General features: G+C 40.3%; 3 protein-coding genes across 5 annotated transcripts; 2 read left to right on the top strand and 1 right to left on the bottom strand.

Moving 5' to 3' along the window:
• Positions 1 to 69,875: 69,875 nt before the first annotated feature.
• On the top strand, positions 69,876 to 100,223 carry RNF32 (ring finger protein 32). Its single transcript, XM_075211237.1, has 8 exons — positions 69,876 to 69,967; positions 72,335 to 72,605; positions 82,682 to 82,824; positions 83,905 to 83,937; positions 84,328 to 84,452; positions 86,392 to 86,500; positions 98,627 to 98,794; positions 99,733 to 100,223. The coding sequence occupies exons 1-8, from the start codon at positions 69,896 to 69,898 to the stop codon at positions 99,952 to 99,954; spliced, it is 1,143 nt and encodes a 380-aa protein (XP_075067338.1). The 5' UTR covers positions 69,876 to 69,895; the 3' UTR covers positions 99,955 to 100,223.
• Positions 100,224 to 104,886: 4,663 nt separating this feature from the next.
• LMBR1 (limb development membrane protein 1) lies at positions 104,887 to 202,179 on the bottom strand. 3 transcript variants are annotated; one of them, XM_075212120.1, is made up of 18 exons: positions 201,896 to 202,174; positions 189,495 to 189,567; positions 186,310 to 186,349; positions 183,799 to 183,938; positions 175,404 to 175,507; positions 144,709 to 144,835; positions 144,037 to 144,105; positions 141,628 to 141,692; positions 139,005 to 139,064; positions 136,552 to 136,624; positions 121,133 to 121,213; positions 120,501 to 120,577; positions 120,287 to 120,364; positions 117,269 to 117,345; positions 113,572 to 113,662; positions 111,808 to 111,874; positions 107,907 to 108,068; positions 104,887 to 106,770 (listed from the first exon to the last, which is right to left on the bottom strand). In XM_075212120.1, the coding sequence occupies exons 1-18, from the start codon at positions 201,956 to 201,958 to the stop codon at positions 106,697 to 106,699; spliced, it is 1,521 nt and encodes a 506-aa protein (XP_075068221.1). In that variant the 5' UTR covers positions 201,959 to 202,174; the 3' UTR covers positions 104,887 to 106,696. The 3 variants fall into 3 exon arrangements, with proteins under 3 accessions (XP_075068221.1, XP_075068222.1, XP_075068223.1); XM_075212121.1 differs by lacking the exon at positions 139,005 to 139,064 and having other exon boundaries at positions 201,896 to 202,173; XM_075212122.1 differs by lacking the exons at positions 104,887 to 106,770; positions 107,907 to 108,068; positions 111,808 to 111,874 and having other exon boundaries at positions 113,640 to 113,699; positions 117,259 to 117,345; positions 201,896 to 202,179.
• A 21,092-nt stretch (positions 202,180 to 223,271) lies between these two features.
• Positions 223,272 to 242,879, top strand: NOM1 (nucleolar protein with MIF4G domain 1). The gene is made up of 11 exons (XM_075212119.1): positions 223,272 to 224,281; positions 229,602 to 229,723; positions 231,397 to 231,592; positions 232,632 to 232,955; positions 234,213 to 234,323; positions 235,545 to 235,709; positions 238,053 to 238,174; positions 239,133 to 239,265; positions 239,752 to 239,883; positions 241,517 to 241,626; positions 242,013 to 242,879. Exons 1-11 carry the CDS (start codon positions 223,355 to 223,357, stop codon positions 242,188 to 242,190), a joined length of 2,520 nt encoding a protein of 839 aa, XP_075068220.1. The 5' UTR covers positions 223,272 to 223,354; the 3' UTR covers positions 242,191 to 242,879.
• Positions 242,880 to 288,358: the final 45,479 nt, after the last annotated feature.

Here is a 288,358-nt window from a genome sequence, read left to right as displayed (position 1 = left end):
CTTTACCTTGCATCTCCTTACGCCTAGAGAGGCAGAATGGGGGCAGTTGAGCATAGGTCAAGCACAGTAATTGCGATGCAATTAGATGAGGGCACATCTGCTGAAATGACTTTTATGAGGAGTATCTCTTGCAGGTGCTGGGGGGCTTGTGCAACAATACGCACTGATCATGACTATCGGGATTACTATCTTGCCTCTTCTAATTGGGTACTGACCACTCTAGCTGATAGTATTTATTTCAATAAGGGTTCTATGTCTATGTCTATTCACATTACATCACTAATCACATTTCTACTTGGTCTACTGGAGGAAAGAAGAATTCCATTGGATTTTTAAAGGGCAGAACAACACATTCTATTTAATTTAATTTGTATTTGTGATTCTATTTAATTAAATTTTATATGGAAAATGCGACTTTCACATTTATCAATAACACTGTCAAGACACTATTCTCTCTTATGTATATGATATTACATGACGTTATTTTTGATAGTGTACAAATAGGATAATGTGATTTTAGCATGTACTACTAACACTGTCAAACAACTTCTCTATGGAATCATTACTCCTTATCTACACTTTCTCTACGCTATCATGGGGTATAAGTGGACACACTTGTTACACCTGGGGGTAAATGTATGAACATGCGGGTTCTTCAACAGCCGCGTGTTCAGCGTGTTCGGCGATTAAATTTCAAGCGGCGCTGCATTGTAAAGGGAAACTTTCCTTTACAATGCAGCGCCACTTGAAATTTAATCGCCGAACACGCTGAACACGTGGGTGTTGAAGAACCCGCATGTTCATACATTTACCCCCTGATGTCTGTCTCTTGCAAATGCTACTGTTTTGCTGGAAAAATCTTGAGATGGGTCTGACATAACTTATGACTCAACTTATTCACGTAAATATGCTTTTCTTTTACCTGCACATTTTCCATATGTAAGTTCTGAATGCATATGCATCCATTTCTAATGGAGCCTCAGTATGCACAAAAAGAAAATAATGAACATGTAAATATAAAAAGGTACTAACATAAATTAAGGGTCATTTATGAGTGTGCAAAAATGGACCCACACAATACATTTCTATCTGCCCCAATGCACCTATTTATCCACCTGGGGCACACATAGGTGCCCGCATACATTCTGGTTTTTGGAACTTTCCCCGCTTACTTTAGCAGCATTATGGGTCTGGAAATGGTGGAAAAAGTAAAAATATTGATTCAAATATGGACTACTACCAATTTAGGACCAACCTCTTCATTAAATTCAACTTTTTGCTTTTCTTTTTTCTTCCTTGAACCATATTAAAATATCTCGTCTCTCAAAATGATGTATTTTAACTCAATTCAAAGAATATTTTTGCATTCAACCCATGTTTACTTAGTAATGCCCCAATTCATCAAACTCTTTAGCATCAGAAGATACACAGATTAGCAAAACACATCCCACAGCTGACACCAAATTTGACGAGCACATCCTTGCATTGCCCACAAGAATAATCCACAGGGGACAAAATGTTGTTATTTCTTCTGTATTTGAAACCCACAGGAAATGTCTTTAATTTGTGAGAAAAGGAAAAACTATTTTGTATATAATCCAGAGGAACTCTTCTTTATTTCTAAACCAAGGAAAAACTTTCTTTTTTTTTCATGACAAAGAAAAATAAAGAAAAAACACACCACATATCCATTCAAATATGGTTGATGAACTTTTTACTTATGGTACTATCATATGGACACATACAGCTATAGATGCTAAAACAATAAATACTTTTTAAATTCAGAATATTTTCCCACTGGTAATAAATCAATTTGACTTCATGTAATAAAGAAGAAATTAAATTGATATTAGAATATATTTAGTGCCCACGTAAAAAAAAAACCTCAAAGGCTGAGTGTTTCCATAATGAAGGTGACATTTGATATCCTTTTAATTTAGAGATGAGATTACTTCACTAGACATCATTTGTGCAGACAACATTAATAGTCATTTACATGTGTTCATACACGTCCCTATTGTATTATAATGCAGATACCTTACATAATCATTAAAGTTTTACAAATCTAAGGTTGTCTGGAAGCTAAATAGTACGTGCTCTACGTCAAGCGGAAAAGACAAATAAAAAATTGTTGTGAAAGTACCTCCCATCCACAGTTTAGTAAACTTCCATGTTGCCAAGGACCCCTCTGGTTTGGAAGCTTCTTACCTGGCACCAGTATTGTCTCCTTCTCCAGGCATAAAAGCATTGAAGCAGCAGAGAAGTTTGAAAATAAAAAGCTACACTGAATGGTTTTGCAATAGCTGATTGGTCAAGTCTCAGCAGCTGTCCAATCAAATACATGACAGCCATTCAATCCAGCCTGTGTATTTTCAAACTTCACAAAGCTTTTAAGCCTACACAAGCAACTGTTATTGGAGAATGTTTCACAATGCCCAGGAACCTTCCTGTCCTAATAGGGCTTTATTAACAATATATATTTAAAGTACCACTAAGTCCCAAGAACTACTACAAATGAACTGTAGGACCACTAAGAGACAATTTAAGCAATATTTAAAATGGGATTTAGTAACCACATTCTAAGCAGCCAATAAGTTCTTACAAACGAGAAAACAGGTATGTACAAGGCAAACCATATCATTCAAAAGGACATAATATTTAGAGATGGGCGGGTCCGGTTCCCCGAGAACCGAACCCACCCGAACATTGGGTATCCGAGTACCGAGCTGAGTAGCTCAGTACTCTCCCGCCCGCTCTGAATCCAAATCGAGGCCAAACGTCATTGTGACATCGTCGGATCTTGTGGCTCGGTTCTCGCGATACTTCAAGATTATAAATACAAGCCTCCACAGCAATCCATCGCCATTTGACAGAGGGAGAGAGCAGGGTGTAGTCACAGGCTGATTAGAGCAGGGACAGAGAATACAATATTCTTATTCCAATTGCTGTAACAAAAATCGCTAGAGAAGAGAGGAGGATAGAGGTTTATTTTATTTTTTTAACATTTGGCACTCCTCAGTGCTTTTGGGGTGTCCCCCATAATTGTGCATAAATATTTCTGGCTGTCATAAGTCATATCTGTCAGCAGTATCTACCAAATAATTTTTAGCACTCCTCAGTGCTTTTGGGGTGTCCCCCCTAATTGTGCATAAATATTTCTGGCTGTCATAAGTCATATCTGTCAGCAGTATCTACCAAATAATTTCTAGCACTCCTCAGTGCTTTTGGGGTGTCCCTCATAACTGTGCATAAATATTTCTGGCTGTCAAAAGTCATATCTGTCAGCAGTATCTATCAAATAATTTTTAGCACTTCCCAGTGCTTTTGGGGTGTCCCCCATAATTGTGCATAAATATTTCTGGCTGTCAAAAGTCATATCTGTCAGCAGTATCTTACCAAATAATTTTTACCACTACAAGTGCTTTGCGCTCAGAATGGATTCCAAGCAGTCCACATATGATCAGAATGAGCAACCAGGTTCTGTCACCAGTCCTGATGTTAGTGTTCCCAGTACGTCATCTGGGCAAGGCGATGTCAAACTACACAGTGTTTCGAAATCAGTCCAAATAACAAAAACCCCCAAAAAAATTACTGTGTTGAAGCGAAAAAGAAGTGTTACTCAGCAAAAGTTAAGTGCCGATAAAAAAAAAATAGCCAACATGCCATTCTACACACGCAGTGGCAAAGAGAGAATGAGGCCTTCACCTTTGGCTATTAGTGGCAGATTCCAAAAAGTTACCGAGCCTACAATTGGTGTTACGCGTCAAAGCCGAGCTGCAAGATAACAGTAAGGCATTAGAGGATAATGTTTGCTCTGATTCCCAAATGACACCAATCCCTGTGGAGAGTCCATCCAACAGTGGTATGTCTAATCGTGAGCATTCTGTTAGTGTACCCATAAAGAAGGGCCCTTTCAGCAGTTCTGATGTGTACCTGAACATCCCGAGTGTAGCCGCTGATACACAAATTGAGGATGCCACTTTGGAAATAGAAGATGATGAGGGGGAGATTTGTGAAGGTGACAAGGGCGTTAATGAGGATGTTGATGATTATGATGCAGACAAATACCAAATTGCCTTTCTCAATTTCTATTTATATTCTAGATTATATAACGGCTGAATAGTTTTCTATTTTACTCCTAGTGGAGAGGGGATCTGATGCAGGCAGATACCAAACTGCCTTTGTCCATTTCTTTGTATATTCGAATTTCTAGTTCTACAGTCTATGCAGGCTGCTTTTTTTTCTATTTTACTACAAGTGGATGGGGGGGGGTCTAATGCAGACAGATACCAAACTGCCTTTGTCCATTTCTTTGTATATTCGAATTTCTAGTTCCACAGTCTGTGCAGGCTGCTTTTTTTATATTCAACTACAAGTGGAGGGCGGGGGGGGGGGGGCATAGATAGCCACCAAACTACCGTGGTCCATTTAATTTTACTTTCTAGCTCCACAGTCTGTGCAGGCTGCTTTTTTTAATATTCAACTACTAGTGTAAGCTGTAATATATACCCAAAGACGATGGCTACATTGCCAATATTCAAAGATGGAGGAGGTAGACAACCAGGTTTGTCTGTATAATTTGCAGACAAGTGTTCGATTTAAGGACGGCCTATCAGGGATTAAACTGTTTTTTTCATAATTTATTAGCTTTAGAATTACCTCACTTATCTAAGAAACTGGTGGAGCACTAAATTAGATTATTTTAGACCAAAATTTTTTTATTTTTTTCAAAAATAGCAAAACAAAACCAAACAAAACCAAAAGCAAAACACGCAAGGGCGGTTTTGCAAAACCAAAACCAAAACCAAAACACGAAGGTAATCCAGATCCAAAACCGAATACAAAACCAAAACACGGGGGTCAGTGACCATCTCTAATAATATTACAAAACTTTAGCCCCTCCAAAAAGCAAGAATGTGTCCTTGATTTTCATGCTGGGTAAGGAATGCGCTCATGCTGAGAATTTGGCATCATTGGATAGTTAACCTCATTCTCTGCTCTCTCCTGCTAATTTTACCAGACAATTTCCTTGTCTTTTATTTGAAGCATGTAACAAGATACAATGCATTAACAGAGGTTTATAATCAAATGAGAAGTTTATGCTTGAGTAGAAAGGTGGAGGGTTTCTGATGAAGCAGCTCCTGTTGTATTGTGACATTGGAAGTTTGTTAGGAATAAAGCAAAAGGACCGCTGCTTAAAGGGCACTAGTCAATAAGTAATGTATGTGCTCAGTTTAGTTTTTGTGACATAAGTGTTATCTCTCAGTGATACATTGTTCTGAATCTTATTATTTTTAGTAGAATAAAAATACTTTTAATTAGCATTTTTTAATTGTTATAGCCTTAACTTTCAGTATGTAAATAAAAGATATCCACTTACTGACACTCTATTCACTGATCAAAATACACACAAAAAACATATTTGATTTCAGACCAATGATGTCCACAGAGTGGAGGCAGTCAATTTGTGAGCTGAGCCAATAATCATGAGAATGTGGCCTATCAGTTGACTTGGAACAAAATATATAATTAAGACACCTATATTGGCTGCATACCTCCTTGGGAATTGACACATTGCAAGCTTGGAACTTGGAGAGTAGAGGTACATTGGGACTGGTAAGCAAAAAATGTGTATCTCCAAAGCTTTGCATCCACACAAATTGGCTTCTTCTGCTGCAAAATTCAATTTTTCTATTTCCATTACTTTCATTTTAGGCCTCATATAGGGCCTATTCAAAACGAACGTAACTCGTGTTTTCAAAAAGAGCACGGAACTTGAATGTAGTTCCGACCATATTCAAATCTGAGCGGATCCCAAGATACGTCTTCATTTGAATGTGTATGCTTTGGCTAAACAGTACTTGCAATACGTAGACACACACAACAGACTGCAGTATGCACACAAGTATATGTACAATAAAAGGTTACATCCGAATGCATAAAAGAATTGTAATAGAAAATAAAAGAGCAACTTCTGCACTGTAGCGGGTGCAAAAGAAAATGGTTAATTGGCTGCTGTTAAAATTGACCATAGTCTCTCTTGCTCTGTGTGTATGTATATTAGGAGGTTTAGACTGATGTGAGTGAGTTCTCTGTACAGCGCTGCGGAATTACTGGTGTTATATAAATAGCTGATGATGATTTATTTTCTCAGACATCACTATATCACACATTAAGTAATTTATCTATTACTTCATGTGTGATATAGTGAAGATTATCTTAGACTTTGATTTAAATGGAAAACAATTTGACTTTTGAAAATAACTCCTGATGATATTAAACCTAACTAGAACATCCTTTCTTGATCCATCACAAACCGTTTCTCAAGCATGTAACTCAACATTAAATACATTCATTTTACATTGCCTTAGTACTGTTTTGCTGATTACACATGTATATCTGACACATTGATACATTTTTCAAGATATATAGGTATTTGTTATTATTCATAGCTTCTACTTCAGTTACAATAAAACTACACATAGAAAATGTAAGGGGCATATTCAATTGTTGGTGTTATAGCCAAAATTCTCGCGGCGCGCACACTATTACCGTCATTACGATAATAGTGGACGTAAATACCGGTATTACGGTACTTTTTTCTCGCTGGATTTCAGGTCGCGGCTCAGGGAGTTGTGAGCTGAAATCCAGCTTACCATTACCGTAATACTGGTAATAGTTTTTCCACAGCGGAAACCGCGGACAATTGAATATGCCCCTAAGGGGGGTATTCAATTGACGGCCGCAAATCCCGCGCTCTAAAAATATTACCGTTAATACAGTAATATCTCGCTGAGCTGCGAGCTGAAATCCAGCGAGTAAATTACCGTATTAACGTTATTTACGCGCAGATTACCGTATTAACGGTAATATTTTTAACGCGCGGGATTTTCGACGATCCCGCAGTCAATTGAATACCCCCCTAAAAGTTTAAAATAAAGATAAAATAAAGTTTGTTCTACAATTCAACCCCCCCATCCCCAGTCCAACATATGACAATGGTTTATAATGCTATTGTATTAATTCAATGGCTGAGAAGTAATAAACCCATAAATGTTTCAGACATCACGGTCATGGTAAGACTCTTGTTGATTTAGGCTATAGAGGTAGGGCTGAGAGGGTTAGGCTGTAAGGGTGTGGGTGAAAGGGGAAATTAGAATTAGTCAGCAAGGGTAGAAGCGAGAGGGTTGGCTATGGTAAGGTTGCAGGGGTAGGGATGATATTGTAAGTTAAGGTTAGGCTGAAGAGGCAGGGAAAAGAGAGGATATAAGTGTTAGGCTTCAGGAGTAAGAGTGAAAGGGGAGATTAAGGTTAGGATGCAGGGATAAGGATAAGAGGGGGCTTTTAGGACAGAAATGATAGGGAGGTTAAGGTTAGGATGCAGGGATAAGGATAAGAGGGGACTTCTAGGACAGAAATGAGAGGGAGGTTAAGATTAGGATGTAGGGATAGGAGTGAGAAGGGAAATTAGGGTTAGGCTGCAGAGGTAGGTGAGTCCTCCGATAAACACAAAGCAAAGAAGTCTGTTCAACTGTTTAACACTCCGCCTCAGATAAACCCCAAAAGTATAAAAATAAATAAAGTGTAATTCTGATAAGTGAATGATATGATAAAGTGCAAATGTATTGTGCCCATGTGTAGCCGGTGAAAATTAAACCTGAGAACAAAAAACCCTATTGCTGAGTTGTACTTCCTGGTATAATTCCTTTCTTTAAATAAGCTGTTGGTGTGGGATGAATATGGGCTGAATTTCCTGTGACACATATTACATTATCATTCATAGTTGGTAGTTGGTAGGGTTCGTGCAGTTTGATTACATCACAGAATGTGTGTCAGCAGCACTGTGAGCGTGCTAATGCCAGTACAGGGGTTGTTCACACACTCAATGATACTCATGAATGTTCAAAGATGCCCAAAACTTGCTAACTTCATGAAAATGTGTATAAACTTTACAGCTTACATGAACTTACTGTTAAGTTAGATTTTGTCCATTCATTGTTATCTGAAATTCATAAACATTATAAAATCTTCAATGCTTGATAAAGCATTTGCTTCCAGAAAGGTTAGAACTGTATAATCAAGCAAGTACAGTAAACCACAATGTTAACATTCACTAACTCGCAATGTGTTCAAACTACTATCCAGCGCCATCTGGTGCTCAATATTAAAAAATGATGGCAATTAAAAAAAAAAGGTGTTTTTAGAAAGAGCAAACATTAGACATTTTGTCAGTATTAACACTGTAAATTTGATCCAGTTTTCTTATTGCTATTATATACAGTATACTATGCAGCACATTATAACGGCAAATAACTTTTGGTCTAATGTTATAATTTATATTAATAGGGATGCAGAGAATACATATTTTAGGATTTGCAGTGCCTAGTATAAAAACCAGTCAAAAGCCAAGGAGAAGTCAGGATCCAAAAAATAGTATGACAGAAACACCAGCAGCAGCAAAGACAAACAAACTGGCACTGGCCTGTTGGAAAAAGCAGTCTTAAGAAGGCCAGAAAGAGGTGATCGCGATACTTATTTGATGATAGGGGCTTAACCCCTTGCAGACATGGAGAAACTGTCCAGGTATAAGAGAAGCACTTCTGGGAGCACAAATACACTTTTCATGGTATACTGATGGAACTCCATGATACTGAGAACCCTAACATCCAGTAGCAGCAGCATAACTCTAGGATGAATTTGTGGTTTGCTCGTGTTTGAGCTTCATCATTAGTGATGCTCCTTTGCCTTTCAAGTTAACTTTAGGGTTTTCAAATATTCTTGTTTTTAAATACTATTATAAACTTTTTTTTAAAAAAAAAAAAATTCAAGAAAGTATTTAAACAGTTTTAAATCCAAACTGCAAACACTACTGTGTTCAAAGTTCACTTGTACGAACCAGGTCCAACATGGTCGAACAGGCTGAAACAGGGTCAAACCTGTTTCTTTTTGTTGAATATAACTCAATGTTTTTTAAGCAATCAAAAAAAATTGTAATTTGTGTACCTATTCAACAACGTAATTATAGAAACAATACACAGCCAGTTCAGCATCTCTATTCACAGCTCCGGGGTCCCTCCACTGAGCACCAGTTAAATTATGACTGCAGTTTAGCAATGTTAACTGAGTCTAATACTGTTAGATAACTTCCCCCCTGAAAAAAATAGCCAAATTCAGAGACCTTAAAGAACAGTAAATGACCAACGACTGGCAAATCCTTGCCAATAGTCTCAGAATCCCCAGATACAAACTACGGTAACTACTATTTTGCTCTTTATAGGGGTATTGCAGTGATTTCTGAATTATGTGTTCATTTGCAACTATTCCCTCCTGCATTACATCAGTGTTTATGTTTTTCATGTCTGCTGTTCATTTAACTCCATATTGTTTATCACTGAAATATAACTTGTTATTTCTGAGCATGACCTCACACCAATATAGCTTCATTAGAACTTTTATAACTGTAAGTGGGCAACAGTTAGAAAAAGATCTCTTAGTTACAAGTGTATGTAAGAGAATGCCTTTACAACATTGTGATAGATATTATACTAGATCTTGGCCTATAATTAGCTCGGGACAAGCCCAATGTTATTATATATGTTATGCCTTATCCCATGGGACTACTTTAATTACATTCACTAGTAATTGAGACATTATATTTTTATAGACAGTGCACCACATGTTAAGTATTCATATCAAATTTGTTACACAGACCTTTTATTATGTTTTACCTTTGCTTATCCTAATCCTCCCAGTCCTCTCCTCCTGCACTCAAGACATCAAATGTAAGTAAATTTTTCTTCAAAACATCACACCCTTAGGAATCACCTGTCCAGAGGATCAATGTCTAACAGCTGCCTAAATGTTCAAACGTTTGCAGAAACATAAAGACAGGAGGCACCCAATAGTAATATGGATATATAGACCGAAGTAAATAACATGAAGCCAAAATAGGCACTTGATAATTGTTTATCAAACCACCAGAAGTAGAAAGTCTTCCCTGACCCTGAGTAGGGATACACATCCATTGGAGAAACAAAGAGTTTCAGCAGCACTGGAACACTGTCATAAATCTTAAATCTCCAAATGAGGTGTCTTCTCACAGAAGTAGGAATATAGAAATCTCAGACAGGGGTGAAAGAACATCTCAGCACGGTGGCTAAGTGGTTAGCACTTCTGCCTCAAAGCACTGGAGTTCAATTCCCGACCATGGCCTTATCTGTGAGCAGTTTGTATGTTCTCTCTTTGTTTGCGTGGGTTTCCTCCAGGTGCTCCGGTTTCCTCCCACACTCCAAAAACATACTGGTAGGTTAATTGGCTGCTATCAAAATTGACCCTAGTCTGATGTCTCTCTGTCTCTCTGTGTGAGTTGTTAGGGAATTTTGACTGTAAGCTCCAGTGGGGCAGGGACTGATGTGAATGAGTTCTCTGTACAGCGCTGCGGAATCAGTTGCGCTATATAAATAAATGATGATGATCTCCAACCTCATTTACTTCCTGCACTTTCCACGTCTCACTCCCACCTCCAAGACTTCTTCCTATTACTGGAACACTCTCCCTCATACTATCAGATTCTCCTTCAGCCTCCAATGCGTCAAACTCCTCTAAATACTCACCTGTTCATCAAAGCCTACAACTCCATCACCTAAACCCTCCTGTTCTTCTCCCTCATCAACTCCACTTCTCCATGTCATCCTCTCCTCTTACAACTTCAACCCCTCTCCTTTAGAAAGTAAGATCTCAGTAGCAGGGCCCTCTTTCCTCTAATATACTCATCCTCTTCCTCTTCATGTTTCCAAGTCTTCTCGTCCCATGCATTGTATACTGCTTTTTCCTTCAGGTTTTTTATTATTTATTAACCTTTCCAGTTTCTTGCTGTATTATGCTTCCTGTATGTACTCCTCTATCTCCATACCTAACTATACTATCTCTACTCTGATACCCATTTTATCTTTGAAAATTGTAATTGTGTAATGCTACTTGTATTATGTTACCATTGTTGTGTCACCACTTTGTACAGTGATGTGGAATTTTGTGGTGGCCCATTAATAAATGATATGTCACGGTACCCGAAGATATTTAGTGGATCCCTTGTATCTGCAAGATAATATTGCTCATTCTGGGGTGCGGAGTCTAACGTGTAGGTGGTGTTGGCAGGGGACCCCGCAAGAGGGTATGGACTTAGCTGCCCCTGTCCTGAAGGTCGCGGTCCCCTGGATGAGATCCTGGCAGAGTGGTAGGTGGGGCCAGACACGGAGGAGAGATGGCGGCAGCTTAAGAGGAGCTATGGAGATGTAGAACTAAGGCTGAGCCAATGATGGTAACTCGGCAACGGCAGGAGAGACACTGGGACTGTGGCAGTTCAAATAGAAATAATAGAGGTATAGAACTATAGCTGACCCAATGATGGTAACTCAGAGCAGCAGCAGAGAGTTACTGGAACAGCGGCATTTCAATAGAAGAAATGGAGGTATAGAGCTATAGCTGACCCAATGATGGTAACTCAGAGCAGCAGCAGAGAGTTACTGGAACAGCGGCAGTTCAATAGAAGAAATGGAGGTATAGAACTATAGCTGACCCGATGATGGTAACTCAGAGCAACAGCAGGTGAGTCATTGGAACAGCGACAGTTCAATAGAGGCAATAGAAATGTAGAACTATAGCTAAACTGGTAATGGTAACTCACAGCGGTAGCAGGAGAGTTACTGGAACAGCGGCAGTTCAAATAGAAGCAATGGAGGTGTAGAACTATAGTTGACCCAATGATGGTAACTCAGAGCAGCAGCAGGGGAGTCACTGGAACAGCAGCAGTTCAAATAGAAACAATGGAGGTGTAGAACTATAGCTGACCCGATGATAAGTCAATCGGCACAAACAGGAGGAATCGTGAGAGGTAGCGGCCACATTGGAGTGACAGGAGGTGCAGGTAGACCGAAGGGAGCCAGGTCCTTACAGCAAGTGAATAAACTTGAAGAACAGGCATCGGACAGGTGGAAGTAGGAGGTTTAAATAGTGCTCCAAAATGCCAGGACCAATGAGGAATGAGTAGAAGGTTAGAAGAGAGTGGTGTTGGGTTTGTACATGCGCAGAGCAAGAGACCAGATGGTGGACGTTATCTAAGGGTGTCATCAGGATTACCGTAATCACCGCTTACAGAAGGAAGATAACAACACCGGTGCCCATCCGCAGGGCCGGCATGTGACAAGATAAGAATAATGATCCACTGTATAATAGCAACATATGGCGCAGCTCTGTAATGTCACCATATGCCTTGTTTATTTGTAAGGCGTAGTTCCGGACCATCAGTAAACAAATCACATGGATAATAAATACATAAGAACAAAACATGAGAGGGCAAATACAAGTAAACATCACAACAAGTACAATGACAAATACCAAATATACAAGTACATTTACTGTACAGGTGAATAGGCATAAGTCAGAGGTGGAGAGGAGAGGTTGAACTGGGACCTATATCGTGACAAGGTCAGGGATGTATGGAGGAAAATCATTGGTGAGGGCTTTGTAGGTGAGAGTGAGCAACTTAAATTGAATTCTGGAATGAATGGGGAGCCAGTGAAGGGATTTGTAGAGTGGTGCAGCAGATTATGAGCAGCATAAGAGTAAGATTAACCTTGCCACTGCACTCAGGCGAGGGGAAAGACCGTCTAGGAGGGGTTTACAGCAGACAACACAGTAGATAATTAATAAATGGACCAGGGTATTCCTGAGTTGGCGGGGAATAGGCAACAAGAGTGAAGTTGCGAGTTGAGTTGATGATGACCCCAAGGCAGTAGGCATGGGGAGTAGGAGAAAAAGTAATGTTATCAACAGTGAGGGAGATTATGGGAGGTGTAGCGCTGTTAGTAGGAGAAAAGATGATGAGCTTGGATTTGGACATACTGAGTTTGAGGTAGCTTGGGACATAAATAATTATTTCTCCCATTTGCAAATATTAATGCCCCTTAATATAATTAAATATTCATATTACCCCATAATATAAAAACAATAAAAATTGCCCCCATAAGTTAATTATAAATTAATTTTGTCCCCATAATCATTAAATAATGATGGGGCCTCCTCTTATGTTATGAATGGCAAGATAGCTCAAACAGCAAAAAAAAACAGGTTCTAAGGGGCCAATTCAATTTGGCTGTGTTATTCTAGAACTAACGCGGCCTGTGCACTATTACTGTCCCTACGGTAGTAGTGTGTAGCACTACCATTAACATGATAATCTTAACACTGATTTTTGCTTGCGGCCCCACGGGCTGTGAGCAAAAATTATCGTTAAAATTATCGCATTAACGGTACTACTATTAGCGCCGTATTATTCCTAGCATAACATGGCCCCTACAAATAGTTTTTCTTAATAAAATATGCTCTTGAAAATGATAATGCTTTTTTGTGCTATTTTGCAAGGTCTTGAGTGAAATGCATATAATGTAGGTAACAATATAGGTAACCCAACAAGGAATACTATTTTGAAAGCTAGACAAACTATTGCATAAACTGAGTGTACACTTGAGTTTATTTAACCCAGGATGGGGAAGATTTGGGCATTGTAACCCCCATTCTTTGGAGTTTTAACCCTTTCTGTAGTTTAGGGTGTTTTTGCCTGATGATCACCAAACAATGGGGGACTCCCTTCTTTCTAATGAGGGTACACCTGGATTTCTAGATGCCAGAATGGGGGACAATTGGCTCTTTTATTGACCTCTTCCACTTCCACATCCTCTGGCTCTTCATTGTTTTTCATTAGGCAGTGGTTGAGGAGATGGGGCTTAATGACATCTTTGCATGTTGTCATGATGATATCATTAAGCCCTGCTCCCTCCCCCATCCACCAAAAACAGGAATTAGCTGTAGGGTACAGGTGAGTACTTCTTTGAACTGCATATGTGCTAAGTACAAGTCCCGCTTGTCGTTAGCACTTAAGAGGTTTAAGTATTAGGTTATAAATGTGACTTTTAAGTTTAGGAAACTATGGTCCACTGAGTGTAAAGGGTTGCACACATTCTATAAAGAGCAACAGAGAAGTTGATGTGGTTTATCAGAGTCTCTCAACACAAGAAAATGAGAGGAATGGAGAATGGAATTAGGGCAGGGATTAAGGGGCTCGATTTTAGGAGTGACTATATAAGTAGTGACTGATAAGTATATTCAGTCCAAAATACAGGCTGTTATAGAACAAATTAGGCATGAGAACAGTTGCAATTGCCTAAAAACACTCAAGAACAGAAAGTATAGAAAGTGTAACATTATAAGTATATAAAAGCTATATTAAATATTAAATAAATATTCCACTTTACACTTCACTAATTAGTGTCTAGCATTTCTGTCTCACAACACCGAGGTCATGAGTTCGATTCCCGACCATGGCCTTATCTGTGTGGAGTTTGTATGTTCTCCCCAGTGTTTGCGTGGGTTTCCACCGGACGCTACAGTTTCCTCCCACAATCATACTAGTAGGTTAATTGGCTGCTATCAAAATTGACTCTAGTCTGCCTGTGTGTGTGTTAGGGAATATAAACTGTAAGCTCCATTGGGGCAGGGATTGATGTGAGTGCGTTCCCTGTACAGCGCTGTGGAATTAGTGGCGCTATATAAATAAATAAATGATGGTGATGATGATACCACTGAAATCCAATGGAGGCGAGCACACAATTTCACCTCCACTTCAGAAACACACACACTTTTAGTCTGGCCTGATTTTTGTCCCCACTACGATGGAGGTCCAAACAGTGTTGGCGTGTAAACGGGTCAATGTCCCCAAAAGTAGAGGAATAAAAGTAAACCTGCACACACACACACAAACACACACATACTCACTCAAAATCAATGCTAATTTCATCACTAAGTCTCGCACGTACCTTCCCTAGCATGAATTCAAAGTTTAATTGTTATGAACTAAAAACTGTCAGTGTCTATCTAGTTCTATGGATGTTACTTGACACAATCAAAATATAAATATAAACTGACATTTTATTTGTATTAGTTTCTACTTCATACTTCACTAATCATGAAAAATATCCTGCCAGTGGGATTCTCTGTTGCATTAATTGGCATTTTTTAAAAGGGCATAGTAACTTTATGACTTTTTGATCTAGTGTGCTATGCAGATCTGCTATTAAAATGTCAGGAGCTAATTTTAAAACTGTTTGCATGCGTAATTTTGAAATTACAGTAGCAATTAAAGAGATTAAATAACATGCCAGCACTTTTTTTCAGAACTTTCTCTAATGAAAATCAGGTAAAGTTAAGAATAAAAAGAATTAAAATAACAGTTCTGAATCTTTTCATGACCTGTCACCTCTTGCTTCATCACTGAGGCCCTTCTTTATAGAGATAACACTGGAGGGTAAACGTATCAAGGTCCGATTTTTTTCAGCGTGTTAAAATCACGGCAAATCGCGGGTGATAACCCACGATTTTAGTCAAAATTTTCTCAAATGTATCAAGCTGCAATTTTTACCCCGATCTTCAAAATCGCTGGTCATCTCTGGCGATTTGCTGAGATGTAAAACATTCCCGTGTTAGCCAACTCTCCTGTGTTGTAGCAGCGAGTTGTATAAACACATCACTGTTACACTGCCTGTCAAAAGTGTTAAAAATAGATCAAAGTTAAAAAATAAAAAAAGCGTGTGGTCCCCCCTCTATTTAGTCTTAACCCTAGTGCTAACAGACTACTGCTGGTTCCGTGAAAATCGGTGAAAAATTTTGCGTGGTGTCCCCCCTATTTTCACGGAACCAGCACTTGGCAAACCAGCCGGGTTTGGAGGCACTATAGCAGGTGGACACATGGCAGAGGTCCCCCTGCCATCATGACTAACCAACCCCAGACTGTTCAGCGCTGGGCTGGATTCCCTAGGTAGTGGGGTCCACCGAAAAAAACGAGCGGGTCACCCCTAGGGACACTCAGCCCAGTGCTGATAGCTCTTCCTACACCCCTGGGCAGTGGGTGTAGGGTAATAATGGCGATATGTATATGCCGGTTATGCCTCTATACGCATAAAGAGGCAGAATGGGGTAGAGAAGGGTGGCAAAGCCTGAGAACAGTAAGGGTGAGTTGATACACCTTGGGTAGTATGTAGGGATGAAAGCGGGTGCATATATGCCTTTTAGGACATGATCAACAGCACCATGCTTACCCCACCTGTAATAAAATATGAATAAGTAAAATAAGACAAACAGACCAGCCCAAAAAAAGTTAAACCTGTTCGAGTGCTGCCAACTTAAGCTGGTCCCCAATGAAATGTCAATACCAGCACTAGGCTATGCCAGCCAGGGAAGGTGGCACTATAGCAGGGAAACTCACATTGTGGGGTCCCCTTGCCAAAATACCAACCACTATAAGCAGGTTGGAATGGGGCTGAATTCCTTAGGGGATCAGGATGCAAAAAAATGTGCCCCTCTAGGAAAATCCAGACCATGCTGAAACCACTAGGCCATTATAGCTGTTCCTAGAGTGCACCTTGGAAAAATATTTTAAAAAGATGCACAGACCATGTAAAACCCTTTTTAACATGATTATTTCTTCACCTAATTCCGGGCTTCTTGCATCTTCTGGATCTCCGGAAAGCATTTCAAGGGTTAAGAACATAACACACCTTTTGTGAGGATACTGGGTTTATCTGGCCCAATTTTACCCATTTCATACTGGCTGACCACCCAGGGGTGCCTTACTATGTCAGGGAAGCCTACCCAGTACCTTCTAAGGTTCTAATAGTCACTCAGACAAATGCAGTTAGAAAGTAAAACAATACATTTATTGTAATAAAAACAATCACTAGAATATTATATGCACATCGTAAATAAATGCTAGGCAGGTTTACCACATCATCTGTCCCTTACCCCATAGCCTAAGGAGTTACAGTCACCTGGCTGTCCTGATTTGCAGAATCCAAAACCCATGAATTTCTCTTAGCTGCAGATGTAGTCCATTGGTAGAGAACGAAAATTCAACACCGGCTACCCTGTACCTTCCTGCGAAATCCTCTGAATCAATCTCCCTGCTCCGCTCAAGTGACTCCTTATATCCATGGTTAAATTTCCACACTGCTTTCCCCTCCCTGGGCAAACCCCTGGCTCTCTCCTTTTTAAACCTTTGTGGGTGCTGGACTAGGGGGTTGATATGGGTAGGGGAGATAAAGTGCAATTTGCCAGGGGCTCCTCTGCTGGGTTCCAGACAAATATCTGCATTAGTCCTGTGGAGGACAATGGATACTAATTGGCCTTCCCCACCTCCAGAAATAGGATAGCAGTTAGGACCTCCTGAAATTAACCCCTTACACTACTTTGTTATGGCACAGGCTCCCCAGCTGTTCCATGCATCCTGTAGAGAAAGGAGAAGAAGAATGAATGCAGCTCCAGCCCCCTCATCTGTATCCTGGACACCACCTAATCCTTTCCCATAACCCACCTGGCTTCACTTTAAGAACAATGAATAACAGCTACACTGCAATATTAACAAGATGCAATAAACAATATACATTTTTTACAGTAACATAAAGTGAAAAGGTATAATGTCCCCTTATCCACATGTAATTAGACACTCTTGGGGTACATGGGAATAAGAAGTACATATTCAACGGTGTCGTCACACCTTTATGTATGCTACCAGTCAGTCTCTACCAAACTGTTCTGTTAAGAGTCAGGACAATGAGTTGTAATGGCATTTCATTCATATTAATAAGCTGTGAAATTCCCACGCCCTGATCGCAGAATAGATCAATACACTGCTTTTCTATTTTTAAGACCCAGAGTGTCATCTGTTTATATATATGAGAGAGAGGTCAATATATAAATAAAATACACTTTCTGGTAATATAGCTATAAAGCTCTGTAATAAATATCTAAGCAGCAACGTTTTCAGTTTGATTTTCAGTTCCTATAAAAGGAAATCTCATTAATAGGAACAACAAAATCCTACTGTACATTATTTTGGATATTAAAGAGGAAATTCAATTTTTCTCAATGTGCTTCGGAGTGCCTCCAGAATTTTCGCACAGACACTCTACAGCGATGCAACATCGGAGTTATTTCTACACACTCAACATCACAGGAAAATCTGTGATGTTGGGGTACAGTAGTACCCAGAAATATGTGCAGTCAAACATTGTGGTGATGAATTGAATTCCAGTCTCATATCTATATATGTATTTAATAATTATGCTTTCATTTATTCACATTTATTATTTTTACTTATTATAACCATTAATATGTAAATATCTCTTAAGGCCTTTGACATGTGCACAGTTTAAAGGAATGTTTAAAGAGTGGATTGGCTGCAAAGTCTTATTAACACCTAGATCTTGCTTTGCTACACATTTATTCATGTTCCAGAGCAGGCTGATCACTTTATCATGCCCTATAGGGGCTAGACATTACATTACCATTTCAGCAGGCGTATTATCCCATAAGCCTGAGCAATAATGACATCTTTCACCTATCAATGAGAGCTGTAATTGAAGCCTTGACACTTCACAGTAAAGATTTATTCCCCCAGCTTAAGGAATGGATCGATCAATAGGAAACATTCTTTGATTTACGTATCTTTGATCTAAATTGTTTAACTGAGGTTTATCAAGTGGTCAAAGTGTTATGGTACCAGTGGGAGTTAAGAACTTTCAGCATTTTTCCACTTTATATTTTATCACATATTGAATGGTCCTTTTTTACATTCTTAGACAATGTATAAAGACATCTAGCTGAAAGGGGAAGCATGTTCCCTTTTAAAAGTGATTAATAAAGTTCCTGGATCTTTCCTTCATTTAGTACAGTGCATTTTGTAGCCTGTCGATGGCAGTATTTTTATTACTTTATAATACATAGAATTTGATGGACATATATGGAGGGATCAGGGGGTTCCATCTTCTCTTGGTTTTGCATATAAATAAAAAGATTTGATTTCGTTTGACATAATATTAACATTAGTTTGAAGGGTACAGGTTGCAGATATTTGAAGGCATTCCTGACTTAGTCCCCTCTTTGCACATGGAAGCTACCTATCTACTTTTTTAAAAACCTCACTAAATCCTTACTGTTCACAATAATAGTAATTTGATTGGAGACCTTCCCACTGGAACCCCATCATTCACTAATTAGTAGGGTCTCAGCACTCACCTTTGACACAGCCACTGTCATTGAATCCCTTAGAGTTCATGTGTCAGGTCCTCTGTGCCACAGAGAGACTTGAGCAATGCTGAATGTGACCAGCAGCTGTCGTGTCTATATGTGAATTCCCGGGTATTACTAAATACAGCAGGGCATCTGAGTACCTGTGAGCGCAACTAGCTCTACAAGAAAGGTGGCTGCTATAGGTGAAGACCTCTACATCATGTTCTACAAGATTATGACAATAGCCGTTAGCCTTAACATTATAAACGGCCGTGAAGTTGTTTGGAGGGAATAATCCATGGACGACAGCAGGACGAATCCTTCTCCAGCCCAAGTTCTGGCAGGACAGATCCAAACCCTGTCACAGACGGTCTAAAGACGTTTGCACCGGTTGTCTGTGCAAGAGGAAGCCTCTACGACTTTGCAAGCCCAGCATGCTTCTTCAGCTTCTGTAGTGGAGCCCAAATTGAACCTACCAGATCATTTTTCTGGTGAAAGAACCTTGTTCCGCAACTTTAAAGAGAGTTGTAAGCTCTATTTTCGCCTAAAACCACGTTCTTCAGGTTCGGAGCAGCAAACAGTCGGCATCAAAATATCTGTCCTCCAAGGTGACCCTCAGTCCTGGGCTTTCAGTCTTGGTCAAGCGAACCCTTCTTTGCAGTCTGTTAACGCATTCTTTAATACCTTGGGTCTGCTCTATGATGATCCGGACAGGGTGGCCTTGGCTGAATCTCAACTCAGGGCCTTGAAGCAAGGCAGACGCACCGCTGAAGAATGCTGCTCGGAGTTTAGGCGATGGTCCACTGACAATCAGTGGAACAATCCAGTGTTCCAAAATCAATTCAGCCTAGGTCCCTCTGAACAAATCAAAGACTCTTTGGTGCCGTATCCTATACCAACTACCCTGGAGAACATGATGCAGCTGGTAATCAAGATTAATCATAGGATCAAGGAAAGGAAAGCTGAAAGGGATACATCCGCCTCTTCTGGCTCTCCGATGACTTCTTACTCTGCACCGTTGGACATCACTGAGTCTATGCAGTTAGGCGCCTACCGTCTCTCCTTGAAAGAACCTTCCAGACGATGCTCCCTGGGCCTTTGCATGTATTGTGGCAACAAGGACCACCTACTTTGAGTTTGTCCTAATAAGCAGGGGAAAAGACCAGGCCTAGGTGCTGGTGAAGAGGTGCACCTAGGTCTTCAGATAATCTCTTCAAAAGATTCTGTTTTGATTTAAGCATAGTCCTTTGATGTTTCAACTTTTCTTGATAGCGGTGCAGCTGGTAACTTCCTTGATGTTGAGCTGGCTCAGACATTTAGAAATCCCTCCATTAAGTTGGACTCAAGCGTTACCATCTGTGGTTTTGGGGCAAGATTTTGGCCAGGACTCTACCTCTGCAATTGTTTGTGGGTATCCTCCACCATGAGGTCCCCTCATTCTATCTGATCTTGTGCCCTTCCACTCCTTTGATTTTGGGGCATCCTTGGCTTCAAAGCCACAATCCTCTCATCGATTGGAAGAAAGAAGAGATTATTTGCTGGAGGTTCTGAGTATTCCTCCACCTGCTTGACTTTGACTCTCCAAGCTCTGCGGCCTACTCTGGTACTTCTTCCTGCTCCATACCAGGACTTTTATGATGTATTTTCAAAGAAAAAAGCAGATTCTCTTCCCCCCTCATCGGGAATATGACTGCACAATCAACCTTATTCCTGGGTCTAAGTTGCCTAAGGGCAGGGCCGGTGCTAGGGTTTTCGGCGCCCTAGGCAAAAATTTCAACACCCCACCCCCCCCAATGAACACAATAAATAAATGAATAGATTTTATTTACCTGGTCTGCAGATGCAGGGGGGCTCTTCAAACCTATTCTCTTCTCTTCTCTTCTCTTCTCTTCTCTTCTCTTTTCTTTTCTTCTCTTCTCTTCTTTCCTGTGGCTGCTCCTCACCTTCTTCACACAGGAGGCGGAGCGATGCATGCTGGGAGGGGTGGGGAGGGGGGCTGGAAAGAACTTTATTCACACTGTCTGTCACTGACAGACAGTGTGATAATACAGCAGGCGCCGCCGGGTAAAGATTTGTCACCTGATCACTGACGTCAGTGATCAGGTGTGCGATGCGCCGGACAGCCCGGGCGCATCAGAATGAATTGGTAGTGGCGGCAGATATTGAAAAAACAGCAGCGGCGGGGTCACCTATCTCCTACTTCTCTCCGTGACTAGATTTTCAAATCTAGTCAGCGGCAGCGGTGCCCTGCAGGTCCCGGCGCCCTAGGCAACTGCCTAAGGTTGCCTAATGGGAGTGCCGGGCCTGCCTAAGGGACGTCTTTTATGCCCTTTCTTTTCTGGAGACTCAAGCAATGGAGCAGTATGTGGAAGAATACCTCCTGAAAGGGTTCATTTGACCTTCTAAATCTCTCGTAGGAGCCAGATGCTTCTTTGTAGCCAAGAAAGATGGCAATTTGAGACCTTGCATCCACTTTCGCAGTTTGGACAAAATTAAGGTCAAGAACACATATCCGCTTCCCCTTAACTCTGTTCTCTTCGATCAACTAAGATCAGCCACTGTCTTCTCTAAAACTGATCTGCGGGCTGCCTATAAATTGGTGCAGATCAGAGAGGCAGATGAGTGGAAAATAGACTTTAATACCCACTCTGGGCACTATGAATACTTGGTCATGCTATTTGGTCTTTGCAATGCCCCTGCAGTATTGCAGGATCTTATCAATGATGTACTGCGAGAATTCTTAGGCAAATTTGTCGTGGTTTATGTGGATGACATTTTGATTTATTCACAGTCTTTGGCTCAACCTTCAGCATGCCCGGGAAGTAGTTTAGAAACTTCGCCAACATCAGAAACTTGAACTTCGAAGTTACCCGTGTGACCTTCCTGGGTTATGTCATCTTCCCTAGTGGGTTCTCTATGGATCTTAACAAAGTCCAGGGCAGTCCAGGACTGGGTGCTTCCATACAACTTAAAAGCCATTCAGAGATTCCTTTGTTGTGCCAATTATTATAGAAGATTCATCTGCTCATTCTCAATGTTAGTGGCACTTATTACTGCTCTCACTTGCAAAGGAGCTGATACTACTATTTGGTCTCCAGCAGCATTTGCAAGTTTTTTAACACCAAAAAACGGCTTTACCTCTGCTGCAGTCCTCAGGCATCCGAAGGAGTGACTCATCTAATTTCCATCTTCACTGATCATAAAAATCTTCAATACATCCAGGCCGCCAAGACCTTGAATACTAGACAAGCCCAATGGGCCCTCTTTTTTACCCGCTTCAAGTTTTTACTCACTTTTCAGCCAGGTTCTAAAAACATCAAAGCTGAAGCTTGCCAACCCTGCCTCCTGATCCTCGTCCCATCATTCTATCCTCCTCAATCCACACTGCTTTGGCTAAAGACCTTTGAGTTACTCTTCGCCAATTTCAGAGGATTGCAACTTCTCAAACTCCTACGGGCAGGTTATTTGTTCCTGTTTATCTTAGGAAAACAGTACTTGCTGAATGCCATGAAAACAAACTTGTGGGGCATCCAGGAATATCTAAGATCATCTAAGCCCTCTCACATTGGGCTTGGTGGCCCACCTTGTCTTCCATTGTTAGGTTATGATCTCTCTTTCCAAGACTTTGCCAGAAGCAAATCTTCTAGAATTCCGGTCAGGGTCAGTTGATACCTTTGCCTACTTCAATTAAACCAAGGACACACCTCTTGATGGATTTCATTGTGGATCTTCCATGGTCCTCTGGCCACAATACTAACTGGGTGATTGTGGATCGCTTCAGCAAGATGGCCCACTTTGTACCGCTAACTAAACTACCTGATGCTCGAACCCTGGCCTTCTTGTTCATTCAAAATATTTTCCGCTTACACGGTCTTCCTGAGGACATTGTCTCTGACCGTGGATCCCAGTTTGTCGCTCACTTTAGGAGATCCTTCTGAAGTCTACTGAGAAGGAAGGTTAGCCTGTCCTCCGCTTACCATCCGTAGTCCAACGGTCAGATTGAAAGAATAAATGAGTCCTTGGAACAGTTTCTGCATTTCTATGTCTCTTATAATAATTCTTATCACTTTTCAACCCGTATATTTCCATTTTTCTGCAACCTCGGGTTCCATCACAGAGCGAACTCTCTCTCTTCGAATGTAACTCCTGGTTTTTCCAGAATTCCTTCTACTGCTCCATGGGTCAGATCTATCTGGAAGAAGGTCCAATCTGCGTTACTTCAGGCATCCTCCAGATTCAAATCCCTATCGTTGAGCTTGCCTTTTAAAAGTCGGTGATAAAGTTTGACTTTCCACCCAGACAATCAAACTCAAGCAGCCCTGTAGGAAATTGGGACCCAGATTCATTGGACCTTGTACGATTAACAAAACAATCAAACCCATGGCATTCAAACTCATACTGCCTTTATCTTTAAAAATTCCGAACACGTTCCATTGTTCTCTTTTGAAACCAATTATCACCCCTAGTAAGTTTAATTGGCGTAGATCACACAGACCGCGGCCAGTCAATAGGAATGAGGGAAAAATTCTTGATTCCAAAAAAGTTCAAGGGCAGATTCATTTCCTAGTACACTGGAAAGGCTACGGCCCAGAAGAATTATCCTGGGTTCCGTGGAGGCGCCTCCATGCTGACAAGCTCCTCAAGGAGTTTTTTAGAAAATTTCCTGGGAAACCTGGATGTTGGGGTGCCCCAACCCCTCCTCAAGGGGGAGTACTGTTTACGAGCCATGGCAGTGCCTCATGTTATCACCCTCTATACCATGCTACGGTATTATTCATAAGCTTGCACTATGCTGAGCTTAAGAACTGGGGGCTTCTGAGTACCTGTGAGCGCAACTAGGTGGCTGCTATAGGTGTAGACCTCTACATCCTGTTCCACAAGCTTATGACAATAGCCGTTAGCCTTAACAAAATTTAAGGGAAATAAACATACTTTTACCTGTACAGATTTTAAAAAAATGCATACATGTTTTCAAATGAAATCACCAGAACCAGTATGATCTCATGCCCACTGTGTGTACCTGCTGCCTGATTAATGAGCCCTAATGACATCACTGTGACTGGTGATGCATTGTTAAGTAGCTGGTAAGATAAGACAATGTTAAACAGTATACATAACTATTGCAATAAGATAGAAAGCATGAAAACAATTTAAATTCTAAACCATTTCAAGGTTGAATAATTTGGCATACAGTGACCCAATGCATTACATGAAAAGTTATCTAAGATATTAAGATAAAGCAATTTCTGTTCTCTATTTTACCATATGGCTAATATTAATCAGTAGGCTAAATGACAATCTCCTAATTAACATATCCTAAATGTTTATTCTAACTTGACCCTTTTATCTAGAACATAATGTTCTACTCTTGTTATTCTACTCCAATTGCATTAACATATGCTGTATTAAGAAATCAATGCTAAAGGTGTTTTTAATATCATTTATTTAAATGTTAAATAAAATCACTTTTGGCCTCATTTTGGTAGGTTAATTGCTGATGATTAAAATGGACCCTAGTGTGAGTCTAGAGAAAGTAATCTATTTATATTTTATACAAATCTTACAAGCATGCTGTGTTCTATATTTTATATATTTTATATTTATTCTATATGGTGGAGAATACATAGAGAAACAATAACTGTTTAGTAGGGTGGGGTTTGTCTATCTTGCAGGGTCTACCCTAGGAGGAGGATTTCCACTATGATTTTGATCCCTCGCTTAACACTTAGGGGTGCTGCCAGTTTATTAATATATTCCCAAGAGTGCACACTGGAGATCTGGGACATAGCCCTTCAAGGCCACTGAGCCTCATCCAGGACCTGTTCTGATTCTTACACATAATGGGTTTGATTCATCTCCGGACATAAGTTCCATTGTGTGCTGTACCTTGCATGCTCTGCGCATGCTCAGAAATGAACTTTACGCCAGTGAACGCAATTGCATGCAATTGAAGTCCAAACGTAAATTACACTTCCGCCTGCCTACAACTTGAAGGGCGGAATGGGGGAGGAAAGGGATGGACACATATAGGCAATGTACAGTCATGTATAGGAAGGGCGTTGTGAGGTCAAGCTCACACACATTTGTAAGATTTAAGCTCTGGGCATCTCTGAGGTACATGTTTTTTAGCCGTACCACCTGCATCAGCTACTGGGCAGGTGTAAGTGCCGACTGATAGTGATGACAGTCACGTATACATGACAGAACATCTGTTTGCAAGTAAGAGAAACTGTAAAAATGCATTTTATGTACAGAACACATTAAGAACATCCTAATTTATGTATTTCATGTAAAAATATATATATATTTTTAAATATATTTTTACTAATGATTTATAGTATTAAGAGTTGTTAATGTATTTCATTTTTTTCAATGCGTTCTGCTCGGACTCTATTGCACATATGCATTGTGCATATCCAGCAGTGTGTCCTGTCTCTCTGTATAAAGTCAGCAACGTATAGCCAAAGTGTATTTATACTTTAATTGTTTACTCTCTCAGTAATTGCTGTTTGAGCTGATTCCCTATTTAAAATGGTTTCTCCTCCACTGCCTAGAGCTATTGTTAGTGGGACTGTTGATGAGGATGATGAGATCCCCTAGAATGAGAGTAGGTAGATTAATGCATAGGAAGTGAGTGAACCAGGCTGCAAAGTTATTGTGGAGTTAGGGGTCTGGGCCAGGTTAGGTGACAGCAACTTGAAAGTGGAGTGAAGAGATGGATGGTCTTTGAAGGAGGAGGTGGAGGGAAAGAGGATTCAGTCTCACTCTCTCGTCCATCCCAAATCTACCTGCATACAGCAGCACCTAAATGTGCTGGACACAAATTTCTAATCATCTTCACTAGAACCACTTCTGCCTCCCATTAGTACTTTTACCTACCCTGTCTTGTTGTCTTTTTTACAACAACACACACAGCTCTGCCCTAGGCGAGGATACGTTAACCACCAAACACACTCTACTGCTTTCCAAACCCTTACTCTGACACTCCTGACAGACCCTAGTGTTTGCAACAGTGCTTCAGCACTAATGGGCACCACTGGTGGAAATCCCAATCCAACATTGACTTTCTTCACTACAAATGTATCTTGCCCTCCTACAATTCCCTCTCTCTCCCCTACACAACATTAAATCTCTACTAGCCACCAGTTGACCAGTCCCTTACTCCACTTTGCAACTCATTTGCTGATCCTTCCAAAACTGTCGATCACTTCACACCACTTGGCGTTTGCAGCACAGTTCTCTCATGGTTCACACCTCACTTTCTAACCAATTATTCAGTGTCTTGTGTCAGTGAACTAATTTGCTCTTTCAGTCAACAACTACCTTTTCTTTGCTGATGACATGTAAATCTACTACGCTTCTCTTGCCCTGTCCCTTGCTCTGTCAATCTCATATCTCCAATTGTCTGTTGCCATCTCCTATGGATGTCCCACTGCTACCTAAAGCTCATCGTCTCCAAAAACTGATTTCCTCTTAGTGTCACCACCACCCTCCAAACAAGATGACGCTCTCTGCAGTCCCCCAAGTCTGCTGCCTTGATGTTATTCTTGACTCCACTCTCTGCTTTACTTCTCACATCCAGTCCCTCTCACTGTACTGTCACCTCTGTTAAAAATTGCTGAAATATGCCCCCTTCTCACCCAAGATGCTACCAAAAATTCAATATATTTTCTCATCATCTCCAATCTAGGCTACTGCAACTTCCCACCTCTAGACTTCCTCTCACCCGTCTATCACTATTGCAATCCATCCTAAATGGTTTCTCCTTCCTCTCTCTCTGCTTCACATACACTGTACCAATCTGTAATTCCCTGTACTGGTTCACCATACCGTCCAGAATCCAGTTCAAACTACTTACCCTCACCTGCAAAGCCTACACCAACAATACCCCTTAAGGCATCTCAAGCTTTGCCTCAATATATTCTTTAATCTGGCTTGCTTATTCTTTGTTTAACACCTCATACTCTTGCCTCAAAGAATCATCTCATGTGCTCACCACTTATGGAACTCTCTACTTTGCCTGAATACACTCCCCTCAACCTTAAAACATTCAAACGCTCTCATAAAACCTACCGCTTTACTAAAGAATATTCCACTTCTGTCAGATATCACTCTCACTTGTACAACCTGCTATTGATAATGCTCTTACTGGGTACAAAATGCTACTTCACTTTACAATCATTAGCATAAGTGTGAGCTGTCACAGAACTTCTGCAGTTGATGTAATATATAGACATCAATGAGACTGCAGTAGCCATTTGTCAAACAAAATGTCAGAATCAGTAGTAGGCTCTCCCCACAAAATAACATTTGAAAAAGTCACCTACAGAATGATGGTGGACCTGAGATTTGAATTCTTGAGGACTAGAACAGTGGAGAAATGTTGAAGCTACTTGGAAAGAAACATATATATATAGCACATGGCACTTTATTGGATACCACATTTCAAGTCAACAGCTGTTTGGATTTTTTTTGCCAAACTAACTCTTCAGCTGTCTCAATCAAATATTGGATTCTCTAGTATAGTGATAGACAATGGATACCAGGCTTGATATTATGGTACTTTGGTAATTGTGGGGTTTCCAGTTGAGGAATCCCCATATAACTGCTGCACAAGTTGGGACATTTATGAGGGATTCAGAAAGTGGATCCTTTAACTGACAACCAATCTCTTCATTGCATGGACAGTTGAATATCCAAGTTGAGGCTTATACCAGAATGGGTGACAGGTAAATCATAGAGGGGCTACAGAAATGACCCATATTAGGCTTTATTTAGATTTTGTAAGAATTGGTTCAAAGATTTTCAGAACTGGTTATATCTGCACTTTAAGAGCTTATTGGGAAGGATTATATAGCAAAGATTCACATCAATGTAATGTTATGACTAAGTGCTTCTGTTTCAGAGCTAAATTTGCATTTTGAAAGAAATGTTTTGCACAAGTTTTAGCTATGTCACATTATGTCTAGAACGTAATCGGATTTTTTCAAATGTAATCCCAACTCAAACAAACAATGCTGGCTCAGACACCGGAGGATGACACATGCATTCTTCTAAGTCTGAGCTGCGAGAGGGAGAGAAGCCAGATGTTTCTTGGGTGGAGATGGCAATATTTGTGAAAACATGATTTGCACCATCAATAATCTCTCTCTCATTTAGTGATCATCATAATACACAAACACAAATATGCAAATAGGAAACTCTTATTCAGAAGAATTTACTTTCAATTGACAGCCCTTTGTGGGTATTTTATTATTATAATGATGATTATGATGATGCCAGGGCCAGCCTTTGCAAATACAGGGTCCTGATCGAAATCTATTGTGGTGTCCCCCCATCCCACTAGAGGGCGCATGGCGATTGGGTCTGACATTGTCCCCTCTCACATTCTAATACTCTCCCCCCCCCCCCTTGCTCATGGTTCTTTCCCTATCTTTTCTCCCAATGTTTGTATGTTATTTATTATAGACTAGTGTTTTATCCCCACACCTCCACCCCACCTCTCCGGTTCTCACATATTTCCATATTTCTCCCCCTTTCCTTTCACCGCCCCTTTCTAGTTCTCAACCCCTTCACTGGTTTTGGTGGCATCCTGGGAGAGGAAGGGTCTGATATGGGTGATGTTGCAGAGCTGGAAGCGACAAGATTTGGCAAGAGATTGAACGTAAGGGAGAGGAAATAGTCAAGAATGACACCCAGGCAGTGGAGTTGGGGAACACAGGAGATAGTAGTGTTACCAACAGTGATACAGAGGTCAGGAGGGAAGGAAACTCTTAATGAAGGGAAACAATGAGCTCAGCTTTGGCTATGTTAAGTTTGAGAAAGTGTAAGGACATCCAGGAGATGCTAGTGGAGAGGCAACTGGACACCTGAGAGAGGAAAGAAGGAAAGAGAACAATAGGTGAGATGTAGCGTTCAGTGTCGTCTGCATAGAGGTGGTACTGGAGGCCAAAGGAACTGATGAGTTCACCCAGGGAGTTGGTGTACAGAGAAAAAGCAGAGGGCCAAGGACAGTACCCTGAGGTCCAGGAGGATAAGCAGGGAGAAATGGCCCTTGGGTTTGGCTGGATTTGTCAGAGAGATAGCTGCTGAGATGGTTGTAGACAAACCACTCAAGTATTTTGAAGGCAAAATGGAGAAAAGAAATGGGGCGGTAGTTAAAGAGTGAGATGTGGTCAAGCTTGGGTTTTCTAAGAATGGCTGAAACAAGAGAATATTTAAAGGATGAGGGGAAGATTACAATGGAGAGATACAGATTGAAGAGGTGGTGGGAGCAGGCAGTGGGAGACATGGAACGAAGAAGGTGAGAGGGGATGAGATCCAGGGGGCAGGTTGAGGGTGGAGAGGATAATATAAGAGAATGGACTTCATCACACATAGTGGATCGGAAGGAGCACAAGGTGAGGTGGCTGGAGGGAGAGAGTGGAGTGGTAGCAAAGACAGAAGAGTGATGAAAGGTGGAAATTTGTGTATTGTATGGTGGTCACAAGAAAGCGCTCTGTATTGTATCACAATCATAAGAATGCTTTCTTTGAATTGTATGGCAGTCACAAGCATGCTATGTGCATTGTATGTTGGTCACAACAATGCTATGTGTATTGTATGGCAGTCCCAAGAATGCTATGTGTATTGTATTGCGGTCACAAGAATGCTATGTGTATAGTATGGCAGTAATATGAATGCTATCCTTATCCCGTAGCGGTCACAAGAATGGTCTCTATAGTTTATGGCAGTCATTAGGATGCTCTCTATATTGTATGGCAATCATTAGAATACTCTCTGTATTATATGTCTATCACTAATACTGAACAGTATAATACCATGCTAACTCTGGGAATTTCCTGCTGCTGCATTATGCTACCCTAATCACCTAAATGATGTGTGTACACCACTCATTGGTGGGCTGCCTACCTGTGTTTGCGCTGCCAGTGCAATGTTTTGCCTACTTGTGTGTAACTTCAGCCTACTGTGACAGGCTCCACCTGCCATTGCTATTCCCGCCTACCATTATGTGTTGCATTGGTGTCACCTGCCACCGATGTGGCTAGGGCCACCGGTGTACGAATCCCACCTACTTTTGTATTGGCCACGCTTGCAAATGACTTGTTTCCACCTACGTGAGGTCACCTTCAGAAATTACCAGGGCCACTTTAAGTTCCCAATCTTTCCCTGTTCACATTTAAGCCTAGAGACACACACACAATGAACTGGCTAAAGTTTCTGGAAAAGCACTAGAATCAAAAGAATTAAACTCTGTACACGAACCCATTCTCTGAGTTAGAAAACAAAGAGGTAGTAGCATGTAGTGGCGGGGATCACTACAACAACTATAACATGAAAACAATGGTAAAAAAGATTACACTGAGTCCCTTTATAGTAAGAGAAATGAAGAAATGTGACTCAATCTTGCATAAGAATATGATGGGCAGGCAGTTCCAAAGTAGTGTTCATCATCATCATCATCACCATTTATTTATATAGCGCCACTAATTCCGCAGCGCTTTACAGAGAACTCACTCACATCAGCCCCTGCCCCATTGGGGCTTACAGTCTAAATTTCCTAACACACACACACACACACACACATACACACAAAGAGACAGACAGACAGACAGACAGACTAGGGTCAATTTTGTAACCAGCCAATTAATCTACTAAGAAGATAATAATGTGGGTAGTATCAATAGGAAAGTGAGAATGATGTGAGTAGTAGACCCAACAACAATAATAAATATAAATGTGTATAGATACTGATCAAAGGCCTTGATGGTCCCCATTGGCTCTTCTCAATAAGTCACAAGGTGGAAGCAGTAGCACAATTAGGCACCTGGAACAACTGGAACACTCAGGACACTTTACAAACAACTAAAAAGATCCTGGACACCAGGCCTCTATTACAGCATGTTCTATAAACACTTAAGTATATCGACATTCTGCCATTATTGTTTAGAGAGCTCTTATATGGTCAGGTTTGAGCTGCGGTTTCTACACTTCAGCAATCTATCACATTTGCTTACACTGTCTTTTTATACTGACATATTGGCTTTATTCATAGTTATACATTCATGAAGCAGGTTAATATTTAATTATTAATAGACATTTTCAGATCTTTCATTACACAACACTTACAAATGCCTATAGCAGAGAGAATGCAAGGCTATAGAAAAAAGAAACAGACCATCCTAATTTGGTAGGAAACCAGTTCATCAAAATTGAAAGTGAAAACAATGATTATATAAAAACAAAAAGCAGCAATGCATCAATGTATTTAACAGCAAAGCATTAGTACTGTATATCTAACCTGCCCACCGCCTATTTCAGCACTCGTACGGCACCTTTGTCTGTGACAGCCTTTGGAAGAACTATTTATATATTTATTATTGATTTATTTTCATATAGCATGATCCGTGCTTCATCATGTTCATGTTCTTTACATTTTCTCATTATATAAATATATGTTTCTTGTTTATGTATCTTTCACTCATTCATATCAAATGGTTCCTACTTCACCACTGTTACGTTTCCATGTTTTGATTTATTGATTTATTTTTTTTACATTCTGTGCTATATTGTTTATGTCAGCAGGTGGTGATTTTTGCTTTGGTATATTTTCTTGCTCTAGGAAGGTTAGTAGCTCATGTTACATATTTATGGACATTGCTTATTTATTTTATACTGAGACTTGGGACTAATGCATCTCTTTGACTGGCCACCTAATATATAACATTAACCGCTACATTTATTGTGGGGAGCCTGACACCATTTTAGCGTTTTTTAACCAGGATTTTCAATTAAAATTATCTATTTAATAATTGATCTATTTTGGGTTGTGGGCTTTATTCTGCTTCTATATTACTTTTGGTGGCTTCCATAACCAATATTGGGCTACTTGAGATATACTGACAAATATTTATTGTTATAAACTTTTCTTCTGATTTCATATACATATATATTTATTGTTGTATAAATTGAATACAATTATACACTCTCACTCCACACAAATATGCACCGTTTTGAAGCCTGTGTAGTAGACACAGTATTATAAAGCATCATAAAAGATTAATCAAGATAGGCAATCAATAATTTTTCAAGTGCTAATAAGCGCTGCCATGTTCTGTGATATGTTGAGCAGTTGATCATATTTAACCACATGATGATTTATAGAAAATCCATTGTTAAAACTAAAGGATGAGGTAATGCTGCACTTAGTGAATGAAGTGCAATTAAAATTTATGTTTGATATTGCACAATGCAGAGATATGAGGAATTAATTTGATTTCATTCTTCTGAAGAGACAATTTCAAGGTACAACTCATAATATCCGTTCAGCGATCCCCCTGTGGAACGGTTGGAAATGAAACGGCATAATACGGGGAGATACGTCTTGTCAGGTTAAGTGACATCATTACAAATGATGGTTCTCCAGTACTGTTAAACTTATTCTCTGCGTCATTCAGGTTTACTATAAATATCCTAAAGTTAGGAAATAGTTCTATAGATAGATCAAAGCAGGGTTCAATTAATCAGTTTGATAGATAGTTCAACTGTCTCTGTGACTGACTAAATGGCTGATTAACAGTCCATAAACTATGAGACCTGACCTAAACGTTGTCACTATTGACAATGGTTTATTGTAAATTAAAGCTATTCAATTCTTTTTGTCAAGTCAATCATTCAAAACACAGTAACATATGTGTGTCTGATTGTAGACTTCCCTGGATGCTTTACTGCCTGCTCTATATGTGTGTCATAAAAATTAAGGGTGAAAAGGTGAGAGAGCTCCTGAATATATTAGGCCTGATTCGTGTTTGAACGCGCACCCATGAATGCATCGGCATGCAATTCATGTCTGAATGCAAATGACACTTACGACTGCCTACAAATTGAAAGGGCGAACGCGGGGAGGGAAGGGGCGGACTAACATAGGCAGTGTACAGTAAGGGTGTTTCTTGGGGGAGATGGTCCGGCGCATCTTGTGTTTCTTGAAAGCAGGGCCAGGTTGACCTGGGGGGCAGGGGGGCATCTGCCCCCTGGGCTGGTACCATAGCATAGGCAAACCGAGGGGGGGTTTCCTAGTGCCTGGAACCCGAACCCAAAAGTCCTGACTGATAGCCACTAGCTAGCACAGAACATGTGTATGCAAGTAAGATAGACTATAACAATGCATTGTATGTACAGTATGCATTGAAAGCATGTTGATTTATATATTTAATGTAAAAAAAAAACCTAATTTTTTTTTTATTTTAATACATATTTTGATTAAAGATTATAGGGTTAAGAGTTGTTATTTTACATACGGTGAGTAGCATTTAGGCAGAGTGTACTTACACCCAGATTCAAATGGAAACGCATCTTGAGATCCGCTTTTGTCAGAATATGGCTTGAACACGATCAGGTTTTGTGCTCTCTTTTAAAATGTGATATTCCACAATTTATATCAGTATGTAAGGTGAACAAACTGGGAAAAAAAAAAAGGGTAACGGGATTGCTGTGCAAAAGAAGTGGCGGCTGTACTTGAGCTGTTGATAAAAATGTGAAGTTGTCAGAGTTTGTGAAGAAGCAAAGGTTAACATAGGCCAAGGGGGCAAATGGCCATCTACACTCTGCAAAAGGACATTCTTGCACTAGCTCAGAGCTGGTGGCAGGGGTGTGGCAAGACATTTGTAGGCCCCATAAATTATTCAACGGCCTCTATGTACTACCCCAGGGTGAAAAAACATATAATAAACATGGGGCTGTGACAGGGGAGGTGGGGCCCCCACTGCTGCCCCATATCAGCTGCACTATCTGTTACTATGGTAGTTAAGCCTTTAGCTGGCAGGCGTTGGGTCTTGTCTTATCCTTGAGACTGAGTTTTACGGCTCCATGGTTCACTTTGGTGGAGAGGAGCATTTCTAAGCAGTCGCCAAGCAATGTAATAAATAGCTGCATACACACAAATAGGACACGTAACAGTCTTGAGGGCATATTCAATTAGGCCCGGAGATCGTGGTTACGCGGTGGCAGCGCATTACATAAGGTGATACAGAACCAAAACAACCCTATGGGGTGCGAAGGGTAATCTGCGGTATTGCGGTACCGCGTAGTACCATCGCCACCCGTTCCAGAGCATAACCCTGATCTCCAGACCTAATTAAATATACCCCTTGATGTCTACTCTCTCTTATGAGTAACTTAAGCCATAACTAAAAATAGAATGCGGTGGTTCTGCAGTGGTAGGAGGGAACACTTTGATGTGATGTAAACACATACCCGCCCACCCTCCCAGCATGCCCGGGAGACTTCCAAATTCAAGGTAGGTCTTCCGGGCTCCCGGGAGAGCAGGCAATTTTCCCACATCCTGCCCGATAGGAGCCTCAATGAAGTGATTTGCAGTAAATCGCATCATTTTGCAATCGCCCCCCCCCCCCCCTCGTGCGCGTGACAAAATGGCAATTTCATCACGATATGACGTGACTCTCCACGCCTCACCCCCTTGCACCCTCCGAGATTTCCCGGGGGCCACCAAAACAAAATTGCCAAATATGCATTAACACTTTTCTACAGGGTGCCTCTTCAGATATTTCCACCTCTCTACCACCTAGGTCCATGTCTAATCTGCGGAGTAGAGTCTGCAAGAGTGGAGAGTAGGTGTGCACTGGGCAGATCATCCAGACACATTAGTGCAAAAGTGCTTTTGCGGTGCGTGACAAGTGCCCAGCATGTGAAATAACAGGCAGCATTGAGGCCGTTCAATTATCCAATCAGGTGTTGGCTATCAATAAACGCTGCACGTCAGTTCTCAGAATTGATGGGTAATGGTTTTTGGGGTTAGTTATAGCTAGAAAATGTCAATACCGGGGTAAGAACTCCATCATTGTGTGTTAAAAGGGTGGGGGCCAAGGGCATTCAAACTAAATTATTTAATACAATTAAAGCACTTTTTTTTTTAAATTCTTTGCATTAAAGTACCATGCAATATTTCAATAGCATTGAAATTACAGACTACAAATGTACATTATCAAAATTCCATAAATAACAGAAAAAGTCTGACTGATGCAATGTTTGAATATCCTATATACTATACATTTGTTCTTGTTTTTCCGTATTTAATAAAACTTGTGGCTTAGTGGTTAGCACTTCTGCCTCACAGCACTGGGGTCATGAGTTTGATTCCTGAACATGGTCTTATCTGTGTGGAGTTAGTATGTTCTCCCCGTGTTTGCGTGGGTTTTCTCTGGGTGCTCTGGTTTCCTCCCACACACCAAAAACATAATAGTAAGATAATTGTCTGCTATCAAATTGACCCTAATGTAGGGTCAGTCCAATAGGGGCAGGGAATGATGTAAGTTCTCTGTACAGAGCTGCAGAATTAGTGGTGCTATATAAATAGATGATGATATCACATCAGTGCTACCAAATAAGACCCTACTTGACCACTCAGAACGCCCTCCCATGTATGTGGTCTATATTCAAAAATGATAACGTGAAAGGATATGTATGGGATGACATATCAATTTTGTAATCTCAGCTTTACCTGACTAAAGTATAAGAATGTCTGCATGTCAGCCGATGAATATATTGTTTTAAACAGGTCTGTCTGTTCATTGATTAATTTTTGTTTATAAGGATCAGAGGCGGGCTTTTACAGATATATGTCTGCACTCAGTAGCATGCAGTGAACAACTTCCAATACATCTTATGGTTAACTAGTGCTGTTAACATTTAACATTCAACTGCATTACATATCAAAACATTATTTTTACAGTTGAGTTCTAGTACCTAATATAATTGACCTACCCATTTAATAAATTATTTTGCCAGCAGTGACCTCTCCAAGCGCCCCCCCCCCCCCCACTACCTACACATAAAAAGCCACATCAAAAACATATATTACTTTACCATGTTACTGACTCACCATTTTAGAGATTAAAAGTAGTTTATTTTGTGAGCTGTATGACTTAAGAAAAACCTTTTCTCATGCAGGAATTTCACCTACAGAAAGTAGCATTATGAAATAAAAGAACAGATTTGCTTGGCCTATTTGTAAGTGTTGACAGCAAGATTAATTGCTCAAGTCATTGTGAAAGGGGGTTCCGTGACTGTGCGTCACCACTTACTGAGGGGGGAACGTGTTCATCAAGATGTCACAAAGTAAAGGCTTTCTAGGAAAACAGACAATCTTTATTTATGCTAATGTGTTTATAAACAAATCGGTTATCCAATGACACATTATACAAGCAGAAAATGTTATTTGGTTTAAAAATAATAAAAGGAAGAACTTTGTTTAATTTTGCTGCAATTCACAGCTAATTTCAGTGTAATCTCTGGGGCCATTATGGATTTAAAAAGTAGCCATGTTTACTCCTTTAACTAAAGAATCATCCAAACAAGAAGAACAAAGCACTTTCTTTGTCCCCCATTGACACTTAATTTGCAGAGGACATGTTTACAAACAGCTTTTGTCCTTGAACACTAATGTCCCTCTTATTGTTTAATTGGTTGCATTAGAACCCAAGTAGAACTTTTTAAGACCTAAAGCTGCAACTCGATATCAACGTTTATGTTGCAAGTTGTTGTAAAAACAGCTATGTAAATTTCCTGTCTTACACCTTGTTAAAAGCTAACCCCTGATTCAACATGAGTCAGTATTTGAAATTAGATTACTGAAACATTTTAAACTGGATGCCTGGTTTGTTAGTCTTCTCTTCTTTCTAATTACACCTAGGACATAAGCTATAGTCAAACTGGAACAAATGAGTATATTGCGATCTTAAAAATATTTTACCTAAATTCTCTTCGACTACAGTGTTTAAAATATAATTAGCAGTTTTCTATTATGTTTAATAACCTTCAACATTCTAAATTTAAATTTTCATGCTCAGAGTTGTATGTTCCTCATTGTAACCAGGCCAATTCTTGCATCTAGACAAGCCTTTGTTAGTTTTTATCTCTTTGCCTATGTACATAATTTTTATATTGTTTTTGTTAAAAGAAAAAATTGTCTTCCAATAGGCAACATATTACCATAATTTTTGGGGTGTTTTTTTGGATTATATCTGTAGGGATATTGTAGATCAGGAGCAGATCCTTAGTACAAAAGTGATTTTTCCTGTTGTTTTGAAATGATGTGCCTCTTGCTGTAGTTACACCAATTTAAAGCGGCAATGTCAAACCCTGCAGGTTAAGTGTTTAAACACTTAACCAAACATTGCCGCTTTAAATTAAAAGGAATAGAAGTCGCACTGATGTTAAAGTCTCCTGACGGACACCTCAGTAGTCGGAGTCACTTGCGGTCAGCATCCTGCAGCGATCGGACATCTCCAACGTCGATATGCAGGTAAGTCTGCTTCTCTTTACATCGTTTTTTTACAGATTCAGATTTTAATTGGAGGAGTCCTCGGTGTCGGAATATTTAGCACCGATAACCCGTACCCAACCCGGCGGTCATTGTGTCTGACCGCCGAATCTCCTTCACCCAATCAGGGTGCACCTTACTGTTTATACAGTATCCTCTGGTACAATTAAGGTGCCAAAGCTAGGGGCAGGCTGGGCTGGGCGGCAGGGAAGACATCTGCCCCCAGGACCAGTGCCATAGTGGACTACCCTGGGCTGGGTCAATGGGCCACCTGCATTTTTATTTCCTATAAAATGCTCCTAATAGGCCGTTGAGTCGAGCCTTGCCCCCCCCCCCCCAGGCTGCAATTTGCCAGCCCTCCCCTGGCCAGAGTATTGGTTCACTCCCTACTCCGGCATATCCTGTTACTTCTGATCCAGTGTTCTTTGGTTCTGACTCGCATTGCTTCCTACTACTCTCCTGTGTTACAATTTGGTACTTTGTTGCTTAGCTGGTTTGATTATTTGGCTTAACCCAACCACTCTCTGGATCCTCCCTGTGTACCGCTCTGATTGTTTGGCTTTGACCTGGACCGCCTGACTGTCTTCTAAAACCGCAACCTGTGTACCCTCTGTGTACCCTCTGCAGCTAAACCTAAACTCTCTTGCAGGGGTCCCTGGTGAATACCGGGGGTACGTTAGACTCTGCGCCTCCCTGTTCAGTTGCGCTAATATTGGTTAGTGGCCATTCCTGCAATTCCGTGACAATGGGTATGACTGACAAAAAGGTTTTAGAAATATTTATTCAGAAAGATATCCCTTTATACTGTAGTTATGGCAGTAGTGGTATTGAACAGGCAGTAAGAAAAATACCTAAAAGCAATATGCAATATGCCTTATGTGTGAGACATTCAAATGATATTTACAAATCTGTATAAATTCAGAAGCTTATCACAAATTATTATATTCACTAACATACATAGAACCCTAATGCTCCATTTATGGTGCAAAGCGTTTCCATATGTGCTACGGATGTCTGCAACCTCCGAGGTGGAGGAGCTCAATGCAGGAGCGGTGCAACAGGCTGCATGGTAATGATTGATCAGTGGTGGAACTACCATTGGTGCAGTAGGTGCAGTGCACCGGGGCCCATGGAGATAATGGGGCCCGCTGCATGGCAGATGCATATGAGACCGCCTTCTAATTACTTATACCGTGCATGCCATTAAGGGGAGGGATTGGTTATCAGTGCACTGATATTTGTATTGTTATACAATGTATTTTTACTTGCTTTTATTCAATTAAATGGTTTAATTATCAAACGTGGATTCCTTACTGGGTTTGGTTCTAAGTCCCAGCACTGTTTTGTTTTTTTTTCATTGTAATTTTCAAACCTACTGTTTTTTTTCAGCAGCGGGACTTACCACTAATACCCGGTTTTTTATGTTTATTTATTTCAATATTGATTGAGACTAGTGATACAGCGCCGAAATTGGTTTTACTAGTTACTGTGACATGGACACACTTCAGTTGATTCTTTTTACTTTGCTTTTATTGTCAGGATGGCAAAGTAATTCATAACATAAAGTTGCACATACTTTCTTGTGAACCTAATGCTAAAAGTAATAGTGAGCAGCTCCCTGGACACGGGTCGGCTTATTCAACATCAGTCAAACTGAACAATGAAAACAGACATGTTAAATACTTTACACTCCTCCCACAGCCTTAGCTTGATAGACAAGTGACACTCTCATCTTATTTTTAAAAGGAGTTCTCATCAGGTGCTCTGCTTGATTAGCCTCAGTGCAGACTCTCCTGTTGTTAGCTGAGGAAAAAGACACTGCCAAACAATTTCAAAACATGTAAGTTACTATTCCTTTGCCACACATATGTCCTCCACCTCTATCTCTTTGACCTAGGTGCACTATTTTACAAATGTGTAATTCTGTTTGCGGCCTTGCTCTGGATATTGCCAGCTAAATACCTAACTCCTCTCTTAGAAGCCTGTGCACGGTATAAGCCAGCAGCTTTATAAGCTCACCATGTGTTTCTTTTTCAGAGCAAATGTCTGAACACTGACAACAGTACTCAGCTGGATAAGGAATTAAACACTATACAATGTCAAATATCTAACGTTTTATCATGGCATGGGAAATTAGGCATTTATTTGTGACAATGTATTTTCCTGTTTATATATAATATCTATCATATTATTTTAGCTTTAGTGGTACTTTGTCACCCAGTGTTGTAGTTATCAGGATAACTACTTTGTTATACTCAGTACAATTATCCTACACTTATATATTTCATACTGAGAAGTGTTACGTTGAGTATAAAGTAGAGGTAAAAATCTGTAAAATGCAATCTATTACCAAAAAACATATGGAATCCAAAATAAAGACTCTTGAATTCTTACCTGACACAATGGGGTTTATGTAGAGTTGGTGGATATAGGTTTGCTTTATTTGCATAAAATATGCGTCTCCGTGCTGCGCATGAGCACAACAAGAACAGGCATGCGCCTACATTGGTATGTAGATTTTGTCTCTCTTACACTTGCGACTCCTTGCACTTGCAGAAGCGGGAAGGGACAGACCTGCATTGCCTGAGTACATTAAGGGTATGATCACGTAATTGCCACTAACCTGGACACAGACACAAATACACTTGTATCTCTTTTTGGTTTCCGAAGGGCTGGCGCAATGACATACCATGACACCACTAATTGTCTGCTTTTGATTGGATGATTGCGGTTTTCCCCCTTCCAGTTGATGATATGTAATTTTTAGTATGGCTGCTATATTCTATGAAGCTGTGGCCGTCTATTCGCATTACTTTGTTGACATTCCTATTTGGATAGCGTCAGCAAAGGATTTTCAATGGAGAAAATAACAGATATTTGTATTTAATTTGATTTCCCTTAATTTAAATTAATTTGCCGTTACATTTAGTATTTGTGTTTGTATTTAATTATATTTTATATGGTAAATTCAACGTTCACATTGATTAATAACTCTGTCAACACAATATTGTAACTTTTGTATATGACACTTCATTACATCATAATTGTGTACAAATTGGGTAATGTCACATGTAGTACTAACACTGACATGTTAATGTGGTTCTTCATGTGTTTGTCTTTTCCTGCTACCGTTTGGATACAAATACGCCCAACTCTACCTGAACCCCAATGAGCTTTGCCTGCTCTGAACTAGTGAAGCATTTTCCTAAAATATTTTGCTAAAGCAATTGAACCAATGTCCCCTTTGCAGAGCTATAATTAAAAAAATACAAACACATAAAAAATGCCTAAATAAAATGCATCTAGCATTCAATATAGATACAGTAAAGTGTATTATAGTACATTAAATAAACATTTAAGCTGACCAATTTTATTTAGATACAGGACGGATCATGATCAGAGACAAGTTGAGCATGCTGCTGCAGTTTCTAATGATATAAAAAAAAATTGTCACTTATGAGTGTAAGAAGTATTTTGCAGCAACGTGTGCTTCAGATTGTTAGAAGTATAGTTTATAAAAGTACTTATATGCATCCAGTGTATTCTACAAATTGTGACACTGAAAATGAATGGAGAAATTTAACTAGTGTGTATAGAACTAATGTCACTCAATAGATCACAAGGTGAAGCGAGTGTAAAAATGGTAAACAAAATGTAATTGCTGGTGTCATCTAAACCTACCTTATTTGATTCATATGACTGGATCATCTACAAAATCAAATCCCACACATTGATGTAAGAATCTTCTCAACCTTTATTGTCTTAATAAAAATTACATTAAAGTAATAGCAATCTTAGGCTAATGGCACTATAAAATAGTTGCTGATAAAGCAATATTGGTTTGCTAAACTATACATTTTTTTCGAAATTGCTGAAAAATTGGCCAAAGGCTGCAATGAACCTGGAATCTGAAGGTACTACAGAATGGTCTTCACAGAAAGGTGAGAGTGTTGGGAAAATCTGTATGCGGAAAAGTCAGTGATAGACAACCTGATACACTTCAGGGGCCACATGGGCGGCCCTCTGGACTTTAAACGGGCAGCACATTAGCCTTAATCTCGGTAATGAATTAAAACAATATATTTAATGAAAGAGACACCTATCTGTAATAACATATTATTCTGTTCTGTTCACAACCCTGGAAAGTCTTCGCACCACCAACACATGCCTTCTATCGGTATCTACACCAGCAGCCAGGGAGGACCCCTCTATACCACAAGCCTATCACTTATTTCACCAAATGGGCTATGTAAAGGTTTATTTTCTGAATACAAATAGATATAAAGTAACTAAGAAAGAAAATATAAAAAGTAACTGCATAACAGACCGCTTACAGAAACTTAAAATAGGAGCAAAGCCAGCTAAAGAGTGTAAATTTGCACCCAGACAAACCATTTTGTGGTGTATTAAAGTAATTTTATCGTTTTCCAATAAGCATTGTGTGAGTGATTGCTTGTGTTTCCAAAGCACAAAAATAATTTAATTAGCAGATGCAAAATTTAGCAGTTCAATACATAATTATAATAGAGTACAGTAGATACATACATACCGCCGCGATCGCTGCGCACTGGATCCAGCTAGAACAGTACTTCACTCCAGAATACTGTGGTCAGAGAATGACTGACTAGCTGGTCCCAGGGAGCTTATATATATATATATATATATATATATATATATATATATACAGTGTCGGACTGGGACATGAAGGGCCCACCGGGGGAAATGCAGCGGTAGGGGCCCACTACAATGGGGTGTGGCCAACTGTAAGAGGGGTTGTGGTCAGTCATTAAAGGGGATGGGGTCAGGCCATGGAGGACAACGTATAGCACCTTAGTATGGTCCATAAAGAAAAAGAGGACATTTGCAGTGAGGAGCCGCGAAGGAAAAGACAGAAGAGAAGAAAGAAGTCAATAGGAAAGTAAGTGAAGGGGAGCAAATGCAGCATGGAGGGCACTGTGTGAAACAGGGGAGACAGGGAAAGGGGAGGGATGAATTGAATACAATCAATCATCATCAGCTATTTGTGTGCTGTCCATTCTTTGTGGTTAGTGTTCTCTCCCCTCATAGTGTACACAGAAAACAAATGCTATACTACAGTACTAGAGATCAACCATTCATCATATGAAAACCACAATATAAGGGTATAGACTAAAAATTAATATATCCATGAAGCACTATGGAGACCACAAAATTATTAGCATAAAAATATATGCACATTTAAAATATTACATAAATCTAATTACACTCTAGACACTGGCAAATAAAAACAGGACTCTAAAAAATGATCTACCCACAAAATGTACACTCAATAATAATCCAATGCCACTACAAAGGACAAAAGCAAAACATTAATATTAAAGCATATAGCAGATGCAATCCTATAAGGACCTAACTGTCTGAATGTGTTTTATTCTGATTAAGATATGCTTCTATAGGGAATAGAGTCCCACAATTGATTGAAAACAAATAAACATGGAACATGATATAAACAGTGAATTTGGTTACTAGTTTATTAGGAATCCATTCATTGGTCAGCTGCAATAGGATCCTTTTATAGAGGCACTGAAGACGTATATTGCAATGAAGCCATTCTAATTTATCTCCCTCCCTCCGAGGTCACACAGTGGAGAGCTCTAGAGAAGTTTGCACGATTTATTACTTACTGATTACACGGACTCACACTGCAGTTAGGATGGCAACTTTATGACTACAGGACGCCTGCAACTACAGCAGAAGGAGTAATCTGAGATCTGTGTCACTGTGAAGCATTTCTGCCTCTCTCTGTCTCAGGAGCAGGAAGTGTTCTCACGTGCTGGCTGTAGGCAGGGATTAGTTTGACAGTCTCCGTTTCATATGTAGACTGACCGCAACTCGGTAATTCTCTGCTCTACCTCACCAACAAAGAGGGCGGGGTTATCAGGCAACAGGGCCTCCCGGGGGATACCCCGGCTCCCCGGCAGGCCAGTCCGACACTGTATATATACAATCAGTGTTACAGAGAAGACAATACAGTTGACGTGGCTTATACGAGGGTCCCGTGTAATGTAGGTCATAGGCCAGTTCAAACCAAAATATCCAAAGGTGGGTGTCATCTCTCCAGGGGATGTGCTCTGACTTTCCCGCCAAGAATCCAGTTTCAACTAGTCTACTAGCATTTTACAGTTGGCATCACTTTAAACATTTATTCCCTAACATCACTAACTAGAGTATGCAATGTGCGATCTCTTCGGCGAATGAACCGGACAACTGCTGATGAATAGGGGATTAAAATGATACTGAACATGACATAGTTCCTGCAACCTGAACCTTGAATAACACTGAAGTGTACATATAACCTTAAAATATATATATAACTGTAAACTAAATACCATCTGCTCATAAATCACTGTGGAATGGAACCATTATAATATGAAATATATAAATAACTAGATGTGAGAGTGCGAGTGTGTGCATTCGTATTTTACCGTGTGATCGCGCCATGCCACGTGTTACGTGGCATACTGATCGCAATCGCACGGTAAAACAATATTAACCAATATACTTTCGTTCATCCAATTATACGACTTTGACAGGTGCAAGCAATGCAAATGATTTGTTTTGCACATTGAGGAAAATACCGCCTTCTTCATTTTACCAGTGCAAGTTAGAGTTGAGCAAGGATCTTCCATCTCTCCCACCTGTGCAATTTTTAAATTTGACCCTCCCCCATCCAGCCAAAATGCAACATGGCTTAGTCACTGTGCAAAATTGCACCTTCTTGCTGAATTGACTAGCAGAGAGCATTTCTCCCTGCCCCACTATGGCCACTTTACTAGCTCAATTCCCAAATAAAGGGGGCTCCTACTATATAATATCCATGATCCCAATATAAACCATAACATCTATGAGGAAACCCCAACTGAGAGCTTTGGGATTTCATACAGCAAACAAGGACCATAGAATATCCCCCTTCCTCTCCAGAAAGCACGTCAAAGACAACAAGTACATTCTATTAATTTAAATTCCTTTTGACTTGTTTCTTTTTAAATATAATTGCATTATTTTATTTACAAGTTGTAAAACCAAGCTGTGTAACACTATGGGTAACTACAAAGTACCACCTGTCCTGTTCTCTATATAAACATGTATGTACAGGCATCTGCACAGTAACACTTATGCTGTTCTATATGCTGAAAATAATTCTCAATGTCGGTTTTTGTATTATATTTATGGGCAATTGGACAGCACCAAGTCCTTGGTACTATTAGAGCAGCTAGATGTAATTCTCAATGTTGCCTCTTATTCTAAACATAAGAATAGCTGCATTGACCAGCTGCGTGATGCCTGTCCACCCCCTCCCCAGGACTCCGCTATGTTCTTCTGAGAATGCATTAACCTGGCGCATGCTTAGTGAAGCCCAATATAGGGCTTTAATGCATATGCACCATTCCCGAGCATGCTCAGAAGAGGCCCCTGCTCTAATCTTCTGAGCATGAGTGAGGGTCAGCACAAACTCAGTGAAGCTAAAAACTTGGCTTCACTGTGCAGGAACGGGCCACCACTAATGTTCAAAAAAGCATCGAGGGGCTTCTGGAGTGTGGTCCGGCTTTGCCAGGCTCCCCTCATGTCTGTGTCTCATAGCAAACCGCAGTAGTTCCGCCACTGCCTGTATACTTCTCAATATTGGTTCTTAATTTATACTTATTAAAAGTTGCATAGTACCACTTCTCTTGTTGTCCATGTTGAATGTAATTCTGTCTTTTATGCAGCTAACGTAGGTAATATAAAATTGAAGTATAAATAGGATTTTGTTTTAACAATACCAGTCTTAAATCACTCTAATGGGCAGAAAGCATCAAATTTTAATAATATTAGAAATGTAGTAACTGCAATGAATATACAATATTGATAGCATTACTAGGGGTTATTTGAATAGCATGTAGATTTCACAGTCTAATGAGTGGCTTGAGCATCCTGAGAGGCCTGAGATGAGTAACTTTAATTTAAATTCCATCAGATATATTTTGTAGAATGTGTATCCATAAAATTTCACTTATCATGATAAAAGGTAGTGTTACGAGCCGCGGCGGTGCCCAGCCGCCGCGACTCACTCACCTGCGTCCCGGCCGTCGCTATGGTGACCGGGACGTCACTTCCGGCCCTGACCCGGCCGTTGCCGGGGCAACGAGAAGACGCTTCAGCGCTGCGTCCCAGCAATGAGAGGAAGCCGGGCGCAGCGCTCACCATGTTCTAGCCTGTGGGCTAATTAATGCAGCCTATTAATTATGCTGGGGGCTGTGTCTAAATCAGAGCTAGGCTCTGATTGGTGGCCACTGGTATTTAAGGCAATGAGGTCTGCTGCCTCATTGCCGGTTATAGCTTCTGTGTTCCAGTCTGCTGACCTGCTAGTTCCTGTCCTGTATCCTGATATCTCTATTTGACTCCCCGTGTATGACCCTTGGCTTTGATTTGGACCTTGCTCGTGTTTCCTGTGACCCTGATCTTTGGCCTGTTTACCCGTTCTGATATTTGCCTGTGACCCCTGACCTCAGCTTGTTCATCGATACCGTTGTCTGCTGCCGGCCCTTGACCTCTGCGTGGACCTGACTCCTCTTGCCTGGGTTCTCCCCAGCTGGTACGCACTTCACGACCCTCTGTCAGTCTGCGGCCCAGTCTGTCCCCACCATCAGGGGCTCCAGTGAACACCTGACTGGCAGAGTAGATTCCGGGTTGTGTTGTGCCGGCTGGAGGGGTTCCTAACATTATAAGTGGCCCACTCACGGAGACAAGGTTGGAATGGATGCAAGTGGATCCTCACCGTCTCTGGCACAAGCCCTAGCAGCCCATGTTGAGTCCTTATATCAGATGATCCAGGGATTGGCTGAGCGTCTGTCTGTTCAAGAAGAAGCCGCAAAAGTGTCACAACCCACTCCAAGTTCCGTCTGTGAACCTAAGATGAACTTGCCGGATCGCTTCTCTGGAAATAGGTCCCTGTTTCGGAATTTCAGGGAGAGCTGCAAGCTCTATTTCCGATTGAGACCCCGCTCCTCCGGGTCAGAGCAGCAAAGAGTCGGGATTATCATTTCCCTTCTACAGGGTGACCCCCAGTCCTGGGCGTTTTCCTTGCCGCAGACCAGTCCTGCCATGCAGTCAGTAGACGCTTTCTTCGAGGCGTTAGGTCTACTATATGACGACCCGGACCGTACTGCCTCCGCTGAAACTCATCTACGGGCCTTGAAACAAGGCCGGCGCTCGGCAGAGGAATACTGCGCTGAATTCCGTAGATGGTCACCTGATAGTGGATGGAATGATCCTGCCTTGCGGAGTCAGTTCCGTCTTGGCCTGTCGGAACAGGTCAAAGACTCTTTGGTGCAGTACCCATCTCCTACCTCTCTGGAGGATCTGATGCACCTCTCCATTAAAATCGACAGGAGATTTAAAGAGCGGAAAATCGAAAAGGAGACATCATCACCTCTATCCGGCTTCATTCCTGTTCCCACGGATGGTGAGGAACCCATGCAATTGGGGGCGTATCGTCTCTCCCCTGAGGAAAGAGACAAGAGAAGATCACAGGGCCTATGTCTCTATTGCGGCACAAAAGGCCACTTCTCCCGTTCCTGCCCGAATAAGCCGGGAAAAGAGCATGCCTAGGGAACGAGGGGAAAGTTCACCTAGGTCTGCAGATTGTCTCCCCGAAAAACGCCGTATTGATCCCTGCACAGCTCATGTTTAGTGCTCGTTCAATGGACCTGTCCGCCTTCATTGACAGTGGAGCTGCAGGCAACTTCCTGGACATTGGGTTCGCCCGCGCTGCTAAAATTCCGATGGTAAAACTCAAGTCCGCTATTACTGTCTGTGGATTAGATGGAGGTCCGTTGCCTGGTGGCAAGATTTCCTGGGAGACCTCGCCACTACAATTAAAAATCGGAGCTCTCCATTCAGAGTCAATAACCTTCCTTCTTATCGATTGTTCATCAGTTCCCTTGATCTTGGGCCACCCATGGCTTTCCCGTCATAACCCTGTCATGGACTGGGTAAAAGGAGAAATTGTCCAGTGGAGCTCTTACTGTACACAGTCCTGCTTGTCACTCCCCCTGCGGGTGATTCAGTCTATTCCGGAGCAGCTTCCCTCACAATATCATGAGTTCTGGGATGTGTTCTCCAAGAAAGCTGCTGACACCTCACCACCTCACCGTGACTTTGACTGTGCCATCGAGCTTATTCCTGGTTCCAAGTTGCCTAAGGGTCGCCTGTACTCTCTCTCTGGTCCGGAGACCAAGTCCATGCAGGAATACATTGAAGAAAATCTGGAGAAGGGCTTCATCAGGCCATCTAAATCTCCCGTAGGAGCAGGATGCTTCTTTGTATCCAAAAAGGACGGAGGACTAAGACCTTGTATTGATTACCGGGGATTGAATCTTATTACAATCAAAAATACCTATCCCCTTCCGCTCATCTCCGTATTATTTGATCAGCTGAGAGGTGCTACTGTCTTCTCAAAAATCGATCTTCGTGGAGCGTATAACCTCATCCGTATCAAGAAGGGAGACGAGTGGAAGACGGCATTCAATACGCACTCTGGCCATTATGAATACTTGGTTATGCCGTTCGGTCTTAGCAATGCACCTGCAGTATTCCAGGACTTAATCAATGAGGTTCTTCGGGACTTTCTTGGTAGTTTCGTGGTCGTCTATTTAGATGATATCCTCATCTATTCCAGATCTCTGTCTGTACATCAGAATCACGTTTAACAAGTTCTACGAAGACTGCGAGAGAACCACCTTTACGCCAAACTAGAAAAGTGTGAGTTCGAGGTGCAGAAAGTATCCTTTTTAGGTTACATAATCTCTTCTGAGGGATTCTCCATGGATCCAACTAAGGTTCAGGCTATTCTAGATTGGGTGCAACCAAACAACCTTAAGGCGGTGCAGAGGTTTCTGGGCTTCTCCAATTATTATAGAAGGTTCATTCCAGGTTTTGCGGACATCGTGGCTCCCATTGTCGCCCTAACCCGTAAAGGAATGGATCCAACTAATTGGTCGCCTCAAGCAGTAGCCTCATTCGAAAGCCTGAAAAAAGCCTTTGTCTCCGCTCAGGTCCTTAGACACCCGGATCCAGCTAAATCATTTGTTCTTGAGGTCGACGCCTCTGACGTCGGTGCTGGGGCTATACTATCACAGAAGGACCCTCATACTAATCGTCTACACCCGTGTGCCTATTTCTCCCGCCAGTTCTCTTCAGCAGAAGCCAACTATGATGTCGGGAATAGGGAACTGTTGGCAATCAAATGGGCCTTCGAGGAGTGGCGACATTGGCTGGAGGGTGCTCCACATCAGATCTCTGTCATTACCGACCACAAGAACTTGCAATATATACAATCGGCCAAACGTCTAAATCCCAGACAGGCCCGTTGGTCGTTATTCTTTACTCGGTTCAATTTCCTGATCACCTATCGACCGGGTTCCAAAAATGTCCGGGCAGATGCTCTGTCCAGAAGTTTCTTGGCACACCACGTTCCAGTTTCGAACCCAGAGCCTATTATTCCTCCTTCCATAATCCATGTTGGACTAACCCAAGATCTGAGTATCACACTTCAGAGATTCCAGAAATTAGCCCCTGATACTACTCCGGAACAACGTCTTTTTGTTCCAGTCCATCTAAGGAAGGCGGTTCTTGCAGAGGCGCATAATAGTAGGTCTGCTGGACACCCTGGAGTTTATAAGACGCTGGAGATCCTTTCCCGTACGGTCTGGTGGCCATCCTTGTCCGCTGACGTCAAGAGTCATGTCCTCTCGTGTGAAATTTGTGCCAGGAACAAAGTCCCCAGGACTCGCCCGGTGGGTCAATTGCTTCCATTGCCCATTCCTGCAAAACCTTGGACACATTTGTCCATGGATTTTATTGTTGATTTGCCACCTTCTGCAGGACATAATACTATTTGGGTTGTGGTGGACCGTTTCAGTAAAATGGCACATTTCATCCCATTAACCAGGCTTCCTACAGCTCGAGATCTGGCCATTCTCTTCATACAACATGTTTTCCGGCTCCATGGACTTCCTTCCGATATTGTTTCTGATCGTGGTTCACAATTCATAGCACAATTCTGGAAATCCTTCTGCACCCTCCTCGGAATCCGGATCAGTCTGTCATCTGCATACCACCCTCAGTCTAACGGGCAAACTGAAAGGGTTAACCAAGCACTTGAACAGTTCCTCCGATGTTATTCCTCAGAATTCCATGACAACTGGTCATCTTTGCTGCCTTGGGCAGAGTTTGCCTACAATAACTCATCTCACTTATCTACTCAAACTTCTCCGTTCTACTGTAACTTCGGTTTCCATCTCAGGTCTAATTCTCTGTACTCTCTCAAATCTGCTGGTATTCCGGAGATTCATTCCACAGCTGCTGATCTGAAAGTAATTTGGGGGAAAGTTCAGTCCTCCTTGAAAAAATCCTCATTGTCGGCCAAAAATTTTTCGGATCGCCACCGTACCACCTGCCCATTCAAAGTGGGCCAGAAAGTATGGCTATCAACTAGAAATCTTAGGCTCAGACAGCCTTGTAAAAAACTAGGGCCTAAATTTATTGGGCCGTTCATGATTACCAAACAGATCAATCCGGTAGCTTTTAGATTGAAGATTTCTAGTTCACTAAAAATTCCGAACACATTTCATTGTTCATTGTTGAAGCCGGTATTGTATCCTAGTCAATCCTCAACTGTGCCTGGGGGAAGTTCGAGTAAGCCACTAAGATATGTGGTTCAAAGGATTTTAGATTCCAAAAAAGTGCAAGGACAGGTGCACTTCCTGGTGCAGTGGAGGAACCGCGGGGTAGAAGAGCGATCTTGGGTTCCGCGAAGACAACTCCATGCCCCTAAACAATTGAAGGAATTCTTCAGGAGGTTCCCAAGAAAACCTGGATGTCGGGGTCCCTCGACCCCTCCTCAAGGGGGGGTACTGTTACGAGCCGCGGCGGTGCCCAGCCGCCGCGACTCACTCACCTGCGTCCCGGCCGTCGCTATGGCGACCGGGACGTCACTTCCGGCCCTGACCCGGCCGTTGCCGGGGCAACGAGAAGACGCTTCAGCGCTGCGTCCCGGCAATGAGAGGAAGCCGGGCGCAGCGCTCACCATGTTCTAGCCTGTGGGCTAATTAATGCAGCCTATTAATTATGCTGGGGGCTGTGTCTAAATCAGAGCTAGGCTCTGATTGGTGGCCACTGGTATTTAAGGCAATGAGGTCTGCTGCCTCATTGCCGGTTATAGCTTCTGTGTTCCAGTCTGCTGACCTGCTAGTTCCTGTCCTGTATCCTGATATCTCTATTTGACTCCCCGTGTATGACCCTTGGCTTTGATTTGGACCTTGCTCGTGTTTCCTGTGACCCTGATCTTTGGCCTGTTTACCCGTTCTGATATTTGCCTGTGACCCCTGACCTCAGCTTGTTCATCGATACCGTTGTCTGCTGCCGGCCCTTGACCTCTGCGTGGACCTGACTCCTCTTGCCTGGGTTCTCCCCAGCTGGTACGCACTTCACGACCCTCTGTCAGTCTGCGGCCCAGTCTGTCCCCACCATCAGGGGCTCCAGTGAACACCTGACTGGCAGAGTAGATTCCGGGTTGTGTTGTGCCGGCTGGAGGGGTTCCTAACAGGTAGCTGAAATGTTTGTGTTTCAAATGGACCCTTGGTGATTTTTTGCTGTAGTTTTCAACATAGAAACTTAGAAAGTCTTTAGTGAATATCATTTTTTAAACTATCCTTAGTTCCAACATGCTCTTCAAACTCTACCAGATTTGGGGACAAATTTACAGTTGTCAGTGCCTTACTCTTCCACGGGGTGGGGTACCTACCTGAAAGAAAGCCGACAGCATTTAAACCAATAACAAAAAGCAGATTACTGTGATACCAACATACATGAAATACAGACTTGCCCTAAAGATGGCTGATGTAAACTGCGACTACAGAAGGAGCCGGGTGTGGGATTCTCGTCAGTTAAAATGGCCTCACTGAGATTGCCGGTTTTAAGGGGGCAATGACAGGACCCTGAGCGTCTATAACTGTGTTTCCCAAACCCAGTCCTCAGGGCCCCTAACAGTGCAGGTTTACCAGGTCACAAGTGAAATAATTATACCACCTGTGGATCTTTCAAAATGTGTCAGTCAGTAATGACTGACTCCAGCAGAGGGATACGATTAGGGTTAGGGTTACAATAAGGCTTACATTTAGGGTTAGGATTAGGAGTTCCACATTATAGACACGCCGGGTCCTGCCATTGCCCCCTTAAAACCGGCAATCTCAGACGCTCCACTTAAGAGCTAGATGGTATATTTACTAAACTGCGGATCTGAAAAGTGGAGATGATGTCTATAGCAACCAATCAAATTCTAGATGTCATTTTGAAGAATGTACAAAATAAATGACAACTAGAATCTGACTGGTTGCTATAGACAACATCTTCACTTTTTCAAACCCACAGTTTAGCAAATATACCCCCTAGACCTATATGGTTATGAATCTACAGGCTTGCTCATTACAAGTGGGCAGTACCTCACCCCCCAAATCCAAACCGTCAACCAGCCTGGGCTGATGTCATTTATAATAGACCACAAACATGGGATCCGCTGCTATTGTGAAAACCTAGTTGGTGCAGGTTTGTGCTCACTCGAGCCAAAGGTTACCAACCCCAGAAACTTCCATTAAATTTTTTGGGGATGGGTGGGATTTTTCAAGTTGTTTTTTCCCCCCGTTGGATTGTAACGGATCTGAACAGAAGAAGTGGGGAGCAAAGATTGTAGAGAGTCCATTATTCGATTACAGTTTATTTGAACAAAGTGTGTGTGTGCTTATTTATTTTACTCCTCTGTCAAGATATGCAACATTATGGTGAAATATTGCACAAATCCAGTTTTGTGGAGGATCGGATCAGAAGTTCCACTTCTGTTTCATTATTCATTCTGCACTATGTCTGAAGATAGACATTTCATGAAATGAATACAGCTGAGAGAACAGTCACTTCATTCTGCTTTGTGCTGTTCTTAGGGTGGGACAGGGAACACTTACAAATTCAGAATGTGGTGAAAATGTTGCTCATCCCTACAATTATGTACTACTGGGGTGGCCTCTGGGAACCAGTCCTGCGCAAACAGCCTGGGGCTATTTTACACTATAGTAGGGGAACCCCACACTCGTCGTGTTCCAGTTATACTAGAAGGCAGCCCAGGCTGTCTAGAGATGGGGCTGGTTGAGGATATGAGAGGGAAGGTACACTGTCCACTCCTTTATTGCGCATTTATTTATTGTGTATGGTCGGCATTTTGTCATATTAAAAGAAAAGACGAGACACGGACGATGCTAGCTCTTAGCTGATGTAGAATTCTAGTACTTTCGTGGAGGCGGAATGGCAATTTTTGTGGAGGGGTCTTGTGTGGCAAGGAATGGGCAGCACGGTGGCGAAGTGGTTAGCACTTCTGCCTCACAGCGCTGGGGTCATGAGTTCAATTCCTGACCATGGCCTTATCTGTGTGGAGTTTGTATGTTCTCCCTGTGTTTGCGTGGGTTTCCTCCGGGTGCTCCGGTTTCCTCCCACACTCCAAAAACATACTGGTAGGTTAATTGGCTGCTATCAAAATTGACCCCAGAGACTCTCTCTCTGTCTGTGTGTGTATGTTAGGGAATTTACACTGTAAGCTCCAATGGGGCAGGGACTGATGTGAATGAGTTCTCTGTACAGCGCTGCGGAATCAGTGGCGCTATATAAATAAATGATGATGATGAAGAAGGAATGGCCTCTGAAAATTTGCACTTTTCACCCCTTTATATAATTTTAATAATCTCGCTCCGCAAATTAAATCTTTTTTCTGCGCTTATCTACAAAATGAAGTGTACCTCTACCATACGCCAGTGCGAACACCTTATGATATTATTACAATTCAATTGTGTTACGTATATACAGAAATAAGACACATTCCAGCATGACCTGATCTCTGGGGAAGATCATGAGACAATTCTGTAAATTCACTTTATTGGACAATGAACAAGTGATTCCAGAATTAGGTCCCATGTTAAAGGGTTATAAAGTGCCATATTATCCAACTGTCCTTTATGTATATGTACAGTCCCAAACTCCCTGTCGCAGGTTTGAAATAATTGTCCTTGAAAATGTTAATCCCTTAATTTAGATTATGCATTAGGGATGGTTCATTTGGTACTTATAATACATTTGCATAGATACATTGATTATAGCAAGTATTGCACAGAGCTAAGAATACCATTGGCCCTACCAAAATGAGGGGTCAATATAACATACATAAAAGAAATGATCTCACCACATTTCCGGGGGCAACAAAAAAGGTCACTAAAAAAAAAATTGAGTCCCGGTCATGCTGTACAATAAATTAAAGTATAATACCTGTCTTCACTGGTTCAACTACAACCTGTGTCGTAAACGCTGATCAAACACCTGATCTGTCCTAGAAAAAGAATTATCGTTTCGAGATGGACATTTGTCAGCAAATCAAAGGCCTTCACGCACTATTTGCACGGCCTTCGCACCTTTGCATTACAATATCTGTACACTTTTTTTTATTGTTATGACAACACCGCAGGCCGAATGCTCTCATCCCTGAAAACTCGATGAAAATATGTGATGATTTTTTGAAACCAGAGAACAAACCACTTACATTTGCAAAGACACTACCTTTGATGCCAGAATTAAATGAGTGGAATGCATCTCAATTAAGAAACATTTGGAGTATCACTTAACCCCCTGTCAAAGTTATCTGATCCACAATACAAGTAGATGATGTCGTCTTTGAAATTCTCAGCAGAAGGTCAGAAAGACTGTCATCACCAGGAACGTCTGCATCCCGTATTGCATGCCTAAATACTGTATATTAATATTCACTAGAGAGATTTTTATAGAGTATATATGTGGGACAAAAATAAAAGAAAGATATTAAGTAAATGTTTTGATCTTCATTAGAAGAATTCAAAAATATGATACATTAGTGAACAGTGGTGCAAGATAAATTTACACCAAAACCAATATTAGTTTAAGCAAATTAGCAGTTATGACATATAGAAATGAATATACTGAAAGTGTGTATATCAGCCCTGTCAAACATCTAGCTTCCCAACCACAATTGTTTGTGTAAGACCATGAAAAGCGTGAACGTAGCACTAAGGCTAACTACTCATAACACAGGTGGGAAAAATATTGTACGGAACACGTATAAACGCGTTAAACAATTAATGCATTTGTGTTCCTTTTAATGTTAGCTTTCTATCAATATGTATCCTTCAAAATTCCCCCTAGTCAAATGTACCTACTCTGGTACTCATGCCCTTCTTTAACAACAGCACTAGTGTCATTAATATTTATTACATAAATAAAACTGTGAATGGTCCTTTCCCTTGACTTCCTAGAGTTCCCAGGAATCTAGCTGGAAATATTTTTAACATTTTTCAGGTTTTTGATTGGTTTTAAAGGTTAATAAATTAAAACTCAGGAAACATGTACTGTATATAACTGATATGAGTGAGGCAGGGGGATTATTTTTAATCTTTGGTTACCTTTACCATTACTCTTTATGGAAAGCAAATTTAAACACCAAAATAACCGGAAACATCCATGTTTTAAATCAAGATTGGAAGAATGAAACTCCATCAGGGTTTCGACTAAAAGTAACATTGCCTTCTGGAAACAGGCTAACTATGATAAACCTTCAAATAGCATACTTGCCAACTCTCCCGGAATGTCCAGGAAACTCCCGAATTCTAGGTAGGTTTCCTGGACTCCCGAGAGAGTAGGACATCCTCCTGCATCCTGCCTACTTCCTAGTGAAGTGGGCAGGGGTTTGAGCCTCCATGACGCGATAATTGGGAAATCGCGTAATTTTGGCCCATCCCCACCGTAAAATGCAGCATTTGCGTCATTGCGTTGCTGAGGTGGGGCCAATATGATGCAAATTGCCAAGCCCCACACACACACCCACCTCTTCCCTGCTTCCCTGGATCTCCTGGAGGTCAACATTTAAAAGTTGGCAAGAATGATATATAGCATGGAGACAGTCCAAAACCAGACTGATGAGAGGGACATAAACAAAATTTTTAAAACATGGTACAAAGGCCCGTTCTGGATTTAGATCCTCTAGTTATTTGTATGGCCTGCCTGAGTCTTATATGAAGGTGCTTTAGACGGGGATTTTGATTTAGACATAGACATTTTTTTGGACATAGAACAGAGACATTGTTGGTGGTAATTTTAAAATAAGTTTAACTTCTATCATTTGCAATCACAAAACACTGAAAATAGGGGGGATACAACTGACTTCACGTTAGCCTAACACAATTGTTAGTGCATAGATTAGACCAAAGCCTGGTCTTACCTTAAAATATGCTGCATTTTATGAACTTATGAGATTCAGTTGCTAATAAGGGATGATTTGATAATAGCCATTATCAGTCTTTATTTATGTGGTCAATGAATCAATCAGTATGGCCACACAGACAAGAGCAGAACGTACAAACTCCACAAACTCCACCCTGCTCAGATTCAAACCCAAGGGCCAAGTGCTTCTGGCCTTAACACAGAATCATAATGTATGGACATACACCTAGCATTCCATTGCAAAAAATTAGTTCTGCAGTGAACAGACAATGCATTAGCAAAACTCCCAGAGCTCCCTCTGGTGGCTTATTAATGAAAGATACACATTTTACTCTCAATTCATCAGCACAGTTCTTGAAGATAGTTACAAGCTTAGGCAGCATCTGGCTCTCCAGCTGCCTCAGGCATAGGCAACCTGTGGCTGCAGAAAGCACCAGGTTGCCTATGCTTGCCTAGTCAGTGTTAGTGATGGAGGTGGGATGGTTTGCATCAAATATAACACAAATATCCAACTACTAAGGTTTGTCATCAGCATGTGGCTAACATCCAAAAATATTTAGTCCACCACAACATGTAAAAATATAATTTCAAAGATAATAATCAAATTAATGCTAGTCTAACTTGAACTACCTATATCTCATTGACAGTTTACTCAATAAATGTTTTTACTTTAAATGTTAGTGACAATGGACAACATGCATACTTGGTTTGACAGAGATAAAAAAAAACATTTCTGAGAGGTAAGAAAACTTTTGGGTGCAATTAGCAACAAGAAAGGTGGGGCGGGTTAAATCTACTGCAGCTAACTGTACTAACTAGATAAATGATGGCTAGAAACTGATTGGCTGCTATGGGTAAAACCTCCAAATATCCTTGTTAAAAGGTTTAGTAAATCTACCCCTAAATGTTCCTTTTGCCAAAGGGGCAACTTCATGGTCTTTCCCGAGTAGCCTGTTGGCTCGAAACTCCCCCAGCTTGTGATAGACAGCTTAAAAATGGGCAGAATTAGGGGTTAGCCTCACAGCACTGGGGTCATGAGTTTGATTCCCAACCATGGCCTTATCTGTGTGGATTTTGTATGTTCTCCCTGTGTTTGCGTGGGTTTCCTCCAGCTGATCCAGTTTCCTGCCACAATCCAAAAACATTCTAGTGGGTTAATTGGCTGCTATCATACTGATCCTAGTCTGTCTGAGTGTGTGTGTGTTAGGGAATTTAGACTGTAAGCTTTATTGGGGCTGGAACTGGACAATCAGGTCTATAAACAATTTTAGCACACACGGAATAAGATTGTTTTCAACACACACTTTTTCTAACCAGGACAATCACATTTGTGATCGATCTAGTTATCTACATTTCACCATTTTGGAATTTATGCCCACCACACACGTATCAATGTTTTTTACAATTTGATTAAAAAAAATATCGTATTGCAATACCAGACTGATGCATCTGAATTACGTTTTAATGTTATTCTGTTTTGATAGCAACAAAGAACATTCGTTTAGACAGACCCACAATAAGAAATATCCATATAACCTCCAGTCTCTGATGGCCAGTATATAGCAGACCTCCAGTCTCTGATGACCAGTATACAGCAGACCTCCAGTCTCTGATGGCCAGTGTACAGCAGACCTCCAGTATCTGATGGCCTGTATATAGCAGACCTCCAGTCTCTGATGGCCAGTATATAGCAGACCTCCAGTATCTGATGGCCAGTATATAGCAAACCTCCAGTCTCTGATGGCCGGTATATAGCAGACCTCCAGTCTGTATGGCTACTATATAGCAGACCTGCAGTCTCTGTGGCCAGTATATAGCAGACCTCCAGTCTATGGCCAGTATATAGCAGAAATCCAGTCTCTGATGGCCAATATATAGCAGACCTCCAGTCTCTCTTGGCCAATATATAGCAGACCTCCAATCGTCGATGGCTAATATATAACAGACCTTCAGTCTGTATGGCTAGCATATAGCAGACCTCCAGTCTCTGATGGCCAGTATATAGCAGACCTCCATTCTCTGATGGCCAGTATAGAGCAGACCTACAGTCTCTGATAGCCAGTATATAGCAGACCTCCAGTCTCTGATAGCCAGTATATAGCAGACCTCCATTCTCTGCTGGCTAGTATATAGCAGAACTCCGGTCTCTGTTGGCCAGTATATAGCAGACCTCTGGTCTCTGTTGGCCAGTATATAGCAAACATCCAGTCTCTGTTGGCCAGTATATAGCAAACTGCAGTCTCTGATAGCTAGTATATAACAGACCTCCAGTCTATGGCCGGTGTATATAGTTGACCTCCAGTCCCTGCTAGCCTGTATATAGCAGACCTCCAGTCTCTGTTGGCTAGTATATAGCAGACCTCCAGTCCCTGTTGGCCAGTATATAGCAAACCTCCAGTCTCTGATGGCCAGTATATAGCAGACCTCTGTTGGCCAGTATATGGCAGAATCAGCGAAAAAAGTTGCAGAGCAGGAGCTCTTGGTAGTGTTAGACCAAACTCCCACTGTCGGGACCCCTGCTGTTCACCACATAATGGCAGCCCTATTCCCCATAAGCATTCACAAGCAGATCCATTTGTATTACTTATACAGGTATTTATACATATACATTTATACATTTGTATTTTACATGCTTATCTATATAATTTTCCCCAGTTGCACAGCAATATAGAAGATGCTGACATTTCGTAAAATAAAACACAGTTTGCTAATAGTCTCAAAATGGGAATCCTTTCAAACCTGTACCGTACCTTTAAAAGTGCATGTTATGTTAAGCACTATTGAGATCTCCCTAGATAACTCCTATTGTGTACAAGGAGGTTGGCTATTAATTAATCAACAATGCATTTAGCAGTGGTTTAAAAGGATAACACAAAAAAACAGAATGACTGATGTATCTGTTCTGGGCCCAGAGAGTAGATAAAAGCCATTTATAAAGCATTTTATTAAAAACCAACCATGAACCCTGTGTGTATTGCAAGCACGTTCAGAAATCTGTTCCGATGACAGTTGAAATAAAGCACTATTATATGGCGCTGAGCACAGCTCAGCAACGTCTATTACATGCAATTGTTTACCTAAAAATACCGAGCAAAGGCCAGAATTTGGACTTGAAGAGGCAGCCTTTTGATTGCTTACAAAGCACTGAATATGCAACTAATAAATTGTTCCACACCTTTGTCTAAACCGAAAAAAAGGCAAAGGTCCTACGTTCTCTCACAAGAATGTACAAGTCTTCTCAAAGCAGTGTGGCTTTATCCTTGTAATTCTCAGTATTTGTTGACTTAGAGTTTTCTGAGTGACAATGTACATCACTGGCATGTTACCTCTGCCATCTGTGCTACCGACTCTATCTTGACTTAGATCAAAGCTTGAAAGCTTCTAAAAAGATACACAAACCACAATGTGACAAATAGCATACTTTGTTTGACACAGCAAACAAGAAATTACTTTCATCAGCCCACGGAAAGAATCCCATGTTTTTAACGCTAATTGTGTTGTCTGCAGCAAAGAGACCTGGAGCTTTTCTGCATTCTCAAAGAGTGAATACATTTTCAGGCTCAATAAGGATGTAGAACATAATCTTTGAATTGCAGAAAACAAAGAATTTTATTGGCCGATCCCTTATCTTTAAAAAGGACAAATGTACATTCTAGAGCACATTAGTTCAAATCTGTATAGCAAAAGGTGTTTCAAAGGGCATGTACTGTATACATGTATGTAAACACATTAATGGTTTCTAGATTGTCAATTTTTCTTTAACTAAAATATCTGTGGAGTACATATCTCCAGGCTTAAACAGGCCCTTAATTTACCATAGGATGCAGGGGCAAACACAGGATTTGTAGAGGGTGGTTTCCATACCACGTCATCAGAGGGTATGACCAGCATGCATGGGGGTGTGGCTATAATTTTAGACAGTGCTTGGCTGCTATCAACTCTTCCTATCCCCATAATATACATGGGCAATGCTGCGTGCACTACTGTTAGGCCGTGTGAGCAGAGCCGTCTGAAGCGGGGGCCGGGTCCAGCCATCTCAATTATACAGTGCCCCAGTCTTGGAGGGGGTTTCCAGGCACTAGAAAACCCCCCTCGGTTTGCCTATGGGATGAGGGTGGGATCCAAGCTTCTAGCATGTTTTATGTAGGGAACATATGTAAAAGTATTTTGTGTGGCCATACACTGGCCAACCCTCCCTAAAGTCGAGCAACAGGATCAGCATTCAATTTGGCACACGTGGGTCGTCAAGTGGAACTTCAGCTCTCAGACTGGGCAGCCTGATAACTTCCTGCCTCATCGTGGGTGGTTAGTGCAGTTGAAAAATGACCACAGACTTGGCCAATAGTGGTTATCTTCAAGACTCATTTTTAGCTATACCCAATAATGATACTCTAAAATTTCATATGATCCTTATATGCATTTGCAGTAATTATGGTTCCACACACTCTGCAATATCAGGCCAATGCCTTTCTGTCTTAGCTTGGTTTGTATTGCACTGATAAGCTATATTGTAATCTCGGCGCAATCCTTTGCAGGTTGCCGCCCAGTGATTTTAAATTGTGCGTACCACGCTTCTGCAACTATAGGTGTAATGATGGAATTTATCACATCATACTACTATAGCCAACATTGCTTTCGCAACCTGTTGCTAATCAATTAGTTCTGTTGTCATGGCATGTGACTTAAGTTACTGACTTGGCTCCTTGAATGAGCACTCTCCCTAGCACATTTTTAAAATTAAAGAAATTTGTTTGCTTGTTTATGAGTTATTTGGCTGGCAAAGAGGCAGTGGTTTGTGACTTAGAACATTTCGACAAGTAGCTGAACATGACAAATATTGTTTCTATGTCTTTAATGTTTGTTGGTGTAAGTGTCTAGGTGACTTCTATTTCCTTTAGACTTGACTTCTTACCCTCAATGTTCACTATATGCCCAAAATTTGATATCCCCTCTTGCTTTATCAGCTTCACTTATCCTGCGATAAATTACCCTTTGCTTCGAAGTATGCTTCTAGGGTGGTGGGGGGTCGGTGCAGTAAGGGGAGTTGTACTTTTCAGATGGTTTGTGGAACGGTCAACTGTTCTCTCATGCTTCCTCATCACTGCTTGTTACAACTTTGCGTGAAGTTTCTGAAAGTAGGTAATCTAATGTATTTTATTTTTTTGAGACATTGTCATCAGAATCTTAAAACACAGATTGATTAGCATTGTGTACAACTGACAAATGTTTGCCAACCATTACATTTTTAAATCCTAAATAATTTGGGTGAGGATGCAGCAGCGATCACAACCAAAGGTAAGTAAGGGGGCTGTAAAGAGAACTATAGGGACGTAGCTGTAATTGGAGGGGACAATGGGAGGGAGAGATGGAAGGGGTAATGGCAGAGACATGCGAAGGGGACGATGAGAGATACATGAGGGGAATAATAACACAGTTTTTCTCTCTTTTTCGTGAATTATGAGACTTTGACCTTAATTTTGTATCATTGCCCCCCCCCCCTGTTTTAAGTGCCTTGGACCTCCCCAAAGCCTTAATCCAGCCCTGGTGTGGGTGTACTAGTGACACAATGTATGCACAGATCCAGTGATAAGTCTTGACTACAAAATGCCTAATACCACTATAGTCAACACTCATGAGACTGCACCTAAGACTGGAAAGTTGTGGCTTGAAAATTGTCTGAATTGAAGACAGAGTAAAATAATAGATTTCTTAAAGAAAAAGGTTCTGTTATTAGATATTAATATTTCTAAAGATGTTTTGTGTGTTCTCCCCCTTTTACCTCTTATAAGCCATAAAGCCAGACCCCACAAATATTATGAATCTAGGAGGCTACTGAAAGATTTAGGAGTCAACAAGCGCCATCTGCCTTCTACACAGCTCATCCCCCCCTCACAGACGGTACACCCCATTCAATCCACATCATTAACCTTCTCTATTCCCTTCATTTTACTCTTCTAACCGCCCCCCCCCCCTTCAAATCCATTCTTTATTCACTCCTCACTCCTCAAACACATTCTGTGCTTCCATTTGTTCCATTTAAGGCATCCTATAAAGGACACATCCCTCACTCTCCAGTGCTCTCTCACTCTCCCAACCCAGTGCTCTCTCACTTCTGCTCCCTCGGATTCCCCAGTTCCTCACTCATTTCCTTCCTACATGGATCTCTCACTCACCCTCCCAACAAGGTTTCCCCTACCTTCTTTTCCATGGTTCTTTCTCACCCCCCTGCACAGTTCTCTCACCCTCAGCACCGGCTCCTTTCCTCTGGTCCTGTAAACAATTAAGCATTGTGGGTGTGATGTAATTGGTATTAAATTCTGCAACAAATACAGAAACAATAACACAGACATACATAAATAAACATTATACAATTAAGACGTCCAGTAATAAAGATAAACAAAACAAAAATCACAGGGATCTCTATAAGAGTGAATAAAGAAAAGTATGTGAGATACAGACATAGGTGTTTCAACGAGTATTGACTATACGTAGAGTTTAGATACTGAGTATTTTTTATTTTCCTTTCATGGGAACAAGAGGGAGTGGGGCATAATTCTGTGAGCTCCGGGATCACCTTGAGAACTGACAATTGCTTTTTAACAATACATGAGATCTGTCACTTCTACAATAACAAAACTAAGCACCAGATCCCTAATTTCCACTCTGCGCTGTAAGCCTTTTACCTTCGTAGATCCACTTCCAGCTACCTGATTTCTACTTTTTACTCTCATTTTATCAACCAGGGCCAACTGACCAAGAAACTACGCGAACTTTGAGGGGAAGAGGACATGAGTGAGTCCCTTAGCTTAGATGACTGGTCCCAAATACGTGAGGAAGTAGCTAAGAGTAGTTAAGAGCTCAATCTGTACGTAGCTAATTGAAAACTCATATGAAATGCTGTTCCGCTGGTACCATCTAGACTTAATGCCATATACCTCTCGGTTTCAAAATCCTGTTGTGTCTTCCAGCTGTGGAGCAGAAGACAATGATACTGAAAGTGGATAAGAAATGCAGGTACTCACACTGGCCAGAAAGATGGACTGGTCCTCGCTTTAGTCTGAACTGACAGAATCCAGGCATAGACTGTGTTCAACAAAGGGGCAGAGCTGACAGCCTCCAGGGAATAATCAATGGTGGGGTCAGGGCAGGCAGCAGTCCAGAGTATTTAGAGCCCAGTGCAGGGGTCAGGGTAGGCGATGATCTACAGGGTAGACAGAGTCCAATGCAGATGTCAGGACAGGAAGTAATCCAGAGAGTAATTAAAGTCAAATGCAGAGATCAGAGCAGGAATCAGAACCAAACAAAACACGCAACAGGATTTCCACAGACACAGAGTTACCGCACGGATCAAGGCAGCAAGGAGTTTCCTGTGTCCATAGCAACCAAACAGCTGTGAGGAAGAAGCATTGTAGCAGAGCCCCTCTGAGCCCACCAATTCTTACACTCAGCTTTTAATCCCTTGGGCAGTAGGTGCCAGGGTGAAGGTTTAAAGATAAAAAATCATAAAGTATGTTTATGGAATCAAGCTACAGAATGCTCTAGCAGCCAGGGCCAGCTGGAACATGTAGTCCCATAAATGTATCTTCTAGTAAAAGAAAAACACAGACACTGATTGTTGTATTATTTTATTTGAAATACTCTGCCGATGGTCTGATATCTGGGAGTGCACCTCATACAGCTCTATCTGTGTTAATATTAAGGAAAACGCTTACAAATTATTATAGCACTGGCACTATGTGCCAGCTAGACTACGCAAAATCATTCCTGATGCTTCCAATAAATGCTGGAGAGGTTTCCAACACCCGGCACCTTCTTGCATATTTGGCGGTCAAGTCCAAAAAGTTTGACCTTTTGGTTGGCTCGCCAAAATTTGATAGGTTCAGACCACAAGTTGACCTTCCACTCGTGTCCAAGTATTATTTGCGCTCACTAGCTCCCTCTGGATTGACAAAATATTAATTTAAGATTATAGCTGCTAGCTAGCTGCAGACTGGAAATCCCAGACTTCCCCTTGCTTTGCTGCAGTTATCAAAAGAATCTGGTATGACCTGGGAGTGTTGGGCCAGTTATAATAGTTTTAAACTGCCCTTGACCATCTAATAACCCTGCTTCTCTCACAAAATTGTCTCATCTCTCTGACAATCCCTCCGCCCCCTCCCCAATCAGTATTACACACACACACACACACACTTTTAAATAGAACAAAACATTGGTTAACAATTTCCCATACTGATATCCATCTTCTTAGGCATTTAAGACAATATTTTAGTTGAACTCCTAAACGGCAGCTCCTCAAGTTTTCTTTATCTGACTTATGTCACCTGCGTGTTTGGTATTTTGCATGTGATTGTTTGACTTTGGATACATTTTTTTAAAAAAAGAAGTAAAGACTCACCCAAATCCTTCATTTACCACTTAATTATTCTTCTAAATTCATAGGAAATCCTCTGCCTTCTGTCCTGCAGTCATCCATAAATAAACACATAAAAAAAAACTAGAGTACTTGCTCCTAACCATTTTTTCTAGTGGATTACTACAGGACAGAAGTGTGGGGGGCAGAATACAATATTTATTCTACAGTATATTGTTTTTCTCTTCACAATATTGGAATAACATACCATAGTAACATAGTTAGACTGGGGAGCTGACTGCTATTTTGCAGAGTACGCAGCATGTTTGCAACCTTTACATATATACTAAAATTAGCCATTTCAGTGTGTTCCTACATTGCCAACTTAGCTGTCATTCACAATATCCTGCACTTATTTAACTATTCCCTGGTAAATTACAATTTTAACATTAAAAAAATACAGATTATTTCAACTGGGGAATATGTTGGAAAAGCAGGAGCAGTTAATTATCACAGTATCAAATGGCTATGAGTAACAGGTTATTGCATTGCTGTAAGTAACTGGCTGTGCTGCCAACTACTAAACAAAATGTATACATGTATATAGGTGACAGAAGCAGTGCCAGCACAGAAGAGTACAGCATGCTGCAGAGACCATAGAGCTGTGGTATCAAGGGAGGATAACATGGGGGAGTCTGTAAGGTAATAGCTGTGTCCATGGAGCTCCATTACAAAACTGGAGGTGGTAGAGGAAAAGCTGCTATGACGGAGATACGATCAGTACATGGAGGTTACTGGAGCAGAGTCTCTTCCTGTTTGTCTTCCGTTGCCTGGTAACCGACACTGCACTTGTCTGCATGGAAGAGGTGGGTATCTGAATAATAGTCATCTTATCAGTGCAAAGCGGAGATATATCAATGTTACTGGGTATCTAGCGTTGTTGTGTTGCTGTGTTGTTGTTTTCTACTGTATGACCACAGTTTTAAAATAGGTGGGAAGACAACAAACTATATCCACCCTCATCATCAGAATCCACACTGCAGCACTGGTTATTTCTGGTGCTGAGTGTGCTGAGCTTGTTGGAGGAATTTACCTGTCTATATGTGTGACTAAGGGGTTTATTTGTGGTGTTTACGTGGAGGCAGCTTCCACAGCTCACAGCTCTCAGTCCATGCAATGACAGCAGAATTAAGGCACTAAATGGTGTGCGGTGTTTGAACTTGCTCAAATCGTCATATGTTAAACATGTCCCTGCTTATTCTGTGTCCTCTGTTTACTGATATTTAGACAAATAACTAAAGAAAACATTTGATAGTCCATCTGTATTATGTAGCTACAATAAACAAGACAACCGTACTTGAGTCACCTGACTAATTTTAAAGGCATTAGAAGGCATTGGTCCACATTTATGAAGTGCATTGGGTGCATAGTGCAAGACAGCTTGGATTTGCACCAATGCTCCTCGATGATCTGCCCAGCGCTTATCAACTTGCACAATGAAGTGATGTGCAAAAGTGTAAACGATGCATCTAAAATCCAATCTATTACCAGTTTAAAACTAAAAAATGTGTTTATCTCCTAAAATGCTGCTTAGTGTGGCCTCATTTGTGGCTTCAGTTAATCATGAGAGTGTGTTTGGACTGGGGCATGAAGGGCCCACCGGGGGACTGCAACACTAGGGGCCCACCAGATGGGGTGTGGCCAGCCATCATAGAGGCGAGATCAGACACAGGAGGGGGAGTTGTCAGCCCACGAAGGACAGCTAGCACCATAGTGTAGTATATAAAGAATGCAGTGTATAGATAAAGAATACACAGTCTTGACTTGCCCCTTACATTGGGCAGAACAGTCACAAAAATCGGGATTGTCCCACTAGAATCAGAACAGTTGACAGACTGTCCTACCTGTTCTTGTCATTATCACCACCTGTGGCTGCTGGTTTCTTTAGTTGCGGCTTGCCTGGATCCTGGAATGTTGGGGGCCCTATTTGGAATAAAAAAATGGGTGTATTTAGAAAATTCCAGCCAGCCCCAGGTTTATTTCAATAGGACCCACGATTAATACTTAGGCCTTCCTCCAGCCCCAACATTAAAGTAATAGCATTCCCATTTAATAAATAAACCTATTTTCCTTCCTCAAAACAGCCCCAGCAATAGATTAATAGCATTTAACTATAATAAATATACCTATTTCCCGCAACCGTCACTGCTATTAAATAATTAATATTCACATTTAATAAATAGACCTCATGCTCCTCAATCTCCGCCCCACATTCAATTAATAGCCCCCAAACCACCCCATCTTAAATTAATAGTCCCCACTATAAAATTAAATTGCCCCACCATCACCCACAAACAAAATAGCACCCATGCTGCCTTTGCTCCCCCTTCACACTCTGCTATGCTGTCTTTGCTCCCCCCCTTGCTTCCATTCCTTCATTTACTTTTTCTATTGGCTTCTTTCCTCTCTTTACTTCTCTTCTTCTGTCTTCCTGCGACTCCTCTCTGCACCGCTCTTCACTGAACGTTGGACGTGATGACGCCACGCCCAACATTCAGTGCGGACTGAGCGGAGAGAAGGGTGGAGTGTCACCAGCACTGCGATCACGTGAGTATGGAGTTTTTTTGTGTTTTTTTGTTTTGTAAAGTGTCCGCTCCCCCCCACCAACAAAGAGGGGAGTGATCAGGGTCAGGGCCTATCGGGGGATAGCCCGGCTCTCCTGCAGGCCAGTCCGACCCTCTTTGCACATATTGAGCAAAGTGAGCCTGAGTCATTAAGGTAGGTAAGGCAAAAAAAATTGTAAGTTTTCTCCTGGACAAACCATGTTACAATGCAAGGAGTGAAAATTAGTTTATTATTTTGCATATACAGTAAATACTGGCCACTTTTTCAATTAGCACACAAATACTCCTTAAGAGCTTTATTTTTACACTGAATTTTAAAAGTTGATCTAGGACATGTCCTACCCCAACTATAAACCTGTCCCTACATTTTAAATTTACTCCCCCCTCCAATGCAACATGGTTTTGCCAAGGTGCAAAGTTACTATTTTTTTTTCTGCTTTACTTTCCTCAATGAATCAGGCCCAGTGTGTCTACCTGAAGAGCAACTGGAAGTGTAAAATGCTTCATATTAAACTTATAGGACATGACCCGATCATTGCAAACTCAGGGGGGTATTCAATTGTTAGCGTTAACGCTAACAATTGAGCGCTCGAAAAATCTTACCGTTAATACGGTAATTACTCGCGGAATTTCAGCTCGCAGCTCCCTGAGCTGCGAGCTGAAATTCAGCCCGCTGGCAGCGAGTAAGTACCGTATTAACTGTTTACGCGCGCAAAATTACCGTATAATATGAAGTTTTTTTCGAGCACTCGTTTTTTTGTATTTTAGCGCGTTAAAACTAACAATTGAATACCCCCCTCAGAGTTGGTGCATAAATCAAATCATCTTGTGGATTGTTAATGGCAATGCGCCCTTCCGTAATGCAAGGATCCCCTCTACATTTCTGCCCTCTCGTCTTTTACACTGAACTGCAAGATTCGGTACACCGGTGTGCCTACTCCGTATCTAATGCCCTCATTCTGCCCAACTGCTCTATTCACCTGGTGCAAATTTATGCTCATTTACAAATGCTGTCATCTTGCTGAGCTAACACGAGCTTTGAAATATAGGTCCACCTGCGCAAGCCGAGGTACACGGCAAAACCAAGGAGGATTTGCTCTGCACCTCGGATTTTGTAGGCTTGTGTAAAATACCCCAAGTGATTAGATGTAACCAGAGCTTTTCAGAAGTTTTCAAGTCTGTCTCCTATATTTCCCTCAATGTATGTATCGCTATGCAGGCTGCATTAGTTTCAGATATTTATTGATACAATAAGCACAAATAAAATATACCTTTAAAACGCATGTGCTTAAAGCGCAATATTTTCTATCAGTGTCTATTTTGGCACTTGAATGTGACTAATTACTAACACTATGATGTGCCCTGTTTACTTGTATGTTACTCCTGTCACTGTAAGAACACCGCACCTAGATAGGAGGATAACGTCATACAAGTATCTTGTTTTGTGTGGAGAATTCTGTAGAGTATGTATTGATTCTGTAAAACACATTATTTGTGGAGAGTTTTTCAAACTGCTTAATTGCGAAAGATACATTGGGCTGCCACCTATGACCGTTTGTGTTACTGCACTGTGAGGCCAAACGTCTTATTAACTACATAACCTTCTCTATCGTACCAACAAGTGGCTTCATAGGGTGATTCACTTGTGATTTCTTGGGAACCACCAATTTTATTGGAAAAAATTGTGGGACTCTCCACCAAAGCGCTCTTATTTCTGATATAGGGAGACACCGAACGCCGCCATAGAAATGCTAATTAAGATAGCAAAATTAAACATAGGACTGGTTATAGAGCTGTGAATGGTAGACATAGCACTGTGGTGGCTGATGGTCACTCAGTTACTATGCTGAACACCAGGCTGTATAACATGGGCAGGAGGCCACTATGGTGGGCACAGGGCTGTATGTTGTGCCCGTATTCTGTATTGTGCACTATACACCATTATATAGTGAAGGAGTTAGACTAGTGATGGGCAAACTGATAGACTTCAAAGGCCGGATGTGTGGCCTTCTAACTATCTTCAGTGCCGAACATTTCCTTTAATGTCAGTAATAAGTTAAAACAATACATATAACAAATGCCCTTAGATCCCACATCCACTCCATGTGAGGCTCAGTGGGACATGAAGCGGAGAATAAGAACTGGGGCAGAAAGCAGGGAAAAGAACCAACCAGTCATAAAGAGGGAAGGAGATTGGGGCTGTGGGTAAGGCTTGGCGGTCCGCCTGCAGCATATAGGCTGCTTGTTGCCCACCACTTAATTGGACACAACTGTCTTAGACCAGGACAGGACAAGTCCTGGTGACTTAAAGCTGCAACCGGAGAAAGTTTCCTTGCTCTTTGCACTCGATCTTCTCTTACACTGGAAGCAGCCTTGGAAAACAAATCTGTCTCCAACGCTGTGCCTGTAAATCTAAATGCTGGGTACCAATTCTAATGACTCTGGCATCAGATATCCAACATCCATACTCACTTTATTTTTCTGAATTCCCAGAGTGTATGTCCAAGGGGTAAGTGCAGTGAGCATTGCAAGGCAATTTTTATCATCATAGCTTGCCCACGTTGCACAATTTCATCAATTTCACCATCACAGCCCCGCCAACTTCACAAGGAGATGGGACAGGATCAGGGAGAGTTGCTTACACTTCTATAATATTGAAACTGAGATTTCCTATAGTAAGGAGAACAGATCAGGCTGCAATCATAATAACAGTGCACCCTGGGCAAGTACGGTTCTCAGAAAATGGGAGCACCTGTAGAGATTTCAGCATTACTAGTAAGGTAAGGGATGGCATCCCAGCACTGCGGTCTGAGTGTGTGAAGTGTGGGTTTCCTTAAGTTCCATCTAGATTAGCGTTCTCTTATAACCGTCACCACCAATTCAACATCTTCAACATCAACTTAAACTCTAAAATGGGTTAATATTCCCGGTCTTTGACCACTGTCTATTCTGACTTGTATCATCTATGCTGGAGCTAGAATTAGCTCTTAGCTTTTTATTGCATGGGAAACGTATTGTTAATCATTTACTGTTGTACAAAGTAAATTTGCATTGTGTAATGTTTTCTATTGCTGCAGGTTTTCTTTCTTCTATCTGGGACGCGGAATGGCTCATCGTCTCAGTTCAAGGCCTAGCAGAGCATCTGTTTCACTTACAAATGTAACAAAAGCTTCAAAGGTATATTTTGTCAATAAAATCACTCCCACACATGTAAATATACATTTACAAAGATGACACTTATAAGTCTGGTACTTTTTATGAGGGTTAAAGGGTTTCTTCACTTAATTTCCCCCCACCTCACCCCTCCTTTAGAGATAAGAATAAATATCATAGTCTTTGCTAGCAATACTCGCCGTCTCTGGACGCCCAGCCGCTGACTGCAAGCTGCCGAGAGGCTGAGAGCTGTTTTACCTCCAATTGATGGAGTTCTTGGCATCCATATTTTTTGGATGATCATATATTTATTTTAAATATTTTACAATAAGCCCACAAAAGTTTAGTCAGTCTTTATGTAATGACATTAGCCACAGTTATTTTCTCATCACATGACAATAATTATCATATTGTTCCATCATTAAATGGTAGAATCCAATTTGTGGCTGAAGAGCTGACAATCACATGCTGTGAGACTGTCACTCTCATCTCTTAGATTGGAAGCTCATTTGAGCAGAGCCGTCTTTGCCTCCCGTTTCATGTAATTATATGTCATTTTCTTTTATGTATAGTGTTGCGCAATATGTCAGCACTTTATAAATAAATGATAATAATAATAATAATAATCTTGATTTACTTCTGACATCACATAAGTGTGCTTGTGCACGCCTGGTCTTGACTCTTTGTTAGCTTGCTCTTGACCACACTAAAGATTTAAAAAATGCAATGGTGGCAGACTCTTGGGTACCCCTCTGAGTGAGCATCCATGCTCCCAACACTGAACTCACATGCAGAACAGCCAAGCAACATCTTGCTCCAACCTCACTCTCCATCTTAAAAGAACTGTATATTGACCTCAGTGCTGTCACAGATCTGGGCCTAGATTTACTAAACTGTGGGTTTGAAAAAGTGTGGATGTTGCCTATAGCAACCAATCAGATTCTAGCTGTCATTTTATAGAATGTGCTGAATAAAAGATAGCTAGGATCTGATTGGTTGCTATAGGCAACATCTCCACTTTTTCAAACCCACAGTTTAGTAAATATACTCCCTGATTTCTCTGTGCCAGAGCGCATCTCTCTGGATTCAGGCACACTGGAGCATTCACATGCGAGATCAGACAGTACCAGCAACAGACTGGCGTCGCACTTTTCCAAACTCATGTCCCAAAAAAGTTCTCACTACGCTTACCAGGGATCACTTCACACTCACACCTCAGGGGCGTTAATACTAATAGAGTATTGTAAATCCCACTCTAGTAATGCTCAATAATGGTTCCAGCCAGACCCACGAGAAAGATTTTTAAATGCTGAAATATAACTTCATATTTAACTGTTTGTAGATAAAAATGGTTCCTAATTAATGCTGCATTATTAATGTAAAAATTGATTTTCCTTTTTTTCTGTTGAGCTGACAAAGATACAGTCGCAGTGTGTATCGACACAACATAAAATGTGTATCTGGCACCATAAAAAATGTGTTTCAAGTTTCACTTTTTAACTCTCAGAGAGAGCACACTGATTAAGGGAGGACTAAGCATGTTCTTTTATTCCAACAGCTCCCACTCCAACCATTAGGTGATGGGAAGGTAGCTTCATTACCAGAGCTGGATGAGCTTTTTAAAGGGCCACCGCCTGCCATTAAAAAGCAAATTGCTGTTTTTTACCCTAGGATATTGACAGACTTAACAGTTAATCATACTTGCCAACTCTCACGGAAATGTCCGGGAGACTCCCGAAATTCGGGTCTGTCCCCCGGACTCCTGGGAGAGCAGGCAATTCTCCCGATTCCCGGCGGCTAGGTAAATTAAATGGAGGGGACGGGGCTTAGTGGTGCCGGGTACGTGGCCCCGCCCCCCTATTTTTATTGGCCGAAACAGTGATGTCTGCTTTTTGGGTGGGGATAACCACGCAATTCTTTGAGCCCCGCCCCCACACATCCACCTGCCTCCCGGGACACAAGTTACCAATGTTGGCAACTATGCAGTTAATGCAGCACAGGACATACTTTTCAGATCACATACAGTCGCGTGTCCACCTCATAGGCCTTCATCTTCCCCACACAGTTTTAAGACTTTCAAGTGTCTCTCCCAGACCATTGCGTAAAAGAAAAATTAGAAAAGTTTGTAAAAGTTTGTTTCAGTATATTTAAATATTACGTATAAACTAGATCAGTATTTTAAGACCCAGATTAGTTCTGAATTAATTTTAGGTCCTGGAAGAGGCTGCTTTATATCTGCTAAAAGCTCCAAAAATTAGCTGAACCTTAAAGATATAGTTGAACCAAATATTTCTCAATAGTAAATGTTGACCTAATATTTTTTCTTTTGTCTCTTTTTTCTTCTTCTTGTCATAATATTTCTGTACTTGTTATTTTATTATTATATTTTAGAATGATTATGGAAATCAACAGCCAATAATACTCACTGCCGTGGCTTTGCAAGATCATATTTTGCAAAATCTCCAACTCCAGCACCTCTCTTTGGCTGATCCTTGTAGGGGAAGCAGGAAGTTGCAGAAGATTGGGTCCCGGCCAGTTAACAGCAAGATGGTGAAACCAGTTGTTGATACTGGAATTAGGGGTAAACATACAGAAAGGACCACAGTGCTTATGACAGAAGAGGAATATGTTCTTGATCCAATTGGTCCACCACTGACATTAGGTGAGTCATTATTTGATATGGCGTGTACGGGATTACATCGGCAGAAAAAGCATTGAAAGAGTGGAGAGTGTATATTGTTACACTTTCACCTTTCTACTTTTTTAATACTAATATGTTTGCATTTTCTAGTCCATAGATGTTTGCCTGTCCCCCTGTACGTCACATGGACAGTTATTTGTCTGTCGATACTTATGGGAAGGCAGAGTTTCACTTACTATGGCTTAAATGTTAATGGATTTGTCATCATGAAGGTAGTGTAGTGTCGTGAGAAAGAAAGCCACCAAATTCCCCAATTGTTAGAAAATTAATATTCATTTCTTACCATGGTGCAACAGTATTGTTTTCCCTGTATGTTGGTGCATGATCACTTAAATTTTATATTGTTAACAACCAAACTTGTTAGAAAGACTTCATCAAATGCTCAGTGTTGCCTTTCAGTGCGGAATCTTTATTATTTTAATATTTTAACCATATCAATTACATTTTGCTCAGTTTAGAGAAAGCATTGTATACTGACATTTGCCACTGGGGGCAGTGTGTCTAACAATAGTGGGCTGGCCTATGGGGATCCAACGATTGGAGACACAGAGCTGGACAAGCATTTGATTGGGTAGAACTATATTAGGAATTCAGACCACCCAATAATTCAGGATGCAATATTCCAGGACAAATTTGAGCAACTACCCAGGCCGTACCCTAATGTGGTCAAACTATGCTGCATCTAGGCCACCTGTTTTGTACCCTGAAAATCAGGATGAATTCTCAATATTTGTGACTATTGGTAGGTATGGGAGTCGGGATGGTTCTCCACAGCCTTGAATAGAATTTGAAGTTGCTATGTATGTCCCCTTACTCAGCTAATAAAGAATTAATAGCAGACAATGTTTGTTTTAACACTGGAATTATGTTTGTACTATTCCTGCTAACATTGGTAAATCCCCCATAGTGAACAAGAAAAACATTTTCTTAGTAACGTGTTAATGTCACCAAATTACGTAGGAGGATCTATTCACCCTTAACGTAAACTTTTCGTTTGTTTTTCATAGAAATATTTTTTTTAGTAAAGTTTCAGTGTTTTTCAAATCTTTCCTGTAACTTACTGAATAATGATGACAACTTAATTACTTTTACACAAAATGACAAAAGAAAACCAAGCATTAGGAATGTGCCTGTCTGGGCAAATATTTGCAAAAATTGCGAAAAGGTACGGCTGTTTTCATTTATTAGAAACTATTACAACCAGTATTACAGCTATAGTATGCGGCATAACAAGGCATATATTAGGTTAGGTTAAACAAAATTCAAGTGTATGTTATAGTGGAAGAAGTATTGGGAAGAATGTATTTTTTGGCGCGAGTGTCATTCCCCCTAGCAGAATTGTGTGAATATTACACAGAATTATGGTCACCCCAAGCATCTCAAATACAGCCAGCCCCCTAATTTGTCTTTATTTGTCTTCCTAATCCCTGTACCACACTTTTCTCTCAAACAAAGAACTTTCACACCTTGCTAGATTTACTATAGGGCGATTTGATGAAACCGATAGCTTTCGGCTGTTTTTCCAGTGGTTTTAAAACCGCCAGATTTACTAAAGACCAAGGAGTATATTTACTAAACTGCGAGTTAGAGAAACTGGAGATGTTGCCTATGGCAACCAATCAGATTTTAGATGTCATTTATTTACTGCATTCTGCAAAATGACAGCTAGAATCTGATTGGTTGTTATAGGCAACATCTCCACTCTTTCAAACCCGCAGTTTAGTAAATATACCCCCAAACCGCCATTAAAACCGCCGGCGGTTTAGCGGTTTTCAATCCGCCACCCATCACCGATCATTTTACATTGCAGCCTCAAACCACCCTATAGTAAATGCAGCGATGTGTGGCGGTTTCAGACCACCACCAAGCACAATTCTTAGTAAATTTACCCCAGTTCTGCAGATGTTAAATATACACCTTAGTTCTTGGGCTTTTGTAATTGTGTAAATTTTTTTTAGAAACATAATTGAACTGATCGATCAACTAATGAACAAATTGATTAAATTGTGGGGTGAATAACTGGTGTTATAGTATTTATGTGGAACAAACTATGGCAGCTCCTATTTCTCTAAATGTAATGCCCCTAAGGTAAAAAATTTCTTTGCTTCCAAAGATGGCTCTGTCCTAAAAACATAAATATAAAATTTACTTGCAAGAAATAAAGTTATGTCATTTTGTATTAATTGATGTATTGCAAAATGTGAAATTTGGTCTGGTCATTAAAGGGGTAGGGGGGAGGGGGGGGGAAGAAAAGGGAGTGGGACCCTGCAGTCTTGAAGTGGTTACAAACATATTTCAAATAATACACTATATTTTGATAATAACATTAGTAGCAGTAGTAATCATTATCAGTTGTTCCTCAGACACTGAAATAGACATTTTTCCATATGAACCAAAAAAAATACATAGTTAAAAAGTAAAGTATTACCACCCCATTCCATTACAGACAGTTAAAGTTCCTCCTCTGTCACATCTTTATGAGTGTTCTGAGGCAAATAAAATGAGAATGTAGTGATTTGATTGTAATATAACTGTTCCAGTGTATGAATCAACCAATTTACAGAGCACATTTCAACAAAGCAAGTTTGCCAACCTGCAGGTTACTCTGTGTCTGCTATGTTAGCGAAACACCTCCCTTCTAACACGACACCCTGCTGTAGACAGCATAGTGGGCTTACTTAGTTAAGTGGAAGCACTCTAATTATTTCATGTGTCTTATCCAGCTCAGTACTACACCGCCTTTGATGCATATTAATGTCAATTAGCGGATTTACTTGCTCTTCAAACTTGTTCTGAGCTCAAATAAGCAACAGTTTCAAGTCTTTCCTTGAGCGAGTTAATTCATAACTCCCTCAATGTGACTGATTGATTACTGATTTGATGTCTTTACCCATTGTAATGATTGACAGGACAAAAGAGTACTCAGGGGAATTGCCCTGTAGATGTATTCTGAACACCGTGTAGCTGTCAATGCTAGTCAGTAACTAAAGGTGTCAATGGGAGAGGCATGAAAATAATTAGTGCACCATCAGCTCTAGATACAAGGTTAGCCAAGACAAATAAGTCTTCAACTACAATCTCATCATGAATTAGGCATCATGTCAAATTTCCACCATGTCTGAACACATTGAGGGTTATGTAAGGCAGGGCGACTATTTAACAGTTAATATATATCAGAGGTTTGCAACAGCTAACATGTATGGAAACACATGTTACACACTGAAGTTTTAGATTTGTTTTATTTGGATCAGATTCCAACATTGGTGATTATTTGGACTGTGTCTGAGGGTCACATGTTATTTCATTATTAAGATAAGAAAAATTGCAAAACAGAAAAAAACAGCACTCTAAAACCTATTCAAATACAACCAAACACAAATGGCAGAAAAAAGGAAACCACAAATAAACATAATTTAAATTAGCATAGTACCATAGTTTATTCACAATTTACAAATATTGACCATATTATATATGAACACATAAATAACAAGTGTGATAACTATATATTCTAAAATTCAATAGATCAACAATCTCTTAAAAAATAGCTCTATAGCTTATAATCAATAAAAAGGAGAATAATAATCACAATATATCATATACAAATATAAATTTCCTTCATGCAAATAGCTTAGCCAATTACCTAGATCCTGGGACAATATCTCCAACCAAAATGGTAATGTTCAGATGTCCATAAACGTGCAGATATTCTTATATAAAACAATCTGATATATTAACAATGTTAATCCTCCACCATAGTGAAAAGACGTTCTCTTGTACATATCCCCTTTCTCCAAAGTGTACAGTGAGACATAGGATCTCTCCATAGCTTGCATCTGCTCTCTCAAGTCATCCGTGGTTTACCCATTATCCAGGAACTGGAATGATAGTCTTAAATGTGGTAACAATAAAAAATAAATGTATACCTCGTAACAGACGCAATTCAGTCTTCTCATCAGCGGCACAAGGAGCATCAATCAAATGTTAATCTGATCCTCTCAATAGCCGCAAACCAATCTTCTCACCAGCGGCAATATAACACAGGTGGCCACCTGTCTAAATCCATCTCCTCCGTTCCGGATGTAACACACTTCAGTTTAATAAATAAAATTCACCTCTCCACCATACGATTAGGAGTAAAACTAAGCCGATTAGATAGAATGTGATAAAATATTCTCCTTCTGCTAACATCCGCTGATGCGTTTCATTCTGAATGAACTTTCTAAAAGATTATATATAGTTTTGTTTCTAATTTTTTATTTAGATTCTTTTTTTTACCCTTTTGCAACTGGATTATTGTTGTTTCTAAATTATTGAGATAAGAACCAATTTGTCCACTAATCCCACTTATGTGAATGTTGTATGGAGCACAGAACTCTAACATGACTAGTAATATCATTATATCTGCATAGAATTAGATGCTAAACTATAGTGATGTGTTTCACTTCTAAATTTCCACCTCCATCACTGATACAGACCATAATCCTGTATTTTGGGGATATTCGAAGTAACAGAGGAGTCTCATGGCCAAGTGATGGCAAAGGGACACAGGACGAATAGTTTTATACAGGTCACAGAACATCTCGGGAACTTTTGATATCTTCATAATCTATAGTACAGTACATAACACAATGACACATAACAAGCACAAGAAGAAGTTAGTATTACAGGAGAATTGGAAGTGGCAGGAGTATTGGGGTGACTGGAGGCTTTGTGGCCATGCTCTAGGAGGTACAGTATTGTGCAGACACATGAGCCTGCGAAGCAGCAAGTGTGATTAGTGATTTCAGCTTCTGTGAAAGGTTTATACACAGAATATTATCAAGACTTCAGATATCACAGCTGGTTGATTGAACTGTTCTTTTGCTAAAAACTGTGTGTGTATATATATATATATATATATATATATATATATATATATATATATTGTAACAAAGGGAGGCATTTAGTTGGCAATATGCAGAGAAAGCATGGAAGTAGAGTAAAACATTTGTGCAGTAATGCACCTAGATTGATGACTTATGTGTAACAAACAATAGTTTAATTTTGGTTAACTTACCTGATAGAGAAATCCTTCCTCTCAGCAAACAGACAGGGTGTGTCTTTTAGTACAAACAGAGCCAGTGATGGGGCATTTCCTTTTAAAGAAAAGGTGGGTGTGTCACCTGTCCATCAAGCTAAGGCTGGGGGAGGAGTATCAGGTATAAAAGCTTGTTTGTATCATTTGTGCACTGAGACCAACGCTGGGTAAGCTGGCTGGTCCTGAGAGAGAGCTGGTCTATGTATAGCTAGCGTTTAGGGTCTCCATAACTGCTGTGAAAGTATACGGTGTCAAAACATTTACCATCCTGACAATAAAGCTACATAAAAAGGAAGAAGTTGTTCGCATGTGCTTCTGCAGTAGCGGGCTCTTGTCACAAGTGGTGTCAGGAGTGGGATACTCCAGGAAGCAAGTTTCCGCTACCCAACCCGCACAGACGTCAACATGGAGGAAGTACTGAGAACCCTCGTGAATGTGGCCGCTGCGCAGCAACAGCAGCAAGCTCAGATGCTACGATTTGCCGAGGCACAGGTGGAAAACACAAGGCTCTTAAGAGAAGAGTTAAGCCAGGTGAGACATGACAGAAATGAACCACTTGGTCCTGTTCTCCAGAAAATGTCGCCAGGTGATGACATAGAAGCATATCTGGTGACCTTTGAGAGACTTGCAAAAAGGGCAAAATGGCCTCCTAAAGATTGGGCTGAGAGGCTGGCGCCATATCTGACTGGTGAAGATCAGCGAGCGTATATGGATCTAGATGAGGAACGGGCCTCTGATTATTTGTGCCTAAAGTCTGAGATATTGTCTCGCATTGGAGTTTCCGGGCCAGGCCGAGCCCAGCGCTATCACCAATGGCGCTATGATAAAGAAAAACCGGTCAGAGCGCAAGTGGCTGAGCTTTCTAAAATTTTAAAGAAATGGCTGCAGCCTGAGGAGAATTCGCCTTCTCGGATTATTGAAGTTCTGGCAATAGATCACTGCATCCGGGGGCTGAACCGCGATTTGCAAAGGTGGGTTCTACAATCAGACCCACAAACTTATGAAGAGCTTGCCACCGTAGTAGAAAGGTTTTGTGCGCTACAGCAAATGACTAAAGAACCTGCATTTGTGCCAAAGCCGCTGCCACGCCAAAAGCCAGGTTTGACAATCCTTGCTACAGGGCCCAATGGCAAAACTGCTACGGACAGAGGGCCAGGTGCAAAGCCGTCTAATCTGAAGTGTTTTGAATGTGGTGAGCCAGGCCACTTTAAGGCAGAGTGTCCTAAACTACCGGAACCCATGGACTGTTCCGTGGCACATATTGGGCCTGCTTTTCCAAGCTGTTTTACCATGAGTCCCACATCAGGAAGTCCTTGTTTGTTCCGGGTAACTGTGCTAATCAACCAAAACCTTGTTCTGGCATTGGTTGACTGGGGGAGTGAACTCTTATTGGTTTCCAGTTCTGCCTTACCCGAAACCATAACTTCTCGGTTGCCCAAGGTGAAGGTTCTTTGCGTACATGGCACAACAGAGGAGTATGAAAGAACAATACTACCAGTCACACTCAAAGACAAAACTGTTATGGTGGTAGCTGCCATAGCACCTAAACTCCCCTATCCACTCATTTTGGGGCGAGTCTTCCCACTGTTTAATTATGTCCTCGGTGAGCGGATCCGGCCGGACATACCGGCAACTGATGCAACGGTCAGAAGCCCGGTCTTAAAGGAACCGCCTAAGAATCCACAACATCTGGACATCGATCTTTGGGAACCGCCAAACCGGAATGCCATCCTGGGAGTCACAGCAGGAGTTCCACAAAAGCATCCACTTGCGGGGAAACATGGACAGTCCAAACTAGCATTGCTCGGTGATGTCGCAAATGAGCCCACCCTGCCTGTCAGTGAGGATACGGACTGGTCCGCAATACCAATTTTGTTTCCTCTGCAGGACTTTGCTCGAGACCAACCTAATGATGCCACTTGGAACATGCCTTTAAAAGTGTGACTGAGGCAAATGGGGTAGCAGAAGGTATACCATATTTTATTGTTAAAAATAATTTCCTGTATAGAGTTGCTAATGTGCAGGGGGAAAAAGTAGAACAATTAATGGTTCCTCAGGACAGCACACACACATGTCTGTAGGGGACACCTACGGGAGGATAAAACACGGGAACGAGTTCTGCTTAGGTTTTACTGGCCCGGGGTACACATGGCAGTGAAAAAGTATTGCCGGTCCTGTCCCATTTGTCAGAGAACCTGTCCCAAACCCATGTACAGGGCACCTCTCATTCCAATACCAATAGTACAAGTTCCCTTTGAACGGATAGCTATGGACCTTGTGTGGCCACTGGAAAAATCCGCAAGTGGGCACCAATATATACTAGTGGTGCTTGACTATGCAACCAGGTATCCAGAGGCAATTCCCCTACGAAACATAAAGTCCAGCACCATAGCTAGAGAACTTGTATTGATGTTTACACGTTTGGGAATACCCAAAGAAATTCTCACAGATCAGGGTACTCCATTCATGTCTAAACTGATGAAGGACATGTGCCAGTTGCTAGGGGTTAAGGCGCTTCACACCTCTGTATACCATCCACAAACAGATGGCTTGGTGGAACGTTTTAACCGCACATTAAAGCACATGCTCAGGAAAGCAGTGGCTCAAGAAAAAAAAGATTGGGACACTCTTATTCCCTATTTGATGTTTGCCATCCGTGAGGTACCTCAAGCTTCAACAGGGTTTAGTCCCTTTGAGTTACTGTTTGGGAGACAGCCCAGGGGTATCTTGGATTTGTTAAAAGAAGGGTGGGAGCAGCAAGGTCCCAGGGAGCCAAATCTGGTCCAATTTGTTTCCCAAATGTATGAGAGGCTAGGAAAGATAGGGCCCATTGTGCAGCAACATGTAAAAGAGGCTCAGGAACAACAGAGAAAAAGTTATGATAAAAGTGCTGTTGTTCGATCTTTCAAGCCTGGGGACAAGGTCCTAGTCCTGGTTCCCACCCAGGAAAGCAAACTTTTCGCCCATTGGCAGGGTCCATATGAAGTTCTAGAGGCTGTCGGTCCTGTCAATTACAGAGTCTGCCAGTTAGGTAGGAGAAGGGAGGAGCAAATATATCATGTTAACCTCCTTAAATCTTGACATGATGAGGAAACCTCTCCTCAGGTAGTGAGTACTGCCATTGAAAAGTCTGAAGTGCCCATAGAACCAGCTTTGTCCATTCAGCAGAGACAACAGACTGAAGAAATGATTCGCCGGAACAGGGATGTCTTCTCTTCCATTCCTGGGCGCACTACCTTAATCGAACACGACATTGTCACTGCGCCAGGAGTCATTGTAAAGCAGAAGCCGTATCGTATTCCAGAAGCCAGATGGGTGGACGTGAGAAAGGAGGTCGAGAAGATGCTCCAGTTAGATGTGATTGAAGAGTCCACTAGTGAGTGGAATAGTCCCATTGTGCTTGTCCCGAAACCCAATGGGACAATTAGGTTCTGCAGTGACTTTAGGCGCCTAAACAGTATGTCGCAGTTTGATGCCTATCCGATGCCACGTGTGGATGAACTAGTGGAAAATCTTGCTGGTAGCAATTATTTAACAACCCTTGATCTAACAAAGGGTTATTGGCAAGTTCCCCTGACTTCCACGGCCAAGCCAAAGACTGCATTTTCCACCCCTGATGGTCTCTATCAATATAAAGTCCTACCCTTTGGGTTGCATGGGGCACCTGCCACCTTCCGAAGGGCCATGAATAAATTGCTATGACCTCACACATCTTATGCAGCCGCTTACTTGGACGATATAGTGATTTATACCCCAGACTGGGGATCACATTTAGCCAAAGATGAGGCGGTCTTAGCTTCATTAAGGTCAGCAGGGCTAACAGCTAACCCAGAGAAATGTGCCATAGCCATGAGAGAAGCCAAATATTTGGGGTACGTTGTTGGTCGAGGGCATGTAAAACCCCAGCTTGACAAAGTGGAGGCAGTCAAAAATTGGCCAAGACCAGAAAAAAAGTCGCAGTTAAGAACCTTCTTAGGCTTAGTAGGTTACTACAGGCTGTTTGTAAGCCACTTCGCCACTAGAGCTGCTCCACTTACGAACATGTTAAAAAAAAGTTGTCCAGATAGATTAACCTGGTCTGATTCTGCAGAAACCGCCTGGTCTGATCTTCGGTTAGCTCTTTGTTCCTCCCCAGTTCTACAAGCACCGGATTTTACCCGGAGGTTCTTCCTCCAAACTGATGCTTCTGGTGTTGGCTTAGGTGCAGTCTTGTCACAGGAGAAGAATGGAGTAGAAAATCCTGTCATGTACCTAAGTCGTAACTTCCAAGGGAACAAAAATATGCCACTGTGGAGAAAGAATGTCTCGCCATAAAATGGGCTACAGAAGCTCTGCGCTATTATCTCCTAGGCAGAGAGTTCACCTTAATAACAGATCATGCACCATTGAGATGGATGCAGAACAACCGGGAGGTAAATGCCAAGGTAACCCGCTGGTTCTTGGCACTACAACCTTTCAAATTCTCAGTAGAACATAGACCTGGGATTCTACACAAAAATGCACATGCGTTGTCACGAAAATATGCGCTCCTCGCGAAGTCCGCGTCCCCCTACTTGGAGACGCTAGGGGGAGGGATATGTAACAAAGGGAGGCATTTAGTTGGCAATATGCAGAGAAAGCATGGAAGTAGAGTAAAACATTTGTGCAGTAATGCACCTAGATTGATGACTTATGTGTAACAAACAATAGTTTAAGTTTGGTTAACTTACCTGATAGAGAAATCCTTCCTCTCAGCAAACAGACAGGGTGTGTCTTTTAGTACAAAAAAGAAGTTGTTCGCGTGTGCTTCTGCAGTAGCGGGCTCTTGCCACAATATATATATATATATATATATGTATATATTTATAAATACACAAGCATGTGTACATATACTCATACATTGTAATGAAAATAAAAATAAAGTCCAGTGACTCACCAATCATCACATCTGCTTATCATAATTTTGTATCTTTGGTTAAAGCTCAGAGACTGGGCATTGTTGAGGCTCCTGCGTTGTCCTTAACCAGCGATGAATGGATGAAAGTGAAGCAGAGATCTGTTGAGCAAGGCGACTCTTCACAGCCATGTGTCATTTGTAAAGAAGATTTTAAACTTCATCTGCAGGTACTACAGATATAATCCAGTGGTATCTCAAGCGGAAAGCTTTGAGTGCCTCATTCCAGGTTCATTATTTAGGTCATATTTATCTTGCACATATGTGCTGTAACTCAAACAATCAATTATATGGTAAAATCACATCTCCCTACACTGGCAATCAGGACACAAATGGCCCTGACATATCCAGGTGGAGATGCCGCCAACTAACTTTGTATTTTTTAGGAAACTGTCCTTTTTGCCCCTGTAAGCGTTTGAGTATTTGAGTTACAGCACATTTGAGCACATAGCACTACGTTATTAAATAAGCCCCAATATATGCACAAATAATACTAAAATCCCTTTACTGTTAAAATGCTATTATTGCATTTGTGAAAAGGCTGGGGAGGACCTTGCTTATAAGAGCATTTACAGTCTAGAGTTGTGACAATAAATATGTAATATTGTGCTTTTTCTGCCGTCTAGATTTTATAATATGGCTTTTACAAGGTGGGGAACCAGTGAATTCATCAGTGATACATATGTCTTTAACACACTTGCTGCAATGTTGTTGGACAATCAGTCCATTGTAATCTAATTGGCCATAAATTTCAGCCTGTATGGACCAACAAAGACTGTTGTTGGCCCCAATCAACATCTGATCGAGATCAATCAAATGTTGATTGGAACACACAAGAAACATAGTTTCAAAGTTGGTCTGACTGTGGTTATAGTCTTCATCCCATCGCATTAATGGAGCCTTGTTGTATCCAGCCAAGTGGCTGGATTGGGTGCCTATGGTTGCCTTTAGTTGATATTGATGTTATGAACATAACCATCAGCATGAAGAGGAGTAGTACAGCTGCCACAAATTTGTGAAGGAAGAAGAAGCTTAAATGGGCTCTGGCACTAATAATGCTGAGAGATGTCTAATTTGAAAGTTATGAATTGTTCAATTTTAAACAAATGCTGTCACTTTTTAGCCATTATGACTAGGTGGGGCGTAAATGATTTCAGTTTAATAAATGGTAATTATAAACACAATACGGAATGTTTTTCATTTCATTTACACATCAACATTTTTAAAAAAGTACTTTGTTTGATTTACAGGTGCTGCTTTCATGCTCCCACGTCTTTCACAGGGTAAGCTGCATTTTTTAAATGCAACATTATGTTATATTTATGAGACTCCTGAAGATTTCAACATTGATAAATGTTTTTTGCCCATTGATGTAAGTGGTGTACTTTGCATAAGTTTGACATTTTCTTAGTGCTCTTAATGGTTTATTAAAAACAGAGGGGTCTTATATGGTCAAAAAGCCCCAGCCATACATATACTGTATCCCCTGTTAATGAATATCATGCATACTCTTCATTGTGTATATAATGTACATGTAAGGAACATAAGCAGTGGCCTCCAATTTGTTGTTGTGTCATTGAATGTATTTGATGGGGCAGTTGTATACTAATACTGCATAATCATATTCTAATGATGCACTGAACTCTTTTTAGCATTGATATATTTCCTTCCAGGTATGTTTGGAAGCCTATGAGAAGTTTACTGGCAGAAAGACTTGTCCGATGTGTAGAAAGAATCACTATCAGACCAGAGTAATACATGATGGAGCTCGAATCTTCAGAGCACAATGTGCCACTAGGTAACAATCCTTCTGCAAACAGACAGTGATAATCATATGCTAGTGTGGCTTCTGTTCTCATTATAGGCTGGGAAAGCATAATGTCACAACTACATCTTATTAACACAGTGATATGGTACTAGAAAGCAATGGTGTTCTAAGACTAGGGTAGTTAAACTGAATGACAAATGTGTTTAAATATAGTCTACAGGTGACTGCTATAGACCAGCTACTCTTGACTCCTGATGGAGTCAATAGTAGCTGCTTAGGGTACACAGATAAATCAGTGGCCCTAGGAAGTATAATTGGGATTGTCTGCATTTGAATAAAAATAATATATGCATTGGAAGAAATTAAGAATATCTAAACAGTGAAATGTATAGCAACAGATTACATAGATGGAAGAATAGAAACTGATTTGATAAAAAGGACATTGGGGTGTGTAATAGGAAATTGGATACAGGAACTATTAGGAATAGAATGTAAGACATAGACCTGCAGGAGAATAATGAGGGCTGAAGTATATGGTGAAAGATATGGATGGTCTAGATACAAAGGAGCATAGAGAAGGGTGACATATTATTAAGCATATGGAGTGTCTGGATAGAGAGTAGAATAGAGGAGAATAGTGGGGGTAGGTGATATATATAATATATATAATAAAGGATATGGATTGTCTGGATAGACATATGTAATAAAGGATATGGAGATTCTGGATTGGAAGGAGAATAGAATGTGCATGGTGGTCATAAGGGGGGGGGGGCATGTGTAATTAAGGATAGAGAGATTCTGGAATGGAAGGAGAATAGGGTGTGTGTGCTAGTGGTAAGGGGGGGGTGACATGTGTAATAAAAGATATGTAAATTCTGCATTGGAAGGAGAATAGAGTGTGTGTGGTGGTGGTAAGGGGGAAGGGGGGCTGACGTGTAATAAAGGATATGGATATTCTGAATTGGAAGGAGAATAGAGTGTGTGGTGGTGGTGGTGGTGGTGGTGGTGGTAAGGGGGGGTGACATGTGTAATAAAAGATATGTAAATTCTGCATTGGAAGGAGAATAGAGTGTGTGTGGTGGTGGTAAGGGGGAAGGGGGGCTGACATGTAATAAAGGATATGGATATTCTGAATTGGAAGGAGAATAGAGTGTGTGGTGGTGGTGGTGGTGGTGGTAAGGGGGGGTGACATGTGTAATAAAAGATATGGAGACCCTGGATTGGAAGGAGAATAGAATGTTTGTGGTGATGTTAATGGGAGGGGGCGTGACGTGTAATAAAGTATATGGTGATTCAGGATTAGAAGGAGAATAGAGTGTTTGTGGTGGTGGTAAGGGGAGGGGTTACATATGTAACAATGGATATGGAAATTCTGGCTTGGAAGAGGATTAGCGTGTGTGTGGTGGTGGTGGTGACGTGTAATAAAGAATATGGAAATTCTGGATTGGAAGGAGAATAGAGTGTGTGTGGTGGTGGTAAAGGGGGGTGACATGTGTTATAAAAGATATGGAGACCCAGGATTGGAAGGAGAATAGAGTGTGTGTGGTGGTGGTAAGGGGGGGGGGGGAGTGATATACGTAATAAAAGATATGGAGATTCAGGATAAGCAGAGGAAGAGCAAGGGCCAGCTTATATGAACAGCCATATGGGGGGTCTCTATAAGTAGAACGGTCTGAATTAGAACATATAACAACATAAGCAACGGCCAGTAGATACATGTAAGGATAACAAATAAGGATATGACAGGTCTCATTAGTAATGATAATATTGAAAATCTGTTTATGATGAAGCATATATACATACATATGGAGGGCCTGGAAAAAACTGAAAAATAACTAACGGAAAGGAAAAATCTGGTCTATGTCAAGATGTAAAAACACAAAACAAAAATCACAAAAAGGTAATATGTTTTTACTTCAACAGAAGAAATACTATTGGGCAGTTCTCTCTCTTTTGTTTTATTTCACAGGATACAAGCATGCTGGAGGGGATACATTGTGCGAAAATGGTACAAACATCTTCGACAAACAACACCCCCCAAAAACCCCAAATTACGGAAGAAGTTCTTTGAAGACAAGGTACCTGTTCATTTTCATTGGGGCAAGGAAAATATTAACTTCATTTTAGCATCACTCTTAGTCTGTATTTATAGATTTCAGTAAGACAATAAATGTTGAGGAATCTCTTACAGCACTGTGAACTTTTGCTCATCTTGTTTTATTTCATTTATTATGGATTGCACTTAAAATCAGTGAATCACTTGGAAATCATAGGTCACCCCATTTACTCATAAAATGTCAGTCACGCTAATAACTTTATTATGTTCTAAGGGAGAGAGTGAGGAGTCGGAATGTTCAGACATACGCCACAAAGCATTCTTGTTGTCTGTTGCCTATTTTATATTCTATTATGCTAATACAATCAATGTGATCCGGCATAAAGTGCCCCCAGTAACACAGACTCACGCAGTGGTGCCAATAGTTCATAGGGGATGGATCGGGGCAACATCATGATCAGTAGTAGAGCCCACAAAATAGATGTGATCACGGTGTGTAGGAGACAGGTACACTTTTAGCAGAAATCTCTCATTGTACCTCCGAAGTATTGCTTCATTATTTGTTATTCTACAGGAAGCCTTTCTGTACATTCCGAGAAAGCATCAGCTACAGATAACAATTATATTGTAGTTAAATAAATAATTAATTAATTTAAAGCCCCTTCTTTGTTTGTTGGAAAAAAAACACCTTCTCTGGTGCATGCTGAGAACTCCCACCAGCCATCTCCTGCTCTAACCACTCCCAAGTAGAATGACTTTATTTTATTATCATGGGAGGTAATGAGCAGTTATTAATATAGGGTCGATATTCCATTTATTGTAGGTTATTGTAAGCAAATACAATGTTGCCATGCCTACATAGACAAAACTAGGCAGAAAATGAACAGGTGTTTCCCAAAGCAACCAATCAGATTCTAGCTATCATTTTCTATAATGTACCAAACAAATTGATGATGGGCAAGCTGAAAGACCTCGGGGCCGCATTGTGCAGCCCTCTAACCTTCAAAAGGGCCTCACATTACCTTAATCTCAGTAATACCTTTAATCAAAGAAAGAGACACCTCTCTGTAATAACATATCAGCAGGCAATTTAAAGAAGTGTTACTAGCTGTAACAACCAAGTCTGACAGTCATCATCAGCAGCAGCTTATTATATAGCGCCACTAATTGCACAGCGCTGTACAGAAAACGGATTCACATCAGTCCCTGGGCCATTGGAGCTTACAGTCTAAATTCCTTAACATACACAAACACACACACACACAGACTAAAGTCAAGTTAATAGCAGCCAGTTAACCTACCAGTATGTTTTTGGAGTGTAGGAGAAAACCAGAGCACCCAGAGGAAACCCACGCAAACACGGTGAGAACATACAAACTCCACACAGATAAGGCCATGGTCGGGAATTGAACTCATGACCCCAGGGCTGTGAGGCAGAAGTGCTAACCACTAAGCCACCGTGACAATAAACTAGAAAGAAGCTGGGGGCCACAGGTGAAGGCTCGGAAGGCCTCATGCGGCACTAGGACCGCCTGTTACCTGTCACTGAAATAAATGATAACTAGACTACGATCGGTTACTATGGGCACTTCCCTGGGAGAGTAACCTGAATAAACCCAAGATAATGTTGTCATCATATATTATATGATGCAGTATTAGAATCCAGCTGGCTTTGGTTTTGAGAGAAAGAGAGATGTTAGATTTATTCTTATCATGTGACTATTTTTGTTATACTCAGCCTTCTCCCATCACGGTAGTTGATTATTTCCTTCCTGATCCATTTATCCATATTTTCATATATGAATATGGTGAGTTCAGTTATGCTGTTCTCCTTGTTCTCTATAGCATTGTAATGGATAGAGACCAACAGCAAATGTAGTTAATAAGGTACATAGTAATGACCTCCACTACAGGAACACTGCCCTTTAAAGCTTTGATTTGATTAAAAGAACCCCTTCAATTAAACCAGAGGTAACAATTAGCCCTGAAATGATGTACTAGAACATTAGAACTTGTACTAAGCATTGCATTTTGCATACATTGAAGTCTTCTGAAAGTATTTTCATTTTTGGCAAATTCCTACAATGTTCAGATAAACTATTAATTATTGTGAGCTGAAATATTGGAGGTGAATCATAGTCATCTACTGGTTTCTGAGTTACTGTGTTTCTGTTTATTGTGTCCAGGACGAGAACTGAGAATGATATGTTTATTACACGTCTGACAGAGCCACAGTAGTTTTACTGAGATCTAAGAGTCCCTAAAAGGTCACAACAACTATCTCATTTATGCCAATATCCACAATCCGTGTGTGCAGAAAGCAAACTGTTACCTAGAATGCAGCCGGAGCAGTTGCAAGTCTCTTTGATCCTTACCTATAAACCGTGCTTGCATAAGCCGTCTAATTGAAGCAGCTCGTTTTACGGGTGCCATTAAATCTTTTTCATATGCATTACATTATCTGGAGCAGGATTTAATGCTAGTCCTGCTCTTTATAAGGAGGTAGTTTGGCTGTGAAATAACGTCAAAGACTGTAGTATTTTTCCCTCTTGCCATGAGATTTCCCCAAACATTTTCACTTAAATCTGGCCAAACACTAAGCTGACCGTGGGGATTTTATTTATTCATTTGACCAGGACAGTGCAAACATTCGTTGTCAGCTAGAGCTGGCTCCAAGCAGCAGCAGACGGCAGGAGGATATTAACCCTGTAATATCTTATCACTGATTCATTGATATGTTGTAAATTCCAGCCTTTCTTTTTACTTCTCGAGATCACTATAAGTCAACACATTAGTAAGCAATTTGCTGACATTAAGATGGATTACTTGTAAAAAATGACTCCTCAAAGTGCAGAAAGTTCACCTGGCTGCTTTTGTTATTTTTTTTTTTTTTATCTCTGTATATACTTTTTCCAGACATTTGTATTTTACTTGCACTACTTTAGCTAATTTCAGCTTTGTGCATCTGTTAACACGTCTTTGTTGCCTTGTTGGTTGTGTAGAGAATAAAAACGAGTTACAGGTGCTTACTTCTTTGTTGCAGTTTTTGTGTATTCTATGCTTTTTAATGGAGGTAGATTTAAACGTTGGCACGGGAACATTTAACCTTTCGCACATAGCTCTCATAATCTGTGGTATCCTACAAGCATATCAGCTCAATTAATCAGAGTTTGTTAAAGAGCTGCCATTGGGTTAATATATAGCAGTGGTACATAGTCACTGTGGGCCACATGTAGATTTAGGAGCAAAGCCAGCTAAAAGGTGCAAATTTGCACCTGGAAAAGCTGTGTTGCAATGCAAGGGGTGCAAAAGTGATTTTTTTGGCATGCAGGGAACTACTCGTGCATGTAGCATACAAAGACTGGACAGCTTTATTTGTACATTGTAATATAGAGTTGAGCTGAGAGAAGCCTCCTTCCAACTTTGTATATGTACACACATCTTAAATTTTGCCCCTCTGCTCAGTGCAACATGGTATTAGCAAGGTGCAATTTATATACTCCTAATCTTTAATGAGGCTATACTTGCCCACTCCCCTAGAATTTCTGGGAGACTTCCGAATTCTGAGATATAATAGTGTGTACTGAGGTGTGTATATTTGTATGTAACGAAGAGTGTGCTAGATGGTTTGGAAGTGAGATACTTTAATTAATAGTTTTCCACGTTGTCTTGTAAAGCCTATCTTATTATATGTCCACTGAACATATGCCCGCACAACAGCTTCCAGGTTCAGTTGCAATTCTGTAAATAGCTTGTAACACATGCGCTGGATGGAGCCATTCCCGGTGGCATGGTTTGTATACAGAGCCATTCCCGGTGCCACGGTTTGTATACAGAGCCATTCCCGGTGCCACGGTTTGTATACAGAGCCATTCCCAGTGCCACGGTTTGTATACAGAGCCATTCCCGGTGCCAAGGTTTGTATACAGAGCCATTCCCGGTGCCAAGGTTTGTATACAGAGCCATTTCCGGTGCCAAGGTTTGTATACAGAGCCAATCCCGGTGCCAAGGTTTGTATACAGAGCCAATCCCGGTGCCAAGGTTTGTATACAGAGCCAAACCCGGTGCCAAGGTTTGTATACAGAGCCATTCCCGGTGCCACGGTTTGTATACAGAGCCATTCCCAGTGCCAAGGTTTGTATACAGAGCCATTCCCGGTGCCAAGGTTTATATACAGAGCCATTTCCGGTGCCACGGTTTGTATACAGAGCCATTTCCGGTGCCACGGTTTGTATACAGAGCCATTCCCGGTGCAAAGGTTTGTATACAGAGCCATTCCCGGTGCCAAGGTTTGTATACAGAGCCATTTCCGGTGCCAAGGTTTGTATACAGAGCCATTTCCAGTGCCAAGGTTTGTATACAGAGCCATTTCCGGTGCCAAGGTTTGTATACAGAGCCATTCCCGGTGCCAAGGTTTGTATACAGAGCCAATCCCGGTGCCAAGGTTTGTATACAGATCCATTTCCGGTGCCAAGGTTTGTATACAGAGCCTTGGCACCGTTTGTATACAGAGCCAAACCTTGGCACCAGAAATGGCTCTGTATACAGAGCCATTCCCAGTGCCAAGGTTTGTATACAGAGCCATTCCCGGTGCCAAGGTTTGTATACAAAGCCATTCCCGGTGCCAAGGTTTGTATACAAAGCCATTTCTGGTGCTACGAATAATGTGCAGAGCCATACCTGGCGCTAAGATGAACGTGCAGAGCAATAACTGGGGGTTGCATTTTATTCATGTATTTATGCATGTAAGTTTATTTGTACTTTTATACTTTATAAAAACTTTTTTTTTTCCTTTTACACTGCACCCCTCCTTCACTACAGGAGGAAGATGGTGCACTGCCGGATATGGATAACCTTATTGGCAATACCTATAGCTGATCAGGATGCCTGGTGTGCTTGGAGAGACCCCTCTCTGCTCTCTTACCCAGGCCCCTGCATGTAAACTTACCAGTTTGATGTCCTCCACTGCCCCCATTGTTCCTTTCTACTGAAAACAATGTGCATCGCAGTCAGCCAATTCCTATATTACCCATGATCACTGTTGTTAGTCATGTTTGCCGGGGTCTGGGATATCACCCAATCACAGCAAACACCACAAACAGCGTGACATCCAGAACACAGAAGCAGCTGACATCCAACGCGACACATTGATATGAGAGATAGAAAAATAGATGAGTTATACTAAACTAACGGCTTGCTAATTATTAGTGGAAAAATGAAATATACCACTCTACAAGATACCAAGTTGGTATTTTGAGTTGTGACAAAAAAAACCTACAAGACTTGCTCCATGCGTGCCGTCTAGTGATCTGGATATTTGCTCCATGCGTGCCGTCTAGTGATCTGGATATTTGCTCCATGCGTGCCGTCTAGTGATCTGGATATTTGCTCCATGTTGCAGCCCAGTGATCTGGATATTTGCTCCATGCGTGCCGTCTAGTGATCTGGATATTTGCTCCATGAATGCAGTCTAGTGATCTGGATATTTGCTCCATGCGTGCAGCCCAGTGATCTGGATATTTTCTCCATGAATGCAGTCCAGTGATCTGGATATTTGCTCCATGAATGCAGTCCAGTGATCTGGATATTTGCTCCATGAATGCAGTCTAGTGATCTGGATATTTGCTCCATGCGTGCAGCCCAGTGATCTGGATATTTGCTCCATGCGTGCAGCCCAGTGATCTGGATATTTGCTTCTTGCTGCAGAAATTTATTAGCACATGAAGTAGAAAAAAACCTGTGACCTGATTCTATTCTTGTGACCTTTTCATTTTGCTGTGGATGAATCCCTCATGATCCATGGGATCAGCAAGAAAATAGTAATGCTTAGAACGTAAAGCCTTGTACTTGGGCGTTATTTTAAAGAGTTTAACAAATGTTCACAAATCCTATTAAACATGCATTGGCGCTGATAGTAATAATTGCAGCAAATGGACCTGTACACACGTGGTTTGTGTCCATTTCAACATTGCCAGCAGTGTTAAGAAGAAGCAACGCTCAGTAGAATAGAGTGAAGTAATGTTTTTCTAAGTACATAGTACACTATGCTGCAGGGAAGCTTTGAGATGCATTAATAAAACACAATGGGTTCATGTGCACGAGCCCTGTGGTACACAGGCATGGATTTACAATCCCCCATAGCACTTCATGGCCCCAAGCTCCACCATATCACATTGTAGAAATGAAATGTATGTATTTTACCAGTACTTTTGCTTATGCTGGCAGACATGTGTGTCCCAACACACCTAGCCCTATAAGAGGTACACTTAAATAAATACATATTCCTATTCATAGAAATCCAAGGGGCAAGCTAACCCCTCTGTAATTTCCTCTACCTTAGTCCAAGAGCTTACGACAAGCTTGGACCTGCGTACACATGCTTATGCCATACGTATGATTACACCATGCATGGAATGGTTTAAACTTCTTGGCGATGTACTTTTCCCTTTGTACCAAGCTATATATTCTGTGATAATCTGTCTCTTTCATGCATAGTAGGTTGGACCTGTTCTCACAGTCTAGATCTGAGAAGACTTGTTGGTATCCTTATTAGGAGACTGGAAAGGTTGGGTGCAGTGTTCTGTGCCTGCTCCAGGGAAGGTGTTAAGTTTATTTGTGTATAGTTTAGGGTTGCTGGGTCAAGATAAATGATTGGGATAGAAACAGGTCAAAACTACAATGTTGAGATTGTGTTAATAAGATTAAAGAAGGGTCCATACAACAACAAACCCCTACATTTCAAGCCTGAGTATTCTGGTGAAGCCTCCACTGAAAAACTCCGAAGTCCTGCTAGACGTGTCTCCGACTTACAGCCGGTTTCCTTCCAGACAGACATATCCTGGGGCTAGACATCTGTATATAACATGCTATATGATTAATAGTACTACTAATCTATGTAACTAATAGAGTGTTGAAGGCAATGACTTGACCAAACACCTACAGTAGCCAACAGTACGATTAGAAACTATCAAGGGCACTCTCAGCACAAGCAAGCATGTATCCACCCCTACTTAATCTGTAGGTTTGTGTCACTATTTTAATAAATACACTGGGCTTTATGCATTAACATACATATAAAATATAACGGAGCTCTGCTGAAAAGTGGAGCAGAGGTGACCGAGGATTTCGGCGCAAAGGGGAGGGAGAGGCGCAACACGCCAAATGTAAGTCATTAATGAACCAGACTCCTCCTCCGGCCACACCCCCAACTCTTTCTTCTGTATTTAGTAAAACTAGGATGAGAGCATGTGAGAGAACCAATAAATAAAAATTGCAGACAACCCCCAAACTTCTTTAGGAGCTAATTATATTTAGAGAAAAAACAAACCCAAGACAGTGATGGTGGTTCTTCAACATTTAAACATTTTAGTATTATTAGTCATTTGACAGCGATATTACTGATGACTGTTTCACTAACATAATGACCTTGTGCACCTAAATCTAACAACTATTTTTGCTTTATGTAAAAAAAACAAAAAAAACCTGTAGGTATTTTGAATGTAAATATTGTTTCACCACCAACATTATATCTCTAATCCTATAGAAAAATGACAAAGTCCTGTTGATTCTCCGTATACATTTATTGTGGTTAATCAGTGAAAAGACACACCTTTCCTACCCATTCATCTCTATGACATACATGGCCAGTATGGCTTTGCCTATCTGTTTATCTTGAGTAACAAAAGAACTTTTAGCAAAGATAAATTAGAAACTAAATATAAAAGGCATACGTGACTTGTTAATTGGTTTACATTACTGCTTCAATTTGTAAAAGCTGTCCAAATCTGTCTAGGAAGAAAATAGGCTTTTCCTTTCTTCACATGAACACAATACCAATGATATAGGTTGGTTGCAGTAATAAGCAGTGCAATTTTCTCCTAAACAAACACTGCTCTAAGCCCTAGGCTGCTCATTCTGTCTAATGGAACGTTTCTATCAGTGCTATCTTAACTTTACTTAAGTTTTTTTTTCCTCTTTTTAAGCTGAAATATTTTTGTGAAGTTTAAACTAGAATGTCAGGTTAATTAATTTAGTATAATAGAAATGTTTTCTGCCTGATGAAAAATGGATATACAAAAAAAAAAGTATTGAAGTTGCTCTCTAAGGCTTCGTAAATGATTTATCTGTTGTCTGCCGAGATTACGTTTTCACCTCTTTGTAATTAGAGGAGTCTACAGTGTGGAGAGCCGCTAGGTCTTCTGTTGTGCGGGTACGCAGGCTTGGATCATATGGTGTCAATAGTTTCCTGGTTTGACTTTCACTTTTATATAGTTTAGTTAGTTAAGGGCAGTCGATCATGAAGGAAATCCTGAAAATATTTAATATAATTAATTTATATTTAATTATAATTAATATAATACCCTGCAATCTTATATCTTAGACATTTTTAAAAAAATTAATAAAAAACAAATTCATTAAATAAAGCATTTTGGCTTGTTAATTTATGGCAATTAACTTTCAGCTAATTTTACAAGTCAACATTTACAGTCTTTCCCTTCTTTTATCTCTGGTAAGTGCATGCATTTAATGTAAAGTAAATGAAACAAAGGCTTGAGATATAAAGCAGTGTGCTTAGGTGAGCTCTCTCAGTCAGTATGCAAATGATAGGGAAATATCCATAATAATTGGGATTTTACTGCAAGGGGCACTTATGTCATGGTCCAACTAGGATTATTGTATTGCTATTGAAAACAAAAGTTATTAAGGAAAATACAAAATAAAAAATTAGATTTTTTATTTTTTTTACAAAACTAATTTTGATTAAAACATCTTTAAAGAGATGGTACCATTCATAGTTTTATATTTGATATTTATTTTACCTTTAAATACACCTTTTAGTTGTGTTACCATTACCATAGGGTCTCAGCACCTACTGCATTTAGTCTGAAGTTGATGTCCCGGTTTTGTAACGGAGCATGTGCAGGAACAAAGTAATTTTGATGGATTGATCAGGACTCAGTTCAGTTCAATAGATGGAGTTCTGCTCAGTGCTTCATAATGCACTCTTGACGTGCTTTTCATGCATTTATCAGGACTCCATTCAATTCAGTGGCGCCTTTTGGAATAAATCAAAAGTTCATATGTGATTTGCAGACATTTTTGATCAATCAAGCAGGATTATTTTTACACAAGTAGAAAAAAAGATACTGGGTGACATTAATTAAAACTGTTCTAAGCCTTCTAGTACAGGCCATCAATTCTCAACTGCGGTGCAACACTGAATTATAATATGTGAATGTAAACCTTCAAGAAGTGTCTGTCTGCAAATCAAAATATAATATGTGGCAGCAAGAAAAGTACAAATATGCCAATTACCGTATTTCCCCATGTATAAGACGCACCTGGGTGCGTCTTATACAGGGGTAGCGTTACAGGGGCAGCGGGGGACAGGCAGCGTGTCAGCGGGGATGCAGTAGCCAGCAGGCAGAGTGTCAGCAAGGATCCAGCAGGCGGAGACAGGCAGTGTGTCAGCGGGGATGCAGTAACCAGCAGGCAGAGTGTCAGCGGGGATCCAGCAGGCGGAGACAGGCAGCATGTCAGCGGGGATGCAGTAACCAGCAGGCAGAGTGTCAGCGGGGATCCAGCAGGCGGAGACAGGCAGCGTGTTAGCGGGGATGCAGTAGCCAGCAGGCAGCGTGTCAGCGGGGATGCAGTAGCCAGCAGGCAGAGTGTCAGCGGGGATCCAGCAGGCGGAGACAGGCAGCGTGTTAGCGGGGATACAGTAGCCAGTAGGCAGCGTGTCAGCGGGGATGCAGTAGCCAGCAGGCAGAATGCCAGCGAGGATCCAGGAGGAGGGGGACAGAGGCACAGTGGCAGCGATTGCAGGGAGAGTGTGCTGCCCGGCTGTTCTGATCACTATCAAAGCAGCCGGCCATTACACTCTCCCTGCCTTTTTTGACAGCTACCGTAATATTTTTTTTCCAAATTTCGAGGCCAAAAGTAAGGTGCATCTTATACATGGGAGCGCCTTATACATGGGGAAATACTGTATATTAAATATTAAAAAGTGCAGACATCAGAACTCTGTTTATTCAGATATTTAAATGTTGCACTTTTTTTTACTCCTGTATGCCCTCATCCACCGCACCCCCATCTTTATTTGTTAATTTCTCCATGTGACAAGGTCTGTGCACTTCTCTAATTCTCTGAAGCCACAACCCCCCATTCACTCTCAATATTTCCACTCCCTCTCCCGATTTACTCCTCTCTAGCTCACCTCAACCTCTCCTTCAGACATGCACTTATTTCACCAATCCTGAAGAAACCATCTACTGCCCCGTCTCTCTTCTCCCCATGCCTCCAAGCTACTTGAACACATTGTCTACAACTGCCTAACCCTCTTTTTCTCCTCTCATTCCCTACTTTACTTATACAACCTGGATTCCATCTCCAGTATTCCACAAAGATGGCCCATATAAGACTGACCAATCATTTACTCGCACCAAAATACAAAAGATAATTTCTCCTCACTCATTCTCTTGGACCTCTCTGCCGCTTTTGTCATCATTGGATCAACCTCTTCTTCTGTACACACTTTAGTCCCTTTGTGACATGGTGCTTTCCTGGCTCACATCCTACCTATCCAAATACTCCTTCAGCATCTCCACCTATGACACATTCTCCACTCCAACAACATGTTTGGGTCCCTTAGGGCTCTGTTCCTTTCCATGTGCTCTTCTCAGTCAACGAAACCACTGGTTTGGCCTCCAGTATCATCTCTATGCTGATGAACACCTAAATCAACTTTTCACCATCACTCCTATCTTGTGTGACCAATTGTCTTTTCACTATCTCCACATGGATGTCCCAATGCTTATTGAAGCTCAACGTTTCCAAAGGGCATCCTCACTCCTCCCAGTCACTACCCCAATTTTCCCTCACTCTCAATCTTTCAAGCCCACTGCTGAGGTGCTTTAATCCTCACATACAGTCTCTCTGAAAATTCTGCTGCTTCCACCTCCAAAACAACACCAGAATACACTCCTGTCTTACTCTACATACAACTAAAACTCTAATCTACCTCCTTTTCATCTTCCAATTCTACAACTGCAACCTTCTTTTAGTTGATTTTCTCCTCACTTGTCTGTCCCCATTTCAATCCATTCCTAAATACTGCTTCAAGATTGATGTTCTCTGGCCGCTACACTTTGCAGATCACATTGGCTCCTCTATACCCTCCAGAAGCAAATGAAAAATCCTCACCGTAACCTAGAAATCCCTCAACACTAACCCTTCCTACATCTCAAGTCTAGTCTCCAAATGATCTCCCTCTCCTCCTCTCACTCCCGTATATAGAAACTGTTACTCACAGAATTCATGATCATTATCTTCCAACCTCCAAAGCCTGAAATGCTCTCTGAAGACCCACCAATTATCTGAAACCTACACAACACTTACCAATCCCCAGTACAGTACACTGTAAAGCTCTCAGGAGTAGGGCTCTCTTTACCTCTATTTCACGTCTGCATTAATCCTCTCTGTAACTGTATTTTTAATTTTTTTTTATTTAAGCTGTTTCCCACTGTACAGAGCCGTACATCACCATGGTGCTTTACAATTACAGAAGTTTAGATAGGAATATACAGTACATCACATATATTAAAATTATTGCACTTTACTGCATAACTACTCTATTCCAGTTATCGCAGTCTCTTATCTCTAGATTTCTTTGAAAGTTATATCTAGTTTTGTGTACCAATGCATCAAATACCACCAGTTGAGATACACCTAGAGGCCGAATTATACTTTTATTTTCAACTACAAAAAAGTAATATACTATCATCCAATTCAAGACACGCTGCGTAGGGCTTCTGGAATGGGTGCGCAGGCACTACGCAGCGATGCAACATTGCGGAAATGTCTTAGCACCCCATAAAAGTGCACAGGAAAATCTGCAATGTATGGGTATCGTAGCTCCCAGAAGTTTGCGCAGCCAAACATTGCGGTGATTTTCTCGGCACATTGCGCAGAATTGAATTCCTCCCTATGACTAGGCCACACTACTGTAAAAGGTAGTTTGTTTGTTGGCAATAAATGGTACTAAACAACGTCCAAAGATATTAAGTATTGTTCTAGTATAACAATTGTGTTTCAGAAGTGTAGATTTCCTTTTCACTGGGATTCAGACATATTTCTTTGTATATTTCAGTTCACAGAAATATCAGACAGATTGCTGAGATCCTGCAACACAGATATTGATGTCTTATTCAGCGAGATTGATCAATCAATTGCCATAAATCGTAATGTTCTCCATCAGTTAGAAGCAAACTGTAATCCAACACTCGGTGAAGCAGAATGGGAAAAAATACAAATACAGGTGAGATAGTAAGCACTATATTCTAAATATGCACACTCACATTAAACACACACACACACACACATATATATATATATATATATATATATGGGAGTGCTTTATGATAGAGGTCCTTGAAGATGAAGTATCATAAAGGGACAGCCTCATATTCCAGTCAGTGGCGGATCCAGGGGGGGGCGATCGCCCAGGGCCTTGCTGCCGGCGGCTGCACAGTATGTGCAGGTCCGTTCGGCAGTGATAATGTGCTGCCCGGCTGCTCTGATTGCGGGACAGCACATTATCACTGCCGAGCGGACCTGCACATACTGTGCAGCCGCCGGCAGCCTTAGAAGTTAGAAAGGGGGCGGGGCTTAAATCGCCCCCCCCCTCCCCCCTACATCGCCCGGGGTAAAAAAAAATACTAGATCCGCCCAATTCCAGTATTAGCAACTGTCAGTGTAGCTCCAGCCGTTATGCATTAACAGATCTGTTAGGAACATTGCTTTTTATTACACCGTAACCGCTTTTCAGCTGACAGTTTCGGCTCATATTTACTATTTTTGATTATCTAATGTAATTATGAAGCATACTGCAAATTTTGTATGTATAATTTCTTTTACCACCAAAAATAAGTTCTATACACACATTTATACTTACAGTGTATTTATCTTGATATATGTTCCCCAGTGGAGTCTGTTTATCCATTCCATCTTGCAGTTCACTTTAGAGAAGTCCTACTTATGGTAAAATCTTTTACATTGCTTAGGAGGAAAAAAAATACTTTAAAATCTCATTTAACTGAAGATAGTGGGACATGCATAGCATAGAAATATAACAGTAATTGCATCATGATTGTAACCACTAAATATTGTGTATACATTTGTGGGGATAGCTGTTAAAGTATGTACTGTCTATGAAAGCTTTAGACTATGCTGTTATCAATGTATTTTTTGATCTAGGCTGTTCGTCAGGAGATATTTGACTGTCCTATATGTATTATGCCATTGTATCACAATAATGAAGAACACAAGAGCCCTCCCTCTCGTCCTGCCGTCCTTCTGTCCTGCTCCCACATGTTTCATCATGCGTGTCTTGAGGCGTTTGAAGAGTTTTCAGCAGGGGAATTCCATGTTTGCCCTTTGTGCCGTTCTCCGTACCAAAAGAAAATATTCTCCTGTTAATGTTTCATATGGACAAATGAAGACAAAAACAACACAAGTCTTTACCTCTGGGAAAAGTGTTTGTGCTGTGCGACTTTTTAGGAGGGCAGCACTGGTAATTAGGTACATATTGGACATGTGTAAAAGTGGAAGTATACATAACTGCTCATCACTTGATTAATGTTCATTTTTTTCCTGTTTTGTTAATAGGATCTATTTTGCATTTGGTGCTGTACTTATGTTTGTGTAATACTTCTAATGATGTCTACAATGTATCTGAAGACATTGCAATAAATACACATTTAAAAAGTGTAAACTTTTTTTGCATAACACCAATCTGCCATTGACACGCATTTCTGTCACACATTATCGGTTCATACCCACCGCTGCATTCTCAAACCTTAACACTGCGTTTAAAATTTTAGAACACAGCAGAACCCATTTCTGTACAGAGTTTAAAAAACAAAATCACGAAAATTTAAATATGCTGTTGTCAAGCTACTTCCAAAACCTTGACTTGCGTCGCATACAGTAAAGTAACTAAAGGGTTGTCAATAAAACAGCTAGGGTCTGTTGCTTGGAAGCAAAGACGTATGGGTCAAAAAAGTAGTTTTTTTTTTTTAATGTACTTTGTAAAACACACCTTAAATCCCCACAAATAGTTCCCATTTTGTGCTCTACAAATAAACCACACGACTAGATGTATTAACATGCACCAGCAGTGGATTATAATAGGGATGGCCCGTCATGTGTGTGGGAGCAGTGACTGTATCTTTTGACTTATACAGCTTGATTAGCTGTGATTTACATTCCTGCTACAGGCTGCCCAAGGGGACACAGCCATACTTGTCATTAGGCCCTGTAGTAACTTGAAAATTATTCCGCATACTGTGCTTTATACTCAAGTGTTTATTACAATGGTTTGCAGAAATAATGTAGAATCAATATTTAATGGTGTGTTACAATGAGATGTTACCACTGCAACACATATAGCAATGTAATACTGAAAGCTGGACTGCAACTGTTGCACCGACCCCCCGCATGTCATGTGAAAGTCAGAAAGTACATCTCAGGACTTCCAATCAGTGTATACCGCTGATCAGTTGTCATCTACAGTGTGGTAGTAAATTCTAATAGTAAACTGGAAGAGGGCTGAGGGTAATTAATACTACAGTTGTCACACAGAGGAAATTGAGATCAAAAGGATCAATGGGATCATACCGGGACTTCTTTAAAATATTTCCCAACTTGACACCTCCATTCCGCATATGATCTGCATCTCTCATCCACACTCATTACCTGCTCCCATTCCCAGATATGATACTTTGACAATACTATTATACCTCCTCCTAAACCCTCTTGCTGTCATTTCATTATGAAGTCTAAGCTTACTTTATTGTCCCTTCTTAGTGTACTAAACCCCCAAATTTTTTTTTGAACATTTTATTTTTAAATCGAACACGTTTAGTAACATAGTTTACAGAGATTGCTATTTTTCTTTGCGTTTCTTGTAAATCTGTCCCTTCTTATGCTGGCTGTAAGGCCAAAAAGCAGAGCCACTTCTACTCGTCTTCTACGCCAATCATAAAGGTGGCCTTTGCCTAAAGTCTATATTTGCCTATGCCCTTTGAATATCCCCTAGTGTCCCAGATAACCATATCCTCCTTTCCACTGTGTAAGTGGCAGCGACTGTGTGCACTCAGAGAACAGCTTGTCTCACTGCACAAGGATCCGTATTGTTCACCATGGAAAGTAAGTGCTGAAGGCTAGAGATGTTGATATTAATTTGGAGGGTTTAGGATAATTTAGAGATTAAGCTACTTGGACTGCTAGGTTCCAAACAGGTGTGGGTGTGTGTGTGTGTGTGTGTGTGTGTGTGTATACACAGGGCTCACATCAAGATCAGCCAATCTAAATAATTGCATGCGTTTGATTAAAATCTCAATAGTTTTGTTTTTGAAAAAATGTCTGAACATATTCAACAAAAAAAGAAAAGAAAGCAAGACAACTTTGAATTGAGATTTCACTTTCCTTTGGGTGGGATTTTGGGAGACGGAGAAAGAATCCACAAACCGATTTACGAAACACAAAAAAGTTTATTGAGCATATAAAACACCAAAAAATCCAGTAATACACACGAAATACATTCCAAACAAAAAAAAGAAAGCACAGACCACAACTAAATGATTTTGGAAGTGATCTTGTTCACATTTCATACTTGTGTATTCTCCATTACCATTATAGTAGAAAAGAAGCCTGTAAACACGAGATTTGTACTTTTATTTTAGAAGCGGAATGTGAAAGCAACATGGAGAAAACTGTATGAATTCAAGCAAATAAATTGGACTCAGCTTCCACTATAGGGATTATAGAAACTGCTGTAAAAATGGTATTTAAAGTCCAACTAAAACTGTACAATTAAGATTTCCACCTTCAGGTGATTTTATTACGTTGTACATGCCTTGATGCAACTATTGCCAAAATACATTTCTCTTTCTGGTTTTCTTCTGTTTTTTTCCATTAAGGTTTTTTGTAAGAAACAATTGCTATCTAAATCAGTGATGGGCAACAGGCTGCCTGCGGCATGACAAGCCTTCACCTGTGGCCTCCCAGGTGGGTGCTCCAGTTCAGACTTATTCTCTACTTTATAACAAAGTGTAGAATATGAGTGAACAGTAGCAGCTAACTCCAGTGTCATGTGACCTTCTTTGTACAATACAAGGAGGACATGCCGCATTCCTGAGGAGGGAGTGCAGTGTTCTGGCCCTCTTTCCTCCGCAGGCTCCAGTGTAAAAGTAACTAAAAGCGGGAATGTGTGATGGGCATGTGGCGGAGGTTGTAGGGGGGGGGGGGGGGGGGGGGGAGGTTAACCTGTGGGATCTAAAGAGTGTGCATTTTGTGGCACGTGGGACTATTTTGAAGCAAGTGGGATGTCTGTGTGGCATTTGGTACAATTTCGGAGTAAGTAAGGGTGTAGAGATATCTTAAGACGAGTGATGCGAGTGTACCAAAGTCCTTTCTGGACTTGTTTTTTTTCCGTTCTTGAATTTGAGTAATGAGCGTCTTTTTAAAGGTTGGAGGACCACACTGAAGTATATCGTGTATATTGTGCTGCCCATCACCGACCTAGTTGATGAAAATCCTTTTGTTTTAGGAAAGTTACATGAGGCATATACAAACCATTAAAGTGGAAGGTGGGAAACCATTTGCAATGCATTTTGGTACAATCTTTAATGATGTCCATGGCAGTAAATTCAACTATAGTGAGTCATTAGTCTTTCCACAGTATGACAGTCGTTGCTTTGAGAAAGTGGCCTTATAAAAGTGTTCTGTAATTTGTATTACTTAAAGAAAGCAGGACATGGTAGTTTTCAAACCAAAGTCAACTGTAGATGAATTTTACATATCTATATTTGCATATATTGAAAGACCTGAATATTGTAGCCATCTTATGATGTAATAATTCCAGAAAATGTGTTACTTAGAAGAAGACTATATATATATATTGCTCTGATGATAAACAGTAGAAACAATAACTTTCTTTTCCTTCAAATAAATTGATGACTTACAGCAGGGTTAGGCAAAAGTGTATTGCCAGCTATCAGGGAACTACACTGCCATGGTGTTGACTATTTATTATATTGTTGTTTTGTTTGTGTGCATAATTTAAAGTGGAAAAGAATCATCTTTTGTAAAACACCAGAAAGCGCTTTATACAATTCTAAGTGAGCATGAATTAGGCAAAAAGCCTTCAAGTTTTCTTCTTATCCTAACACTTATAGTTATGCTACTGTACACTCAAGATGCAGCCTGTAACTTAGAGACTGCTTCTGTGGAACTACATCTACCATAATGTCCAGGAGACACGAGCTGCCCGACTGAGCATCAAGAGAGATCCAAGTTCCACGGCATCTACAGAGACTATCCTGCTCTAAATGCATAGCTTGCAAATAAATGTTGGAACTTACATGAAGTTAGTATAATATAAGCCTAAAAAACTCTATCTTGACCAAGGCTATCGGCTACCTGCTCCCCATTGCAGAAATAAGTAATTACATGTACTTCGTATCTTCACATTTGAAGTGTTCTCTTTTGGCTAGAAAATAGAGTAGAATAGACCATCCAATGTCTCAGGGCGCTCTAGTCTAAGCTGTTAGACATGGAGAGGACAGATCTAACGTTTAGGTGCAGCTTCTTAGTAAGGAAGCAGTTTTACTGTATGTTGTCTACAGGCTGTCAGATAGGGTTATGGTACAATAGATGAGGACCTGCTTTTACACTGCCCTGTGGTACAAGCAACATCTGCATTAATGGCAATGCCTGGCCTACTGTCTCCCACAGCTTTTCTACAGCACAGGACTCATTTTTATAGACTTGTGGGTTTATTTACTAAACTGCGGGTTTGAAAAAGTGGAGATGTTGCCTATAGCAACCAATCAGATTCTAGCTGTCATTTTGTAGAATGCACAAAATAAATGAAAGCTAGGATCTGATTGGTTGCTATAGGCAACATCTCCACTTTTCCAAACCCGCAGTTTAGTAAATCTAGCACATGGAAATCACTGCCTTCCAAGGTGTCCACAAAAGAGAACAGTGGAAAACTGTCAGACTGTCCTAGACTCTATGTAGTGCATATTATCGCACTAGCGAGTATACCACAACCAGCCATTCCTCTCATTCTGTACATCCTCTAGGACAACGCTGTTAGGATGTTCTTGTTATAAGTATACATTACAGATGAGGTAGACTTTAGTGCAGTGAACAGTGCATTGACTGAGGTTACACATATAATCCAATGCTAGCTTGTGACAGATCCGATAGAGGAGGATATTCAAAATAATTGCAAAAAATGTTTTTGCCTCTGAGCCGTTAACTGCAGAAAACTCTGGTTCATCTGTACAATTAGAAAATATTCTATTTTTGCCAGCACCCAATTACTTCCCCCCCCCCCCCCCCCCCCATACCAGCTTTGAGACATACTGATTGCAATTCTGTCCCTGTTTAATTTGGTGTTGTTAAGGCTTCCAACATCCATGTTGGTATCACCTTTGCATATTCAAAGCGCTTATCTTATAGTCACAACTACACTCACCGGGTACGGAATATGGAACAGTGAGGTTAGTGCATCATCCAGTGATCATGTAATGACATAATATTCAGTGTAATGCTTATACCTTATGTGTGCAGGTACAACCATGCGTGCCTTCTAGAATAATCACAGCATAAAATGAGGATAGTAGGCGAGTAGTAAAGATTGTGGTCCCTGAACAATATATGAAAATAATTAGTGAAACAACCAAAAATATACTTGTACTACACTTCTGCAACAGAAAGCTGTCCAGAAAACAGACACGAAGAGAAAATCATTTAACAAAACTGTCCCCTTTATGTAAAATGCTGGTACTTCTATAATAAGAATATCAGCATTGTGTAGGTGTGCACAGTCTATCTTCTTACTCACTATGGCAGTACTACAATTGGCGGTAATACTTGTACTGTATTTGTGGGAGAATAAAATGCAAAAGCAACTTGTAACTTACTCTTAATTGTTATCAAAATATACATTCTGAGGCTTTTTTTTTTGTTTTTCTTTTTAACACAGTACAAAGCAAGAATATGCTGAAAAATGCATTATTTTAATGTTATTGCAACACAAAACATATTTTTTTCCTATACGCTACATGTTCAGTGCCTCCCTACTTAACAGTTCCCCTTGTGGTAATGTAATGAAGGGAAAGTCAATGACCTCTTCATAGACAGCCCCAAAAGAAAAGGATAGCCACGGACACTAAATAATGTGTACAAAACAATAAAGTAACATTGGAATGATATATACACACAGGACTAATGGTAAATCCTTATTGGTATTAAATATATACTTCAAAATGTTAACATTTCCAATTCAATGCTCTCATAACAGAGAGTGGATCATATTCTTCCTGAAATAACAATGGTTTATACAGTGGAAGCACTGTAACAAATATTTTATTACTATGGTCTACCGATTTGGCATCCGATGCTATTATGCTGTACATAGTAACAGTAAGTACATTACACAGGGAATAATAACCTAGCCAATTATTACCTGTCAAGGGCAACAGCAAGTTTTTGCTTGTTAGCAATAAAATTCTTGTAAACATTTTATAGGATATAGTAGTAAATATTGCTTTTAAATATCACAGTTACACAAGAACAGGTCTTCTGGCTTATAGCCATTGCTGATAATCCTTTCGCTCACATTTGTAAACGGACATACCCAAAACTTCAAACACAAAGATGTATATAGCTGCAAGTCTGGAACAGCCCATAGTGTGGTCACCAGCAAGCCGATCACAGCACATAATCTACAGGCTATAGTATCAAGACACAAACTACTATTGATGGGGAACACTATTGTAAAATAATGACCTTTCATTTCTTAAGTTGAATTCTTGTACATAAATGTACAGTGCCTGAGTTTGCCAGGGAACTGATAAGCTAGATTCTGAAAAAGTGGTAAGAAATGTTAACTTCTACCAACCCTCTAACATAGAAAGTATAAGAAAACCTCAAGGCTCATATTCTTAGTTGGGTTTTCTGTAACGTAAAAAAAAAAAAGAAGGTGAACTTTTTAAAAGTCAGGTCCACTAAACGAAGCTGCTACATGGTCAGACTGACCTATAGTTTAAGTCTTTGCTAAATGTATAAAGAGTCGCGTGGAAATCAACAGTGAAGTTTCAAGCTAAGCACTGAGGAATGCCGGCCGCAGCAACGTTTGGTAATTTCACAGTGTTTTCTGATGGCCGTTCGTAGATAGTGAATCACTGGGCTCGTTTGACAGCTGAAGCTTATCTAAACCTGGAAACACAGATCATCAATGTATTAGTAAGTGACAGCAAATCATTTTGACAATATTTGCAAATGTATATTACACGAGGCGTCTTTCAGAAACCACTGCAAAATAGGGAAAACAATCAGAACAGTACGTTTTTGCTTCTTTGATGCACACACATAAATGTACTAATCACCACCCATCTAGTGTAGTCCAGATATCATCTAATCTGTGTACAATACCACTAAAAATGTAGGTAGTTACCAACTAAAAAGGAATCGTGTACCATCTTGTAATCCAAGGACAAAACTGGCATTATATAAAGGTGGCAATTTTAAGACTGGAATTACAGTAGTAATCTTTAATGTGCCTATACGTAGAGAATATACCTGTCAGTAAAGGAGGGTGGTGTTATAAAGGGGTCAATATAAAGGCAGTGAGCATGGCCCTGCAACCACCAGTCTAAATGACCAATATTCACTTATTGGAGCTTATATAAATATCTCACCCAGTAAGACTAAATCTTATCCTCCCATTTGGGTGTAGTATGAGGGGCGTTGCTGTGGGTAACACACACTCGGCAAGAAACATGACAATCCTCCAGTATCGTTTGTCACCTTTAAAAAGGTTCCCACACATTCATCATTTCTATGATTTTTAAAGGAAAGTTTGCAATCTGATACACTTTATATAGTTAGAATGCCCAGAAATAGGTTGCTCTTTTATAATTGTTCAATATGCCCACATACAGTAATACAACAGTTCCACAGTATTGAGAGATTAAAGATCATAATTAGGATTGTACAATTTTTGCAGTTAATATTTCATGTAACAAACAATCTAGAACTAGCTATATAGATACAGGGACTAAGTAGAGAAGCAGCTCCGATTTAGGCTTTCAGCAATCCCCTAATAAAAATCCACAAAAACTAAACAACATAAGTTATCAGAGTGTGGACATAACCATATCGTTATATAAAACATCTAACATTTTATTTATTCTTATAGATTTACATGCACATTTAAAATAAAATAAAAAAACAATTAAACATCAAATACCGATAACCATGGAAGTTCAGAAGCAATTGTTTAAATCAGCAGTGCACAAAAGCATGTCTTCAAAGCATGATAAAGAAAACAAAAAATAATAAATAAAAGTTACCTATTGCTTTTAACAGCTCCTCTCGAACAGCTGATGTGAATTTACGAACCAAACAAAGGGTTGTGACAATGGCAAATATCAAATTGTATGTAACAACAATGTAGAAGTTTCCCAGCCAGTTAAACCTTCCAAAATCACCCAACAGATCAAATCTTGTGATTCCTGTATGTGGAAAACAGAAGATGAGAAGTCTATGCCAAGAGAAATGAGCGTTACCGTTTTACCAGTCACAAATCTCACATGCAGCACAAGTATACGTTACAGCACTCCTAGAGAAAATACATGGAGCCAGAGGAGGCTTGGCAATGGGAATATGCTCACAGATGTATACCAAAATATTAACCAATCATTCAAAACAGTCAATTCCCTCTTCCAACAAGTGATCCCTGGGAGTTTGTTAATTTGCTAATATTGAGACATACAGAACATTGGGCCCGATTCAATAAGGATATTAAATGAAGCGGTATCTTATTTCAGTATCCTGGACAAAACCATGTTACAATGCAAGGGGTGCAAATTAGTATTCTCTTTTGCACATAAGTTGAATGCTGACTGTTTTTTCATGTAGCACACAAATACTTGATAGCTTATTTGTACACTGAAATTCAAAGGTGATATCTGTGTGCTACATGAAAAAACAGTCAGTATTTTATTAATGTGCAAAACAGAATACTAATTTGCACTCCTTGCATTGTAACATGGTTTTGTCCAGGAGACTGAAATAAGATCCCTCTTCATTTAAGATCCTTAATGATTCAGGCCCATTGTCCTTATTTGTAAGTATTGCTTTAGAGGTATGTACTGTACGTTTATAGAAATTGTTTTACAGTGTGAGATGCTTTGCTAATAATGTTCTTGCCAACAAAACTTCATTCCAGCTGGTTCCAAGTTACAGTACTTGTACCAATGGAAAGGACTGACTGATGTTTAATGTCATGGTTACTGTTCATGCAACGCTCTCTGCTCCCCCCACCCCCCAAAAAACCACCTAATATCATCTTGACATTTATGAATTTTTTATTTGTTAATTCTTTCCCTGCTTTCGGGTGCACCAAGCTGCTCACTGCAGATACGTCATGCACTCCAGAGAATGAAGAGTCAGCATTATTTCCATACTAAAAAAAAAATGAGATGTGAATGACTTGATTGCTTGTTTTTTTCCTTCTAGTTTGCCTTTCCCACCATAGTTTGTCCGGTTACCTCTTTGATTACAAAAAGAAAAAGAAAAAAAAAAGTTTGTTTTTTAATACTGTGAGAAGACCATGATCTGTTTAACGTATTTATTCTCTTTCATCTATTGAAAAGCACCAGGCATAACATGTAATGCAATGCATGTTGATATTTTGCAAAGCACCACATGACTCACTGTACCCTAATGCAGTCTATTAATCCTGTTTGGACAGCTGTGTCTGTGCATTTGTTAGCTGTGTTCTAATTGTACCATCCTTCTTTTACCTTCTATCTTATTCTTTTATTTATCTCTATGGCAAACTATTCAGGAATGTCATTTGTAAGGCAGAGAAAAAAGTGGGTTTCGCCATTAATTTGTTTTTTTTGTAACAACAATTGTGCCCAGCAAGCGCCCTTCCTCTCAATAACCAGTGTACATTACTACCAACTGTTACCAACAATCTTCTATTATGCGGCACACAAATTCAGCCTCAGAAAAATAGAAACAAGCTTAAGTGACAAAAGCTATTTGTTAGTTCCCACAGCATTTTTTTTTTATATCTGTTTACACACACACACACACACACACACACACACACACACACACACACAATAAATGCTTTTTTTTCTGGTTAAAAAAAAAGGGAGAGTTAATCCTATATGTTAAACAGAAAGAGGAAATGGAAACAGAATACACAAAAAGTAGCATGACGTGCTGAAAACAAATTATAATATAGCAGTTTATATAGGTAATGTTAACATAGCAGACATCTACTGCAAATTGAGAAATAAATATACAGTACAATATATACACCTGCTAAATCACAATCTCTCTCCAGAGGTTGAACGCCTGGGAGAAGCACTAAACAGCACGAAGATCTAACATGTAAAAGGATGCCATACAACTTTTAGGGTTAACTAAAGGGAGACATGTATAACAGGATTTCCAGAATCATATACAATTTGGACGCAAAAATCATGTTAAAGCACTTTTCTAGATTTTTCTATAGTTTACAACATGTTTTGCATAATATTATTATTTCAGTGAAGCAGTACAATGTTGCTCAGTTCACTGGGTATATTTTAATGAAGACTTTTTTCTGGTAAGTAGAGAGGCCCGGGAGATCAGATCCCTGTGCCCCCGAGACGGAATCACTGAATGTGCACTACATGAGGATCTGATCTATGAGTATCTCCACTGGGACACCAGGAAGCACTGGCTATATTATATGCCTCTAGCTGCCCATATATATACACCAGAGGAGCATTGATCCCTTACAGGTCTGTGCACAACATCAGGGATGAATATCTATAAACTAAAATGTGTGTAGCCTGTAATGATTTATTTACAACCAATATCATTTCTTCTAATAGCATCTTTTGAGAAAAGGCTTGTATTGACTCACACAGGCAATTAAATCCTAATTAAGTGGTTATATAACAGAAAACCGCAGATCCAAATGAGTATGAATACTGGGGCATTAAATGCACCAGATCACACAATGGTAAAGTTCTAAACAACACATGTATTAGTCCAATTTAATTGTTTAGTCTCGTGCATACACATTGGATGATCCATATTTACTTTCAAAGTATAGATTAACTAATTCACTATATTTCTCAATTTGTTGCATTTTGCAATCAATATTACTATGCAAGGGGTTGCTCTAGTAAATTTCAATATTTGTTTCTCAATCCTTTGTGTCATAATAGGTAACTTAGAGCAGTCATTTCACTGAAAATGCAAAAATCGCAACACAGGATTCATGTACAAAGACACAGATATTCATTTATCTCTTGGTATAAATGAAGGCAGATGACGCCGCTATTTAATAAATAGCCACCCGCACTTTCACCTCCAATTGTTATTCTGCTACCTTCTGCATTGTGTTTCCCACAACTCTTATGGCTGTACGCTCATTTGGGCAGGACCATCTTTATCTTCAGTTTTATGTCATTGTATGCAATTTGTTTGAGTCATATCATAATCCCTTCATTGTACAGCGCTGCATAATATGTCAGCACTTTATAAATTAGTCGAATATAGATAAGATTGTTATTATCTTCTGACTGCGTTCTAATCAATAATGTGTGTTTGGGATATAGTTGCTACAGAGAACCGTGCATTTGTTTCTGTTTTGTACGTTTGTTTTTTGTTCTATGTTTGCTTGTGTTTATTATCTGTAAAATCTTTTCAATAAATGTACTTTATTAAAAAAAAATATGTTTTATTTTCCGCCAGTGCGTCTGTAGTCCATGCTTATGGTAATACTATAAAGCTGTACAAAGCATGTTAAATACTGCTAAGTGTTAGAAACACTCGCACTCTTAGTGCATTAAATAATCTTAGCGGTGGTCACTCAATGTGTAATTTACCCGACTGCAAAGATAGTGGTGCTTAATACAAATAGTAAGGAACACACATTCTCTGAATATCGACAGAAAATTTGTTTGCCTCCAACTGAATCTACTTCCAACATGTTAGCTGCAACAAATACTCTCCATAGACAAACAACAAATGTGCTTTCATATCATGGAAACGACAAATGCACAGTAAATGTTCCTTTTATGCACATGGGAAATGTAATTTCACGTATCTCAGAAAGGAAATCAATTTATGCATAATTGTGAATGTTGTACTCTGCTTTTACATTAAATGGGCCTGACAATTACCAAATTGTCAATTTGGTTCTCTATGGAATACCCACGACATGGAAAATAAGACACATACCTAAGGTTCTTGACATTACTGGCAGAGCTGAACTAAGCACCAGAATAGAGACACAGTTTCCGATGATCTGTGACAATAGAAAAATACATTAGATTTGTTGTGATTACCATAATTTACTCAGATCTATTGAAATGCTAAGTAACATTGTCTGTATTTATTTTGTCAGCAACCTCAAGTAAACTCTAGACCTATCAAGAACCATACAGGATTTCTTCATAAACGTTGCTAAACTTTACATGTAATAAACATAATCTATGATAATGGATATAAAAAAGTGACAACATTTACAGGACAATGTTCCCAGTTACACCAGGGGGTAAATGTATCAAGCTGAGAGTTTTACGGCGGGTTTGAAAAACCGATCAGATTCTAGCTATCATTTATGTAGTACATTCTACAAAATGATAGCTAGAATCTGATTGGTTGCTATAGACAACATCTCCACTTTTCAAACTTGCCGAAAAACTCTCAGCTTGATACATTTACCCCCTGGAATAAGATCTACTGAAGAGATATTTTAGCTATGCTGTCCTAATCTGTATTACTTTGCAGAATCCTTATTAGTTGTATAAATAACTTACATTACATGTCTATAACTAACCACTAGCATTCAAAGCAATAAAACATATTTCCATAAACAAAAATCACAATATCCTGTAAAATTAGATACGCAACCGAACCAAATCTAATTTCTAAACCTGCAGAAAATAGTACCTGCAGCACCCAGTCCTAACCATTTAGTAAGTTTAAGTCTAATACAGATCACATACAGCAATATGTGGCCAGCATGATGCAGGACTTATAAAATCAACACTCAGCACAAAAATATTCTCTATTAAAAAAAGAAAAATACAAAAAATTAAAAACCAGTTTACTCCGTGTTTGTAGTAACATCACCTGCAACCCAGAATCCTTTGCAAGTTAAATCATCTAAAGTGGTGGGTGATATTTAGATGCACTGTAACTGAATAAGTGGCATATTTCTTAAATTTATACTACTATATATTAAAACCTTAAAGTTATTGTAGTTATATTCAAGTGATTTTGGTTACTGGTATTTCATCTTAGCCAGTAAGAGAACAACCGTCTAAGACAGTTCCAGACAGAAGAGCAAAAAGCGTCATATGGGCAATTAAAAAAGGACAATGCTTGCTCCTTAGTTACTGACCTCCTCAGCCAGCTTGTGGGAATATCCAACAAAAATAAATGTATACATTTGTGTCAAAGCGTTACTTAACAGTTTAATTCTTCTTAGTCTGGTGTCAGGTTGTGGTAAGTCAAATTAGCCTTAACTTGTAAGAAGTGATTGAATGGGCCCCCTTCAGTCTTATTTTAATTATTTAAATTTGAATAACTGTCTGTATTCCTTGCAGTAGCCGAGGTTCTTCAGATTTCAAACAGGCTGAGTGAAGTACAGTTCGCACAAAGTTACTCATTAGCAATACGGTCCTTTGGGAAGAAAGAAAACTCCCTTTCAATGTGTTTCTATGGCTGGTTAACAAGCGCAGTAATTGCAGACTCTTCTTTTTTTTTTTAAACAAGTGAATGGATGGCATCCAAACTAAACAGAGCACACATGCCCTTTTCCCATTCATTTAGCATTTAGAAAATCTTCCAGTTTGTGTTTACGCAGATTACAAACAAATATTGAGCACTGCAAATGACCACTGGGAACAATTACTAAATTGCCTGTTGATTTGGTTCTGGGTGGGATTTTTTTTTTTTTTTAAAAAGTATGCATTACATCACTGCTTGTGTCATTACCTTTGTCATTGTTGTGTCATCCTTCCTGGGAGTAAAACTTCCAAAAAAGCAGAGGCTATAGAAGCCGACGACAGAGGAAACCATCAGATAGCTGTGAGAATTAAGGTAAGAGAACACAAAGGAAGAGCCTGGCAAGAGGAATGCAAAAGATCTGCTCAAGTACACAGTACCCTCTGACAGGAACACAACAAAACATCTGAAGTGCTTGTAGACGGATTCACCCCCCCACCACCTTTCTGGGAGATGGACAAGAATTAGCTGTGTCCTAGAACATACCCAATGACAATTGCTATCACACTTCCTTTTAACACATTCATATGAATATATTACTAAACACAAGAAATAAGAAAACAATGTTAAAAGTTATATGGTAAAGAAACCATCCTGTTTTCCGCTTTGCCACCAGTATTCTTTTTTGCGAATACTCAAGCCAATATTTCAAGTTAAGGGGAAAGATCGGGTTTTTCTTATTATATGTCTAATGGCTCCCCCTGCTGATTAAAATAAATGCAATTTCATTGGAAACTCATGCTGAATCCCTACACTAACCAATGAAAGTTGTATTTGGAATGTGCAACTTTATTACAGACAGCAACTGTATCTATTATCACTAGCCATATTCACCGCCAGCACTGGCAGCGACTACTCCAGAATATTAGATAAGAATACAATATACTGAACGGTGGGAAAAATCTCTAGAACATAACGATTTTCCTGAAAGAGTGTTACACATTCTAGTCGTGGCTGGTACACTAGTATTTTCTAAAAATAGATTTCCAGGTTTTAGCTTATACACCTTCTGGTTAGAGAATTACAATGATAATATAGTGATTCAACATCGTTAATACAAAAGGGAAAAAAAAAAAAAAAAAAAAAGAGGACAATTCCAAGCATTCTTTGCAGTGCCTGGACTGCTTACAGGTATAGTAAGAAGTTCATGTTCTATGAAAAAAACATGAAAAACGGCATCCACTGTATCACCCTCTGGTATAGATGTAGATTGCAGCTGCCAGGCAGTTTCAAATAAAATTCCTTTTTATTTATTGAATGTGTCAAAGTTAGCCTTTCATTTAGGGCTTTTAAGGCGGCAATGTGTGGACCCGACGCCAGAATACATTATAGAGGTGTTGGGTCCACCTATTGCCGCCTTAAAAGCGGCAATCGCAATGTCAGCAGTGTGAAAGACGTCCTTCCCAGTCACCACCTTTGGTTTATTCTGAATTTACAGGTGACGGGTATAAGAGCTGTCGGAGATACTGTACATCTAAATTATGGTATGGACATATATACTCACTGACACAGTCATGTTGATTGTTATTTTTATGTCGCTGTCTTTGTTGTCGGTGTTATGGTCATCGTGATGGTGACTACCACTGGCATAAAGCACTAGGACTACACCCATATGCTTTTACATGGTCACAAACCTCCTCATTACCTCCTAATATCCATATAATCTAATAAAAATATAAAATTTACATTGAATCCATTAGTCATTACAAGGAAAAACTGTGTGTGAATTAGGATCTTGGTGGCATCTTGGACGATGTGCAGGTGGAAGCAGCATTATATGGAGTGTGTTTGAATGTGAGACCACAGGATTATAATCTGTTCAATCCATGGAGGAATCCATTACCAGACTGCTGAAAGAAAATTTAAGATATTAACAAATACAGAGGAAGTAATTTCAGAGGAGGAGAGGAAAATTAGAGTGTGTTCTGCTGGACAATATCCAATTATGAACAGGAGGCCCAATCCTTGGGGTACTCAAACAGAGTGGTGAGGGAAGATGTTATTTATTGGAAGTAAACTGCAAATGACCATACACTTTTATGACGAAAACCAGGAGATGACAGTCTCATCAATGCCAAGGGAATGGAGCACTTGCAGCAGTAGGGGTTGGACAACAGAGGATATTGAGAAGAGAGAGAGAAGTAATAGATGGTAAGATTAGCTTTTGAGTTGGGGTGGTCATTAGCTACTTCTGTGAGGACAGCTTTTGTGCAGGGTGTTGAACAAAAGACAGATTATAGAGGAGGGAGTTAAACTGTTCCTTTTTCTCAAATCTATTTTAAACAAGGTGCAGCAGTATACCTGGCAAATTAAGGCAAATGGAAGAAACCAAATGCAATTTAGAGTTATAAGGCAAGGATTGGCCAAGAGAGGGTTTCTTGAGATTGGAAATGATGATTACGCATTTGAAGGCAAAAGGAAATTTAACTGTTGAGAGGAAATAGCTTAACATTTGGTGAAAGTAGGGAATAGTGTGGCTGGAGGTAGGTGTGGAATGTCTGGTGCAGCACAATGTCCTGCCTGACTGGTTTTTTTCTTTGAAGTAGTCTGTAATGTCTTGGCACTAAACACTGTTGTTGGAACAGGTGGAGTTGGGTTAAGCAGTCAAATTTGGAAAACCGGCCACTGGGGGGATTTGAGGCTTGTGAGGATAAAAGTGTGTTTAGCCAAGTTAAAGCTGGAGTTTAATCTGAAATTTGTAGTTGAGGAAATCCTAAATTTATACCTTATTTCCTTCATTAGCATTTAATAGCATGTGTGGTTTCTTTTGCAAGGATAATGGTCCAATATCATATTTGGATGGGGTTTGTACCATCGCCAGATTAAGAGGGAATGGAGCATACAGGGGGTGCATGCCCCAGCCCCCCCCCCCTCCTCTCACGGGGCCCCCCGGCACCTACCACTGAAGACAGTGCATGAGGCTAATCTGACTCCACAGACTCCCCAGGGCGCTGTCCGAGTGTTTCAAGGAGATGCCAGGCAGCCCTCAATACACTGCTCAGGTAGCTATTGTGTTCACTTCCTGGCTTAACAGCAAGTATCACAGAGCTACAAAAAAGTGTCGGCAGTTGTGTCAACTAAGTAAAATGTGAGATATCTATATGGAGGGGGCTGTACTAACATCAACAGGGCGGGGGCAGCAATGACAAGAGTCAAAAAAGGGGCAATTGGTGAGATATGGAGGGGACAAAGGGAGATGAGGGTAACATTAACACAGTTTTCACTTTTTCATGAATGATAACACTACATTTAAAGGCTCCTCTGTCTTAAGTGCCCAGGGCCCCCCAAAGCCTTAATCCAGCTCGGATGTGGACAATATACCGTAATTTGGTAAGAGTAATTTTATCCAGAGCAAATGAAAGTAGTGAACTACTGTTTCGGAAGACTGCTGCGTCATGGCAGAGAAGATTAGGGAAGGAAGGGTAACAAGAGAGCAGAGAATGAGTTATTCTATGGAGACCTCTATGTAGACTACTATACTTAGGCGGGAGTGAGTTATGGGATAAAGTAGTGATACCAAAAGGTATGTCATGGTGAGAGTGGGGATACTCATTTAGGTTACGGATTCTCTTGGCTATTGAAACAATGAGACTGAGGGTGTGTTCGACATGGTAAGTGGGGATGGCAGTGCTTAGTGAGAGTCTAATTAGGGTGGGAAGGGAGAGAAGCTTAGAAGCAGCGGTTGGTTGGTTGGATTTGTATTATAACAAAGGCCACAGTATTCGGTTTCTTTTCGCCTCTCTAATTCAGTACGCCAACTCAAGCCTATGAGAAGTACCATTTTTATTTCTCTTCTTATAAGTAAGAGATCATAGCCAATGAATTAATAGGGTAATAGTCTTAGACAAATCACCAACACAGTCATTGATATAATATAAATATAATTCACAAACTTACAAAAGGATACAAAATCAAAAGGATTTCTAAAGTAGCTCCAACAAATCCAAATGTGAACAGCGATGCACTTCCAATAATACCTGGTCCCTGGGGAAAAAAAAAATGTTTCCACAATTTTCATGTATGTGAAACACTGAATTCTAAATACATAATCCATTCATTCTAAAATTACTTTGTGCATTCATTTCAGTGTACAAAATAATAGTCATGTTTCCAGTACAATTCATATTTTGAGTCCTAATAGTGAATTTAAATACTGCAAATAAGCGACGCTTCTCAGCATCTACACTACATATTAACAGCTGAATGAAGCGCAGACTCCAAGACAAACAGGATTAGCCTCTATGGAGAATACACACTGTAAATGGCGTTGACCACAAGAAAATTTTTCCTTGTGAATTTTCATGGGGTCAACACCGGTAACAGCGTTCTTTACCCACAGCTCAAACAATAAAATCTCTCAATTTATATTATATTTTCTAGTTGGGGATCCTGGGGAAACCTAACAGGTTATGGCTTCAGGGTTTTCTTAGCTTAACTGTGCTTCATACATAGAAAGAATACGTTAGATCCATAAAATGTTATGTTCTCTCGTTGTGCAGGCCAAATTTACATGGCCACAAAATCTAAAATTTTATTTGTGTTTTATACAATAGCTCCTAAAACAACTTACAAACCTATATTTGAGGTAAGGTTGTGAAATGGGGTGAGATTGTTCTCCCCAGAAAACTTTGCCAGCCGGATGGCATTAAAAAGCAGCTGGGTGAGGGCAGTTGTAATACTTTGCAATAATAATGAAATAAAAATGTTGGCTGTTCTTGTCCACACCTGCCAGGACTGGACAGACTAGTGATCAGTGATGTAACACACACTGCTGGCTGTAGTGCTCACATAGTGCCTGTTCTAATAAGCGAAACAATGGTTTATTCTATAAGGAGTCATACTCCAAGAGTCGTGTGGCAAGTAAAAACAGCAGGGTGGAGCACCTGGGAAATAGGTAAATATCTCAGTGTTCTCCCCAGCACCTATCGGTAAACCCACTAGAGGAAACTGTACCCTTCCCTGTTTTACCCTCCTTGCAGAAAATGGCTGATAACAGAATACTTGGCATTCACCCTACATAGCAAATGGAAACATCCAAAAATGTAAAAAAATACATAAAATGTATGAAATTAACCTACCAAAGTAAGGTATTTTTTAATATTTGCTTTATGTAAGTAAATCCCTAAACACGATGGATGTGATCAGAACATTGGCATGAATCCAGGTTTTTCGACTTGGAAACATCCACTTAAGCTATTGTACAGGTATCATCAAAAAACCTAGGACAGGTTTTAAAAGAGAATGTGCTACTGATGCCAAAAATGTTAAAGCAGACAACAGCTTGTTTCATTAAATTGTTCCTTACACCTGTGCGGGTTTTTACAAAAACAAAACAGACAAGCAAAAAGCTCAGTGGTGAATTTTCATACACACACACAAAAAAAAAAAAGTCTAAAGATTATTTTACAAAGTAAAGAAATTCAATGCCTTCCGTGTGGATATTGTATAAGATTCAAAAGAAAGTAGGAACTTTCTTTTGTTGCCACAAAAAAACACAAATACAGGATGGTTTCAAAGGTGAATGGTGTATAATGCTACAAAGACCAGAAAGACTATCCGATTTAGAATCAGCATTTAGTTTCAATGTACTTTTATATACAATCTCAGCTTATTCTGCAGAGAGACCTTTATTGGCATGAATGGTTTTGTTTAAAAGGACTGTCAAACACAGGACGGAGGGCAGATGTATTATGGTTTAAGAGAAATATTGCAGACTGAAATAGTGACCCTGGTTATCTTGAGCAATTGAAGAACACAGATCATGAGCACATGAACTTTTCGAAAACTGTGTCTCCCCTCTGTCTCTTTATTTTAATGAATGCCTAATCTCTATGGAGAAGTTAACCTACAAAATACAAGGTTTTTAGAATATGCATGATGCAATACAGATACAAGAAAAGATGTGCACTAGTTTCGTCCATCCATGTTCCATCATTCATTTGATTAAAAAAAAAAAGAAATGAAAAATATCCTGCTGTCGAGAAATATGCAACAGGGAAACAATTATATAATGACTTGTAAGAGAGAATTCCATCTGCTATGCCAGTTATAAACCATTTCAAATATCTTAACTTCTGTCATGGAATAGAAACTTTCATATGTATAGTTACAAATATTACAAGATGGACTTTCACACTAAATGCAATTGGTCCATGGTGCTTTAGAGCCTTCCCATCACCATCAGTGGACCGAAACAATACACTATCAATTCACTGGGAACCAATGACACCACTGGGGATTTAGGTAATTCATTAACATCCCTTTTTATGAATGAAGCATTTTGCCTCAAAATAATTGCATGAATCAACTAAATAATGTTTTTTTTTTTTCCATTTCAAGTGTACAAGATGGAGCACCTTACCTGTATTTAATGATTTTGCCTTCATGGTCTATGAGTTACTAAACACAATACTCTGTTTATTACAGTTTGTATACAGCAGAAAAAAACCCCTATGTGTTTGCACAATGATATTCTTGCAATAAATGAAATAATTCTGTGTAATAGAGAATTTCGTACCGCTTGCACTGGTGTGTAACACATTTGATACCAAAAAAACAGCACTTGTGTCTACATTTTATTCAGCCTGAATATTAAAACTATATTTTGTTTCTTCCCATGTCCTAGACTTTAATTGCCAATTTAGGATAACGCCACAGATTGCATGTTATTCGGCTTATATTCTGTCAGAATGCAGTTAAAAAAGAAAAGAAGAGATGACAACTAAACAAATAATATCTCGGGTAACGTTTGGCTAGTAGATGAAAACAAATTAAACAGTAAGTATTTGATGGTTATTCAGTTTTCATTTTTCTCTAAGCAAATCTCAGGATCGAAGCGAGGCATAAATATCTCTTTGTTGTGTGTATGTAATGTCACAATGTCAGTATGGGATATAAAAATGGCATTAATAGCCTTATACTGTACCTTTGAGCCTTTTGGCATTGCTGTCTCATCAACCAGCAAACGCAGAATGTTGAGGGACACCAGAATCACAGAGAAAGACTAAAAAGATGCAACACAGAGAACATTCATTCTACAAACAGCTCAGATAAGGTCTCAAGTGATCAAGCATGATTTAAATGGCTGAGGCACTGTGGTTGTACAGGAAATAAAATCACAAATTGGAGTATTTGGTTACCGTTGCAATAAGGAGTAGTATCATTACAGCTGGGTAGACCAAGTTCCTCTCCCAGGCTGAAGCTTTTTTGCGTCTTTCTTTTAAAGGCAAAAGGAAAACCAGTAAAGGTTGGAAATTAAGAACAATGTAGCAATTATAGTGACGAAGATTGAATCATAATATTGTTGATACATCAAGTCATAAGAGACAGGTTGCTGTGTCCTCAAAGACTGCATATGAAAAGACACCAATAATGTCCCAGGTACAATAAAACAGATACATTTATCTCTCTGCAATTTAAGTCTATCATTTTCCAAACAATGTCTACTCATCTAAATGTATAACTTAATTGAAAAAAGGTTTGTTAATGTTTCTGCATTTCGAATAATCTTTTTAAAGAGATTTTATGCAAAAAATATGTATTCCCAAATAAATAAAACAAATGAACACAAGAGTACAGATATCCGTATAAGCCCCCATACTGTCCATCTTTATTATTACAGTCATTTTCATGTGCCTGTGGTTTCCCAGCTGTTTTTTTAACAGTGGATGGCAAAGCACGCTGAGACTTGTAGTTCAATGACAGCTGAAGAGCCACAGGTTACCTAATCTAATACTATACAGAGGTGCAGCCAAACCACATTGTAACCCACCTAGCTTTGATTTCATGGTCTTTGCATTCACAAGGTCATGTTCAATCTTCTTTGTATTGTTGTCTACAGTAGAATAACCTCCTGTTGAAAAGCATGATTAAAAATAAGCACTTCACATGATAAAATAAACAAACAATAGCTATGACCTAACAAATCAAAAGACTCTGTGCTTTCAGATTACCCAGATTAGTTAAGCACTGGGACTGTATCTAACCAATGTTTTAAACTAAGCAAAATGTTCTATTTATACCCAAAGAAAGTGCAGAAAATTAGCTATTCTCAAACATTCAGCAAGAATATAAGATGTTAAAACCCATTATAAAGAAAGAAAAAAACCTAAGGCACAGGCCCCAGGCATAATAGATTTGATCTGGATACTAACCCTAAACATGGGAGTAAACAGACTATATTGGGGGTACAAATGATAAGACCTTGCATTACAACTTCAACAAATGTGAGAATAGGCTAGTGGTAGTCAGTACATTCAAACCTAACTTCAAAGAACTCAAAATTACAAAATATTGTAATGTTATGTATTATTACCATTTATTTATACAACGCCACAAATTCCGCAGCGCTGTACAGAGAACACACTCACGTCAATCCCTGTCCCATTGGGACTTACAGTCTAAATTCACACACACACACACACAGACAAACAGACTAGTAAGAACTTCTGAGAACTTCTGAGAAGCCCCCCCCCCCCCTCTCTTCCATCTCCTGTTATTTTTCTTTCCTTTTCTAAAAATAAAATAAAAACTTTTTTGTTTTTGTTTACTATTTGAGCGGTCACCATTCTGCTTCTATACTAGACAGGGGGCTGGTAATAGGGGGAAATTATTACCTTATTATAGAACAATGTCAGACAAGGGTAAGACACCCCGGACTAAATATTACACCTGCTCCAAATATAAAGTAAAGCTTCCTAGTGGACAGTCTGACACAGGGGCGGTTTGTGTGGACTTTGATGCGGAGGCCCGGGGTGAATAGACCTAGGATTGTGCTCCACAGCAGTTGGAGGAACTGGCATGGGCGGTCACTGGTGCAGTCGGTGTCGGCACTGGCTCCAATGCTTGCCCGTTCGGCGGAGATCTCAGCGTTTGCTGGGGTACTGCCGCTGGCTCCCAGCCCCTTTAGCCCTGTCTGCTGCACTATTGACACCAGCAGCAGGGCAGGAGGTGAACCTGAGCATTGTTGGTCAGGCATCCACCTCCTCTTTTAGAGGCCCCTCTCAGCGAGATCCTGCGTAGTCCACGTCCTGGACCGGTTAAATCGGTTTCTGGACACTCCCAGAACACGATGCTGCAAGCGTCATAGGGCTACTCATCCTCTCCTCGCACTTTCTGATTCGGAAGAGTCTTCGGTGGAGGAAGCATCAGTGAAACTTAGAGAGATAGCCGAGTCAGCTTGGAAGCAGCCAGATCATAACAGTTTGTTATACCACGCATATTTCTAGTCCTTTATCACCTGCAGGTGTTAGAAACGGCCCGCTGGGAACAGGTTCCAAGGGTGGATATGCCAGAGGCCGGGTGGATATGCCAGAGGCCAGGTGGATATGCCAGAGGCCACTCCCTGACGCCACTGAACGCAGGGTGGAGATTTTTTTTTTTTTTAAATCCATCTTCCTGGCGGCAGGCGCCTCACTAAGACCTATGCCGTCTTCAGCGTGTGTCCCCCAGACTATGGAAACCTGGACAGACCACCTGGTTGCAGGGTTGCAAGATTCAGATCTTCTTCCCCTAGCTCTACATTTAAAGGAGGCCTTGGGTTACCTGTATGAGGCTGCTCAAAACTCAGCCTCAGTTTCCTCATCTATCTCAGCATCGGCAATAGTGGCCCATAGGACTCTCCAGCTCAGGTCTTGGGATGCCTATGCAGAGTCAAAGAAATCTCTGGAGGCTCTTCCCTACTCTGGCTCAGCCCTTTTTGGCCCAGAATTAGATATTATCTCTCAGGCCATGGTAGGTAAAAGTACCTTCCTTCCGATAAGTTCCGGGGTTTGGGTCTTTTCCCCAATTCCTCGGGGGGGGTCCATTGGTGAGAGGCCAGACCATTCCTCTGTGGCCAAAGGTCATTCCCAGAGAGGTGGAGCCCTGTTCTCTAGAAAACATCCAGACACCAGGCTCCCATACAAACCAACAGTCTGACTGGTCCCTTCCCCTTTCCATGACCACAGGTGTAGGGGGACACCTGCTGTGGGTCACAATTCTTAGAGCGGTGTCCTCCCAGAACTTGAAGAGAAGGGTCAGTATAGCTGTTGTTCTAGGCCCCCCTCCCTTGTTCTCTAAAATTGCTTCCTTCAAAAGTCATCTGCCGGAATATGATTGGGAGAAGGTTCCTTTCACTCCCTTAGCCCCTCAGACCTCTCCTCAAGAGATGGCTGGGCAAGAAAGGTTACACGCTTCAGATACAAATCTCCTAGGGGGGGGGGGGGGGGGCGACCCTAGTCTCGCTACTTTCTGTAGGGCCCCTTGAGCAGGCAGAGGGACTGTCCCTCACAGAGCCCCAGAAGTTGCTGGCCTTTCTAGGGCAGCTTCTGGTCAGTCTGAGGGCTCCCGATTGGCCCCGACACATCGGATCCACAGACATGCTAAACAGAGTAGCAGTTCTAAGAAAGTTTCTGCACCGTTGAGGCGACCTGTTATGGCAGGGCCCGGGTCTTTACCAGCACCTACCGCTGAGTTTTGATGGCATGGTCTTTGAGACCAAACTCTGGCGGGCCAGAGGGCTTTCCTCCAGAGTGGTAGACACCATGCTGCGAGCCAGGAAACAGACCTCAGCCCACATTTCTTATAGTGTGGCATACCTACATTAAGTGGTGGAAACAAAGACTCTGCCACTCGACTAATTTTCATTTTTCCCGTATCCTATCCTTTCTACACAATGGCTTGGACGCAGGTCTTCAAGTCTTTCTTCAAGGAGTCCTGCATATACAGCCCCTTATGTTGCGCCTACGGCTCCCTGGGACCTGAACTTGGTTCTGACCATGCTTCATAGGTCCCCTTTGAACCAATGGGTTCAACGGAGTGGGGTTGGCTGGCTTCTAAGCAAACTATTTCTAGGTGTGTAACATCTACAATCAAGCAGACCTACATTCGTTCCGATCAGCCTGCGCCTAATCGTATTGCCGCCCATTCCACCCGCTCAGTGGAGGCTTCTTGGGCTGCGCCATAACAGGGTCCCAGTGGATCAGCTCTGCCAGGTGGCCACCTGGCCCTCTGTTCATACCTTCACTAGTTTTTATCAATTTAATGTGTTTGCATCCCCGGATACCAGTTTCAGCCACACAGTGTTGCAGACTGGACTGTCAGAACGGTCCCTCCCTTAGGTGGCTGCTTTGGTACGTCCCCATGGTAAGCAGGGTCCCCAAGGTGGAGGTTAGAGAAAACAGGATTTTATACTTGTTACGCGTTAAATCCATTTCTCCGAGTCCATATGGGGGACACTGCGTTCCCTCCCTTCTGTGGTTATTTTTGTGGTTCTGTGGTTTCCTTCCTTTGGGCTTTTGTATTACACACTGAAGTTCACACAGGGTTGCAGCGAGGATATAGCCTGTCAGCAGGAAAGTTAATTATTTGAGTGCCTACTCCAAGTTCCCTCATACAATCCCATGTTAAGCTGTGTCCCCCCCCCCCAGATGAACTCAGAGAAATGGATTTAACACAGTATAAAATCCTCTTTTATGGCATCTGTTGATAAAAGAATAGATGGAGAGGCTGACCCTTAAATTAGATGTATTACGTGTGTTATCACATGCCTCACAAACAGGCATGAAACACCTGGTCGTTGCAAAGTTTTGGGAAGAGAAATTTTACCGGTTTGCAATAAGTTTCTCCTCCACATAAAGTATGGATATTGGCCTGCAACTGGGACACCAAGACGGAACCTTCTCTTCTTAATATATGGTGATGTCCACCTATAAGGATTGTCTCGAAAAATAGGTCTGACCAGAGGTGGTTTTAAAAGGCCTGGGCCATCAGAGGAGCTGGTTTGTCTTTAAAAGCTTTATGGTATGAAATTGTGAGCCTTTTGGGGCTGGACTTTTTCCTGATGGTGTAGTAACAATAGCTTCCTCTAGTTCTGAAGACATAAACGGCCTGATTCAAACATAAATGCCGATACGTGACATATTCTACGTAAAATCACTCTGCACACACCCAGAAACAAACCATAAGCCAGAGAACGCAGTAATGTACAATTCATCTTCAAGAGCAAAGGGGTCTTACTACAGCCTACGATTTGATGGTGGAAAGGTGAGTGGAATGGGTATAGGCACAAAGTTAATGTACAGTGAAGGTGGGCCAAGTTTGACCACACACAGCAGCGTCCGATTCAACTTTCGGCATCTCAAAAGGTACGTGTTTTTCAGTTGTATCACATGCATCAGCTACAGGTCTGCTGTAAGTGCTGATTGCGAATATGTTTTCATCAGGAGCAACTGTAAAAATGCATTTCATCAACAGACGTATCCTTACATCGGCTCCTTGTTTAATACGGATGTGCATATATCCGATGTACATGCGTTTTTTAAAAAACGCACATTACATTCATTTTGCATTTGTTAATGACGCAAGCATAAAGATTTTATCAAATAGCTCCGCCTTCTCCAAGAGTGGGGAATACCATTCCCTCAAGATATGAGGTAATATTTATTTGACTTAGGTTACCCCCAAGAGGATGTTAAGATTAGACAGACTGTATAGCTTTCAGTCGTATGTATGGAAAGCTGAAGCTACAGCCACTGTTGTCTGGCAGTCTTTCCCATTATTATCCTTGATTACTCCTGTTTTGTTAGTTATTTATATTCTGTATTTTCCTATTTCTTATGAAAAATCTTAAAAAAACATTAATAAAGTACACTTTCTCAGTAGGATTTACCAATTTCTAGTGCAAAAGCAAATAACCAGATATTAGTAATCTAGTTCCAGATCCAGGAACTAGTGCTGTAACTATAATTATCAGCAGCCTGGAGTCAGAAAGTAGCACTGTACCTGTGATTGCAACCACAGGCATTGTGCTAGTTCCAGGCAGTTTACAAACTGTCCACAGCCAGAAACTAGCACAGTGCCTGTGGTTATCAATTGTCTGGAGCCAGGAACCAGCACAGTACCTGTATCCACCAGCTGCCTGGAGCCAGGAACCAGCACAGTACCTGTATTCACCAGCTGCCTGGAGCCAGGAACCAGCACAGTACCTGTATCCACCAGCTGCCTGGAGCCAGGAACCAGCACAGTACCTGTATTCACCAGCTGCCTGGAGCCAGGAACCAGCACAGTACCTGTATTCACCAGCTGCCTGGAGCAAGGAACCAGCACAGTACCTGTATCCACCAGCTGCCTGGAGCCAGGAACCAGCACAGTACCTGTATCCACCAGCTGCCTGGAGCCAGGAACCAGCACAGTACCTGTATCCACCAGCTGCCTGGAGCCAGGAACCAGCACAGTACCTGTATCCACCAGCTGCCTGGAGCCAGGAACCAGCACAGTACCTGTATCCACCAGCTGCCTGGAGCCAGCACAGTACCTGTATCCACCAGCTGCCTGGAGCCAGGAACCAGCACAGTACCTGTATTCACCAGCTGCCTGGAGCCAGGAACCAGCACAGTACCTGTATTCACCAGCTGCCTGGAGCAAGGAACCAGCACAGTACCTGTATCCACCAGCTGCCTGGAGCCAGGAACCAGCACAGTACCTGTATCCACCAGCTGCCTGGAGCCAGGAACCAGCACAGTACCTGTATCCACCAGCTGCCTGGAGCCAGGAACCAGCACAGTACCTGTATTCACCAGCTGCCTGGAGCCAGGAACCAGCACAGTACCTGTATTCACCAGCTGCCTGGAGCAAGGAACCAGCACAGTACCTGTATCCACCAGCTGCCTGGAGCCAGGAACCAGCACAGTACCTGTATCCACCAGCTGCCTGGAGCCAGGAACCAGCACAGTACCTGTATCCACCAGCTGCCTGGAGCCAGGAACCAGCACAGTACCTGTATCCACCAGCTGCCTGGAGCCAGGAACCAGCACAGTACCTGTATCCACCAGCTGCCTGGAGCCAGGAACCAGCACAGTGACGGTATCCATGAACATGTATCCCCGAACAACTACAATGTTATTCTGCTACCTTACATACAAAGTGTTTTCCTCCACCTTTTAGACTAAGTTCATTTGTGCAGGATCATCTTTACATTCTGTTTCGTGTCACTGTAGGCTATTTGTTTGCATCATGATCCCCTCAATGTATAATAATTACAATAAAATTATTCTAAGCATTTGTTATATAAATAGTTATTTTTCAGTTATTTATGGATCAATCTATTTCACCAAGGTGCCAATAATCCCTCCCAAATGTCTTTGGTGTTCTGTGTAAGGCAAAGGAAAGATAAAAGATCAGTGGTGTAAAAATAAAGACGAACCTTACCACACTAGCGCTGAGAAGCGGAATTGAAAATGTATTTTTATTTTAAACAGGCCATCAACTGGAAATTGTTATTGGTTTTATTGTAGTCTTGACAAGTGCTTTGAAAAGGATATTAATCTAGTAAATATAAGAAAAATGCTAGAAAGAGAGAGTGGCTGCCTGGAATCTGTACACGCCAATCAGAAAGTTCGTCTAGTTCATACTTTGCCCAAAAACAGTTGAGGAATTGAATACAATACGTGGGTTCCATCATTTAACTGTAATATGTAAACTGTCATAACACACATCTCAGGTGGCTCTACGATTGACTGCTACTAAGCCAAAAGAAAATGGAATGCAAAATTATGTAAAACATACTTTATCTGCAAATACATCATTTAGCATATTGGAAAACATTTAATAATCTGGTGCACACGTAACTATTCAAAAAGGTGCTGTAAAAAAGAATGTGCGGGAGAGGTCACGGCTCCATGCTACGGTCATTACAGACCCCCCGTTGCACAATGCCAATGGGAATCAAAGGTTGCACCACTTAAATCTAACAAGATTTGATTTGCAGATTTCCAAGTTGTCATGAAGTATAGGTAATCACCATCATAACCAATAACCGGAAGATTGATCTGAGGTGCACAGGTCCCAGCTGTGCTGCTGATGTATAAAAATTCCAACAGAGGAAGTGATTCGGAACATAATAAACTTATACTTTATCCAACAACAAGGCAGAAACCAATATCTCCATCTCAGGTTTGTTAGCTGACCCTCTACAAATGACAAATACTAATTTGCCTTCACAGTTGTGGGAAGTTAATAGTCATCCACTGCACCTTCTACTGTAATAGCATAAATAAATATGCAAAAGTAGTAACAAATATCCTAGGCTTGACCAGAAAACAAGTCAAAACTATGTTATACTATAAGAAGGTTGTACAATAACTTTGCCAATCACTGAACAATGTTCCTTTCGGTTGTATCTTAGCTTCTCTCTATTTATAACCGTGGATACAATTTAACCAGCAGGAACAACAACAACAAATGTAATATCAAATGGATAGAATTTGCTTACATGTTAAACTAAAGCACACATACCCAATTAACTTAAGCTATTATCTTGGGGTCTGCATTTAAAGGTCATGTTCATTATCCTAAGGAAGTAAAATTTCCAAACTGGCATAAGTCAATGCACCAGTGTATCTCAAAGAAATGCCTGCGATTCAGTGTCATGATAGTCTAGCCAATAGATCAAATTGGTAGACATGACTTGCATGGACTAGTTCTAAAAAATGAGTGATTCTCCATACAAACCACAAAGCAGCTCATTTAAGGTCAATTTAACTGTATTATTCCATTTTTCTTCCAGCCCCAACATTGGATTTTAGTACCTCAAAGGAAACCATAAGAGTATCTATTTGCATTCCCTTCAGGTGATTGGCATCTCTACAGCAATTAGTTTGAAATTACACTGTTACTAGCATGCAATAAAAACAGCACCTTTCATCTTTGTTAACTTTGCAAAGATACCGTCTAACCCAATAACTTTGATCAAATACGGATTTTTGATCCTGCCCCACCCGTCTTTGTGGATTTTGGAAAACTAATAGCTACAGGCAATTTTTTTTAATTTAATATATAAAAAAAAACATCCTTGCTTTATTCTTCTCATTGAAAACCTGATGCTATATGTGAAATTTAAGATGCTGGAAAGTTACCTTCTTCGAACTAGATTTTGGGGGAGTTGTATTGACAAATCAAAATGCTTGATTGTGTCAGCAAACTGAAAGCCAACCTTTGGGTGCCGAGCAAGAGGGCACATAATTATACATTTTGCTACACAACTGTTCTAAAACTTCCTATGTATAATTTGAGTGTAATTAGATATTAAGGAATTCACTGGGGTTAATCAAAAGGCAAAGTGTCAAGGGTTTGTTTGTGTACAAGATAAGCACTGACATTCCTGATGTTTTACAGCATTGTATTATAATCATTTCACAAGTGAGTTAATTGTAACATTATACTCATATGAGTTATGTGTGTACCTTGACTTTGTCCATCTAAGGTCATTTATGCTATAGGTGAGGTTGGCAGCAGATCAAGGCATGCTTGGTGAAAGATTTTCTCATAACAGGCTTTTCCATAATTTGGAGCTCCATTCTCAGCATCTACTAATACACAGTTATATAAAGGAGCGAGACACACCTCGGAAAATGGAGTTTATGTATGTAACTATACGTCTATATCTCATATTTCCAAATTCAAGAAAGTGCTCAATGGCCATTCCTGCAGGACAGGATAGGCAATATTTCTGCCTAATTGTGTCTAAGATGACAACAGCAAAATCACAGCATGCATGGGCACTTCTAGTCCAGGAGCATATGCTGGTCTATCTGTGGTTTAATAAGGTTCTGGTGAACCCTAGGAAAATACACTTTTGCATTCGGTATAAACATTTGAGAAATGGATATTCTTTAAAAAGTCTCCTGGTCTCACCCCATACTCAACAGGCAAACAAATCTCTTTTTAGAAGTATCAGCAAGGTTAATCTGGAGTTTTGTTTTAATCTACAATTACTGCTCATCAGATGGGTAAATTCATCTACATAATCATGCTTTTTCTTCATTAAATATAAAGAAAGACAATTGATTCACTCCTTTGTGTAAATACATAGTAGAAGCACATTTAGCTGCACATACAGCTGTGAGTCCATTAGTGTAAGCTTACACCAAATGTGCACATATGGACACGGAAATAAATTGTTGCCCTTTTTTTTTACTACATATTGCTCAAGTTCCACTAGACTGAACGCAGACCATTAATGAACAATTTTCAAATCATTCTACAGAACGGGATTACAGTCTGGGTTTTGACAGGGCCTCTTTAAGACATTGACTTTTTAATTTAACCTCACCATAATGTGGCTTTAGCTTTATCCTGTGGGTTATTGTCCTGTTGGCATATAAATCTTCTCCCAAACACGCTACAAGAATTGTCTGTCTTCCGCCACCCATTCTGTCCTCTATACTGACAAGTTTTCCCGTCTCTGAACTAGAACACTTCCCTGTAGCATTATGCTCCCGCTGCAAAGCCTCACAGTAGGAATAGGGTTTTTGGGATGATGTATAGTGTTAGGTTTGGGTCATACAGAGTGCCAAGTATTGGGACGAAAACGTTTAATACCACCAAACAATATTCCTCCACTTGGCAGCATGTGGAAGACCAACATCTAGGCTATATTTCATGGCAGTTTCTTCAACAATGGTTTTCATTTCTCTGCCATGGGAGAGAGTAGCTTTCAAAGTTGCTGAAGGTCTGCCTAAAAAGTGCTGCTCTTGCACAGATGCCCAGTTTTGGAGGACAGCCTATTCTAGGCAAATTCTCTATATTTCATTATAATGGACTTGATCCAAGGGATTTTAAAAGTATTTTAAAGAGAGGGAGAGAGGGAGACTTTGCTTTGCACCAAGCACACATCTGTAAACTGAAGCAGAAAGTCACTATAAGGCAACGTAAACACTGGATGAAAACAGAATGCGAAGTCCACTGCATGGTAGACAATGCATGTATCTATAGACATCATTGATCTCCATGGCAAATGTGACCCTCATACTCCCTAAAGATCAGGTTGCACCTAAAGTAGTAAATGTTGCATTTCAGGAGCAATCTACTCTGAGTAACTGAGTGCAGGGGTCACATTTAGCATAGATAAAGTTCTCTCTCTCTAGACAGGTATTCCATGTCCACTATGTAGAAGCAGCTTTCTGCATTAAAGGTAAATTATTATTTTACTCAGTTTCTATGTGTAGCCAAAAGAAGCAAAGTACGACAAACATGATTTTACCAACGGATTACCTATGCTGCAGGATTCCTTAGAAGTCAGTAAGGCAATGTAACATCTAACTGAAGTAATATTGTTAATGTAGTATATAGGTAAAAGTTAGAAGGCCTGTTACTCAGACAACTAGAAAATGTTCTCAGGGACACGTAATACTGTTGCATTTTTGCTCTATAAAAATACGTACAAAAGCTATTGTAGCCTCTGCATCTTTTCACATTAGCATGCAAGTGCCAGAGTAATATCAGCATGTTCCTTTGATTAATACATCTGCTGATAAAGGGACTTGGAGCTTTGCTGAGCACCAAGTAAGAGACAGACACTAATCCTTCAGTGAATTCAGAACAAAGTACTGTGCAGGCTTTGAGAACGTACAGCTTTGTAGTGAAGAAATTGGATTAAGAGTCTGAACGCTGCACCTATACCATCCTGAGAAGCTAATTTCTTATACATATAAAATGATATTCAGTATGACGAGAAATTCCACTGGGAACCGGAACTGTTCTACCTTCACAGCTAAAAGTTTGCCACTCCTCTTTCAACACATAAAATATATAAACTTTTTTGTTAAATTGGTGCGTTTAAAACTAATCTGCTGGCATCAATTTGAACAGCGCTTCGCATCAAACTCTGTACTGTTGTACCACTGTGCAGTTTCTGTGACTTCCTGCATACCTCCAATCCTCTCATCATACCATGGCACCACCAAGGGTAGGCCTGCCACCACTCGCACAATCACACACTGTAGTGCAGTTTCTGAGACTTCCTGAATACCTCCAAACCTCACATCAGACCATGGCACCACCAACGGTAGGCCTGCCACCACTTGCACAATCACACACTGTAGTGCAGTTTCTGTGACTTCCTGCATACCTCCAATCCTCTCATCATACCATGGCACCACCAACGGTAGGCCTGCCACCACTCGCACAATCACACACTGTAGTGCAGTTTCTGTGACTTCCTGCATACCTCCAATCCTCTCATCATACCATGGCACCACCAAGGGTAGGCCTGCCACCACTCGCACAATCACACACTGTAGTGCAGTTTAGGAACTGAAAGCAAACATCTGATTGGTTGGTATGGGCAAAACTATCCTTTGCACCTACTTTTTACCTTAAAAACTAAATAGAATTTTTCAATAGACTGATTAGAAAGGGGGGTAACGCGGTTTTATATAAAGAGCATGCATTTTCAGCAACACACTTCTATTGGACACCATCCTGCAGAGTATCAATCCTATATCAACCACTTTGAATTAGAGGAGAAATAGATGCTGCAAGGGTGGCATTAAAATCAAACGGATATTTTTTTAACACTGTGCATTACAAAAAAAAAAAAAAAAAAAGGAGTTGTGAGCTGGTGAGTAGGGATGAAAACACACACACACAGATAGCGATTTTACAAGGTTACACCTTAAAAATGTTGCATTGTAGGATTATTCTATTGCTGTGAGGACAGCTTAAAGGATCCCATTTCCCCAACAATTAGATCTGTTGAGTTCTTCGTCCGGAGAAGACTGAATGTAAACTGTATGTAATCTAAGGATGTCAATGCAGCAATATAGTAAGCTGCAGCATCAAACTTATACTCAATTCACATTCAGATGGAACCAGACTGATCGCCTTTAAGAGCCAGCAGGATACAATACGAACTGCAGACATCCTGCTCAGGTACCTGAGAAACATGTCATTTAAATAGTGAAGGACATTTATGGTTGAGAGCAACCATTATAGGTAGCTGATAATGCTGCTGCCTAACAGTACTCACACCCACTTCTCCTGACCAGCAGTGATATTTGTTATTCCTGCTACTTTATGTATCAAGTGTTGCCCACATCTCTTAGGCTGTAAGCTCATTTGGACAGGGCCATATTTACCTTCCGATTCATGCCATTATATACAATTTGTTTGTGTCATGATGCCCTCAATATATACTACGTAATTTGTCAGCACTTTATAAACAAAGAATAATAATAATAATAAAAATAATGACTAATTACTGTGCTTTATCTGTAATATTGTGTCACCATTGGAAAATATACTTTGTTTTAATAAACACTTTATTTCAGTAAAACATATTCATTTGTACATTCATAGTTCAATTCTCTTACTATCCTGGCAGGATCGGGGTTTGTCTGATGAAGTAAGGTGACAAATTCATTTCAGGCAGCACAATTATAGAGGTGGTAAAAACGTCACCTTGATTGCTGGAGGCAGAGCAGTGTTTGAGGAACATTAAAGTGACATGTGAGCAGATGGAAGAGGGATTCTTGGGTATGTTTTATACAATATGATTATGTATTTATTTACAGCATAATATACATCTTGTACATCAAGTTTAAGTTTGGGCCTAAATTATTAGATTTCCTGCATTCAGCCACTGTGTAATACAAGTTATCTTCAATAGACTCAATAGGAACAGTTAAAAAATACCCCCACAGCCTATCCATAGCGGATACAGCCATACGTGGGTGGAACCAATATATTTAAAAATGCAGTATATGATTTTAATTTAGGAACCAATTTTTAACAAGTCACCAATATTAGTTTAGACCACCAAAACAGTTGCCTCCGCAGCAAGTAGGCAACAGGTATTTTGAACTTGTAATAGAAAATGATAATCTGGTTTTCCTTACCAAGCTACTTTGAACAGAATATTTAACATCCCATCATTCTTAAGTCAGCAAGAAGAGTTTAACAAAAGTGAGCTATTGGAAACTAGTATTTTTTTTTTCCCAATGTCCCTTTAACATATGAGGAAATGCAACCAAGAAATTTTAGCTTAATGTCCATCCTATAAATAAACTGACAACTCAATGTAACACAAAAAAAAAAACTTGGTCAAGTTTCAAGTCAAAAATGGAATTTGTGGCTAATGAACATAACAAATAATGACTTACACCATCTAACTAATTAATGAGAAGCTAAAACATTATTAAATCTGTCTCTCTGCTGATGTAATTACTCAGTCAATATCGGCGTGCTCAGCAAAATCTGATTCCACGCTGAATCATGCAGAGGCTGTGACTGCGCAACTGGACAATTTGATATAAAATGCATGTGTAAAAATCCATTTTTGTTGCTCTAATTAAGTGGCTCGCACAGCAGTGTTTGGAAAGTGGATAATGATTTCACTGAACTGATTTGGCTCTTCCACTTTCTACTTCAATTCACCTGTTTCACAGTGATGAAAGCTCTTCCGTATGGAACACCATTAGCTCCCTTGACTTTAACCTTCTGTAATAAATGTTTTTAGTTGGTGACAAGACAGGTTACCTAGATGATATCACATGAACAGAACTTGTCATCACACTCTTGTTTTCATTTCCTGCGGGCATTTAGTAGGAGTAGTCTTTAGAGCTAACAATACCTGGTACAACAGTGAAATTACTACTAAAACCATTTTCTAATTTGTTTCAAGGTCAGAAAAGTATTAAAGTAAAACCACTATTAGACATTTATACATCAACGCCTACATCTGAAATAACTATATAGCAAATCTGTTTAGCATGTCATCTGTGCCACCCTTTTCCCATATTTAAATATCTTCTCAGAAGTGCTGTGCAACTCTATCTTGTATGTTTATTGTACTTGGGATTCTCTGTGCTAAAAATAATGCAAGTGGACTGACAGTGCAGCAGTCATTGGACATGTTATGCAGTTTGAGCTTGTTGTTCTATATGGACTTTGCTTACCCCATGACACTGACCAGTGCATTTCACAATCACAAATAAATATTTCAATATCTGTGATTATTATTGTTTATTTATAAAGTGCTGACATGTAACGGTGGGCTGCATACTGAATGGATCATAATACAAACAAATTACCTACAACAATATGAATCAGAGGGTAAAGATGACCTTGCACAGATAAACTTGCAATCTAAGAGGTCTGGAGAACAAATGATATATAAGGTAGCGGAATAAAAATTCTAGCGCCAAGTAAGGAATGTGTGCAGAGATACTGCAAGGATTAAACATCAACAGCCGTACGTGACTGTGCAGCTCCCAGTGGTGTTGCTATGGATGGAATTAGGGGAGACAGTGGAAGACTGAGGCAGGAAATTAGTATATAAAAGACAACTAATTTTTCTTTCTACTATTTTTCTTTCTTATTTTGGGTATTCCAAAATACAAGCATTCTTATGCATGTATTTTAACCCAACATATTAACACAAGTATTATATTCATTCAAGAGATATCTCAGCAAACATGTTAAACTGTTAAATACATATGTTGTACTGACTTATACAGGACAATACTATTCTGTATACATTATTTCTTTTCTATTTTAAAAAAGTTTTAAACATGCAATATTAAAAAGTAGCTTATATTGCTGCCAGCAGGGTAGTGCTTTTCTAGACTATCGATGTGGGGTGAACGTTCACAGAAATATGTCAGCTGTCACAGAGAAACCTGAAAGATGGCCGCTTTCCATTCTTATCAATAAATGTAACTGCAGAATGAGAATTTTGGTTTCTAATATCTAGAGCTGCAATGCATTATGTAATTAATCACTTCACAAAAGAAAACCAAGAGCATCTTTTTGAGAATCCTCATTTTCATATAAAAAGCCACTAAAGAAGCAGTGGTGTATTCTCTCCCAGCTGCAACATTAAGAAAGGAGAATCCTGCAAACTGTTATTAGATCATTACGGATACTCAAACGTCAATGAGTATTAAATATAGCAGGGACTGATTTGTCATGCTGGGAAATATAGACACAAATGTGATGTACACAAACAAGACTCTTATTGAAGACTGGCCACGGATTAATGGAAGTCTATTGTGTGTCAATCATCTGTTGTCCATTCTAAACGGTCAAATGCACAAAATGGGACCAAAATATCTGAAATATGTCAAACAGAAACCCAGAAACACAAGCAACATACCAAACAAGAGATTAAGGGATGGTGAGAACATATGTTCCAGGTCTGTGTGTCTCTAAAATGCTACAAAAATTCCAAGATATAGCAAACAAGCCCGGGGTCTGCCTAGCATGTGACGGCCTCAGTTGTGTTATACTGTACATGTGAAAGGATTCCACCGGGTTCTAACTGCAGCGCATAAACCTAACATTTTTATTATCCATGATTACTTTTCAGGAAAACATAAATAATGAGCAGAGAATAGTATCCTTCTGACGTAAAACTGTTATATAAAGAAATACCGTTCAGCTTTCTTTGCAAAGACTCTTCTTGTAAACTTATGATGTATATCTGTTCATCAAGGTCTTCAAGGATCTAAAATAGATGAAATCATTACACATTTTAAAATCCAGGCATTTCAAAATATATTCGATTAAGCCTGTTTTGCCAGTCACTCCCACAATGTATACAGATTACAGGTCAAAGCCCACCTTACATTTTAACATCAATACTGGGGGAAAAGGCAGCCCAACGTGCAAGTGCTGTACACGTGGTGTAAGTCTTCATATAGTTTTTATGCCTTTAAGAAGTGCTAAGCAAGGATCTTATACACTTAGACTAAGAATACATAAGCAGGAGGTGCCCTGCAAACAATGAGAATATGAGTACAAGAACGCAAAACCCTATGAAGGGGACTGATATTATTTAAGTATTACTTGTAAGGGTGCATTTTGTACAAAACAACCACCATAAGATTTCAAACGGTACATGTTTAAACATGTAAAACCTGCTAAAATTGAGTTTGCACCTCTGTATGGGACATAATAATTTCCTTATCCTTTAGCTTGGATTGAAATATATGTGATACCAATTACAAAGCTACACTTTGTTCCCTAGTATAAGAAGAAAAAAAAAAAGAAGGATACATTCGCCTTATATTACATTTTTATAAAAGCATATTTAAACAATATATGGTTTACAAACAAGAAATGCAGTGTTACACTGCATAATGATGGGCTAAACAAAAAGTTATTTAAAAATAATAAAGAATAAAATCCTAACCTGACCACCATAAAAAAAAAAGGAAATGAGAAAATCAGTGCAACTATAGAAAGATTTACTGAATATGCAAGTGAAATAGTAAATGCCTAACTTAGAAACATTTAAAGAATGTACATCACAATTTGTTTATGTGGAATTAAAGACTTGCAAAATAAACTATGTTCAATAATTAACATTTATTTGGCAAATGAAAACAGTCAGACAATAGTTTGTTTCATAAACACCAATTGAAAAACAAAAACGAAACAGTGTTACATAAGGGATGTGAATCCAAAGAGATACTTATTTTAATGGATAAAAGGGAGGTTTAATTGTGTATATGTGGATAGGAGACTTTCTGTCACAACAGCAACAAACCAGGTCAAGAAATCTGTCTGCAGATTTAGAAAAAGAAGAGGACATTTCTTCAACAGTTAGGTTTCAGGAAAGAAGTGAATGTGAAGAATAAAAGGAGAGTTGGGGACTGAGGTCACAGGTTCATGTGACTGAGAACTTGGGAGAGATGCAGGGAGAACACAAGAGGAGTATCGAGAGCGCACAAGGAATGTCGGAGGAATGCCATGCCTGTCCAACAGAACAAGGGAAGCCCCAGAGTGAGGAGTGAATTGTAACAACGGTGTGCTCCTACTTGACTTAGTAGTGTTGAAATAGGACAAGCAAGAACTTTTTAAGGTGGGTTTAAAAAAAAAAAATCAAAAAAAAAAAAATCTTCCTTTTGTCATTTAATTGAGCCTGTCATTCTCAGCATTTTAGCTTGCTTGACAGTAATTAACTGAAAAGGAATAAAGCACGCATAGTTTAAAAAGAGACCCTAAATGACTGAGATCACCCAATCATAACCAGAAATGAAGTTGCCTAAACACAGTTACAAGCACACAGTGAGAAAGGAAATTGTAGTGCAGAAGCCAGAACTGACCCAACTCTAACAAGTTATAGATTTGCATTATGAATGAGTAACCTTCATATGTTGTGTTATTATATTCTGTAAGTATTGGCATCACTCCAGCAGTCACTGTAAGAAGCGGTGCTATAACAGGTGCATAACATACCCTCTGCTGCAGATCACCTAGATAGAGTGCCTGGTGTAAGAACACTCCAGTGTTTGCAATTATATCAGTGACTTATAATATCCTTCACTACTTAATATTGCTCTTGGCGTCACCCTCATCTTGCAGAGTCTCTCAAAAATATAATTCTGAAAAACGCCAGCAGAAGCAAATACGCCTGTGTCCTAAATAAAACTGGTACGGCTGACAGTAATGTAGTCTCTACTTTTTCAGATGCCATTATGAAATCACAATAGAATAGACCCCTTTTCTGTGGACTGAATCAATATTAATGAAATGCAAGCCATGAAGTATCTAGAGATGAATCAGTAGCCCCTAATCAAGTGATAAAGACTGAATACTGTTCTAGTGCCCAAAAGGTCTGCTTCTGCTTGGGTGTAGGCGACAGGTCTACATAAACAGGAAGCGACAAATAAAGTGAAATAGTCAGGACACGGTAAAATCATGGGTTGGTGCACACACCCATAACATGCATGTGAAGCTTATAAATCTGTACATTATAAGAGGAATGCTAAAGCCATAGAACTCAAGCTAATGCACAGTGCAGACTAAATAATCATTTAATCAATTAAGCTATGACTGCACTCCAATTAGTTGTACTAAATTCTAGATCCCATATCATTAACCTTCTTTCTGTGATTCGATTTTTGCCAGATTGTCATTTTTTTCACTTCAACAAGTCCTAACTGAAAAATAAGAACACAATCAGACTTTAGTGTTTTTATTACAACTCCTCCCTATAAATATGATGACACAATGGTTAAGGGGTTAGTGTTATCTCCTTCAAAGCAAAGTAAGAAATGTGAAATTACATTTGACCAACATTTCTGAAGCACATATTTCCATGATTAAAACAGCATAAGGGGAAAACATAATACATCATCATGTAGACAATTAAACAAAAGAATCTTTAACTAACCTGACTGGCATCACAGCACCACACATATTCTGTGACTTCCTAGAAGTATCTATTATGGTGGACTAAGTTCTTAATTTTGAGGTATATTTTGTCAAAAGCAAAAAACATTTCAAATTGTTGATATTTTCTCAGTAAACAAACGAGCCCAATTAATGCAACTCAATTAAAAACAATCAAGTTGTAATCCAGCCAGAGCATGCTGAGGTTTTAATTAGCCACAAGTTGCCTACCTATGAATTCATAGTGTTTCCTTGATGGAATGCAAAACGTAAATGTAAATGTGAGAATCATCAGTCTATTAGAAGGTTCTTCTAACCTACACATCATGACATCTCTTATACTCTTTACCACACAGTAACAAGTCTAGTTGTGAGCCTCACAAAATCACTGTACAGCCAATTAAGGCACCTCTTAACCAGTTCATTCCAATCTGTGTAGAAAGGTTATTGCAGTGAGCATTTCACAAAGTAAAAGATTACCTGAAACCAGGCAAGATCTTCACTAAAGACATTGTTCCAGAGAATTAAATCTATTTTTACAATTTACAGAAAAAGATTGCTCTATGACCAAGAGTAGATATCTTTTGACAAAATATTAAAATAAGAATACACATGTTGCTCAGCTACACAATTCCTAAATTTCGGACAAAATTTGGTTTCACACAAGAGATCGCTGATACTAACCACTTTGTACGTGGGCAGATTTATATAGCTCACCTTTCACTAGACCTCTGATAACCTGCTTTACAGAAGAACTCTCCAAAGTATTTTATTTTCCCCGATAGGTAGCCTCCCTGTACTTCCCTGTGTGGTAAACCACATTCATCTTTACTCAGTCTCTGTAACTAGAGTAGGAACTTTCCACAAAATTAAAACCTTTCCTAATGTAATAGGTTGAAGATCACTTTTTTTTCTCCCCCAAGTCTAACGATTCGTTTGATTCTTCCAGCTTTATGACACAATTTCCCTCTCAGTGCACCCTCCTAGTCAAGAGCAATTACCGGGCTTGCTGATTGAGAAGAAGCAGATTTAATCCGTTGTCACATATTTCCCAGGTTGGCCTTCTTGCTTCCTTCTCTATATGTTATTAAAAGTGGAAGCTGAACAAATGTCAGCTGTATGAAGGTCCAGAATTTATTTCACTTTCGGTAGCAGCTGCTCAAGATCGTATGCTTTATGTAACCAAACTGTACACGCTCTACGCAGATAACAAGAACACTGAGGACTGCGCCAAGCAGCGCAAACCCTGTTGGCAAATGTCAAGACTTCGTTTACAACGTTAAACCTTGAAAATCAAATTTATTGAAATTAGCAAACTTATACACACCTACATGCAAAAAACATAACATATAAAACACCAAACTTTTGTAAACAAACCAAGGAGGAGTAGATTTGAGCCCCGAAAGTCTTTTAGTTCAGTTACAGTCCTTAATTCAATGCTGTTCAATTCACATGAAAAGTTCTGCACTTTGGATAACGTGCATATAAAAAGGTACCTTATTCTTGTGGGCATATAGGTATGGCAAGTCCTAGATGTAGGCTTCTTTCACAATATCCTAATGTTTCTTTGTGTAATAAAGACAAACTCTGACTCATGGGATGCAGAAACTACTTCCGGATATACGCCTGAATATTGCTTCAGTGTGTTGGTAAGGATGCCTTAATAGGTCAAAAATCTCCAATATGTTTTGTCCTTATTTGGACTTCCTCCTGATTTCCACCGGACTATACAGGTATAGGTGCACAAGACAAAAAGGTACCTTTTATACGCATATTGTCCAAAATGTGGACATTTACATGTGAATTGAAAGGCATTGGATTAAGGACTCTAACTGAACTAAAAGACTTTTTCGGGATTCAAATCTATACCTCATTGGTTTCTTTACACCATAAAGGTTGGTGTTTTAGGTGTTTTATACTCGGCTATTTCAATAAATCGATTAAGGTTTAACATTATATATTAAGTCATTTGGCAACAAGATTTGTGCTGTTTGACAAGCTATTTTAATAGGCAAGAGGGACTTATTTTTCAGAAACAGCATCCCTATTTATGTTCTTTGGTGGCTGTTTGTTGTAGGTGGTGATGAATATTTGTTGTGTAGATGAACTTTGAGATTTGGAGACCAGTTCAGACTCCTCAGATAAAGTTCTTTCATCATCAAATCTATGTTTTACTGAATCTACTCTACTTACTGGACCACCTGGACATGTCGGTGGGCTTATTAGATAAAAAAAAATATTTGGTTGTAAGAAAGTAAACTACAAATGTACAGCAAAAGGTTACTAACAAATAATGGCAAAATAAAAAAGGCATACAAAATAAACACTTACTGTCGGTTTCACCAAAAGTTGACCCATTACTGCAAACATTCGGGAAAGGCCAACAGGTGTACACACTGTAAAGAGAAACATAATTGGGCTTCATTTTTTAAATGGATTTTTCTTTAGAAGAAGATTTATTATAATTATAGTTTATTTATATTGTGCCAATCAATGCAACATTTAATTTAAAAATTGTATACTACCACACGGCAAATATTTAAAACAAATGTAAAATTTAGGTATAGCTGGAAGAAATATTTACTATTTTTTTTTCTTTTATTTAAACAGTCTGTCAATTTGATATACATAAATATCTCAATCAGTAAATGCAAACTGCTACATGTGGGAGCCCAGTTTTGAAAGATTGAAGTGGTGTTTCCAAGCAGTTTTTGCATCAGGAAGCATTTTCATGTTACTCGTCTAATTAAAAAAGGCATATTGTAATGTACTGCAACCATCAACAAAGTTTATTGTAGTTTTTTTCTCCATTTGCCAAAAAAACACAGTCAACTCCTCAAATATACTTCCATTATTTAGACCTAATTATTTACATCAATGTGTTTTAAACAGTTTTTTGACTCGAATTAAGGTTGAAAAAGGTGGATTAACTGAAATAAAATCACAAATCAATGTTGGATGGGGGAGGCTGATTCAGAGAGATATTTATTGTTTATTTTCTTTTTACATCTAATTTATTTTTCCAGTAGACGCAATAAAGTATTTTTCTTTTCTTTGACCAAAGACTACTTTTTGTTGTTGTTGAAAATGTCTTCTAGTTCATACTCATGATTGCTGTCCCACTGTCCCTTTGATATAGGTCATTAGAAAAACTCATTGCACAATACAGGAAATTTAAATATCCTTTTACGCTGACTTAGGCAAAAATAGGCAAAATAAAGGTAGCTTTAGATGCAAGCAAACAGTAATATTTAAAGCTGGAAAATCACATTTTGTGATGACTCATAAGCCCCTTGCAGCTAATAAAAATTCTACCCTGATGCCAATTCATAAACGATCAGTAACCATTCCTGGGTATTCAATAATGCCGCAGCAAACTGGAAGCACAATTATGTGGGTTTGTCACTCATTGAAACATACATGGCTGAGACTGACAATGTGACAGGCACCAGATAACACTTGCCAGCACTGAAGCTCCAGCTTCCCTCCTTTAGCCAAGAAAAACAGTGTTAAACAGTTCTTCAGCTGAATGTGCAATATCAGTAACAGTAGTCAATGGTTCCTATTACAAGCAGTTTCTGGAGTGAGAAGAGCCTTATAAAATACCATGGATTTATTGTGGTGTATACACATTTAAATGTGATCTGTAAACATCTCCAGACATTATAAACACAATAAGACAATCCACAAGTGTTGGCATTACGGCAGTAAAGTGTATAATAGCAATGGAGGAGATGACAGACAATCAAGACTACCACACAACTTGTAGATCCACCTGGATACATTGGATTTAATATAAAGTTTCAGGTTATTAATAGAACATGTTTATTACAGCTGTTTTATGGTCTATTTACATAAACAAAGTGCTTGACAAAGCATCAGTCATAGGCATATGACAGCACACTAAAATACTACATGCTGGGAACACAGGTGATTTTAATGCATATTTATATGAGAAGGACTAGTTATCAGTAGGATCAATGATCCCAGCGTTGAATCTATTCATTTTTTTGGGACAGATTTCATGCACTTTGCCCTTGATGCAACAAAGCGACAAACACACTCATGTGAACAATTCCTTAAATGAAATGCCCTCCATGTGTTGTCATTGCCGTTTTAATGTTGTTTTTTTTATTATTTTCCTCCTGACAATTTTATTCCTGTACTCTCCCCAATTCCTAGTCTTACATATTATTTTTTTACTTTTTTAAACAAACATACTCCTTCTGCTTGCTAATATGCACGTTTTCCAGTATGCAATCCCCGAAATATAGGTTGGTAAAATATATAAGATGACTTTTCATATTTGAGCAACTTTTTTTAAATGGCTCATCAATTTGGACAACTATCTCTATGTATTCTAAATGTTAGTACAACAATGAGTTTCCCGAAACACACTTACAATTGAAAAATAATTTAATAATAGATAGCCATACATTTCAATGTAAGCCTACCCCCCCTCAAAAGCAGATAGCCATTGGTTCTATGTTGGGACTTCTGTAATTATCTATCCTCCAGTTATAACCATCCAATCAGTGTTCTCATTCCACAAGGAGCAAACAGCATTGAAATGCTATAACCTTTATCCATCTGTGGTAGGAAAGTGTTTTGTTACATAAGATTCAAGAGGTAGAATATCCACATAAGGGTGAAGGTGTTGGACAACGTACCACTTTTGTTCTTCCATTTACAGGTTGAAGGTTTAAAAATAAATATTTGATATAAACAGATATTACTTACATAGTAATAAGAGGCATCCCATAAGTGAAATACAGGAATATAAATAGGGTAGGTAAAATTCCCAAAGATCTAAAAAGGCACGAAAAACAAAACTAACATTAGCACAATTGCTAATACATTAGTACAGGTATGTTCCAAAAATGTACTACACTCAGGTTTTCATTAACGGTCACCAATACATTGGAGGCCACTATTACAATTAGTCAATAGCAAAGATCTAGCTTAATTCTACTTTGTGAACTTGTGCAGGACACACTTACTTGTCCTGTGTAAGTCTAATCATCATTTATCCTGCACCAATGACACTTGTGGTCACACACAGGTAACACAGACAATTGCACTTCACAGAGAGTTTACATTCTAAATCGTGCTAAGAAAATACATTTTATTTAATGTAGACCTGGAAAATACATCCCATCTATATAAGAAATGTAATATCCCTTCTTTACTATCCAGTGCAGAAGTATCCACACTACTCATCAATGCTTCGAACAGGAATTTTGAAACCAGGCCAAACCACTGGGTTAGTAGCTCCCGTCTTTACCCACTCATTGGGCAGTGGACCGTTGGCAGATTTATGGAGAAAAATAGTTTAAAACTCAAAAGATTACCAGCAAATCCAAAAGTTGCTGCGATACCTGGCCTACAACAACTAAACATGGCCATACTTACCATACAATGACTCCATGCTTGCAGAGCTGTTGTCAATTAGAGCAGATGCCACCCACACAATGCCAAAAATGAGCATTGCCAGAAGAAAAAGCATGACCACAGTCTCCAATATTCGAGCTTTGATTCCCTATAAAAAAAAAAAAAATATGTGAAAAATGTCAATACCATAACAGACTATTTTATCGCTTTGAGTGACTAAACACTGCGACCTTTAAAGGACCTTTCTTGTGATCTCTCTGTCAGCCAACAAATGATGCAGAAAGGTGCAAAACAACATTTATCTTATTATACCCCATTAGCTTGTATTCATTATGTGTTAAATCAACATTAAACATCCTTTATGGAGAACTACTGTCTATTATAGCTTCTCTGGCCTAAGTTTTGCCAGTTAAAATTTTAGATGACTAATTTGAAAATAAAATATACAACTTATTGATTCCGATATTCAGTAAAAAATAAACTTGCCTGATAACGTCATATTATTGCAAAGCCATTTTTAAAAGATGGATTGAATTTGTGAATCTCAAGGCTGAGAAAGTGGATTAGCAAATTGTATCTGCGATTCCAATCAAGTGAATGGAAGACACTGGCGAGCTGCCAAAACGTGGCATGATGCCAAGACCAGGCGTTGAACAGGTACGGTGAGGTAATCTTCTTTAAATGCTGCTTTAGCAATAGGGATCCTGCACATTTTTGTAAAGTCTGCAGAGTCCTCATGTGGACAGAAATAATATTGCTGATTTTCTAGAACATCGTTTGTAAAAATTGTGAAATTCATAGGATTGCAAAATTAAAACAAAACTAAAAAGTACAGTGCTGCTTAATGTGGACTTGCCAGCAATCACATGGTGTTCAAAACGGAACTAACTTGAGTACACCAGGAACACAATAGTATACAATGTACCACTATTAGAATATTCTGTTGGAACGGAGGAGAAAAGTGCAGGTGGAGTTTGCAAATGGACTTTAGTACATGATGTCAAGGGAATCATGTTGCTTTATCTGTTTATATTTAAAAAATGTGCGGAATGCCCTAAACACTGTGTACAAGATTTTTACTTAACAAAAGAAGTATTAAAAAGGAGTTTTTGACCTCCAGACAACTTAAATTTGTCGGTAAGGGATTACTTTTTAATAAAATACATCGCTTTGACTTTCTACTTTCCTTCAGACACAACCAATGTTTGTAAGGAGCTATAGTACAGGAGAATGATCAGGATACAGAAGTGCAGATTTAACTGAGCACAATTAGTAGCCCCATATATAGGATGTTTTTTATGTAGGGTCATAACAGTTCTGGCCATTCATAGGCATACTTTCAACTCTCTAGCGCAACTGACTATATGTAACCATTCTTGTTCAGATGAGCCATTGAATTATTGCTTAACCCATTCAAAGTACCAAGTGGTTTTTTTTTTGTTTGCTTGTTTTTTTGCAAGCTAACATGATTGCATGAAGGGCGCATAAAAGTGAGGCATCACCAGCCTGTGCCCAGCACATTAGCTAGCTGCAGGAAGTCAATACATTAAAAGGACAGATTGGAATTTGATTGAATTTGGCAATGTGACAAATCCAGGAACCTTTACAAACCCCAGATCTGTACAACAGTTCAGTCGCAAGTAACATGGCACAATCGTACTTTGGAGAGGAAATTGTCGAATAAAACCTTACATCTTAGCAGCACAGCAGAGTTGTACAGACAGAAAGGTGGATATCATGTTGATGCAGGGCTGAGTGGTATCAGAAGCAAAGAAAAAGACCAAATTAAATCCAGACAGGCTTCCATAAATTAGACTGTTAACACTGTCTTTAGTTACATATCCAAGCACTCGACCTTCAGACTGGGAGTTTTGAAGTCAGCGGAAATTCTTGATGAGGTTAACAACCCTATTATAGACACCTGCCTGTAATTGATTTTACTTACTGCATTTGGAAGCTTGGTGATGTTTAGTTATGCAATTAAAAGGTATGTCTAGATGCACTGGAAAGGAAAGCCTTCTTTTGTAACTTGTTAAAAAGGATCTTATTATAAGATTAGATAAGAGGAGTTCAGACGGGCCATAGGAGCTTAGGCCAAACAGAAATAAAAATATTACAAATAAAGAAAGTAAGGCAAAAAATATATATTTAGAGCGGTGAACATTTTGGTTATAGAGCCATATTCAATAAAAAGGACATATTGAGATTATTGGGGAGATTCATAGGAGAACCTGCTCAGAAAATTTTAAGTTACAGGCAGTTATAATGTATCGCTCACACCTGTTTTTAAGCTAAAATCTCACAGGAAGCTCACCACTGTCATGTTCAAATATGTCAAAAGTAGAATTCAACTCAGCAATAACACTGCTAAAATTGCAGTAGCAATAGTAAATACAACAGTCACCTGTTGCTTATGTATGTGTATTATTTGAAAATAAAACTTATATTTTGGAAAAATGAAAAACCAATTTACAAAAATAAAATGCACTATATGTTATACATTATTTTTCCTCTGCCATAGCTGGATCTTAAGTGTCGCCGTTTTTTCCTGAGCCGCATCAGTTTTTGGCATTATCCCTGACAAAACCAAGGAGGTGTGAAGGCACCAAGAACAAGACACCATCAAGAGATTATAGCTTGTGATTGGTCCTCCTACCACCCCCAATAAAAGTTTGTTTACAAAATTTATGTTGCCATTCTGTATTATACAAGAATGATCCACAGCCTCTTGGGCTTCAGATAGGGTGAGGGACCATCTTATGAAAACAATTTTCCTAGGTGATGATGGAGCTTTAAAAGTAAGCAATTTTGTAGTTTTCAAAATTCAGGGATACCATAGGCAGAAGACAGCTAGCTAATTTTTTACTCATCGAACACAGATAAAGTATGTTTGGGTCAAGTAAGATAAAGTCAAGAAGACTAACAGATAACAATGATAGCATATGCACAAACATTCCAGACCTGCTGCATCCTTTATCAGTGTGTCTTAATATATACATGCTGTAGTTTGCTGGAGAATGCACAACCACATTTTTCACATTTTTGTTGCCAAATATTCTGAATTTGAATTAGATACTATAGCTCATCTTGGAAAAATCAAATGCCTAGCGATATACATCACTCACAGATATTATAATCTCTATAAATAGAATTTACCTCAATAAATCCATAAAAATTGACCTGTTCAGGTGGCACAGATTGTTCATATGCTGCTTGTGTAGAATTGTGGCATTTAAAATGAACCTGCTGTCAAAACTGCTATATCTATTCCAGACCTTACAGATCCAGGTGCCAAAAACTTAGTGTGCAACTTCCAAAGGGGGACTGGGGGTGGGGGGAAATTTCTGGACATTCAAGTATACTCATTAACTTCACATCTAAGCCAAGAAATGGTCTAGTATGTACCCGGGCATACTCAGAGATGGACAGACCTCTAAACTAACTCCGAGTGTTGGGGTCCTGGCAACAGGGAGACCTGATCTAGCGCTCTCACATTAAGTCATACATTTTTCTTGTCAAATCTGATTGATACCCTTAAAATACCTGTTAATGAAACACTATGTTAACTCTCTCAAAAGTAAATACCCCTAGACCTCTATTCCCGGTCGATTTTCTCTGCTACCGCATCCCCCTTTCAGACGGTATAATTTAAATCATCTATAAATTATCGACGATTGCGACACAAGCTGCTATTCCAAGATACAAGCTCAGTTGTGAGGCATATCTGAGCAGGTCAGCGGAGGAAAACTTATGTTCAACTGTGACAAAACGAGTCTGAAAACACCTTAACCAGCCTGTCCCTCATTTCTCACAAAATGGATTACAGCATGTACTTTTTATAGCCCTTGCTTTTGTTCCCCAGCTTAACAGAGTACAATTGCAGTATCTAATTACATGTAGATAAGTGGACATTGTAGCCATGTCTAGATAAGAGACTTCTTAATTCCATGCTACCCATTGTACAAACATGTTTGTTGTTAATTCAGTGATGCGGTTCTCAAATTAAAGCCAGGTGGGTTAGACTAGGTACACACTGAAGAATTTTCTGACCAATGGGTTATCTCAAACGATTGAAGCTACCTCTGAAAGTCCGATCCGATCAGTCTGACGATTCATGCCTACACACTCACACGATTTACCTGCAGATCTGTGGTCTTCATTTGGTCCACTAGTCTTCAGAGAATGACAGCACAATATTCATTCATTATTGTCACACTGATTAAAACCGCCTTGTTAAAGCTATCCAGAAGTTCTAACAAATTTCATTAGCGTCTGTAACTCTGAAACAAAACATTCGGTCTCAGAACAAACAAATGAATTATTCCTTCTACTGCACTCTCTATATTTATTCACCGGGACACTGATCACTAGCATCGGCTGAAAAGATCAGAAGTCTAAAAACTATAGAGATTGTGAGCATGAGTGCAAACACACAACATGATCGGTCGGAAAATATTAAACAGCACGATCAACCAAATGAAACGATGATCGGCACTTTGGGAGGACTTTAGATCATCGTGTCACTATACACACTCACACGATATCTGCCCAGTCAAATGTCGGCTGATTGAAGGGGTTTCGCGCAATCATCAGGTCAGTGTGTACCTAGTCTTATGGTTAAGGATCAGGTGTTGTCCAGAATACAGGTGAGGGAGCTGGAGTTGCATTCATTCTCTGGCCTCCTTTCTCTACAGGAAGCATGGAACAACTGGGGACCCTGAGACATCACAAAGTAATGTAAGGGGTTCATTTCAGGAGGGGTTAACTGTTATCTGATATGTGGAGGTGGGGAAGCCCAATTACTACCCATTGCTCTCCACAAAATTGCCTGTGGAATAACAGCTCATCCCCCCCCCCTCCAACCACCTAGTCCAGCACTCACTAATGTTTAAGAAGGAGAGACCCAGGGGTATGTCCAGGAAGGGAAAACACTGTAAATTTGACTCTAGCTATAAGGAGCCACTCCAGGGGAGGAAAGTGATGGTCATTCTGTGGATTGTTTCCTGGAAGGTGCGAGGTCTGGTGTTGAGCTGCCTTTCTCTACCAGATTACATATGCAGCTGAGAGTGATCAATGAGCTTTGGATTCTACAATTCAGGACAGCCAGGTGACTAACTCCTCAAGCTAGTGGTGTAAGGGACAGATAATATGGTGAGCCGGCCTGGCATTTATTTACTGTATGTATATAATATTCTAGTGATTGCTTTTATTACAATAAATATATTGTTTCACTTTCTAACTGCACCTACCTGAGTGACTATACAAACCTTAGAAGGTACTGGAGTAGGCTTCCCTGGCATAGTAAGGCACCGCCAGGTGGACAGTCAGTGTGACGTGGGTAGAATTGGGCCAGAAAACCCGGTATCTTCACATCCACCATAACAGAGAGTGTGTCAAGAACATCTCGCTCAACTCTCGACAAAGAGAACTGATATAAAATATTTTATAGGTGATACCCGGTACCTACTAAGCTACTGAGGATATTTGTCACCATGCTAGAGGGCCTCTTTCATCCATATGTGATGAACCTACCCTCAAATATTTTGGGATAGTATGAGTAACTTTCACAAAAAGTTCCCATTATCAAATTTCTTTGATCTTTCCATCTGGGCCTACTGCTAGAGGATGTGGATGAAAAATCTGACAAACTATCTGTACAAATTTTTCATTGTGGTCAGATGTCTGTTAGCCAACCACTGGAAATAACCAACACCCCACCCCCCCATCCTCACAGCAAGTCTACATTAAGATTTGGCACCATACAGCAATAATATTTGTGTAAATTTGCACAATTTATTATTTAAGACAAGGATATCTTATCTACCATATACCAACCTCTCAAGCTGATCCTTCTCATGGATGTACTCTTAAAGTTAATACACAATCTTAGATCATGAAGGTTATAGGTGCGTACCACTCGTACCTTAAAGCCTAGAACACTGAGGGCCATGATTTCAGCTTTCGTCCCTCAACCTTTCACCCCACCCCCCTTCCTATAATATAGAAAAATATATTGTAAGACGTTTTTCTAAAAATTTAAAACAAAGTATTTCAATTACAACTTAAAATTTGCACAGGAGCAATATTACAAACAAAAGTCACACAATTTGTTAACTGACCCCACCAATGTAACAAACTAGTGGATCGTATGTTGTCAATTCTTTTCTAAATATAAATATTTTCTTTTCAGTCAGGCCAAAAAGAAAAATGAAGAGAAAAGGGGACAGGGCAAATAAGGAAGGAAACGCATGAAGAAAAGAGCATTTCAAACAAGTTGCAGATATGATTATTGTGAAGCAGAAATGTGGGAAGGGGTATAAGGATAATTGCAAAGGCATTGAACAAACCTTGGAGCTCAGTGCGTTCCATTGTACAGAAGTGGAAGCATGAAACAGCCATATTTCCTTGCTCTGGCAGCTCCCTTAAATTTAGTTACCAGACAACCATAACACTGAACAAATTACAGAAGTCAGTGGTTGTTATGGAAGATAATATAAATGGGTTAATCTCCCAAGGCCTCAAGGAGCCTTTATGGGAGGTTCAGAAGGAAACAGTCATCGCTTAAAAAACCCACAAACCATATTCTTGTCAGAGAGTTTTTTGTCTTTCAGTAGGACAATGATCCAAAGAGAACAACAATGGAGTAGTTGAACATGGAAAAAAAGAATAGAAATCCTTGAGTGGCCCAGAATTCTGACATTAATCTAAAAACCCCCATAAAAAAAACAAATATGTGGAAAGACCTCAAACTTGATTTTGGCATCTAAAATTAATAAACACTTATCCAAAAAGACTACTTGCTGTAATAGCTGCCAGAGATGATTCAACGAAGTGACCACAGGGGTATGAGTACTTCTAAAGCTATGATATTTCTTTTTTTTAAAAAAAATAAAAAAATAAAATTATGGTTTACTATTATCTTTCTTGGCTCACATTAAAAAAAATCCAATTCTGAGAAACAAACATTCGGTGCTGTAAGTGTGTAAGAAGGGATGGCAGCAACATGCATTATCAAGTCATTGTGCATCTCTAACATATAAGCTCAGACATACGAGACATCTCTCAACTTCACAAAAGTCCTTTAGCAATAAATGATACATGACTTTCATACATCTGAATAGCTCAAATATCAAACCTCATTTACATTGTACATACACAAACACCATAAACTTTATTGTGGCTTAAAATCAGGATAAAAAAAGTCTCAGTTCTTGCAGTTTGTTGGAAAATACATGAAGCTACATTGATATATTCTATATTTATATTACACTTTCGCATAAACATATAGCTTCTGCACTAAAGACCTTTCCAGAACCTTCCTAGTGGTATATTAAGTAAACCCTCATATCTAATCTACTATATAAATGCCTAGTGGCGAGTGTGGAACAAAAAAAAACCAAGCTGCAGCGCCACCTGCTGGGCAGAGTTATACACTGACCTATATATTTCTTGAAGGAGAAGTGACAGTTGCAAGTGGTTGGTGGTTGCCGGGGGTGACAGTGGGGAGTTTTTAACACCTTAAGTAGCTTGATGAAGGATGTGGCGATGAAGATGAAGGATGAGGTGATGGAGAAAAATGATGAGGTGGTGACATGTGGACAAAACCACGTTAAAAAAGGGCGCTTGCGTCGGGAAGCAACGCTCTTCCCCTGAGGAGGCCTGGGCTAGGCCCAAAAGCATGAACCTTTTTAACACCTTAAGTAGCTTGATTTGACTAGAATGCATGAGTATCATGCACGGGTTAACTTGTGGATCATATTTTCATCCTATTTAACTCATACTATTATTTCCACCACTAGGTGGTGCTGCCCAGAATACACATCACTTTTAGAAACAAAACAAGGGGAAAGACAAAGAATTCATCTGTAAATTACATTAAGTAGAAGATCATTGGACTTTTCAGTCTCATTCAGAGAGTGTGAATATACATGTGAATATAACATATACTTACATATTACAACATTCATCACAAAGCCCATAGGGTCGCTAGAGACAACCACTGTGCATGTGGGGCAGACATCTGGAATAATGGGCAAATTTTGTTGCAACAGGAGTGAAGATTTAGAAGTTATTAGCACTGTGTAATCACAGAGAACATCATTTTGTGGAAGATGAACAAAAACACTCAAAAGATGCAAGAAAGTGCTTGAACCAGGAAACAACAGGCAGAAAGCAGTGATTAGTATCCAACAGTTTTGTTGGTTCGACCCAATTCATCAGGGGTCTAATTGCTTATGATAAAAGCAGACAATCTAACAATGTATCATCTTCACTGCAGATACACTACAGAACTGGAATGTCTTCTAAGGAACACTATCAGCTTTATGCAAACATGCACCAGGACTTTAGGCTCTTTTAAATGCTCTTGCAATGAGATGGCTGCACTTGAGGATGGTAAGTGCATTAATTTTTATTTATATTTTCATTATTTTCAATAAGATTACCACACTGAACCTAAGTGGATGTTGGGTACAAAAGATGATGGTACAAATTGAGACTAGCAACATATATGGTGTATAGGGTAGAAAGGTGTTTCACCACTACGTAAAGTTTTGAAAATGACAAAACAGGAAGAGTATGAGATGTAACTAGATCAAATAGGAGTTAAGATTCCATGTAACCAATTCCTTACACAAGAATGTCTTGTGTATCCATGGTGAGGAGTGCTGAAATACTGCATGGCTGAAACATCTTGACCCGTTGTAAAGTATGTAAACAGGACTTTATACATTATGACTCCGCCCATCCACAAAGCCTGGGAAAAATGTCTCAATTCATGGCACATTGAAAATAAATATCTCAGCCATTGTTTCCCTTTTACAAAAAGAGGTCTCTCAGTCACATTAGGTTAAGGTTTGCTTAGAAAGTCGTTTGGACTGCAAGACATTTTCCGTCATCTAGAGAAGATAAATGTAAGCCCTGAATAGGAATATGAAAATAAAGGGCAGGTGCTCGTTATTCTAAGGCGAAAACCGAAAGCAAATAGACATGTTCATCACCTGTCTCTGTTGCTTTAGCTGGCAATTCAATAAAACGCTCTGAGTACAGGGTAATATTAGTCTGCATGTTCAGCTGTCAGGTCAAAAGGACTTCCATTCTCATTGATGCCGTCTTCCTGCCATGTAGGATTATTTTCCACAAAGGCACACAATGTTAAAGTGTCATTAGTGCCTCTCAAACAGCATAGCAACATTTCAGTGTTCTGCAGCATTTCTATCAAATAAAAAATCAGTATCGGGAAATACTTAGGAAATTGATAGTTCTATAATGGATGAAGTGTGTGTAGCAAGAATCTAGCAGACAATTTAATAATTCTAATACATACTATTTTTCAATGCTAATACTCCAGTCCAACCCGGCTTTGGAATGCTTTCTGTTATGGTAGTCTCGGAGATTAACAAAACAAAACTGCTCTTCAGAATCAGAAAACAGCTTATGGATGTGCTTGTTGTTTTCACGCAACAGCTAGTTATAGTCACATACATACGACAATATATAACTTCCTATGTTAAAGAACATGTAACTAGTCAGTAAAAATTTGCTGTAGACACAAAATTGCTTGTGTAGAGTAGTTCTAGGCTAAGAAATCAGGATCACAAATGTCAAAGAAATTGTGTCCCGATTTTTCAATCGAAACTAAATGCATAGCACAATTACTAAAATTCTGTATATGGTATGCAGCGTTCATCATTTGAATTTAATGGGCTTTATAAGTAATATTTATTGGATTGAAATATTTAAAATGTAAAACATTATATTATAATCAGGGAACATGTAATTAGATGGTTATAATGCACCCCAATCGGCTGACAATGCTGAGCATGATGGGCTTTTACAGGACAATATTTCAAGGACAGGTCATCTCTTTGGGAACATAATTAGCTATGAGTTGCTGTTGTGACATCATATTAACAGGCACGGCCAAAACTCTGCAGTAGGTAAGTGTTTAAAAAGTTAAATCAAAGCAAAATAAAAAGGACTGAAAGTATACTCCTAATGTGTTAAAAGTTTAATATTTTGATGCATGTCAACCCACCATAGTTGCATTTTTCATAAACATAAATAGTTTCTTAATGGGTTCCTAATTTAGAAGGATTACTGCATTATCTTTTTAAAAAGAACAAGAGAATTCAAGACTCTACAACAGTTCAGACCTGCCCTCTAGTGGTAACTGGAGAATGTACAGAAATCAATCATGTATATGTGCTGATCTTCTAACAATGTGCCACCTAATCCTGAAAATTAACCCCTTAGAGAACAGGTCAAGTTTTAAAAATAAAAATTCTTTACTTTATGAAATTAATATTAGTCAAAAATGTTACTTAAGATTTCTGACAATGGCTACTTAGGCAAATCAAAATGTACAGAGTTTACCATAATTTTAGGTGATGGTATGCAGTGGCAGCACACAGGTGTACATGCCCTCAGGGTAAAAGTAAATGGACAACATTTAGGGTGATTTTTTTGAGGTAGAGGTTGGAGTCCTCATCGCACATTTGGGTTAGTGCATTATGTTAGATACATGTATTCAATTTATTTTTGTACCAGTGGGGCACAAAGGTACAGGGCAGACCTATTGTGACCCCCGGCTCTTTGGCATCATTGGACCGCCCTTAATAATGATCTACACTACTCTACTACATGTAGATGTACAAGTCATTCTAGCAGCTCCCTGAAAAAAAAAAAAACAAGGTTTTTGATATTCCACTCACCTAACCAATCAACTCTAGAGCAGACGGAGTTTCCTCCAGCAGTTAAGATGGGGACAACTTAAATATTTAAAAAGATAATCTTCCATCTTGCTGAACCAAGCAGTGACTGGTTGCAAGTTATGAAACCATCCAGTAATCCCCACTAAGTAACTAACAAGCAGGCCAGTAAAACAAGTGTATATTAGGCTCTTGCCAACTCAGTCTAATCAAACTGAAATTATTTGACTACATTAACCCAGACATCAAAGCCTTTAAGTATAAATAGAAGGTCTGACTTTTTGGGTAAATTATAGAGTTGAGAACATAAAAAAGGTATCGGAGGCAGAATTTTATCATGGAGAGTCCCCATAATGTGACTGTAAGTAACATATCCTTGATGTTAACTTTAAATAGTAAAATTAAAGCGAGAATTTGTGCTCAACATACTTTCATCAAAACATATATGATTGGATGCCAGAAACAGAACATGCTAATGTTATCCAATAGCAGATTGATAAATATTAATGCTTTTATTTTACACCAATTAATTATGAATACCATTTGGCGAGTTTCACTTACTCTGTATGGAAATTACAGAGCAAAGTAAAAGATTCCCAGCGCTCTAAGCTGTATTTCTAGTTTGATCAACTTCTAAATGTAAGTTGGTACCAAATGTCACAACAGGTTTTGTTCCAAACTGCTATTCAGTCTGAATAGATAAAAAGTTATATAGTTGACTTATAAAAAGCCTATATTATATTGAGGACAGCTATGCCTCGGTATTACCACTGTTGAACTGTGCACGTGCAAGTATCATTCACTTCAATGACTGGAGTCCTGCTCAACACTTTATGTAAAAGTAACTATGGTTTTTTGAAGGGCCCAACTCCAACTCTCCATTTTTTTTTTTTTAATTATGTCTCTCTTCTCCCATTAAAGTGAACCAGTCACCTAGGCACTGCAGAGGTGACCACTTTGCAGGATGAACAAAGATTCATCCTATGAATTAACTAGGAACTAGAGACAACACCGTCACAGGTGACCACCGCATCACCGTCGCATTTCTCATTGATGTCACTAGGTTCTAGTAAATATGGTTTCAGCCCACAATATTACACTGGGAGTTAGTAGTTTTATAATCACATATATCTAATGTCTTATTGTTACTGTTTATGGATGCACGCTGCCAGTCTCTTGACTCCCTCCTAATTCTGTGCAGAGCAACACAGTGCCTTTAATTACACTTTCTTCAATCTGAGCACAAGATAAAACATGGTTTAGAGATGTTCAAAAAACTCAGATGCCAAGAATGACACAGTTAGGGCCAATGATTTAACGTATTGGCCAAAATATATTCAATATAATATGTCAGGCCTCATTTTAAAAATGCCAATTAAAAAATAAAAGCATGGTTATAAGAACTGCTGTCTGTAATGGCTCCAAACTATTATAATAGATTAGCTCCGTGAATTGAATCACAGTGGAAAAGGCCCCGGAATGCTCAGAAGCTCAATGTGAAAACTAATAAATTTTTAAGTGAGGGTGATTGTTTAATGATCTGGGTTCTGAAGGAGAAAAATGACCTTATTTCTTACTCTTAAAATGTTGGTTCATGTCAAAAATACTAAAGGAACAAAACTATTGCCTTTGATGTCACTGATTAAACAACCTTTGTCTAGAAAAAAAAATGGAATGAGCAAGTAGGCTGTAATATAATGTATAATAACTCACTTGAACACTGGTAAACATTTCAGTCTAAGACTGAACTTTCAGTTCATGGTAAATGAATAACTTTATAGTCAAATAAATATGCTCTTAAATGCCAAATAAATACAACCCCCCCATCTCTGCAAGTACACAGCATTAGTAACATATTACTTACTATGCCTGTCGGTATGAAACCCTTACTAAAGTACTATTTATCAATACACCCAATTTCCCAGTCTCCAGATAACATACGGTTCTGCTATTAATCAATCTACATTAAATTTACCATCTTCAATGGCTGGCTGTAGATGAAAGTTCCTAACAAATATAGATAATGCTCAAATGCGTGTAGGGGGTCATCCTAATGATTTATACAAGAGATGATTAAACTTGTTAATTGTTTATCTTGCAAAGTTTATCTCCTATATGTAACCTGTGAGCACCATTATTGTTATTTTCCATTAAGAATATTAAGTAATCAATTAAACCTCTTCATAAGGCAGAGGTATATACAATGGGATACCTGAAAGTTATAAAAGGGAAGCATTATAAAACACAACAAATATAATCACTACAAATTATTTAATTGTTTCTTTTAGGAGAGAATTGTTAGGGTGTTTTCCCCTTGTAAGTCTGTGTGTAACCTAACATGAAGTAGGTAGAGGCAGCCTGATCAGACCACTATTATATTGCCATTCACAATGTTAGAACAGTTCGTTATTAGTCAACAGCGAGATATTTTAAATGGCAGTGAGCAGACGTTTAGTTGGTGCTGCAAAATATAAAAATAAAAAAGTAGTATCTGCAAACGTTAAATAAAAACTGTGAAGCTCAGTGACTGTACAACTCACAACATTGATATCAATTGGAAGAACAGATCAAATAACAATTCACAATACCAATGTAAATAAATAACAAAAGACAAAGAAAGTTTTTCTAGAAAATACCGTATTTCCCCATGTATAAGACACACCTTTTTTCCAAAAGTTTTGGGTCTAAAACATGGGTGCGTCTTATACAGGGGTAGCGTGGATGCAGGGGGGGCAGCGTTCCTGGGGCAGCGGGGGGGAATCGACGGGGAGCGGGGCAGCCTTACAGTGGTAGCAGCGGGGATCCAGCAGGCGGGGGACAGGCAGAGTGGCAGCGGGGATCCAGCAGGCGGGGGACAGGCAGAGTGGCAGCGGGGATCCAGGAGGAGGGGGACAGGCAGAGTGGCAGCGGGGATCCAAGAGGAGGGGGACAGGCAGAGTGGCAGCGGGGATCCAGGAGGAGGGGGACAGGCAGAGTGGCAGCGGGGATCCAGGAGGAGGGGGACAGGCAGAGTGGCAGCGGGGATCCAGGAGGAGGGGGACAGGCAGAGTGGCAGCGGGGATCCAGGAGGAGGGGGACAGGCAGAGTGGCAGCGGGGATCCAGGAGAAGGGGGACAGAGGCACAGTGGCAGCAGGGCGGGGGGGGAGGGCGACTGCAGGGAGAGTGTGCAGCCGGCCATTACACTCTCCCTGCCTTTTTTTTGACAGCTACCGCAATATTTTTTTTTTCTAGTTTCAGGGCCAAAATTAAGGTGCGCCTTAGACATGGGGAAATACGGTAATTACATTTCTCAATAGTATGTGGAAGCCCTTGAGAGAAATGATACATAAGCAGTCTATACACAGTATATAGGCATTATACCCAACTATTTTATATAAAACTATTTCATTTTTACGTTTTAGAGACATCCTGCCAAATGCTGAGCTCTCAAGAGTGGAATATTTATTATTATTATTATTATTATTAACATATATAAAAAAAATTAAAGCATCATATTACATTAGACGTTAAGAAAACTACCCAAGTAAATATGATCTTCTGTAACAAAGCATTTATTTGCAGATGTGCATAACATAATGCAACATGATTCTGGATAATGCAATTCTAATTCCAATGTATACTAAACTAAAGTTTCACAGTAGGTTCAGTAGAGTCTGCTAAACAGGCACACACTTTACTACCATTAAACAGCATTTCAATGTTTTAATGTGAAGAAAAGCCATTTAGATATAAAATATATCACTGCAGGCCAGTTTGAAAAAAACAAAACGTGTTACTACTTTATTCACAACAATGAGCGATAAGTTTCTTTGAAATTGAAAAACGCACGCTGCAAAATAATTCACTCTGCCTGGTGACTGGCTCATAATAGTAGCTGTTAAAAAATACTATTTTCTATAAGAGAACACTATGATTAAACCAGTATTTAAGACAAATTTCCCTGAAAGGTTCCCAGCTGGGGGTCTTTCTTATGGTTAGTGCAGTACATGATTTCCTCTCACCCACAAAAACTCATACAGAGAACCTGCATGGTGTGGGGAACACTAAGCAGCACTTCCTTAATCACTCATTTCCAACAATTTATGGATGATCAGTGGCAAAAAAAAAAAAAAAAATTCATGAAAGAATTCGGTGGAAGTCAGTTGAGACAAACAGGCTTGTGCTTCCAACCCAATGCTGCCACTCTTTAAAATGGAGGCCTGATACGAATTAAACCGCTGGAAAATAAAGGGTCGTCTGGCCATAAAATACAGTACTGGGTCACTTTTATGTAAGTTTGCCAAAAGGGACAAAAACCAGGACAATATCAAACTGTGACACAGGATAGGAGCATATTAAAACAATCTTGCTTTCTTCTCCATTGTGCTGTCATGTTACTTAGGTTTATAGACCTTGCAAACAGGAGACCCGACCTCTTCCATTTCCACCTGGCCCACCTAATTAATTAAGCAAGGAAGTTACCTTACATTTTTTTTTTGTTCTATTTGCTTTTATTATCAGCCACTTCGTTTGATGTTTTAGAAGTTAACCTCTTAATCCCACTGAACATTTTGGGGATGTCTGGATCGTTTGGGTAATTGGTCAGGATGTTTCTGTCGCTCATGTTCAATTTTATGCAACAACTTGCAGTATGATGTTCAGTATTAAAAAAAGGAGGGGGGGGGGGGGGGGGGGAGTACTATAAAGGCACCTTATAGGACTGGAGGGGGCAGAAGCCATATTTAAATATACAAGTCAAACAAAAGGTGAAGGAGTGATTATTGACTGCACATGCAATTTACGTAGCCTAGTGTCTTTTTAGGGGGAGAGAGATAATCTTCAAAGTCTTGACAAACTTAAATTACATTTTGTATTGAAATGTAACTCAATTTCATATAGGATTTTTTCCCTCTAAAATTAAAAGATAATTTATTTACTTATATGTTTCTAAGGGCTAGATTTACTAAGCTGCGGGTTTGAAAAAGTGGGGATGTTGCCTATAGCAACCAATGAGATTCTAGCTATCATTTTGTAGAAGGTACTAAATAAATGAAAGCTAGAATCTGATTGGTTGCTATAGGCAACATCCCCACTTTTTCAAACTCGCAGCTTAGTAAATCTAGCCCTAAGAGTTGCCACTTGCATAATAATTTCAATGCTCTCCAGTATGGGGACGCTCTTAGCTGAAAGAAGAGCATATAGAACACATGAGATCAGCTCTCCTGCTCCATTGTTATCAAAAGTAATTCCCAAATATATCCCCCTTTATAATTCTGGGACTTCAGAGTGGGACAGCCGCTACACTACTGCTACTCTTGGCAGTATCCTTGAGAGAAAGATGGATAAAGTAGATATATAGCTGTTCTTCCTCTACTATGCCTCTCGTGTTTTTCTTAATGCATATTTTAATAAATAAAATTTTTAAAAAGTTTCCCCCTGTTAATCGCTATCAAGTTGTACTCTTGGAGTAGAATCATGCTAATGTGATAAATAGAATCTCAGCTCAGTAACATTTGTACAGTAAGCAGGTCATATTGTGGAACTGCCCAGCAGAGGTTTATAGCTTAGCATCCATACTACAGCAGGTCGTATATTTAACTTTTACTACACATGGACTATTGGCAGAAAAGTGTGTGTATTATATTAAACTACTGATAGATCAAGTGTAATTTAATAGTTGATATTTTCTGGGGTATATGTGAAACCTGTGAGATATATGAGGATCCTAAACATTAAATATCTGGGTGAGAAAAAGATAATTTAATGAACTGCATAATGTAACTTTGTAGTAAATTCATATAAGTACACAATTTTTAAGACCGTGCAATTGTAAGAGCTTATCTATGGTGAATAACAAAGCCTGTGTATCAAAGATTCCAAAATATCCAGACCCGTCCACACTTCCAACAAACGTTGCTTCAGATCGTTTACATCATGGATTACTATCTGGTAGACACTCTTGCATCACGCTACACACTTTTTAAATCGACAAGATTCAATTCTGGACTGTTAGGAGGCCATAATGTGGGAGAAATGAAGTCTGGTGTCTCTTGTTAGCACTTTGATGATTTCCCTGGCTCTGTGGGCTGGTGCACTGTCCTGTTGAAAAACAAAATAGCCTTCTGGGGCCAGACTTCTGATAACAGATAGAAAATGCTGTGCCATATAACAAGGATATTTTCACTAGTTCTCTTGATTTGTTCAAACGTTACAGTCGATTAGCTTCTGTCGGCTCTTGTGCTGGCTTCTTCTTAAGGTACTTGAGTTAAAGATCTTCAGGAATTATTCGAACAACAGTGGACCGATGAATTCTGGACTTTCTGGATATTTAACGTGTTCTATGAGTATTCGGAGCGTTCTCTTGACTCAGAATAAGATTTCCGACAAGGGCAACATTTTTTTCAGTGCGCAATGACCTTCGTGTACCACTACACAAAGTCGACTGACCCTGTTACCCTAATTTTTCTAAGCAATTTATCTAATCCGCTTCTGGTCTCGTAGACATTGACGTCTGCTGTAATTCTTGGATTCCCTCAAACCTTTTATCATTTGTAATTGCCTTACTAAAAGGCATTTTTATGGAAATTACAACTTTTTTTTATCTTAGTTTTCCATCATAATATCATCTGCTTTTTTGGACGGGATATAAAAACTGGAAGTCATTAAAAAAGTACGTACGTGGATATTTTTATTTTAAAATTTATTATTAAAGATTAGCTCACTTTTTATTGAACCACGGTGTATAAACTATATCTTTGTATTGCCATTCGGTTTCTAAAGTCAGTAATTACATCATTGGTGTCATCTGTTCCCTCAGTTGAAAAATAGCAATTAAAAAGGAAGATAAACCATTCTACCATGACAGTAAGCACCAAGCTTCCATCACATGGATGTAAGGGGGAAACCATGCCAGAATCATAACTGGGGTTATAATACCACACTTTATTTTCCACAGATGTTAAACAAGAATAGAGAAACTCTGCACGATAACTTCATGTCACCACTTGGTTAAATTTTTTTTCATCCATTAATAGGGTGCTGCTGTATTGCTTGGTTGGTCTAGGTAAAAAACGCCAGTTAAAATAGGCCAACAAACTAGGAAAGAGTCCCGTAAATTTTTGGGTGCAGATGTTGTTTGTTGGCCAAGCACATGACAATCATGTGACAAACAAGGCATACTGTGAGAAATGTGTGACCATTTGTGGGATTATGCGCAGAGATGGGAATGTATATGCCGGCAAATGCAACGGTGAAAGCAAAAAAGAATTTGTCAGGGCAGGCAGATATCAAGTGAAATCAGGAAGCATAGCCAAGGTCGTTCGCAGCAGATCCCTCAAGACCTGTAAGTTGGGAGGGGGGCCTCCATGGACAATTCGATGTCTGCCAGCCTGGGCAACTGGCTCACACAGAACATTTCCGGATATCTTTTCTTCCGGTGGCAGCACTATGCCTGGCCCAGAGTAGCTTGTGCTGGTGTTACGTATACCAGGATAATTAAAGATTAAAAGATAGTTTGCAAGGTAGCGAAGAAACATTAAAAATGCAGATAAATGTTGAGAAGAATGCAATAATATTCAGTAGAGGCTAACTGAATGGAGCTTCAAAAGGTCTATCTGAAGTTAAACATTTACCAGAGAAGAGGAGGGGTCCCAAGGAGATTGCAATCAAAACTTCTTGATGCTACAGAAAACACAGAACAAGTGGGCCCAAGGTAAGCTGAAACTGTAAGGTTGACAAGGAGCAAAAAAAAATTAAAATTGCCTGTGTTCATGCAGATTGGAAGTTTCAAAATTGCTTTATGAGGTCTTTCCTACTCTTCCTAGACTTGGAAGTCCTCCTGACTTCTGGGGACAATTAAAAACAAAGTATTCTTTGATACCCAGTAAAAGCATAGACCAACCTATCTTCTACGGGTACGTTCTTCCATGGCGATACAAAAACATCCAAATCGCATCTCTCCCAGCAAGTGCGTTCTTTTTGCCAAAATTCTGCTACAAGTGCCTCATTTTTCAAGCCGGTCGCCAAAGGCCAAGGTGTGAAACTGAAGGCCATAATAACCAATAGTCCTACTGACATGTGTAACTCATAGGAGTATAAGTCAAATAATAGTTTTTCAGGTTCATCAAAAAACCTTCCAGAATATGGCAATGAAAGCCACAGAATTGGATCATGAAGGTTCTGTCTTTTCCCCAGAGAGGCAATGCCCAAGCTAAAACTCTGGAGAGTAATAAATTACGTGTTCAACTTTAACAAAGATCTGTCACAAAGCGTCCGGGTTGTAATTCAAAATGTATGGTGCATAGATTAAGAAATCACAGCAGGAGGGGTTAGTATATCAAACCAAAGGCTAGACACCAATGGAGCAGGATCAAAGGCCTTTGCTGTGGGCAAAGTAGGAGCCTCTATGGCAGAACCATCTGTAGTCAGCAAGGTCTGAACGGTATCTATCCAAGTTGCCATTTTTGCAGTAACTGAAGGATGTGATCTTTCTTCCTCTCTTGTTTTTCTGCCCATTCTGCAATATCTTGCAGACACAGGGTTGACAGCGGGATCACAGCCTCTGCACACTGTGAGGAAGTGGTAATTGGCACTGGCTCTTTGGGGTGCAGGGTCTAATGACCTTCCTGGTTTTCACCAGAGGACACTGCAAGGGGATTTGGACTCTGCAACAGGAGGTCCAGAGGTCAAGGCTCCGATAGGCATCTTATCAGAAGCCTTCTGACTAACAGGTAGACAAAATACCAAACAAAAATACAAGGCAACCACAAAACAATCCAAAAGTCAAGAACAGATAACTGTGAAGCATAGTCAAATATACACAGAGGTCAGGGCAGATAATATCAAGCAAAGCCAGTAAGTGTAGCGCAGGTCAGCAAATAAATGTTTATTTACAGTAAAGTAACCTGTTGAAACAAGTAAGAAGTGAAATAGATGGGTATATATATATAGGAAGCAAATTGCCCTGACTGGGCACAGGAAAATCAGAGTTAAAGTCAGTAAGGCCATCAAATTCCACAAAAGACTCAAATCAAGGACACAGAGCTTGGAGATCAGTGATCTGCAAGACCCCTTCTACAAGGACAATGGCAATTAATTCCATGGTTTAAAAAGCTTGTAATTAGACTTGAATCAATTTATAAAATCTAGATATATAAAAATACTCAGTGACAATATTACATTTACTAGCGTCACAAATGGCGAGATATATCCAAGAACACAGCAGAGTCTCTAATCTGAAAGTAGCTTGCTTTAAACATTAGTTGAGCATACTAAGACAGCTCTTACTAAATGTGCACAGTCCAACAGATCACAGGCTACTTCTGAAATGGTGAACATTCCACATTAGTGAGGGGTCCTTGATGCTTACCACATTTTCTAATATAATTCCTGGATTTTACTATTTCTTCCTAGGGTTCATAGTTACTGTTAAAAGAAAGGGGATAAAGAGGTGATGGAGGCTATAAACAGCAGCCATTGCGAGCTGGAAAGAAAAAACTACTTCAGACCTTTAAAAGCCCATAGACAACCCCCTAAAGGCCTAAATGTCCAGTTACATTAATGTACACATTTAATTAGAAACTAAGCAGAGAATTCTGTCCAGTCTGTTTTCCTATGTCGTATGGCAGAAATCCAATACTCATAATCAAGCGCATTAGTCAAGAGGTTATTATAGGTGCCTCGGGAGAAGGGACACGTTGGTTAGAAATTAAATGTTTACAGCGCAGGTCAGAGAAAAATGACTCAATGAAATATTGCACAGAAAGCCACTAATTCACTTACTGATTTAGTATAATAGAAACACAATAAAGTGGTATTTTTTTTCGCCCAGGCTCATTTGCCAACTTTAAGGATGGCAGCAAAACAAATATGTGTTAAATGCATTTTGTCCCTGAATTTTCATTTTAATTAAAATGTAATCATGAATATGTCTTTGGTTGTTTTTTACGCTGGTCTCTAAAGACAGAAAGTCATGTTTTGAGTGGTTTTATTTATTTGTGAGGAGAAAACACTGCTTTGCGGTTATGACCAATTTAGACTGAACTTTGACAGCAGGAAGCTTTACCATGTTGCATAAAACAAAATATTAATTCCATGATTTCAGAGCACATTTATATTTCTATATAAAACTTTTTCCATTTTGCAATACTGACAATTTCTCTATTTTGTAAATTAAGAGGTCAGTCTCACTATATGTGCTTAGCCTTCTGACTTGGCTTTAATAAACATTATCTCCTAGTAGTCCTGGTTTTGGCAATGCAGTCAGTTTTCCACACATGGAGGACTTATAATTTAATATTTCCCTATCCACAACACTATAAGCATTTAAAATTGGGAATAAAATTGCAATTCTGTTCATTGAACATGGTATGGCATACATTATATAGTGCACAAATGTTCATGCAGAACAAGTTGTTTTTTTTTTTTAAAGGTTTTTCACTTATTCAATACCAGGTATCCCCTTATAGCTGTAAATTCATAACAAGTACTCCTTTATTTTAGGTACAGCAAATGCCCCATCTGAATATATGTTTATGTACATTTAACAGTCAGAAGTAGCTTTTGAATCCATACAAAGTACAAAGATTGCAAAAGGTGTCTACTCAGCTTAAGGTTATTTTGTGAGGAGTTCAGAGATGTATGTGGAGAAAGTGTAGGTGAGGGTTTTGGTTTTGAAGGTGAGGGTGAGTATCTTGTATTGGATTCTGGAGCCAGTGTAGAGTGATGCAGCAGATGTGGAATGGCAAGAAAGATTAGTCTCGTGACTTCAGCATTTAGGAAGGATTTGAGCAGGGTTAGAGGAATGATGGGAAGGCCAGATAAGAGGAGTGATGGGAAGGCCAGATAAGAGGAGCATGCAGTAATAAAGACAGGAGATAATGGGAGAATGGATAAGGGTTTTCTTAGTTAATGGCCAGAGTGAGAAAAGGGCACATTGTGCCAATGTCTGGAATGAGCAGGTGGCAAGACAGTGCAAGGGACTGGATGCATGGTCTGAAGCAGAGGCCAGAGACAAGAAAAGACAATGGGCACAGGTGAGAATGGTGATGGTTAGGGACATTGGCAGAAGGGATGATGATATTTTGGACATCTTGAACTTTAAGTAGCATTGGGACATTAAAGTGGAGATAGCAGATGGACACGCTGAATAAGAGTTCAGAGGAAGAGAGGGATAAATTTGGTGTCATCTGTATAAAAGGTGGTAGTGGAGGCCGTAGGAACGTATTTGTTCATCAAGAGAAACTCTGGGAGCATTTAGTAAAATATTGGGTGTACCAGGAGAGAGCAGTACCACGAAGGTTAAGGTGATGACTGCAACTTGAAGGTGGAGTGGAGAGTAGAGACTAGTGGTATGGACATTAAAAAGGAGGAGAGGAATAAAATAAATAAATTTGGCAAGAGGAATTGAGAGTGAATTAGGTCATAAATGGATGCAACATTGCAGACAGATCTGGTATTCCAGGATGCACAGGGAAATGGGATGGCGGAAAGTGGAGCAATGTCAATGAAGTTGCAAGGGTTGTAGGTGCATGATGGGTGGGAAATTTGGGGATTAAACGAGCATGAGAAAGTAGTGGGGATTGCGTGGGGTGTAGGGTTAGTGGAGATGTCGCCAGAAGCCAGGAAGAGGCGATGGATGAGAAAAAGGACCAAGAAAGGTGATATGTAGGTGTAATGAATGTTCCAGCTTGAAAAAGTGATGAAGGAAAGAGTTGAGCGGAGATGTTGGAGAGAAATTAAATAGAGGTAAGTAGGAGGGTGTATTAATGTGTCCATGAGGGGTGGTGAGAGAGAAGCTTGAAGAGACAGTAAAAGGGTAGTGGAAGGGGCAGCTGTAAATGTGAGAATGCTGATCATAAGCACGGCCTGATTAAGGGTTCACGACGCCCTAGGCTGACTGGCTTGTTGCGCCTCCTCGTCTTCCATGGCTAATACGTAGTAGATAAAAATGACTTGAGAATGGCTCATTGTCTCCAGCCTTTACCATGGAAATATGTAAAGATTAAAACCTTACTATGCTTTTCTTTCAGGTTTTCTTTTTAATTTGGTGAAAAACTATTATACTACTATAAAAACTAATAAACTTTTACATTTTAAAAATAATTTCCGTTTATACCAGTTTTGTGCCACCAAAATTTCTTCTATTGTAGCTGTGTTTGCAGGTAGATTGTTCAACTCCTCTATAACTAACTATACTATATAAACCTTAACACTCTTGTAACAAACACAATGAAAGTACTTTTGATACCACCATTTTATTGGATATGTAATCAATGTTAACGGTTTCCCTCTGGTTCAATTCTTAAATAAAATTAGTGTAAAAAATCTGCACTCTTAAAGAACTCTTCAAAAAATATTAGTGCTCACTCTAAACAATCTACACTTAAATTAAAAATGCACAATTAATATTAGTTGCAAACCAGTAATACTTCTCCCCTACCATGCCTCAAACTTAAATGGTAAGATACACTGATAATAACCAACTCGATCGACAATTTTATTACCCTACTTTGCACATGTCCCTCAAAAATTGTTAGAATAAAAACAAATAAATGTGGAACCAAAGATTACTTCAATAAGCTATTTTCATAGGTGATCATTTGAATGGAATTGCCATATAAACCAACTAGATTTGCTATATATTATAGCAAATAAGATTTACACCAAGAAAAATAAAAAACATATTTCGATTTGGAAAAATGAAAAAAATAATATTATTATTAGATATAGATATAAATCTGCTTAGATGAAACGCGTCGAGGTGGCTGTGGATCTAGGATCCTATTGACGATGTCCGCTAATACAGGAGTTTACTGATTGCTGGTTCTATGCTTGAATATATTTTATATATCTGGTACGTGTATAATCTGTTTTTAATAAAAATCCTTGATTTGGATAACGCACTATGGAAGCGCCCCCATTTGTTTGATATTCCAGGAATTGATTGACCCGTGGAGATCGGGTTAGAGAAGGGGAAGACGCGCAGACGAGTGACTGCTAGTGCCGATACTATCCGTGGGAATATTGCTTATGAAGGACTATTGTACCCGGACTTTTTAAATATTTTATACCTTGTCTAAGGTGATCTAACAGAATTGTGTTTGAGCGCACTGTATTTGTTGTATTGCTATATATATATATATATATATATATATATATATATATATATATATATATATATATATACACACACACACATATACACACACACATATATATATATATTTATTATTAATATATAATTTTGCTTGCTGAACATTTGATGGGACAGACCACCACATCAGATGGTTTAATTGAGGACATTCTATGATTCTAAGCATTGTTTGTTGAAATAGAACAACATAAGGAACACTTAAATGATTTAGATTAAATCTGTATCTAAGAACACTGAAAACAGCATCTCCTCTTATCTTTTTCCACAATAAAGAATAAAAAATGATTAGCACCTGATTCAGTGAGTCTGTGCCCACCATAGTCTCAGTTTCCTGTTCTTAGCTGACAGTAGTTTCCGAGATACCGAAACCACTCTGTCTAGAAACAATCGATCCACAGTTAAAGTCACTTTGATTACAGTACTCCCACATTCTGGCGTTTGGTCTGAACAAACACTTGACCATCTCTGCATGTTTTTTGCATTGAGTTACTGTAACATTATTAGGTAAATCTGTTCGATAATGAGAATAAAGTGGCCAGCGAGTGTATAAAGCCATAAAAAAATAACATGTACATCTGGAGTACAAAAGACCAGTACCACTATCCATTTAAAAGTGGATTGTAATGAAAAGCTTGACAACTTAAGAGACAGAATGAGTGCAAAAAGCAAGGTAGAGCACAAAATCTAGAAAAAAAGAGGCAAAAAATAGAAAAAGAGTACAAACGATGAAAACACAAACACTTTGTTAGCATGGCTGAATGTGAAGGACAAAGTGTATCTTTGCATTCCATAAGCTTCATCACAGGCAGTGAAACGGTTAAACAGAGTTTGGTCTCACCAACCCACAAGGGGGATAACCTGAGGGTGCAGACAACTTGCGATTGTCACGGGCACTAGGAGTCTTTGCCCAGGATATCACCAGATGATGTTCTTACCAGAGTAATATAGCTGGTACTATGGTCCTCTGGTAGCAGGGTGACAACGGAACAGGAGAATCAGCAGATGGTGAGAGAATGCTCAAGGAAAGTCTATGACTAGCAGCAACTGGTAATGACTTAGATGGATGTACACGAGGAACCAGATGGACAAGGAAACGTGAGGAGAGTCAGTGGTCTGCGTACAGCAAGTTGTACCACTGCTATATATATGTGAGGAGGGGCACGAGGAGATGAATGTAATGCAGAGGATACACGGGGCACACGGAACTTGATCCCACGATGATATCCACAATACAATGATAACTGACAAGCGCTGCTTGAAGTATACAAAGTCACTATAGCGATCCAGGTAATAGGAAACAAAGTCAATAGTAACAATAGTAGATAGAAGACTCCGGAGATGAACACAACACAGTCCAGACGGATATGCAATACAATAGCAAAGTCAATGGAAAGTATGCATACCGCGGTTCAGGAGAGCAGGCTGTCAAGGAGACGTGCAGGAATACCTGAACGGCTAACCGCCGGCAGGAGGAGAGACCACTGGAGGATGGAAGCGGTAATCAGGTTGGTGCAGCGCAAGGAAGGTAACCGGTAATCAACGGAGCAATACTCAGGAAGCAGTAGTCACTAAAACTGGCAACATGATGAACACGGAAGAGTTGAGGCTGTCTGGAATCCGGCAGAGTAGCGGAGGGAAGGTACGCTGAACACAGGAGAGTAGAGACGGTCTGGAATCCGGCAGCAGTAGCAGATAGGAATCAGTGGAGAGTTGACACGATGAACACAGGAGAGTTGAGACGGTCTGGAACCCGGCAGTAGTAACGGAGGCAGCGGAGAGCAGACACGTTGAACACAGGAGAGTTGAGACGGTCTGGAACCCGGCAGTAGTAACGGAGGCAGCGGAGAGCAGACACGTTGAACACAGGAGAGTTGAGGGGGACTGGAATCCGGCAGCAGTAGCAGATAGGAATCAGCTGAGTGCAGACACGATGAACACAGGAGAGTTGAAGTGGTCTGGAAACCACAATCGTAGTAGACAGGAATCAGCTGGAGCTGAATACACGAGGAAACACAGGAACACCTTCAGAGGCTCATGGGGAATGAGACTCCAAGATCAGGCAACCAGGTAATGATCACAGGTGGTTTAAATAGGGAGGGTTGCCTGATCATCCAATCAATTAAAAGCAACAGGTACTGAAGGTTTCATAAGGGCTGCACATGCGCAGACCCTCAGGATGGCGGACGGCCACGGTTCCTGAACACAGGAGAAATGGCACTCACAGTCCGGTGAGTGACAGCGATATTGTAATGACCTATGTAACTCCTAGACCAGGGGTCAGGAACTCCCGGCACATGTGCCAGACATGGCACATGGTGCTGTGTCGTCTGGCACGCAGAAACTGCTTTAAAAACAAAACAGAAGATCGGCGAAATTCAACAGTAATTCCTCTCGAGACCCATTGCAGATCTTCTGTCTACAAGAGATGGGTCATATACACTGGCTAATGTGGCATAATATGATTTGGTGCACTCATGTATGGCATAATATTAATTGTGCTTATCTGTGGCATAGCATGGACTGGGGGCATTACTGTGTGACATAGCATGGGCTGGGGGCATTACTGTGTGGCATTGCATGGACTGGGGGCATTACTATGTGGCATAGCATGGACTGGGGGCATTACTATGTGGCATAGCATAGTCTGGGGGCGCTAATGTGTGGCATAATATTAATTGGGGGGCATTACTGTTGCATAATACGAACCTGGGGCACTACTGTTGCATAATATGAACCTGGTGCACTACTGTTGCATAATACGAACCTGGGGCACTACTGTTGCATAATACGAACCTGGGGCACTACTGTTGCATAATATGAATTGACAGTACTACTATGTGGCATAATCTGCATGTTTATTATTGGTCCCATTACTATTAATATTATCTTGATATTAGTACCATCAAATAAGAAATATAATATAAACTAGATTATACTTAAACTATTTTGGAGCAATAGAACAAGTTTGTACATAACTTTCAGCTAGCATGAATATAATGTAATTCTCCAGCCATACAGGGTCTGCTAAAATGTATTACAAATAGTAATTGCACACCGTGAATAAATCCTACCTTCACATTGTGGCGGCAGCAAAACACAAGCCGCGAGAAAAAGAAAGACAGCTTTTTAAATACCTGCTTCTGATAGCCAGCATGTCTCAACTAGCCTGAGATACCTTGTCACTCATAACATAAAAGAGGAGGCACCACGGACATATGTATTATACTGGCAATCCTTATTTATTGATTAGGGACATAAAATTAATTTATAAAATTAACTTATGGGGGATCATTTTTATATTTCATTATACTAAAGGGGCAATATTATTGTTTTATTATATTATGGGGGCAATATAAAAATATAATTATGATTATATTAAGGGGAAATAATAATCGATTGCTAAAGTGGGCAATAATTAACTATGATATGGACAATACTTATTATTGCATGATGGAGGCACCATTTATATTGCATATGTGTGGAACTACAGGCGTCAGCAGGCACATGGGCACAAGTGCATGCTGGCACTTGTAGTACCATATAATCAGTGTTTTCCCATCATAAATAATTATTGCACCCATTAGCAATAAATTATTATTTCCCTTTAATACCATTTTATATTCATATTGCTCAATAAATATAAAACAATAATCTTGCCCCATAAGTTAATTATAAATTATTTTTGTGCCCATGATCAATAAATAATGCATGCGCCTTTACTGTATATTGCCTACTTTTATCCACCTCCCCTGTTCCACCCCTTCAAGGTGTAGGCAATAGCAGATGTCATTTGCGTTCAGAAATTAATTGCATGCAATTGCTTCAATGGCACAACGTCAATTTTCTGAGATGAAGAAGGTGGTAGTCAACTGTATTAATTGCAGAAGAAAGGTCAAGAACGATATGAACAGAGAAATGACCCTCAGATTTAGCAGTGAGAAGGTCATTGGTGACTTTGGGGGGGGGGCGATTTCCGTGGAGTAGAGAAAACGAAAGAAGATTGAAGTGCATCAAGAAAGGAAGTGAGAGGAGAGGAAGTATGTGAGACTGCTGCAAACAACGCGCTCAAGAGACTTGGAAGCAACGGGCAGCAATAAGAGAGAGGCAGGGTCAAGTGAGGGTTTTTAGAGTAGGTGGGAAACAAGGGCATGTTTGAAGGAAGACAGAAAGGTGCTAGGGATAGGCAGATGGCTAAAATGAGTAGGTTGGCAATGTGGGAGCAGGCCGCAGAGAAGAGACTGTGTAGCGGGACAGAGGGACAGAGGGGATTGGGTCAAGGGGACCAGGATAAAAAAGGGTGCAGACTTTATCCTCAAAGACCAGGGGGATGGAGGGGAGGAGATGTGACATATGGACTCAATTTTAGAGGTGAAGTTGGTGGCAGAGAATGGGGAGCGGAGGGGATGAAGAGGTGACTGGGGTTGGGTGACTGTGAGGAATTAAGTCAAAATAGGGCATTTCAGAAAGTGATAGGTCAGAACTATAAGGAGAGAATTATTTTTTAAATAAAAGTAACTGTCTGATTGGCTGTAATACCAGCATTGTCGTGCACTACTTTTCAGTTAAATGTGCCTCATTGAAATATTACAAATATTCATGGGAGGCTTCACAGATATTCCAAAAAGAAGTTATAGGATGATGATATACAGTTTAACATGGTGATAATTTCAGTTTATAGATCGCTCTACCTGTGTTAACTATAGAACACATTTTTTAAAACGAATGCACAAGTAACTGTGCAAGAACAAGAGGAGTAATCCACATCAACAAAGTTCTTTAAGCCTTGTATGCAACCGTACTCAAAAGTTCCTAAAATACATTTAAAACATGGTTTAACCAACACTGAAAACCCTTCAATACAAGATAAATGTGAGATCATTGTTTCCTATTTGTTCATTTCTCTTGTTGCTCATTTGTACAATAGATTTCTTTATAACTTAACTAGCGATTCTTCTATTAGAACCAAGTACCCCATTTACACTGTTCAAGCTTGATGGCTCCAACCACTGTAATATTTAATGCCAGGAAGTGCAAAATGCAGCTTTAAACGGATGTGCGGAACCGCTCCAAATCCCTCCACAAATAACTAACCATAACAGCGTTTTCAAAAACTTGAGAGTGCAGAAGGGGGGGGGGGGGGCATTTGTAGGTTTAATTTCTTGTGTTACTGGCAAGTTTGAATATCACCTAAACCAGGTCTGTCCAACCTGCGGCCCTCCAGATGTTGTGAAACTACAAGTCCCAGCATGCCCTTCCAGCTATCAACAGGTTGTCTACTGGCAAAGCATGCTGGGGCTTGTAGTTTCACAACACCTGGAGGGCCGCAGGTTGGACAGGCCTGCCCTAAACAGTTACAGGTACTTTGAAAGGTGCTGTGGTGTGTTCTATTTCAATTGCTGCTTAAGATAGGGGGATTCTAGAAATTATAAGTGCAGCTAGATTTTAAAGTTAATCCTAAATGCAAGATAAGCAACTTACTATTGCATTTAAAATTTATATTAAAATCAAGAACACAGTTGTGTAGTATAGGTTATACTTCAGTACATACGTTGCAAATATCCCATATATTTAGTATTTTCTATTGTTATGTGATGTAAGAACAGTTATTGGTGACAAACATATGTGAAAGTTGTCATGCTCCGACAGAACCCGAGATATGCATCATTCTATTTACATTTGCTGTGCAGCTGTCTTATTGGTCATTTCAGACTATGGGTATATTTACTAAACTGCGAGTTTGAAAATGTGGAGATGTTGCCTATAGCAACCAATCAGATTCTAGCTGTCATTTTGTAAAATGTACTAAATGATAACTAGAATGTGACTGGTTGCTATAGGCAGCATCTCCACTTTTTCAAACCCGCAGTTTAGTAAATATACCTCCAAGAGCGTCTCACTGTGTCTCCTTCTGCAGACATCAACAGGACGTATGATATGCAAAGGAAACACATTTCCCCGCAAAATCCCACATACCTTCCTACCAAGCTTGTGAAACTTCTATTAAACGTTCACAAATCTATGTACATCTTTTTTATAAGGCAACATATATTTTGGATTCATTAGCCCTTCATAAAGGAAGTAGTAGAAATCTACTATTCTCTACATTTAAAAAGGACAAACATTCTGCATAAACGGAATGCTGCAACACAGTCATTCGTCAGCTTGTTCCTGAAACATTTATCCAGAGCTCAGTGGTATAGTCAATGTTATTCCGTCAGGAATGGATGGGCAAACACCTTACTTAGCTGATGAGGTACACACACAAGGAGGCGGCAATACTTACTAGTACCAGTCAGACCTCTCTCTATTTTGCATTTTTAAATTACTTGAGAAGGAATGTGAGAATATGAAATATAACCCCAATAGCAATTGTGTGACCTTAGGATGAATGCTCTGTGCGCTCATGAACTGCAACACACGTTCAGCAGCCTTATTTAATTAACCTAGCACTAAACAGAGGAGAACGAGATACTACAATTATACCAAATTCTAACTCTGTCCTTCCCCTTCAGGAAATACACAGAACAGCAACTGAATAATGCAAATTAACAGTTTGGATTTTCATTTAAAATGCTGCTACCAACACAACCACCTTGAGCCGTAGTGAATGACTGATCATCTTACTGAAGTAATATCAGCTTCTAGCATTAGGATATTTAGGCTAACAAGCTCTGTAATGCAGTATGTCTAGGCATCTGTCTTGTAGCTGTACAATATTATGTCATTGTAGAAATGCTAACTAAAACCTGGACAAAAACAAAATGTTATACGTAAACAAAATCAGGATATGGTGGATTTTATGTACGGTCATAGAAAATAACAATAAATATGTTATGTTCGTATGCTATATGCATATGGGTTAAATAGAAATTACCTTTTTTAATCCAGCAAAACCTTCAGATTCCAGAAAGAAGAATGCAAATGGCATCAACATGAAAAGACACAGATTGGAGAAAAGGGAAACGAGGTTCCAAAGCCCTGAAATTTCAAACAAAATTGTTACTTAGAAACAGAAATGGTGCAAAATTATTATGGGCATAGCTTACATGCATCATCTGGTATGACGTACTTTTCAAACTGTTAAAAAACAATACAAAGTGGATACAGAAAGTAAGTGTGATGACTATAAACAGCTTAATATGGATAGAGACCAATCAACACATTAATGTGAAAGTAACCATGAGGATGGAGAGAAAACCTCTCTCTTTGCAAACCCACCCACTTCAGACATAATAGTACTAGAAAAAGTACTGTAGCAATCAGTAATCATTGTGCTGTAAGAAGGGAACTCAACACACTGGTTTTAAATAAAAAGAATGTTTAAGGGAAATATATAATCCATAGCAGGTATAATACAAATATTTTATATTTTAGGTTGAAGTCTGCAGGTCATTCATGATTTAAAGTCAGAGATAGATTACTCAGGTGAATCATTTGAAGTGTACAGCACTAAAAGTCACTTTGTAAAATGTGTGTCTGCAGTATGGGGTGTGAACGTCCTGATAAATTACACTTTGACGCAGAAACCAGAGTGAGATTTGTAGGCAGCTTAACAGTGAGAAATAAAGTTTAAGCAGCAAACGGAATATGAAAATCTATATTATCAGGGTCCTGCTTTATTTATGAAATTTATGTTACAATAAGACATATCTATTTTAATGGAAATAAAAATATATTTCACTGTTCTTTACATTTGTCACTAACAAATTCTATATGCAGTGACCCTGTACCCAGGTACCAGTGAGAGCTGGGAATTAGTAGAAAGTTCCAATCTAATATTCCACTGGTGAAGATTTCCTTACAAACTCAACGACAGACCAAAGGCTGCATTGTAAAAACAAATAATAAAACAATGTATACTTTATGCATTTTCTTTAGTGTTTCCCAACTCAATCTTTCTGTACTAGGGTGATGGGAGCCTCCCCAAAACTATGTGCTAGTGATCCTGGTTCCATAACCAAACTCGCTCTATCGTTTCCAGCTTTTGCCCATTCCAGTCCGCAGATAATGACACTGCTCCCGTCACACCCTAGAGGGCCTGCTGAAGAATGGGTTAGAAATAACCAACCATATATATGTATGGCTTCTCACTTGTGTCCGGAAAAATAAAATCTATAACCATCAACAGAACAATGTTATTACATCCCGTAAACACACATTTACTTTCCAAACAACCATAATAAAATGCTATGTGTTTCCAAGTTAAGCAATTGAAAACAGATTCCGAATGATAAAAACTGATTGTATTATGAGGGAATGCAGCTCTCCCATTTCTTTCAATGCAGCTTTCAGAATGTGCATTACATGCAGAATACTATTGAAATGAATGGCCTGTGAAAGGAATAGGAAAACTCTTTACATATAACTAAATATGTACAGGCAGCATAGCTCTCATAAGAGGGGGCCTCCGTCCCGCGCAGTGTCAGAAGAGGCCTCCGTCCCGCGCAGTGTCAGAAGAGGCCTCCGTCCCGCACAGTGTCAGAAGAGGCCTCTGCTCTCTAGTGCAGAGTGGGGGTCTGAGAGTGGGGACAACCCTTGCCCACCTCATGACCCTGTAGAGGCCACACCTTTTACACCACCTGTATTTCCATGAATCTATAAGCATATATCCAAGTCACATATTAAAAGCCTAATTTTTCCAGGTAATATAGGTTTGTTACTATCTCTGGACTTCTCATTATATACAGACTTAATGGAACGGAAACATTGATTTTAATTTTAGGATCATGAAAGTTTACATTCAAAACTATTTCCATACTTTTCTTGAGAGAAGAAACGCTATGAGCAGTGCACAAAAAAAACGGATGTAAAACGTTTAAATCTTGGAGACTTCTACATAAAAGTATATTTTTTTACTGGTCTAATTTTTCACTTCTTAGTTTAAAAAATGAACTCTTAATTATTTGTCATTTTTGCTTCAAACTTTTCAGCAAAATAACAAATCCACACGTCTATGATGGAGATTTGGTATCTGAACATCTCAACATTAGAACAATTTGAATCTTAAAAAGGAGGACAGATTTGTGTACTAATTCCCCATAGTGGCTCACAAGGATTTATAAATGCATTCTTACGTTTTTAGAAATGAACTACAGCTTATAAATTTATAATGAGTGGATTATATTTTTCTCAGTACAAAAAAAAAAAAAAAAAAAAAAAAAGTAGTGATGGGGATTTGGTTGGACTAGAATTGCAAATAGTCATGTGAACCACAAAATAAAGCAAAAAATATTAACAATCAAATAAATAGTATTGTGGTGGTGGTAAGAAATATATATATATATATATATATATATATATATATATATATATATATATATATATATATATATATATATATACACATATACATATATATATATACACACATACATATACACACACACACAGCGCAAGTTGATTTTTATGTTGCTACCAAACTATGTAATTCATGCTCCTCCACCGCCACCTAGTGGACATTGTTAAAATAACAATATGTGTTGAACTATAAAAAGAAACCATAAATGTATATTTGGCTACTGGGAACTCTCATTATTAAATTTCTTGAGCAGGTGGTTCCCAATATGAAGGAAATAACTGGTAATACTACATTACCTCTATCAGACAATTAATCTTTTAAACTGAACAAAATGAAGTGCATTAAGGGCAACCTGCATCGGAAATATGCATCTTGCTTGTAAATGCAAACACCACCGAAACCAGTCAACATAATCTAATCTTTCAGTATCAGTTCAAAAAAAAAAAAAAAAAAAAAAAAATATTATTATAAAGTTCATTGTCCAGTAAATAATGTGACATTGCCAAATTATTTCCTCCAATATATTTGATGCACTTTACCTAGAGTCTACATGATACATGCTATAAAAAGCCTACCTTACTGTATCCTACAAAAAAAAAAAAAAAAATTACAAAATAAATATTTTTCTCCAACCATCTTAATTTATGTAAAAAAAAATATATACATGTAGTGTATATATTAGCTGGGCAGCTTATTAATTTATTAAAAGCTACTGACCCACATTTAAAAAAAACAACAAAACACCAGTGTGGTCCCACTGATACTCTTCCAGATATAGTGTGTTCCAGAGATCTGGCAATGCTTGACTAAGGTGAGGACTAATTGTGGGAAGGAAGATTGGTTCCCTGGTACACCTGGGAATGACATACATTTCTCCATTATGTATTACAGACACTGAACTGAACTGAACATTGTACCAGCTACTGTCTCATACAATTAGGTGTAGAATATTTGTTTTTACAATAACATTATATATTGGTCACATTATCTCTACTAACTAGATTTCCAAATTTCTGCTTAATCTAGCAATATTGTTTTGATATTTTTTGTGTTTATATTTGGGGTGTTTTGTGTTTATGTTTTGAAACTGTTCAATATAAATTTATTGGATTTAAAAACAAACAAATAAAAAAAAACAGTGACTCAGCATAGTGAGAGCAGTTTATTTACAATTATGTGATGTGAGCGAGTTCTCTGTACAGCACTGCAGAATTAGTGGCGCTATATAAATAGCTGATGACCTGTGGTTTCATTCATATTAAAAGGATGCTACTTTGATTCGTATGGTGATTCAATTAGATTAAATAGTTGCTAACCACCCAAGATAGTTCCATTCAGATGAACAGATTTCTCCCTTGCTTTACTTTAAAAACCCATTCCCAACTGCACAACAGACAAAACATGCAGATTGAGATTCCTTTATTACCAGTTCTAACAAAGAACCAATGTGGAGAGAAAACAAAATAAGGTGCCCAAACGCAACAGTTTATCTCAGGGTGCGATATTAGAGGAAAAAACTCACAATAATTTTATATAGACCTTGTCTCCTGTAGCTGGGACATCAAGAAAAATTTGACTCTCCTCTTGCGATCCTTTTCCATCGACCTTTCATTTAATTTCCTTATAAATCAAATATTTTGCCAAGGCATGGTCCATATGGCTTTTCTTATCACTCCGTTACAGGAGAGCTGAACTTGATCCTTGGAGTACTGAGGCCAGCCTCTTTGAATCCATCTTCAAATGGTCATTTGGATTGTGTCTTATCCCTTTGCCATCATCTCCCCTGGTGAACTGGCAGCACTTTCTTGCAAGGCACGGTTTCTTATTTTTCTTCTCACCAAGACAAGGTGGTACATTCCCTGAATCTCTCCCCAAGGTGATTGCCCCTCTTGGTTAAACCCTCCAGAAGTGGCATTACAATCCTTTCATAAGGTGCATGGCCTACAAAACGTCATCTCAGCCACAGTCTGATTTCAGTGGTCTGTTGCTCATTTGTCATCCCCTCAAGACCTTCTACGAGTAGGGTATCTTCTGATCACTCTTCTTGTACTTAACCTGTTGGCTCTTTGGACTACTATGGAACATCCCAACGTGCCTGTGTCCCCTCAAATGCAACAAGAGAAAAACAGAACTTTTGTATTAATGGTTTAATCCTTTTCTCTTTGTCGTTTCATGGGGACCACAGAGCTTTCCCACCCATTTTACCTGGGTTATGGTTCGGTGGTTGGCCTGTTGTCTATTTCTTGCTGGCTGTAACTGCGGGCTTCTTCTAAATCTTCTCTGGAGCCGACTAAACAGATAGTATTGTGGGAATATTGGCTGCAGGAGGAATAGTTAATTTCTTACTTTGTGTCCAACATCCAACAAGCTGGGACTATACCCAAACACCCCTGTGCCCCACAATTAACTGAAACAGAAAAGCATTTAAAACAGTAAAAACAGGAATCCAGTTTCTATACATAAAATTAATGTATAAAAAGGATTGCTAAATTGTATATTCATGTAAGGATATCTCGTATGTTTTATTCATGTGCATAGAGTTTTCATGTAAATATTATTTTCTCTGTATATATTGATCCTGTGTTGTTTATATGGGAAACTAAAGGTACCGGACCTCTTCAGTTTGCTATCCCCCTTTTGGCCGTTCCCTGTTAGTGCAGGAATTTTATAGAATCCGACACAAGTAACTGCCCCATAACAATGCTACGCTAGGTATGTTGTGTGTAGTGTACGCAGAGTATAACTTTACAAATGATAAGTAAAGTCATGACAAAATATATGATGACATTTTCAAAATTATTCCATGAAATAGTCGCCTAGTTCTGCGTTTGGCTGGAAAATTCTGCATGTTGTTTCGCCAATGGTATTTGGTCTTATTTGTTCCCTGGGGAATTCTGAAATTTTTTCTCCCCCACAGAGACAAAATATTTCCAGAGCACTTTGTAATTAATAAAAAAATACATAAATAAATGACGAGTCGTGTGCCAACCCCCCAAGCTCCGAGGCTGGGATAATTAACAGGTTTGGGACCCCTGGAGTGATAATTTTGCCACCTGTATGGTCCCAGTATAATGGACGCAGGACCCCAAGGCTGTGTCCATTACACCAAAACAGTAAAAATAAACAATTTCTAATAAACTACTTCTCAAAACCCTTATTCACCAGTTCACTAAACAAAAAGCTAAAATCCACGACCTATTCTCACACTACGAGATGCCCACTGGTAAACAATCAGGGCTGGGATTCCCAGAACTCTACATTACCGCCATGTTCGAAATTTTCAGAACTCTTCCACATTCAGCTGCAAAATTTTGCACATTTTCCTAACGAAACGTAGCTTTAAGTGCAGAATTCTGATGAGCATTTTTTTGTTCCTTCCAAAAATCGTTATTCATTTGTATTCTGCCCAGAATTTCCCCTCCTCAGCTCCAAGTGGTTGCCATTGGCTGGCAGCAAAGTGGAGTCCCAGTTACAGTCACTTTGTGTTTGACGTTCATGTTTATGTCTTTGATGCTCTGGGCAGGAAACTCTGGGAAGGCAACACCGACACTTCGGGAGCCCCAATCTTGTTATTTACCCCACGCCCACAGCCCAGAGACTTTGGGAAGTGTTCCAAGGCTGCCTGTTCGTTTCTTTACAATCACTATATATGCAAAGAGGTGAAGCAAATGAGAGACTTGATGATGCCATTATCGAAACATCATACCTCTAATACTGAAACTTGATTTACACAAGAGTTCTCAGATCTACATACAACAGATAAACCAATCATAAAGACAAGCATTTAGAATATTACAAAACAATCCACAATAGCTGCACAAAACGAAAAAAAACAATTACAAAGTTGCAAAATCTCATAGGAATAGGAGATAATAAACAAAGCAATTATGGTAATAGTCAAATATTGTGTAACTCAGATAGAGCTCCTAAACCAGTGATGGAAACAGGAGGCCCTAGGGCACCATTTGGCACTTCGAACCTTCACCTGCAGCCCCCAGCTCTTTCCTGCTTTTGTTGTCAGATTTGTTATGGCTTGTAACATTTATTTAAACACTTCTGAAGAGTTATTACAGATAGGAGTCTCTTTATTTGAATAAATATATTGCTTTAACTTATTACTGAGATTCGGGGATTTGAAGATTAGACATGTGGCCCCTGAGGTGCATCAAGCTGCCTACCACTGTCCTAAATCCCAAAGACACATAAGTACCAACATACAAAATATATACTACGTTAAAAATTAAGAATGAAAGAAAGTATTTACATGAGGTTGAAAAGGACAGTTCCCTCTACATGAGGGGGCTGAAGCACATTCAGAAAGTGAATGTATTAAGTAAAATAAATACAACCCTGTTCAAGAAAAATATATTCTTACAAAATTGGGGAAGAGGAACACCACAAGGCAGAAATGACAAAAAGTGTCTGGTCATGAAGCTACAAGGTACCCTTGGTCATTAGAGAGTTTCAATTGGATCCACACATCAAGATTTTCTCTGTACCAAAACAATGCTAAAAGGACCAATTACATTTTTATCAATCTCACAAAGCAGCCTAAATTATACACATTATGCCGAGAAGCTGCAAAATGTGATTGCTGACTGACTGAATAAGTCAATATGCAGCCAGAAAGTGGGATAGCTAGTGCTCTATCTAACAAGCATAACTTTATCTCAGGATCTACCATCTAGGTGATGCTGGTCAACAGACGAGAATATTAAAGAAAAGGTGTTCTGAATTCTAATATAAATATAAGTAACAGTGCAGTACAGTCAGACAGTTCAGGGATGGTGCCCAAAGTGTCCCTTTAAAAATTACAGTACCTGGACAGAGTGCTAAACTAGATGGAAATATAAAAACCAACATCTACAATCTTAAAAAAAAAACTAATGTAATTATAATGACAGGATTTAAAAATACAAGATGGCTTGTATAATAAAAAATATTTTTTAGTTACATACATACACCTTTATTAGAAACTGCAGAATCCCAAAATAAAAGATTTTTAGGCAGAACAACATAGATACAAACTATGTAAATTAGATTACAAACCGGATCACATGAAGGCATAGTGGTTAGCACTTCTGCCTTACGGCAGTGGGGTCATGAGTTCAATTCCCGACCATGTCCTTATGTGTGAGGAGTTTGTATCTTCTCCCCGTGCTTGCGTGGGTTTCCTCCGGGTGCTCCTGTTTCCTCCCACACTCCAAAAACATACTGGTAGGTTAATTGTCTGCTAACAAATTGACCCGTGTGTGTGTGTGTGTGTGTGTGTGTGTTAGGGAATTTAGACTGTAAGCCCCAATGGGGCATGGACTGATGTAAATGAGTTCTCTGTACAGCGCTGCGGAATTAGTGGCGCTATATAAATAAATGGTGATGATGATGATGATGATGATGATGAAGCTGTTGAAATCTTTTAGTTCCAACTCATATGGAGCAGTAGACAAGTAGTAGCAAGAAATCACAGCAGGAGTAAGTGGCCAGCTCAACTCCCAATTAGGAACAATCCCATATCAACGACTGTATATGCCATTTATAGTTACATAAAGTTAATTTTTTTCAAATTTACACCTACATTTATTCTAGCACTTTATCCAGGTCAGTCAGGTGTGGAATCAGAAGAACAATTAAACCATAAATCCATTAGCAATCAACAATTACTGTACACATCCGGATTTGATGTTGTGTGAAGTCTGTTTGTCACATAATCCAATCCCAAAAACCTTTTCGGTCCACAATTTCTTCTGTGCATTAAACGAACCACTTTGTTGGGACATAACATACAGAAGTGCTGGTGCATTCACGGCCTTTTGGACTCTGGTACTAAAATATATTTTCTATCATATTTCTAACATGGTAGGAGAGAAGTTCTGCAAATATAGGATATTAAATTTTCCTTCAACAAGGCATCTAACCACCAATATGTTCCAATTAACAGCATTAAATTAAATATAATTAATTCCCTACTAACCATGGATCAGAGAGCCGTTCAGCCACTGGATATAGTAGCTTTTAGGGAATGACAAGAGAATCTCATTGCTGATTATGGAGAAAGGAAGCAGTAACACAGCAGCAGCGGAAACTGCAAGTGTGAATGTACACAAGAACAGCCTGAAAGTGAAACACAAATACTGGTTAATGGAAAAGTTAGAAAAATATGAACGCATTAAAAACATGACTATTGCAGTTTCACTATAAAGTAGCTAAAACGCAAGCTTGCAAATAAAACAAGTTGAATGTATGAACTTTGTTTCACATAGAGGAGTTGTAGGGTCTGTTTAGCAATGTCACATCCTGTCACTCTGTGCTGCTGGGGACCCCGCTTCTACTAATGTGTAACTCTCAGTCTGTGGCGTCCTGTTTGTCTCCATTGCCCCTCCTCACACCATGATAGTGTGCCTATAGTGTGCCTCTCACGTGTAGCCCTGGTCACCGTCTCCCAACAGCACAATCCCTTCCTGAAGTACTCAGGTGCAGCTACAAACATTACAATTGGCTGCAGGTTTTTGCTTCTTTAAACACGTTTTTCTATTAATGTCCACTTCAAAACTGGAATCTACCATCTGAAGTATATGGATAGAAAACACTCAATACCACAATCCCAAAACCAGCATTTAATTTTTCCCAGGCTTAACTTGCTTTCAGATTTTTTTGTTTTGTTTTGAGAGGTTTTTTAAACACACAAACAACTAAGTTTATTTACTTGCCTCCAATTGAAATAAAAAACATAAAAGTATATACAAAAAAACAAAACAAAAACACAATCTTATTTAGTAGTTGGTAGGCATAAGTAAGGACAGAAATTTGTGTTATTACATTTTTATGAAATAGAAGCAGGTTCACAAAAAGGTCAAAACGTAAAATATCAAAATCAATAGTTAATGGGGATATTACTGCAATATTTATGCAGTAACAGATGCCCTCTCCCCAAAAAAACTGGCATTTTTAAAATTTAACAAGGAAGTGTACGAAGTAATATTGCCTAAAACAGAGGGGGGGGGGGGGAGAACAATTACAAGATGACATTATGATGGGGAACTAATACAAAATATTTTGTATTTTATTGAACCGTTTTCTGTAAAACACATCATGGGCTATTTTCTGAGAGTCAGATGGGATTCAACCACTTTAATTGGATGGTTCTCCTGCATTCATGACCAGATCTTCAAATTCTGGTGATGTACCTATTCCATGATGTCACAACAAAGGGGGGGGGGGGGGTGTGACTGGGTCTATCCCAGGATGCCAATGGACAAACATGCTAGGTGTGGGGCTACAATAGCATGGCCCTGGGTACTGCGGCGCGGGGACGGAATCAGACAAAGGCAGGTGGTCAGTGTGAAATTATAGCAGTTTATATTGTATCACATATTAAACGCCACAAACCTATAAATGATAATAAACTCACATGATCATATGACCACAGTGGTCACACACAGAAGTTGCACATACACAAAGAGCCCTTAACAGTCTCCTTGGTACTTTTGACTGCTGTAATTAGTTATTCAGACCCTCTGTCCTGCTGCTTGAAAAGAGAGTGGTCCAATGTAGACGTCACCCTGCTTTTTTTGGCAGTGTAAAAACCCTATAAACTGGTACCGCTTGTGCTTTCTCCAGATTTGGGTCATGCTTGGTCTCATTGTCTAGGCCCAGCAATATCTCAAATCCCAGATAGTCCTGAATCCAAGTAATCTCTGGAATCCTCAGGCTTGGACTTTTATTCCTCCTGTTTTCCAAACGCTGTGTTCCTCTAGATATTGAGACCATATTCTTCAGGATAGTGGTGCCACTGGCTGGCTTAATATGTGGTGGACTGGTGCTAGTAGGAAAACAACCCCACTGTGGTCTCCTGGTGAGGACAACTCCACTAAGTAGAGCAACAATGATACAAACAGAGAACAACTGGCAGATAGTACCAGGGAGGGGGAAAAAATCCTGTCAAACCATAAGTTTAACCCATTGGTACAAACTGAACCTTCTCCCTGCAATATCAGAGGCAGACACCCTAAAACCACCTTTAAATGCCCCCTAAAAAAGTGCTCTTAATGACCCAAGACAGAACAGCTGATCCACACACCAGGAAAGGAGTGCAATGATAGACAAGGAAACAAAGGGACAGACCCAGTGAATTCAGCTCAGGGAATAAAACAGCAACAAGCAAAAGACAAAATGTGTATAAATATCAATAAGCCTCCTGCTATTTGCATAATCTTCATAAATGTCTATTTGGAGTCCAAACATTGATTATTTGATACACTGGTTTAGAATTTATAAAAATACATGAGGTTTTAATGTATCTATTTTCCCTTAAATCAAGATATCCTGATTATTTGTAATATGCAATTTAAGGCTTAGATTTTGTAAAAGGATTTGATATTAGGAATGCACTGATCCCATGGGTTTGACCTAATTACATTTCTCCAATATATTTAAAACTGTATATTCTCATTTAATATGAAGAAAACAAATAAAATGTACATACGAAACACGATTGACTGTAGCATCTTCATCCTCCTGCTCATCTGTAAGATACAATTGTAACATTTCAAGTCCTTGCATGCAAGGAAATAAATGGAAAGCATGTAAAGTCCAAATCTACAGACTGTCAGATAAGTGATATTTCATGAAAACGTCAATTAAATAAAAGTACTGTATTATCATGTGTAAGTTACATTGTAACATGAAGGTCATTTCACACTATATTGTAACACTCGAGTGGCAGAAACCCCCTTGAATTATGAATGTATTGCTAAATCAACAACATACTCTGCTGCCACTTGGATATAAAGGAAGACTAAAGCACTAAAAAAACAAAATGCTGTTACCATTTAAAATACGTGTATACAAAACGTAACAGCTTATCACAACTGAAAGTTACTTGCGATATGCAACTGGTAAGACAAAATAATAGTGTTCGCTACAAAAGTAAATACAATGCCAATCATCTCACATTGCTGTTTGTGTTCAACCAGCAACGTCTTAAAAAGGACAGCATTGCTAGACACTCCGCATAAAAGGAATCAACACTACTCACAAACAAATGTGTCAAAGTTTAAGAAACTTTTCAACTGCGAGATGGTTTTATATTTCCTAGCACTTTAGACTTTAGGCTACTAGTAAAGTTGCTGATGGAACCTAGCAGAGCCTGTGAGTGCTGCTATCAGTGGGCAACGGCTTCATAATAAGGATAATAAAGGTCTAAAACTATAGAATAAATTTTGAAAGCCACTGATAGAATTGATATTTTTCATTTATGTAGCAATTCCTTGTGTCCAACTTCCCACTGCTGCCGATTTCTCAGGCAATTCACCATGAACCTGCAAAATTAGGAGCATGCTTAGCTGTCAGTGAGCTTGTATGATGGGAGTGAGACATCCAAGAGAAGTGCTGTGCACAAGAAAAAGAAACAGTTTGAAAGATGCAACTAAATTAAAAAGACAAACTAAGAGGTCATGTTCACAGGCAGTTTTGGTTGTTTTTTTTAAACTTAAAAAAACACATTCCAAACACAAACATTTGACGTGCATTTGTAACTAGCATTTGGAGCTCACTGTACTCTTCCCCGTTGCAAAAAGAAAAATGGAATGCAAACGTAACACTAATAAAATGCCTGTGGGTACGACGACACTAGAAACAATGGTCTCTGGTATTAGCTATGTATACATGCGTGCCATTAGCATTAACCAATACAAGTGAGTATGAGTCCTAAATAATGAGTCCTAAATAAAAACATCTAACCTGGCCCCATGGGAGAAACGAAAAAAATGTAATTGTGTGTGGAGGAATACAATACATTATCAGCATAGAGACTACTTTCAGAGGTATAAAATCATGTAAGGAAATAAAGCAAAGCAGAGACTGGAAGATCAGCTAGTTCTTGTCAACAAGACAATGGGTGACGTTACTGTCTGGTCTCTTCCACATGTTATTCAGCTTTTTACTGTGGTGATATGGCAATGTCCTAATTAGGTCAAGATTCATAGAAAGGAAAGTGCTGGAAATGATCACAAGGAGTATTTCTTTACAGCATAGTGTAGGATTACAGGATAATGTACTAGAGCTGGTGTAAGAAACCAGCTATGCCAACAAATACAGCCTGCACTCTGAATCCTCTGCAGCAAATGCTGGAGAAGCGGCAATAAGGATACATACCCTGCACTGACCAGAAGGTGAACTCAGCATGAAAAGACCAAAAACTAGTGACTGACAATTTACTAGGAGGTCCACACTATCAGTATACGTAGTACTGGCTTCGAATGCTAGATAGACTATGCCTGGACGTATCATTTTTCAGCGTTTGAAGTCAGTAACTGTAATACCAACAATGTAATGCTTATATTTAGCCATTTATCACTATCCTGAGGTCCAGTCATATGTTATTCACATGTGACTGGACGTCAGGTAACACACGAAGGGAGGCTTTACAACCCGCCTTCTGTACATACATACACAGCATGCATCAAAACATAATATCACCCCAAGCATAGTGAAAATAACAGGATCATGCAATAATAATGTCATAGTGACAAGTATTTTTCTTGCAATATCAATGCTCAAAGTTGGCATTGACCTTTCAACACATAAGGGAAATTCAATTCCAGGTGAAGTCCTGTTGCAGGGTGTGATACATATGTTCGGCAGTTACATGGTCGACATCATAATACAGACAGGGTTGGAAAGTCGACAAGTCAAATGTAGATAACATTATTGGGGCGACAATAATATCCCTAACCCAGTGGTTCCCAAATTTTTGCAGTTCGCGGCACCCTTATAGAGTCTCCAAATTTTTTCAAGGCACCCCTCCAAAATAATTACTGAGCAGTCCTGTTTTAGAAGTAGTTGGGTCAAAAAATTGTAATTAGTATTTAGGTGAGGACAGAAATACTTATTTAGTTGTATGAAAAAATGCCCCCTCTGCCCTCAGGCACTCTGCCCCCTCTGCATCCAGACACTCTGCTATCAGGCACTCTGCCCCCTCTGCATCCAGACAATCTGCCCTCAGGCACTCTGCCCCCTCTGCATCCAGACACACTGCCCTCTCTCACACTGCCCCCTCTGCCCTCTGTCACGCTGCCCCCCCCCCCCTCTGCCCTCTCGCACGCTGTCCCCTCCTCTGCCCTCTCGCACGCTGTGTCCCGCTCCACTGCCCCGCGCCAGCCATAAAAAAAAAAATTAAAAAAAAAAAGAACACAGAAACTTACCAATCCGCCGGGCACCGGGACCCAGCAGCCTCCTCTCTCCCGCAGCTTGTTACCGACGTCGATATTCAGTGACAACTGCGGGAGAGAGGAGGCTGCTGGGTCCCGGCGCCAGACGGATTGGTAAGTTTGTGTTCTTTTTTTTTTATGGCTAACCCGCAGCACCCCAGTGACAGCGCCGCGGCACCCAAGTGACAGCGCCGCGGCACCCCTGGGAGCCGTGGCGCACAGTTTGGGAACCGCCGCCCTAACCATATATACTGTTGACCTAATGATACCGTCGACCATGTGAACTGCCGACCTAATATTGCAGTTGCAGTTATAGAACAATTCTCTCAGATAAATATTTGTATCCATTGTGTGAGGCTTTAATGCACTTTGTTCTTTAATATATTTCTATACTATTCACCCAAAAATATTCTGATAGTAACATTACAATAGAAAAAGATAAAAATGTCAAACAGCTTACCTGCTTTTCTTTTGTATCTTGTGATGATGAAGTAAGATACAATATATAAAATGGTGAACATAAGAAAGCAGATCTGAGGATAAAAAAAAAGAAAGGAGTATGGTAAACAATGATAATAAAATATATATGTATAAAAAATATGGGAGGTGACATTTGGAAAAAGATACCTTATTATATGTCTTCCACTGGCATATCTAATTAGCAGCCAAGAAGACAGGAGCAGCATTTCAACAATGACCTGTGGCTAATGCTTTCCTGTTGAGCTCCTTGGCTCTATTATAGAACAATACACAACCCAACATGCAAGGAACACAATCATGTACTGTAATACTATGGGTAAAGATCACTACCACCTAGTAAGAGATTTGATTAGGGTGCCCTGTCACCAGGCTGGTGCTCCTCCATGCCTCTTTCAAACACGTTTAAATAAAAAATAAAAAAAAAAAAGGTGTGGGGTGGTTGGGATGTAAGTTAGGCTGTAAGACAAACCCAGCCAAATGCCGGAAAATACATCTCCAAAGCTCCAGCTAAGGGGAGGGACTCCTTAGGAAGAATCCTTTATCTACACGGTAGTGAATCTTTAAAAGAATGATTTCTCGCTTTCTAAAAAGATGGATTTAACAAAAATCATTGGGAAACAAAAAAAAACAACAACCTTTTTTAAAGATACACTGAAAATGCTCTACAGGCATCATAAACATCCCGATTTTTTTAAAGGTATGAAAAGTGTGATTATAATACAGTCTTATGGTTTCCCAAGCCATCAAAAACTTAAAATCCTGAATCAGGGTAAGATCACTATGTTAATGTTCATATTTTTCCTTTACATAGCTGTGATGTGAAGCTTTCCCAATACGCCAGGGGCTAGATTTACTAAGCTGCGGGTTTGAAAAAGTGGGGATGTTGCCTATAGCAACCAATAAGATTCTAGCTTTCATTTATTTAGTACCTTCTACAAAATGACAGCTAGAATCTGATTGGTTGCTATAGGCAACATCCCCACTTTTTCAAACCCGCAGCTTAGTAAATCTAGCCCCAGGTCCCTTCAACTGTGCCGTGTTGCTATTGTGCATATCAATGCACTGGCTTCATTCAAACAAGCAGCGGTGATGTTGGCGTGACTCGTCTCTGTACTTCACAAGAGACAGGATTTAACTTAAGCATAGTAACTCCAGACAATTCTAGATTTTAAGGTAGGTTAGACTTCTTTAAATAATGGAATGTAGTTATAAAGTACTTCTGTATTTCACCATTTAATCTAATAAGGTTTGTGCATTTACTTTTTTTGTGTCTACATTTTGCATACAGAACAGGAGATTTTAGCAAATTAAAAAAAAAATCTGCTACTTTTACTCATAGCCTGCCCAGAGGGATAACAAAGATATATCTAGCAGATGCTCTCCTTGAGCTAAGCAGTTAAAAATAAAGAACATTTTAGAGATTACAGCACATGTTTTTAGGATCACAGGAGAGAAGACTGGTTTATCTATGCAGTTGGGTGGTGACTTAAGTGTTCGTTGCATAACTCCTGCACTTCCATATACCAGTTAATCCAAAACACTATCTTTGGCTACATAACCACTGGTGTTTGAAATTCTTTTTCAATGGCAATACAATATATATATTAAATGTATATGCATCAGATATGCCTTATGACTTGCATTTTAATATACGGTTCACAGAGGACTATAGCTCTTCACGTTAAATCCACTTAAATGGAACAAGTATCCTTAAAGGAGAAAAATGCAACACAAGTGACACACATTTAAAAACAAATAGGTATGGTCTTACTTGGTACAATGACTTTTGCTTGGCATCTGTTCACATGCATTTCATTTGTGTTAAAAGCAGGTAAAATGCATAATTGTACCATTATGGGATATGTAGCCTAAGTCAGTGAGATTTGGACAAAGTATAATTTTGATTTAGAAATCAGACATTTCACATTAGCAACTTCTACACCAACTTGTCAGATTTTATTAAGGAAAAAAAACACTGTACCCGCCCTGCAATAATCACTTAAAGAACATCTCATAACAGTCTATAGCTCTGTCTGCTCCATATGGTAGAGGAGATTCATTTGTCTAATGCCATTAAGAAGAAATTATAAACACTACAGGTTGTTGGGTTAAGAGTAAAGGAGCAGACCAGACCGCCACTATCAGTGGTCCTCTATAATCATGGATTATTAAAAGCCAAAATGGTGACGCTTGTAACACTAATGAGATGAGCAGCCCATAAATTTCAAATCCGGGCATACATTCAGGTTATCAATTAAAACATGAAATATCTACATATAAGGAGTGAATATCCATTTTAAAAGCCAATTAAAGCATTTATAGATCAAATAGAGTTATTTTCTTGCCTTAGTGCTAAGAACAAGCTGAGATTAATTTGATGGAAGCAATTCAGAGATTGGTATATCTACATAATAATGCGGTTTTACTCACAAGTATGTCAGCACTTTACTTGTGACAGCTGTCAGGACATTACCTCATAATAGAGCCAAGAAAATTAGCGATACGAATTCCCAGAGATAAAGTTTCTGACACGCCGTACAAGCTCCATCAACTTTTGAATATATAACAGGCTGGGCATTATTAATTAATCGCAAGAATTATTACAATACAGAGCCACCAAGAAAAAGCCAAGCTTTTATAACATAAATTACAAATGAAACTCAAATTAATGTCAGAGCAAATGTGCAAGCCTCAAGTACAGCATATTTAGAGAATTGATGTATACCATATCCTCCAAGACGTGCTGTCGATTGGGGAACACACCATTTTTAAAGTTTTTATTGTCAATCTGCAAATGTTCAATTAAGCACATGAAGCTATATTCTTCTCTGTATATTTGTGTTTATGAATTTGTGGCTGATATACTGCTCACTCTGGCATAGTAAAATTAAAACTCTATATACCAATCTGACAGTGTCTGTAATAGGAAAATTATGATGAAATGTTATAGACCGAGCAATGACTTAAATGAAACCTCTCCCAGACATGGGAGTATTGGTGTTTTACTGCAATAATGCAACAAAACATTATTGTGCAAACGACATACATGTGGCAACCCATCCACCAACTAGAGGTCCAGCGTTGTCTCACTGCTGATCCGCTCACTCCCACACACTCCTTGCTGGTAGACAGACAATACTCTTGGATGAAAAGAACGAGGAGTGTGTGGCAGGCTTAATGGAAGCCTCCTTCCATTCTGGCCTGCTCACATATTTAAGAGGTACCATGTGTAGGAAGAGCGAGATATGCTTGGGAGAATTTGGAATTTGACTCCTGTGAAAGGTCCAGATATATTTCCATTCCACTATTTAACCATCACACACCTCCTTTTCACCAAAACCATCATGCAAGTACAGTCATGTTTCCAGAATTGGTAGTAATGACTCCGAGACATACAATAACCACTTAGTGATTACTCTAGAGAAGCAAGCGAAAGCTCAAAACAGGCTAATAAAAAAAGAACATTATTCTATGATTTTAATTACATGTTATTTTTTTTAAACAATTGTAACAGTACAGTAAAATATTAAATTTATGTCTCATCTTGAATAACTCCATTGCAATTTACCAAGAATCCCAGATTACTTTCATGCAGAATAAATTGTCCAAAATGCTTATATAAAAATGTAAAAAAAAGCACTTAAAAATATTGCAAACAACGTTGTCATTCAATCATACCAGTATAAGAAGGCCTTGACAATTATCCAAATCTTAGGAGCTAGTTTTTCTATACAAACTTTCGAAAGTATAGGTGTGGTTTAAACAAACAACGGGCATGGCTACTTCAAACTGGTAAAGCTCTACCCACATATTGTATAACGAACAAATTGGTCAAATAACCAACACTTAATAAAAATAAAAAAAAACACAACAATTTTTGGAAAAACATACCATACACAAAGCAATTAGTCATGAAGTGTCTCGCAATCAGTCCACCGACACTTTGCAGCGGAGATTTTGACCGTAATCTCTGCTCATTTTTCCTCACACCCCATAGAGTTGCAAGGGAAAATGAGCGGAGATTTCTGCTGCAGTATAAGAAAAAAAAATGTATATCCTCGATGTACGTCAGAACATTGCGGTTAATTGAATTCCCTCCCCAAAGAGACACAAAGCCAAAAGAGCACTCAAAACTATAATATTGGTTGGTGACAGATCTAGCTCGATCTAGATCTAGATCTAGTGGGCAGCACGGTGGCTCAGTGGTTATCACTTTTGCCTCACAGCACTGGGGTCGTGAGTTCGATTCCCGACCATGGCCTTATCTGTGTGGAGTTTGTATGTTCTCCCCGTGTTTGCTTGGGTTTCCTCTGGGTGCTCTGGTTTCCTCCCACACTCCAAAAACATACTGGTAGGTTAATTGGCTGCTATCAAAATTGACCATTGTCTGCCTTGTCTGTGTGTGTCTATATTAAGGAATTTAGACTAAGCTCCAGTGGGGCAGGGACTGATGGGAGTGAGTTCCCTGTGCAGCGCTGCGGAGTTAGTGGCGCTATATAAATAAATGATGATGATGATGATAGTAAAATGAAAACAAATATATTCTAAATCAGGTAGAGGGCCTCTAAGTACAGGCACTTAATATCGCTACGTGCCAAAATATGGTAAGGAAGGAGCCCGCCCATCCTTAATCTCTATTAGATCGCAATGTTGACACAACTAGGGTTTCCCTACAAGAATGATAGTTCCGTGTCCAATAAGATTGCAAAAAATTTGGACAGAAGTCCTAGAAGAGTTAAATATATATTTGCAGTATGACAATCAATATGTAAAAATATAATAGGATAGCATACCGCATCATTTTCCTTGATATGTTTTAAAAAATAATTATGTGGAGTTTGTATGTTCTTCCTGTGTTTGCATTGGTTTCCTCCGGGTGCTCCAGTTACCTTTCACAGTCTAAAAATGTTTAAGCTCCAATGGACCAGGACTAATGTGAATAATTAAATTTTCTCTGTACAGCGCTGTGTAATAGGATGGTCGCTATATAAACAGTAGATAAAAAGTGTTTTTTATTTTTGTATATATTAAAGCAGAGGGTAAGCAACACAATTTAGACAGCAATACATTCACCAAAATAAATGGCTTAGGCCATTATGCAAGTAATATATTTACCTTTGTTTTTAATCTTTCTTTCCACCTCTCTGACTAGTCAAATGTCACTTAATGTTAAACACACAAAGCACTTAACATTTGTTTGCCTGCAGTGTGATGCATGAATTCCCAGCTGCCATAAAAATGCATCCTGGCGACTGAAACATGCCGTCCCTCCCTTCACAACTAATATTATGGGAACTATTAGAGCACATTCCCAGCTTACACAGGTATTAGACACAGCACTACAAAACTCACACTCTAATAAAGGTAAATGCCTGTCACAATATCACCAGGAATAGTGTTTCAGCTCTTGCACAGTAATAGCACAGCATGATACTATGCCGTGTCAGAGAAGTGCCAGGAACTAGTAATTGTTCCCCTAAGACTTACAATGTAAAGGCAGAGGAGGACAACAGGGTTGTACTTGGCGGTGTGGGTGCATTAGCTGACAATAGACAGAGACTGGTGCAGTATTGTTTGCTAGGCACAAGCTGATATAAGCAGCTAGACATTTGAGTTGTACGATATACTTTAGGGAAAATAATATGTTGGCTGTAGTGAGGTATGGTAGTAAGCATGTGCGTCTGTCCATGCTACACCAGGCCAGTTCGCAGAATATATTTTGGAGTACTGAGATTGATCAGTCAGTCAGTATCTCTCACTGGGCTTTGTCTCTTGCTGCCAACATATGTATGGGAATCATTTAATGATGACACCGCTGAATGTAAAATTTGCCACCTAAGCTATGATGTCTATCACCGATTGGTGGCAACTCACATGTAAATGCCAGTAAGCAAGATATAGTCCACACAGCCAAAACAGGGCAGATCTATGAAACCCTGCAACCGATGTGTTGCACAAAGTGGCTTCACAAGGAAACAAAAAATGAAATACATGTTTATTACATAACGCATTGCTAACAAATATAAAAGTATTTTCCTTTTTCAGCCATTTCGGTCAGAAAGGCTCACAGACTGCATCCCTCCTTAGACATAAATCCAGGTTGTCTGCTGTACAAAGAATAAAGAACTATCCCTAGAATCACAACTGTATCTCAAATGTTTTCAGTGCTTGGAAGATCCTGAAGCTTTTGCACATAAAATGTATGAGGGTTATGAGCAACTATTTTATATATAACTTATAGATTAAGATTTTTCGCCTTTTAAAGAACTTTTCCAAAATTGAAAAGGTAAAATTGGATGGAACTCAACATGCTAAAATTAAAAACCAAGAGGAGTATTAGTAACTTTGGGGGCATCATTCTGCTGTTCCACAGGGCTCCCCAAAGCCTTTAGCGGCCCAGTGCTAGTTTCCTGTATACCACTATAATTTGCCTGTGTCAAACAGCCAGTGGTGTGATTGCCTTCACCTACCTGTGAAAGTCACATTCATGTGAATCTAAAATTCATAGTGACGGGGCATCGAATGTACCATTTCCTTTTTGAAGCAAGCATGTGGTATTGGTGTAGAGCAGAGCAATGCCGGACCCTTCAAGACTTAATGGTGGATTGGGAGAAACATGAGGTATGTAAAATGAAAGTCTGTTAAATTCTGAACTAAAGGTTTTCTGTTTTATTGAAATATCTCAACCCTGACTTGAGAAAATTAGTTAGACATTTGTGAAACACCATTACTACACTTAAGGGTAACTTTGTCAAGCTGCGGATTTCAAAAAGTGGAGATGTTGCCTATAGGCAACCAATCATTCATCATCATCACCATTTATTTATATAGCGCCACTGATTCCACAGCACTGTACAGAGAAATCATTCACATCAGTCCCTGCCCCATTGGAGCTTACAGTCTAAATTCCATAACATACACACACAAACAGACAGAGACACATATTAGTATGTTTTTGGAGTGTGGGAGGAAACCGGAGCACCCGGAGGAAACCCACGCAAACACGGGGAGAAAATACAAACTCCACACAGATAAGGCCATAGTCGGGAATTGAATTCATGACCCCAGCGTTGTGAGGCAGAAGTGCTAACCACTTAGTCACCGTGCTGCCCATTTATTTAGTATATTCTACACCAGTGATGGGCAAACTACGGCCCGCGGGGCAAACTAGGGCCCGCGGGCCAGACCCGGCCCACTTAGAGGTTCTATCCTGCCCGCCAATATTTTAAAAAATTTAATATGCATAAAATTATTAAAATATAATTATTTGTTTTTATATTTAAATAAAAAAATAGATACGAGGAACTTTTAGAAATGCAGTCACAGCTTCATTCATCAAATTAGTATTATATATTTCGATATTTGAGTTTTTTAATAAATTATATTGGCCAGCCTAAGGTTTTTCTTTTTTATTTGGTCCGCTCCTGAAAAAGTTTGCCCATCACTGTTCTACACAATGACAGCTAGAATCTGATTGGTTGCAACGTCTCCACTTTTTCAAACCCGCAGCTTGATAAAATTACCCCCTTGTGTAAGTAATTGAGATATAAGTTCCAGGGGTGATTCAAACACCTCCCTATAATAACAATAATATTTAACCCGATAGATCCACGCAGACAACCAAAAATGTGTTACATTACATTTTGGATTATAGTAATGGAAAGTATTGACAACACAATAATAACAGTGGTGAATATCATACAGCACATCCCAGACATTAATACATTCAATGTATACAGAAATTATGTAAGTTTAGGATTGTTACGCTACTAATAAGTCTTATTTATAAACCAATACAGTATAGAAGTTACTGGCCTTATACTATAAAATATATATTATTATTAGCGTAGATTTGTAAGGCGTCACAGTGCTCAGCAGCTCCATACAGTGGAGAACAGGACATACATGGTAGTCAAAATAAATGCAGACATGAAAACAAATGATGTATGAAGGGCACTGGTCATTAGAGAGCTTACAATCTAAGTGGAAGAGGGCACAGCTCAAACAAGAGGAGCAATGGCGGCTTAAAGTAGAGATTGGGACAGCTGTGACTCAGGTTTTTAGAAAATGTCTAAAGATTTGAAGGCTGTGGGAAAGCCTCATTGAGCAGCACGGGAGAAGTCTTGTTGGAGCGAGCGAGAGGTAGTTACCAGAGACGAGACAAGGCGCAGGTCAGGAGAGTATTTTGACATGAGATTTGAGATGTATGAAGGGGTGGTGATGTTGAGGGCTTTGTAGGTAATGAGTAATTTGAATTGGATTCTGGAGAACATAGAGAGCCAGTGCAGGGATTTGAAAAGTGGTGCAGCAGATGTGGAGCAGTGAAAGAGGAAAATTAGTTTTGCAGCAGCATTTAGGATGGATTAAGGTGTGGATATATGGATGTCAGGAATGCTAGACAGCAGGAAGTTACAGTAGTCAAGACGGGAGATGATGAGAGAATGGATAATAATTTTGGTAGCATGCTGAGCAAGAAAAGGGCAGGGAGCTGCAAGCTGAAATCCAGCGAGAGATTACCGTATTAACGGTAATATTTTTTGCGCGCTCGAACCTGCGGACCATTGAATACCCCCCTTAACCTCACACTATTTATGGACTTGCATATAAATAGCTTCTAATAATATTTACAAAAATATCTGAAAATATTCAGTAGCTCATGAGAAGTGAAGATACCAGAGAAAGTTATGACCATGAGAAGGAAGAGGTGGGGGGAGGATTCCTAAACACGCACCAGAATTCTTGTCCGTAAACCAAATAATATGCATACTGCAGATTTTTTTTCTTCACCATTTTATCTTTTTGTCTTAGATCTCCACTGTACTGAACAGTCCTCGTTATCCTAAAAAGGAGAATCCACATTATTCAAGAATAGAAGAAAAAACATGTCAGGAGGCTGCAGAAGATAATTCCTTTCTATTGGGCCAGTAACCACACTGCCTCCACGGCTCAGTTTGCACACCTACCCATAGTTACAGTATGTTCATTTCTTTCCACTGGTCACTTGCCTTCCTGCTGCCTGATACCAATTAGTCACCAGAAAATAATTATTGTAAAAACATGGACAAGATGTTAGATGTTATTTACTAACGATTTCACAAGAAATTCTGGACTATTATAGGGGCACATTTATCATTAATCTGCAACAGTGAGAAATAGTTATCAATCCTTATCGCAAGGATAAGGATTGAACTATTTCTCACATTTATTAAAAAGGGAACACAGAAACAGCAGTTCCGAAAAACTGCTGTTTCTGTGATAGAAAAAAAAAAAAAAAAAAAAAATCACACTTACCCCCCTCTTCGGATGCGCTGTCTCGGGATCTCCTCTTCTTCCTTCAATTGCGTATGTGCAGTGCACATGCGCACAAAGTCCCCACTCTGTTTCTGCAACTATCGTTGCAGAGTGAGCGCGCTGAGTGACAGGGAGGGATCATGTGATCCCTCCACACATGCGCTGTCCAGCTCTGCTCTTCGTAGCAGAGCTGACAGCAGTGGATGTCTTCAATTCGGATGATGTACGCCAGCTTCAGCTGGCGTACATTATCAAGACAAGTTCCCGAAAAAAAAAAAAAATTCGGGACTTGTTAGATTGCGGCCAGAGCAGTCACCATTCTGTTGAATGGTGACTGCTCGCAAAAACGATCAGGAGTGCAAAGCAGCAGATATCCATGATATCTGCTGCGATGCACCTTTAATAAATTTGCGGAGGGCACATCGTGCACAATAGTGCACCACCGTGATTTGTTAAATATGCCCCCTGGATACTCTAGGGAAGCTGCAAATTCTCCCTGCTACTCGCCCCCAATTCTTTGGCATGGCAAATAAGCCTTTTAAACAGCATGCCTGTCAATTACGGCCGTACCTTAGAAAATGTGTTCTGTTAATAAGCCTCAAATACCGTTCTAAAGAACTTATCTTTTCATATATTAAAGGGGAATTCAACTGACTGCGGTATTATTTTATTCAATAAAAAATTTAAATTATCCGTGCTGGTTTTGACCCGCAGGCACGACTGTTTTTAGCTACCGCAGCGTAAAAAATCATGCTATTCAACTTCAAAACAGATAACGTCACCCCCGTGCGTTAACCATTGGTGCTTGCGAACGGAGGAGAGGGTTTAACGCGGTCATCTATAATAAAAATAATGCATTGGCATACATTTGTATTGCATTAGACAACCTTCTATTTTATAATATCTACATACAGTACTTTTTTTAACTATACAATTATCTATATCATGACAAAATACATTAGTACATACATAAGTGATTATTGTGTTTATTACTTTTAGTAATTGTTTTTTACATGCTTTTTGTAGAAAAAGAAAAAAAAAAACAAACCCTTTCATGTTATATAATACTGAGAAACATAGTTTCTTTTCTTTTTTACATTACACGGTTTCAATAGTTTTCTTATGTTTTTAATTTTTTGCACAGCATGAGAGGTGCGAGATAAAACTGGAGATTTGACAGTTTACTGCGCTGCGTTAAAAAGGAATTGAATAGCTTTTAATGCTTCTCCCTCTCAAAACTTTCAATGCATCATCTACTTTTCTGCGATGGGACAGTTTTTGCTAACAAAACGGTGCATTAAAAATAGATTTGAATAATGGGTAAAGTTAACGCACTCCAGAATGAGTGAAAACCACATTAAAATCACTTACAGCGGTGTTAAAAAAAATTACTGCTGAGAATTGAATCCCTCCCTCCCCCAATATGTGCTCTTTTAAATTTCTTTACATACACTATTAGAACTAAACAGACACTGTTGTTACTTGTTATTACTTTAAAGCCAACTCCAAAATACATATCCCTTAGCCAGTGATCCAAAACAATCTCTGGCAATAATACAATTTATTTAGATATAAGATACCTTGTACACTACACTGTACTAAACATTAGCGCCTACCTCAAATAGATGGCCCTCGATGTCTGGAATATACCAGCACTCATTTAGCATTTCTTCAATCTTCTTAAAGAGCACTGTAATGTACATAACTATCTTCCTATGGAGCTTCAGTACAATGACTGATGAAAGGCTGTTATTACAAAATATATGCTATGGAGAACTATTATGCTGGTTCCAAAATTGATGTCACCAATACCCCTTTCTCACCGAAATCCCAGGTTAGACACAGGATAATGAATATGGTTTCAACCCTTCACATCGCACTTTGGTCCCTGGTATATCCCAGTTCACCGACTTTCACACTGGACCCGTGTCTGCCCTGCATTATCAAGTTGAGTCATTAAGAGGTCACATAGATGACGTAGCAGAGGACAATGAGTCGTTTTTAACAGAACCCAGAACACCTTTCGTATTGCAGCGTATCCGGCTCCAACGTGGAAAGAACCCTGTTCGCGACCAATGCCTTGAACCTGGACTGACCCAGTCACACCGACACACTATCTGGGTTATTCCCGGCTCCATACCTCAGTGTGTAAGGGGTATTAAATATACTGAAAAATATCACCAGCTATAGAAGACCCAAAGTAAGTACTCATATAAAAGCCTGTAATAAGTTGTTTACACTATTGCACCAAAAGCCAGTGTGTGTACTTAAACGCGTAGTTTAATTTGAAAACAAAAAGGTACACTATTAAACTAGACAGAAATAGAACAGTGAGTGGAAATTATATAAATGGTCAACTCAGATTTAAAAATAATTTTTTTAAAAAAAGGGAAGGGACTTTGATTACCTCAATGCAAACTGCAAACTGCAAGTGAGCAATAAAAGCAGCATTGTATAGTACATAATTTTATGTATACCAAACTGTGACCTTCTATATATCCTGTACTTGTATTGAGCAGCATGGTTTAGGTATAATTATCAACAGAAATGCCAGAATGTACTGTAAAGACAACAAATACAGTACCCAGATCTGACAGGTAGTCACTAATGACACAAGAGAAAAAAAAACACAAAGCTGTGTGTTTGAGAACACCAACGCTCATGTGGTTACCTGCATCGAACAGAATTTACTTTAATGCAAGATATGGTTACCTGTGGTCATCTCCCAGCAACTCTTTTACAAAGCAGCAAAAGTTCACATACTCACAAAAAGGACATATATACATCACATGCCATCATAACCAGTGTATACTGCTTGTCATCTGCAGAGTATAACCATCATAGCACAAAATAAGTTATATAATTTCACTTCAAATCCCAATGAAGCGTGTTAATATAGTCACATTCGAGGCGACAGCTTCAATATTATCAACTGTGTGACAGTTCAACATCACAACCTGACAGTAGTGAAACACTGTGCAGGGGATAGACCGTATGCATACACCACATATGACAGGGTATATATATATATATATATATATATATATATATATATATATATATATATATATATACACAGCATATACTTACAATCCATTCTCTAACTTGGCTGTGAAAGTTCTGCTCCCTGATGGTCACCTCGTCTTCTTCCATCCTTCATATTGCTGGAGCCCAGTATGGACTTATACTGCTGACCCCGAAGAGCATCCCCTCCCCAATGGAGACAGCAGGAGGCAGAACAATAAGCCAGAAGCGGCCGCCCCTGTGCTCAGGGTGCAGTGATCACTACTCCTGGGCTTGATCCTTCCTCCACCCCCCAGAACAACTCTACCCAAAACACTGAACCACTCGCTGCCCAAATGTAACGGGCCCGCTCATTGGTGCTGAGGCAGTTCGGCCGTCAACCGTTTTTTTGTATCTTCGTTTGTGATTGGACGAGCTGCGTGTTTGGCTTCCCGCCTCCTCCCTTCCTGTCAGTCAGTGTGTGCTGCAGTGTGAGGGGAGGCAGGTGCCTACAAGAGATAGGGGGCTTTTAATCACGTGGTTATTGTCACTGTCCTCTTCACGTAGTTATTCAAAATAAAGTGAACAGAAACTACACTAACACCATAAGATACATGGGAATGAGTTGCATGCATTACAGTTATATATGATTTCACAAACTCAACACAGTTTGTTTAAAAGTCAGAATAGTAAAAGGTGTAGCTTCACCACTCTATAAACCATACAATGGTAGTGGAATTAAATCATTAAGTAATATGGCAACAGTGTATATTCAGTATTTTTGTTTTATTTAGCTAGTGTTAGAGAGTATAAACTCTGCTTTAAGCCGCCATTGCTCCTCTTTTATTAGTTTTTACAAGTTATTAATATCTAAAAGTTTTAGCAAAAATATAAATCATGCTGCATATTAAACAAATCATTTCTGTATTGGTTTCTGTTTTGCGCAGTCAAGCATAGGGTATCGAAATAACGTAAAACACACTACAACAATGAGAACAACGTCCTACTACTGTCAAACATCAAATTTAGGGCACAAATACACTGAGGGGTAAATGTATCAAGCTGAGAGTTTTCCGGCGGTTTTGAAAAACCAATCAGATTATAGCTATCATTTATTTAGTACATTCTACAAAATGATAGCTAGAACCTGTTTGGTTGCTATAGGCAACATCTCCACTTTTCAAACCTGCATGAAAACTCATCTTGATACATTTACCCCTGAATGTTAAATTCTAGTGTCAGAAAGTTACATCACAAGCAATAGCCCCTGCAATGGTGGTAGTTCCGCCACTGGATACAGGTATTTAAATTGCAAATTTACAAAAGAGGCTTAGGGGTCTATTTGTTAATAACATTCTGTGACAATCAATAGGCATTGCTGCAGATCCCCTTCTTCTGTGATGATTTTTTTGCATGCGCATAGCACTCCCACGGGTGATGATGCAAGGAAGCCAGAGAGGCTTTAACTGAATCCCATTGTAAAATACAAGTAACACCATCCTAAGATGGAGTTACTTTGCTTAATAAAGCTCAATTGCCTTGAGCTGCAAGCTCCGTTAATGGGTTTAAGGCAGAGATTTCTCTGGTGTTAACCCTTTTTATATAGAAAAACGCAGTGAAAGAGCCTTTTGTTGGTGTTTACATCGGCATTTAGCTCTTCACTTGTGGTGAAGGTCCAAATAGAGCCAGGTTACACTGTGTTGGAGTAAGGATTAAATAGCGTCAGAGGCTTCCCTGAGATACCACATTCAATATCATAAACACTACAGGAGCAGTGGTTTCAAGACAATTGAGCCATGTGTGCCAGACTTTTAAAAACATTTCTCCAATTATGTATGGGCTAAATACTTTTTTCTATGCCAATTATTAGTTCACTTAAGTTGTTACCTTAAGCTTGGGGAAATGCGGTTACTAGCTATCAACTTCCTATCATGGGTTAAATCAGTAACTGGATAGTAATACAGGCCAAATGGAAAAATGTCCCAAGCTGCACCCCACTATCTGTTTGCCTGGCCAAAATATTGGCCACAGTGCACCCAATAAGTAATTCACTGACTGGGCAGCAATATTTCTCCACCTCTGGTACCTCTGCTACATGTCACTGTGAAAATCAATACTGGGCTCAGAATAACTTTACAGAGCAGGATCTTCATGCTCAGCACATCAAATGTGTAAGCAGGAGGACAGGTCAACATTTAATCTGCCGAGAGGAGTGAACCCATAGGACCGGATACTAAAATAAACACACAACTTGCAACTTTTAGCTAAATAACAGATTTTACTGCATTAGCTAGCTCTGATGTAGCATTAGTGTGTATGCTCCCACTATCATTATTTTATCGTACCAAAGCACATCAAAGTTACCGGACTAAAAATCTCTAAAAATAATAGAATGATGTCGGACAAATTGTATATGTACTCGCGAACAGCAGTGTAGGCAGATCTCTATAGACTTTACAAAATCACAATCTTTTCAGATGATGGCCATGACAGATGAAGAACACAGATCTAAAGGTAAATCTTGTAAAACATGTATAATGTGTACATATGAATCTGCATACTTGTCAGGACTTTTAGTCGTTGGTAAAATCATTAACGATATTGCATCGGGAGAAATTTTCTGTAGTGTGTACCCAGCCATAGTCTTGCTCACCTGAAACAAACTTTAACGCGTTCATCAGGAAATAATTTGCTGTCCCCTCAGTTAATCTGGTAAATCTCTATTGAGTGTATCATTATCAGCCATTGGCTTCTTAAGGTCCTCATATAGACTGGAAGAGAAATAGCATAGTGTGTTCCATGTGGGAATCATTTCCAGACTGTATATGTCAAATGCTCATCTAATCTGTGTCTTGTGAATAAGAAATTAAGATCTTCCAATGTTTCCAATAAACAACGTTATTGGAAATGACCCCTTATAAGTCAAATAGAAAGCTTATAGAGGCTAAAGGAATAACCTATTGTACCCTGTTCTACACCAGGGGCGCACGCAGGGGGGGTTTCTGGGTCTCCAGAAACCCCTCCCTCTGCTAACGAAGTGCCCCTCATAACGGCACTGTACTATATAGCAGCCGCGGCGCTGTCAAAAAAGCATCCGCGGCGGTGCTGTATTGTACAGCACCACCGCGGATGCTTCTTTGACAGCGCCACGGCTGCTGTATAGTACAGTGCTGCCGAAACAGAGCTGCTGCGCATGCGGGGGCACCCCTGAAAACACCCCCTAAAAATCCTGCGTGTGCCCCTGTACACTACCCTGTCTTATAACCCTGTCCTACACTATTTTGCCTTATCCTACCCTGTTCTACACTACCCTGTCTTATACTACTTTGTCTTATACTACCCTGTCTTACACTACCCTATCTTACACTACTCTATCTTCTACTACACTATCCTACAATCAGCTGTCCTACACTACTCTGTACTACACTACCTTGTCTTATACTACTTGTAATAGAATAAATTGTGGTACAAATATATAAGTTGGATGAAATTTTATTAATGTATTATATGTGTTCAGATAGAATATTTGAACTCTCTATATTTATTGTATTCTGTGTAAGAGTTAAATTCTTTCTATGTGTCTTAGAATGAATAGGGGGGCCTCATTGTATACAGGATGTTCGAATAGATACCAGGGGCTAGATTTATTACAGGACGGTTTGCTCAAACCGCCGCTTTTTCGGCTATTTTTCAAAACCGCCGTTAAAACAGTCAGAAATGACATTTTTCAAAACCACCACTTTACAAACCGCCATCCCGATTTTAACAATAATTAACTTACAAACAGCCGGATTTACTAAGCTGGGTTTTTCAAAACCGCCACAAAGCAGCCATTCAAATAGCCAAAATGAAATAGGTGGTTGTGAATGGCGAGATTGCTCAAACTGCTGCTGTTTAAACTATTTTGCCATTCAGAACATTAGAGAAAGCACCATTGCAATATAAATTATTTGAAAAATCATTATTTATTGATTAAGAGACAAAATTAATTTAATATTAACTTATGAGGGATTTTTTTATATATTTTTTTAAGGAGACAGTATTATCACATTATATTATGGGGGAAATGTGAATATATAATATTATTAACTGATTATTAATGGTGGATATAATTATTGCACAGTTTCTCATTACATATTGTCTGAATAATATAATAATTAAATAATTTTATCCCTTTAATATAATAAAATGTTTTGTTCCCCTCATAAGTTAATATTAAATTAATTTTGCCCCTTAATCAATAAATAATGATTGCTCAAATGTCAATTGTGCTTTCTCTTATGTTCTGAATGGCAAATAGTTTAAACAGCATGTTTAAGCTAAACAATAAAAAAGATAGAAATGTAGCGCAGACTTTGATACAAGGCTGCCTGTGTACGGAAACTCCTATCCACAAAGGAGTATGCAAATTCAGTATATACAACAACCACAGACCCGTCACAAATGGCGCCTAATATCAATCAAATATACATTCAGTCCTTTCGTATTAGATGTGCAAAACATATATAGGCTTTCACATAGTCCAGTATTATACAAAACTTCTAGATGTAATGTCTCCGCATCGGTAGGTAACATATACCGTGTTCATCTAATTTCATTCGAATATATACGAAAAACCCCTTAGGGAAATGCACTTACCAGACGTGGGTAGTACATCAGCATGTAACACTACTCGGCGGTCGTTCTGTGAATTACATTTACTAATGGGCTAGATTTATCATTTTGTAGAAGGTACTAAATAAATGAAAGCTAGAATCTGATTGGTTGCTATAGGCAACATCTCCACTTTTTCAAACCCGCAGCTTAGTAAATCTAGCCCAATGTGTACAATGGTGCTCATGTGATCTGAATTTTTTTAGTGATCAACATCCTATATAAGTGTTTCATCAATTAATAGGAAAGAAGCTTAATACCAGTGAGTGTTGGGTTTGTACTCAAGTACCTCATAGACACTATAATGTTGGTCTTATACCGTTTCCTATAGATGAAAGTAAATTAGGTGAGAAGAAATGTGGTAACAAGACTAAGGGAGAGTATAGTACTACCATGCCCCCACATATAAAGTTGAGAAAATATTATAATATGATACATGAAAATATAACATGTTATAATAAAACTGCTAATCCTACAATTCAGCAGAAGGGAGTGAATTATAATGTACCAAAAATATATTTAGGAGCAATAAAAGAATGTTTGAGGATAGTTGTACTACAACTTAAATGAACATTTTCCTCTTGATATTTAGGTTTTTATATATATTTGTAAAGTAGGGGATATTACTGTCCTTTTTACTTTGTTTTAGAATTTTTTTGTATTTAAATGCTTTTCTAGTTAAAGGTTATAGTGTGTGAATTACATTCACAAAGGGAGGGATGTAATAGAATAAATTATGGTACAAATATATAAATTGGAGGAAATTTTATTATTGTATTATATGTGTTCAGATAGAATATTTGAACTGTCTGCATCTCTTGTATTCTGTGCAAGGGTTAAATTATTTCTATGTGTCTTAGAATGAATAGGGGGCCTCATTGTATACAGGATGTTCGAATAGATACTAGGGGACTGATTCATTAGTGATCTTATCTGCTGTTTTTTGCTTATCTTAAGCAAATCCACTCTGTGCATAACCAGAAAAGGGAGATAAGAAGCAAAATTCACTGCGTAAGTGAAGAATTTCTTAAGTTAAGATGAAAATCCATCTTAACTTCACTCTTATCTCCCCGTTTCTTCTTAAAATAAGCATCTTAACTTTTGCACAAGATAAGATCACTAATGAATCAGGCCCCAGATGTTTTGGGTAGGCATAAGCCTTAAGAATGTAAAGGTTACACATGCTCCTTGACCTAGGGTTTCTATATTATGAAATATCTGTCAAAGGTATTTATAATTGATCTCTTTACTTTTGTAGTGTATTATTTCAAAGTATATGATCTGATTAGTGACGTCTGTTAGGAGGGGTGGGTTTTTGTGTATATAATCTGTGTATATTGAATGTTGAGGCAGTCTTATTCTGCTCTAGAACTAAGACTCATGCATTGCATTACAGAAGAATAAAAGAACTTTGCTTTTTCAAAACGTACTGCTTTCTGAGTGCTTCAACACTACTCTGTCCTACACTACTCTGTCTTCTACTATTCTGTCATATACTACCCTGTCCTACAATACCCTGTCCTAAACTACCCTGTACTACACCATCCTGAACTATATTATCCTGTACTACACTACTCTATCTTATACTACCCTGTTTTATACTAGTCTGTCCTACACTCAGAGGTGTAGCGTGAAGTCTTGGAGTCTAGAGCAAGCACATGCTACGGCGCCCTACTCCCCAGTATTGAAGTGCGCCAGGGGAGAGGGCATGGCCACCATGTGGGGGCAAAGTTAGGTAAGGAAAAAACAGCAGTGGCAGTGTCAGATTTGGGCATGAATGGCCCACTGCGGATAAATAAATAGATTAGGATGATGATAATGATAATGATGATGATGATGATGAATGCATTTTTAGGTGCCAATGAAAGACTATGTGCATGTATTATGCGGCTGACTGTTTACCAGTATAACATATGGCTCTTTTTAGACCTAAAAATACCAGCGTACCTTCTGGCAAGACATGCTGTGCTTTGTAGTACCACAACAATGAAGAGCCTCTGGCAGTGATAAAAGTAGAATGTGATTAACTGAAGGCCCACTTACCTTGCAGCTTGTATTCCACTTACCTTGCAGCTTGTATTCTGAGTTGTCTGCTTCATCTATGTAGCTTCTCCGCAGCAGTGCAGGAGAGCGGAGTCCATCCATGTGGGAAGCCCTGCATTGCTATACAAAGTAAACATGCTATGTAATCACATTTGTGATATTTTAAGGTATCTTGCTATACTGAAAAAGACATGTCAAAAGAACTACATTGAATTAAAATGATTTATTAATTCATTTTGAAAGATACAGCTTGTCTAAACTAGCATTATCAAGATGGCAAGGGAGCTCGATTAATTTAATCGAGCTCCAAGAGATGCAGTTGAAAGAATTTGGGACCTATTTTGTGGTGATAGGTAACATTTATTATCATCACTTATCACGGTGATAAAAATCCCTTATTTCAATAATTAATTTAATAAATAAATACTGCCGGGACAGCTCAGCAGTACTCCGCTACCCTTGTGATACTGACCCAAAGCATTAAGAGTTAACTTACCACTTTGCCAGGCCAGCTTTAAGCCAGCTTGCCAGATTTGAGTTTTACTTTCCACTAATGTGGAAAATAATTTATAAAATGTATTTTAAAAAAATATTTAAAAACCTTTATATATTAACAAATGCTTTATTCAAGGAATAAAGCATTTTTTTAATTATTCCATTATTTATCTGTTAACACAGTAGGCATTCCCGCTGTAAAAGTATCATCATATGTGCTAATCGCATGGGCAAGCCTTCTCTGGACAATGTTGGCAAATCTTACCAATATTGAGATTATCATTGGTAGTATTATAGGGCAAAAATGATTAAAATCAGAAGAGTGTGTTTACCTGTCATCGTCTAGTTTGTCCACGTTACTTCTGATCAGAACTCCAGCTAGCAGGATTCCATCAACTGCAGCAGAAGATTTAAGGATTCCCAATATGAAGACCATGGAGAGAATGGTAATGAAGAAAGTGGTTTATTTTAAACACATGTAAAAATGAGATGCAGTAAACAATAAGGCAACTAAAGCAAGTAGGTTGAAACAGAATCCCAGGTTATCTGAGGAACAAGAGTTTAACTGCACGTACAGGTTAGCCAGAGTAACCAGGTTAAGCTGAGAAGCTGGAGACTCTGGTTTTCCAAGTTAGACACATGACTGCAGTTTTAGTGTGTCTGCAGGCACCGTTTGATCCACGGGAGAATCAGGCAAAAGGAGGGTCATGCAAGTCAGCGGTCAGCAGCTGGAAGATCCGCAAAAATAGGAGTAAGCTGGGGCAAGATCAAATGAAGCCAGGGTCTGGGTCACAAAAGAAGGTGAAATATGTAGGAACAAGCAGGAGTCAAATATCAGGGAAGAAGTCAGGATCAGTTCACAGTTTTCCCAGGGAGCATTGAAATTTGTTGAACTGGCCCAGTTTGCAGGGAAAAGCAGTCTTATAAAGGCCAGACACAGCTGATTGTGATCCAGGTCCAATGATGAGAACTTAACCTCTTGCAGGCAGGAACAGATGAAGGCACAGCAGCCTCTAGGGTGGAGGTGCTGAACTGCAGCAAGGGACAAAATGTGACAGAAGTTAAGGGGTGAAGAGGGCAGAAATGGAAGACGTAGGGGATTGCGGGAGAGGAAAAGTGGCAGAAGTTGGGAGGATAGATATTATAAGAGGACTAATGGGAGACTGACAAATAAAGAAAGAGAAAGAAAGTACAGATACCCACAATATGAAGATACAGATACACAAAAACACATAGGGGTGACTGGTGGCAAGGGAAGAAAGTGGTGCATACACATAATTAGACACAGACAAACAAAGAGGGGGGAAGAAATCACAGAAACACATAGGAGGAGAGAGGTACATATAGAAAATTGAAGACAGATAGGGAAAGACAATTGGGTGATAGAGAAACACAGTGGGGGGAGGGGGAAATGCAGACAGCAAGCAGAAGTTGTAGAACAATGAGGGAAGCAGTGGAAGAAGCAGAGGTGCTCAGCAAACAAGCACCTAGTGGAGAAGGAGCAGAGGGCAGGAGGAGCAGAGGTCAGGGGCTACCCATATGCACAGAAATAATCTGCACCCCCTGGCTAAATTGAGTGGTCGCATGCTGCCTCTATCAAGGAAAAGACAGCATGCGGCCTGATGTGCATTGGAGTGTCACTTTTAATCCTCCCGGATGCAGCTGGGTCATTTCTGCACTGCCCTGATGCTGTATTACTAAAAGTGCAGGTAAACCCCAGCCTATTCGGCCATGTTGGAAATGACCTCTTATACGTAAAATGGAAAGGTTATAGAGGTTAAGGGAGTAACTTATTCTACACTATTCTACTCTACCCTGTCTTATAATACCATGACCTATAATATCCTGTTCTACAATACCCTGTTTAAACTACACTGTCTTATACTACTCTTTTGTTATTACCTTGTATTACATTACCCTGTCCTATATTACCCTTTACTACACTACCCTATCCTACACTACACTGTCCTACACTACCCTGTCCTATACTACCCTATCTTAAACTACCCTGTCTTATCCTACCCTTTCCTATACTATTCTGTCTTATCCTACCCTGCCCTATACTACTCTGTCTTATCCTACCCTGTCCTATACTACCCTGTCTTATACTACCCTGACCTATACTACTCAGTCTTATCCTACCCTGTCCTATAATACTCTGTCTTATCCTACCCTGTCCTACACTACTCTGTCTTATCCTACCCTGTTTTATACTACTCTGTCTTATACTATCCTGTCCTATACTACTCTGTCTTATACTATCTTGTCCTATACTATCCTGTCCTATACTACTCTGTCTTATACTATCCTGTCCTATACTACTCTGTCTTATACTACCCTGTCCCATACTACTCAGTCTTATCCTACCCTGTCCTATAATACTCTGTCTTATCCTACCCTGTCATACACTACTCTGTCTTATCCTACCCTGTCTTATACTAGTCTGTCTTATCCTACCCTGTCTTATACTAGTCTGTCTTATACTATCTTGTCCTATACTATCCTGTCCTATACTACTCTGTCTTATACTACCCTGTCCTATACTAATCAGTCTTATCCTACCCTGTCCTATAATACTCTGTCTTATCCTACCCTGTCCTACACTACTCTGTCTTATCCTACCCTGTGTTATACTACTCTGTCTTATACTATCCTGTCCTATACTACTCTGTCTTATACTATCTTGTCCTATACTATCCTGTCCTATACTACTCTGTCTTATACTATCCTGTCCTATACTACTCTGTCTTATACTACCCTGTCCCATACTACTCAGTCGTATCCTACCCTGTCCTATACTACTCTGTCTTTTCCTACCCTGTCCTACATTACTCTGTCTTATCCTACCCTGTCCTATACTACCCTGTTTTTATAGTTATACTTAATAAATGATTAATTTTATTTTTAATTTTAGCTCATTTAAATTAATAAAGTCAAGATTTTCTTTTAAAACATGTTAATTATACATAAATGACAGTAGCTCGTCAGAGCAGCTTCTTCCACTTAAACAGCTGTTTTTAAAACAGCAGAAGATTTGCAAACAGTGGGTCAAGTAGATGTGTCGCAGCATTGTTGAGTTACAACTGCAGGAGTATAATTAACAAGTTAATTTTTTATATAAATAAATAAAACTAATGTAAATAGTATTGCATTAAAAATGCTTTATTCCAAGTATAAAGAACTTTTTTAATGCTTCTGTTCTGGTAATAGTGTCTGGGGCTATCGGCGGCAATAACTCCATTAATTATACTTACCTACTTTTCATACCTTTCGTTCTAAGAGAAGATATGAAATATGGCAGTGGGCATGACAAAGCGTATGATGACACAAATTGTGTCATCACTCCTCTCAGATGGCTGGGCATAATTACACAATTGGCATCATTATGTCCCTGCCTACTTGGCAAGTTGATGAGTAGCCTGCTGAGAGAATCGTCTACTCCCCCAGGAGTCCAGGAGATCTGTCATATAATAAGCAACTATGTTATGAATATATAGGGAAAAACAAATACAATTCCTTTGCTGTCGAAAACATCTGTTTTCTCCACCACAAGGTCTGTTCAACCTTTGATAAATTAATCCATGGGATATACCTAAAACCAACTTTTAAGGATGGAATGCTACTCATGGGTCAGGGCTTACTGGGACCTGTAGATCCAGTGACAGCTCAAGGCACGCCCCTCCAAGCTTCTCGAGAGAATTTCCTACACTCGCCTCACACACTTTCTTACAGCAAACAAACTAATGGATTCTCTTCAGTCAGGCTTTCACTCTCAACACTCCACAGAGACTGCACTGACCAAGGTTGTAAATGATTTGATCACAGCAAGTTCTCTGCCTGACATTTCTATTTCTGTTGATAACATGACCATAAATCTCACCACGCAAGCTCGCTGCCTAGGTGTAATCCTTGACTCTCAACTATCCTTTGTTCCCCACATTGACTCTATATCTAAATCATGTTACATACATCTAAAAAACACTTCCAGAATACACACATATCTCACACACGACACTGCAAAAACCTTAACTCATGCACTCATCATCTCCCGCATCGACTATTGCAATTCCCTCCTTACTAGTCTTCCCAAAATCAGACTTGAACCCCTACAATCTATTTTACACGCAGATTGATTTTCCTTGCAAAACGTTCTGCCTTTACTGAGCCACTATGTCAGTCTCAACTATGGTTGCCTGTTTTTCAACAAATCCAATAGAAAATTTTTCTACTAACAAACAAGGCCATCATCAAAACTGCACCGACATACATCTCCTCACTTGTCTCAAAATATCTCCTAACTTGACACCTCCGTTCTGCACAAGATCTGCGTCTCTCTTTCACACTCATCCCATTTCCAGGACTTTTTTCGGGCTGCACCTACTTTGTGGAATTCCCTCCCTCGCACAATAAGACTTTCCTATAGTCTTTAAACCTTCAAGCGGTTACCCTATTAGCCTAAATGTTTGCTCTGTTGGTAGCCCCATCAAATTTTTGCCTCGAAGAATTGAGTTACATAAGTCAATAAGCATAGGAGAGAGGGCAGGTAACAATTTTTTATAGTAAATGGACGTAAAGCCATCTAGGCTTGGGGCGGAAGTGTTTCTAAGGGTCTTAAATGCTTTAGGAGGAAGAGTCTTGGATATGCATTATTCTATTGTGAGTCCTTTTAGACCTAAGACGATGAGAATCGATCTTGTCTCCATTCTCATAGTATTTTTGATGTAGCCACAACACTGTTTTAGCTGCTTTAGATGAGAGGATTTGTTGGAGCTGGCCTTTAAGTGCTAATATTTAAAGATATGTCTTGCGTTTGGGGTACTGTTGATGTTTAAGAGTCAGGGCTGAGATGAAAGGTTCCAGACTAAGAACCTGGGGCCTGATTCATTAAGGATCTTAACGTGAGAAACTTCTTATTTCAGCCTGGACAAAACCATATTACAATGCAAGGGGTGCAAATTAGGATTCTGTTTTGCACATAAGTTAAATACTGACTGTTTTTTCATGTAGCACACAAATACTTGATAGCTTATTTGTACACTGAAATTTAAAGTTGATATTTGTGTGCTACATGAAAAAACACTCAGAGCTAGATTTACTAAGCTGCGGGTTTAAAAAAGTGGGGATGTTGCCTATAGCAACCAATCAGATTCTAGCTGTCATTTTGGAGAAGGCACTAAATAAATGAAAGCTAGAATCTGATTGGTTGCTATAGGCAACATCCCCACTGTTTCAAACCCGCAGCTTAGTAAATCTAGCCCACAGTATTTAACTTATGTGCAAAACAGAATCCTAATTTGCACCCCTTGCATTGTAACATGGTTTTGTCCAGGAGACTGAAATAAGAAGTTTCTCAAGTTAAGATCCTTAATGAATCAGGCCCCTGGAGTTCCTGGCTGCAGAAGACATACTTATGAGGAGACCTCGTATGGTGGCCTTATGGTCCTCCCACAGGATTGTGGGTGAAGTTTCTGGTGTGGAGTTTAGTTTCCCTGAACTCCGCAATCACCAATGAAATCTTTTGCCTGTATTCTTTCTTGAAAAGGAGCCTATCGTTGAGGCGCTAGTTCAGGCATGTAGTGGCAACGGTTCCTATTTTTAGGTGGGGTACGACTGCCGTGTGGTCTGTCCAAGAAGTAGGAAGGATATCTGAGGATTGAAGGAGGGAAGTAACGGATCTGTTAGTTAAAATAATGTCTGGACGTGAGTGGGAGTTGCGTGGGGCAGAAACAAATGTATAGGCTCGTGCAGAGGGCTCTGGGAGGAGGAAGGAGTTCGAGTACGGTCTAGCTTCTCATCCAAAGTGGTATTAAAGTCACCTCTGAGTATAATTTGGCTTGTTGCTATTTGATGAAGCTTTGCAAAGAAATTTTCAAAAAAGTCCCCCAGTCCCAGGAGCATAGAGTGTGGAAATTGTGACAGGTGTTTGTGAAAGCATACCTGTAATAATGATATATCTTCCCTGCTTGTCCACGAGCATGAAATCCAAAAAGAAGGGGACAGAATGGTGAATCAGGATGGCTGTGCCATTGGTTTTGCGGTCCGAAGTGGCATAAAAGGCTTGTGAATAGGATCGATTTGTGAGCCCTGGCTATGAACGGGAAAAGCGAGTCTCTTAAAGAAAGATTATTTGCTCTATCAGTCTTTTCAAATATTGCAAAGCTAACGTATGCTTTTGAGGGACATTCAGCCTGTTCACATTCAGGGATAGGAGCTTAAGAGTCATGGTGAAAATTGAGCACGGGAACAGTGCTTAAGTAAGGAGAGAACTCGGTTTCCAAGTACAAGAAATGGAGAGGGATTGAGGGGGGTCCTTAGTAGAGGGGAGGAGGGAGGAAGACTGGAGATGAGCAAGCCGATCTCAAGTCCTTTGCAAAAGGGGGACATATTGTGTGTATGAGTGTTTGTTGTGGGGGACGTGACTGTCAGTCAGTCTGGCAAGAGCAAATGTGAAGGGGGAGTTGGGAGAGAGGGGTAGAGTTCCGGGGAATGAACACCTTGAATTAAAACATTATATATAATTATTGTTATATCTTGACATCTTCAGCGCGGCTTCCATTAGTTTTTTTGCTCACAGGGAAAAGAATGAGTTCAGTTTTGTTGAATTTGAGTAAACGTAGGGACATCCAGGAGGAGGTGGCAGAGAAGCAGCTAGACAACCAAGAGAGGAGGAAATGGGAGATATCAGGTGAAGAAAGGTAGAGTTGGGTGTCACTCAGGGAGGAGGTTTACATAAAGAAGAGCAATGCCCCAAGGACAGAACCTTGAGGGACTCCTACAGGAAGGATGGATGGTGGGGAGAAGTAACCAGAGGTAGAAACAGAGAAAGAGCGGTTGGAGAGGTAGTAGGTGTGATGTAAGAGGGGAAGGGATCCAAGGGGCAGCTTGAGGGGGAGAGGATAATAGAAGATAATGGACTTCATAACCCGTAGTGGAGTGGAATAAGCACAAGAGGTGTTAGCTTGACATAAAGGAGGGTAGAATGGAAGTGGGGGCAGAAGACACTGGTGGCTAGAGGTGCTGTGAGAGAACCAAGTGGGGATCGAAATATGTTTTGAAGTTTCAAGTTAATCCATGTATTCTCTCAAGATGGGATTTATTTCTTTATATCATGGGGAAGCCTTATCATGGGTCACCCTATGTTGGAAGCAGGTAATGCCATCTTAAATGTAAGAAATTTTCTGGGGTCCAAACTAGTACAAGGTCACAAACACCTGTCCCATTACATTGTTGATTTTCAATGGTGTGTAGCAAATACTGAATGGAATTCAGCAGACCAGAGACACCATTTTCAAAAAGGGACTGACATCCCACTGAAAGACGGCCTGCTTATGATGAAACCTCCAGCAGACCTAAGGCTTTCACACAGCTCTGTTGCTGTTTTGATACCAAGTTATAGAACTGACAGATGGAAAAAGAAAGGGAATGTAACATAGAGAATTATTATCGAACCATGGAATCTACTACATCAGCTTCTAATTCACAAAATAACACCATTGGAAAAAGTAACTATGCAATTTGGTGTAATATGCAGCCCCCTAACACAGAAAGAGAGATGAAGCCGGCAGTCCCAACTACTGTGTGGTTTGTCTTGAGAGGGCCCAGCTGTTCCTCTGCAGTCCACAACAGTCTGCTCTAATGGGGCAACCAGTGGCAGTGTGTTGAGGGTTGTCAAAATCCATCTTCATGGATCCCAGAAAATTAAGAGTTTAAGGTGGTACACCAGAGATACAATTTTGACTTCCTAATAGTGTCCCCTATTCATTCTATGAGTGAATTACTTTTTTAGATTATGGTGTTTCAAGAGATTTCATAGATTGAGGCTTCCTTGCTGCTCATCATTTGACCTATGCCAACAGTCCACACACCAATGTAAAGACAATTAATAAGTTATCACTTTGGTCCTATGGAGATGATTTGTCACTTCATGCATCATGAACTTTTGATCTTTGATGACATTACAGCACCTAATTTGTCAAATGTTTGGGTGTGCTATGGCCACCAAAGCATGACATAACCAATTGATTGGTCTGTAGACAGGATAACTCTGACATCTTCATATTGCCTTAACAAGTGTCATTAATTACATGAAGCTTAGGGTTATGACAGCACAATCAATTTTGAAACAAGTGATTGTGGAATCTATTTGGAGTGGGTGATAAGTCAATTACAATCTATCAACCATTATCATATCATGAATGCTATGATGTCGTCAGGGAAAAAGAAATTGATACATTATTACCTCATAAGGTTTATGATTGCCCCATTAACTTTGCCAGTTCCCGAAGTCCTGTTTGGATGCATTTATGCTTTGTCAACATTCGGTGGGTCCTTAAACAATATCTCTCTGACAGCTAAGGTAAGGGTTTTATCCAACCAATTATGTCTCCTGCAGGACTGTATATCATATGAACAGATTCCACGAACAATCCAACCCAATTGACCTGCGGAGTTATGTATAGCCATCTACCTTCTAGTCACAGAGGTTTGTGAAGGACTTCTCACCAAAAATGTTGGAAATACAAAAAGCCGATAAATCAAATTAATACTTGAAAAAAGAAGGTGAAAGATTTATTTTAAAATCATGGCTGTTCAGTTCTAATTAAATTTAAATGTATTTTATACCTCTCAAGAGTGTTAATATAATAAGTGGTCCTCTGAGGAGCTTAATATCCTTGATCCCTGTCAATAATTATGGTGGGTGACTAATAAAGTCTGATGACCAGCATTTTTTAATCTATACATTCTTATGCTGTCTCATTAACTGTAATGAATGGATTGGCTCTCGGTGCAGAATCAGCTGAAAGGCACAATGTTAATCAAGGACGCGCAAAATAAGTTTCAATTTTTTTCGACTTTGCCTGTTGCTCCTTTAACATTCTCCCTGGCAGATTCACGTTCCTTGGCTTATTTATGGCTCCAATCGGCTAAACTCTTAACTTCCTCCGTTTTCGTATGCTCTCCTTATTTATTGCTACATTGTATTTTTCTTGCAATTTCTTTCCTTTGGGTTATGTCAAATTGTAAAAAATATCAGCCTTCCAATCTTATATTAGTTTGAGACAGGAAGCTGCTGACTTCCTTGAATTGATTTGAAGGACTCTCTGATGTCTTAGTTTTAACTCTCCCAGTTCTGTAACCTACTTCAGAGAATTAAAGAAAGATACAGGAATTATGGTTTTACTGTAATAGTGAATAATAAAGAATTATATTATATAATTATATAGCACTTGTATTTCCACAAGTGCGCTCACTACAAGTATTTACCACCATTGTTAAATTAATAATATTTGCCCTGTTAGTTATAAATAATTTATAATGTCCTTGTTAGTTATATAATTTATTGTAGTGCCCTTAGTTACATATATTATCCATTGTAGTGCTGCCAATAGATATATCATTGATTTTAGTGCTCCTAGTTAGATATATCATCCATGGTACTGCCTCCTTTAGATATATAATCCATTGCATAAATAAAGAAATGCTACTGCTTTCATTAAAAAAATGCCCCCCCATAATTTATAATTAAATAATGTTTCCCTAAGAAATACTTATCTGTAATCTTTGTCTGTAAGTCTCTTGATCTAATGTAATCCATGTCATGGTTTTACCAGCAATGTATCATAGTAGTCCCAGAGTAATATTGGTGTTTGTCACTGAAAAACTGTAAATTGGAATGTTGATTTCCCTAGAACTCCTTACATGCAATAACAACAATAGAGTAATAGAGACATATTATGCCGTCATGCAGCATGTGTACTTTATGAGTATCTGCATTTAATTGGCTCACCCTGTATCCCTACCTGCAGTAACTTATTGTGAGCAACATACTGCTCTGTCATTTTATCCCTGTGTTCATATTCTGCTATGTTTAACTCATTGTTACGATCACAGAAGTTGATACTATCAGTCAGTGTTAGCACTGGCCTTCCCAAGGCGCGGAGTCTAACAAATCCCCGGTCTTCACCAAGAGCAGCTGCAAGGTGAGATGGATTTTGCTGCCTGGAGTTCGCAGGGGCCGCGGCCCTTGGATTAGTCCACTGACGTGATAGATGAAAATAATCTGACACTGCAACTGGACACCAAGTATGTGGAGCGGGGTAGGTACACATATAGGTGTAGCCAAACAATAGGAGTGATCCAGACTGAGGTCAGAGAGATACCTGGGAGCTGGTACACAAACAGCATAGTGATAGGGAGAATCCGGAGCCGTAATCTGAATGGATTAGCAGAGGTCTGGAACACAGTAACAACGTGGTACAAGGGAGAATCCGGAGCCGTAATCTGAATGGATTAGCAGAGGTCTGGAACACAGTAACAACGTTGTGCAAGGGACAATCCGGTGCCGTAATCTGAATGGATTAGCAAAGGTCTGGAACACAGTAACAACGTGGTACAAGGGAGAATCCGGAGCCGTAATCTGAATGGATTAGCAGAAGTCTGGAACACAGTAACAACGTGGTACAAGAGAGAATACGGAGCCGTGGTCTGAATGGATTAGCAGAAGTCTGGTACACAGTAGCAACATGGTACAAGAGAGAATCCGGAGCCGTGGTCTGAATGGATTAGCAGAGGTCTGGTACACAGTAAGAGTCATGCAAGTGGGAATCCAGAGACAAAGTCAAAACTAGCCAGAAGTCATACACAGGGAGTCAGTAAATAGCACTGAGGCAACACAACACAGGAGTCAGAGACTGGGGCAGAAAACCTATTGCTCTGACATAAGGATAAGTGTCAGAGCCATTCTTTTATAGGAGCAGAGGATTCGAAATCCCCGCCTACAGTCACATGACCGCAGTGAGCAGAGCCGCCCGCCCAGATGACAGTGCAGGCGGCAGTGATCGGGACCCAGAGCGTGGACCAGGTAAGTTTTCCTACACTCGTACTTGCCTACTTTTCAAACCTCCCATCTAGGAGATGTGATGAGGAGGTAAGAAAAGAAGAGGTGGGTGCAACTTGATGACAACATTGGAAACAAGTGGGTGAAGCAAGGCGTATGATCACTCTAATTTCGTCATCATGCCTCTACCTGCTAATTGTTTACTGAGGCGGGCAGAGAGGACACAATTAGTGTCATAATGGCACATCCCTGTACACCTTCGAAGGCAGGTATGCGTCTCCACGGGTGAATCGCCTGTTCTCTCAGGAGTCCAGGAGGACTCCACCTATTTGTGAGTCTTCCTGACATTCTGGCATCAATTCATTAAACCCAGGTTATACATACCTTTCAATAGTCACAATCTCTGGTGATCAAAAGGGTGTGTGGCCTCATGTAAAACAGGCACAGTCTTTCAGTAAGTAAAATCCTATGGGTGGATCGGGGAATGGTCTGGGTGGATCAGGGGTGTAGCTTAATTTGTCCCACATTTCCTATAAGGAGTTTTTGGAGGTATGGAACTGAAGAAAATAACCGAAATCATGACAGCCCAGGTTAGAGGGTTAGAGCAAATCAAGAGTGGGGATTTCAAATTGGACCTCATAAACCGCTTGGTATAACTGTGTATATATATTGACTTATTTTCTAATGTAATAAATACTTTAACAATCTGGAAAAGTCCTGTGAGTGCCTCCTAATTATACTATTTTTTACATTCATGTTATTGGAGTTCCTGCACCCAGGCTGCAGAAATATCTACAAACGTGAGTGCCTTTCCTGTTATGTGATAGATATATATATATATATATATATATATATATATATACACACATACATATATATATATATATATATATATACATACATATATATATATATATATATATATATATATATATATATATATATATATACATACATATACAATATGGACTGTCTATTCCAGTGCTCCAAATGACTTTGTACAACAATGTCAGATTTATCTATTTATCTTATAGATAGTTCAGATTGAATCCAGATATTTCCAGTCATTATTGTTTCATCAAAAGTTGAAGTTAAGGTACTGTTAAAGGTATTAGTTTCTCGGTAGCTGGAGGAATTCCTGTAGGCCTGGATTTGTCTTGGTTGATTGAGGAGTTGTACAATTTAACAAACACCTCCATGGTTTAGACAATGTGAGGAATACAGCAAAGGCAAATAGCAACATTTTGTACTTCCTCATTTTAATGTAATACTGGAGATGTCTGGGTGTCTACAGATTTTAGAAGACTATGGAAACAACGATTAATAATAGAAATAATGGGCGATTGTGCCATGTACTGTTCTTGATATGAATTATGAGATTTGAACTTTACGGTTGCTGTGGGATTCATATACAGTGCTGAGACCAGAGATCCCTAAAGTACTCAGGGGCCTATTTAAGAAGCATCGGCAAATATGATGGTTAGTTTTCAATCCTTCTCGCATTGCTAAGGATTGAACTAACTTTCATATTTGTTAAAAAACCTTCACACGAACAGCAGTTCTGAAAAACTGCTCTTCCTGTGAAGTGCAAAACTTACCTTTCACTGCCTCTTATCCTCCCATGCGATGCCGACTGCAATGATGTTTCTTCCTTGTAATCTGTGTGCGCGTGCGCCGACTGAAAACCTCGGGCGCACAGAGATCCTGGACTGCAGGAGGGTGAGTCATGTGACAGGGAGGGATCACATGATCCCTAAACACATGCGTTTTGCAGCTCTGCTCTTCAGAGCAGACCTGTTTTCAGTGAAAGTTTTCAGTTATGTTAATGTACACCAGCTTGAGCTGGCGTACATTAACATGATTGAAAACTTAGTTTCGGTCATTGGTACATAGCATTACTGAGCACTCCCCATACACCATTATATATATAAAAGTATAAGAGATGCAAAGTAGCAGATATCTGAGATACCTGCTGCGTTGCTACAATGATACATACCTATTTAGCGGTTAATCCCCGAAAATTTAACAGAGGGGAAAACTTTGATAAATAGCCGCCCCCAATGATGAAATGAAAATGGCCAAGAAACCCTGTCAAAGACTTTCTGGGCCTGATTCATCAAGGCACACATTGTGAACGCAAGCCCTGTTCCGTATTATTATAACCATGTATTCAGGTTTTGTGTAATCCAGAATTCATCAAAATACGTGTGCAGTTGAAATCGGGGGCAGGTCTGCTGTGCTATACTACACAAGACGCTGCAGGATCATAAATTCGCAAAAGAACGCAGAGGAAAAAAGTGTATTTAATTAATGTCACCTGTTAATAACATAGTCATTAATGATAAAACAGTTATAAATAAGTTTGTTGTTTTTTTTCATGAAATACTACTTTTATTTGGATGTTGTTAATGACTAGTGAGCATAAAACACATTTTTACAGTTGCTCGTAACGGCAAACACATGTTCTACTGGTCAGGACTTAGACTAGACCTGTAGCTGGAGCAAGAGATATGGCAGAAAAACAAGTAAGTTTGAGATGCCCAGAGCAAGATTATAACCCTCCTGGTGTTGTCATCGACCTGGCTACGTATGATAAAGCCCGTCTGGTCATGGATACTGTTCAAATGATGCTCTAGCTGTTTAAACTTTTGGATATAGTTTAGGGTAACTTAAGTTGTGCAAAATTAATGTTGGGAAAAATCATGGAACAGTGTCAGTACTTTTAATTCATGCTGCACGGATATTCAAACTAACATAAAACTCAATTTATTCTACTATACTTGTCTACCGATCCTAATTTCTAGGACCAATCCAAAATGTTAAAGATTTGTCCCTGGAAAGTCCCCCTTTTTCAGTACTAACCAACTGCACAGATTTCTCTTTTACTGCATGTCAGATGTAATTAATTCAACCTATTCTTATTCTGTAGACTATGGCTAATTATGTAAGAGTAGTATCTAGAATGCTATAAAAAAAACATTATAATCAAATTCAGTAAACATAACATGATTATTATCCTTTAGATAGCACCAATCATACTATACAGCACTGTACAGACAACAAATCATTCACATCACTCCTCATTGGTGCTTGGAAACCCATACAAACATCCATTCTCCACACAGGAAGGGCATTGGTTGGAATTGAACCAAAGACCACAGTATTGTGAGGTAGCAGTGCTAACCATTGTAGTATACTGTCCTGCTCTGAATCATCAAGAAAGTATTGCACTTGATACGCTTAAGGTCACAGGAACCTGCCACAGTGTATCAGGAATTGTTTTATTCCGGCATTTCTGTTTTCTTTGAAACCTTTCTTAATTATAGTTCAGTATGTTCCTTGTTCGTGCATGTGCGCGTAGTGTGCAGCAGGTGGCGCTGTGAAGGACAAGCTTCCTTGGGGTTGGTTTCAAGCCGCTCTATATGCCGGAAGCTGAACGTTTCTACCATTATGGCGGCGCCCATGGCCAGCGTGCTATCGATGTGCCGGTGTAGTCAGGAGTACGTGTAAGTGACAGGATGAAGCGTAAAGCGCCGGTACGGGATGGGCCGGTGCAGATGAAGAAGCTCCAGCTGTCGGTGCAGGAGTTTGTGCAGAAGGCAGAGAGCGGCGGCTCTGCAGCTGGCCCGCAGGTGTCCGCAGCATACCCGGGGACTGGAGGCAGAGCCAAGAGCCGTAAGGAGCTGAGGAAGGAGAAACGCCTATCTAAGAAGATCAGAAAGAAAGCATACTATAAGCGGAAGTACTTAGAGCCACAGGGGCCACAGACGGCTACTGTCATTGGAGAGAAGGCTACTAAGAAACCAGCAGCAGATGGACTGAAGGAAATAGATGCGAAGAGACCAGCAACAGATGGACAGGGTCCCAGGGATAGACCATTGGTAAAATTAGCAGGGAAGAAAGCACCAGCGGGAGTCCCTGCAGAGTCCAGCAAGAAGAAGAAGAAGAAAAGGAGCAGAGAGGAGACTAGGAGGAAAGCTCTCCTAGAGGCCAATGAGAAGGAAGAGAAGGAGATTAAGAGACTCGAAAAGAGTCTCAGGATGAACAAGAGGAAAAATAAGAGCTCCCTGCCCCAGGCATTCACCCAGGATGGGCTGGATTACATCCTCGGGGTGCTGGAGCCAGGGGGCTCTGTGTCAGGTCTGTATGACCAGGAGGATGAGGAGGCAAACACAGCAGACAAACTACATAAACTATCTGAGAAAGTGTTCCAGGAGGATGATAGTGAGGAGGAAGGTGATAATGATAATGTGGAGGACGATAATTTTGGGGATGACGATGAGGAAAATGATTTGGAGGATGATGATTCTCTGTCTGAGAAAGATACAGCCATGGGCCAGGAATCGGATAACTCAGGAGAGGAAGAAACTGCTGGTCAGGAATCGGAAGATGCTTCTGGTGAATCAGACAGTGAAGATGTGGCTAATCCATCTGTCATTAACCAGGTATGTTGTTTCAGCTTGTTTGTTTTTTATTCCATGTCTCTCCTTATTTTCATTTTTTTATTTATCTTACACCAAAGCTTGACAAATCCACCTACCAGGTCACAATTAAATCCTGGGGTGCCCTCCATGAATCGGGACATTAGTTCTTCTGTTCTGAGATCTTCTGTGTCACTCTGTCCTCTGAGGGGGACAGCTCGGTATACATGGCAATGAGCTCTTGTCTGTGACTGCTAACACTGACATCTAATTAGGGCCCAAAGTACTGTGCACGTAGCCAAATTTAAATTTGCCCAGAGGGGAGCTTATCACAGATCAGTTTCTCTGTGATTAAGCTGGCTCGGTGGAGGCGTTTTAGTACTTGGAGGTGAATGATCTTTGCTTAGTTCCCCTCTGAGCAAATGCTCAAGTGTGGCAGTGGGTGAAGTTAAAAATAAAGTATGCGGTTAATGCCGGAGAGAGCAAGGCTAGGCACACGCTGAAGAATTTTCCGACTGACGTGTTATCTACAATGATTGTACCTATGACTGAAGATCCGATCGCTTGGGAGATTTATGCGTACACACTGACACGATTTACCTTCAGATCTGTGCTCTTCATCCGGTCCTCTAGTCGTTTACAGAATGACCGCACAATACTCACTCATTCATTCCTGTCAGACTGATTAAAACCGCCATTTTATAGCTATCCACATGTGCGAATTTCGTTCGCTTCTGTGACTCTGAAACAACATTTTCAGTTTGTACAGAATGTACAAACAAACTATTCCATCTACAGCTCTCTACATTTAAGTCACTGGAACATGTTCATTGCCGACATGAACTGAAAAGACCATCGGGTATATTTACTAAACTGCAAGGTTTATAAAAGAGGAGATGTTGTTTATTTAGTACATTATACAAAATGATAACTAGAATCTGATTGGTTGCTATAGGCAACATCTCCACTTTTTAAAACCCACAGTTTAGTAAATATACCCCCATGAGTCTGTAAACTATGGAGATTGTGAGTGCATACACCCTACATGATTGAAATGAGATTATTAAACAGAACGACCAACCAATTTCAACGACAATCGGCACTTTGGAAGGACTGTCGTTCGTGCAATGATTATACACACTAACGCAATATGTGGCCGAGCTGTTGTTTATCGTGTGATTGGCCCAATTAAAAAACCTCTAGTGTCTACCTTGTCATAAGGATTACGTGATGAGTTCATACTGATGCTTAATAGAGCACTTCATTTTGGTTTTTGCAAAGGTTAATGATGCAGAAAGGAGGGGTTCGTTATAACTAAGGATCAAACCCTACCATACACTACAAAAAAAAAAAATAAAAAATATTTACTGTTTTGTTTTTTTAACAAAAGGTGTATCTTGACTCTTGTATAAATACCACATACATACCACACCTTGAAAGTAACAAGTTTTGTATCGGGAGTGCTTGATTATGGACAGTGTCCTTAAATTCAACACTTAATATTGTTGTTTTACAGTGTTCTTTTATTGTAATTTCATTTGGTAAACGTTGGTTTAAAAAATTCTCAATGAGCAACTGTACTGCAGTAATAGCTGTTGTTGTATGTGTATTAATAATTTAAAGTATGTTAGTAACATAATTCAATAGCCACTGTGTAGACCTGTATTTTAGGGTTTGGAACTCTAGATCTGCTGCAGACTCCAAAATATGACATTTCAAGGCTTCTTAGTGCTTCAACATCTCTTCTTAAATTGTTCCCAGCTCCACAATTAAGCTGACCATGCCTTACAATCTGATCTTTTTATTTTAGCAAATTGTTAAAGAATTTATTTGTGGGTGACCTTATGTTCAATACAATCCAATTTAAATGACCAAATATTGACAATTCCATTGGATGAGGTAAAAACTTCAAAATTATCAAATTGAAGTTCGATGAATTGTGTATTGTAATTGTATAATTAAAGTCTAATGATCTTATAAATGTTTTGCTCTGTCAAATAAAAAATCTAAAGTATATAAATGCCATCACTTGTTTGTTTTTTAAGCAAGTCTAAAGACAAAAAAAAAACCAGATTGATACTTTGTTTTCTTCAGTTGTATATTTATATCAATGCACAGAAATGCAGTTGTTGGTTCAGAAACAAAAAACAAAAACAAATTTCGCTTGTGTGGTCAGCTTAAATAGATCAGGAAAGCAACCCCAAAACAGACTGGTAGCTTCAGACAGGGCAAATTTCAAGATGACATAATGGAACATATGACGATGATTCAAGGAATGAGGCTGACGATAGCTATTCCAATTCCAGAATCAGCACCAGTGTATTTAGCAGCAATGTCCACCCCCCCCCCCCCCCCCCCCCCCCTGCTGACATCACTGGTTTAAAATTCTCTCTGTAACACTGTCACACACAATATTCAAGCCGGTGGTTCCCCCTTCCCATTGTCCATACTCAAAATGCACTTGTTTGAGCCTCCACCCTTTGTAATATATCAGCCTGAGCCTACATATATTGCCATGAAACATAGTAAATTGTTTTTGGCATATCCAGTTGAAATGCACAGCATTTTATAACATTGTGCTAGTCTTACGTCAAGGGCAGCTCTCCTATGCAGAAAGTCCAATTATGAGTTCACTGGAGTTTCCGGTGAATGGCTAAGTGTGGTTTTGGGGTCAGTATAAGCATATCGTTATAAACCTCTTGCTATTGACGCTACTCGATGGTGGACCTGTTCTTAAGGTTCACAGCCAGTGCAATAAAGAGCCGGCATGGTAGCAATCTCTGTTCACTAGCCTCTACTTTTTCCAAAGAGTGGTAAGATTAGAGTGTAAGTGAATGGATGCCAAGCAGCCAATTAAGAGGTGTCGTGGAAGCTTTTTTTTTTTGTAACCGTTTCTCATTTTGTTTAGGTAATTATAGAAGTCACAACATAGTAGTTTGCTTACAAAAGATTGTATTTGGATTAATAGGTATAGAAATACTGTATATGTACAATGTGATGTTTGTGTGATGGATTGTTTCTAATATGTGTGTTATTCTCGACGGTGAGAATAACTACACAAAATCCCAATACAGTGTACCCCTAATATATTCCTCCTTCTATATTGCAAAAGAACATGATAAAAATGTTCAACTGTTCAATATGTATAAGTTGTTTGCTCTACTTTGAGTATTGTACATGTGATCTGTTACATCCTTTCTTCAAATGATGTAAGCCTGTGGTTCCCAAACTGTGCATCGTGGCTCCTTTGGGTGCCGCAGCGATCTCGCAGGGGTGCCGCGGTCAGGGCCAGTGGTAAGCAAGGTGGGGGACTACTTGGTAATTATTTTGGCTTAAGGGTGCCTTGAAAAAATTATGGAGACCTTAAGGGTGCTCGAACTGAGAAAGTTTGGGATCCACTTGGTAAGCTTTTCCTCACCAAAAGGGGGTCTATCCCTCTAAAGTTAGGAAATATGATATGACAGTCTACTGCATATACAGTCATTGCAAAGAATATTTGTGTGCTACCTCTCCCTCTGTCGCTGCCACATCCGCTCTTCTACTTATCTCTCCCTCTGTCGCTGCCACGTCCGCGCCCTTACCTATCTCTCCCTCTGTCGCTGCCACATCCGCGCCTCTACTTATCTCTCCCTCTGTCGCTGCCACGTCCGCGCCCCTACCTATCTCTCCCTCTCCCTCTGCCACGTCCGCGCCCCTACCTATCTCTCCCTCTGCCACGTCCGCGCCCCTACCTATCTCTCCCTCTGCCACGTCCGCGCCCCTACCTATCTCTCCCTCTGCCGCGTCCGCGCCCCTACCTATCTCTCCCTCTGCCGCGTCCGCGCCCCTACCTATCTCTCCCGCTGCCGCGTCCGCGCCCATACCTATCTCTCCCTCTGTCGCTGCCGCGTCCGCGCCCATACCTATCTCTCCCTCTGTCGCTGCCGCGTCCGTGCCTCTACCTATCTCTCCCTCTGTCGCTGCCGCGTCCGTGCCTCTACCTATCTCTCCCTCTGCCACGTCCGCGCCCCTACCTATCTCTCCCTCTGTCGCTGCCGCGTCCGCGCCCCTACCTATCTCTCCCTCTGTCGCTGCCGCGTCCGCGCCCCTACCTATCTCTCCCTCTGCCGCGTCCGCGCCCCTACCTATCTCTCCCTCTGCCGCGTCCGCGCCCCTACCTATCTCTCCCTCTGCCGCGTCCGCGCCCCTACCTATCTCTCCCTCTGCCGCGTCCGCGCCCCTACCTATCTCTCCCTCTGCCGCGTCCGCGCCCCTACCTATCTCTCCCTCTGCCGCGTCCGCGCCCCTACCTATCTCTCCCTCTGCCGCGTCCGCGCCCCTACCTATCTCTCCCTCTGCCGCGTCCGCGCCCCTACCTATCTCTCCCTCTGCCGCGTCCGCGCCCCTACCTATCTCTCCCTCTGCCGCGTCCGCGCCCCTACCTATCTCTCCCTCTGCCGCGTCCGCGCCCCTACCTATCTCTCCCTCTGCCGCGTCCGCGCCCCTACCTATCTCTCCCTCTGCCGCGTCCGCGCCCCTACCTATCTCTCCCTCTGCCGCGTCCGCGCCCCTACCTATCTCTCCCGCTGCCGCGTCCGCGCCCATACCTATCTCTCCCGCTGCCGCGTCCGCGCCCATACCTATCTCTCCCTCTGTCGCTGCCGCGTCCGCGCCCATACCTATCTCTCCCTCTGTCGCTGCCGCGTCCGCGCCCATACCTATCTCTCCCTCTGTCGCTGCCGCGTCCGCGCCCATACCTATCTCTCCCTCTGTCGCTGCCGCGTCCGCGCCTCTACCTATCTCTCCCTCTGTCGCTGCCGCGTCCGCGCCTCTACCTATCTCTCCCTCTGCCACGTCCGCGCCCCTACCTATCTCTCCCTCTGTCGCTGCCGCGTCCGCGCCCCTACCTATCTCTCCCTCTGTCGCTGCCGCGTCCGCGCCTCTACCTATCTCTCCCTCTGCCGCGTCCGCGCCTCGGCAGTTTCTTCTGTAGTGTTTGCCCTTTCGCTGCCGTAACATCTGTAGTGTAGTCTATCACAGTCATTACTATAGTCATTTCTACACTAATCTCCCTTCCTTGTTAGCAGAGCACACTCTTATATGAAACTACAATTCTGTTGTGTACTAGATTATAACACATGTTATGGTAGCAAATAACCAAATGTCAGGTGACCTATTCATTTTGGTTTCATTCTAATTTTGCTATATTAGTGTGAAAGGCATGTACTTCGCTAGTTTTGTAGTTTGGCTGTATTAGTGTTGGCATGTATTTGTGTTACCATTTCCCTAAAAGTAAGTCCTTTTATTTTCTTTGGGTCCAGTTTATCTGAGTAAGATAGAGCAGTTCTCTTCTTCTGTCTCTTAGAGTGCTCCAAGTCTGGGCAGTAAGTACATCCCGCCGCAGCTGAGACAATCTGATGCTATGGATGCAAAGAAGAGGGAAGAACTGGAGAGACTGAAGAAAAGCGTGAAAGGATTGATGAACAGGTATCACATGACACATCCACCTAAATAATAGTGTCCTTTATCGTGAGTTGTGTGCTCTGTCTTGGCTCCAGGCCTGGAGTGCATCAACTACTTTATACTTCATATTTTTAATTGACAGGATGAAACTCCATGAACTTTAAATCACTCACAAGCTTCAGCTAATTAATTTACTCTTGTGTTTTGAGCGGATGCTGCAGGTCACTCACTGCGTGATATATGGAGCTCACCCTGTGCAAGTTGGTATTTTTCTTTCTAGCGCACCTTGTACTGTATCCTTCTGTAATTATAGTTACATGCTATATAACTATATATTGCTAATATAGTTTGTAATTTAATGTTAATTGTCTGGTTATAGATTGCCTTCATATTCTGCTGCAGAAACACAAACATAATACCACCAGTTACTTTATAGCAAATTACAAAGCCCATCAAGGTTGTAAAGGGTGAGAAGGGCTTTAGTTCTGCCTTACACTACTGATCATTTCCCAAATCCTGTCTCCAGTCCCCCGACTTATATATGTGATGGAATCCTCTTTAAAGCTGGTTATCTCACCAAATTAATTTATCTTCTTTTTTTTGTTGTACAGTTAACCAGACAGCAAATCCAGTACTGATTAAGCAGAGGAAATTATATAATAGGTCACCTCCGTTAATGATACAGTGTAGTGTGCTGTCCTTGATTGCTTTGTTGTCCTATAATGTACTGCTAATTATAGGATGTGCTAATATATCACAGAGACAGGAGAGCTGCAAGGACACGTGAGTCTGCAGACTGTCAAATTGTTTCAGCACTTGAAGCCCCAGTTGTTTATGTGCATAAGATCGGGCAAAAACACTACAGTCTACATGTTGGTACTTCCTATATTGCATCTCTCAGTGATGATAATAAAGGGAAATAAGATTCACTGTGCACGTGCTGAAAAAATGATTTACAAATGTTAGGAAAGTCAGTGTTCAGATGCAATCCCTATGTAAGCAATGTTATCTGGTCATTTGTTCATATTTACATGATACATTAAAAGTAAGGGAATATACAGGCTTTTCACATTAAGTTTTGTTTAATTTGTTGCTGTGCGTGCGCCCTCCTGTAACTTTTATTACTGATGAAAAAGCACATAAGCTATAAAAAGCAGTGTATTTAGTGAAGGACACAGAAGGACTGATGATGGGGAAACTATTTTCAATGGACTTATAAATGTATTTGGATAGATGATGGAATGTAAAGCATTGTAATTGCGTATTGCTTTTTATGTACAAATTATTACATTGTTTTTCTGTGATATTTTTCCACTGCTATTGACTATAGGGTGAAAAGTAGTTTATTTAAAAGCTGCATTTGTCACAGTCATTTTTCTTGAGATTTGAATATCTTAAAGGAGACCTCTTATGTGGTCATGTGATGTCCTGTTTGCTCTGGAGAAGAACATTTTATTCAGAGAGCTGCTCATGCACAATGCACTCTGCTCGGCAGGTTCCCTCCATTCTTTATATAATTTTTTCAGCCAAATGTACTTTTCAAGACAAAACTAAAAAATTGTATTTCATTGCTTTCAAACAATCACTAATTTGCATGAGCCATTGGTCAGTGTTCTCTAGATGGAGCCATGGGTAATATTAATACTGATAGTGCAGTGTGCCCAGTACTGATTGACCTCTTCTGTTCTCTCTCCTAGGCTGAGCGAGCCAAACATGGCATCTATCAGTGGGCAGCTGGAGGAGCTGTACATGGCCAACAGCAGAAATGATATGAATGAAACGGTAGCCGGCATCGTGCTCAGCGCCTGCATCACTCCAGCTATAATGCCAGACCGGCTGATGATGGAGCACGTTCTCCTGATCAGCATACTGCACCACAGTGTGGGGATTGAGGTAAGGGGATACATGCTTCTTGTCCTGGTAACAGGCCAGAGCGATTAATCTGTCCTTAAAGCTGCGCTACCACGTACTAACCTTCATTAGCCGGCACCATTTGCCCATGTGTGTGGAGGGGGTTTTATCTCTTAATTTCTGCTTGTGACTGGTACTTCACCTCATTTCCCAACTGTGATAGTGTAGAAGTGACCATCCATACTTATTTCCTAATGGCTATTCTTCAAATATCACAGAATACTGTTTTCATTTTAGTTTCATTTAAGTGTAACTTGCCAGTATGTGAAAACGAGTTTTATAACATTCACTAATATGAATTGACACAGTTAAGTTGTTGAAATTACAACACACAAATATGAGGAAATGTATTAATATCGTCTTCATCAATTTTCCTTTCCTCCCTCCAGCTTCTTACAATAGGATAGTGTTGCACGGAAGCTTTGTGAAATGTGCCTAAACTGTAAGAGCCTGGCACGTTTAAGATGACTTTTAGAGTGCAGTACAGCATCAGAACAAAAATATTTAAAGAATACTGTGTCTAAGGCTAGATATCCACTGGCGTTAGAGAAACGCCAATGACACTGCATAGCAAATGTTGTTTACAAGTGATGTAGAAACTACCACTTGTAGTCAGGGGTACGGTGGGCTCAATGGAGGGTTTGGGAATGCAAGTAAATAACTGTAAGTGCAAGGTGGTATGGGGTCCCATGTCTAATTACAGGGACACTAGCAGAAACATAATTTTTTATGCGAGTGGTAAAGGGCCAAACACTTCACTCACAGTTTCCCTCTCCACTTCCCCACAGTCATGCAAATATGTGCGTGTGGCTTACACAGATATTCATTTTACTTCATACTAATGTAGCATCATATTATACCAAGCATATTTTAGCCGGCAATCACATGCATCTTAGACCAAATAATTTTAATATAAGGCCAGCATTAAAACAAACTTCCTGCGAGACGGCTCAAGAAACCTTTTGTAGTCTTAGGGAGATAATCTGGTTCATTAACTTAATCTTGATCTCTTCTTTACCAGGTGGGGGCGCACATCCTGGAGTCAGTGGTGAAGCAGTTCCACGACCACCATAGAGATGGCACTGAAAGTAAAGAGTGTGATAACTTGATCACCTTCATCGGACACCTGTACAACTTCCACGTCATTGATTCCTGCCTGGTGTTTGACATCTTGAAGATGTTGGTGTCCACGTTCACAGAGAGGAACATAGGGCTGATCCTGCTGCTGCTGAAAAATGTCGGCTTCTCCCTGAGGAAGGATGATGCTGTGGCCCTGAAGGAACTGATCTCCGAGGCCCAATCCAAAGCCAATGCTGCCGATAAGACCCTTCAGGATCAGAATCGCGTAAGAGCCAGTCATTGTTTCACAGGATGTCCAAGATTTCCCGTCTAAAGGGATGTTTATAGCAAAAGAGCTAACAAAGTGAATATTAACAAGTTGAAAACTGAGTGTTTACACTATTATTATAGGGATTTTGATTATTGTGTTCTTGTTTATGTTTTAATGTTAATCTTATTATTTAATTGGAAAGTCTAAGTGGATCTGCAACTTCTTACAGCATTGTAGGTGTCCGTAAAATATATTCCCTAAGGATTTGCCTAGTTGTTTCACATCAAATGACCGATTTAATAGTGGGATACAGTCCCACCCCCAAACAGACACGATAGGGAGGCATTCCCAAAACTGCTATGTAAAACTGGACAGCTCCACTGAAATCTACATAGACTTGGCTGTATGTGGGGAGTGAGCTTTTATAGTTACTCACAACTCACAGCTCCAGCTTCTAGTTCTTGTATCTATGTGAGAGATAAATACTGTACTTGTCGGGTAGAGTGTAATCCAATTAATTGGTGAAATGCACCGAACAGGAAGTGAAACCTTTGTGTTTAGGTGGGACTATGTAAATAACGGTTAAGTATTGCAGATTTGGACAGGCCCTTCAGTTACAAGTTTATCAAATTAAATGGCATTAGCAGATGCAACAGCTTTTCTGGTGAATTCCCCCCAAAAATGTCTGTTGTATACACCACTGAATAATAATTTTTATTCTTCTTCCTCTTAGTATTTTTACGCAGTGCTATACAGAGTCTAGTTATTAGAGGACAATAACTCACACACAATATCTAGAAGACTTGTCCACTTGGACATCCCACCTTGTTATCAGCACATACCTATATGCAGCAGTTTGATGGTTTGAGTTGCTAGGAGTCATATTGCGCTTCAGGTCACAGGACAGGAGGACCGAGAGGTCTATTCACTGTCTGTCCATCTCTATTAAAGAAGACTGAGGGGGGGTCTCCTTGTGCTGCTTGCTCAGTGATATGGCTCATAGCAGCTCCCAGATTTAGGTAACCAAAAGGAGGGATCCTCTCCCTTCCCTTCCCCCCTCCATAACTGCTATGTCTTGTCTCAAGGAAGTTTCATACAGTGGACAACCCTTCCTAAGTGTCTTCTTGTTTTGAGAAGTATTACAGATACACATTTGTGAATATTGCAAAATATATTTTCATTGTAAATCAACATCAGTCATTTTACGTTTGAAGGGACTTTGTAATAGTTTCCCTGGCATCAGTCTGTTTTTGTTTCTGTCTCCAATTCTAGGTTCGGTTTATGTTGGAGACCATGCTAGCGTTAAAGAACAATGATATGCGCAAGATACCAGGTTATGACCCCGAACCAGTGGAGAAACTGCGTAAACTCCAGCGCTCTCTGGTAAGAATAATTCATCGGCAGAAGGAGACACTAATGTAATCTGAATATATACTGATGTATAAAGTGTTGAGCTTAAATTAGACACTCAGCTGTTGTGCTGCCCCTGATATGGGATGTAACTGGGTTTTGTTATTGGATTTTTTGCCAACATGTCCAGTCCCTCTGAATCACTTCTTACTGCCATGTACTAACTTATTTTGTAGCGATACGTATCTCTAGTGCCGTGATGAGAATCTAATGGGTCGGAGAGCAGTGCACAAGTCACCAATGGAGAGGGGTTCATTAAGGGGGTTTCCTACCTTCAGACGAATACTATAGCTTACTTTATTTCTTGGTTCATTTTTTTTTTATTTTTTTTATTGCCAGTGCCCTTTATGTATTTCAGCCAGGCAAGTTGGTTTATTTACATTGCCCTTGCTTATGACAAAAACTGCTCTGTAGATTCAGCTCTCTCAAATGTAGCTCAGCTCTTTCATGTCCATAGTAGAGACTTAGTTGGCAGCAATGTGCCACTGGACATCACCGCAATGTCTGGCTGAGCACATTGCTGGACATTACGGTAAGGGATCTCCTCTTACTTTTCTTCACACCTCTATGGGGTGCAAGGAACGCTGAGCCGATGTTCAGGCTGGAACCTCTGCTCAATGTGCCTCTGTGGGTTGTTCCAGAGACACATCGCACTGGATTGAATCTACACTAAAACGATTTACCTGTCTGGAGTTAAAGGCTTTCGTAAAAAACACAGCAGGGTAAAGGAATAAAGTTACAGGAGGATATATTATAAGGGACATATAAGTCAAGTAAAACAATTATGGTCAAGATAGAAACAGTTTAAACTGTCGATAATGGGTTTTTATTAATAATAATAATGTGAACTGTAACATCCATCACAGTAAATGACAATGGGGAGGATAAACTATTAGGACTAAATACAATAAAAAAAAATCCTTTTGGCAAAATTAGTGTGGGGAAGTTACACTATTAATCACTCCTGCGTAGTGTCAACAACAATTACTCATTTATTTATAGCACCTACATGTTCCACAGCTCTGTATGACGGATAATGATGTGTTAATCCGACAGTTGCTCTATTGTGTATTAATGAGGATGTTTTAGCTGTTGAATACAGCATTTCTTGTGTATTGTAAATCAACACATCGCTAGTTCGGATCAAAGTGTATTGCTGTGTAGAGGTCTTGACATGTTCTTCTATGTGTTCAGGTTCACAGCAGCATGTCTGGCAGTGACACTCGGCTCCGTGTATCCCTGGAGAACCTCTTGGAGGCAGACAAGGTTGGAAGGTGGTGGATTGTTGGATCATCGTGGAGCGGAGCACCGATGATTGGCCAGTCATCCGCCAAGATGCCAGCCCCGGGAGTTGGGAAGGTATTTATGTTTAGGTGGCATTCATCTCAGATGGGAAACATGATCATAGTATGAATGTTGGGCTATTTCATAAATATGGATACGTTTCTATATTTTAACTTCTGTCCATAAAATTACAGTTTCATATGAAATGGGAAACCTCAACAAGGCAGTTATCAATTTAGCACCTGGAGAACGGTAGTTTCTTCCTGACACTGTAATGGCATTCAGACTACTTGCCTGGAGCAGTCAACCCAACTATGACATTTACTAGTTATAGCTGCAGACACAGCTTCTTGCAAGAAAGGCATACGGTCCATTTTTATTTTCAATTCGCCCCTCTGGTATCACCATCTCTCTTGTCAGGTGGTCTCACCAGTCACTCATAAAGTAGAGATATCACTGGCAATGTGCACAAACTATATAGATTGTGCCACATCTGGAAATAAATTACACCCACGTGTGTCATTATGTTTGTGTTTTAAACTCCTGAAGTGATATCTCTGATCTGCAAGCAGAAATTACAGGAAAGGAAGGAGTCTGTTTGTTGGTCAAATCGTATGTGTTCATCTGAAACCAAACCGTGCTAAAACCTTTTGTCTGACACCCAGGAGTCCTGGATAGGATGCATACCTAAATATAACATCACTCATTCTGCTACTTATTCCTCTTATACAGCTGAATATTTTGCTGTACTTTCCCACTTTACTACACAGCTTGGTTATTTATGCGCCATTTAATTTGTAATTCCCTTTGCTTTTGATGTTTATTTTACATTACGATTTATTGGATGATATTCTGAGAAGTGCACAACAGAGAAACACAGAAAAAATAACACAATATTTCAAAACAACATTGTAACTCCCTGCTTACGTAGAAGATGGGCGCCCTACACTTCAAGGGCTTCAGCCCTCCAACCTTCAATTGGGCTGCACCTCACCCTTAATCTCAGTGATAAGTCAAAACAATACACTTAAGTGAAGACACCACAGATTCCACATGTACTCCAGGATACGCTTCTGTTTTCCACACACGTCTCTGACTCCACTCCCCCCACACTGTATTTGCCAAAAAACCCCATCCAGATCCTCTGCAATGCCAACTCGCCCTGAATGCTCCCATATGACATTTAAAAGTGTATTTATCCTAAAACACCTCTCATACCTACCACAGTCCTAAAATATCCCTCACTGCCCCCTCAAATTCCCCATGTCCCTCAGACTCTACATCAAATGCTCCTACACCCTTCATTGGGAGTACCAGTGAACCAGCACTAATATAATAAATGATAAAACCCTACCTTACCTTGCTTTAATGAAGTAAGCAGGATTGGCACAGCTCTAACCTGCAAAGGATTGAAGGAGACCACGTGTTGGACTGTACATCCCTTCGTCTCTGACCTCAGATGTGTTGCTGGCACTGTGTGAGCTCCCTGAATTGTCACATGATGGGAAACTCTGCTGCTGTGGGCAAATAATATGATCAATTTCCTTCTTATTCTCTACTTTATAACCAGCCAAGTTTAACCCGCAGCCCTGTCTCTCGTTCAGTGAAGCTCAGTGGGCTTGAAGCAGAGCTGAGGGCTGCTGGTGAAGTCTGTGTCACCTGTTGCCCATCACTGATATAGGATATAAGGAAAGCTGGTGGTCAGAGAAAAATGCTTTAAAATACTAATAAACCAGAGACTGGTTTATTTATTTTTATATCTTTTTTTTTTTTTTCTGCTCTTGGTGTGTTTCCTTTATGCTAAAATTATTAATTCTCTAAATCATGGCACATTTCACTGGTAGTAAACCTATATCCTCTTTAAAACTACATTCCTTCCCATGAAGACAACAAGTAATATCACTAATAAACATATCAAACCTACTATAATGAAAACATTTATATATTTCAATATTTTGGCAGAAAAAAAATAACACACATTGCAAAGAGATTTTTGGTACCGAAATAATTTAAGTTATTATGGAAATTGTCTGTTTGTAACTCTGCTCCCTGCATACCCCTTGAATTGATCCCTGTGATGATCATTTTTGCTTCAATGCGTAACTTGTGTTTATATATCTTCTGTACTGTGATTGAATAGTTTCACACTTGTCAATAAATTATAGACCCTGACTTGGACAGAAATAATCTGCAATCTTTTTAAGTATCATGTTTTTTAAATTGCATAATGTTTATAGGAATGGTGCGATGTGCCGCTTTGTTTTTAAATTTCATTTAATGTATGTACTCTCTCACTAATGCAGTCAAAGGGGAAAAATTGTGTTCATTTTGAAACCTCATTCTTTGATGCCATATTTCCTTCTCGTGATGTAATAGATATATAATGTGTGTAATATCGTATCTATCCTCTTTCCTAAGCTCAGTGCAAAGATCATGGACCTGGCTCGCAAACAGAGGATGAACACTGATATCCGGAGGAATATCTTCTGTGTTCTCATGACCAGTGAAGACTATTTGGATGCTTTTGAGAAGTTACTGAAGTAAGTTATAGTGGAATTAGGACCATGAGTTACCATTTCTCTGACTGCATAATACACAAACAACATATATGCAGTTAGAATTCTGCAACGCTTAAGACCCTTCTGTATAGCACATTATTTCAGGGATTGTATCATCTTACGTTATTAGCATATCTTTGTTCTCTCTCTTCCAGTTCTCTAGCTGGCCGCTCATCTATTGCAGAATGAGAGGCTTAGGTTAGAGATGGAACAGTCTTTTGCAAAAGAAAGGATAGTTTTATTGGGTGAGAATTATACAGATCACTATCAGTCTGTACTGAGATATTGACAATTAGATACATCCTTATTTAATCTTTAATGGAGCCTGATGTGTGGAAAACAGATTAACTTTATGATGACATGTAAATCACTTTATAACTGCCTCCTCTGGACACACCGTGTGTGCCCTGTTCCCCTAGATTGGAGCCCAAGGGGCTGCTCCATGCAGCCATTTTCCTGGTGCTTCTCTGTTTCTTCCTCAGGCCCAAAATGCAATCACAAGAGAATACGGCTTGTGATTGGTCCTCGTGCTGACCCCACCTCCTCCCTCCGCATTTTACACATAACATGCTGAGCTTTATTCAGTCACCGGAGTTACAGAACTGACAGAGCTCCAGGAAGCACTATTACATGTAGCAGCCCCTGGGGCACTGGGTAGGAGGTCGGGGCATGTCAGGAAAATGTTGTCATCAACATTTATTTATATAGCTCCAGCAAATTCCGTAGAGCTTTACAATTATGGACCAGCAGAGTAATAAAACAATGCTGGGTAATCCAGACAGAGGTGAGGAGGCCCTGCTCACAAGCTTACAGTCTATGGAGAATATTTTCATTGTTGATAATGCAGCTTATACATATGGTAAAAGATGCTCTATAACCAGGTGTATTGCAGTTTTTCCTGTTAAGAATTTTCATTGTTTGTTCTTTGTTCCTCTTTCAGATTAGGGCTGAAGCATCATCAAGAGAGGGAGATTGTCCATGTCCTTATTGATTGCTGTCTGCAGGAGAAATCTTACAACCCGTTCTACGCCTTCCTGTCCAGCAAGTTCTGTGAATACGACCGGCGGTTCCAGGTAATCTGAATGCAGCATTATCCTGTGTCATATTCACCTATACTTCTGCCAGACAGATGCACATGCACCACTAATCCATAATGATAAAAAAAAGTAAAGCTACTCCAGCCTTGATCAAGCCATTTACCATTAATAGTATGGTAGTAATAAATCCTCTATTCTGTATTATCAGAGTGTGTAATATCACTTAACTGCCTATTGTGTTAAACAATTTAAAGGCGCATCAGTTAAAGTAAAATATCACTTGTGATAGCAGCACCTTAATTCTATATAACCAATAATAACTTTGTCTAATACATTATGTCCATAATTGTATATATTGTGCGTTCCCCAGCAGCACAAGCTGGTACAGTCTGCAGTAGTGATAAAGTGTGTTCCTCCTTGTTTTACTTTTACTAGTTTCCTTCTCATTTAGCAGTTCCCCCTCTGCCTGATTATTGATGACCCGGTTTATCCGGCTCTGTGTTCTTTTGTATGATTTTTCAGATGACCTTTCAGTTCAGTATGTGGGATAAATTCAAGGACTTGGGAAGTTTGTCCACAACCACATTGTCAAACCTCATCCATCTATTGAGTCACCTGATTAAAAGCAAGTCCCTGCCTCTCTCTATATTTAAGGTAAGGATCAGGTCTGATAGATTATTAAGAGTCTATATTTACATGTGTGTTGCGTACTGGCTGTGATCTGAGTCTTTAGTCTAGGCTATAAATACATTTGGTGACTGATAATCTTGTCTATTTCTTACTGACTTTGATAGATGCAGTAACAATATTGGTAAATGGATTCTTGTTTTGGTGCATTAAGGACAAGGTATAGTGTCTACCTTGTCCTTAATAGGCCTGATTTATGTCTAAACGGAACTTGTACGTAAGTTGCGTTTTAAAAAAGGGCATGATATGTTAGCATAGTTACTTCCGTATTCAAATCCAAGCGTATCTCCAAGATATGTTTCCATTTGAATCTGGTTGGAAGTACGTTCTGCCTACACAGTACTTGCTGTACGTAGAAATAAAGAACAGACTGCAGTATACACGCGTGTGTAAGTACACTAAAAGGTCACATCAGAACACCCGAAACTTAATCATGAAATAACTGTTAATAGTGTAATTATTTATAGAAAGAAATATTTATTTTCAAATATATATTTAATATTTTTTACATTATTTACACACATGCTTTCCATGCATACTGTACATACAATATGTTTTTATAGCCTATCTTGGGTACATACAGTTGTTCTGTGATGGCTAGAGGCAGCATAAGTGTATTTGTTAATACAAAGACTATGCCATGTCGGTCATCAGTCGGCATTTACACCAGCCCTGTAGTGGGTGCAAAGGATATGGGTGAAAACAAGATATGTACAGTACTTATAGCAGATTGAAGTTCTGTGTTTGTTGTATCTGGGCTGGAACGCCCTGAGCACGCCCTTGCTGTATCTACGCCCTGAGCGCGCCCTTGCTGTATCTACGCCCTGAGCGCGCCCTTGCTGTATCTACGCCCTGAGCGCGCCCTTGCTGTATCTACGCCCTGAGCGCGCCCTTGCTGTATCTACGCCCTGAGCGCGCCCTTGCTGTATCTACGCCCTGAGCGCGCCCTTGCTGTATCTACGCCCTGAGCGCGCCCTTGCTGTATCTACGCCCTGAGCGCGCCCTTGCTGTATCTACGCCCTGAGCGCGCCCTTGCTGTATCTACGCCCTGAGCGCGCCCTTGCTGTATCTACGCCCTGAGCGCGCCCTTGCTGTATCTACGCCCTGAGCACGCCCTTGCTGTATCTACGCCCTTGCTGGACCTACGTTCATCCTTCGCTCCCCTCCCCCATTCTACCTCGCAGGTCTAAGGGACTCTTAAGTGTCACTTGTGTTTGGACATGAATCACATGCAATTGCGCTCATTGGTATAATGTCTGTTTCAGAGCATGCGCGGAGCTTTTTCACACAAGCGGACGTCCCTCCGAACATGAATCGGGCCCTTTATCTGGGCACAGTGCTGTCTTTGCAGCTCTCACTATATTTATTTATATTCATATTTATTATTTCAATGATTACGTTTGATTATTTCTCTTGTTAAAATTCTGTTGAGGTGACCTTATTCTACAGATCATCTAAAGCTTATGTTCTGCTCCCCAATTCTAAAATTTAATATGATGGCTTTATATATGTTTTTTTTTTTTTTTTAAATTACATGCATATAAAAAGCATCTCTTGTAAATACAGTCCACCAATCTGCATATTTAACTTCCTTCTCCAGGTCATAGAGTTCAGTGAGCTGGATAAGATTAAAGTTTCCTTCTTGCGTCAAGTTCTTTCCAAACTGTTGATGGATGCTGAAGCAGATGATCTCGCCCTTCTATTTGGAAAGTAAGTAGTTTCAGAATCTGCTTAAATCAGAGCACCAATAAAACACTTACACTCCACTCTCATATAAAGAGGCCTCTTATATATTAATGTCTCTATGGGGGACTTGTATATAAGTGAAATAAAATCTGCAGTGAGAAGTGGAGAATTTGGTCATCTTGACTACAGAACTCTCAGAAAACTCCGCTTTCTACTCCAGGTATTCCCAATGCTTCACATATGCTCTTCCACTGGTTATCGGTGAGCTTTATTAGTATTGCTCTTGTTATTCCGAGAGCACATAGGTCTTTACCACTTATGTGCAGTTTATGGGCCATTGGTTATCTTTATTTTATAGCACTGGTGAGTTGTTAGGAGTAACATGTCTGTGTCCTGTTTTCTCCTTTTAGGGTCTCTGATAACGCCAAACTGGGAATGCTGCGTGAGGGCTTAAAACTCTTCATTTCACATTTCCTGCTAAAGAACATCCGAGCTCAGAAGACTGCAGAAGAAGCTGATTTGCTCAGTCATAAAGCAGATTTAGCAGTCAAAGCTCTGGAGGCGAAGGATAACAGACTACGGCTATAGAGGTTTAATTATATTAATGAAATCTCTGGTCTGGTATAAATAAGCAATTGTATGGAGAGCTGCATCATTGAAGCTGCAGGGTACAGAGGAATTTTATAAGAATTCTTTGTATACTCTCCATAAGTCCTTCAATATTTACATAGTTCAGGAACAGACTCTATCCCATGTGGTTGTTTCACCACAAATGATGCATGGAATTTATGTTCTTGCTATATTGGAAAGTTGTTCCAGTGTATAATACACTTTCCTCTCCTATCATTTTCCTCCCTTCAAAATTATTTTACTGACATAATGGGGTAAGTAAAACAATTAAGACTTCCTGGTTACAGACTTCCTGGTAACAACCCTTTTGTACTACTTACCTAGAGTGATTCAGCATGAATATATCTCTGCTAATCGCAAAGACTATTTTCTTTATTTATCAGAGTATCAGCCCTGCAAAGATGAAAGTTTGACAGGAGTTGATGTATTACCATGACGGTAATGTTTTCGTGACACAGATCTTCAGTGAAGTTTTATAACATTTGAACAAGTTCAATTTTTATAACATTACTGTGCAATAATGTTTTACATCTCTTGGGCAGGTCACACATGTATACATTACCATAATATGGTAAACAAATGTAGTTTTGTTGCTGGCCACTAGATGGTGTTGTGCCCAATAAAGCTATTGTTTTGTAACAGTTTTACCACTATGTGGCTGGTTTTAATTGAAATCTCCTGTTAATGTTTTTTTATTATTATTTGTTTTTAGCTTTTATGCTACAGTTTTGCTAATGAATGACAAAAAAGCTAAAAATGAATGGGGTGGGGCAAATGGTATAATTATTCAATTGTAATACGCTGGTAAACCCCTCATTTAGAACATGATTTTCAAGGGAATTTAGTGCAAAGGGAACTAGCAGCGTCTACCCGACTGAAACAAAATAGCTTACTCCCTGTGACTAGTTCAAATTGTCACAGTTCTCAAGTCCTTAATTGTTAGACTGGAAGTTTATCCTCCTGTGTACTGAGATGTGTTACTTGTCCTGCGCACATGCAGATCATCTACAAACCTGCACTCGGGGGATTTATGCATCCCAAAGCCTGAAATATGCAGTCATGGAATGTTTGTGGAGAAAGAGTAGTGTCCCATTCTGCCTCCACAAGATATTGAATAAGATGGTTTTTAAAGTTATTTTTCATTAACCTGTTGTATATATTTCAATTTAAAGAATAATTACACCTATAACTGAATTAAATTTTTGGCTAGAATATCCTAACTAAAACCTGGTCAAAAAAAGATGACTTGGGGTGCAGCGTTCTAGTGATTTGTCAGGTCCCCCAAAGGCTTGCACCCGTCACTGCTCGGCTTGCTCATGCACACTCTCATGGCAACTTTGAAAAATACCAGCCGGTAAATTTATCAAGCTGCTGATTTGAAATAGTGGAGATGTTGTCTATAGCAACCAATCAGATTGTAGTGATTTATTTAGTACATTCTACAAAATGACAGCTAGAATCTGATTGGTTGCTATAGGCAACATCTCCACTTTTTCAAACCTGCAGCTTGATAAATTTACCCCCGGATCTGTACAAGGTGGAGTCGGGGGGGTTGTGGTCTGCTGGATTACATAAACCTCAGACATCTGGTAATTCATCTTTGGCACCTGACCCCAAGTATTGGGTCAATTTATGCTTATTTATTCCTTTACTGGGTTACGATGCTCTTTTATCCCCAGTAGTTCTGCTGCCTACTGATCTATCTATCCAGTCATTACACTTTCTGCTCCCAGTCCCGGCTGTGTGTACCTCTGACAGTATTTTGGTTATTAGTTGTTCTTTTCAAAGGTTAAAGAGTGCCCAGGCCACAAGGCTGCAGCACATTTTCTAAGTGGTAGTCAGTCTTGCAGGCTCATTTTAGAAAGGTAGCCGAGGATCATTGTGCCTTCTCTTCTTAGCAACTTCTCTCTCTGGAAGGTGCATGGATGGCTAAAAGTTTCCTTATCATTTTCTTATTACACAAGCAAAGAAACGGCCACACTCCAATGCAGATCGTTATAACTTCCACATATAGTTTTAACAAATAAAAGTAACTAGGCAGCATTTCAGTGGAGCACCTCCATTTCCAAGATATTTCTCACACCCAAGAGAAAAGAAATCCGTTTAAATAGCAACCAGAAGTGCCAGAAAATTTACGCATGTTAAAGTGAACATACAGGTTCATACAAAATATTATATACCAGCGAGCATACTGATTTATGTGACATTGCAGAGTATAACAGAAATGTAACAATACTATGTAGCATATTTACAAAATGGTTTCCAGGAGTTTGATATAATGTTCCAAGCAGCAGTCACGTTACTTTCCAAATACTAAGCGATTATAACTAATTAGCATATTATGATAAAACCTTTAAAAAATACTTCTGAGGAAGCCTGGTAATCTGTAGTACTCAATGTAGACAGTTGTAACAATGTGTTCAGGGCATTGTTAACTGCTTTTTTGTGTATGTTGTACACCTTCCAGTGACAGTGGCTGGATACACACTACAGAAAATGTCTCCTGATGCGATAACGATTTTACGAACGATTATAAAAAAAACAAAAAAAAAAAGTCCCAATCAGCATGTTGATTCCTGTGTACACACTATATAAGTTGTATAAGATTTACTTTCAGATCTGTGCTCTTCAACTGTCATAACCATCGGCTGAAAAGATTGTGACTCTGCACACTCCATAGAGATCTATGGACACTGCCGGTCATGAGTGTATACACACTGCTGAATTGGAATGAAGTTGTTGAACAACATTTTAAGTCTGGTTTAAAAATCAAATGAAACAATATGATGTGCTTTGGGATGATAATTGTTCATTGTTGCAGCGTACACCCTAATGCGATATCGGCCAGACCGGTTGTTTTATCGTGTGATTGGCCCAATGATCTGCTTAAAACCCTGTACTGTGTACCCAGCCTATTTCCTGATACTGGAGCATCTGTTGCTTCATTAAGTCAAATCTTAATAGAGCTACTGGTTTGAGCTACATAGACCAATCAACTTGGATATTTAAGTTACTAACATTTGAGAGAATGTTATAACCTGCGGGGGATGTAAAACATATCTGATAGTCCCATTGCAGTTCTGAATTTAAACAGGCGAAACTTCAATTTTTCCTACGAAAACAGGATTTAGACTTTAAAACAGAATATCATAATTCTAGAGAAAGTATTTATTTAACCATCATGAGTTGATGCTTAGGCAGCCAGTAAATAAAGAGTGGATGAGAACTCAATTGCAATAAGACATTTTCCCCAATCAGTTGACTTTGGAATACAAAGTAATTGCAAATGTATTATTTTCTCTAGTGATTTAATGTGAATTTTGAGTTCACAACATGAAAATATCCTCCTGCACATATATAAACAAGGACGTAATGTACATAGAATTCTGTTCCAAACTAAGAATTAAACTGTGTTCAAGTGCAACTGTAAATTTTAGCAAAACTGGGTTACCAAAGAACCCATTGCAGTTGAAGAAATCCTGACCAAACCTAAAATAGTTTTTTGTCAATACAATTTTCAATAATGACAACCAAATGAAATAAAGAATATGAAAGATTAGAATCCTGGATTAGATATGGTGTAAATCCTCATTTTGTGGAATGGCTGCATACAAAGTGTTCACATAAAAGGAGACATCAGTAAGAGCTTTCAAACACTGATGGGTTCTAACCACGTACTATTGCTCAAATGTAACTACATAAATGGCTAGCAGTTGAAGAAGATAATCCATCCCAAATACAATCTGGCTCCAGAGTTGTTTCTGGCAACCTTTATTTTAGGTTACAGATGTAGCATAGGTATCCTAGGCTATTCCATAGACAAATGATCTGACGCTAATTGATCAGCAATCTCACGGGACGTGGAGTCCTGCAGAAAACGATCTCGCTCTCTCTTTCCTAAATGTAATTTATAGTGTGTCAAATCAGAATTACATGTATGGGAGAGAAGGGAAGGATGGATTTGGTGATATATCTACAAGAGATTGCAGTAGAAAACCTGATTGTAAGATTTAAAGAGTAACAGATTTAGGACAGTTAAGGAATGAAGATGGGAACAAAGCTCATGTGTGTTAATTTAAGGGAAGTGGTGTAGCAAGGGGGTAATATGTGATGGTCGGGGGGAAGGATGTTCTGAGATTTCTGTTCATAAAAAGACCTAGTCACACCCTAAGGTGAGAGGAGAGGAAGTTTCACAACCAGCAAATGAAGAGGAGTTCTTTACAATAAGATATAGAATTCACTGCCAGGGAAGGTTGTGATGGCAGATTCAATTGATATGTTTAAGTAAGGGTCAGACAATTTTTTAGCTGAAAAAGGTATCCAGGGTTACGACCGTTAATTAAAAGGAAGGATAGTAGTGGATCCATGGAGAAATAGGACTTAAATATTGGGTCAGAAGGGATTTTCCTGGATTGTAAAAGATTGGTGGTTGCTTTATCTGTATCAATTTCAGATATAAGAGGAATCGCAGGGGATCCAAAATAGGTTGAACTTGATGGACTGGTATCTTTTTTTCAACATCAACAACTATGTTACTATGTAATTGAACGTGCACTTCCACTTTTTAAATTACGTCAATCTTCCTTACTGCTGTTTTTATTTATTAGCATTGGGTCAGTGGTTGAGCACTATTTTTCTTATCTGGATGCTCGATAACAGTTCGTTTTTCACTGGTACCAAACCATTACAACCCAGTGCAATTTTGGTGACTAATATCCTTTCTATCTGCTGCCCATGGCACCGCCATGGTCAAACATGGTACACGCTGTGTGCTTCCACTTTCCTTTGACCTTGCAATTAATTTAAAGTCAACTGCAACAACATGTCAACCACTTCCAAGCTGAGCCAAAGAACAAGAGAATGGGTTCAGGAGCTGCACCATCATTTGGCTAACTGGATTTTGCTAAACTAAGGAAACATGAAAAAACAGTCAATATTTAACTTATGTGCAAAATAGAAAACTAATTTGTAGCCCTTGCATTGTAACATGGTTTTGTCCAGGAGACTACTCACTCAATTTTTTGCTTAACTTTCCTTAATGAATCAAGCCCTCCATCTCCAGGAAAGCAGTAAGTAAAACTGGATCAAGCTCTGACTATAGATACAAAAGGGGGCAGACTCCCTCAATAGGGGCATTGAATGTAATAAATGCCATAAGATGCCCTTCTCCCTGAAACTAGCATTACATACAATGTTTTTCTCCACCTCAAGCTTGCGTGAGCAAAGCATTGCTTGTAGTTCTGATCTTCCTATGTGAGGAACATGGGGAGGTTTTTGGGACATGTGGGGAGGTCAGATGGGCATGTAAGGGGCATTTAACACATTTGCAAGATGTGCAGCTTAGAGGCAACAGTGGCACCTATTTAACACAATACAAATGTCTTCCTGGGCCTGTTTCATTTGTACTGGGCCCCACAATTTTTGATTGCAGCCCTGCCAATATGACCCTAGTACCGAATGCATGGATCTGTCCAATTTGACCATCCACGTCTGTGGGCAAATTGAAAACTTATCTTGGTGCTTGGCATTTTGGCCAGCTGCAGGAATGTTGTCATCAATACAAACAAAAGCTAAGCACAGCCATGGTTTTAGGCTATATGCAGTGATTTAACAGGTAAGTAAGGTGCTAGATTTGATTCGTTTGGCATAGCAGACAGGCATATTTTCATGAGATTCAGGGATACCACAGTGATGAGATTGAGAAGTGGGGGCTTTATAGGTAAACTAATAAGGGTGCAGGTATCAGTTAGACATTCATTACCAGGTGGAGTAAATGTCCATTCAGGAATAGCAGGGATTATACAGTCCACTCTCATATACCCAGTAATCTGGGAATATGAGAGTGTCCCAATCGTGAAATAAAGAATATAAATGTTCAACATTTCAGTTTTTTTGTCTTGTATTTTTTTTGTAAAATCTCGGTTTGTGTTTCCAACGCACAAAGATTTATTCTCAAAAAGTAGCAGTATATATATCTTAGCGAAATAATAGTAAGTACAGCCGTTACTTATCGTAGGTGCTCTGGATCCAGTGAACAGTCATTCAGTCCTGAAGTCTGTGGTCTAGGTGACTGAACTCTGGATGAGGAGCTGCTGCTTATATGCAAACAGAGATACAGTAAAACAATGCAAAGGTGTGGCTTGCTTCTATTGGTCCAGGCATCAGGAGGGTCCAGGGGGTTGCAGATCATAGGCTAGTTTAAGCTCAGGAATCCAAAGGAGGGGTCATCTATCCAGGGGATGGGTTCTGATCTTCCCGCCAAGATTTCTCATCATAATAGTCCATAATTCCTTAACATTAATAACTTGCGTATGCACTCTGTGATTCCTTCGCAGAGTGAACCGGACAGTCGCAAATGCGAAGAGGATTAGTATGATACCACACATGACTTGATTCCTTCAACGTGTACCATATGTTTTACTGATATGCATATAACTCATACTATTACACATAAATACTACCATATTTCGACATAAATGACTATGTGTTGCAACTAACATTAATGTGTACTATTTTACAAGTGTGCGTGTTTGTGCGAATGTATGTAAAAGACTAAATACTGTTGTTGCCACGTGTTGTAGCTGCGTACGCCCTCCACGCCGTAGCGTGCCGTACGCATCATTTCAAACAAAGACAACCAAGTTTGCTCGATTTTAATTGAAATGACTTTATCCAATTTGCTGACTTCGACATATGTTAATGTTACGGAATATCCCATTCACAATATTTTCATAGCTATTTGCGTCACATCTAACAAATTGTTACCCATGATGCTTCAGATATTCTTAGATGGCATCTATACACAACTTTCCCAGAGTTTTGTTTTGCCCCATAACCAACCATAAACAGAGGAACCCCAGGTGTGACACAAACGCGTTACGTTCATGGGAGCTACTCATGCTACTTCTATTTTTGGGCCGGAACCTCGCCCAAGTTTCACACAAGCTTGACAATTCCACCAAGGTAACCAACTTCATACCGTGTGGAAGAGAAGACAAATATAGAGTTACAAGATGAAGACAATATGGAGGACATGTGTGAAAGAGAAGACAAAGAAGGAGGACAAGATGGAGGATATGCTGCATGGCAGAGATGACAAAATGGAGAACATGCCATGTAGAAGATAAGACAAGGACAAAGATGGAGGAAGAAGCCACATGGAAGAGAAGACAAAGACAATGAAAGCATTGACTATGTTATATGGTTTAGCAGGGTTTGTCTAAGAGTATATTTCAGACATAGTAAATTGCACATTATAGTGAGGTTAATGTACAATATAATATAGATTTTTTCAATCTTAGGCAGTATAGATAAAAGAGAGTAAGCCATGTAATAGAATGAGGCTCAGCAGATAGCTAAGAGTATATTACAGACTGGTATAGTTACAGTAGATTGCAGGCTAGAATATAGTTTGTAGGTTAGTGTAAATAGATTGTAGGTTAGTATATAGATTGCAGGACAGTATAAATACAGTATATAGATTGCTGGATAGTATAAATAGATTATAGGCTACAGTATAAATGAAACCACTTACATGGGCTTGAAGGCTTTTTAAAGCCTGCACTTTTCCTGGCCCCCTGTAGAGCTGCCTTGCGCAGCTCTTGGAGATTAACTGGCAGGAAGCGGTTCACACCCTGTACTGCACATGTGCCAATTAACACACGTGCAGTCAGCGTCTGCGGACGCAGCGGCTATTACTGACCATGGAATTGGTTACTGCGCATGCACGTCTAAAGACGAGCTGGCCATTCCTGGGAATCACTCATGACCATTCACACCCCCCATGTTGACGTCATCGCGGGGGGACATGGCAAAGAGCGATCATCCCTTCACAGTTGGCGACAAGGCCATTGGCTTTAAACTTCCTAATACATTTACATATGCTGGAAGTGTGAACAACAAGGTGTCTGGAGACTGATTTGTAGCCTTGAGGTTGTCCATGATTCATCACATCATCATCAACATTAATTTATATAGCGCCAGCAAATTCCATAGCACTTCACAATTGGGAACAAACATTTATTAAACAATACTGGGTCATACATACACACAGAGAGGTAAGTGGGCCCTTCTCGCAAGCTTACAATCTATGGCACAATGGGAGTTTGAAACACAAGGGCACATGCTGCATCATATTGCACATTGGCTTGCTTGGCTGCGATCTTCTGTCTGACCTCCTCAGACAGTTAACTGGCTTTCTTTCTTTTCTCCATGCCCTCTGAAGTCCTTACAGTGACACAAAACAGGAGAATGAGTCATTTTCTTTATTCTAGTTGATTAATTAGTGTTTTTTTGTTATATTGCAGACTCCTGCTACTCACCACAGACAAGTTCAGTACCAAAGTGAAATGTAATCATTTCTAACTACTTCTAAAAGTTGCCAATAATTTTGAATTTCAACAATTTTCTGGAAGAAATGGTGGTTTATCATTTTTCAAAAACTATGTGTATATAATTATAGCTTATATAATATAGGTTATGTTATATTCATTTATATTTATTACTATTTATTAAAAAGTAGGAAGTAAATATTTCTTTTGTCAACTATTGTAGAAAATATAAATAATAATAAAAGGTCATGTAAGAAACTTTGGAAATACATATGTCACAGACAGCAGACTTTCCTTCACTCCCAGAACAAGCGTTGTCTCCCATTATAACAGAATATCGGCTTCCATGTAACTTTACTAACCATATTTATAGAGATATCAGCACATATCCTTTCAGCAGGGACCAATGAATCTTCTTCCATCTGCGTTCGTTAAATTTTGCCGAGACATCAGGCACCTTATGGATTAGCAGCACTTAGTAAATATTGCCCATGATTCCTCGCTCAGAGACACTTCAGCGCACTCACAAGTGTCAGGTGTGCTTTCTTTCAGTTTGTAAAACAGCGAGCCAGTGGTAGAGGAATGTGTTCCAATGCCTGGGTCAGGAGAATGTGAACATTACTTTTCCAGACTTTGCATTGAACCTTTTCCAAAAATTATATATTTTCTACTTTTTGGAAATTAATAACTGGGAGGGGTCCTGTTGCAGAGAGAGCTTACATCAACATTTCCCCTTCTTGTTAAATTCTGCTTGCAGTGGATGGGGACAGCTGATAGGAAAGTTGTCCTGGTTGTCTGTTATTTTCTGAGCCACTGACAAACTCTGTCATTATATTTGGGAGTGATTATACAGGAGTGATTTTCATCAGGGTCATACAGAGTTATTACTAACATGCCCATTACAGCATTCACAAATATGCTTAATATGTTATTATACAGTGTTGTGAAATAACGTGTGATACTAACACCCAGCAGAAAACAGACACAAACAACTTCTTGCTGGAAAAACTGCTTTTTTTTGTTCACGTTCACAAGTAGCACAACAGATTGTAGTCAGGGTGACACCAGGCAACCCTCGCCCTAGCTAGACACAGTTCCGCTGCCTAGTCACCGGTCATCTAACTGGCATCGGGCACCCTGCCCACAAAACCAGTGTTTTATCCTCCACCCAAGCACTACAAACCAATCACAAAACAACAAAGCAATTACACCCATGTGGTACAACTGTGTGTTTGTGTGCTGCAAAAGAAACCCAGAGGGAATTTAACCCAGTCTGCAGACTGTTCCTGCAGACTCCTTGGGTTTTTACCTATCCCTCTGTAGGAGAGGTGTGACAAAAAAAACCTCTTTGTCACACATGGAACCTTTTAATTTATAAGTTCAACCCTGCAGCTGGGTTCAATGCTAAATAAAGTCCCCATTGTGTTTAATGCTTTGATTCTCTTTGTATAACAAACAAAAGGGAATTTGCAAATAAAGTCATTTTCAATCATGTTTTCAACATAATTTTGTACAGTGTTATGTTTTCATCATACTTGCCCACGCTCAAGGAATGTCCGGGAAATATTTCACTCACCTCTCCTCGCTCCAGCGCCGTCCTCGTACTCTGTATCTGGCGACGCTTCCAGATATCGGCGGTCACATGACTTTGAATTCACTGTGTATATAAACCTCGCTCTGACACTCGTTCAGTGTCAGAGCAACTTGTGTGTATCCTGACTCTGTTCCTGCGTGCTTTGCTTGTATCCTGCTTGATTCCTGTGTACCAGGTCCTGCCTGTTTCACCATCCCTGCTCTCCTGCGCTAGTGTACCGATCCTGGCTTGTTGACTATTCTCTGTCTCAGTGCTATCCACCTTTAGTATTACTAGACCCAGCTGTCCAGATCTTGCTGCTGCCTGCTGATTCGGTTCTCCATTGTCAGATTGTGTATCAGATCCCTGCTTGTTCTGTTTTGCCTCCTGACTCTGTACTTTACTGCCTGTTTATGTACCGGACCCGGCTGTCTCTCCAATCTCTTCATTGTCATCTCTGGCCAACTGTTACCTCTTCTTCCGCAGTGCTACATCTAGAGGTAGACCAGTGGACTATGACCTGCAGGCTCTCGGCAGCAAAGCCTATCTTGCCTTGTGGCGGTTCTTGGTGAACACCAGGGAGCTTGTTAGATTCCGCACCACTGTCTAGCCAGCGCTAATCTAGACTAGCACAGGGATCCCATTCCGTCTGTTTCAGGAAACTCACGATTTCTGGGTAGTCAATCCTCTCGCATTCTGTCCACGTCATAGCCTCGATGACTCTGCATCCTTTTTAGGCCCGCCCCGTTGACATGATCCAAGAGAACTAAAACGTTGGAAGGTATGATTTTCATACAAACTACATACTAGAGTATACAAAAGAGCAATTAAATTAATGTTAATTAATGGAGGCAGAACATAGGGTATGGAAGTTAACTTCCAGATATCTGGTTCCTGCCCTGAAAAAGGGTGTCTACTTTGTATGTTGAAAGAGTTCGACAAACAGCTTTTCATCATCATCATCATCATCATTTATTTATATAGCGCCAACATATTCCGTAGTGCTTTACAATTGGGGACAAACACAGTAAACTAATAAACAAACTGGGTAAAACAGACAAAGAGGTGAGAAGGCCCCGCTCGCAAGCTTACAATCTATGGGAGCTTTTGCTTGTGATTCCAGCTGTTACTTATGTGTGCCAGTTTCTGCATTATACTAATAGCTTCAGCTGAAATATCTCTTTACTTCAGAATACTTTTTATAACGTGGCTTTGATGCAACACATATTTGAATTGTTGATTATTAGATGATCTATATGAAAAAGTTGCAAAATTCACTGAAATGAAAAGATAATCAGGAATCAAAGTTTTCCTATGAACAGGTTCCACGTGAAAAATAAACAAGACAGAAAGTCTAATATAAACATAGACTACATTTAGTAAAAAGAGAAATGGTTAAACTGCAATTTTTCTTTTTATTAAATTCAGTCATAAAATATTTTATTTGAATAAAATGTTATTAAAAGCCCAGTAATTAAAAGGATAGCTCCCAGACTCTCGGCTACTGAAATGTATATGTGTAGTTATAAGACAATTCCAAGAACAAGATGTGTTTTTGTTTATATGGTGATTCTTTTATAAGGTACAGCTGTGATTCCTATAAGGAAGTAAGACAACCTTTATGGGGAGGAATAAAAGGATTAAATCATGTAAGGAGCCATGTGGTGAAATGATCACATATTGTTATGAATATCTTCCAAAGCAAGGACAGTTTGGCTATGAAATGTAGGAATCTATGGGGTATATTTACAAAACTGCAGGTTTGAAAAGTGAAGATGTTGCCTATAGCAACCAATCAGATTCTAGCTGTCATTTTGTAAAATGTACTAAATTAATGATAACTAGAATCTGATTGGTTGCTATAGGCAACATCTGTACTTTTTCAAACCCTCAGTTTAGTAAATATACCCCTATGTCTGCAATCAAAATATCATAGGTAAAACAGGAATGATGATTTTTTTTTTGGGTTTTTCAGCTAATGCCAACAGGCGAAATAAGCTTTCTTTAATGGTATTGTCACACAAGCTATTAACGCATCAGATTTTAAGGGTGGCACCTAAGTTTACTTAGTAAGGACTAGGGAGAGTATAAAGGAGAGATCCTAGTCGCCATTCATTATTATTAATAAGTGTTTTAGTAGCTATGGTTAAGCTGGTGGTTTAGTTGCTGATGTGACATTGAAGTGAACCTGTTGAGCAGTTGTAGACAACTTTGGTTTGTGATAGTCGTATTATGATGCACAAAAATCATTAGAAACTCAAGTTCTTGCTCGTGGTCTCAGGGTGTTGGGAGAGCGATCTGTGGGTAGATTAATGAAATATGTGTAGAAGTGAATAAAATCATTTGAAAAGTGCTGCCAGGGCAATTAAGACTACTGGGTATGTGAAAACAAAAGATAGTCCGGCACCGTAAACAAACAGTTATGTGTGAGCATACACATAAGTAGGAGATCTTGTGCAATATATAGCTATATCGATATAAGCTCGTCTGTCAATCTCAAGGTATCTCCTCGAGCCTGTGTAGAAACAAATCTACTCAGGGTGTCACAGGTAAAACCTTCCTGTGTCTTCATTTATAAAGTATGCAGCACCTATGAAGGGAGGGGTCTGACTCCCAAAAAACATATTAGAAATCAGTGAAACCAAGGTGCGCTCCTTTAAATGAATGAAATATGTGGCAGCACTTTCTCAATTATTTTATTCCTAGTGAGTGGTGGAGTTCTTGATTTAGGCTCTATACACCCTTGATTTTGTAAATGCGTTTTGTAACACTTCAAGGTATATGCAGTACATACATGCTTGCTCTGTTCGGGAGACTCCCGAACTCCGGGTAGATCTCCCGGACTCACTGGAAAACAGGCAATTCTCCTTAATCCTGCCCCTAATGAGCCTCTATGACGCAATTCACAACAAATCGCGTCATTTTGGCCTTGCGACAAAACAACGATTTTGTCACGGGGTCGGGGCCAAAAAGTCAGTGTCACGAGCCGCAGACCGCTGCAGCTCTCCTCTCCTTGCGTCCCGCCTCTCCTTGCGTCCCGGGTGCTAGGGCAACAGCCGGGCCATGACTTTCTGATTCTCGTCCCGAACATCCCTATGGCAACGGCCAGGATGCTCTACATTTGCCGCTGCTACCTGGCCAGCTAGGCGTGTGCACAGTTTAGCAATACTACTAACAGCTATGTTTATCAGCCAGCTGGGCTGATTGGGGACACTTGTCTTGCATCAAGTTGATTGATGCATGTTTACATATAAGGCAGGGAGGGCTTAGCCTCCTTGCCAGTTATAGCGTTTCTTTTCAGGATAGCTGATCTGCTCCTGTCTGTTCTGCTGATTTCGCATTGAATTATTGTTGCTGACCCCTGGCTTATCATAACGTGGTCTCCTTGTGTAAGACCACAAGCTGTGAACGGCTGTCCAAAGTCTCATTAGATGTCAAAAAATTATCCTATGTCAGGATGCAGCTCACTCCAGGGGCCTTTGAAGCTGCTCAGCTTTCCCTGAAAGTAGAGATGTTCACTGAGCCCCGTGTTCTGGTTTTGGTTTTGATTTTGGATCTGGATTAACTTCGTGTTTTGGTTTTGGCAAAACCGTCCTTGTGTTTTGGTTTTGGTTTTGGATCCCAAATTTTTTTCTAAAATCCCTATTTTTTTTTACTAAAATAACATATTTTTGCTTTTTTTTTCCCCCCTACATTATTATTAACCTCAATAACACTAATTTCAAGTCATTTTCAGTCAATTTTTACCACCTCACAGGTCACAATATTATTTTCACACACTTTCAAACAAAGACTGCAGCGACCTGGTTGGATGCTAAGAGACATAGCAATGGCACGAACACACGGCAGTTCATAGCACATCTAGGAAACATTGCCATACAGCAGTGACAGAAAAGAAAAGTGGTGTAAGATGGAATTGTCCTTGGATCATGAAATCAGTTATGGTTCATTTGATCGCTCCACCCATTCCTTGGATAACTGTGGTAATTCTACAGCTAATACATGGCGACGAGCACTCCTGGTCTTCTGTGTACTGCTATGAATCCATTTTGATAACCCAGTACAATGTGATTGCAGATTAAGAACAACACTGCCAGCCCTATTATTTTTATTTAAGCAATGACAATTAGCAATGGAGCCATGGAGCTCTCGTCTTTGTGTTTTACCTATATAACACAGTACAATTTGACTGCAGATTTAAAAGACCAAGCCCGCCAGCCCTATTATTTCTATTTCAGCAATGACAATTAGCAATGGAGCAATGGAGCTCTCCTGAATGTCACTGGAGACTTTGAAGAACACTGCTACCCTCCTCTTTCTATTCTACCTATTACGCTGCCCAACTGCACTAGAGACTGGCAAGAACTGTGCTACCCCTTCTGTGTCCCTCTGTAAAATGGCGCTGGATCGCCGTGGAGGGCAGTACTTATAGAATACAAAACTCGCAAGATCCGAGATTCAAAGACGTAACTATGACGTTTTGCCTCGTTTTCAATTCCAAGGGAGCACGGCTCGGTACTCGGATCTGCTAAGTACGGGTGTGTTCGGTTCTCAGGAAATCGAGCCTGAGTATCTCTACCTAAAAGTTTTGCTATTATCTTTTAACATAGAGGTGGGCAGAAGCATCAGGTAAACACACACCAGACCCTCTGACTTCACATTTTACAACTTAGTAGCTCAATTTATCAATGGATTCATTTGATATAACATATTTACTCTGCAGTTATGATTAATGTGTTTACCCACTGAAAATGGCCATCACTGTTATTTCACCTTGAGCTGCCTTTACTTTGGTGTAGACCAGGGGCCGGCAACCTTTGTCTATCAATGCGCCGGTAAAAATCTTTTCAAGCCCAGGTGTGCCGGTTGTACACATATATATATATATATATATATATATATACATATATATAATATATGTATGTTGAAGAGTACTGTTATACAGTAGTATGCCATACGCCACATAATTTACTGTTTTGATTGACTATCAAATTCCATTTACTTGCTTTATCCATACCGCCACTTACAAATTTCCACTTCGGCCACTGAGTATTTATATTTATGTAACATTTATTTATTTATTATTTTATAGCGCTAATATCATTATAATATTAATAGTAATGGGATCAACAAATAAACATTCATATTATGCCGCACAGTTGTGCCCCAGATTATGTTATCCCTTATAATTGGTGTAAGATGGAATTGTCCTCAGTTTATTATCCCTCATAGTTGTGCCCCCAATCATATTATCCTTCATAGTTATGGCCCCAATCATAATCTGCCTCATAGATGTGCCCCCAGTCATATTGTGCCTCATAGTTATGCCCCCAGTCATATTGTGCCTCATAGTTATGCCCTCAGTCATATTGTGCCTCATAGTTATGCCCCCAGTCATATTGTGCCTCATAGTTATGCCCCCAGTCATATTGTGCCTCATAGTTATGCCCCCAGTCATATTCTGCCTATTAGTTATGCCCCCAGTCATATTGTGCCTCATAGTTATGCCCCTAGCAGGCCCGACGCTCCCATTAGGCAAGGTTAGGCACTTGCCTAGGGCGCCGGGCTCTGGAGGGCGCCACAGAATACTAAATGACTTTAAAACTGTGTGGCGACCGCTGACCATATCTGTCACGGCCGCCGCACAGCATTCAGATGCACGGGGAGGGGGGAAGAGGCTATTTTGTCACCACCGCCGCCTCTCTGCTCCGTCTCCTCCCCTCCACTTACTAGTGTCAGTGAGTGGAGGGGAAGAGACGGAGCAGAGAGGCGGCGGTGGTGAGACAAGGTAAGGAGAGACGGGGTAGGAGGGAGGAGGGCGGCGATTTTTGCGGGGGGGGGGCGCCGATTTTTTAAAAATGCCTAGGGCGCCATGGATCCTAGCACCGGCCCTGGCCCCTAGTCATATTGTGCCTCATAGTTATGCCCCCAGACATGTTCTGCCACATAGTTATGTCCCCAGTCATATTGTGCCTCATAGTTATGTCCCAGTCATATTCTGCCTCATCGTTCTGCCCCAGTTATATTCTGCCACATAGTTATGCCCCCAGTCATGTTCTTCCTCATATTTACCTTAGATGCCGTTTGAGCAACCGAAGATGATTGAAACAGAGCTACTGTGCATCTGCAGCTGCTCTGTTTCAGCCATTTTCAGCTGTTTTCGGTTGACAGCAGCAGAGCTCGGCGTGCCACACAAAGGTGGTCTGCATGCCACGTCTGGCACACGTGCCGGGTGTTGCTGACCCCTGGTATAGACTGTACTCTAGTGTTACCATTAGGTTTGAACTTGAGTTTGTGGTGTTAGGCTAGGTTAGGGTTCCTGGCAAGATGAGTCTAAGGTTAACGCTTGGGGTAGGTTTATATTTAAGGCTAATGTTAGAGATATGTAAGGGAGGATTTAGTAAGTATTTTATTCTTCGGATCATCTAGTACTTTAGTTAACTTAAAAGAAGAAACTCAAATTGAAGCAATGGTTTTTATTATAGAATCTTTACTTTGGCTTATGTTATACACATCATTCATTATTAGTGTTGCCTAATGGTGCATTGGCTATCATGGTGGGAAATGTATTAACATGGACACGACTCCATCTAAGATTGCAGCATATTGTGCACTGTATGACTTAACCATTGTACATGATTATAACACAATTCTATTGCATTGTGAATATTCACCTTCCATGTGCAGCATGCAGGAAATGAACAGCCACAGAGAACTGTGTCTGTGTATAGAACAGTGGCACTGTACCATTGTCTATATAGCCAGTGCACAAACAACACTGGGGTCAGGGTAAAAACTTTCAGAGACAAATCAGAACCTGGAACTATCCTTGGCAATAAGGAACAAATGACATCAATTTATAAATATTGCTAAAATGTGTATTTTTATGTGAAGAAGGGATTGTTGATTGGGAGTTTAATATATTGCCTTGTAATTGCAATATTTTTTAAGTTGCCCACACATCAACTTTTATTGATCAATTTGACCAAATTAACCAATCAGTGAAACCATTGGGTAGATTTATTAAAATGTCAAAAAAGGAAAAGTGGAGGTGTTCACCACAGCAACCAATCCGATTCTAGCTATCATTTTCAAGAAAGTTCCACCTAAATGATAGCTAGAATCTGATTGGTTGCTGTGGACACCACTCCACTTTTCCGTTTTGGAAGTTTTAGTAAATCTGCCCCATGTGTTCATCAAACCTGATGGAAATTCAATCGGATTGGATTAGTATGAAGGAAAATTGTATCTAACAATAACTTCGCCACCGTCGCGGTGTGTGCGGTCATCATTTCACCCAGGTGTGAATGTCATAGCAACCAAGTCAGTATCCAGCTTTACAGTCTACATAGCATTTAATTCAGGTACATCATCAATACAACCTCACAGAGCACACTGAACATGTTCCAGATCTGTATGAATTTAACGCAGATTATTCAATATTTTATACAAATCATGTGTTTATCTTTATAAGATAGAGGATGATCCAAGCTCTGTCCATAACATGAAGCTCATATCTGGCTCATCGCTTCAAGGCCCGTAAGCTGTTATTTTTAGGTATGTTTAGTTGCAGGTGTTATGTCTCTGTACATACACCTATTCACTAATTCTGTATATTTTTGAAACTATGAAGGACACAAATGCCAAGAGAATACATTGCATTAAAATAGACATGGGTGAGAGAAAACTATATTAATGTTGGTAATATGTTTAATTTAGAAAAATGTTGAAAATATTATTTTTTTTGTGAGCTAGAGGTGCTTATCATGCCAAAAAGTGCAGTGTTTTATTGGTCAACCGGTCTGCGAGCCCTCTCCAAAAGTAGAAACGCCCCTTTGCCCCTTTTTCTAAGGTTCTAAGGTGGCAAAGGGTCTCCTTTGACGCAAGGCTAGGGGAGGGCCTTTTATACCTGGGGTCTAGAATACTGGCACCTCAGATTCAAAGTACCTCGGTCTCTGGCCAGAGGACCAAGTGCTGGTGCATCACCTACGGCGGTGCCTTTTAAGCCCCAAGTGGGTACATGTACTTCTAAACTTGATATTAGCCAAAAGTCAGTTAAATTTAGAACCTAATTTTGGTTTACTCTCTGATTCACCTCCAAATACTGAGGTAACAGGCAGCACGGTGGCTTAGTGGTTAGCACTTTTACCTCACAGCACCAAGATCATGAGTTCGATTCCAACCATGGCCTTATCTGTGTGAAGTTTGTATGTTCTCCCCGTGTTTGCGTTGGTTTCCTCTGGGCGCTCCAGTTTCCTCCTACAAGCCAAAAACATTCTAGTAAGTTTTTTGGCTGCTATTAAATTGACCCTAGTCTCCCTCGGTCTATGTCTGTGTGTATGTTAGAGCCTTCAAGCCCTCTTTATTAAAATGTTTAGGTGGACTAATTTCCTCAGTATTAGCTGTTATCTGTACATGCGATCTTACTGTCACAAATACATATCTTGACCTTGACGAAAACAACTTACATGCGCTAATTGTACATAAGTAATACAAAATCAAAAGACATCATTTTTTGAAGCCGTAAAGCTGTAATAAAGTTCTTCTAATATTTTTGACATTCCATGTTAGTTGCCTCCCAGCTACCTACTAACGTAAATAATGAAAGAAATGGAATGGAATGAAGTTTGAAGGCTATGACGCAACAGTGGCTCTTTTCAGTGTTCTTTGACTTTCTTGTTCTGTACCCTTTGACGCAAAAATGTGTTTATCGATAATTTACATTTTTATTCCTGTGAGTGGTTGTGTAGGTAGGGCTGTGGAGTGAGTTCTCTGAGCAGCGCTGCGGAGTTAGTGGCGCTATATAAATAAATAAATGATAATGATGAGTCTTGCTCCAAGTTGGCAACATTTATTTTGCATAGGTTTAGACATGATACATTATGAACTAACAAATGATCAAATCTTCGACTGTACTTTAATACTCTTCCCCAGGTATAATTTATATAATGAAAATCTGTACATAATAAAATTAAGTCTTAGTTGTAGTGTAGTTTTAGGTAAACTGTGACTGTTGTTGTGTCAAGGCGTGTGAGGACATACAGTAGCACAATCACTAGCTAGATAAGTGTATAAGTACAGAAATAGTCATTATAAACACAGATGCTCCTCTGCTCCAGTGTGGTCCATTCCTCTAGGTCAGAGCTTGAACAATGATAGTTCTTGGAGGACAATGGCTGTCACGTGTTTGATTCCTGAAAGTTGAAATAAATTAGAAAAAGTGATCTAAAGAATCAAACCAAAATCTCTCCGTCAACATGAGGAAACAATGTCTTCAAACAATCCTAGCAATCCAAGACGACCTCTAAGGTGTTTAACAACTAATTGTAATGTATTGTGTATACACTGACACTTTACCCAATGTGGGTCTGGATCTCCAGGTATTGCACTTCCAATTATCATTCTTGTTTAAATAAAGAAATGTCTTTATAATTGGTTGACCTCTCCTCTGACCCTGGAGTGTAAAGTTTCACGCAGTACTTTGGTGGGCTGGATGACCTTGCAATTCAGGAGAATAGACCAGGTGAATCCTTAGCTATACATTTGGGGCATGTTGACAGTCCTCATTGAGGCATAAAAGCAGTTCGCTTGCTCTCAAATGGGCCCTGGCTTCCCAGGAGATAACATGAAAAGGCACCTTTGTTCCCATACAGCTGAGTAAACTGCAGTTGGCTAAATTAGATCCCAATTAATAATTGATATTCTTTAATCCACATCTCCAGTAAAACAATCCCTGTTAGCTATTGGGTAATAAAAACCTTACCTGCTTGGAGGTCTTTATTCAGCCTGCTAGGTATTGGTGTCAAGATTACAACACTCTAAAGTCAGTAGTATTTAATGCTTGATCAATTGTGTCATTCACTACAGGTCACAGGTACAGTTGTGTGGTGCTAGACTAAACTGTTAGTCCAAAAATTCAATAAATGCTAATGTAACTAAATTTGCAACTGATACACTTATTAATGTTTACCTGCTGTCTACATCTAAATGAGGCATGAGACACAAAGTGAGAACAGTAATATTCATCTGAGTGCTGCTCATTCTGTGCATGATTCATTAAGTAAAGCAAATCAAATGTATTATGTATTTTTTAAAAAATACCTGACTCCCTTGGCATTACATTTTTAGTTGCTCCACGAGATTCACGAGCAGATCACCTTTGTGCACTACATACATCTTTATTCCTGATTGACTGAGGAACGCACAGGCGTACAATCACTTCTTCGCCCTCATTCACCTTATTACTTCTAAACACTAATGTTTCATGACATGATTGTCATATTATCCCTGCATATTAAGCCTTTGTATGATGCATTACCACATCAAGCTGTACTATTGCAAGGCGTAATTGTATGATGTAAAAAAAACCAAATAGAACATAACTTAACCACATTAGTACACATTTGCTGAGAAACAATGAAACACACACACACAGGTTTTTTTAAATACCCGCATTACCTGAAAAAAAGTTAACAAAAATAGTAAAATCACAAAATTAAAACATTTTTTTAAACACACCTTTGGTGTATGTAAGTATGGCCCACATTTGTTTGGCTCTGCAGAGGAGCGCTGTATTAATAGAAAGTCTCAAAACCATTCATCTTTGTTTGAACACAGTATTGGCCAGAGGACTGCATTTTGGAGGCACATGCAGATATATTGGGGGAGGGGAGTGTTTTGCAACAAACACTTATTAGGTCCATGAACAGGGCCCTCTTAACAACATTTTGGGCCCCTGGGCAAAGCAGTGCACCAGGGCCCCTATATATACATATATATATAAAAATTAAAAAAAGATTATATATATATGGGCCCTGCAGCCCAGGGGGGACCGTCGGAGGCAGCAAAAAAAAAAAAAAACCTGAAAAAAATAAAAAACCTGAAAAAAAAAAGAAGAAGACAATACTTACCTTGCGGTCAGCTCCCTCCATGGTCTCCTCCGCAATGGTGGTCACACCCGACATGCACTGCGAGCACCGCATGTAGGGGGAGACCATGGAGGGAGCCGGATCGCCAGCTGACCGCAAGGTAAGTATTGTCTTTTTTTTTTTTTTTCAGGTTTGTTTTTTTTTGCTGCCTCCGACGGGCCCCCCGGGCACCTGCCCATTGTGCCCAATGGGAAAGACGTCCCTGCCCATGAAGTCAGATGCCTGTAATATAGCAATCTTTGCAAAGACACATTTAAAGAAAGGCTTTCTGAGGCCTACACTTTTCTGCTGCAAAAGAAAATAATATTATACTAGCTCCTCCGCCAGGGGGTTTTTCACAAGTGGCTCCTCCATATTTATGAAAGATACCTTCTAATCTACTGCCGTGGCCTCTTCCCCCAGGGGTGGGAAAAGGGATTGTTCGGAGGTGGGGAAATAGCCTCCTCCTCCTAGTGCTCCACCCTAGCCTCCTGATTACGTATGTTTTATGATTTTTTTTCTCTCTCCTACATTCATAGATATAATGTTTGGTTGGAATGTTAATTATCAAATACCACAGATGATCAAATACATACACCTCTACACCACTTGCAAATGGACTTAACCTAAAAGGTTTATGAAAACTTCAGTATCCTAAAGTAATCACTTACTGATACTGAAACATCATTATTACATAGCAGGCCTTGTACTTTGTCCAAAGAAAATCATTAATAACCACATTATTGGATACATAGACTTTCACTTCTACACTGGGATATAATTTTATAATCAGTTTATTCCAAGTATTTACTTAAATTGGGAATTTTTCCTTGCAATTTCTCCCCTTAATTCTGAGAGGAGCTGGGGTTGTCTCCTCCGGAGGTCGCTCCAGCGACGCTGGAGCTGCACTATGCTATGTCTGCAGCCGAAACGTCCCCACAGACACAGCTTGGGCCTTTGTACTGGTCAGCACCCACAGCTCAGTCCGAGTGAAGCTTGCTGCCCTCATGTTTGCAAATGTTTGAGACTTTTCAACATTCTCCTCACTGATTAGTTCTCAGGTCATATGTGGGTGTAGGCACATCAGTCGCGGATCCCTTGTATTACATATCTAAAATGGCAGATTTCCTCTCATCGGTCATTAATGGAGCATCTGTCATTCAATCACACCTGGGCATTCATTGTATGTGAATATCATCATCATCAGCTGCAGCTATTTGTATAGCGCCACTAATTCCACAGCGCTGTACAGAGAACTATGTTAGTTGGAGATGCTGAGGCTGAGAGTGAGCTGGAAGATGAGGCCACAGGGGGTGACTCCCGCGACGGCAAGGATGAACAGCCCCAGGATGAAGAGACAGGGGTAGCTGGTAGAGCACAAAGATGGATATATTCTTTGATAAAAATGTATGACAGTAATTCCAATTTGGAGACACACGTGATCTCCAAATCAATAAAACACTTATAATCCATTCCACATGGGAGCGATTCACAAATATATATGCAAATTACCTTCAGAATCCGTCTCCTGTCCCTGTGTCATATTTTTCCCCTTATGCACCTCCTTTTTATCCCTCCTACCCCTGTGCCACCTTATGCCTATCCTTCCCCGTGCCACCTTATGCCCATCCTTGCCCTGTGTCATTTTATGCCCATACTGATCCTATGCCTCCTTATGGCTCTCCTTCCCCTGTGCCACCTTATGCCTATCATTTGCCTGTGCCACATTATGCCCACGCTGCTTCTGTGTCACCTTATGCTCATCCTTCCCCTGTGCCACCTTATGCCCACGCTGCTCCTGTGTCACCTTATGCTCATCCTTCCCCTGTGCCACCTTATGCCCACGCTGCTCCTGTGTCACCTTATGCTCATCCTTCCCCTGTGCCACCTTATGCCCATCCTGCTCCTGTGCCACCTTATGCTCATCCTTCCCCTATGCCACCTTATTCCCATCCTTTCCCTGTGCCACATTATGCCTATCCGGCTCCTGTGCCATCTTATGATCCTACTTATTCTATACCACATTTTCCCCTTCTACCCCTTAGTCACCAGTGTACTCCGCATAAACCAACAGTTGATGCTCATTATTATTTACCCTCCTGTCCCAATGCCATCTGCTGTTTGACTGCCATCTTCTGCCTGTGCTGCCCCAATGCCATCTTCTGCTCCTCCTGCCCCACTGCCATTTTCTGCCTTCCTACTGAATTGCCAACTGCTGCCCTTCCTACCCCTTAGGCATCAGTTGCTCCTCCAGCCCCGGTGGAATCTACTGCATGGGTGACCCGTAGCAAGCTGAGATGGGTGCAAGTCAAAATTGTTTTCTTTCTTTTCAGGTGTGGTTTTGTATGTCATTACATTTTAAGCCAACCCAACATGTAAAGTTAGGAGGATGAATTTGGAGGACTAGTATTGATGTCATCTTCCTCCTGGCCAGCCACCTCCGCCTCTTCCCCTCATGGAACCCAACTTCGAATGGGAATATTGTGAAAAAATTCCCTTATGCATTATAATTTTGAGGTCCCCTTTGAGGACTACACATTATAGTCAAAACAGATTTACAGGTAATATAGCATGGTTCATAAAAAAAAATATAAAAACTTTTTAATGCTATGTGTCAATAAAAGGTATACAAAAGGCATGGAATGTCATTTTTGAAACATGCGAAAATAAAAAAAAATACAATGTATGCAACCATGTATAAACTGCATTACATAGGCAACAGTCCTAACATTGTAAAACATAAAACTGCATTGTCCAATATATGCAACCAGTGGTGGAAGTACCATTGGTGCAGGAGGTGCAGTGCACAGGGGCCCATGGAGATAATGGGGCCCACTGTATGGCAGATGCAGAGGGTCAGGGGCCCAGGTTCCATCCTTTTCCCTTTCCATGCATCGGGGCCCACAGCTCGCTAGTTCCACCTCTGTATGCAACAATAAACATTTGAATGCAAGATGAAAAATCATTAGGTGTTTTGAACATTTTTACAAAGGGTCAGTAAGACAATGTAAAGCATTCTCCCATGCTAATGTCTGCCATGCTTTTGAAAGAAAATATTTTTGTTGCTACTGAAATGCACAAGTGAAAGGTTCACCTACATCATCAGTAAGCAGTCTCTTTTATTTTGCTTTTTATTTTGAATTGACAAGACACAATAGCGTCCACCTGTCATCATTTTATAATATTACTTTATGAGATGAGTGGTGTCAGTTCTGTAGGTTAATTGAAAATCATGCCAAAAATGTGTGTGTATGTAGGCAGTGCTTAGTCATTACTGTCATCTGTCACTTGTACCTGACCTGCATAGGGCTAACTTCTTACATGTATAATGTTGAATATAGAACAAGCTATATGGCTGTAACACAACGTAAACGTAAACATATGTTTAGTTATGTGTTGTTCAGATATCTGTTTATTGTGTCGTTGTGTGTAGGTAACAGGTTCACTCTAATTGGCCAGTAGGAAGGAAATGTGACCTAATTAAAATCCGATATACGATTTATATGTGTTTGTTGCACCATCCATACCTCGAGTAAGGTACAAGTGATGTCTTGTCGGTGTGAGATTTTCACTTCACTTTGGCTAACACCTTTCTATAATCTGCTTATACATCTGCATTTCCAGCAATTTGTAGCACATTTTCTTTCAATCACCCTCTATCCAATATATTCCACTTTTTTTCCTTTTACTTCTGGGAACATCTGGCTGTTCTATAATGATTTATGAAGTGAAAGTGTTAACCGTGGCCCCCAGCTGGAGGAAAGACATGGCTTCAGAGTTTTTATTAGGTGGCCTATTATGGAAAATAAAGTTTAATCCAACCATAAAATTCTGTATCTGAAAAACATCCTTGCAGTTATGACCAGGGACAAAAGACACTTTCTAGCAAGTAACCAGAGACCTTATATTGCATTTATAAGGAACAACTGAAATGTTCTGTTTTTTTAAAAGCAGAATATAAGAATAATGTAATCTTTACTTTCATCAGATTTGATTTGTACTGATTTGTACTGATTTGTTTTGTTATGTAGTATCATCATGACCAACAACAGCTATTTATATAGCGCCAGTAATTCCGCAGCGCTATACAGAGAACTCACTCACATCAATCCCTGCCCTATTAAAGCTTACAGACCAAATTCCCTAACATACTACACACACACAGATCGAAACTGTTTCTGGAATTTACAATATCAAAAACTGCAAGTTATTGTTCCTCTTCAGTATTCTGTGGCATTCTTAAGTCCCATTTAGTCTTAGGTAGAGACAGGGAATAAACACGCCTTCAGGAAGTATATTGTGCAGCTCCTCCTAGTTTTAGGTAGAGACAAGCAATAAACACACCTCCAGGTAGTATATTGTGCAGCTCCTCCTAACCTTAGGTAGAGACAGGGAATAAACACGCCTCCAGGTAGTATATTGTGCATCTCCACCTAGCCTTCGGTAGAGACAGGGAATAAACACGCCTCCAGGTAGTATATTGTGCAGCTCCTCCTAGTCTTAGGTAGAGACAGGGAATAAACATGCCTCCAGGTAGTATATTGTGCAGCTCCTCCTAGCCTTAGGTAGAGAGAGGGAATAAACACGCCTCCAGGTAGTATATTGTGCAGCTCCTCCTAGCCGTAGGAAGAGACAGGGAATAAACACGTCTCCAGGTAGTATATTGTGCAGCTCCACCAAGCCTTAGTTAGAGACAGGAAATAAACACGCCTCCAGGTAGTATATTGTGCAGCTCCTCCTAGTCTTAGGTAGAGACAGGGAATAAACACGCCTCCAGGTGCAGCTCCTCCTAACCTTAGGTAGAGGCAGGGAATAAACACGTCTCCAGGTAGTATATTGTGCAGCTCCTCCTAGCCTTAGGTAGAGACAGGTAATAAACATGCCTCCAGGTAGTATATTGTGCAGCTCCTCCTAACCTTAAGTAGAGACAGGGAATAAACACGCCTCCAGGTAGTATATTGTGCAGCTCCTCCTAGCCGTATCTAGACACAGGAAATAAACATGCTTCCAGGTAGTATATTGTGCAGCTCCTCCTAACCTTAAGTAGAGACAGGGAATAAACACGCCTCCAGGTAGTATATTGTGCAGCTCCTCCTAGCCGTATCTAGACACAGGAAATAAACATGCTTCCAGGTAGTATATTGTGCAGCTCCTCCTAGCCGTAGGTAGAGACAGGGAATAAACACGCCTCCAGGTAGTATATTGTGCAGCTCCTCCTAGTCTTAGGTAGAGACAGGGAATAAACACGCCTCCAGGTAGTATATTGTGCAGCTCCTCCTAACCTTAGGTAGAGAGAGGGAATAAACACGCCTCCAGGTAGTATATTGTGCAGCTCCTCCTAGCCGTAGGAAGAGACAGGTAATAAACACGTCTCCAGGTAGTATATTGTGCAGCTCCTCCTAGTCTTAGGTAGAGACAGGGAATAAACACGCCTCCAGGTGCAGCTCCTCCTAACCTTAGGTAGAGACAGGAAATAAACACGCCTCCAGGTAGTATATTGTGCAGCTCCTCCTAACCTTAAGTAGAGACAGGGAATAAACACGCCTCCAGGTAGTATATTGTGCAGCTCCTCCTAGTCTTAGGTAGAGACAGGGAATAAACATGCCTCCAGGTAGTATATTGTGCAGCTCCTCCTAGCCTTAGGTAGAGACAGGGAATAAACACGCCTCCAGGTAGTATATTGTGCAGCTCCTCCTAGCCGTAGGAAGAGACAGGGAATAAACAGAGAAGAAAACAGCTAATACTAATGTAAGTAAAAAAAAAAAAAGGCACAGTGTGAGGAACAACGGTGGGGGGAGAGAGAGGCACAGTAATAAGAAAAAGAGGGGTACAAAGAGGCACAGTATTAAGAAAAAGAGGGGTACAGAGAGGCACAGTATTGATAAAAAGAGGGTTACAGAGAGGCACAGTATTGAGAAAAAGAGGGGTACAGAGAGGCACAGTATTGCTAAAAAGAGGGGTACAGAGAGGCACAGTATTGAGAAAAAGAGGGGTACAGAGAGGCACAGTATTGAGAAAGAGGGGTACAGAGAGGCACAGTATTGAGAAAAAGAGGGGTACAGAGAGGCACACGTATTGAGAAAAAGAGGGGTACAGAGAGGCACAGTATTAAGAAAAAAAGGGGTACAGAGAGGCACACATATTGAGAAAAAGAGGGGTACAGAGAGGCACAGTATTAAGAAAAAGAGGGGTACAGAGAGGCACACGTATTGAGAAAAAGAGTGGTACAGAAAGGCACAGTATTAAGAAAAAGAGGGGTACAGAGAGGCACAGTATTAAGAAAAAGGGGAGAGAGAGGCGCAGTATTAAGAAAAAGGGGAGAGAGAGCCACAGTATTAAGAAAAAGGGGGTAGAGAGAGGCGCAGTATTAAGAAAAATGGGGTAGAGAGAGGCGCAGTATTAAGAAAAAGGGGGTAGAGAGAGGCGCAGTATTAAGAAAAAGAGGGGTACAGAGAGGCACAGCATGAGGAAAAAGGGGGAGAGAGAGGCACAGTATGAGGGAAAAAGGGGAGACAGCAGAAAGGCACAGAGTGATGGAGAGGGGGAACAAGATGGCACAGTGATGGAGAGCAGGGGCAGCATGGCACAGTGATGGAGTGGGGGGGGCAGGATGGCACAGTGATGGAGTGGGGGGGTAGGAGGGCACAGTGATGGAGAACAGGGGCAGCATGGCACAGTGATGAAAGAGTTTAAGATGGGGTGGTTTGGGGGCTACTGAATGTGGGGGACATTGAGGTCTCTTTATTATATGTGCCTATGAATTATTTAATGGCAGTGATGGTTGCGGGAAATAGGTATATTTCTGAAATGTAAATACTATTAATTTATTGCTGGGGCTGTTTGTAGGGAGGGAAATAGTATTCACATTTAATAAATAAACCTATTATTTTAATATTGGGGCTGGAGGAAGGCCTAATTGTTAATCGTGGGTGCTATTGATTTAACGCTGGTGCTGGCTGTAATTTTCTAAAAGTACCCATTTTTTTCCAAATAGGACCCCCAACATTCCAGGTTCCTGCCAAGCCGCAGCTAAGGAAACCTGCAGCCACAGTTGGTGAAAGTGAGAAGAACAGGTAGGACAGAGCAGGAGAGTGTGAGAAATATTGTGATTCTAGTGGGACAATCCCAATTTTTGGTAACACAGCAATGCAAGTTTTTTTTCTGTAAGAGGGTTTCCTGGGCACGCCAAGTGATTCATAGCCATGCCCCCAATTGTATGACCACGCCCACATGTGTGTGTGGTCGTACAATTGTGGTCGTGGCCATACAAATTATTTTTTTTTAGCCGCACCAAAATATGTTGGTGCCGCAAATGTTTGCAAAAATTTTTTCATTCTCAGCTTTAAGGGGGGCCCCATGAAGTTGTTGTACCGGGGCCCTGAATTCCTCTTGGCAGCCCTGAACACGCCTCCAGGTAGTATATTGTGCAGCTCCTCATAGCCTTAGGTAGAGACAGGGAATAAACACGCCTCCAGGTAGTATATTGTGCAGCTCCTCCTAGTCTTAGGTAGAGACAGGGAATAAACACGCCTCCAGGTAGTATATTGTACAGCTCCTCCTAGTCTTAGGCAGAGGAGCTGAGATAGCAGTAAATCACTCTCTGGCCTTATCTGGATGACATCCTTGTGACTGGGAATGCAGAGCACATTTTCCAAGTCAGGACAGTTTAAGTAATATGTTTTCTGCAGATACAGTGCTTGGCTTGTCAGTTGGGGTCTCAACAACAGATTCCAATAAGAATGTGCTTCCACTTACTATGTATGTTTTCCTTCACCATAGGTATCCTCCCTTGGGCAAGGTCGCACATGCAAAATCTTCTTACTCAATTAGTGAGATTGCAAGCAAACCTCTAACGAAGATAAAAAGAAAAGAGAAGGCATAAATCATAACCCATGGTCCGCAGTAGCCTGAGGGATGCTTCTAAGTCCAGTTCTTCCTCCAGATCTAGAGGGGCTAGCTTTGGTGGCATAGAGTGAGTGGTCACTCTTGGGACATAATTGCATCTCAAAAAAAAGTTATTTTCTTTATGATGGCCTTAGCAAAGGTCTCGTTTTCTCAACTTTGAAGGTACACATTTTTGCACTTAGAGGTAGATATAGTAAACCTAAAAAGTAAAAATTGAGGTATTGCCCATTGCACCCAACAAGTTTCTAGATATCATTTATGTAGTACATTCTAGAAAATGAGCTAGAAGCTGATTGGTTGCTACAGGCAACACCTCCACTTTTTAGAAGGTTTGATAAATCTACCGTTTAGTGTCTTTTTGGACACTAAATTTGCTTTGAAAGATCTTTATTATCAGGTGTTTTCAAACACTTAAGACATGTTGACATCCAATCCAGGGCCGGACTGGGACTAAAAATCAGCCCTGGCATTTAAAGTACACAGGCCCACCTCATGTCCAGTAGGAAAGAAATTGTGTGCTGCCGCGCAGCGGCGGGGCCGAAAAGGGCGTGACCACATTGTGTTGTGGGTGTGGCCAACATGGGGCATTGATACATACATTATAATAAAACTGTCAGGCGCCGCTCGGCGGCCGCCCGCCCCTCCACACAGAACGTCTGGTTGCCTAGCAACCAGACGCATCACTTCCCCTTCCGCCCGGCCGGCCAGCTCAGAACCAGAAGCGTCCCCGTTGCTAGGCAACGGGACGCTGCTTGAAGGAAGCGCTACGGCGCTACAGTATGACTAGCGCTACGGCGCTACTGCTATGACAGCACTACCAGCGCTGAGGGCATTGGCTAGCAGCACTATTTAAGGCCCTCTGACCTCACCTCCTGTGCCAGAGTTTCAGGTCCTTTCCTGTCCTCCAGCGTTCCAGTATTCCTGAGTCTATCTGTTTCCTGACCCTTGCTTTCCTCTAGTTTATTGCCGTTTGCCTGTGACCATTGTGACCCGGATTGCCTTGACTACCCCTTTTGGATCTCCCGTTTGTACCTCGCTGTCAGAACGTTATTGACCCGGCTTATTCACACCCCGCTCGGATTCTCCTTGTGTACCTACATTGCCCGCACCGTTGCCGAACCTGCCTGTCTGACAATTCTCCCGTACTTCGCTATCTGACTCGTGGAAGGACCGCGACCTGCGTGTTTCCTGCTGCTAAGCCCATACCTCCTTGCGGGGGTCCCTGGTGAACACCAGGGGCACGTTAGACTCCGCGCCTTCTTCCGAGTAGTGCCAACGATAGCAGGTACGCTATACTAGTCGTGACAGTAAACTCTGGTGATGACTACCGAAGGAACGGGGGAACCCTCAGCCCGGGACCTTCTCATTCATTTGGCTCAGCGAGTAGAACAGCAAGAAGCAGCCCAAGCACACCTCCTACAATGTGTTCAAGGTATCGCTACACGCTTCGACGCCTTACAAGGCTCCCTGCCTGCTGCTCCTGCCATTACCACCGCTCCAGGGGCGCCCTCTAGTGTGGTTACGGTATCCACCGCAACTTCTGGCATGCGTATCCCCACGCCTGAAAAATACGATGGAGATCCCAAGAAATGCAGGGGTTTCTTGAACCAGTGCTCCATCCAGTTTGAGTGCAATGCAGGAGCATTTCCTTCAGAGCGAACGAAGGTGGCGTTTATGATCTCCCTCCTGAGTGGTCAAGCACTAGCCTGGGCTTCGCCTTTGTGGGAAAATGGAGACCCTCTTCTTAATAACACCGGCTCCTTTATCGAAGCGTTCAGGAGAGTCTTCGATGACCCTGGGAGAGTAGCCTCTGCTGCCACCAGCTTGCTGAACCTGCGTCAAGGCAACTTATCGGTTGGGCAATATGCCATCCAGTTCCGGACCTTAGCATCAGAGCTGAAATGGAACAACGAGGCGCTGGTCGCAACTTTTTGGCAAGGTCTAATCGACCGTATTAAGGACGAACTAATTTCTCGGGATCTTCCCTCTGATCTTGATACTCTAATTGCGCTATGTATCAAAGTAGACCTACGTTATCAGGAACGCACCCAGGAACGTCCGGTCTCTAAGCGGGTGGTTCCTCGTCTGGCTCCTCAATTTCAAAACCCAGTTTTGCCTATGGATGAACCCATGCAAGTAGGACGGTCCCGTTTATCCCCAGAAGAAAGAGAGAGGCGCTTCAGGCAGCGTCTCTGCCTTTACTGTGGCGATTCCGGACATGTTCTTAAAGTCTGTCCTAAGAGACCGGGAAACCCGTCCTCCTAAACGGTAGCAGGGAGGCCGGTTTAGGAGTATCCACAGTTGCTCCCTACTCAAAAAACACCCCTGAGCTTCTTATGGCAGTCACCCTGAGCACCCCTAGAGGTCCCTTCTCCACCACGGCCTTTGTGGACTCCGGCTCCTCCGGGAACTTCATTTCTGCCACTCTCATTGCTGGGCTTCAAATTCCCACCCTCCCCTTGCCTCAATCATTATCATTAACAGCAGTGGATGGGAACCGTGTCAGCAGTGGCTCCATCTCCTTCATCACTTCACCTATTCGGCTAATGGTTGGAGCCCTCCATAGCGAAATGATTCAGTTGTTGGTGTTGCCAAAATCCATCAATCCCATTATCTTGGGGCTTCCATGGCTACGAAGACATTCTCCGCAGATGGATTGGGATCGAGCTCAGGTTACTCGTTGGGGTACAGAATGTCATCATAGATGTCTACCTAGTGTTCTGCCTCCTGGTTCCCAAGTTGTTGCTCAGTCCACGGTGACGGAAGTTAGCCTTCCAGCTGCATACACTGACTTCCAAGATGTTTTCAGTAAAACTGAGGCCGAGTTATTACCTCCCCATCGGCCCTGGGATTGTTCCATCACTTTGCTGCCCGATCAACCTATACCCAAGGGGCGAACGTATCCACTTTCTCGCCCAGAGACCCTGGCAATGTCCCAATATATCAAGGAGAATCTGGAACGTGGTTTTATTCGCAAGTCTACCTCTCCTGCTGGGGCTGGATTCTTCTTTGTCAAGAAAAAAGATGGGTCTCTGCGCCCATGCATTGACTATAGACCCCTGAATCGTATTACCATCAAGAACCGGTACCCGTTACCTCTTATCTCCGATTTATTTGACAGAATCAGCGGGGCTCAAGTGTTTACTAAATTAGACCTACGAGGGGCCTACAACCTCATTCGTATAAAGAAGGGTGACGAGTGGAAGACCGCCTTCAATACGAGGGATGGTCATTTTGAATACCTGGTAATGCCCTTCGGTCTTTGCAATGCCCCTGCCATCTTCCAGAATTTCGTTAATGACATCTTTCAAGATCTGTTGTACACCTCCGTAGTCGTTTATCTAGACGACATCCTAGTGTTTTCTAAAGACTTGAGTTCTCATCAAGAACAAGTGAGGGAGGTCTTACGAAGACTGCGCAAATATCATCTTTATTGCAAATTGGAAAAATGTGTTTTTGAAGTTCTCCAAGTGTCCTTCCTTGGGTTCATTGTGTCCGGCTCCGGGTTACAGATGGATCCCACCAAGGTGTCATCCATCTTGAATTGGCCTCAACCGCAGGGTCTTAAAAGTATCCAAAGATTCATTGGATTCGCCAATTATTATCGACAGTTCATCCAAGATTTCTCTTCCATCATTGCTCCAATTACAGCATTAACTAGGAGATCTGCCAATCCTAAAATATGGTCTCCAGAAGCTGTTTCTGCCTTTACTACCCTGAAGAAAGCCTTTTCCTCAGCCGCTGTTCTCTCTCAACCGGATCAACAGCGACCTTTCTTTGTGGAGGTAGACGCCTCGTCAATAGGCATTGGAGCCGTGTTATTCCAAAAGACACCTTCAGGTACCCATTCTCCATGTGGGTTCTTCTCCAGACGATTTCTTTCCAACGAGATTAATTACGGAATCGGAGACAAGGAGCTTCTCGCTATTAAAGCAGCTTTGGAGGAATGGCGGCACCTATTAGAGGGAGCCCTATATCCAGTTACCATCTTTACAGATCACCGAAATTTGACATTCATTCGGGAAGCTCGCTGTCTGAATCCTCGGCAGGCCCGCTGGGCATCATTCTTTGCTCGCTTTAACATGATTCTTACCTTCTGTCCAGGTGCTAAGAATGGGCGGGCAGACGCTCTATCTCGTTCTTTTGATGATACAGACCGCCTGAATCCATCGATTCCTCGTTGCATTATTGACCCTTCGAACATCATTGCTATTACCAATACTGTGAAGGATGCTCCGCCCACAGGACGATCATTTGTGGAACCACAATTACGACTCAAGGTATTGCGTTGGGCCCATTCGTCCTGTATTGCGGGTCACGCCGGCATAAAGAAGACCACATTCCTTCTCTGCCGTCGGTTCTGGTGGCCTACCATACGCGCTGATATACGGGACTTTATTGCAGCATGTACCATTTGTGCCCAACACAAAACTTCCAGGAAGGTTCCTGCTGGGTTGCTCCAGCCCCTACCCACGCCTGATGCTCCTTGGGAGAGTATAGCCATGGATTTTATTACTGACCTTCCCTGCAGTTCTGGATTCAATACCATCTGGGTTGTCATTGACCGATTTTCTAAAATGGTGCATTTTATTCCTCTTTCAGGTCTACCTTCAGCCAGTCACTTAGCCAACACATTTATCAAGGAGATCTTCAGACTTCATGGTTGCCCTAAGGAAATTATCTCTGACAGGGGAGTGCAATTCATCTCCCGGTTCTGGAGGACTTTCTGTAAAAAACTGGGTACGGAGTTAAAATTCTCATCGGGATATCACCCCCAGACCAATGGTCAGACCGAGCGGATCAACCAGGATTTAGAGACTTTTCTCCGTTGCTTTACCGCTGATAATCAAAGCAGATGGTCACAATTCCTTCCCTGGGCAGAATTCTCACACAATCACCATGTCCATGAATCTACCGGGTTTTCTCCATTCTTTATTGTGACCGGGATGCATCCTATTATCCCAGAGCCATTTCCCAATTCTTCCTCCTCTGTTCCAGCGGTGGACTCACTTTATCGAGAATTCTCTAGCATTTGGGCCACAACCAAAACAGCTCTGCAAAAGGCATCACAGCATCATAAGATCTTTGCAGATCGCCACCGAAGAGCTACTCCTCTATTGAAGGTAGGGGATCAAGTATGGCTTTCCACTAAAGATTTAAAACTCAAAGTACCATCTATGAAAATGGCTCCACGTTTTATTGGTCCTTACATCATCTCACAAGTTATTAATCCAGTGTGTGTGAAACTAAAACTACCGGCTTCTTTACGATGTCATAATACTTTTCATGTGTCCCTACTCCGGCCATTGGTGCTTAACAGGTTCTTTGTACCCCCATCTCGACCTCCTCCTATTCAGACCTCCTCTGGAACAGAGTTTGAGATCAGCCGGATTCTGGATGTCCGCATTCGCTACGGGCAACAACAGTTCCTTGTGCACTGGAAGGGATTTGGCCCGGAAGAAAGATCTTGGGTGAATAAACCGGACCTTCACGCTCCTCAGTTACTCAAGAGATTCCTCCAAACAAGGGGAGAAGGAGGAGGGCATACTGTCAGGCGCCGCTCGGCGGCCGCCCGCCCCTCCACACAGAACGTCTGGTTGCCTAGCAACCAGACGCATCACTTCCCCTTCCGCCCGGCCGGCCAGCTCAGAACCAGAAGCGTCCCCGTTGCTAGGCAACGGGACGCTGCTTGAAGGAAGCGCTACGGCGCTACAGTATGACTAGCGCTACGGCGCTACTGCTATGACAGCACTACCAGCGCTGAGGGCATTGGCTAGCAGCACTATTTAAGGCCCTCTGACCTCACCTCCTGTGCCAGAGTTTCAGGTCCTTTCCTGTCCTCCAGCGTTCCAGTATTCCTGAGTCTATCTGTTTCCTGACCCTTGCTTTCCTCTAGTTTATTGCTGTTTGCCTGTGACCATTGTGACCCGGATTGCCTTGACTACCCCTTTTGGATCTCCCGTTTGTACCTCGCTGTCAGAACGTTATTGACCCGGCTTATTCACACCCCGCTCGGATTCTCCTTGTGTACCTACATTGCCCGCACCGTTGCCGAACCTGCCTGTCTGACAATTCTCCCGTACTTCGCTATCTGACTCGTGGAAGGACCGCGACCTGCGTGTTTCCTGCTGCTAAGCCCATACCTCCTTGCGGGGGTCCCTGGTGAACACCAGGGGCACGTTAGACTCCGCGCCTTCTTCCGAGTAGTGCCAACGATAGCAGGTACGCTATACTAGTCGTGACAAAAACATTACATTTATCACGCCCTCCCAGCCACATCACGCCATCCCCCCAGGCACATTATGACACCCCCAGCCACTGTTCTTATCTATGCTTCCGGTGCTGCTGACATTCATCAGGGTGGGAACTTTCTGTAGAGTGAGCAGGGAAGCTCTTATTACCAAATCTTGTGAGACCTAGAGCTCCTCAGTTTTCTCTGCAAGCTGTGTCCTATCCAGAGACTGGGAACAGCTATCCGCTCCCTCCTGCTAACCAGAGCTGGATTAACGCTCGGGGGGCACGGGGTATTTAAGACAGGGGGCCCCTATTATGTAACATGGTTATCATATTAGACAAATGTTAGACAAATACACAGGCAATACTGTGTGCACTACTGTCAGTTGTACGCAGTTCTGCCTTCACAAGCAGTACAGTGTGAAGTGGGATTTACCTCCCGATTGTCCTTGTAGTCGGACCAAATCTCACTAAACGAGACAGTCAACGAAATTCGGGACTTCCCCACCAGTGTTCTTGTCACTTTCACCACCTGTGGCTGCCGGTGTCTTTAGTTGCTGTATGTCTGGATCCTCGAATGCTGGAGGCCCTATTTGGAAAAAAAAATGGGTACATGTAATTTAGAAACCTCCAACCAGCCCTGGTGTTTAATCAATGCAACCCATGTTTTATAATTAGGCCTCCCTCCAGCCTAAACATTAAAATACTAGTATTCATGTTTAATAAATAAACCTATATACCTCCCTTTAAACAACCCCAGCAATAAATTAAATAGCATTTACGTTTAAGAAATATACCTATTTCCCGCAACCATCACTGCCATTAAATAATTCCTATTCACATTTAATAAATAGACGTAATTTTTTTCTCAAAAGGCCCCACTTTCAATTAATAGCCCCCAAATCATATTATGCCACAATAGTGCCCCAGTTTATACAATAGTGCCCCCAAATGATATTATACCACAATACTGCCCCCAGTTGATATTATGCCACAATAGTGCCCCCAAATCATATACCATACAGTAGTGCACCAAATCATATTATGCCATACAGTAGTGCCCCAAAATCATATTATGCCACAATAGTGCCCCCAAATTATATTATGCCATACAGTAGTGCCCCAAATCATATTATGCTATACAGTAGTGCCCAAAAATAAACAGTAGACATATTAACAACGCTAAATTATATTTGCATAAACTGTGAGTTTATATAAATATCCAGTAGGAATAATTATGGACTATACAGCATCCCCCCTCGTGTGGCATCCTTTTTCTTCTCTCGCTCCCCCCTGCGTGGCATCCTGTCTGCCCCCCACCTTCCTGTGTGTCATCCTCTCTCTTCCCCCCCTTCCTGTGTGGCATCCTTCCCCCCCTTTTCTCGTTTTCTGTGTGGCATACTTTCCCCCTTTTCCCGTTTTTCTGTGTGGCATCCTTCCCCCCTTCCCCATTTTGTGTGGCATTCTTTCCCCCCTGTCTTTCCTGTTTTCTGTGTGGCAATCTTCACTCTTTATCCTCCCCCCCCCCCCGTTTTACTGTACTTACCTTTTCATCTTCTTTTCTCTTCTTGTTTCTGTCTTCTTTCTTCTTCTGTTCTCTGCTCCTCTGACCCGGCCGACTTGACAGTGCAGCGGTGTGCGCTGTCAGTACACCGTGCACTGACTGCCTGGGACCGGACCGGCCCATTCGCCCATCGACCCTTCTGGCATTTGTTGTCAGGCACCGCCCCTGTTCTCAAACACTTGCAGTACGGACAGACACTTTCTAGTCCTGGCAGTGCGCATCCCATTGCCTAGCTACGAGATATGACTTCTGGGTTTTGGCCGTCCATCTGTAGGAAATGCCCGGTTGCTATGCGCCCCCATTGCTGATCCAATAATCTGTCACTGATCCAATGCTAGAGCATTGGAGTCCTTGGTCTGCTCCCGGTTCCTGTCAGTGCCTGCACCTTTGATTCCTTTATGTTGGACTTCCTGTTGCTTGTTTATGACCATCCTTTGCTTCATGCTCTGGTTCCATTTGGATCTCCTGGCCTGACCTTGGCTAACCTAACTGTTCTTCAGCTTCTCAATTCTGGTTTAATTTAGACTTCTGGCTTGACCTCGGCTACCCTGACAACTCTTCTGCTTCACATTCTGACTTCACTTGGAGTTCCTGGTACTGACCTGGCTAGCCCACTACGCTTTGTATGCAACTCCAAGTACCTCGCTAGCGACTAGCTCTGACCTAAACATCTCATGCAGCTTAGACCAATCCTCCTTGCAGGGGTCCCTGGTGAACTCCTGGGGCATGTTAGGCCTCTTTGCTCAGTAGCATCAACTGCTAGCAGCTGTACGTCCACTTTCCAGTGTGATTTGTTACACACAGTATATGCCAATGGCAGTTTGTATAGCATGGTGTCTCAGACAGCATCATCATCATCATCATTTATTTATATAGCGCCACTAATTCCGCAACGCTGTACAGTCCCTGCCCCATTGGAGCTTACAGTCTAAATTCCCTAATATAGACACACACTCACACAGAGAGGGTGGCAGAGAGGGAGAGACTAGGGTCAATTTTGATAGCAGCCAATTAACCTACCAGTATGTTTTTGGAGTATGGGAGGAAACCGGAGTACACGGAGGAAACCCACGCAAACACAGGGAGAACATACAAACTCCACACAGATAAGGCCATGGTTGGGAATTGAACTCATGACCCCAGTGCTGTGAGGCTGAAGTGCTAACCACTAGGCCACTGTGATGCCCAGCATGCCCCAAACTTTTTGCTATGTATATATTGATAAACAAATAGGGAGGTTTTTTTTTAATTTACAGAAGGGAAAGATAGATTCCCCTCTCCAAGAATATGGCACGTGTGCCCTTATGGAGAGCTTTGTGTTTGGGTCTTATGAGTCAGGTCTCTTCCCAATATGGCAGACTTCACCAAGGTACTAATATATATGTATGAATACTAAAGCTTTATTATATATATATATATATATATATATATATATATAAAACAAAATAAGCGAGAGGGGGCGCCACATAGTATAATACTGTATGTAACAATACAGACTAATGTACCAAGTAGTAGAAATAAAGATCACCACGTGGGTACAGACACACAGGTTGAAGTGAATCAAAAATAAGTGCACTCAAGAGTACCAGCACCATGCAAATATAATATGCGTACCAGATATAAAATCTTTAAGGCTTATCTGTTAGTATCCTGTATCATCAGGAGCTCAGATTTTTCTCCCAAGTCAGTGTTGTCTCACACAGCGATAGGGGTACAGAGCTGGCACTTCATATGTCCACAGTAACCAATTTGTAAAATAGAGGAGACTCACATAGTGTGATATTGTATATCCACACATTTATTTTGTAAAACAATATAGGTGTAAACTTACATAAAACACTTCAAAAAGATCTTATCTGGGTATCTTTGTAAAGAGCCTAAACATTAGGAACATCAATGCAGGCTCACCAACATATTGCTGGATTCTGGCTCACCAACATGCAGCTGGACTCAGTAATCACATCAGAAACAGTCCTCAACGTGTTTCGTCTCATGTAATAAAGACTTCATCAGGAGGAAATACAAGTACTTGTATTTCCTCCTGATGAAGTCTTTATTACATGAGACGAAACGCGTTGATGTTCCTAATGTTTAGGCTCTTTACAAAGATACCCAGATAAGATCTTTTTGAAGTGTTTTATGTAAGTTTACACCTATATTGTTTTACAAAATAAATGTGTGGATATACAATATCACACTATGTGAGTCTCCTCTATTTTACAAATTGGTTACTGTGGACATATGAAGTGCCAGCTCTGTACCCCTATCGCTGTGTGAGACAACACTGACTTGGGAGAAAAATCTGAGCTCCTGATGATACAGGATACTAACAGATAAGCCTTAAAGATTTTATATCTGGTACGCATATTATATTTGCATGGTGCTGGTACTCTTGAGTGCACTTATTTTTGATTCACTTCAACCTGTGTGTCTGTACCCACGTGGTGATCTTTATTTCTACTACTTGGTACATTAGTCTGTATTGTTACATACAGTATTATACTATGTGGCGCCCCCTCTCGCTTATTTTGTTTTAGATTTTATCCAGTACACCATCTGGCCTTGTGGGGATTTGGCAGCCGCCTGAACATAGGACATTCGTTTATCCAAGAGACATTTAATCCATACCTATTTGTCTACCTAGAGTTACGCGCTGTATTATCTATTGTATTTTGTTATATATATATATATATATATATATATATATATATATATATATAATAAATTGCACCAATATATTTTACTACCCACTTATGTCTATATAACCCTTATTTAAAATTATAGTGTGCTTTTACTTTTAAATACTATTGCTTCTTTCAGTAATCTTCTCTATGACTTAGGTACAATTTCTTATGAGTAAAGTGGACATATTTATTATTAGATTATTCTACATATACTGTATAATAATAATGAGAGGTACATCTTTGATGAAGTAACTATCATAACAAGATAAGGATCAAGTCTAATTACTGTTATTGAAGGTTACTCTTTATGACACTTCCTCCAGAATATGTCCTACAGTATGTCATTGTGATCACTTCCACTCAAACATTACCTTTAAACGCACATTCTGTACAAGCACCTATACTAGCTTTATGTGTCTTACAGCCTCTCATCTAAATGAGACAGAATTTGTGGAAGCAATGAAACTGATGCATTGGGGACATTTTAAGAGCACTCATTACATGTAAACCGCATTTTATATTCATCTAATGCATTATTGGCTCAATTAGCATTTAACATTAACTAGATGCTTTAAATCAGCTGAAGATGCTGGCTGGCAAAGCATGCTGGAAGTTGTAGTCTAGCAATATCTGGAGTTCCACAACATGCCTTTCCCTAATTAAAATAGGGGAGAGTCTGGGCTGGCTCTGCTTGTATTTTGTAGGGTCTACATATGAAATTTCAGCCTTTATCACCTGACATTATCCAATAATACTTGACAAATGTTTTTTCTATCATTGCATGGATTCTGTAGGTTTTCTTACGAACCTCTTGTAAATGACAAATGTTATGCACCTGACATTTATGGCACATTTTATATAAAGTGCTGAGATTCTTATGTTAGTGTTCAGATCCTCATATGTGACTTTTTCCTAAATAAAATGAACCAGACGCACACTGTACAAAACTGTACAAAGATCATTTTCACCTATACCATATATCCATAGAGTGTGTGTATTTATGTATATATTTTACACAGTGCTTGCAGTGCAAATTTAGAAGTTGCGATATAGAAAATGTAACTAGAATTTGATGCATTTACTTTAATTTTAAGCTTAATTTTAGATGCTTTTTAGTGTTATTTAGTAAAATAGTCATGCAAAGCTATCCACTCTGTGCCTCCCACCTCTCCCATGTCTTATATACACACACATAATGGGACACACAGAATACACACACACACACACACACACACACACACATAATGGGACACACAGACATATACACACACACACACACACACACATAATGGGACACACAGACATACACACACACATAATGGGACTCACAGACTTACACACACATACATAATGGAACCCACAGGCATACACACACACATAATGAGGCACACAGTCATACACACACACACAATGGAATACACAGGCATATACACACATAATGAGATACATACACACACACAGAACCGGCTTTAGCACTAAAGGAGTAAAATGTGCCCTTTATGGACAAACCTGCTTGTGCCATAATATGAATGCTGAGAATGGCATTGAGCACTGTAAAAAAAAAAACAGGAAAACTCCACATTTTCTTCACTCTGCCGAAAGTTGCTAAATAGACCTTCCCCAGAACATAAGTTTCAGGTGAATTAACTTTTATCTTACACTATATCTTTATTCACTCTTTTTATTGGATTCAGTCTGTTGCCCCATAAGAGTTGGAAGAACAGAATAAAGAGCCTGGCTGAAAAAGATTCAGGCAAAGGAAAAAATTACAACAACATACAAAAAAGCAGGAACCAGGAAAGTCTTTAATCCTTTCTCTGTAGGTCAGCCTCCAGTTTTCCCACTGCTGAACCTTTGCATTTCCGGTTTCCAACTTCTCCTCCCAATTTAACTTGGCACTATCTTCCTTACCAAATTTCACCCTCTAAGATCTTAATATGGGAGGAGACCTTTGCAAATTCTGGCAGATCAAAATCATGATCACCTGCCAGTGTCCATGAAGCTTCACTCTTCTCAAGGTTGACCAGAGACCCTGATGGTTCAGACACCACAAAAGTCACATCATCTGCATATGATTCCTATCGGAAACATTTAAGAATTTTAAATTACCTCTGACAAACATCTTACCATGCAATGACATCCAAGATATGTCAAAAAACTTTGCCGGAAGTCTCAACCAATTTAAGAACTTTAAACTTTTCTGCAAAGTTCTATACACACAGTCTATGAGTGCAAGCTGGGAACAAAAGAAGGTCCCGCATAACTTAAAATATAGTTCTTACCTTGACTTATACTCAATATAAGATTTCTCTATACCATACTCCTCAGAGTCTTGAACTACACAAGGAGTCAAAGAAAACCCTTGGATTCAACATATCCAAACCAACCTTGGCTCTATAGGTAGGTGAACCCTCTTTTTATTGGATTCAGTCTGTTGCCCCATAAGAGTTGGAAGAACAGACTAAAGAGCCTTTGTTTGAAGCTGTTATATCATCAGGATGAAACAGTACAACATTTCATAGTTGATTGTTGGGGAAGTAGAATATTATGGAAGGAAATAGCAAATAGACTTAGGATCAGGAGCTTACAGTCTCCGAAGTACTCAGATATAGTCTATGGAGTTCCATCAGCTATAAATGGTATAAACAGACACAGACAGAGTCTATGGGCTAGATTTACTAAGCTGCGGGTTTGAAAAAGTGGAGATGTTGCCTATAGCAACCAATCAGATTCTAGCTTTCATTTATTTAGCACCTTCTACAAAATGACAGCTAAAATCTGATTGGTTGCTATAGGCAACATCTCCACTTTTTCAAACCCGCAGCTTAGTAAATCTAGCCCTATGTATCTGATTAAAACAATTGCAAACTATTACCACTGGTATACAAGAATGAGAATATCAATTTACCATGAGTCTTTCCTATATCCGAAAGTCATGAACCTCATTTTGTCAGAACTAAGATGGATCAAGTCGGTCTTTAGAGGTCAAGAAAAATAGGAAGTATATAAAATTATGGGATAATTTTTTACAGGAATTGATTTTCTAATATTGTTATTGATTTTTGGGAGGTAACCAATTTGTAAATATGTGGATAATTGTTGTAATGTATCTTTGAGCAGATTATGGTTGTTCCATTGTTTTTCGGTTGTTTTTTTTAGCAATAAAAATCACCTTTGCTGTAAACATATCAAATTCCATTAATTTATATCTTGGTATTGCTAAATTTCCACTTTGACCACTGCACATAAGTGAACACAAGTGAAGGGGGAATGGAGTTTATCTTAATATAATGAGGGAAGGGTGGTTGTCTGAAAGTAATGAGAGAGTGGTGGGATGGTTTAATGTAATGAGGATGAGACTTAACTGTGGACTGAGGATAGGGGCTAATTATTTAATTGTGGGTATTATTATTATTATTATTATTATTATCCTTTATTTGTTAGGCACCAAAAGATTTCCGCACTGCCGTACACCGTACAAACAGTAGACTATACAGGGCGAAACAGTACTGAACAACAAACAAAAAATACCAATGCTTCAGAAACTCCAGGCAGGCTACTACAGTAAAGACGGAGCAGAAGAACAGGTATGGAGACAGGAGGGAAGAGGGCCCTGCACATACAAGCTTACATAATAAGGTAGGGCGGCGGTTCCCAAACTGTGCGCCGCGGCTCCCAGGGGTGCCGCGGCGCTGTCACTGGGGTGCCGCGGGCCAGACATAAAAAAAAAACAAAAACACAGAAACTTACCAATCCGCCGGGCGCCGGGACCCAGCAGCCTCCTCTCTCCTGCAGCTGTCACTGAATATCGACGTCAGTAACAAGCTGCAGGAGAGAGGAGGCTGCTGGGTCCCGGCGCCCGACGGATTGGTAAGTTTATGTGTTTTGGATTTTTTTATGGCTGGCGCCTGGCGCGGGGCAGAGTGAGAGGGATCGTGGCAGAGGAGGGGGACAGAGGATGGTGACAGCGGGACAGAGGAGGAGAGCAGAGGATGGTGACAGCGGGACAGAGGTTGGTGACAGCGGGACAGAGGAGGAGAGCAGAGGATGGTGACAGCAGGACAGAGGTTGGTGACAGGAAGGTGACAGCGGGACAGAGGAGGAGAGCAGAGGATGGTGACAGTGGGACAGAGGAGGGGGACAGAGGTTGGTGACAGCGGGACAGAGGAGGAGAGCAGAGGATGGTGACAGTGGGACAGAGGAGGGGGACAGAGGATGGTGACAGCGGGACAGAGGAGGAGAGCAGAGGATGGTGACAGCGGGACAGAGGTTGTTGACAGGATGGTGACAGCGGAACAGAGGAGGAGAGCAGAGGATGGTGACAGCGGGACAGAGGTTGGTGACAGGATGGTCACAGCGGGACAGAGGAGGAGAGCAGAGGATGGTGACAGTGGGACAGAGGAGGGGGACAGAGGATGGTGACAGGGGGACAGAGGGTGGTGACAGCGGGACAGAGGAGGGGGACAGAGGATGGTGACAGCGGGACAGAGGAGGAGAGCAGAGGATGGTGACAGCAGGGCAGAGGAAGGGGACAGAGAGCAGAGGATGGTGACAGCAGGGCAGAGGAGGGGGACAGAGGGGCAGAGGATGGGGACAGAGGGGCAGAGGATGGGGACAGAGAGCAGAGGATGGGGACAGCAGGGCAGAGAAGGGGGACCGAGAGCAGAGGAGGGGCACAGTGGGGCGGAGGGGAACACAGCGTGAGAGGGGCAGTGGAGGGGGACACAGCGTGAGAGGGCAGAGGAGGGGACAGTGTGTGAGAGGGCAGAGGAGGGAACATTGTGAGAGAGGGCAGAGGAGGGGGGACAGCGTGACAGAGCAGAGGAGCGGGGACAGCGTGACAGAGGGGGCAGTGTGAGAGAGGGCAGTGTGTCTGGATGCAGAGGGAGCAGTGTGTCTGGATGCAGAGGGGGCAGAGTGCCTGAGGGCAGAGTGTCTGGATGCAGAGGGGGCATTTTTGCATACAACTAAATAAGTATTTCTGTCCTGACCTAAATACTTATTACAATTTTTTGACCCAACTACTTCTAAAACAGGACTGCTCAATAATTATTTTGGAGGGGTGCCTTGAAAAAATTTGGAGACTCTAAGGGTGCCGCGAACTGCAAAAGTTTGGGAACCACTGAGGTAAGGTAAACAAAAATCAGGCACAAAGGGGAGCCACTTGAAGTAAGTGGGGAGAGAACAGGGGGGCTGGGAGGAGAGAGGGGAGAACGAGTGGAGGAGATGAGGGGGTTAGGTGGAGGGTTAGTAGGCTTTGAGGAACAGGTGAGTTTTAAGTGCCCCTTTGAAGGAGCAAAGATTAGGGGAGAGACGGATGGAGCGAGGGAGGTCGTTTCAGTGAAGGGTGGCGCACGGGTGAAGTCTTGGATTCTGGAGGTGATTAGAGTGGAGGAGAGGCGACAGTCATTGGTCGAGCGCAGGGAGTGGGCAGGAGTGTGAATGGAGAGGAGGTTAGAGATATAGGGGGCAGTAGACTGGGAGACAGCCTTGTAAGTGATGGTAAGGAGTTTAAAAGGGATTCTGTAGGGAAAGGGGAGCCAATGTAAGGCAAAGCAGAGAGGGGAGGCAGAGGAGGAGCGGCGTGAAAGGAAGAGGAGAGGGCGAGATGGGAGTGGGGGAGGCCGGTAAGGAGGAGGTTGCAATAATCGAGGCGGGAGATGATGAGTGCGTGGATGATAGTTTTGGTGGCATCCTGAGAGAGGAAGGGCCGGATACGGGCAATGTTGCATAGTTGGAAGCGACAGGCTTGGGCAAAGGATTAAATGGGCAAAAGAGAGAGAGGAGTTAAGGGTGACACCCAGGCAGCGGAGTTGGATGACAGAGGAGATGGTGGTGTTGTTAACAATGATAGAGAGGTCATCATGGGAGCGGAGTCTAGGCGGAGGAAAGACAATGAGTTCAGTTTTAGAGATGTTAATTTTGAGAAAGTGCGAGGACATCCAGGAGGAGATGACAAATTCATGAGAGAGAAGGGTGGAGGAAAGATCAGGAGAATAGATGTAGAGTTGAATGTTGTCAGCATAAAGGTGATACTGAAGACCGAAGGAGTAGATGAGAGCACCAAGGGAGGAAGTATAGAGCAAAAAGAGTAGAGGGCCGAGAACAGAGCCCTGAGGAACTCCTACAGGGAGAGGGGAGGGGGTGGAGGAATAACCAGATGTGGATAAAGAGAGGGAGCGGTTAGCGACGTATGAGGTGAACCAGGCGTGGACAGATCCAGAGAGGCCGTGAGAGTGTAGAGTTTGCAGCAGGAGGGGTTGGTCCACGGTGTCAAAGGCCGCGGAGGATGAGTAGGGAGAAGTGACCCCTGGATTTGGCTTATAGGAGATCATTAGTAACTTTGGCCAGGACAGTTTCGGTGGAGTGAAGGGGGCAGTAACCGGATTGGAGAGGTCAAGGAGGGAATTGTCCGAGAGGTGTCTGGTGAGGCGGTTGCAGACAATCCGCTCAAGTTATTTGGAGGCATAGGGGAGAAGTTAGATAATTAGCAAGAGAGGTGGGTTCGAGATTGTTTTTTTTGAGGATAGGAGAGATAAGAGCGTGTTTAAATGAGGAGGGGACTACGCCAGAGGAAAGTGATAGGTTGAAAAGGTGTGCAAGGTAAGAGCAGGCAGTGGAAGAGAGAGAGCGAAGGAGGTAAGAGGGGATGGGATCAAGAGGACATGTGGAGGGTGGAGAGGAAAGAATAAGGGAGCAAACTTCTTCACCCGATGTAGGGCAGAAGGAGCACCAGAGTTGGTTGTTAAAGGGAGGTGAATCAATGAGGTTGGCGGGAGAAGGAAGGGAGGAGGAGATGTTCAGTCTGATCGCCTCAATTTTGGAATAGAAATAGGTGGCAAAGTCAGAAGCGGAGAGGGAAAGCAGGACAAGAGGTGGGGGAGAGGAGGGAGTTGAAGGTGGCAAAGAGGCGGCGGGGATTGGAGGAC

The sequence above is a fragment of the Mixophyes fleayi genome, chromosome 5 (genome assembly GCF_038048845.1).
Source record: "Mixophyes fleayi isolate aMixFle1 chromosome 5, aMixFle1.hap1, whole genome shotgun sequence".
Lineage (NCBI taxonomy): Eukaryota > Metazoa > Chordata > Amphibia > Anura > Limnodynastidae > Mixophyes > Mixophyes fleayi.
Note: the sequence above shows the minus strand (reverse complement) of the source record. Positions and strands in the feature narration are given on the sequence as shown.

Coding starts and splice junctions, on each gene's coding strand:
- RNF32 (XM_075211237.1), top strand. CDS start 69,896: ATGGCTCATCGTCTCAGTTCAAGGCCTAGCAGAGCATCTGTTTCACTT. Junction 72,606..82,681: donor TGGTCCACCACTGACATTAG/GTGAGTCATTAT, acceptor CTTTGGTTAAAG/CTCAGAGACTGGGCATTGTT. Junction 82,825..83,904: donor ATTTTAAACTTCATCTGCAG/GTACTACAGATA, acceptor TTTGATTTACAG/GTGCTGCTTTCATGCTCCCA.
- NOM1 (XM_075212119.1), top strand. CDS start 223,355: ATGAAGCGTAAAGCGCCGGTACGGGATGGGCCGGTGCAGATGAAGAAG. Junction 234,324..235,544: donor GTAAACTCCAGCGCTCTCTG/GTAAGAATAATT, acceptor CTATGTGTTCAG/GTTCACAGCAGCATGTCTGG. Junction 239,266..239,751: donor AATACGACCGGCGGTTCCAG/GTAATCTGAATG, acceptor ATGATTTTTCAG/ATGACCTTTCAGTTCAGTAT.
- LMBR1 (XM_075212120.1), bottom strand. CDS start 201,958: ATGGAAGAAGACGAGGTGACCATCAGGGAGCAGAACTTTCACAGCCAA. Junction 144,106..144,708: donor AAGCATGGAGTCATTGTATG/GTAAGTATGGCC, acceptor GTGCCTTTTTAG/ATCTTTGGGAATTTTACCTA. Junction 111,875..113,571: donor ATGACACAACAATGACAAAG/GTAATGACACAA, acceptor CTATTGTCACAG/ATCATCGGAAACTGTGTCTC.